The sequence below is a fragment of the Plectropomus leopardus genome, chromosome 10 (genome assembly GCF_026936395.1).
Source record: "Plectropomus leopardus strain MGB_pleo_1.0 chromosome 10, ASM2693639v1, whole genome shotgun sequence".
Lineage (NCBI taxonomy): Eukaryota > Metazoa > Chordata > Actinopteri > Perciformes > Serranidae > Plectropomus > Plectropomus leopardus.
In genome coordinates this window covers 7,608,216-7,839,388 of record NC_142185.1, presented here as the reverse complement: position 1 = coordinate 7,839,388, position 231,173 = coordinate 7,608,216, and the positions used below count along the sequence as shown (strand labels likewise).

Sequence of the window (231,173 nt, the reverse complement as noted above, 5' to 3'; positions counted from 1 at the left end):
TAAAATATGCAAATATTGCCAAAAACACAATATTATAACATGTCAAAAAAATGATGAAAACAGCAAGGCTATAGTATGGCAAAAATGTCCAAATTTGACATGTACCAAAAACAGCTTAAAACACCTCAAAACAGCATAAAATAGCCTGCTGAGTTAGCCATAGCATTAAAATGTGCAAAAACGACGCAAAACATCATAACATAGCATGTTGAAAAAATAACCAAAAAAGCAAGGCTATATAATGGCAAAAATGTCCAAATTTAACATGTCCCGAAAACAGCTAAAAACACCTCAAAACAGCATAAAAAAGCCTGCTGAGTTAGCTATAGCATTAAAATGTGCAAATATTGCCAAAAACACCATAATATGGAGTGTCGAAAAATTGACCGAAAAAGCAAGGCTATAAAAAATAATAAAATAAAAAAGCAATAAAAAATGTCCAAATTTGATATGTCACAAATTTTTTTCAAAATGCTATTTTATGTTTTTTTTTTCATGTTTTTGCCCATTGTTCCAACATTATATTGTATGACTTGTCCAGACATGCTATTTCACTTGGTTTTAAGCATTTTTTGGATATGTCATATTTTGACTACTGTGTATAGAATTTGGGTCATCTTTTCAACTCACAAATTTATGTTCGTTTTTGCAACATTCTAAGCTATGAAAAGACTCAGCATGCTATTTTATGTGATTTCAGTTGTTTTCGGGACATATTTTGACATTTTCCGCCATACCGGGTATGGCATTTTGGGTCATTTTTTCAAAATGCTATATAATGGTGTTTTTAGCAGTTTTTGCCCATTGGTGCAACATTCTATGCTTTGACATGACTCGCCATGCTATTTTATGTGGCTTACAGTAGTTTTTTAGACATGTCATATGTCACATTTTTTGCCATACCGGGTATGGCATTTCAGTCATTTCTTCAACTTGCAAAATCATGGTGTTTTTGACTGTTTTTGCCCGTTATTGCAACATTCTAAGTGTTGACAAGATTCTGCATGCTATTTAATGTGGTATTTAGCTGTTTTTTGGACATGTCATATTTTGAAATTTTTCGCCATGCCACATATGGTATTGTGGGTAATTTTTTTAACTCAATTTTATGGTGTTTTGGGCTGTTTTTGCCCGTAATTGCAACATTCTTAGCTTTCATATGACTAACTATGCTAATTCATGTCATTGTCAGCTGTTTTTTGGACAAGTCATATTTTGACATTTTTGGCCATACCGCATATGAATTTTGGGTCATTTTTTCAAAATGCTATTTTATGGTGTTTTGGCCGTTTGTGCCCGTTGTTGCAATATTCTGTGCTATGACATGATTAAGTATGCTATTTCATGTGGTTTTCAGCTGTTTTTTGGACATGTCATATCTATCGCCATACCTGGTGTGGCATTTTGGGTCTTTTTTTTCAACTTGCAATCTTATGGTGTTTTTGGCTGTTTTTGCCCATCATTGCAACATTCTTAGCTTTGATATGGCGAGTCATGCTATTTTATGTGGTTTTCAGCTCTTTTTTGGACATATTTTGATATTTTTTGCTATACCGCATATGGCATTTTGGGTAATTTTTTCAAAATGGTCTTTCATGGTTTTTTTTTTTTTAATCTTTTTGCCCATTATATGGTATGACTAGTCTGGCCATGCTATTTTATGTGGTTTTCAGCTGTTTTTTGGACATGTCATAATTGTCGCCATACCGCATATTGTATTTTGGGTCATTTTTTCATTTCGCAATATTATGGTATTTTTGGCTGTTTTTGCCTGTTACTGCAACATTCTTAGCTTTGATATGGCGAGCCATGCAATTTTATGTGGTTTTTAGCTCTTTTTTGGACATGTCATATTTTGACACTTTTCACCAGATCGGGTATGGCATTTTCAGTCATTTTTCTCAACTCACAATCTTATGGTGTTTTTGGATGTTTTTGCTGGTTATGGCAACATTCTAAGTATTGACAAGACTTGGCATGCCATTTTTTGTGGTTTTCAGCTGTTTTTTGGACATTTTTGCTATACCGGTAATGGCATTTTCAGTCATTTTTCAACTCACAATATTATGGTGTTTTTGGCTGTTTTTGCCCGTTATTGAAATTTCAAAGTGTTTACAAGACTCGGCATGCTATTTTATGTGGTTTTCAGCTGTTTTTTAGACATGTCATATTGTGACATTTTTTCACCATACCGCAGATGGCATTTTGGGTCATTGTTTCAGCTTGCAATATTATGTTTTTTTTTTTGGCAGTTTTTGCCCCATTCTATGCCATGACATGACTTGGCATGCTATTTTATGTAATTTTTAGCTGTTTTTTTGGCATGTCGAAATTTGAAGTTTCCAACATACTATACTATGGTGTCTTGGGCAATTCTTTCAACATGCTAAACCATCGCGTTTCTGGCCTTATTTTCCCTAAATTTCAACCTTGTATACTTTGAAGCATCTCTAAAAACTATATTATTTCATTTTCAGTCATTTTTTAGGACATGTCAAAATTTAACGTTTTTCGACATGCTACATCAGGACGTTTTTGACCTTTTATTCTATTTTGTATAGTATGATACATCTCTACAAGCTATAATATGTAGGTTTCAGCCTTTTTTATGACATGTCAAAATTTGACGTTCTCGATATACCATACTGAGGCGTTTTCAGCTATTTTTTTCAACAGGGTAAATCATGGTGTTTTTGTCTTCTTTTGGCCTTCTTTCCACTTTGTATACTATGAGGCATCTCTAAAAGCTATAATATGTCATTTTCAGTCATTTTTAGGATATGTCAAGATTTGATGTTTTGACTATGGCATTTTCATTTTTTTGGCCTTTTTTCCCCTACTATGTCATTTTTTGGTCATTTTTTCGACATGGTAAATTATCATGTTTTTGGCCTTTTTGGGTCTTTTTTCCCACTTTGTATACTGATGATGATGCATCTCTACCAACTATACTATATCATTTTTTGACAGTTTCGGGTGACAAACTATAATATGATGACGATTGAGATTTTTTGAAGACATACTATTCTATGTAGTTTTTTGTGATGTGTTGATGACATATTATGCAATGTAATTTTGGGACAGCACCCTACACTATGTTGTTTTTTGAGATTTTGGAAGACAGACTATAAATCTATACTAATATGTGATTTTTGAAGGACAAAGTATACTTTGACTATTTCTGAACAACATTCTATACTTTGTCATTTGTTATGATTTTTAGAGGATTTGCTGATGTATTTTGTTTTTTATTTGCTATTTTTGGACACCATACTAAATGATGACGATTTTTGAGGTATTTGGACATCCTACTATAATATGTCATTTTTGGAGGATATACTGTATCGTTGTCTTTTATTTTTGGATGGAATACCATAATATTTTGTTCAATTATGATTTTTTGGAAAACATAATATACTTGAAGTATTTTTTAGATTTTTGGACCACATACTACACTGTGTTGTTTTTTAAATTGTTTTATTTTGATTGGACGACATGGTATACAACTATTACCATTTTTTTCCGTCCAGATTTTTGGATGAGATACTATATCACATTGATTTTTGTGATTTTTGGATACCAAACTATACTCTTATTTTGTGATTTATTGACAACATAGTATACTATATCTCTTTTTTGTGATTTTTGGACCAGATACTAAACCATGTCGTTTTTTGTGATTTTTGTACTGTGATGTTTTGTTTTGTTTTGCTGTTTCTTTTGGACGATATGCTCTGGAATGAATATGTCATGATTTTTGGATGATATACTACACTATGATTATTTTTGAGATATTTGGACGAGATACTATACTTTGTCATTTGCTGTGATTTTTGGGGGACATACTTGACTATGTAGATTATTATGATTTTTGGATGACATACTATAACACGATATTTGTTATTATTTTTGAACAACATACTATACTTTGTCTATTTTTTTTATTTTCTGACAAAATACTACACTATGACTATTATTTTTATTTTTGGATAACAAAAAAAACTTTTTCCCATTTTTGTGATTTTTTGACAACATACTATACCACGTCTTTCTTTACTTTAGGACAACATACCAAACTATGTAATTTTTTGGCAACATAATTATAATTTTTTTTAGATTTTTGAATAACATTTTATACTTCTACATTTTATACATCATTTTTCGATGTTTGGACAACATGACATACTATGACTTTTTTGTGATTTTTAGATGACACACTATACTATGTCGTTTGTTGAGATTTTTTGATGACATACTATATTATGTCATTTTTGGACAACATAATATACAATGTGTTTTTTGTGATATTTGGACAGAATACTACACTATGTGTTTTTTTTGTGAATTTTTGGACATTATACTATACTATGATGTTTTTGGGGATTTTTAGATGATATAGTGTCCTATGCTGGTATTTTTTTAATTTATTTTGGATGACATATGTATTATGATGTTTCATGTGATTTTTTGATGACATTCTATACTATGACGTTTTTGGGGATTTTTGGACGACATACTATACTAATTCAGTTTTTACAAATTTTGAAGACATACTATAATATGCCTTTTATGATTTTTAAGTAAATGCTTTACTATGTCATTCTTTTGGAGTTTTTTTGTGACAGAGAGCCTATACAGTAGGGGTCGGTATCACCAGAAGTGGGGCTGCATCTAACGATTATTTTTTTTATCGATTAATCTAATGATTTTTTTTTATTGATCTAACTATTATTTTTTTTTATTACTCAATTAATATAACAATGAATTTACTGAAAATGACATTTTAAAACTTGTCATACACTGAAGGGCATTATTCCCCAACAAAAAACAACCCAGTCTTAACTGGTAATCTGTGTTTTACAGTCTGATATAAAGTCTCCAAAATAAAATTAATGCAAGAGCTTATTCCACTCAAGTAAAAGGAATGTAGTGCAATCTACATCTAGCAATCCAACAGCAAAATAAATAAAACAATGTAAAATTCAAGTCACTTTTAGGAGGAGCAACAAAACAGTTACTCTTTGTTACAGTAACAAACCTCAAATCTAATCTAAATTTTCATATTTATAAGCACATATTCCACTCATTTATGAAGTTATACAAGCTCCTGCACAGCTGAAAACCCCGTCCTGTAAAAGTATTGTAAAAATAAAACGCATTGTATCCGCAGCTGATGGCTTTCTGTCCACAGAGACACAGTCAGATAGCTTTTGTTTTGAAAGGGAAGCAAGGAAGTTGAGGTAAAACAAACATCTTTGTATTTCCTCATTTCTGTGACAGAGAGAGACTTTAAACTGCAGTATAAAGTGGTATAGAGTCAACAAACGCGAGACTCACGCATTAAAAAAAAAAAAAACGACGACACACGGTTTCTGTTGATGTGCTGCAGCTGACATGCAGCTCAGACGCGCCTGACAAGCGCCGCTCAGGAAAACAGTATGCATGCTCTGACTTGATACACGAGCGGCAAAACAAAAAACAACACACTTGGCGCTGCTCACGTTCTCACTATGCATGCTGTGTGAACCGGTGCACGACGCACGTTACGTGAATTGATTTATTTACGTAACTGATTACGTCAATTACGTCAATGCGTCACCCCAGTCCTAACCAGAAGCCCCACGATAGGATATTATACGATTGTGATATATTGCCATGAATTACCTTTTTCAACACAAAATTGTTTCAAAAGGAAACTTTGTCAACATTATATTTATGATTTTCAGTCAGTTCATCTTCATTTTTAGAGCAGCAAAATGCCAGTGACCTGTAAAAGTAACAGATTTTATTGTTTTAGTAGGCTACCAAAAGTTTAATTGGTATTTGTAAAGTAAATAATTCCTATAAAAAAAATAAATTAATTCAATAGTTGGTGTCCATGTATCAATGCAATATTGCGGGGCAAAAATATAGTGATAATATGCTATATTGATTTTTTTCCCTACCCCTACTGAAATAGTAGGTCCTCCTTATAGAATCAGGGTTACAATTTGTGTAAGACAGATCATTTTATCATATAATTTCCTGGACATGTTTACTAAACAAGGCTGTACTTCAATACAGAGAACTGTGAACATTGTAAAAACTTTGCTGGGGTCATCTTCTCTTAAGCCTTTCATTTCAGTAAACTCATGCCAAAGTCACTACTAAATATTGGGAGCCTGAAGGCATCATCTTTAGTGGCATGCCATTTGAGAATCCGTCGAAGCTGAATTTATCCATGCGTCCACCCCGTAATAAAAAGCCAGCTATCCTAAAAATAATCAGTAAATGCCGTCACTTCCCACTCAATTTCATCAAATCTGCCTCTTAAGCATCTCCACCCGCTGAGCAGCCTTGCGAGAGCTGGCAGGCTTATATTAATTGACTGTGGGGGCTCAGTGTCGCTGCAGTGTCCCTTGTTGAAAGAAAAATAAACTAGAATCATAACTCCTGTCCAATTCCTCAATGTCCTTGGTTGAGTAAATCTCTAGGAAAAAAACATAACTTACTGAGTGGCGTATTATCCATTTAAGTCTTCTTGACTGAGTGAGGTTAGAGTGGGTGGGGGGTGGTCGGGATGTAATAACCCGCAGCTGGCTCTGCTGCAAAGTGCTATCACACTGGCTGTCTCAGGAAAGCTATATTTAGTGGGTGCTAAGTAATAACTAAGTACAGTGAAATGATCCAGCAACGTTAATGATACAACAAGGTGACAACCAGATACTGGGGGACTTAATTACGTTTGGGGCGGAAGCGAAAAGCTAAAGATGTCAGATCTTTGGTCTGTGATTATTCAACGCTGGTGACTCGCTGTTGCATTAACCCAAATCTAACAATATCTAAACATTAAACTCTAGACTTTGTGACCTTCTACTATGTTCTATCTGAAAGAGGATCACGCCTATTTTAATGTAATAACCCCAGATTATATACAGAAAAATAACTGAGTGTATAAGAAGACTACATGCCATTAATCATTAGGAAATGTCTGTAAGTATCACCAATTTAATGCATTCTGCCTCTAACTAGACTAATGTTAAATTAAAGGGTAATAGGAAGGCCTAAAGTAACATTTGTCTAGTGTCTGAAGTACTTAAGGCCCACCGCAAGGCTTTCACATTTCACTGACATTTAGATAGATAATGAGTAACAATCTCAGTCTTTAAATCCCCTTGTGAATCTTATGGCATTTAAGTCTATTTTTTTCCCCCGTCTTTAAATATTTGATGAGGAGGATGTTATCCACAGCGGATATTCCTGGCATCGGCTTTGACCACTTCATCATACCTGCTCTTTCCTTTACACTGACCCAGGTACAATATGTTGCTCCAATACTTTCTATCACATCTACGTTAGAGAGGCATGGTTACAAAAATAGGGCTGGGTGATAAGGACAATTGATACTGTAAGGATATTGTAGGGATGATTATGATGGTTCCACAAAATATTTATTGATAAATAGGCCTAAATCTTTTCTTTTTTTTTCTCTCCAAAAAATATCACGGTAAATAATGAAAGCAGAAGGGTTAGTTTTGGTTGAATAAATGTTTTATCATTATAATTAAGACTTGAAACTTTTTTTAATGATGTGTAAAGAGTATCCCTTTTGAAAATAACTAAAATTCTATTTCTAAGATTCTCCATCTCGTTGGATTTTTTAAAAATTTCTTACAATATCATAGTTAAGAAATGCAGGGCAAGAAAACCGTCAACTTTCACAGCACGGTATACCTTAAAACTGGTATATCACTGCCACCTCTTTTAGGTGACACATTTCTGTTATGCAAGAGCTGCCTCCCCCAGCTCCATTTCACTATTCAGATTACTTGATTTAAAAAGATCTGTTTTTAATATAGAAAACATAATACGCAACCATTCCCAGCTGTGTGAAGAATAAAGAAGAATTTAAGAATAGGTGATCAAAAGCAGTACCTTTTTTCTCCATCGAAATGAAATGGCTGCGTGAGACCGGCCTTCGGGTTATCGCATCACTCCTTTCACTCATCTTCTGCAAGAGGCCCTGAAAATCAATGACACTGTCAATACCTGAGTGCATTATAACATGGCCAGATATGCACAGCACAAGTGTGGCATCAAACTGTCAGTTTAGCGGAGAGTAAAATCCAGAAGTTTGTCTTTCTGTCAAATCGATATCGCCTGACAGGGGATGCATGAGAAGAAATATCCCTTACTGGAGAGCTGCTCGTATAATGGCTTCTAAGATTGGACATACATGCATGATTCCTAATCAGAAAAATAATTTCATGGATATTTAAAATGTTTGGAATAATTTTCCCCTTCCCTGCATGCATAAGTTTGCACATCGAAAACACAGTGATTGTAAATTATCTAGTGAATGCGCTGGCACTATGCATCAGAATGTCTCTGGACAATCCAATCAGTGAGGAAGCTACAGTAGAGCGATCTATCGCAGGACAGAAGGGTCACAGATTCCAAAGGCAACACTGTCATTTACAGTAGCATAGTTTTACAGAAGGGGGGCTGATACAAGCCCCGTCTGCGTGCGAGCGGCAGAGGAAGAGACATAAAAAATTCATTAGAAGATGGAAGGAGATGTCACATTGAATATGTAGCCAGCTGCACTGATGACCACAGGCAGTGAGCTGTGTGAGGTTGGTGAGGTAGCTGTGAGTTGCCGCTGTAGACCTGACCTGGGGGAATTCTGAATTTAAAAAAGCATAATAAATATCAACAAATCTTTGTTTTACTGTTTTTTTTGGCAGTTAGTCCTTAAAGTCAGATAAACACTTGAATTTATTCTTTGATGAAAACTAACAAACAGTAGCAACATGTCCAAAGAGCTGCTGTGTTTTGGCTCAGAAATTTTGGCAAGAGCTGAATAATTTTCTTTTTTTTTCCTCAATGCTGCTATGTGACTTCGTCATCCACAAAAAGACATAAAATATGCATTAAACCAAATGCGCATATGCACTGATTAAATTGCATCAGTTATGAGGAAAGCAATCAGTGATAGAAAATCAGTATTGGCCAGTGTGTTAAGGCATGAACTTTTACACTGGTCCCTGAAGTCTGACAGGAAGAGATCACAGGTGAGAGACTATTTCGGGCTGATCCGTTATAGCCAGTGAATATCCGGGCCAAGACTTCCTCTTTAATGCGCCTGTCACTTCGTGTAATCGTGTAAAATTTTGAAAGTGAATATAAAGCAAACTTGTTGATGGGTTCAAAGACTGCTTATCAACGAATACGTTCTGCCTCTTCACACAGACTGTTTACCTGACTTACAAACGCCACTGGTCAATACAACTTGGTCCTCAAATGGAAAACAGAATGCTTTAGATACAAAAACTTTTATATACTTATATATATATATATATGTATATATATATATATATATATATATATATATATATATATATATATGTATATGATTGGCAGATTAATTGATAATAATTTTAATCATTAATTGCAGCCTGACATTTAATGATTTCTTGTGAAGAAAGCAACAAAGCAGCATTGAAAGTACCATGAATGAGCCAAATAATAATAAATAAAATTCTCTGCAAAACGCTTCAAATACAGCATCAGACCAAACAGAAATTCTACTGTGCCTCTGCTCCCTGTCCCTGCACTAGGTCACATTAACATTGTAATTATTGTAGTTATTTAGGTCATGTTTGAATAAAGCTGTAATGAAGATTTACGACATGGAGACCTCTGTTTGATTACTAAAAAGCCATCATTTTAAATGATACATGAAGCCATATTCCTTACATACATAGCACACAAACAGCACTGAAAACGGAAGAAGGGCTACAGCCAATCCTGTAACAATAACGAACATAGCTACATGATGTCACCCATTGGTTTGTGGCACTGCAATTGCAGTTTTTTGGATGAGAGGTTGGCGCTGTGGAGGAGCCGGGGTGGATGTGATCATCAACCCTTTTTACACAGAGGTCATGCCATAGAACTGCTACAAAGTCCCTTCTTCGTTCCACCTTTGTATTTTTACACAGAACCAAAAAACGAAAGCATCATTCTGCTCCATTTGGGTGATTTTAGACAGCATGCCATCATTACGGAAGCAAAAGAGGCATGATGTGTAACACAACAGCATATCCCTCTACTGTGAAATATATCATACATGTCTGCAGCGCTTTTTAAATAATAGCAAGGGCATAGCATAGCAACAACAAGTCATTTCTCTTCTCTGTTACATGGCGGCTGTGAAGTCCTCTACTCAGAGAGTAAGAAGCTCCCGAAATGTGTTGTTTGTTCAATTTGCAGACATTTTCAGTTGCTGTTTTTTATTGAGTTAGCCACTAACTGCTGCCAGCTGCTTTTTAAATCTCTCACAGTGGGTCACACACCTAACATGCCTTCAAAATGTCACATCTGTCCTGCCCATAGTCCTGTCCTCCTGCTGTCCCTTTTACGCAGACCTCAAATCTTCACTATTAATATCTCCAGTGCTGGTTTAAAGGCAAGACAACTCTGTCCCCCCATTCTGCAATCATACCTTTTAAACTGAACAGCAAGGTGGCATAACAGCACAATATTCCCGCCTTGAACAGGAAGTGTATACAGGGGCTACTGACTGTAGTGATGACTTGTAGTTGTCACTCAAGTGACCTGACCCTTAAATATGCATAATAAGATGTAAAACACTGAGTTGTCAAGACTGTTGACATTAACTATAAAGACCAAAACTGTTTTTGTACCAGGCTATAAACACATGTATTTCCACTGTTAAGTTGGGCATTTTAACACAGGGGTCTATGGGGACTGACTCTGTTTTGGAGTCAGCCTCAGGTGGTCGTTAGAGGAACTGCAGTCTCGGTTCCTTCATATTGGCTTCAGTTTTCAGCCTCTGAGGCTGCCGCTTGGGCTACAGACATTGCTATTCTATTCAGATAAAGTTTAGCAAGAGATCTTGAGTGAAAGAAGAAGAAATGGGGCTTTTTTAAACTCTGCTACTAACTCCAAGTGTTTCCTGGAGACTCCCAGTCTGACTGCTGCCATTAGTTTGTATGTTTGGCTCGAATCTGCATGGGTTTCCTCCGACATCCCAAACACACGCAGGTTAGGTGAATTGAAAACACTCAAACTCCCACAGGCTTGAATGTGAGTGTGATTTTTTTTCCTTCTGTGTGTGTTAGCCCTGTGATAGACTGCCGACCTGTCCGGGGCGTTCTCCCGCCTCCTGTCCAATGCATGCTGGGAGAGGCACCAGCCCCCCCGCCACCCTGAACAGCAGTTTAGAAATGGATGGATAATTTTCCTTGGGGACTCTTTCTTTCCACAGCGAAGCCAAGTTATTGTTAAAGCTTGTGAACATCACAAAGAAAAACCCAGAGTTTCACAGCAATATATAAAAAGCCTGCATCCCCCCACAGCTGGTGGCCCCTGAGAATTCCCACCATTCCTCACAAAATCCACCTTTCAGCAAGTCGCAGAGCTGTTTGCTGACAAAAAGAACAACGGAAAAGTACTGCTTCTTCTCACTGTTCTTGATGTAACAGTATAACTGGTGTTTCCTTTACTTTACCGTGCAGGAGTGGGATGGTGATGTGCCTTTCATTCCTCAACCTGACAGTTCGCCATTGATCATTTATCAAGCTGGGCGCTTGCCAGAGCCATCGATTGAGCGGGGGGGAAATAAAATAAGACTTGTGGAAGTGAAGTATGCTCCTTAGTGAACATACGAGCAAAAACGCCTGATGAAATTTCACACTGTGCTCTTCTCCCCTGCTCAGTGTTGTAGGAGAAGGCTGAGTGTAAATGTACTGTACGCGGCAGAAGGCAATTGATTATGTGGGTGTGTGTGAGAGCCTGTGAATGTGAACACATGCCTGCATTTGTGTCATCATGTGTTCGTGCATGTGTGGCTCGTTTGACTGTACATGAGTAATTCTCAAACTCCAGCTGACAGTGTGGCAGCAGGGTGTAGTGCCAGGTCTGCAGAGCAGCGTGCAGTGATATTGTGGCGGGTTAAGTGGCCCAGAATCTAATCACTCTAATGTCTGTTGCAGCCCTAAATCACACTCAGTGGCTGGACTGCAACGCCTGCTCTGTCCTTCAAAAAAGGGAAGCTTTTCAAGACTCCTTCCATATTGTAATTATTCCAACTGGATATGAGCTATTGCACTTATTGGCTGGGGCAAGCCACCGGCTGCTCCCCCTCTCATTGGCTGCCTGGACACCTCTGTGCCTCCTCCCATTGGCTGCCTGGAGGAGAGTGGGAGGAGAGCTCACCCCATCCTCCCCCTGTGGCAGAGCGTGTAAATGTAAAGACTCTTTCTCTGCCTATTATCTGAGTGACTCGGGGTTTTGGTGTCTGCCTCCGAGCGTGCGCGTGTGTGTGTGTATGTTGGAGGGAGAAAAGAGATAAAGAGAGAGAGAGTGAGGGAGAGGCAAGCAGCGTTTCTTCTCCCCCCTTTAGCCTCCCCGTTTCCCTGCTCCCTGTCACTCCATCCTTCCTCCCCTCTCCTGGACCACCCTCCAGCCCTGCTTCAAGCCGGACCGAGACCCCCCTACCACCCAGACCACCCCAGGACCCTTTGACTCTCCTCACTTCTCCATCCCACCAGCACCTCTCAGCAGGTAAGACTCTGCTTCTTTCAGCCGGCACTGAGGCTTTAAAAAAGTACTTCCCGCCTCTCCTTCTGCTCTTGTTTTTGGTTTCTTTTCACTCTCTGTTCTCTCTGTCTCCCCGTATGCATATTTCAAGTTTCCCCTGCAGCACTTCTGTCCCTCTCAGAAAAGTGACACAGTTACAGGAGATGATATCAGCGAGGTCACTGTATTTTTGTTCTTCCTCTGATATCAACTCCCCCCCTCCCTCCCTCTCCATGCCACAATCTCTTCATCTTCCCTCCTCGTGTCTTTTGCAATCTCATACCCTCCGGCTTTCAGCGTGTGCAAATTCACTGGAACAGTGTTTTTATTTTTTTAGTCAGCCTGGAGCACAAGTTGACAAGGACAACATGCTGTGTTTTGGTTATGGCAAATGCATCTCTAATTGATTTTTGAAAAGTGTTTGTGTTAGTTGGTGACAGCTATTTATAGGGTGCTGACGCGCCTGGCACACGTGTTTTTCGCTAGGCCACTTCCCCTAATGCCGGGACAGAACACAGGACTGTCCACTGGCTCCACAACGCATGACATTGCACAAAGTAGAATGACTTTACAAGGCACCGACTTGCTTGATTGAATCAAGCAATCTTTCCAGCCAGAGAACTCTGATATTAACATGGCCCATAAAGCATTCCTGGCAACAGCAGAGGAGACCAAAAAAAACTGCTTAGTTCTCCATCCCCACATCCTGTACTTTACCAGGAAGGGGAAGTGAAGTGTGTGTGTGTGCATGTGTGTATTTGTGAGGGAGACAGAGATACTGCTAAAGTGCTTTAGACATCAATACTGCCAGCCCCAGAGTTTTAAAGCCACTCTATCATATCTGAAAATTGGACCTTACAACAATGTCAACAACTGAGGAAATGCTTCCCCTGGTGTGGTGTTTTGTTTCTGTGGAGGGGTTTTGTGAGGAGGTGGGTGTTTATATGACTGGAAAAGAAAAGGTGGATGAAAATCTGAGTTTTAATTATTTATTACTATATTGTCATATTGTTTACATTTGCAAATAGTATCTAAGTTCGAACAATTATTTACAAGGCTACTGTTTTTTCTTTTTTTAAAGAAAATTAAGTTTAAAAAACACAGCTAGTATAATCCAATCACAGGACGAGTCTCCCGCCTTATGTAAAACATTGTAATTTGTATGTTTAATGGGCTGCAACTAATGATTGTTTTTACTATTTATTAATCTGTTGATTATTTTCTGAATGAATAAATCAGTTGTTTGTTCTATGAAATGTTAGAAAATGGTGAAAGATGTCGATCAGTGTTTCCAAAAGCCTAAGATGACATCCTCAAATGTCTTCTTTTGTCAACAATCCAAAGATATTTAGTTTAATGTCATAAAGAAGTAAAGAAACCAGACAATATTCACATTGAAGAAGCTGAAATCTGAGAATTTTGACATCTTTTTCTTAAATTGATTTATTATATTCGTAAATACCATCTAAATTCCAAAAAATATCCACAAAGTTATTAATTTTAGTTTCTTAGATAATTCAGTCCAAAAATGCAGCTTTAGTATAATCCAATCACAGGACAATTCTCCTGCCTTTTGTAAGGCATTGTGATATGTACAGTATGTTTGTAGTGCTGCAACTAATGATTATTTTCACTTTTTATTAATCTGTCGATTATTTTCTCGATGAACAAATTAGTTGTTTGGTCTATGAAATGTTAGAAAATGGTGAAAATGAACATCTATGTTTCCAAAAATCACAAATGACATCCTCACAGATTTTTCTTTTGTCAAGAACCTAACATTTTTACTGTCACACAGGAGCGAAGATCCCTTTCTCATTAAATACTTACACTGATTAATCAATTAATTTAATCATTTGGGAATTAATTTAAAACTAATCGATTAATCATTTTAGCTAATATATTTTAGTACTATTGTGCGATTATATCAAAGTTTGCTTGTGACTTTCAACTAAAAAAAGCTGCCCTTTTCTATCAGACAGTTTGACCTTTCATCCTGTGATAATCATTTTCTAATTTACACAAAAAAGAGCATCTTTGACAAAGCATGCTGGGAATTCCCATCAGGGCTGCCTCAAGGGAGAGCAGCTTTCACTGAAAGGCTTTTATTGTGGTAGCTTGTGTTGAATTACTGAATTAAAGAAAAAGAAAAAGAAATCCTCTTCTGAATCTCACTCGGAACGTCACTTTGATTTAGCATATTTATGATGTTTTTTGACTGTAAATATGTCAGTGAAGAGTGAATTTATGATGTTGCTGGCAGCAGTCACAAATTCATGCATTCAGGTGTTGAGTTGTTGTTAGTTTATTAGGACGTGTTAATTGGCTCCCTTTACTTCTTGAGGAAACACGCAGGTGTTTGTCTCTGCTGGCTTTGGGCCAAATGCAAAAGCAAAGTCACAACGACTCGTCCTCCCTCTTGTATTAACCCAGACTCATTTTCATGTATCATCACAAAGAGCATGTTGACAGGAGGCCTTTAAACCTTATCTTAAAATAGAGTCCAGGCTGGATGTTATATTTATTGTTCATTTAACAAAAACACAAAGGAGGAAAATGTGAATCACCAATAACAACAAAATATTGACTTTGGCATCTTACGTCAAGCACTCCGCTGTATTTTCTGAATTGCATAGTTTCATGAATGAATGGATGATGCACTGTCTCGATGGACAAGTATTTCCTGGTTTTTGAAAAAGGCTCTTTCTCAGTAAAAATTTATATGAACTAAATTTAAAAACCATACATGGTGACAATGTCACAAACCATCCTCTAGAATTGACTGGTATCTTTAAATCACCACAAGTAAAAAAGTTCAGGTTTAGTCCATGTAGGTATAAAAGGCACTGAGAGAACTAAAGTACTCAGAAGCAAAATAAAATGTCCTTCCTGTGCAAACATAAGTCTTTTTTTTTCCTCACCACATGAGCCCAGCAGCTCTTACGTGGCCATATTTAATGCACTTACTGCACGTCAACTCTTTCAGTGTAAGCTCTCATAAGAATGCATACATAAAATCCCTTGTAGAATGAGATATTTATGAGCCTTGCTGATGTGTTTGCTTGTGCACTTGCATGCCTTCATAAGCCGCTGCTTTAAGCTCAAGTTGAGCTGCGTGCAGTTAATGCAGACAATGAGTGTGGCTCACTGTGTCACACCAGTTTTACACTTTCACATCACATAATGCCACAGCTGCCACTTTGGGGGCACTAGGTGCTGTGGAGGTTTGGGAATTGATTTGAGCAAAACACACAAATGAAGTGTTGAAGTGGCAGCATGTGAAATGTGAGCAGACAGGCTTTTGTTTTTCAAATAATGTTGCTGAAGAAAGACGGGGATCAAAGTGAGGATGGCACGCGACTCACCGGTTGATCGTGGGCTACTTGCTGGTAATTATTCGATGAATGCTCAGTAATTATATATGAATGCATATATCCTCTATAAACGTCGTCCTTTACATTCATCTTCAGTGTTTTCCTGTTTCCTTCGGCTAATTTTCCATTTGGAACGGCCACACTATAAAAAGATGGATCACATGTATCCAGTATATTCAGTAAGCCCTGCTTCCTTCTATGTAAAGCCAATGCTCTGCGAGCAGCTGGCCCTTTGTGCCTTGGCCCTTTCGAGCCGTTCCGGATCTCCCGCTGGCCTGGCTCAGGGCACAGAGTGTGCCGGGAGTTGCCTGGGTAGGGACTGGCTCAGTGTGAAAAAGGCCACTGACATTGACTGGCTGCCGTCTTGGTAGCTGTCACAGAGTGATGGAGGACGAACGGGTGAAGACAAAAGTGGTGCAGAGGAATTACTAGGTTTGGTCTGTTGGGTGCTGACTTCACAGTTAATATAATGGAACACTGACTGTACACTGGCATTGACTTTTTCACAGTAAAAATTACATATTAAAAAAAAAAAAACTAAATCAGTTTCATGCAGTATATAAATTGAAATTTACTGAACTATAATATGTCATTTTAAGTGTACACCTTTGTTTGTTAAAGCTAAATCTTAACTTTTCACAGATTGTGATGCTGCAAAATGAGTAGGAGTGAAGCATCCTTAAATTCCCATGCAGTCATGAATAATCTTAACAAATGAAGCCCAATTAAAAAAAAAAAAAATACTAATGCAATTAAGAAAAGATCTGCATGAAAAAAGGGTTATTCGTATTGTGGTAAACAAATAAACATATTTTATATCACAAGTCATAAAATATTATTTTATGTTATTTTTATTGATTATTTTTATATGACATAGTTTAAAAAATCTGGGACTGTATCAGCTTTTTATATTGAACAACAACATTTGAAAATTAGATTTATGAGTCAAAACAAAATCTGCTTCAACTTTTTATTAGTTTTTAAATTACTTTAATGTTGTTTACTGTTATGTTTGCCTTTCCAGTGAGTCATACAGCAATTTCTGCAAACGAGAAACTGAATTATTAATATTTTTTTCTAGATCTTTGTTTTTAGTTTTATTAATTATTATTTCATATCCGGTGATGAATTTTACTTTTGATGCTTTAATTTAACTCAGATTTATGTTTCAGATTTATTAGCTCAGATTTGAACTGTTAATAGCTGAAAGTTGCTGTGTAACCCTCTTCAGTTCTTTTAGTGAAAAAGTTATCATCACTTCTCATAGTTAAACTGAATTAGAGATCTTAAATCCAGAATATGTACGATCTGTAGTATTAATCTGTAGATTTCTGTATTACTAAAAAATACATTCAATCCTACAATAACAGTCCAGAAAACTTTATTATTAATTTTGTCCACAAAGTCAGTATCTAATCTTTTTCTCCACCTATTTTATGTTTTAGACAAACGTAATCTAAACCTAATGTTATATTTTGAGGCTGAGGCAGAAGTCTTTTGTGTTGTAACTTGACGCAGAAAGGTTTGCCATGTTTAAGCAACAAAACTACTTGGTTGCGATTAGAAAAAGATCATGGCAGACATTAACATGACTTATGACTGACATGGTCATAAAAAGTAACTCAACACTGAATTTTAGTTTGACAAGGGACACTAACACTGGTGTCTTGGGTCAAAGTCCTGTGCTTGTTTGACCCATTCTCCTCCCCTTCCAACCACCCTAAGCGGACTCTCTCACTTTTTATGCTATGTCCATTGCTCTGACCGTCTAATAATGCAATCAGTTTATTGAAAGCTTAGTGCATCTCATACCAACAAGTGCATTGGGGGATTGAGACCAGGCTGTTCAGACACATAAGCCCTTTTACAAAGAGTTTGTGCTGTAGGGCTGCTAAGAGGTCCCTTCTTTATCCTTGTCTTTGCATTTTATCCAGAACCAAACAACAGCTGCATTGTAAAAGAGGTGTGACTAGCATGACTTTAAACACAAATATGACATAAAACATACTCATCAGCATCCCTTTCTACAAAATAGCAATTGAATAACATGTCAATAACAGCCATTAACCGTCTCTCTCATCTGACAGTTGATCTTGCCCTCTGCTTGGAGTTAGGCGCATTACAAGGTTGTTATGCATCTCATTGCATCTCCCACTTTGCAGACATTTGCAGACAGCCCCAGCTGTTTAAAGTCACCCACCTTCACACCATCACACCATCAGTAGTGCAACAACTTAGCTTTAAAAAAAATTCTTTAATCTTAAAATTCATTCAACATAATGTCACTTGTTACACCAATGCATCAACTACAGTTTAGAGTTTATACCGTTAGTTCTTCCTGTCTGATTTCCCACTAAATCTGTCACGGCTTATATTGTACCTCTACTCTTCTCACTGACTGCTTGCACTTGTTGCAACTGCCAGGTTTTTTTTTTTCTGTCTCTATGATCTAACTCAACTCCCTTTGCTTCATTAAACAATTTGAAGATTGCTGAAATGATACAGTAACTAATTTGCTTTTCCTTTTTTCCCTGTTTGGTGAACATTTTTCCATCTTCAGTATAACGAAAACAAAAGAAAACTGAAGAGGTTTAGCTCCATGTTGGGCTCTGAACATGCTCAGAAATGCATTTTGACAAGCTTTGGCGACGCAGACTTGGACACCCATAGCCATCTTCACAGCTCAACCTGAAAACACTGCTTTTTAAAAGCTCTAAAAGTCATTGAGTGTTTTTACATGGACATGAATGACCACTTTATGAGGCTTAGCTCAGTTATGATAAAATTTGGGATATGATGTTTACATGAGTACAGAGAAAATGGGTTACTCATATTCCAATTAATGGCCAACATGAAAAATACTAGTAACCCAGCTAATGATTACTGGGAGATGAGAGTGACAGGAAATACCAAGCACTACGCTGTATATTTACTACCTCTTAAATCCTTATTTCTTCTCTGCTCTGATCACCAATAGCTGTCTGCTCTTAGCGCCGACCACAGTCTTTCTTACAAACACACACACTCTACGTACTGAGCTAACATTATTCCTGAAAGGAGCTACACTTCTCTTAAAACCCTGTCCTCTACTAAAGCCGGTGCCAGAATGTCACTGTCACTGCCACAAAGCAGGACAGGGATGCAGAAAATACACAGCAGGTAGTACTCAATAAACTGGATGGAGTGTATACATTTTTTTTATTTTGGAGTACTTCATGTTAGGGCTGTCACTTTTTCACAATAATCAAGATTGAACAAAATTGAAATGACACATAATTAATAAAATTCTTGGCTCCAGTTCCATTATGAGATCCTTAAACCCCTCACCCAAAACAATACCAATGGGCCGCATAAAAATCTTGCTATTTTGGCGACGATGGCATTTTTACGCGCTTCTGGCAAGGGATCTGCTGAAGCTGATTGTGCCAAATGACAGACAGTCAAATGAGGGTGTATGCTGCGGTTGCTCTGCTTGTCTGTGATGCCTCCACTGCCTCCCTCGGGTGGCATGTAAGACAGCTGCTTTTGTACAAAGTCAACAAACAGCCTTGTCTTTGTTGGTTACTTTTCCATATACAGTTTAGAAACCAAATTACTTCCAAATACTGCTTCATAGATGCTTTGGTGTTGTGATTGTCCGCTCTGGAAAGCTTTGCTTGCCAGTTTACTTCATATTCATAGCAAACAACAACATAACTAACATTTCTGCCAGGCGGCCAGGAAGTCTGCTGGGCTTTGATGCCAATTTCTGTAGTGGCCAAAGAGTGTAATTACTCCATCATGAGATGCCCTGTGGCCCAAAAAGACTTTTCCCATTGACTTACATCTGGAGAGCAGTGGATGCATTTTTTTGAGCATTGAAACCTCTGCAAAATGAATCATTCACAATTAGGATTTTAACCTTTCAGTCTGATAACATTTGAAGAGTCTAGAAGAGGTACATGATTAAATAACTTTAAGGCCCTGACACACCAAGCTTGGTCAATGTTAGTCAGTGCTGGCTGTCGGTGAGAGTCTGTCGCCCTAGTCTTAACAGTGTTTCCCACCCCATTGGCCCTCTTCGGCACTTGTTGGCTTTTTTTCAGCTAATTTAGCATGTTGAATATGAACTGGAGACAGCAGAGCTCAACAGTGAATGAAATCACTCAGAGTGGCAGTTTAGCTCTGTACGCAAAAAGAGAAATGGAACTGAGGAAAGTACTAAGTCAAACAGCAAAGTCAAGAAGGTCTGAGATCAAAATGAACTTGCTATATTGGGGTAAGACGTTTTAAGCCATTGAGCCCTTTGGCAGAAACATTTACAAGTGTTTTGTGTTTTTGTTCACTGGCACACAGAAAATATGCTCTGTTCCTTCAATATTGGGTTTTGCTGTTAGCATACTAACTGGCTAAACACCAAGACGGTCTTCCAGTTTTCCTTTTTAATAATAAATACAGACTACCGCCGCCTGCTAATATGGAGAGGTACTTCTTCTCATGCAGGTGCTGAACATACATGCTGGTTGGCCATTGGCTGTAGTCTTTGTGGTGTGTTCAGGTGCAACTTTTTGGCTGAGACAGCGTTTTTGTCAGGGCTAGTTCTTTAATGAGGTTTGGTGTGTCTGGGCTTATATCTTTATTTAAGAAAATAGAGCGCTATACAGGAAGTAGCTGGCTCAACCAGTGGAATTCTCTAGTGCACCTGCTTGGTGGACTGCACATTTGAGAAGCGGTACCAATCATCCAGTAAATTTTTAATATCCGTATATTGTTATGTGTTCTTATTATCTATGAAATGTGGCCTGTGTGTGTGTTTGTGTGCGTGACTGTTTTGCTGTTGTTATGATCTGTATTTTACTGCTGCCCTTACCTGCCCATGGACTGTAGATAGAAATTATCTAGTAAGCGAAATCTGGTACAAGGCATCTTTTCTCCTCTGAGACTAATGTTATTCTGCACATTGTCCCTGATTAAAAAAACGTAATAATAATAATAATAATAATGTGGCTGTTGAATCATTTTGGCTTCATGCTCCACAGAGCAACTTTTATAGGAATAATCAGAGTCCTGCCTCTATGTCTGTATCAGGTTCTCTTCATACATCTATAATCTTTGCTTAAGATCAGTTTACGGACAGGTAAAGATTTTTTTGCGGCACTTATAAACTGTACATTTTGAACTTAAATAGGTCATTACAGTATGAAAATTAACTATGATTGAACTGAAAAATATATAAAAAGTGACAGCCCTACTCTGGTTAGCATATTTGATTTCTCATAAACAGGATATGCTGTTAACATACTAAAACACAAACAGGATTCTCCATAAACCTGATCATAAACCGGTTATTCATGTAAATGCACTCAGTGACTGTTGAAGGCTTGCAGTGTGTTTTAGCAGAGAATATGTGCATTGCAGTAATGCAAAGAAATCAAACACAGGGTCAACACACAGTCGATCAGACACTGACATACAAACAATCCATTGTGCACTCCTGTGGCCGGTGACTGTTTTATACCTCTTGCTCCCTCCTTCACACTCACTTGATTGGTTAGCAGTTCTCTGTCACTGCGCTGGGCTGTAAACTTAAAAAACAATCTATCCTGCGTCATAATTCATAACAGAATGCGAGGGGTTGGGGGTTTGAGGCATCGCCAGAGGCTGAAATTAAACACGGCACCTTTTAAAAGTTGAAGCTATTGGAGAGAATTATGATCTGTGAAACCTGAGGGCCTTTTTGTCTCTGTGCGAAGCCACTGGCTGATGTAATTTAAGCTGGTGAAGGGTTGCGAGATCAATCAGAGCGGATGAAGAGTTGGGAGAGGGGGGAAAAAAATGGAAGAGGCTGTGGGGTTGAGAAGGGAAAGGTGGAGCAGGAACAGGGCTTTAGCCTTCCCTGCTGCTTTCCTAGCATCACTCTGGGTGGTGAAGCATGGTCATAAATAGGCAGCCCCTCTGCCCCCTGTGTTAGTGCTATTTTTATACCCGCTAATGCATGGGGTTTGGAGAACCAGCTCAAGTGGTGAAGTGATGAGAAAATATTATTGTTGGCTTGGAGTTAAGAGAGCTGTAGTGATCAAAGAACTATGCACATACCCATGGAGGAGTGTCGAGGCAGAATTATCCTTTTGTTGTTATTTCTTTATTAGATTAGAGCTCAAATGCGCTCATTTTGACTCTGGCTTTGATACAGTCTGACATGTGTTAAAACATTTGTGTATTAGATTAATTTCAGTGATAGTGCTTTGGTTTACGATGCTATAGAGTTAAATCAGAGGTCAAACATTCAACTACATGCCCCCATTTCTGCCTACATAATTTTTTTGCTACTAGAGAGTACAGTCGGTTTTTTGCAGAGTATTATGTTCTTGGTAAAAGCAACAGTAAAGGTGTGAAGGTTTCCCACAAATTCTGTGAAAACAGCATGAAGTTTAAAACGTGTGCTCACAGAAACCAGGTAAAAGTAATTCAGTTTTTTTGCAGGAGAGGAATGAAAGGAACGATGTGTCACAAGAATCAGGCGGCAGTTTGACATCTGATAAGTACAATGGGAAAAAAAAGGGTTACAGAGTCCACATAGTGCTTAAACAGATGTGGAATACAAGCTTTGACCTCAGAAGATATGTTACATTTTCTACCCATGCCATGAATTATTTTACTTCAAGTTAGGTTTGATTTTTCAACACCGTTTCTCAAATTAAATGACCAACATTTCTCTAACCCAAACTTTGTTTTCTTGTATTTCAACTTCAAACCTTTTCATGACACAATCAGGTGAAAACTGAATCCAGCTAATGCTGTTTTACAGTAATCCATTTTGTGATGGAGAAGCATCATGCACAAACTTTATTTGTGTCTGAACATGTAATGCCATTAATTATTCAAAGATCTGTTTTTTAAATCCTGCTCCCACCTGCACACCCAGAATTTGCTCCCACTCCCGCCCAGCCCTGCAGAGATTCAGTGTTTGGCAAATCGGTCTGCTCCATCCTGCAGGCAAACTAACTAACACTCTATTTTTTTTCTACAAATCTTCTGTTTGATCTCTGTATACATTCTGCAGAGCCATACTATGCACGTATATCTAAACAACATTGTTCTTATGACATGGCTTTCATAATCTGACTTGAAGGAAGTACTTTGATCCTGCAAAGGGCTTCCTCTTCATGTAGTTTTAAATCTTACTGTTCTTTAGGTTGCATCCACATCAAATCAGGCACTGCAGCATTTAGCCACAGGGCTGTGTGGCAGTGTGGGGGGGTGGAGGGTGGAGACCAACTGTAGAAAGAAACTCCCCTCATTTCAGCGACTGAGTGTCTCCAGGAAGTTTGATTATATTGGCTAAAAAGATCTGTAGGATGCCCTTTGAATTACCATTACTGTCTTTAATGCTACATAATACATTAATGCACACACAAAGCACTTTTTGTGCAGCATAGTACACACAGGCTGTCAAGACATACTTTATTTCTTTTACTCAGTGTAATATTTATCAACAGAAGGAGCCTGTAATATTTGTTCCTGTGAACTGCAGGTGTGTTTCTGCTTTTTTGCTGGCTACATGATTGGCCACAACAGTGTGACACCAGCATGTGTTTCTCATAAAGTTGATTTTGTTTCAACTTTTTGCTGCAGGCCAAAAGCCTATAGACAACATATTCTTATCCAAACTCGTCAAGTACCACTGCTTTGTAAGTGGACCTACATGTCTAGGTACCCTCCCGAATCAGTTTTGGGTGTTCCGGGGTGACATGTCTATTTACACTTGATATATGCACTGTGTCTTTAAAATATAATTTCAGATCACAGGAGAGTACAGTTCTGCTCATTACAGTGTTTTTCTAAATTCCCTTATGCTACAAAAGCATGTGTTAAAATTTGAAAAACACATCATGGTTGGGCTTAAAAGTCACACGGGAAGTGAACACTGAGCTCCTGGGTGAAAGTCTGGGGTTTGTTGGACCCATCCATGTCTGAAATCAACGTCCACTGACAACCCAGTGGTATTTGGCATGTTTGGTTGTGCCCTAATGCCTCTAAAAGTGATGCGCCAAGTGGGTATCCTACTACCATGAAAGGTGCCTCATTGGATTGGTGTCTGACACTGACGTTGATGACAAAGCAGTGGTGTTTGACGAGTGGGAAGTGAGAACGGGCTGTCCAAGATGCTCTACTTTCATTCAAATAAAAGGGAGGACCGGCGTTGTTGCAGCCTCAGGCCTATAGAGGGGGTTGTCTGAGGTTTTGTTTTGTATGTTTTTGTGGATATTTGGTAACAAGACTGAGGGTCAGTATATGCTTGTTCAGAACTAGTATGAAAGACGTGTTGTCCAACCAAGGAAATCAAAAGTGTTGAAAGCTGTTCTGAATGGTCACACTGCAAGGCCATGTGAAAAAGCTGCCCATCATAAGAATAATCAACACATTTCCATCCCAGGTCATCACATAATGCTGCTCTGTCAGCAACCTTCCGCATCTACTTTTTAATGTTTTAGGTATCCGTCTGTTGTTTATGCACGAAGATGCTGCTACTCTGATGTCAACAAATGCACATGGTGGGATGACACAGCACAGTCCCTATGTTTATACAACATGAGCACATGGCAACCAACGCAGAGTGTCACAACGTTTAGGATTAGGCAACAAAGTCACAGATTGTTAGATTTAGGCAAAAGAGGTGTATGATAAGGTGAAGGAAAAAAATATTCACATCCAGATGGAAGAGAATTCCAGACTCCTGCATAAAAGTCAGTTGTTTATGGGACCCATTCACCACCCCTACCACCTACCCTAAAATCAAACTTGTACTCCTTATAGAACATCATCTCCGGCAGCGTTATTACCTGATGCCAACCTTTCGTGTTTGATTCATATACGACTGGTTCCTTCCGTCTGCCTTCTCAAGTGACAGTGCCAGTGCGTCTTGCATGTGGACACGCCTAGTGTCATCCAGCTGTCCGCTGGTGTATAACAACAACGCCACCAGTTTTGTTCGGCTATATTCTCATCTGACGCTGTCCTGCCGTGTTTCAGGTTGACGCAGAAGGTGGCTTTTGGTGTCACGCTTGTTTGCAGAAAGCATTGACAGAGTGGGCGTATTTGACGAGTTCAGAATGCACTCAGCTGTTCACATGAAAACAAAAAGAAATTGTTGTGATAAGACAGAAAGCAGAGAGCTACAGAGACAGACATTAACCCTGGCTCCTTTCTCACTTCCACACAGCTGACCAGTCACGTAGAGTGGATGTAAATGCTAGATTGTTGGTTTTTGGAAAGTTACAGAAATAGCTGGCCAAGCCCTCTAATCAGATGTCGCAAAGGATATCTATGTGAGGGTTGGTGGTGGGTGGCAAGCAGGTTTGAGGGAGTACACCAAAGAAGTCAGGGTATCACAGAAGTAATACCCTTTTTCCATTGGATTAGCATGATTTTTTTAAACACTAGAAAACTCATGAAAAACAGCCGAAAGACTCCTTTCCTATTGCAAGTCATGCCTTTCTGTCTAAAAACAGCTTAGTAGCCAGTAAAACAGCAGAGGCCAGTTAAAATATTACAATGGATACTTATTTTTCATATCTCTTACTTATTTCAATTTTATTTTAATTCTTTGTTAATTGGTGTATTTTATTAATCTATTTATTTATTTACTTTGTTATTTATTTATTTATTTATTTATTTTATCATCTAATTGATTTATTTTTTATTCTGCCCCGGCCATGTTTAATTCTATTACTAGTACTATTATTTCTCTTTCTCTCTCTCTTTTGTCGGGCTTTAGTTCAGTATTACTTTTTGGCTTTTTTTGTGATGTTGCTTCGGTGAGAAACTCCTTTCACTTCTGCTTTGCCTTGTTTGTCAAAGCACTTTGTAAACTCTGTTTTTAAAAGGTGCTATATAAATAAAGTTATTATTATTAAGTCCCTCTCTCAAACTTGGCGCCCAGTACTTTTGAGCAATGTTTAAGCACTGCATGGACGGAGATGGATGGTATTTTTTTGGCGGGCTGTGATTGCACCTTGCCAGCAAAAAGGTCTTAAATTAACCTGTCCATCCAGGTGTTTTGTTTCTATAACTGTTGATGGAAGCTGATCAGAGCTGGAACCAGTAAGTACTGCACAGTCACTTAAGATGTTAGTGAGTGTTTGTGGGGTTTTTTGTGCAGTGGAAAAGGAGCTTAAGCGTTTCTCTTGACAGTTGATTTCCATCACACACACACAAACCAGTGCAGAGAAACACTTGAAACACAGAACTGCATTTATAAACTAGCTCCTAAAAAAAAAAGTCATTTTCTTGCATTGTACAACTGCCCATGAATGCTGCATTTGAGGAGACTTTTCAAAAGCATTTTCGAGCAGATTTTTAAATACTTGCAAAAATCTATTATCTTAGGTCAAATTGTGGTCCATTCTGTAAATGGAGAAACACTGTAGGCTTTGTTTCCACCAAGCCAAGGCAGGACATAAATCAAAATCAGACTCTGTGACAGTTCAGCAATGCTGACAACTGCTGCTGACAGTAGGCTTTCACATATAGTGCACTAGGTCACAACATCACGTTAAATTGCACAGTAGGCTGGATTTTACCAAAACAATGTAGATTACGTCGACATTCACAGTGAATGTGGAATCTATTTGTGGAATGTGCAGAGGATCGTTGTTACACTGAATATGATGATTCACATTAAATGAAAGCGGAGAGAAAATTCACTGTGTCCTCCCAAAAGAAAAAAAACAGACGTGTCTGCAGCTTACAGTGAAAATGCACGTCTGGTGATGTCAGGAGAAAGTGTAACAGATATTCTAAAGCTCATCTCTTAGCCTGGGCTCTTGGCACTCGCCACTGCCTCTCAGCGTTTTTGCTTGATTAAAAAGCGCCCAGGAGTTTGTAAGCGCGTGGTAGGTGCGAGCGCACACCCTGACAGCTTAACATACTGATTATTCAAGCCTCTTAGGCTAAGCCACGGCACTCGAGTGATGAACGTCAACTCCCCTCTCTGCCTCGCACAGTCTCCGTTTTTCCCTCTCTTTTATTCTTCATTTGAAAGAGTGGAAAGCCAGTGACAGCTTGCAGAAGGCAAACCTGTTGTCTGGGAAGCAGAGGGGATCAGTGACACAGTGATTCATACACTGGCGAGGCTTTATTTAGACATAATCCACCCAGCGTAGGGTCCTTGCTCGCAACTTCTTGTATTGAGCTGGCTAGCAGTAGCCAGTATTGTTCCACTGTGGACCACAGGGAAAGTCCCTCCGCTGGAGTTTAATGCATGAGTGGTTGCCTGGTTAACTTCCATGTCCTCCTGGAGGGGTCAACATATCACACATACACAATAGTGCTGTCTTGTCATCACAGCAAATTATACCACTTTCTTGGCATGGCTATTAAACACTGAAAAATAATCTGTCATCTAAAGGATGTCTTTCACCATTCCCATTCTGTTGTCACTGCACAACAACCACATGCTCTCTGTTGGCATTGTAGTTTCCACTTCACTGTCCTTTTCTATTTACTGCATTCACATGCAAAAGGTTATTCTAATTTATGTCTATTCAAACTGTTTGTGTTTCCATTAAAATGTCATTCTGGGTTAGAGCAATGTTTCCGTAATGTTTACAATGAATTGCCACAGGGATATTTAGTATCTGTTGTGTGTTACAGTGCAGTGTAAGCTGCCGCGGTCTGTATGTGGGCTGTGTGCACTCTCAGCTTGCTGGCGAGGCGGTGGCTACTACCGCCGAGCCACACCTGACCAACAGATTGGCCCCAGCTGGAGGCTGAGGCAGGAACAGACACAGCAGACGCTTACCTAGTGATTCAGCTCACACTGTGGACATGCACAATGGAAGAGTGCATCAGATGTCACATCAGCTGCCTCTCACATATCTTTGGTCAACTGATTTGGTGGTTTGATTGTAGACAAAACACTTCAGAAGGATGAAACTCGTCATATTCTACAAATATATTTTTGTATTGTGGCCAAAACCCATTAAAAGTCCAAAACCAGCAATGCAGTTATCCATCAATCAGGGATGTCAATTCCAGTTAATTTTGCTTTCGATAGGTTAACCCAGAGTCGGCCCTCCCTATACGCCCATTACACAAGCTGCATAGGGCCCCACAAGATGAGCAAGGGCCCCACCTCCCCCTCTGGTGAAAGCCTGTGTCAGTGTTTCCAGCTGACAGATGATAGTATGAAGCATCACTATCCTTCTGATCAAGTGAAGAGATAAAAACAACATGAGAGTGATTTGCTTGAACAGCAGTCAGGTAAGCTTGACTCCGGCCTCCCAACAGGTCAAAACCCTTTTTCCCATTGTTAGCTGTGTTAGCACCAGTAGCCGTGCTGAAACTGCTAACAGTGGTAAGAGAGCTAACACTGATAACACAGTTAACCATGTTGAAAGGGTTTACAGCTTAAAACTGAGCTGCCTACTCACTAGGGTGCCCATTTGTTACTACAGAGAAAGTACTCTATATTAACAGGCCAAAATCATATATGCCGCTTTTATACAGAGATTGCGCTATAGGGCCACAACAAAATCCCCCCCTTCATACCGCAGCTGCAATTTTATACAGAACCAAATGACAAAGGCATCATTCTGCTCTAGTCTCTGATTATATACTGCATCGCGGCATCTCGCTATCAAGAGAGGCATGGCGGGCTTGACATGTAATACAACAGCATTAACCTCAAGTGTGACATAAAATATATGTGTCAGCAGCCCTTTTTTAACAATAACAATGCCATAATATGTCAGTGACAATCATTTCCTGTCTCTCTTACATGGCAGCTGATCTCGCCCGCTGCTTGGAGGGTAAGGAGCTCCTGAATCTCACTGTTTTCACAGTTTGTGGCCATTTACGACCGTTGTTCTGCTTCTTTGCATTAGCAGCTAATTGCCAACAGCTGCTGTTAGTCGTAGTGCAAGCTATTGCATAACTTGCACTACTTTTATTTCAAATGTAATGTTAACAGCTTTTTTTCTTCATTGCAGCTTTATTTATTGTTTTTTATTTTGTTGTCTTTTATGTCATTGCCATTATGTATAGTGTTTTACCTACAAATTGCCCCTCAGGGACGAATCAAGTGTTTTTGAATTGAACTGAATTGAATTGCTCTTAAATCTCTTATGGTGTAGTCGCCAACACAGTCAAAACATCACAGCTCCCCATCCATGGTCATTTGTTTCTGGCTTTACATTTTACACAGGCCTTTCCCAGCTCAGATGTGACACCACTCTGTCCTCCCTTTCCACAATCGGACGTTATATCCAGATTGGCGAGGGGGCATAACGGCGTCATCTTCCCACCTTGAACAGGCAGTGTAAATGTGGCTTTAGTGTCTCATTTTTTAAATGCTTAAAAAAAAATCCCCAAACAGCTGCGCTTTTTTTGGCAAACACCATTCAAACAGAAATAAAGCAGTGTGTCTGTGGGGAACTATTTTCAGCCATGGATTTGTTTTGCTCGTCCCAGGTATTTAAGGCAGCAGGACAGTGAATGTGGGATTGACTCAAAATAAACTACATGTTCATGTTCGCAATTAAGTGATGCAATGATGTGGCACACTGATGTGTTTTTACACTCTGGACAAACATGGTGCTACTAACAAAGGAACAAAGCAATCGGGCTTTGACGACACAGATGAAACCTGTTGATCTATTCAGAGTTTGGTTTGCCACTGTGAAATCAGTCAAAGAAAAATACACAGTATCGACAGATGAAGCCTCTACTCTGTGAATTTATTAAGAAAGTACTCTCTTTGTCTTGATTTAATGTTATTTAATTTTGGACTGAATCAAATCAGATCATAGTTGCATTACAAAGTGCCTTACAGGCAATAAAACAATATGAAAGTATCGATAAGATGAGACATGACGACATCAACATCAATGCAACCAATTTCAGGGGAGTATTACAGGCAAAAGCTAAACAAAGCAGAAAAATATTTAAGCAATTTCAGCAGGAAAGCAATGGAAAGGATTCACCAGATTACCAAATTAGGTTATAGATTTCATTTTTCCTGTTTATAGGTTATTAGGCTGAGGATTCACCACATGGGCAACAAGTCAGTTAACCCTGCAGTGAACTCCTAAGCAGCTATATTTCTCCATGTTCAATCTCTCTCATCTGTCTCCTCTCTCTAATTTCATCCAGCTATCTCAAAGGAAGACTGGCGTAGCTGTGCTTTCTGTTTCCATGACACACTTTTCCTCAACACTGTCTCTATTTTTTTTATTTTTTTATTTTTATACTTCTCTGTGCAGCTCCTGAAGCATCCGCAGAAGAGGCTGCTAAGTCAGCGAGAACTCAGCCGAGTGTGCTTAAGCAGATGTAGAAAAGGAGGCGAGCGCTTCAGGAGCTTGAGAAAACATTTCCCTGGGTTGCTGCCGCCGGCGTGTGCTCAGCGTCTTAGGTAGTGACGAGGAGGGGGAGCAGCCGTAATGAAATGGGGCAGGTCTGAAAAAGGAGAGCTTAAAATCCCATTAGCCCGAGCCGCGCTTTTCCACCTCCCCATATGTACAACCTAATTCATTAATCACTAAAAATTTCAGAGACCCCCCGAGGGGACATATTTAAGAATTCCATCATGTACTATTAGGAGTAACATTTGGATTGCACCAAAATAATGCTGAAAGTGTGTATTAACTTGTGTTCAACTAACTGTCAGGAGAGCGTCACCTTACAGCTCGCCTTGTTGTGTGCTCCTTTCTCTCCGTCTTTCTTTTCTTTCCACATTAGGAAAGAGGAAATGCTCTTAACCCTCCCTTCTTCCTCTATTATTCATTTAATGGAATACTGAAACTGTGTCAGTGCAACTGCTCAGATATTGTAGCAGACCTGGTGTGGAACATTGGCTCTCCCTCTCTCCTGCCTTGTAGTCTCTGCTTTCTTGTTTGCACGACATTACCCCGTCCTCTTATCTCCCCTCTGTTGTGTATTATCACCTGATGACATTACAGACATGACATTTTGCGGGCCTATTTGAGACACGCCATCTGTTTCAGATCAAACAATGGCGACAATATTTCCAATAGCTAAAACTGAGCATTGTCCTCTCCCTGAAAGCTGGAATCAGGTGTTATGAATTTAATTAGCAGACACAAAACTTTGACAATAACGCACAAACATGTTACCTCTCTGTACTGAAACTGTAACGCCACTGGAGGGCACTGACTTTAAGAACATCCTCTTGATTTTTTTGACATTTTGCAGAGCTCGTCGGAGCTGAGCCACAATCTGTTTCCCTGCAGGCGAATCAAAAGTGGGAGCAGATTATTTAACCAGCATGGTGTGATCTCCACGCACCGAGATTTGATGGAATTTGATCCATCGGCTAATTCGCTTTTGTCGTTCTGCGAGAGGGAGAGCCGTATGACATCATGATTACCCCCCGCGATTTCACCACACACAAGCATATTGCTGTCGTCATGTGCAAACCTTGTAACTAGGACTGTTGGGGAAATTTCCGTGTGTTTACTTGAAGAGTTAAAGTGATCTCTGCTGGCTGAGGGGAACTCTTTAAAATATGCACGAGATCATTCACAAATGCATGCATTTTAAGCTACAAATACACTATATATGTCTCTTTACGTGTCAAAAATATGTGTGTGCGTGTGTGCAGAGTAGAAAACTAAAAGAAACGACATTCAGATGTAGGAGGTTCTTAATTTTCCCCCTCTTTGGGATTAAGTGGTTAAAGACTCTGGAACATCAAAGAGTTTCAGTGTCGTCTCCGTGTTAAGGAAAGGCTCTGTGATGAAGGTGTGGAGATGTCAAATGCTGCTTAGCGATGCCGGATATTAGGCTTCCCCTGAAACACACACACACACACACACACACACACACACACACATATATACATATAAGATACAAACACATATTTTCAGCATGTACATTAAGCCAATACATGGCATATGATTGGCTCTTTTAGCTAACTGATTCACTCGCAGTTGTTATGAAAATCACACAAACATTAACACACTGAAGTCTGCAGTATTTGTACATTTTCACATTAACCTTTCAATGTCTGTTCATTGGTGCAACGAGCAGCATGAAGGTTACGGGGATTTGGACAATTTTACCTTTGATGTGTAGCTCTATTCATTTGCATGTACATCAGAGCGCCAGCGCTGTTAAAAGGTCTTCTTAGCCGCTGACCTCATTAATGTGGTTAGATCAAACAGGCTTTTATCAACCTCTATCTACCATTTAGCAATGGGCTTTTATACTGTGGGGTCAGAACGCCACAGGGGGCTGCAAGGCTATTTTGCGGGCTGTGCCTTTATTTATGTTTCAGCAAGCGGGCTTTGAAATTTTGGGGTGAAATTAAGACAATGGAAAAATCTTTTTTTTTGAATAGATAAATAACACCACTGTGAGCTTATCCCAGATGTACAGTTAAACATTAGGGGTCGAGGGGGATCAATACAGCGTATTATCACAATATTTTTTTGAGTGGTAATATTGTATCCATTTTTTTCAAGTTATAAATATTACAAATACAAATAAAAGCTAATTATGGTCGAGAATAAATCAGCCAATTGCGTTTTCAATCCATTACTCACATTTTGCGACAATGAAAGTGACAGAAGTCAGAAAAATAGACATGCATAAAATCACAGTAATACTATAATGTGACTTAAGTGTTATTATAGTATCATATTTTTAGGCCTCTGGTGATTTGCCATTTTTTAGTTGGAGAAGCAAAACATTTCTCATTGTGTTGACAGTGGAGGGCTGCATTCACATTGTGATCCTGCAGGACCCAACACAAATCTTGCTGGAACGGGTAGTTTTATCTTTTCTGCAAGTGGAAGCGGGCGGTTAAAAACAAAAAAAACCCCAATGTGCATGTCCAAGACAGTAATTATCAGGAAAGGGGCTGAAAAATGAAGCCAATGCGCCGGCCAGGAGCAAAAACTGTCCTCTTCTTTACTGTCTTCTTCAATGTCGACTTCTCAGTCAGATCCACCCCTCACTACTCCACAGCCCCACCGCTTTCCCAAACATAGTCAATTTTGGCTCCAATAAGCCAAGATGGAAACGGCCAAAATGCCAAACCAATGGGTGACATCACGTTTACTAAGTCCATGATCTCTGCAGTCTATGATGAGGACGTACACAAGCATCACCATTCCTATTTGTGGTTTTACACCAAAATACTGCTGAAGCTGCCAACATGGCAAGAAATGGAGGATTTTAAATATTTCTTAAAAAGGAAAAAAAGAACAACTTTGTTTGTTAACCCTCAAGGCTACATGTGGCGTATTTTGATGAGAAACATCTATAATTAACTTTTGTTTGTTTACAAAAAAAAAAAAAAGATCTTCACATGTATGTCAAAGATTTGAGATAGTTTAGAAATAGTTGCAAAGTTTGTCCAGCAGAGAGCACCAACAAGCCCTGTGCAAAACAGGCCTGGTCACATATCTTTAAAAACCTGATTTAAGGGCTGCTAATCAATGCTTTGTTATTGTTTCATGCTAATTTAAAAATTCTGCCCATAATTTCATCACATCCTTTAACTTTCAAATACCTGCAGTGGCCCTTGAAATTTCACTATACTGGGGAGGCGATTTTTTAATGGATCAAAAAATACATCACAGCCTGAACACAAGGCTGTTTTTCATAGTTTATAAAAATGTTACATTTCAGAATTTTTTTTTTTTAAATGGACGCAATGATACTGTATGCATCTCATGATGAGGGATCACATTGGTTTGTTTAAAGAGATGACAAGCCCCAGAAGATAACTTACTATGTAGAAATGTGTGCATTAACATGTCAGTCATTCTGTAACTGTAAGTCAAGCAAGTCCATGAACATGCAATTATTGCTTTTAATAAGACTGTTTTACAAATAATGGCTCCTCTGTGTGCACCTGTTTATGTGTGTGAGATTCAGAGAGGAAGTGAACGGAGCAAGCAGCTGTCTTCAAGTGAAAAAATTCACCAGAGAAACAAGAAAGCTGAGTTAGTTCAACATCATTAAATCTGTAACTCACCACCTTGGGGAGCAATCAAGCTCCATTTGCAATATGTCTTGATAAAAAAAAAAAAAAGTGGGGGAAAAAAATCAGGTAATACAGCCCGTCAGAAAAATTGACTGGTCAACAGTTTGCCACTGGTAATTTATCAGATGTATTAAAGCTGGCACTTTTTATCTGCAGAAAAATTGTACTAGTAAGGGGAAAAACAGCTGTGCAATTTCCATGCACATAAGGAGCGGCATGTCTTATGATGCATGAAACTCATTTGGCTGACTGTGTACATAGAACTGGGATATGTTAGACAAGGCATATTATAGAATTCTACTTCTCTTCAATCAAAAGATATGAAACCGATATATGAATTCTCGGGCTGGCCTCTTTCCTTCTGGAGATGTATGCTGGATTAATAAGGCTCATATCCTCTAATGCAGCCATTACATTAATGTTACTCATCTGGCAATGAAGAATAAGCTAAACTATAATTAGAGTGATATAATGGGGAAATAACATTGATAATGTCTTTTTAAGGATTAACATTAATATGTGCCTTCATCTTTATAGAGGACAAGAAAAACTCTTGGGCCTTACATATTCACATTAAACAGTTGGATTAGCATTATCTATTTGTTCTTGGATCAAAAAGAAAACCTGTTCTTGGATTCATAAATTGATGCTAGTTGATTAATAACCACCACAAATGATAGAAATAGAACAAATTTAAGAACACATGTCAATAAGGAATCTGTCTACAAACGAAGCATCAGTTTGACTTGTGACTGCAAAAGAAAAATGCTCATAAAACTGATTTGCAGGTCGTGTTTGGCTGCAATCTTGGAATAAATTGTACGTATTGAACGAGTTGTTTGTCACAGCTGATAGCAACAAATGCCTCTGTGCAGCTTGCAGACAACAATAAGCTGTGGGTGACCCCCAACTGTTGGCGAGGGATACTGCACTCACAGCATTTAGCAGAGATGGGAAATATTAAGGTGTGATGATGAACTCAAAGCTAGCGTTTCTGGCTCTTCAAGTGCTTTGATTAGAAATATTATTCATTTATATTACTTATGTACTCTCAGACAAAACACTCATACAGTGTTGACATATTGAAAAACAAAGGCGTACTACAACAACATGTGGGTAATTGTCTTTGCGCTGACTGAGAAAAGTGATGAGAGGTGTCGGGAGAATACAAACAAAACAATATTCATCGTTTCTGAGAAATGTGCGATTTGTATTCAAGGCTCTGTGTCTCGATGTTCATTCACACAGATGTCACAAAGGATGAACTGATTTGAATAACCAGTGTGAAATGTAATTTATCACACAAAGCAACGTAACAGCCCAGAAAATCATCCTGACGGGCCTCAGTTTGCTCATATGTTTATCTCTGAATTTGTCCTTTTTTGTAGTTTGATTTGGGACTTTGTTTAGTGGACATTCAAGTCTCATTTGCACGTCCCTCTTGGTTAAGCATCAACAGTGTCGGTTTTACTTAAGTAATAATATCTAATAGTTGCAATTGAATCCTGAAAAAGGAGCTCAACACCCTGATTTAGCTTGAACATGCCCCCAAACACATTTAAAATAGATTTACTGCCCTGCAGTTGCATGCCTCCACGCACCGTCGAAGCTGCACTCACAGTTTCCATCCATGTCTGTGAAAACATGAATGCTTCACACATAAAGGATCTAAACACTCCATACAGTTACAAGGTGGACACCCACACAGTTAAAGCCTAAAAAACAATGCATGATATCACTGTGACCTTGACCTTTGACCTTAAACCACCAGATTCAAATCACTTCGTTCTCGAGTCCAAGTGGAAGTTTGTGCCAAAATTGAGGAAACTCCCTCAAGGCCATCTTCAGATATTCTGCTCACAAGAATGAGACAAACGCAAGGTCACAGTGACCTTGAACTTTAAACACTAAATTCTAATAGCCTCATCCCTGAGTCCAAATTAAGGTTTGTATTAAATTTAAAGAGGATTCCTCAAGGTGTTCTTGAGATAAAGCTTTTTACAAGAATGAGATGAATGTAAAGTCAGCATGACAGACTACATTTTTAAAAGAAGAGAAGAAAGAAGGTTTTTACAGTGTTGAGGGTTTGTGTGGTTTTCCTCATGCTGTTTACTGTAGCAATGTATGTGGGTTTTTTTTAAGTAAAAGGCAAGATAGCCAAAAACTATTTGGTGAATGAAGCATGGTGTAATGGAGAAAAGTTGCAAAATGTTGATTTCTCTGAAATGATTTCTTTGCATCTGTGAGTCGCAATGGCCAGGTTGTACTAACTCAGTCTATAAAGTCTTTCTCAGTTTATGGTTATTCACAGTGATCATCTACCACTTGTTTTGTCTGTTTGGGGTAAAAGGGCATTGAAATTTACTTTGTTGATGATGTCCAGTGATATTTTTATTCTTTGTGTCTGTGGACTAAATTGGATGGTGCACATTATCTGAGGGCAGTGCTGACTGAGAGAGGAGCTAAGAATCAGGATCAGCTGGCTGAGCACACTTTTCTCCATCTTCTTCTCCTGGCAGGTTAAGTATGGTGGGCAGACCAATAAAAAATGTTATGCCAGATAATTTCCTCCTTCCCTTGTAGTGTGTATCATAGTGCGCAAACCGTTTGCATCATTTACACCCTGCATTGGTGTACTGTAAACATGGTATGGCAATAAGATAGGATAAGATAAGATGATACTTTATAGTCTACTTTCACGGAAATTTATCTTGCATCCACAAGCTCTCAACAATCAATAGAATAGCATAAAAGACAATAAAAAAACATCTGGAGGGTTGCCCTCCAGCACTCCATACAATAAGCCACTAAATGCCCCTTTCAGAAAAACACTCACATCACAAACATCATACATCAATACTAGTTGTTGTCAAAATTATGCCAACAAAGCAAATTAGAATTTGTATGAAGTGTGCACTCTTTCTTAGTGACACACACATATAACACAACATGCAAAATGTAAGTGACGTGCACTACACACAGTGTGCACATGCACATGGTCTCGTATTATCGATACATGCATACAGCACAAACAAAGCCTGCACACACACACAGTTCACCAGCCAACAGTGGCTGTGATGAGCAGGCAGAAAGGAGAGCCTCTCCGAGCATAAATATGTCCACCGTCAAGATATACAACTGGCAATTCCATCTCCAGTTGAAGCCTCGCCGATTGCTTTTTGCCCCTTCCCCTGCAACTCATGCAGGCGTGTAATACACACAGACAAAAACATGGCCCTGCACCCGTGTATACACAGCACAGACACATAATGCAAACACAATGAGGGGGGGTCAAAGAAGGGATATCTGACAAAATGAAAATGACCTCTCAGTTTAATTGAAGATTATCCAAACACATCCATCAGTCATAAATTGATGCTAGTGCAGCACAGCAGCAACCTACAACCAAGGAAGCTATCCTCCCACGCAATGTGTCAGGACATTCACATCAAAACCAAGGTACCCTGGATAGACATTAATTATAAAATGCCTTAATTAAATGCTTTTTTCATTCATAAATGTGCCTCTGTAAATCTGATCTAATAGATTTTAATGTTGCCTAATATTTTTACAGTACAGCTTGTAACAGCTTTATCACCAACTGCACAGTTTTTCTACATTTAAACTTTATGTAACCAAGTAGCCCTGCTGAGATACTAAATCACCTTTCCACATAAGTGCACTGGATGGCATGATGGATGTATGAATCATGCAATACTCGATTAAATAAAAAGGTCAGATACACACTTTGCAAATACCTGTATGTAGGTACCTTTACACTGAGTATCATAAAAATACTTTTTGTGTGCTCTATCAACACATGAAACCACAGCAAGCTGTTAACTGTAGTAAACCATAGGCATGTAAGATACACATTAATCTACAATAACTAATGTTATTTGTAAAGGATTTAAAATATAGTTTCAAAATTACAGAATTTTAGAGTATTATATTCTAAAATTGACAATTCACTAGTGAAACACTGTTGTGTTGTTGTGTTTCTGTGTGTGTTGTGTTTCTATTTTTTCTGTGTGATGTGCTTTTTGTGTAGTTTTATGCTGCACTGTCTGAGTCTTCTTTGCATCAATTTATGTCAAGTGCTGTTATGCGTATTACTTGTCTTATGTGGATTTTGTTTTCTTTTTTCTCTTTTTTGCACAGCTTAAATAAATAAAATAAATTAATTAATTAAATTGCTACATGTAGAGCTGAAGTACAGGTGCATGGTTTAAAATGCCTACATGGTAATTACCTATTATATAGATATAGGGATGCATCAATGCCAAAACAGATGTTTGTTATCCAAACACGAGTATCGGCCGATATTTGCCTCTCAAAGACCTAATTACTAAAAAGCAGACTTGCACTCAGCCGGCAGACTGTTGTGATGAATCGGCATTTACTAAAATCTTGATTTTACACTATGCAAAGCTGCTTCTTCCTACACAATAACTATCTTTAAAAAAAAAAAAAAAAACAGCAGTTTTTCAGTCCTGGCCTACAACTGACTAGATCCTGCAGGTTTTCTTTTCTTTTTTCTTTTTTTTGTTTTTAATTTATCTCTACCAGGTTTATGCCTGGAGGGGATCATGCGTGCAAGCATGTGTGTGTGCGTGCATGCGTGCGTGTGTGTGTGTATGTGTATGTGTATGTGTATGTGTAAATTTCAGCTCTCCTCAGTCATACCATACCAGGAACATTTCAGAAGAAGAAGAGTGTTTTGCCTGCTTGATTTTATAGACTCTCTTGTTGAGTCTTTTTTTGTCTTTGATATTTGTGCCTCTGCCATTAGTATGTCCAGTCAGGTAAACTGAGGTAAACTCAGTGTGCTTTAAAGTAAAACATGAGAAAACATACATGAGAAAACATATATAAAAAAACTCCACATAAACAAAAGTGAACGTGAATAGACTACATAGCTGACTGAAATTGTTCTACAAAATTCAAGTGTTATAAGAGAATAACATGGATCAAAGACTTGTGGCTGTGTTTTTGATATTAAAAACACATTACCCTCATAATTACATTGTATCTACATTTCTCATTCAGTGGCCACAGAAAAACGTCGCCTGCAACACGCCATCATTCAAATAAGACGAGGTGTGTATTTTTATTTGTTTCTGGGACACTTCTGAAACGTGCGTCTGCGCGTCTGCTGAAATTAATAAAATCGTCCAAAGTGGTTGCCTGTCAGATATTTTCACTTTTGAGTGCACTTTTCTAATTTGCTTTATGATGATGCTTTATGAAAGCGGAACTGACTTCTTGATGTGATGGCAATTACAGATCAAAGTTTGAGAAACTTTAACTCTAATATACTGCATATTGCAACTTTACTATTGTGTGATAGTTGTAGAGTTTGCTTGATGCGGAAGTTTTTATATGTTATTCTCTCACAGTGTCAGTGTTCAGCAACTCTGACAAAAACACCTCAGAAGCAAAAATCCCTTAAACGCAGCAGTCAAGAAAGCTGATGCACACTCTCCAAAAAAACATAGCATGACTAATCCCTCCTCTCATATGACAAGGCCTAGTCATCTTACACACAATGAATGGTCTCCTTCTAAATGACTTCAAAGCAAAGCATTTGGCACAACACACACTTGAGTGATGGAAGTACATCTCTGTCAGTAGCACACAGGGTTAACTAAACAAGCAATTTCAGCGCGGCAGCATTTGCTAAAAAGCTTGATGGGGCCAGCTAAGCTCCTGTGATTGGCCTTTGTGTGTGAAAGTGACCACTTAAGTGCTGTGCAGCCCCTCCTGAGTGTGTTTGAAGGCATAAGCATTTCCTCTGACTTTTTGCCTGCTCGCACTGTCTGAGTGTGTATGTCCTTGAGGGTGTACTGCTGTGTGTGTACATGCTCACTGGTGCATTTGTGGTTGATTTGCTGTGTATGCATGTGTGCGAGAGAGTACATCTGTGTTTTTAAATGCCCCTGTTTCATTACGGCACCGCACAGTAAATTGTGTTTGTATCATTTCAAATAACATATTAATCCTCCACGTAAAACATTACTGCAGTAATGCAGCTTTGGAAAAAGATGCGCAAAACTTTTACCTGACCCAAATACTGTCCACAGTGCCAACTCTCAGCTTTACAGGTGTATCAGGGGCTTCACATCCATATTGAGTCAACAGTTTCAGACTGTAGCCCTTTTAATACTTAGGACATGCACAAGGACAATGGTCTTAAACATGCAGACAAGGTCTAGGAAGGTCTTCAGTTGTCACAAATATGATCTTGATCATAATCATACACACATATTCAGTGGTCTGCATAACCCAGATGTAAACCAAGCAGTTAGAAACTATTTTTGGTGCATCATCTCTTTGGACTAAATAGGCGCCATCTTGGGGTCTAACATCTAGTTGTTATTATATACATCTACAGTATAGACTTATAGAACTTTAAGTGTGCTTCATCTTGATAATCAGGTCATGACATGCAGTGTTGCACATTATGAGTGAGAAAGATACAAGCTGAATGTGTTATATGTTTGTCAACTGAAGAATTATTTCTTTAAACAGGATTTATAATGTCACACAAATAACTGGCCATTACCACTCATGATGTGACAAGGATAACCCTGGCTAATTACAATTTAGATCTCAATTCCTTGACTATGGCTATTGTTTTCATCAGTTATGATGCAAAGCAAGAGCTGATATCTAGGAAATTAGTCCAACAGGACAAGAAACATAAGTGGTCAGGTGATTGGACAGCCAACAGTCTACCTTATAGGGATGAAACCATCAAATACACTGACTGGATGGATGCTGCCACTAGGGCTGGTTATCAGTACTCGATACCTTAAAGATATTGACCAAAATAATCCATAACCAAATTGTATTAAAACTTATCAATTCAAAGATACCTACCTTCTATCCTTTTTGTACCCAGATCGAGAAAAAAACCTATTTGAATGGTTTTGCTTTCAGCCAATCACCTTAAGTCTTCTTTGATTAAATTTGACGTGTGATTTGCTTCACTACCACAACAGCTACATCCCATACAGTCCATGGTGTGATAAGGATGAACGCAGTGTATTTGACAGAGCTAGACTTAGCTGCTATCGTCTGCTTTTTAAATCTTCTGTGGTGGATCCAAACATATCACGTCGTTAAAATGTTGCAGCAGTATTGCTTATGGTCCCACCCTGCAGGCTGTCCTGGTTATACAGACACCATTTCAGCACTGTTATTACCTCCAAAGCCACCTTAAAGTCTGTCCTCTCATTCCAAAATCATACATTTTTAGACAGAAAAGGCGGCACGACGGCGTAAAATTCCCGCCTTGAAGAGGCAGCGTAAAAGGGGCTAGCCTTTGCTTAATGTGTGTGTTGTTCAGTTTTAGGTGTTTTTCCCATATCTGTTATTAATCCATGTGACAAAAAGCCTGTCTGGTTCTCTTACCTGTAGTTACAGTGAAACAGGCCTCATTAAGATCCAAGATGGTGTATGATTTCCTCCTCGCTCACAGACTTGAGCACCCGTTGCTCCCACTGGTGCCTGGGAGTGGAGTCCCACTGGTTGTCCATTATTATTTTATGAATCCGCTTGCTGAAACAAGACACAGCATAATAAACATGTGCATAGACTCAGAGTTATTTTATACATCTGGTATAAACTATAAATCAAATTCGCTGTGTGCACACAAAGTATTATTTTACATATCCATAGTCTGACATATGGTGCTTTGCTGCCTCTCCCCGAACACATCTTAAATGCTACATTAATCTGTTTGTGTGTGTGTGTGTGTGTGTGTGCGTGTGTGCGTGAGACAGAGAGAAATAGTAAGTGAAAGAGAGACATGCTCCCCATCAGTGAAGGGCGAGTCCTTCAGCAGACGGGGTCAGTGCTCTAATCTGAGGAGGTGACGATATTGTGAGGATATTTAATGAGAGGATAAAAGCAAAAGGGGGAGGGGTGAGTATTAGCCTTTTTAGATATCATTAAACATTAATACTGTCAGGGGGCTGGAGCACATTGGGGCCCTTTTCATTGACTTTCATGCTGCGTGCTAATAGAGTTTCACCTCTGGGGACCTGCACACCCCCACCCAGCCCACGGTGCAGCGCTGAAGCTAAGAGAAGATCAGATCGCCACCCCAGTCTGAGGATAAGCTTAGTCTGTGTGTGTGTGTGTGTGTGTGTGTGTGTGTGTGTGTGTGTGTGTGTGTGTGTGTGTGTGTGTAGATTATGTGAGGTCATGCACTCTCTCTTGCTCTCTGTCTGTCTTTTGCTCGTGATGTATGATATATTATAACTATTAAAAGGCCCTGATGAGCCTAGCATATATTAACACTTAATCCTGATTTCCAGCGTAATGACTTAAGTATTTAGGAAAATACTTTTCCAAGTTTTAGTTTTAGACTTTGGACTTGTAAGCAGTGTCTATCTCCTGCTCCTAGCGTTTTATTATTTATTGCTACATCATGAGCTAATTTGTCTGTGATTTTGTATGGATTGGCCAGTGTCTGTAAAATGACTTCTTAGTCATTATAGAAGCCTTTTTATGTTCTGTGAATAATGCAGCTCTGTAGGGATGCAGCAATTATTTTATTATCAATGAGTCTGTTGATTCCTTTCTAAGTTTATCGTTGCATCTTTAAAATGCCACAAAATAGTAAAAAAAAGTGCATCTCACAGTCTTGTCATTAAATTATTTGTTTTCCTCAACCAACATGTAAGAGCTTAAAAATATTCAGTTTTCCTAAACTCCACAATAAAGAAGCTGATTGTTGGCATTATTGCTGGAGAAATTACTTAATTCACTGATAATCAAATGAGGTGCCAATTATTTTCTCTGTCCACCACTGAATGGACTAAAATAATATAAAAAATAAACTAATACTAACTAAAATAAACTAATATTTTTTACTCTTTACAGGTTGCTCATTTGCCATTGCACTTTATTGATCCAAGTACTGATTAATATAACAGTATTTGAAGCATTTATCAACCCTTTAATCAAAGCTGAAATGGCTGCCTTTCATGAATGAATTTAAATGTGTATTCATTTCTTACACTGAACTGTATATTTCGTTTTGTTGAACAAAAGTTTTATGACTATGATTAAACTTGAAACCATTTTCAAAAATGAGAGATAAAATAAATAGAGATTCCCTTTTTATTAAATGTTTAAACAAAGGTGATCAATACCATAGATGAGTAAATCTAAGTGGTACAATAACTATCAATTTTGTTATGATATCTCACAACTGGTATCCTGCTGCAACCCTACTTGTATTTATTTTCTATTCTTTAGCTCTTCAGTGATGTTTTTAGTTGTACTTAAATGTCCTTTTATAATGTATTTCTTTTGCACTTTGCTGCTGAAATGTGCAATATAAATAAAGTTGTCTTTCTTTGCATCCTTTCGGCATTCTTGAATCACCTTTTCTAAATGGTGTTGTTCTTATGTTAACTTGTGTAGAAGCAGCCAGTCATTTAATCAGAGTTCCTTTTAACTACATTGTGAGTCCTACGAAGCACCGACAGAGGGCAGTGGTCCCCTTCTAAAGAGAAGAGGCTTAGCAGCGCACACAAACTCAAACACTGGGAGCATGTGTGTGTTTGTGTGTGTGTGTTTATTGTGGCTCTGGGTGTGGCTGGGAATGAATGAGACTCAGTGGGGTACGGGCAGATGGCGATGGAGGGAGCTGTTACTGTACATCCCTTAAGTCACACTGACAACAAAATTAATAAATGACTCTCATCCACAGGACTTCCTCTCCTCTTCGCCCCTGGAGTGCTGTCCATCAACAACTCAACTGCACAATGTAAGAAACATTAGCACAACCTGGACTGATTAATCATTCAGTAATTTTGCCTACACTCAAAATTCATGCATTTACTTCGCGCACCATGATAATGCAATAATAAATTTTAACAGCAGAGGAGTGCATGGTGTGCTTTCACATATTCATTATTGCCTTTAAAGCAGTATCTTCCTTTCTCCAACAGATACCCTGAATCCACTTCCACAGTTTATTTGATCCTTAATACGCTTCTGCTGGCCAGGCGCAGCAAAGTAAGTGCTTGTGTTGAATTTGATTCAGAGGATTCTGCTTTTTTTTTCTTTTTTTTCCTTTTTTGGAAATATACACAGCCTTGGCCACAGTACACCTGAATCACTTTATGCTCTAACCCTCTAAATGATCCAGCACATCATATAGAGGTTAAGCAAGCCTCAACCACAGATTCCCACAGGCAAATTATAAATCCCTTATTCACTAACAATTAAATTTCACTACATTTGTGAGCTAGTTGAGTGTTACATTCAGTTAAAAACAAGCCAAAAACCCTTTTACACCGAGGCGCAAGATTTTATCTCTTACATCAGTCTGTATCAGCCATGAAAAGTGCCTGTCATGCACCATGTTTTTATGTCTTGACCCTGTGATCTGTTTAGGTGCATCAGCCAGACGTCCAGTCTCCCCGTTCTGCTGGAAGGCTGCCAGCCACAGGTCACATGACCTGGAAGAAAAAACCTGGGAGACTTTTGGGATCCCTTTTCGGTCAGACAGACCTTTTTACTGTTATTGCTTACACTCTATAAGCAACATGATTGATGGGTTGCTCTGTTCTGATTGAAAGCCGGTGGTTCGAGAGTCTCGGTTGCCTCAAAATGTATCGATCCTGTGCAGAAACACAGGCTTTACTGAGAAAAGTAACCCATCTGCTGAAAATGTACCATCAATGCAGTTTTGATGGGATATACATCATGTTCAAGAATCAGCATTTGAAGAAAAAATGGTCAAAATATCACAAAGCCTGATGACTTGATGTCTTGTAATCTGCTGCAACTTCTCTTTTCATGTCTGATATTTTTCTGTGGGCTTCAGCATGGGCTGGTTATCAACCTGAAGGGAAGTCCAAAGGCTGATGAACTGATCTGTGTCTGTGTGAGACCACATTGCTCTGGTGCCCTGTATGCCCTGGAAACACAACGCCCAGCGCAAATCTGGTGAGTAACGCCACTCGTTTGATCTTTCATTGGTAAATTGATGGGATTTACTTGCTGCCATTACAGAGAGGTTTAAGCAAACAGGTGCCCCCGCTTTGACGTTAAAGACTGGGTAATGGTTGATGGAGCTGTGCCACTGGTGTTGACATGCAGACGATTTTGGATTTACGATGCCTTACAATCATTTTCTTGGTTGGAAGGCAAGGTGAACTTTCAATACAATATTTGCTTATAAAAAGAAGTAGTGTTTGCTTACAACTACACATCAAGTACACAAATGACAGCTCATCATTTTTAATATAGTGCTTTAACTTCCTCTTTTATGCCCATTCCAGTCAGTCTATAAAGTTTTCTGTGCTGTTTGATCAAATAACTCGACATATACTTCTGTCATTCCAAACTCCATCTCTTTGCTTTCTGCTAACCTCGGTAACACAGTGTTGTTCCACAGAGAGGTTAAACAAAATCTCCCATGAGCTGTAGGGTTTTAGGGTTCTTTGAAACGGTTTCAAAAAACTTTTCTGGCCATTACTTAACATCATATCTCAGAGCAGGGGAGACATTTGGTCAGAAACTGAATTGGTGACGCTAATCTTGGGTGCCCGCCTTGAAACTATGCTGCTTGTACAAATTTTCTGTGCTGCCAGGGGAAAAATGTATGTGAAGCATCCATGTTTACATAGACGTAGATTTAAATATAAAGTGCAACTTGACCAATTCATGGAGGCAGTAATTCTAGTTCTTTAACTTTTCATGTGGGAAAATCATGCTTATTACTCATTCCAAGAGTCTTTACGTGGCCATAGTCAGGGTCATCCTGGACAGGATTATCAAGAGTTTCAACAGATCTCTAAGGGAAGAAATTTATCCATTTAATTTATGAGTTTCAAAATGAGTACAGTTGTTAAAATATGTGTTAAAATGTGTTAAAATACCATTTGAGCAGATATTGTTAATGAAAATAATGAAGACCCCAGAACGAGTGGCTACTGTTAAATACAGAAGCTAATTTAATAATAATAAAAAAAGCTTTCACTATTTCAAACTTTCAAGGTCACAGGAACATTTTGAGCAGAAATCCACTGCACTTCCTTGTTGTTATTCCCTTGTTATTCCCTGTTATGCGTCATAAGTACTATTAACACTAAAGGTCGCTGTGCCACAGACGGGCCAAAAACACCCAGTGTTTCTGCTAGTAACGCTCTGCTGATAGTAGTAGTACTTACTGGATAAAACTGTAGTTGTATAAGAACTGCAAGGAGAAGAGGAGAGAGTGAGATAGACACAATGATACAGACATTTCATACAACAGAAGTATATACCACAGACCTGCTGATGATCATTTCACCCATACAAACGGTATTTTAAGCCCGAGCTCCTATGCCCATTCAAAGAAGGTAGAAGGTAGATTTATTAGTCAGTTATTTATTAGTTATTAGTAGTTTTTTTAAACAAAGTTTAAAAGATGAAATTACATTTGTCCTTGATCCTGCTAAAACCTTTTCAGCTCACTCCAACACCAAAATATTCCAACCTCAGAAGGTTGAATTGATTGATTGATGATGATTGAATGCCAGTGGGGACATGCAAAATACTTCATGGACCTTAATTTTCATTACTTTAGGACATTTCGTTGTGACGTCTATAAACAGATTTGTTAAGTAAAAGTCCACTTTTCCATTTGAAAGTGTAAAGTGTGAAGAGACCCCTGGTCTGTGTAACAGCTTCTAAAATCTTACCAGGGTTCAGTGTTGTCCACCAAAGACTGTACTGTCGAGTTTTAAAAAAAGTACATCGATCAAGCCCTACTGGACACAAAGCTGTGAAGTCAAACCAAAGATGCGCATTTGTGCAGTTTCTTTCAAATCTTGCAGTCTGTTTTTTGTGCTGCCAGATAACGTCACTCAAATATCTTAAAAAATATGTATAAAAAATATATAAAATAGATTCACAGTGCTTAACTCCAGCAAGTTCACTGCTACCTTCGTTGGCAGTATGAAATGTGTGTATTACATCAACACATGACAAGCAAAAGTAATGTAAAGAAAACAGTAGGGCTGTCAAACGAAAAAAGTCGTGATTAATCACGTTTTCAATTTGATTATTTTGCATTAAAAAGGGTTATAAGGTCCATATTGACAGGGTAAAGCAATTCTTACTAAGATTGTCTTGATTAAGAATTAAATGACAGCAAAAAAGTGCATGGGACTAGCGTAAAGTGGGCGTGTCTGTAAAGGGTAGATTTACTGGTACCAATAGAACACATTTCCACTGTGAGATCTTGAGGTCAGAGATCAACGTACCCCTGTAAAATGACGATGCCATTTTTCCATCCCCAAAGTTTAGCCTAATTTTTTACCATGCTCTCTGACAAGCTAGCATGACATAGATTCCTCAGGTCCTTCAGTTTCATATGATACCAGGATCATCACTTTAGCTTTAAAACTCAGCCTGGTACAGCCTCTTAAAGACAGAAAAGTTGGCCGACAGTTGATGTGATTTTAAAAAAATTAACGCATTATGTACATACCTTAATCACATCACAATGAACCTGTTAACGCTGACAGTCCTAATAAATAATGGAATTAATTTCCACACTACTTCTTGTTCATCTTGTTTTCTCAGTTTATGTAAGTTTATGTCCATTTTATGACTGATGACAAAGACCTCCTCGATATATGTCCACATCATATTTCCGAACTTCCAGGGTTGATTAGAAAGCCTGAGTTCTCAATAAAACAAACAACCAGCAGTAGTACGGATTGATACTGTACCATGAGCTGTCTAAGATACACCTTTATATTTGTGCAAAAGAAGGCAGCATGGAGCCCTTGGGACAGCACAGCCTTGTCGGCTGTAATGACATATTCAGCCTTGATATGTGGACTTTCAAAGAGGCTGCCTCTGAACTGCAACAAAGTTTATTTTTATCATCTCTAAGGGACTTTTCCATGTGACTCAAATGTTAAGTCAATTGAGAAATCAAAGAGCCATCGACAATAACAACAGAGACCTGCTCAGTTACTGCTCTGCACAAATCTGAACCAAAGTCTCACTTAGAAACCATTTTATTGTGCTGTTTTGTTGCCGGGTCAGACATAGAAAGCCTTTCTTACACCTTTGACACATTTATTAAAGGAGGGGAGTTAAGAATATAGTTGGAATGATGCCTGCAAGGGAATGAATTAAGGTACAAATAACCTCACAGAAGAGTCGCCCACTACAGTCAGGTTGGTCGCGTATTTCTATCAGTATTAGCTCATATTGCATTGCTCCCCATGACTTCCCACATCACAGTGGAGTCCATATGTGTAGCTGTGACTGATACCGCCTCGCTTTAAGTTCATACAAGCTTTCTGTTCACCATCATTGCTTCTTATGAGAGCAAAAACATCAAGACTGTGCGGGGGAAGAAAGGAAATAAAAATGCATGTTTCCTTTCAAGTTTCCCTGCGTGGATATGCTGGTCTGCCTGTCTACCTCTTTGTATTTAAATCCTTTGAGCATGTTTGTATGCGCCTGCGCATACACATGTATGTGTGTTCTGACTTTAAAATAGTTGCAGCAAAGCTTTATAGATTGATCCTCAGAAAAAATATCTAAGCTGGCTCTCTGTATAGAGCACTGCTTTGGACTGATAAGAACTATGTCAGCATGTATTGGCTTTTTTTCATAACCCTATAGGGGAAGAACATTGTGCCTCTGCTACCTCTGACCATACTATACAGTCTGCAGCATGCACCATACAGAAAGATTAACAAGGTACAAACACGTTGGAGATTTGATATACTTGCACATATGGTTCAGACAAATTTCTTTTGAAAACTTCCACTGAGGGAACTCTACAAGCCAAATTAAAGAGATGGCAGCACCGCAACACATTATAAGTTTTTGAATGCCTAAATAAAACCTGACACATAATTCATTAGGTTCGATTAGTGTATTCATCAATTCTACATTACATTTTAATAGTTTTTAATGAAGGAAGTTATTTTGCTTTTTCAAACTTAATCAGGTAGGCTGATATGATTTGTTTTTATGGATCCAAGTAAAATTTGGTTTTACCCTAATTACTCAGGCACAGCCGCTGATAGTTAATTATGACTGATTTTATGAGCGTGTTGCTTGTTGCTCTTTCAATTTCCAGACAAGTGAGGATAATAGAAAGACTAAGCACAGTAGCATCTCTGTTAGGGCTGACGGCTCATTGACTTAATTCTGAACAAGATTATATCAGATTAATAATAGGATTAGTATAAACCAATGCCACTAAGTGCAGTACATCAAACTGAAACAACGAGGCAAGATGCTGAGTTGTATAAAAACGACAGCACTGGACCACATTTATTCATGCTTCACTGGGCATATATGCTCTTTCTCAGCAATTTTTGGCCTTCACTTAGATACAGCTGCTCATACTGTGAAGGGATTGTACAGACTTTTTGAGGTGGGGTTGTACGAAGTACTCCTCAGAGGTGGAAATCACCAGAGGCCCCACAATACAATATTACCACAATACTTGGGTCATAATACAATACTATAACAATTTTTAAATGTTTTTCAATTTGCTGAGTACTGTGATAATATATACTGCAATTTATTACCCTTTTTAAACTGCAAATTAAGTAAAAACATTGTCAATCTCTGCTTTTGATTAATAAGATAAAGTTTTCATTTTATTTTGATCATTGTTATTGCAGAAACATGTATATAGTGGACTAGAAAGCACTACCAAAAGTTTTATTTGCAGTATTTATATACATATTCAAAATAAAAAAAATCAATACTTTTCATCTCAGCATTGATACAATATTACAATTGATTCAGTTAAATAGTTATTATTTTAATTGTGTGACATTGCTGTATCCAAATGAACCCTTCTAAATGCTGAAGTCACGCAGTAAGCAAAACTACTTAACTGACCGAGGCAGCAGCTCCTGTGTTCAGTGATGTTAAATCCCTGTTTTTCTCAGTGGAGTTTGGCTTTACAGAGAGCCAATACCATGGCTTCTTTTTCCTTTTGGAAATTACTGTCTGACAGAAAGATATATATAAATCAGGCACGTGCATCCATTCAGTAAATAAGAAGGATGTACAATTTACCAACCAATGGGAACAATTAAAAAGTATATATACATACACACACGTTAACACACCTCACTGAGACCTGATGAATCTACTCTACAGTACTAGTAACAGTTCTTAAACAACTTTTTAGGCAACAGAATTTCACACAGCAGTTCTTCCTTCATTATGTTGCTATTAATTGGGCCCTCTTCAGCACTATCCGGAAACTCGCCAGGGAGGAGTAATAAAGCAATGCAATGAAGTCAAATATTAATGAGCTGGTTGGAATTTGCTTTCATGACATGATCCCTGAGACTCATTTAACTCTCAAATCTTGCAGGGGGTTTCCCATGCACCAAATACCAACTAAACAGCTTCCTGCTCCTCTCTGTCTTAATGGCTACTTCTGCAAATGAATCTCTCTCTTAAATTTGTTTTATTGCTTTTGGAGACATTAGTCAATGCACCATGAGGTAGTTTACAGCATAAACATGCTTTGTTTCTGCTTTTAAGAATCAACCATGCCACTACAGATGAGCCATGTCATTAAACTAACACTAAATTATTAATTAGAGACATTTAGATGGAATGTATTCACTTCATAAGATATGTAGGAACTCTGTCCTTTACTTGAACTAAATCTAATATTGCAACAGCAAATTAACCTGGTGCCCTTTAACTACCATAATTTACAGAAAATTTAAAGCAGTCTGACCACTCTATTAAATCGCATCTTGCACATCTGTTTTTTTTTTTTTAATTTTTTTCTTTCTTTCAATTAATTTATCTTGGAAGGGAGGTGAATAGAGAGGTGGGTTCAAAGTGGGAAAAAAACACATGTAATTCTGCACCTCTTCCTATGAATGGAACAAATCAAAATAAAGTTTTTATAGTATAAAAAATATAAAGTATTTTTAAGTTAAAATAAACTAATTTTGACCATCATGTTTATTTTATTCTTTATTTAAATACATATCTTTCTTTACGTCCTCATTTACATTGTGATATTGTTTTGTGTCTAACTGATAATTTAGCAAACTCTAGCAAATATTTTAAAAAATCTAAATTTGATTTGTTTAGATCTACTTTAAGGCCACTTTTGTCTTTGATCAGACGAAAGTCCCACATCAGCCGCTTGACACATGTCAAATGATGCCCGTAGCCCAGACTGAATGTGTCACGACGACAGAAGAAGTGGTCATGGTACAGTTGCTGGGATGTGCCAATTCATGCAGGGAATGAGATAAATTCGCTGCCGCTTTTCTGGAAAGCTGACAGATGTCATGAAACCTGACACTTTGATTGACATTGATATGTCAACGGTTTAGACTTCCATGGAAAGTGGTTGTTTTGAGGAAGATCATGCACTGGTATGTTTCCCTTAATTCTTGGCCAAAATATCTAACAAGGAGAGACATCAGGACAGTGATCAATGGTTTTGTGAGGACACAAATCATCTGTCCACACGGTTGCATCTCAGCTGCTTAACTATTTGTCTTTTGTCCTGACAAATTATATATATCAGCTTTGACCAATCAAGTACAAAATCATCAGTTTGAGATGAACAGACTTCCTTATTTGTGGACAAGCTGCTTTTTGTTTTTTTTTTATTGTCCCATGCCGCTTTCTTTTTCTTTTTGGCTGTCTTAAACTGTGACATGTGTCATGTGTCATGTACATAACTGGACAAGACGCACTAAAAGGCTGGCCACAGTCTGGTATGCTGCTGACAGGGTGGTTTCAGTCATGTCATAACCACACAATTATCAAAATGAAATTCTGGCACCCATTTACGTACACTGGCGCAAAGTAATGAACTGGATATTTAACAACAAACTGTCGTCTTATCAGTTGCCAGGAAATACCTTCACTTTTTCTCTTCCTTCCTCCCTTAAGTTTTTCTTTCATATGAAGCATCACAGACCGGTTGGACCGGTAAATATGCTTTGACATGCCTGGATTTTGAAGTTAAAATTTTCAAACCTTTACCTTTTGCTGCTATTTGGAACTGCCAACATAGCTTCAAAATGGATGTTGAAAAGGGCAGAGGCTGTCACTTACTTGGTTTATTTGAGTGCTCTATCACCAAACGCAGCATTTTTTTTTCAAAGAAACATTAGAAAGAAAAAATATGAAAGCAGCATCTATAAATGCAAACAACCATTAATGCATTTTCCTGGGAGTATACCAGCCCACAGCCTGTATATTTACTCTTGTTAGGGCTTACTTAGGGAAAACTAATTATGCAATAAATTAAGCTACAGAGTGAGATTTTATAATTCAGCATGCCTCTTAATGCCTACATTTGGAGATAATGATGACAGTAATGTGTATATTGTGTTTATGTGTGATAGGGGTGGATGTATGTGAAAACTGTTTGATTATCATCCTGTATTGTTAGCTGTTGGACACATAATGAGTGATTTTTTGTTATGATACAATCCAAATAGCAGAAAAATGTTTGCACTGTGCGTTTCATTGTACTCTGGGCACAGATGGAGCAGCAGACTGGCAGGGGCAGTGAAAGTGAAACCTAACCGTTCATTGTGCTGGGTCTAAGAGTTTGTTTTCACTTCTTCTGCAGCTGCTGCACCTCACATCTATCGATCTGATAGGCTGTGATCATAATTGACTGATCAGTTATACATCTCGCAACTCTAACTCCACAAACTGCTGCTGAATGAAAAACAGATCTCAGTTTCACCTGTGCTGCGTTCACTGACCCACAAAAACGTCCAAATTTAGAAACAGGACGGGGCACAGAATGAATTTGCTGAAAAGTTAGACAATCTTTTTAACGAATAGTCACATTAATGATTTGATAGCTTAATGGCTAAACTGAAACATGGCAGTTCCGTTTAACCTGAACACATCAGCCGAGTGAGGTAGGTTCTCTAAGTGTTTAAAGGTCCAAAATTTCTAAATTACTTTACAACAACATATTTTGTTCATACAAATATAGCAGAGATCTACAACAAGATCTAAATGTAACACTTAAGGTATTATTCTGAGTTTTATGTTGTTTTCTTGGTGTAACAATATGGTTTAATTTATCATATAAAGTCTCAATTTACAATTTACATGACTTCACCCTACACAAGGCATATGGGCATGGAAAGTATTTGTTTAAGAGCTCTGTCTAGCAGCCTACTATGTAAGGAAACTACTGGAAATGTTTTGAAAGAGAATTTAATACATTAGGTATTTGGCTTGAGGAGGTGGGATGTGATTAGAGTTCAGACAGTGCCGTAGGCACTTAAGCTAAGAAGGATGGTGCTCCTGGGGAAATTATTTTGTTTTGGGCTCAATACCTGCAATGTGTTTGTTCTTCCTGCTGATATTATCTATTATTTGTGAACTCACCATTTAATATCAGTGATTTATCTTTGAAAAAGCAGTTGTGAAAAAATGTATCATTGCGAATGAAATTAGATTCACTGCCTGAAGGCCATTTGTTATCCGCTGAACAAGCCTGTTGAGTGAATTGTCCCACTTAATTGTAAAGCCACATCTTATAAAACAACTCCTGTTCAGTTTGTAAAAGACTTTGATGGTGCTCCGCTCTTGATACAGATATGAACATTGATCCATGTGTGGACTTATTGTGTTTTTATTTGTGATTGGTCAATGTCTACTCAGCCACACTTCAGAAGCCTTAAGTTAAATAAGAATAAGCCTACATGCCCAGGAGAAAGTGATACATTTAAGAAAGAACTGACCTTTCTGCTCTTCCCTTTTTTTACCTGACCCTCTGCACTGGCTTTCAGATGAATACCTTGTTAAGATAGACTTTGTTTTTCTGTGCAGAAAAATCCCTGGACATATCTCAGTGTGATTATTACTGCATTTGACCTTTTCATTCTCTCTGAAAAGGTCAAGGTTCAGGTGGATACTGTATTAGCCCCATCTGAAAAGATAATAACTAACTTGAGGCCATTGGAGAGGAGACCATGTAACTTACATTAAGAACTATAGGAACCTGAAGCACAAACACATGGAAGTTGTCTATCGTCTGGTTACAGTAATATTATCCTGCTACAGGAATGTGAAAAACTGTTTTTCCTAACAGCACTGTGACAAAATCATTAATTGTCACTGACACCAAAACCAAGAAACAACAGTGTTAGCATACTCAAGTCATAAGAGCCATTGTAAAAGTAACACAAATACTTTAACTGTGCTACACTAAATACATGATCAGCTGCTGTAGTATCTAATTTCAGTAAATGATTCAGTGTTACATTAGGAGCCCTGACACGCTGTTGGACACTGGTGAATGTTGGGCCATTGGTGAGCTTCTGTTGGCCTAGCTTTTGTGATGTGTCTTGCATCAATGGCACTAATCCGCCCTTGTTGACCCTTGTCGGCTGTTTTTTGGCAGATTCTCAGTCAGCTCAGTGCACGAGAAGAGAAACCTAAGTGAGGAAGGCAAACAAACAACAAAAGTCAAGAGGGCGTGACTTGTTGTATTAGGTAAGATTAATTTTTTAGTCACTGAGCTCTTTGGTAGAAATGGTTTGTATTGTTTGTGTCATGTTCGCTCAATAAATGCGTTTCTAATGTGCTGACTGGCTTACTAGTAATTGGAACAAATCCTGTCAGTTTGTCTTTTTGAATGACAATTACAGACTATTGCCACCTGCTGGTATGGAGTTGTTTCCTCTTATGCAGGCGCAGAACATACATGCTGGTTATGGCACAGTATAAGGTATAAAAAAATTTTTAAAAAACCAAACACAACTCAGAAATCGGCAGAGGCTATGTCCTTGCCAAAGCCAGCCAGCTACTGATTAAGACACTGATAAGCTGCGGCTGGTGATTGGCAATCCACTAGATCGGCTTCTAGCTTGGCAAGCAATTAACTTCCAAGGCTATTAACTACCATAGTAAGGTGAAACCAATGATTTTTTTAAATGGAATTTTTAAAATCTGCCTGTGTAGAACTGAATGGGACATTATGATTTTAGCTCATAATCATTGAAAATATTGTATTAAAGAACAAGAAAGTAATGGCAGACATATGGATTTAATTAAAGGAAAAGAAGAAGAAAGAAACATTCCTGTTTTAAACAACCTTTGTGGCCATTCCAGGATAAATATCAGAGTTTACAAGATGCATCTGAATGCACCATTAAGTTCCTATCAGCACTGAGTCGCTAGTTGTTGCTAATGGCCAGCCACCCCAGACGCCATACCAGTGGGTTGCTCTCCTTAGGTTACCAGCCATAGAAGCTAATGATGAGGCTGCTCCAGAAGCCGCTCAGATAGGTTGCTGGCCTTGGCATGCTAGCTACCAGCCTCAGAACCAAAGGACCAACCAAGCGAGTAGCTGATCCAGTGAACTGCTAAGTTAGACACAAGTTACCACCTTTGTCTGATGGACTGCCAGCTTCTCTTTTGCCACTGATGGCCTCTCAGTCACCAGCACCAGCACCAGCTTATGACTGGCCAGATCAGTTACTGGCTTTGGCAAGAATACAGCCTCTGCCGGCTTTTCAGTCGTCATAAATTTGTCCCTTACACTGTGCCTTAGCTGGTTGGCTGTAAATTCTGTGGCGTGTACTAGTGGCAACAATCCTGCCACCAGTAGTTCTTTGATGTCTGTTTAGTATGTCTGACCATTAAGATGCTGTTTCCCTAATTAACAGTTGCTGCTATTAATATGGTTATGCCTTTTTAATAAAACACCATTTTATATATATTTTTTCTCTCACTACTATATTTAATATTTAATATATTTAAGAGACTGACAATTTGGTCCTAAAAGCACCAAACATTGCTAAAAATCCCATGAGCAGGAGCATAAAGGTGTAGAAAGACAAGCCACTTTCTGTGTCTGCACGTTATTTTATGACACACCCGCAGCAAATAGTTTTTCTAAGGAGTTGTAGATGATTAATCATGCTAACAAAACACCTAATGAACAATTTTGTGAGCTCAATTCCACATGTGGGATCAGGCACAGTTTCCCATTAGCGTGTTATGATAGACTTTTCTATGGATTTCTGGTTGTAGAAGGTTCCAGGGGAAACTTAAAACACAAAGTGACCTCCTTTTCTTTGACAGATCACTTCAGCCCAAAGCATTACAAATTAAGTTTTTCAAACCATGACCCCTATGCTTTGAGATCTTAATAATTTTCTCAGTATTCTCAAACCCTAAAAGCGAATGTACTAATGCTGAAGGCAACTGTAGATAAAGTATATTGGTAATAGTTAGGTATATTTAGTGTATAGTATATACATATATTCAACATACAGACACACAGTCACAGACCTTACCAAACACTACTTATTGTGCATGCAGGGTCTCTACCACATAGACAAAACACAAGACAAATATATGACTTACAGACACTGACAGGAGCGAGCTCTATCAGAATGGATGTAAATTAATAAAACAAACATAAAACTGCCCGGTAAGATAAGAGTAAGGTTTGCAAGAGTCGTTATTGACCTGGAAAGTAATTGCAAATGTGTTATCAGTCAATCACAAAATCCGCTGGAGAGTGTCTGGGACTGGGTCCTTAGGCAGAAAAATGGAATCATTCAATTTCATAGTTCATTAGTAACCATTCTGTTTGCTTGTAGCAACACAGTGGCATAAGAATCACAGCTGCATGGTCATTTGTATGTAGCAAGAAAAGTCAGCATGATTGTTGTTTTCAAGGGTTTTATCAATAAAATATTTCAGTCTGTACAGGAATAACCATTAGCTATTGTCCAACTGCAAAAAGTTACTCTCTAGCCATTCAATATCGCCTGTAGGTGGCCCCCTGTGACCACTAACTTTTATCAGGTATCTCTTGAGAATGAGACTGGGTGGTTCAATTAGATTGCCTAGATAAAAAGTTACATACATCTAAAAAGTCCCCATACTGCCAGCCCTTGTTTATGTAAAGTTACAGTTTCACAAATATCCCGATTCATTTGCCCATTTTACCTCAACATTCCGAAAAAACAGCAAATAGTACTCGTCACAAGCTAGCCGGGGCTCAAGAATAACGGCATCCTCTCATCCTACTGATAACAGAACATCCTCTCTGGGAAACCTCCTCAACAAAAGCAATTTTTGTATGTTTAACTCTCGCATGGCAGATGACAAATAGGATCAAGCAAATACATGAAGCATGTCTTAATGCTGTTATTACTGAAGGGAGAGCCAGTTAGCAGCCAGTGGGCTGCAGAGTTCTGCTGACAGAGCTAATAGCTAATCGAGCTAAACACAGCAGGACTAAGAATTTCTGTTCAGAGGAACATTAAAGCTACTGTGGCTCAGTTGGTCGTCCTCTAATCAGAAGGCCGGGGGTTTGATCCCCAGCTCCTCCAGTCAACATATCAAAGTATCCCTGGTCAAGATACTGAACTCCTATTGGCTGTTCCATCAGTGTGTGACAGTGTATGAATGGTTAAAAACTGAGGAGCACGTGGCACCTTGTACAGTAGCTTGGCCACCAGTATGTGAATGTTTGTGTGAATGCATGAATGTGGCTCATATCTTTGAAGTGCTCTGAGTGTGCAAACGGCCAAAAAAGTACTGTGTGTTTCTGTTACAGGTCTGTTTCCGATTTAACAGTGGACTGCTGTTTAATATGACAACATGGCAAGTTTACAGTAAATAACTGTAATTTTACTGAAGTACAGTTTGGAGGTGAATTAAAAGTACATCAGTGTTTGAATTGAATTGAATTGAAATTCAATAATAGAAGATTCATTAAAAATTTGGTATGAAATTGTTAGAAAATATAATTTGGAAAGTGAAATTAAACTTCTGGTTTGGCCATCTCATACACCTCGGTTTGGTCCTGGAGTGCTGGACAATGCCTTTGCAAGCTGGACAGTAAAAGGGATGACAGCTATATGTACTCTCTTAGAGGGTAAGAGTTTTAAAACATTTCAACAATTTAAAGAGGAATTTAATTTGGAAAATGGAGACTTTTTTAGATATCTACAGTTAAGACATTTCTATGATACTGAGATTAAAAAAAGACTGTCAGCAGAAGACGCTGGAGTGGTTGAAGTGTTTACAAGTGCATATGAACTAACACCGACTAAGATTGTGACTAAACTGTACAGAGGACTACAGAAACGGAATGGTAGGAATTCTCTTTATGTGAAGTTGAAATGGGATTCAGAGCTGCATTGAGCTAACAGAGAGCGATTGGCGCTCTATCTGCAGAACTCAACAAACCTCCACTAGCTCTAAAAGATGGAGGGAATTCGGGTGGAAAAATTTAATCCGCTATTTCATCACACCTCATATTAAAAGTAAACAACTGGGTTTACCACAACAATGCTGGAGACAATGTGGGCAGATGAGTGCCAATCACTCGCATGTGTTCTGGTCCTGCTCAAACCTGCAACCATTTTGGGACGGAGTTACATTGATCCTGGAAGTGATTTTAAAGTACAAGGTGCCTAGAGACCCTCGAACCCTGTACCTGGGCCTGATGACAGAGGACATTATTCATAACAAGGACACTTATCTTTTTAAAATTCTAATACTGGCCAGTAAAAAGGCCATCATAAGAAACTGGTTGAAAGCTGACCCGCCTACCACAGGGCAGTGGCTGGACATCGTTAAGGAGTTATACTTTATGGAAAAACTGACTTTTTACTTAAGACTGGAAGCAAGGTCTCTGCATCAACGCTGGGAAAAATGGACCAGATTCATTGAAAACTCACAGCCTCAGCTATCATGATGGAGAAAAGTATAGGGCATCATGCCCCCCCCCTCCCTTTTTTGTTAGTTTATAATCTGTGTTAATGTTCCTTCGTTACATACTCTGCACTTATCACTCTCTGTAATTTGAAGCTGTTTATTCTCATTGTAGAGCGATGGAGTATGTGTCTTACTTATGTTGTTTTCTTCTTTGAAAAAAGACAAAAAAAAAAATAAAAAAAAAAAAAAAAAAGTACATCAGTGTTTACATTTTAACAAACTTCTGCCAGAAATAAAAGCAAATAACCAGATACATTTACACCAGTCATGCAATGAAGCACGTTATATGGCCGAAGTGCTTGTACTTAGATAACAAAATGTATATGTAACTGTTATCACTTACATTACAAAGTGCTTTACATAAACTGAATACAAAACAATAAGAAACAACAGTTAACACAGATATGTTGCTGTTTAAAAATCAAATAAGCTAAGAGAGAGAAAAGAAATGAGAGAAAAATGTATATCTTTACAGAGATGCAGTGCTTAATTTGTAAAGTAGGGCGTTCCAAAACAAGGGGGATGTTCTGGGGGCTCAGAGCAGGAGGTAAAAATCACAAAATGCATCAAAATCCACAGTGTATGCAACATATTGGACTGCATGGGTGCTAGCTTTTGCAACTGTACAAACCTACACAACACTGTCTTCACAAAGAGAGCAATATTTGTTTAGATTCATTTATCAAGACTATTCTGTCCACTCAAAATCAGCAGGACGAGACCTATGGAAACAGCTGTTAACAGTTTGAAGCGCATACTTTCTCTTATAACTTCTTTGTCTTGTTCCTACAGCCAGGAAATTAAAATTAGGGACGATTTTTTATTTTAGAACCACGAAGAACAAGCAGGCTACATTACGTCTGTCTATCTGTACCTCCATCCTATTTCAGTACACTTCACACACCACCTTTAATACAGCCACAGGCGTGCATCATCATTTCACCAGTGAGGAGCCAAAACGCCAAACATGGGCTTACAGTAATCATACACCAAAAACATGTAGACACCAAAATAACCTTAAGCCAGACAATAGCATATATTGCATTAATTATATTGCTACCCCCCAAATCAATAATCAGCACAGACACAGCAGAGAATATCAAAAAATCTCTTTCAGCCTTCATGCTTATTTGTCCAAAACAGCCCATAAAAGATCCATAGAGTCTTCGGCCTCCTTTCCCCTGTTTGTTTCTTTACTCCCTATGCCTCAGGCAGTTCTATATCCTATCTCTGGATATAGTTCTATATCGATCTGCCAAAATGACTTTGGCCTGCTTAGGGTCCGCCTGGGTGGCTAGTTAAAGGAAATTATATTATTATATTATAATTTTTGCCATTAAGCCAGTTTCCTCCTTGCTGCTATGGGCAGTCCATATTAAATCAACCTGCAGTTTACCCAAAGTCAAAGTATTTTCTCTCTCGCTCTCCCTCTAACTTCCCCTCTCTCTCTCAAATCTGATTTAAAACTCTCATAAAATAGTCAAACAAGGGATTTTTGTGCAACTTCAATGTAAAATAAAGACTAGCAAGACAGACAACATTAAATATTAGACGAAAATGTATTTACATATTTTCATAGTGACACAGGAGGTGCCAGATCCAATTAAACAGGTTCTGGCCCAAAAGTGGGAGGTGCCAGATTTCGTTCCGACAATAACGGGCACAAATTAAGCCCTGCAGGGATGTTTTCAATCTATTTATGTCTTTTCATTTATTGAAGTGTCACAGTTAAGCAGTATGAGGTTATAGTAAACTGCCTCCTTTATGAGCTATTGTTTTTATAGAAGTTCACATTTGGGCTATCAAAAATGTAGTTTGGCCAACAACTTAGGGGCTTGGTAGTCCAGGTGGCCAGTCCTTATTAGCACATATCCCTGCTGTATTCTGCTCCACTGTGAACCAAACCTTTCTGGTACGATTCTGGGTTTACAGTGAGTAAAGCAGAGAAACCAGGTAGAATACAACAAGATGCACACAAAATCAGAGAGGCAGCACAGAAGCCGAATTTATCAGCAAGCTGACAGCAACATTTAGCTACCATGTTTGATAGCTTTGCTGACATGTCAGTCAGAATATCCAGACACCCATTTCAATTGTTTGCCACCTCCAGCCCTCCCCCCACACACACCCTAAGGGGCATCCTAATCTGGGGCAAATCATGTCCTCTGCCCACCTCGCCGAGACCACTTGCCCACGCATTGGTCAATGCATGACGAAATGGGTAGAATGGCTGCCGTGTTTGTCCTAAACCTCTTTTTTCGGGTTACACGCCAAAGGTGACGTCACTAGTTATGATGTATCGCCCACATGATTCCACGTGTCGGCCAATGACTAGCCGGTATTTCATCTTGACTTCGTGATGGGGTGGGGGGTGGGGGAATAATATTTCAATGCCATTTTGGCCATCTTTTGTTATCAGCTGAAGTGGTGGTCAACTGTTTGGAGCTGCATAAAGGTAAATATTTTCTGAATAATTACAAATTATGTCACAGATGAGCATTAAATATTTCTGTGTTCAAATGGTTTGATTCTAATGGTAAATATCTTATTTCCGGGCCTGTCTGCTTGGCGACTGTTTTTTAAGTCTATGCAGTGTGACACCTTGAGGGGGGAGCTAATCAGAGCGGATAAGAATCCTAAACTTTTCCAGCGAATCGCCCTGATTGGATGAGATGTTATGTCTTGGTGTGTTAATCATCTAATATGGATTCATCTTTTAATAGATTCAAAATCGAGACCTCCCTAGTTTGTTATTGCAGGATAATAACTGAAACTAATAGGGTGCTAATATGAAATCCCTTCAGTTACCATAAAACTACTAAATGACTTGCTTAAATTACTAGTCTCAAACAGGCAGTTATGTGTGTTGAGTTCTTAGGTGTGGGTGTGTGCTGCACAGTGGCAGTGGCAGTGGCACAGTGAACAACAATCTTATATTGTCTGGAACATGGATTTTAGTTCATGATGCAACTGAAAAAACAGTTTTCTTTTTATATGGAAACAGGGAGGACAGTTTTACAGTTAGCTGCGCCTTCATTATTATGTTTTTAATCAGTTTTGGATAGATTTATGTTTTCCATCAATGATTAATGATGGCATGAAAAAAAATCTTTTAATTGGATTTTCTGGTGAGAATAAAGAAAAGAGAAGCTGTCAGCTTGCATGGCTTATTAGCAGACACGCACCATTAAACTATGTTAGCCCTCCAAGCTAATGCTAGGTGGCAGAGGGACAATGCAAGGGGCCGTCAGCCTTTTCGTGGAAGGCAGGCTGAGATCTCAACCTGGCTAACTGATCAGAGATGACAGTTTTACAGTCCACTGTTGGGGCAAATGGGTCTGGCAGGATGGCTGCTTGCAGACTGAAGTGCTGTAACAAAAGGCTTCTCTGCATGTGTAGCTGCGGATATATTCAACCTTCTCCTTCCGCTTCTCTACATGTCATTTTCTAACATTCGTCGAGTCTGTTTATGTCTGAGAGACCATTTTAAAATCTTGGACAGTGTCCTGCTATACAGGGAATGTGTTGGGACTCATAGCTAACATTTAATGATTAACCCAAACAAAGATGTTCCTGGTAAGCAATGGCACTCGCTTTGCCGTCTATTATATTTAGAAACGCAGCGGGATCTGATGATTTAAACTACAGGATGCAGGAAAGCCAAGCGATTGCTAAAATACTGCTCCTGACTAATGTCAGCTCCAATGTCATTTTTTTGCCAAAACCTCTGCTAGGAAAAGCACATTTTTAAGTATTTCCACTTGTAACTACTCATCTGTATTGGTTAAATGAGTAAGAGACAAGCTGCACTCTTGCATTCTGCGCAATATCAATATCACAAATAATTTCGGACAGGAAAAATGTAAAGTTTTTGATGAGAGACCAACATGATCAAAACTGGTGGGATAAAATGGACAGTTTTATTCAATATAGATGCTTTTCGACTGCTTTTTGACCTGAATTCAAAGACATCTGTGAATGACAGTGGCAATGCTTCCTTCATATGTGTAGTCATGTGCAGCATTTTAAGGCTCAGCATTTTAACTGTGTGTAAAAGGGAGTTTGACAGCTCGCATTTCATAGCTTTCCATAGTCTGGTTGTGTCTTTTATATCTAAATTTAACATTCATGACAGCTGTGCAGGAGGGATTGAATTTAAATAAAAAATAAAAATAAACCCCTTTACATTTTATTAAGGCCCAAATTTACCAATAATTAAGAGCAGTGAGCGACAGGGTGTCTGTGAGTCAGATCCACCCCTTGCTACTCCACATCTCCAGCCTCTCGCCAAAATATGGTAACTTATGGCTTCAAAAAAACAAGATGGCAACTAAATGCGAAATGCAAGGCTTCAAAACAGCCGTCCACAAACCAATGAGTCAGTCAAGGTAGCTAGTACATCATTTATACAGTCCTACAGAGTTTTTTTTTGTTTTTGTTTTTTTTACAAAACTTAGTCCCTATAAAACAGGCATATTTATTTAGTATAATTCAATTAATAAGAATGTATGCAGCTAATTCAGTTAGACAAAATTGTGTGGTTTTCAGTCATTTGAGTTTATCTTTGTTCCAATTCCTGTTCGACATCCCTGATTATGTTGCTGCTGTTGTAAATACGTTGTATGTCAAAGGCTAATTGCTTCCCTAAAGCACTGATTTTCCTTTAAAAAAAACATGAATGGACAATGGGAATAATAATTTAGACATCCAATGCTCAAAAAAGCTTTCCAAAGATATTCAAGGGCACTCATTGAAATTGATTGTGATGGAAACTGCCATGAAAAGTGTAAGGTCGACTTAACATATAACATAAGAAAAAAGTAATATGAAATACAATCAAATAAAGGAACAGAAAATAACATGACCCTCCTCTCCCACCACTGACACAATGGGATTTACCTTGTTGCACATGTAAGATTTGACAAAGCAAAGCAACACTAAATTACAAAGACTAGAAAATCATTGTTGTGATCATTGTGCCCCAATGTGCCTTTGTGTAAACCGTCAGCTGACAAACAAAAACACCTGTTTCACATTACCGATTGGGGTATGGATATATTGATTTAGTAGCAATTTGCTCTTTAGAAGCAACAGTGATTACGCCTCTGTGTTAGTTTGCCATAGCAACTGCAGCAAAATAGGCTGAGAGGAAAGAGATTCATTGTAATTGCAATGCCAATGCCTCAGTGCACCAGTGCAATTGGTGTGCTGTATAACAAAAGATGGTATATCAAACAGATTGATCACTAGATTTAATCAAGAGTAGTTTCACTAATTACTGCTTCACCTCTCAGCCATGGTGTTTATTTAAAGAAACAGTTCTATCTCCGGTCTGACCTCAAGTGCACAGCTGATAGGTTCTTGGTTTGTGTACATGATGCAACAGAATTGCATATTTCACGAGCTCGGTGTCAACAGAGAACAGTCAGACATAAAAGAGACACTGTCTCAGCACATCCCGCGCATTATAACATAGACCCAACTTACCAGTGATAAAATTCGTTGCTCACTATTCTTCAGATTTATTTTAAATAATTTTATCAATTACTTGCTGCCACACTGTAGCCCACCGTATAACATGCTATATCTTAAGCTACAAAAATCAGGGTGTAAACATCACAAGCTGTAGTTACATGCCATTGTAATTCTTGGCCAGGTTATACGGGTTTCAAGGCATACCATAATATCAAAATTAAAGATTATCATATGGTGTATATTGTCTTTTTACCGTATCTACCTGAGGAGATAAGACATGCAGAATCAGTGACATCTTTTAAATCACTGCTTAAAACTCAGACTTACTTTTATTTGATGTCACCTTTATTTACTTATTTATTCATATTTTTTTTATTTTATTGTAAATCTCTTTCTCTTTTCATTTAACTGCTCTCACTCTATTTATTTGTACTCCATCTTTCTTATGGCCTGCTCTTACCATCTTGTCACGTTTAATTTATCTACTTCTCTACTTATCTTTCTCTTCTTCATCGGTTTTTATCATCCTACCTTTATTTTAGCCCCACTGATGTGATGTCATCTCATCTTCTTGTCTTGTTAGATTTCCTCTTTTATTATTTGTTTGGCCTTTATTGCATTTATTTTTATATTTTCAAAAAAATTCTAAAAATGTGCTTTATTCTTTTTGACCTTTGTATATGTATTTTGTTCTGGCCTTTTTGACTATCCTATACCTTTCTCTGTTTGGCTCGATTGTTGATATCTATTTTTATTATTCCCTGAGTTCCTGCCTTTGCTTTGTCTGTCAAAGCACTTTGTAAAAAAAACTGTTTTTAAAGGTGCTACAAAAATAAAGTTACCATCATTAATATCATTATTATATTGAGAAAAAAATGCAATCAGGCAGAGATTGTGCATCGCATCTCCTTCTCCCCCACAGCCTGTCAGACTTTTTTTTAAAAAAATCCCAATAAAAAATGGTTTAAATCAATAAAAAGCATTTTTTTGAACAACTACTACTGGCAAACCCTGCCATTGCACTTCTTAATTTCAACACAAGATGTCTTTATTTCACCTACAATAATTGATTTCTAAGAAAAAAAAAGTGCCTTAGTAAATACAGGGGAGGACCTGTAAAGATGGAGGATAGACAAATACTTCTTTTAATATGAGATTACACTTATACTGTGATGTCAACCATTAAAGTGTTTCGTAGATTTGTGTAGTATTTTTTTATATATGAATTTTCTATGGCAGATGGGCTTTTCTGGTCAGGTGACACTGATTTTCTTACCGCAGAACTGGTTGAAATCTTTAAAAAATGTATTTTCTTCTGTTTGGCCCATATGACTACATTCTTCTGTATATGGTCCACAATCAAAAAAAGTTTGGCCTCGCCTGCTTTAGCCTTTATATGCTGCATGCTGTAGATGGCTAACAGGGTATCATATATTCTCATTGTTCTCATGGTCTTCTAATAACATTTTCGCTTGGTTTTTGATCCATATACCGCACTTACCTAAATCTTACATTTTAAAGAGGTTTCTCCAAAAGTAAAACAACAACAAGTCAGGCTTTGCCCTTAAACACAGCCATAACAAGGACACATCTTTCAAACAGCAAGGACAAACGCACAAGTGCTGTTCTATTTGTTTGGTGCATCACAAGGGGCAGCAGCCAGAAGCAGATTGTGACAAATTAAATAAGAAAATCATAATGCAGCGATAAGATTCAGTAAACAATAATCAGCACACAGGATATGAGGCAAGCCTTCCCTGTACCGCAATACAAGGTGAACCCACAAAAAAAAAGAAAATGCTTCCAATAATGCCAACATAATATTTGAGCGGTTTTTCAGTTATTTCTCTTGCAAAGTTTACCAAAGAGTGGACACATGAGCTTGTTAGCACATGTGGCTGCTGCACACATTCTGCTGTCTGACACCTTTTAACAGACACACTATGGTCATTAGAGCTTGAACAGGTAGGAGACACGTGAAAAGGTTTTTGGGGTGATGTGCTTTTTTTTTTAAGCCAGCACATTATGATTTCACTGCTTTTCAGGTGTTGCTAGTTGGTTTGAAGAAAAAAGAAAAAAAACATCACCAGGAGGTGCAAAAAGCACTAAGCCTAACATGCACCAAGTTGGCAGATTTGTTTGCAAGTAATTTGTTTTGACACTGCATCTATCACTTTGCTGTAACCAAATTAATTGGACTAAAATGTAAATTAGGAGCATGTATGGAGCACTTTACCTTCAGACAAATACCAATTTTGCATTTTTTTCCAAATATATCATATAAATTAATGCCTTTGTTCATGCTAAGATTATGTCAGACACTTAGGCTGATTACATTTTTTTCCTCAAAACTCCTTTAAATTTGTAAATTTGTAAATTTGTAATTTGTAACGACTAAGGCATTACAGGAGATCCTAAGACACAATTTTAATATAGGGAAGCCAAATATCAACCATGTAACATATGTGGTCAATATTCTCTGGACAGATGAAGAATGTAACACATGTACTGGTAAAAAAAAAAAAAAACGGGGCCACAACTGTATCACCTGATCGCCCTGGCAATCTAAAGTACACAGCACAAGAAAAAACATCTCTTAAGCATTTTCCCTCAAGAGAAATACAGTTTTATCTTATTTCCTTAATGCTGTATGCTGTGAGATGTAATGCAGCAATGGGAAATATTCCTAGTATTATGACCCAAAAGTGCTGATGTCATCAGACACTAGTTCTGGCCCATTTAAACCACAGAAGCAGGACTAGGAACAGTTGTTCTATTTGAGGGGGTGCTTAAATGAACGAATGAAACCAGAAGCCTGTGTCTTCATGTCTCGCTGTGTTTTTGAAAGGACTTGTCAGACCTTCAAACTAAAAACACTCATTTTAGTTTGAAGGTCTGACAAGTCCTTTCAAAAACACAGCGAGACATGAAGACACAGGCTTCTGGTTTCATTTTGCAAACAAAATCCCACAGCGATGGTGGAGTACAACCGTGTATTCACATGACATTTAAATCCTACACCATCACCTCAAAAAAGTGCATGTATCAAATATGTGACTTACACATCTAACTTATGCTTGGCATACAAAATAGCATGGACAGGCCTACAGCATTCCTTCTCTTATAACTCTACATTACAGGTCACATAGGATTTTAAAAGAGTTAATCAACTACTAGACCCTCCACATCGTCTGCAAAAAGTCACACACAGTGAAAACGTGGGCCTAGTCCATTTACCAAAAAGTAAAACAAAATCACAAATTAAGAATCCTGTAGGAAAGCAGTGTTCCTTACTCTACATCCAAGCAATAATCTCCATAGAGTCAGGAACAGTGCAGACAAATTAACAAATAGAGACACGACTGCTGGACACATACTCACTAAGCTAGTACAATGGCACCCCTCAAAATCTTTGATAGTTGTGGCACAGCAAAATCAAAAATCATTTAACGATGATGGTTTAGTAGCCTGGTAATATAGGCTACTTGAAGATGTGTCAATTTGGTTTCTCTATTTAAAGTTAATATTACTAATTTTCTGATGTACATAGACTATATGGTTTTAAAATGTTATGTAGGCCAATTTGTGCATGTGTCAGTGTTCTTCAAATTTGTGATTTCCTTTAAAATGATAAATATAGAGCTTTATTTTGAAGGAGTAGCCTACATTGATTAAGGAACAAAACATTTTCAGGAGCACTCAAATTTAGGGGAAATTACTGGGTACCCATAAAACCCATTTTCATTCATATAATTTGAGCTGAGATGTCAAGGGACCCAACTGTACTAGGGGGGGCACAACCGAGGGGGGCAGGTTGCCCCCCTCGGTTGTGCCATTGAGCTAGTAGCATTAACAGCAGGAGACAGAGGGTTATTTACGGTTACTTTACTTACAATATTGAAATGAAGGTCTTTCTCCGTTCTTCGGGAAGGCTAACTGGTCAATACCCATGTCTATATTAAGAGTTCATTTCCCTCTGGAGGAGTTGCTGAAGTTTCGTGTCGTCGTTTTTGTTTTGTTTTTTTTGTTTTTTACCAGTAGTCAAGTAGTCCACCTTTCACTGTTGTTTTCTGCAGCACGGTCAGTGTTCGCGTTGTTCGCTTCAGCTAACGTTAGCTCCTGTCGTCATGACGGTTCACCAGTCAGCTCACTTCAATTTTTCTCTCCCAGTTTGCTGTGTAGTCTGGCTGGCTTCTTCCCACATTTTCGACAGTTTTCAAAGCCCGTTTACAGCTTTCAGGGCCCACTTACAGCTCCGCAGTGGCGTGACAGCGTCAACATTTCGTGACAATTAATCAGGAGCCGGCTTCACCTGGCGTCCTACTCATGGATCTACTACAAATCTGGATACAGCCGTGGGGGCGGGGCTTCGGTCATTCCTATGAGAGCTGCTCAATGGCGCATGAGCAGAGAAAACTCTTTTTCCGGGTTTAGAACAATACATCATGGATGTATTATATTATGCAATACTTCCATAAATGTATTATAAGGAAGGCATCCATGATCCATGGTTTAGAAACGTGTAAAATACCCGGATCTACTGGCCCATAGAGCGTGCGTAGTAGTGATTGATGACAGCCGAACGCAGCCGAGTGTACCCGAGCGCTGACTCCGGCTCCCTCACACTAATAACCCTATTGCTCGACGCAAGCAGGGCTCCTTCACGAGCATTTCCTCTTCCTTACATAATACATCAATGCATAGTAGCTTAGCTTATTGGCAATAGCCGCAAATCGACGGTATATCGGTTTTAATATTTACGTGATAATCAGATAATGGTATATCTATCTCTCTATACACAAATCAATATAGCCTACAAATCAGGGAATCATATTGTAATCACGACTGGAGAAATGAAATTAACAGAATCAAAAAGTGTTTGCCCACAAAAATGTAATAAAAGGTGGTGCCTTGTAACATTGCCTCGGGTATTATTACACAGCTCAACTTTAAGTAATTACTACATTCAGTACCGTTTAATAACTGTCACTAATGCTCTGCACTGCTTACTGATTACCAGTAGTTTGAATACAGACCACAGACTGTATATTCAGTCTCTGATACAGACACAGTAAGACGTCCATATTACAGGCTTACAGCCAACAGTGTATGGATGTGTTGCAAAATTGTAAAAATGATGATTTATGATTAAAAAATATCCTTTACTAAAGCCGGCACAAAGTCTGTGTTGTGTCAGGTACTCCAAGAGTTGCATGCGCGTGAACAAGGTGGAGTCCGGATCCTATGCACGTTCATTTTATGTCTGGAGAAATACCTCTATCTTCGGAAAATGGTGCATTTTACATTTTTAGGACTTAATGTTTTAAATAATGACTATTTAAAAATGCACTCTGAAAAGTCAATGTGTCTAAAAAAAAATTATCCAGTGATTTAAGGACGTCTCTTTCCCAATGTTAAGCAAATGGGGAAAAGTCTTTCTGGGCCAGTGTGCATCACATGACGCTGTAATTCTGCTTTCGGCCACTATGTAAATTTTGCTGATATATCCATGAAATTTTGCATCAGAGCATGGCGCACTTCCTGGGGGCTTGGTCCTACTACGGGCCTTTCCGACAGTATCGCGAGACTGCTGTCACTATTCAAACCAATACATCCATGACTCAAACCTATGCCACTGAGTCCATAGGAGCATTGTTCTACCTGAACTGATAAATTCATCTTTTACCCCCCTTTCAATGAGGATTCCTGTTTTGTTTTGTTTTTTGTTTCCTATAACTGAAAATTGCTAAACTTTACTTTTGAGTGATATTTCCCATTGTTCGTCAATTAAGAATTACAAGTACAAACAATATTGCCTGAAGTCTATATTTTGAGAAACAAAGGCAAGGACAGGAGGAAGGGGGGCATTGTCTTTTAGTATGAGCACAAAAACAACAATAGCCTAAGGTTGTGTCTGGCTGAAAATTGGAATTTGCTAAAATATCACAACTGTACAGAGCAGGCGAAGAGATTGGTGAGAATTCTCTGGAGCGTTTTGATATCTGCAGAAAATTAAATGATAACTTGTGTAGGTAATGATAACAGCAGAGAGCCAACAGGGTGGGTGTGGAAATTAACACTTGGATCATGCTGTTTGTGTGTAATGACAGTGGCCAAATGGTTAGAAAACACCACATGTGACCAAAGCCACATGCTTTTTTAAACTTTTCATCAACAGCGAATTCAGTTTCTATTTTACATGGCACAGCTGATATTTAAATTCAAAGTAGAAAAAAGATATACAGTAATTTGTTCCAGCAATTTAATCCAGTACTGGAGCATACACATTCTGCACCCTCAGCAAGGCCCCCTACAAAAATTTTGGGGAATAAAATGACCAATTTGGATAAATTTTGGGCAGATAATTTCCTGAGAATATTTCTCCATAGAGATTTCCTGATATTTTAGATTTCAGTGTCTCTATTATTTTTATAGGCTATTTTTTGTTTTGTTTTAACAATCATACATTTTCAATTGGTTTCCTTTTGACAAACTCAGTGTTTTCTTCTTCCTTTGGCTTGGCTGTTGTTCTATTAGCTCTTTGTTTCTTTTAATAGCAGAACGAGGCTGTTTAACAGAGTGAAGCCTCTGAGAATATTGCTTGTGGTCAGGTCTTAGCTGTACCCCCTCTGGGTGGCGCCCTAGGGAGCAACCTATGTCACCTGTAGGAAGATCTGTTTCTATTCTAAGACCAATTCAGTGCTGTAACTTAAGTGGAAGTGTCTCCTATTATTATGCTCACAATCACAAATCACAGTAACTGCATATATATGTTACTTAAAAATGAATTTGCTCACATGCAATACAATGGCATGTAATCTTCCTAATGAACTGTGAGCCCTATAGAGATCTTTACAGAGGCATTACACCATAAATTAATGTCAGCCCTTGGCAACCAAGCAGAAACTATTTCTTAAATTAGTATTACATGATTTATTCTGTAATATACGCCATGTAGACATAGCAAGAGAACACAATGCGTGAACAGAACAACGAGTCATTTCTTAAAACTTAATCTACAAAAAAAGGTAACTTTCCCATTTTGACAGAGCCACCTTAGAGCCTCTATGCATATAGACTGTCTTGTTTGCCTTTGCCTTAGCAGCAAAGGCAAAGGGCAGCAAAGTAATTTGACTAACTGTAATGAGGGCACTGGAGTAAAACTTTAAAGTCTGACTCATGGGAAAGAGCCTTTTACCGGTGAAGACTTTTCCACTATGGATTCTGCAAGTCATCATGCTCCACCTTCTAGTGAACATTATTACACTGAGATATTCATTTTCAGGAATTTAGTCAATGCATTCATTATAATCATTTAGTTTCATCTCCAGCATAGTCCTTTGTGACTAATGACCCTTTAGTGGTTGATATTATGACTTGTAAACCACTGAGCATCCCCAATGTATTCTTATATTTACCATGTAAAAGGTTAGATGAGTTGCTCCCTCATGTGTTGTGAGCTGTCCAATTAAAATCAAAACAAGCTGGTTACTTTTTTATTTTTAATTTTTGAGACAGCTGGGGTAAACCTGGGGGAAACCTGGGGGAGCCGAATCTGATTATGCTGAGTTATCTGCGGGTCTTCTCTGCACAATTATGTATCATTCATGGAGGAAAAATTGTGTGGGGACTGCATAATAGTGATGCTTTGCCATGCTGTGTTTCCAGACTCCCCAGTACAGTGTTTTAATTTTAGCCCACATTTATGGGAAAATTATCAGCTGCAGCTTGAGATGTGGTGACGTGTAAGGTTCCTAAAATACAAGTGAGCACATGTTTTGGGGAGGATTTATGTCTAAGAATTTTCTATAAACAGGTATACAAAGTTATACAGTACTATATGCTTTGTCATGCACCCTTAAAAAACCACGACACAACAAATCAGAAATTTGTCACATTTGGTGCATATAGCATGTTTTTTTTGTGTTTGGCAGGTGACTGGCTGGCTGGAATACCACCCTACCCCTTCTCCTTCTGAGGACATCCCATTCCAGGACGGTGCTTCACTCTTACTTCCCCTCAGCATGGAGCCAACCAAAGTCCAGTCAGAGGGTGGCCTCAATGTCACCCTGACCATCCGCCTCCTCATGCACGGAAAAGTAAGGCGCAGGCTTTTAAACTGGCTGTAAAGTAAGACATTTAGCAAAGTTTTTTAAAACTTTTATTTTAATTGAAGAGACCTTTAAAATTATTTATTACATTTTAAGCAACCAATTGGACTTGGTTGAATTTAAAATCTCTTCATAGAGTCTAGACTTATTATTTGCTCCCAGTATAGCAGTAGCCTCAAAACTCAAAGGGTCACTTCACTGATTTTATTTTTTATACTAGTGATGGAGATTTCTGCTCTGCCTGTAAACGCAGCTGTTTGGTGTCTTCTGTGGCTCTGGAGGAGATTTGTCAAATCTAAATTATAGCTCTGATGATGTCATCAGCTGTTATCTCTGCTTGGACTTGGACCAACTGATTTTAGACAGAGATCCTGTGGCCCTACCTGGTACTCATGTGTCATGGGTGATCCGATCATAAGTGGACAGCACTAAATACAAGTGTAAATGACCACCAAGATGTATTGTGATCCAGAGGTAGTATGATATTAATTTTACCATATATCTTTTGTAGTGTAAACCCTACTGCATCCTGCTTTGTCTGTCGACATGGACTACATCATCAATGCAGAACAGGGTGGCTGTTTTACGAATGTTCTATAACTTTCTCATTTTACGGCAAATCAAATGGGGTCTTGCGTGACCTTCCATCATTGTGCCGTGTGGAAGAGGACGTGTTGAATTCTGCAATACCCCCAGATCTACCAACACAACCACAACCTTGACTAGTGGGCAGCTAGCAAGAGTGTGAACATGATAACTGTGTGCGGGGCCCTTAGACCCTCTAGTATAAGTGATGTAGGCAGTATCGAAAGTGTCACATGGAGACCCATGACTCTCCAATTATGTTCAGTAAAATATATGTTAATATGTGGTATAAACAGGCTCTATGGCTATATTCACATTAGAGGAAAATGTGGTACAAATACTATTTTTTGCTTTCATGTGCCACTGACCTGATTTTTTTGAGAGTAGTGTGGACAAAGATTTTTTTTGTTTTATTTTTATTTTTTTTTAGATCTGGGTCACTTTCATTTGTGGTCCTACATCCAATACATATCCGATCACCAGATATATGGCCTGTTAGAGAACGGTAATATTGGAATTCATGCAGTGGTAGAGCTACAGTGCCTACAGGCTGTGACAGCCTTGTCACAAGGCATGGACAGTGTTATTGGACGTTTTTGAGGAGATGTTCCCCTGTGAAACTCTTCACATCATGGCTCCACCACTCAAAATGTCCTCATCTTATCTCCTCTGTATCATGGTGTTTCCTCATGCCCCAGTCTCACCATGGCAGCAGGTTCTGTGCAGGGTGTTGCATCCACCTGGGAATAAAACCTGACCTTTGGTGTTAAGTATGAGGGTGCTGAGCTTTGATTTGACTGCACCTTCTTAAAGCTTTATGATGGGACTGATTCAGAGGTTGGACTTGTGTCACCCTCTGCTCTTCCACTGATTGTCGTTTCCCTGTATAAGAACATTTTGATGGCTGGACAGCAGTTGTGTTCATCTTCCAGTCCCACTGTCTATGCCTCTGCACTATTTTACCCAACGGAGACTCTGATTGAGATGGTTAAATAGCCCTTACAAGCAGACCTTCAGACTCAGAGAGTGACAGGCTTCTATCAGCGCTGCTCAGTGTGTTCTTGTCTGATTTTAGTGTTTTCAGGTTTTCCAGGACACAGTGTAAAAGTGGATTTATAGTTTAAAAATTTAACATGGGGCCTTAGTCCCAGAAATTCACAAACCTCGAAATAAAGTTGTTGTTGTTTTTTTTCCCAAACTTGACATGTTCACACATCACTTGCAGAACAGACCTGCAACCCACTTTTGGACTGTAACCCACCAGTTGGGAACCATTGGCCTACACCAATGTAAGCATACTTGTGCAGTGGTGCATCTCTGTCGCTCTGCAGTTACAAAGGGTTGTAAAGTTTGATTGATTCAAAACACACTTAAAACACACACTAAACATAGCGACAATATCAAACACAAGTACAAGATTGTCTTCATTATAACTCACAAGGTTCACAGACAAAACACTTAAACTCACAAATACAACATGTTAACAGCAGTAGCATGAGATTAGGGAATTTTACATTGTATAGATTAGCCCTTTTCTTTTACTCATATAAAGCCAGCAACAAAAACAACATTTAACAAAAGCAACATGACAAAATTTGGTACCACTATAACTCATAAGGTTCACTGACAAAACAATTCTCTTATTCTTGGCAAGTTTTCCCCATATACACAACATGCTAATGTTTTTAGCATAAGCCCATGACATTTTACTTTGCATAAATTAGCCTAGCTGCAAGCAGAGTTTTTCTCAAATATAAAGCCAAGAAAAATCAAACACAAGACTTAAAATGCCATTGGAGCTTTTTTGTCCTCATAATGTATTGTTTCTTAACTGTCAAATAAAAGTAAATAAGATCTTTGTTTTCACTGCGGGAAATAATTTTCATCTTACAAAAACAAACAGAGGGTCTGTGTCGCCGAAACACTTACAGGAGACACGTTACAGGAGACCTGTGCCGCAGTGACATGTAGTTAGGTGACCCAGAAATATAAATTCTGCTTAAGTGTGCACTAAGATGTCCTTTTTCAGGCATATAGTGCACATTCCCTCCCCTCTTTTTTCCTTCTATTTTTTAAGAGCGGCAGTACTTGGTCTCTGTGTGTGTTGGCTTGGTGGTTAAGATCCATCACGCTCAGTTAACATGGCCATTGCTCTCTTGCCCTCACTGCATTAAGGTTTTACAGCTGTGGCTCACAATTTTATGATAACCAATAGCTGCAAGAAACTGGCTACACTAATGTCAAGTCTGCGTAAAGAGTTTGTTAAAGGACAGTGAGTGAAATAGAACAAATGTTAAATGTTTCAGTCTCTAGGGAGGTCTGCTGAGTATTTGGAAAACCCACTCTACACATCTCCACTGAGCTGATCGTGTTGGTGAGGGTGTGCCAAACAAAGACTGGAGCCAAAGTCTTTCCCATTGTTTTCAGTGTAAAGCAGTCTGATGCCCAGTGAGTCACCTGAAGTACTGCATGGTTGCTCATTCAGGAGCTATAGACACCATTGAGCAGATGATTGTTTGAATCATCCTGAAGCCAGTCAGGCCTCAGAGCCTGCCAGCAGATGATGTTTTTGGTTGGAGGACTTTGGCAGCATGACCCTGGTCTGGCTCTTTTGCCTACAGCAGCAGAAAGGTCTTTCCCCTATAACTGAGCTGCCATTTGGTTTAGCTCAGTGAGGTGCCGGCATGGTCTATCAGTTTCAGACTGCTTAGCTAGGACACTCCCATTCATCCATACTGTTGATGGCATCCGGAGGACTGTTGTGGACACGTGGATACCTCTGGTTTGCATTTTATTATTTTCTCAGTTTTGGGTGGGTTCAAGTGTTTAAAGGGACAGTTAACCAAAATCAAAAATACACATTTTCCCTCCTATCTATAGTGCTATTTATCAGCCTAGATTGTTTGGTGTGAGTTGTAGAGTGTTGAAGATATTGGCTGTAGAGATGCCAGCCTTCTCTTTAAAATAATGGAACAAGATGGACAAAAAAAACATTCCAAAACTCAATAGCAATGTCTCTTTCCAGAAATCATGACCCCATTACTCAAGATAATCCACAGAACAGCTTAATGTAGGAACTATTTTCTTTCTGCCAAACTACACCTGCCAGGTAGCATGCATGTACTCAATCTCATGGACAAGAGGCTCATGCTTGTGATAGCATGAGATGTAAAAATGAATGGCATTCTCCTCAGCTGAGCGATAATTTTAGCTTGCCTTGTGGTGCAAGAGGAGCAAGCAGTAGATGCAATCTTCTTTTTGCTTGGTGATGCGGGTGGTGGGGATGTCGCTCGGTAGAAAGAAAATAGTTCCTACAAAAACAGCTCTGTGGATTATCTTAAGTAACCAGGTCATGATTTCTGGAAAGAAACATTGCTGTTGAATTTTGCAGCTTACACCAAAACAGTCTAGACTGATAAATAGAAATAGGTAGGAGGAAAAATATGGGTTTTTGACCTTGGGGTGAACTGTCCCATTAAGCATTACTTTAGCAGTTAAAAAGTGCATCTGATTGGATTTACTGTAGCTAAATGTTGGTCAGACTGGGTGAGAGATGCATCATTTTTCAACTCTGTTATAATTAAGTCGCTGAATGCACAGAGGGAGATAGCAATTGTAAGTCAAGGACAGTCATTTGTCATGATAGAATAAAATATAATGTGGACAATTAAATGGGTAAAAGAAAATAGAGGAGAATAGAACAGCAACATTTGGTACAGAAATTAATATGTTTTAGCATGTAACAATGGTATTGCTGGAAATTATTTTGGAGTAAAAGTGTCAGTTATTTTATCAAAATAGTGTAGCAAAGTTTGAGTAAAACAAAAAGAAAAGTCTTGATTGAAAGACAGATTTCTGAAAGAATATTTGAAGGCAACAGCAAAGTTTTTCTCCTGTATGACTTTTGCATAGTGCTTGATAAATATAAATGAATGCTTAAGGAAGAACCTGGCCCTGCACGCAGCTACTGGCCTGCAGCTTTAATGTCACAATGGATGTAACCCTGGCAGTCACCAAGGAGAGGTCAGGGAGTGTTGACGCTTGCAGCCAGCACTGCCCCTCTGCCCTTCCTCCACCGTGTCACACCAAGCTCATGAAGAGTGATTATATGCATATGGAGAGTGTGGCCCTCAACACTGCTATGCAGCTGTGAAACCTCTGCATGCCCCTGTGCTGTTTGTACCTTGTCCAGGAATAACAACAACAAAGCAGCTTTAGTACTGTACATTTATCAATTTTAATCATGCTTAAAAATCTGTTTTTTTTGTTTATTTTTTATTGCAGGAGGTTGGAAGTATAATTGGAAAGGTATGTTATTTTATTAGATCACACATACTTTTTTTTTATATTGAATTATATTTTAATTTGAAATTTTAATTAATTTTTTTACAGAAAGGGGAAACGGTAAAAAAGATGCGAGAAGAGGTGAGTCTCAAATAGAGCACCATTTAAATGATAAAACAATAATAATGTCCATTTTTCCAAGCAGGTCACAATGTGAGTTACTATTATCACTACAATTTGCTTGAAATGACTGACCATCTATGTAACTTTGCTATTTGACAGCATATTTAATTAATCACTGATGAGTCGATTATTCAGATGTGGTATGGATCCACTCCTGGATCTCACATCAACTATATTGACCTCGTTGACAATATGTTGTTTTTCCAGAGCGGAGCACGAATCAATATTTCTGAGGGGAACTGTCCGGAGAGAATTGTCACCATCACTGGACCAACAGACACCATCTTTAAGGCTTTTGCTATGATTGCCTACAAATTTGAGGAGGTATGATAAGACTGTGGCAGCAGTGTTTGTATGTACAATTAAATATTCACAGATCACTGAGCACATGTACGGATGAAGTCCTGTGGGAGTAAAAGTCCTTTTGTTCTCTTTATGTACACACAAAGTAGCATTGTACCTGGAGCTTATTGGTTTCATTTTAGGTTAGAGCTGTATCTCATTATTAGAGGTATTATGGAGGTTGTTCAGGTTGTCCGTCTAACTATCAGTATGAACATACTTATGTTCCATTCTCATGAAGGAGATATCTCAAGAACGCCTGGAGGGAATTTCTTTAAATTTGGCGCAAACATACAGTTGGACTCAACAAATAATGGATTAGAGTTTGGTGGTCATAGGTCAAAGGTCAAGGTCATCATGGCCTTGTCTGTCCCCTTCCCGTGAACGGGATATCTCAAGGAACTGCTTGAGGGAATCATTTTAGATTTGCCACAAACCTTCACACAGATTTAAGAATAACGTAATTAGGTTTTGGTGGACATCAGTTAAAGGTCGAAGTCACTGTGACCTCTTCTTTTTCATTCTTGTGAATGTGATTGCTCAAAAACAGCTCTTCTTTCAAATTTGGCATACATTTACAAATAAACTGATTAAAATTTGGTCATATTTCAAAGGTCAAGGTCACTTTGACTTATCAAAACATTTTTTGGGGGACCAAAACTGAAGAATGTATATGCTAATTAATGCAAAATTTCACATAGAATGTCTAATAGGATAAAATGATGAGATGATGACATTTTATATCCAAAAGGTCAACTTTACTCTGACATCATAATGTAATGGAAAACCTTTTTGGCCATTACTCAGTGTCATAGCTCACAAACATAAGCGGAGATGTTTGGCCAGACACTGAATTGGTGACACTCTTGGTGGGCATTAACCTTGAAACAGTGCTGTTCTTTGGAAGGAAACTGTAAGAGCAACTGGAGTGGTTTATTTCCAGCAATCTTTAAGGTCACACAGTTGTTGTATCTCAATTCCAACAGCTGTCAGATCTGTGTGTCTTCACTGACCACAACTGCACACTGTTCTCATTTTACACATACAAAATCAGTCTTCAGTTGTTGCAGTAAATAAAAAAATAACACAGACTTTTCTGATAGGGCACAGGCATACAATAGATGCATGTAAAGCACATAATCATTCATCGTGGTGGTGAATTTAAACTGTGTCCTGTCAGCGACCTTTTCTTCTGATCCTGCCTTTGAAGCCATCATCTGATTGATATACTGAAGTACTGTGACTGGAACTTGTAAGAGAGACCCTCTGCTGTGTCCTCAGTGACCTGTGTAAAATCTGGCAGACCAAAGCGCTTGTTATTTACTGACAAAGCCAAAGAGAGGTACTCTTTCAAAATATATGAAAGAATGATTTAAACGTGTTTTTGCAGCACAGTTGTACTGGGCTTTAAGTTTGTAAGCTGACATATATATGGACAGCCATAACCAACACAAGCATCATTGATTTGTTTGGGTCACACTGACACACAAAATGAAATGTATGTTTTTTGCTTTCTAGGACATAATCAATTCCATGAGCAACAGCCCAGCAACCAGCAAGCCCCCAGTCACCTTAAGGCTTGTCGTGCCAGCCAGCCAGTGTGGCTCCCTCATAGGTAAAGGAGGCTCCAAAATAAAAGAAATGAGAGAGGTATGATATGAAAAATGTTTGTGTGGATAACATAAAAAAATGCTGTGGACCTTCTCTTTTTTGCCTTGTTTCTTTGCAAAAGAAACAAAACATGTAGCCAAATTGTGTCATCTCTCCACTTTTGTTGGTTACATTTTAAGAATTTACATTCACCACAATTATTTAAAAACATGGGAAAAAATATTAAATGTATTTTTTGATTAATGAAAGTGTTATATTTTTTTTACCAGTTGTCTTTAATGTTTTTTATTTGACTTGTAGGAATTTAAAGGGAAAATTTGCCATCTTTTATGTATTATCTTGTGCACACAAGATAAAAAATATCATCTTTTTAGGGGCTCTGTAGGGTGAGATGACAGTGCTTCCTTGGTTTTATCTTATTACCTGCATAAGCAGTCGACACACACTTTTTGGCTAGGCATCAGTAGCTCAGGTGCAATGCATCCTGATTCATGTAGGCACTGCCTGCACGGCTGCTTGAGCAGAAGAACTTTTTTTGTCTATATAGCTGAGGATTTTAATGCTTCACTTGAATTTAATGTTTCAATTGACTACATTTACCATTAACACTGATTGGACACCCACATACGAGGTGGCAAATGTTCTCTTTAACAACATAATGACTATACTTTAAGCACAAAATTCTGACCTTACAGCAGCACTGCAACTCCAGTTTAATGAGCACAGGCAGAGCCCTGTAACAGGCTTTTTCCATTCAAATCTTGATGGCAGTACATCAAGCTTTTTACCTGTTCACACATTCAGGACAGACTCAGGGATGGCCAAACTATGGCCCGCAGGCCAACTTCAGCCCACTACTTGATTATACTATACAGAATATACCTTGAGAATATTCCCAACAATTTGCACAGTATGTTGATTATACAGCCTAGTTTTAACACAGTGTTTCTGTCATTTTGAACAACTACTACTAGCAAGCCCTGCCACTGCATTTATTCATTTGAACACTAGATGTCACTATTTTATCTACATCATGCATGTTCAAATGCCGGTCTGGGGGTCAGTTATGGATAGCTGACAGAATTTAAATGGTCCAAGGCTTGTTTTTCAAAATACACCATATAGGGCCTGCCATACTATATTGGTTAATTGAGCAAGTTCACCATTTATTTTTTTTTCTTGAACCTTTTGATGGTGGGATTTTCATACAATTGTTCTTTTTAATTTTTTTTTTAAGTAATCGATATGAGATGTAAGAGGCAGCTGGCCCCCAAGCATTTTCAAATTATTTAATGTGGCCCCCATTAAAAAGTGTGGACACCCCTGACCTGCAATGATTAATTTCCAGTCAATAAAAACATTCACCTCAATAAACATGTCAGCAGTCTGAAATGATAAAGGATAGAGCAATACTTTTTGTAATACATGGGCACAGCAATAAACGACTGTAATGTCAAACATTCAAGTTTTTATTGGTGTTTTAGTTTGTCCACCCCTGCTATAGGACATGTAAATGACTGTTGTCAGTTGCTTAAGGGGTGACAGATGACATGACTCGACAGCTCCATCTGTACTCATAAAGCACATAGATGCACATAGAGCAACAACGTGTTGCTCTATTTCACACAGTCATCGTCCTCTGATGGGTTCTACAAGCATAAGTAGGCAAAGTTTGATGATTGCTTCAGTTGTGGGAGGTTTGGAGGGAAGAAGGAACATAAAATATGCTGGGAATTAATACAAGCATATTGATAATCAATTGACAGTTTTAAAAAGTTAGTGCCCTCAGTTTAATAATCAAGCCCCTCCTCATTCTCAAGTTGTCAAATACTGCAATTTTGTGCTGATTTTGGCGTAAGATTGCAATGCCAAAAGCCACCTTTCATGGTGTTATGATATGCCCGCAGATGGCTGGACAGCACCTGCTGCCACAGCAGGGGCAGCATGATGCGTGAATGGGCGGAGCCAGTTAAGAATGCTAACAGAGAAAACCTGGTGCATCTGCATGATAGACTGTTGGATGGCGTGAAGTTGAAATGCTGCTGGTAAATATGTAATAAAAGGAGCACAAGTCCTTACATGGCAGGCAGGAGGGGTGGTGGATGGATTGAACAAACCTCAGACTTGAATGGGTCAGTCTGGTCTTTGCTATTTGTCTGAATGTGATGTTTTTGTTCTTCACCTTCCCATTTGCCTTTTTTGCCTAATCCATGTGCTTTTGTTGACGTTCTGGCATTGTTAGCAACATCCTGTTAACGGCAGACGCAAAAGGATACCTAGGGCGTAATATTTAGAACGTGTTGAATAATCCTATTCTCACCGCCAACTAGTGTGAACACACTTTTATGACACCATGAGCACTGGTGATGTAATGTGGCAGTATAGTTCAACACGAAAACACAGCTGGTTCCTAGTACAACAGGCCACATCACACCTAGCTTTGAAACTAGATGTTGTTCAAGAAACTTGCTCCTTTTCAATATGTAAGTGCGACTGCAGCTATATTTGTACTCACCAGAATTTTTAGGCGCAACTTGTTTGACTTAGACACGTATCCTGTCTACATTGTCCCTCAAAGTCCTTTACTCTACTCCAGTCCACAGGGGCCCAGGTTCAGGTGGCAGGAGACATGCTGCCCAACTCCACAGAACGTGCAGTGACAATCTCTGGAACCCCAGAAGCCATCATCCAGTGTGTCAAACAGATCTGTGTGGTCATGCTGGAGGTAAAGTTTGTCTAGAAGTGTTCGTTTTCTTTCAGAAAGAAGTTGTGTGTTCTCAGATTTGACGCCAATATTGAACTGTTTATGGCTACCAGAGTTGTGTTGTATTTTTGTCAAGACACTCATGAAACAATGTCTCCATATGTACTTCTATTTGCTGTTTGTCTTGTTGAAACATATTTTCTCAGAATTGATTTGCTTCACAGGAAGAGAAATAAGACGAAATACAAGTTAGGCAATGTCTGAGTCAGGAACACCTGGTTATTGTTGTCCATAAATGTCAACTTGACAAGCCATCTGCCGCCATAATTGAGGCCCAGAAAGGGCACGTTGCATCTAGCAACAGACTGTCCATTTTATTGCAGATCTGGATAAGTATAACAATTATTTCTGGGGTAATATTTAAGAATATGATATAATTGATCTCATCACAGTTTACAGGAAGCATTTTGTAATTAACACTTGGCCATTTTTGCATTTAACTTTCCAGGTGAACTGTCAGGAAAAACCTGTTACATTAGGAACACAGTTGCTGTTTTACTGATACTGTATGTAAAGCACATACCTAAGTGGATGGTCCTTCCTCAACAGCGCAGCATCTGCAGAGGAAATCTGATTAAGCCCTCTCCACCATCTCAAGCAGCCTTGTTGCTGCAGCATAGCGTGAATCAATACCTCTGTCATTATAGTAAGTTCGCAAACTGGAACTCCCCTGTCTTCTCACTGAAATCACCTCCCTGCTGTCTTACAACAAAAAGCTACCACACTTCAGAGATAAAATTGACATGTGGTGATGCATTTAATGAATTAAGTTTGACATGTGGCAGGTCTTTGTGTTGGTCTAATCTCTATACAGAGACTAGTCATACCTCTGTGCCCCATGACTCCTTTTTGTTTTCATTAACAACATAATTCAGCTTTTAAAAAACTGTCAACCGTGTTGTCTGTGATTTTTCTGCTTTTATTCTGATGTAGCTTTATGCAATATAGACATATAGCACCTGGGAAAATGTGATGAGTATGAATACATGTTAATCACCAAGTGAAGGATAAGTTTAACTTTTGCTGGAAGGTGGGTTTTTATGCTAAGCTAAGATAATATGGCCTATTTGGCAAACAGATGTAAGAGTGTTATTGATCATCTTATCTAATTCACGGCGAGAATGTGAATAAGCACATTGCCCAAAATGTTGAATGAGCATTTGTTGTTTTATAGGAAGAACATGCTGACTCTCCGCTCTGTTCTCTTTCTCTTAGTCTCCACCAAAAGGTGCCACCATCCCTTATCGCCCAAAGCCCGCCTCCACGCCGGTCATTTTTTCCGGTGGCCAGGTAAGAGCTGAGGTAGCTCCTGCTTGTTTGTGCCCACAGCCAACCTGATACTTTTACTGCAGCATCAGCCATTGCCTGTTCCTGCAAGCCTTTTTACTTTCAATGTGCACACCTGCATGCTACCACAGCTCTTTTACAAATGAGCCATCCTATTTAGAACAATTGCAGCATTGGTTGTTCAACCACTAAAATGGACTGTGTTTACATTTTTGTGCAAATCTGCCAGTGCCCTCTCAGTAGCAAAGGCAGAGGTAGTATGACATTATTAACCCTTAGAAACCTGCGGCTGCAGGTTCAATTCCAACTCGCAGCTCTTTGCTGAATGTCGTCCCCTCTCTCTCCCTGTTACATGCTATCAAACTTCTGTCCTATCTAATAAGGGAAAAAAAAATGCCCAAAAAAATTTAGAGATAGAAAAAAAGAAAAAACCCTTTGAAACCTGGATGGACATCAATTTCTTTAGGTGCTTCACAAGAGTATTTCACAAGAGTATAAACCTTTGAAACCTGAGCAAAAAGGTTTAATTATATTTAAAAACATGGGAGTAAATTGTAAGAAATTGGTAAAAGGTGTAAACAACACAAAAATGAATCTTTAAAAAAAGAAGATGAAGAGAGAGAAATCAGAATATTAGAAAATGAACCCCCCCCCCCCCAACAAAAAGAGTCCAGAAACTATATTGATACTATTTATGATAACTAGAATGATATTTTACATATATTATATTTTTTTTAATTTTGAGCAATGTTTTCAGGTCATTTTGTTTTTAGTGTTTTCATTCCTTTATTTGTGCTAATTTTCAGTTCATTATCTCGTAAGTTTTTATGAATTTGTTGCTAAGTATTGGGTCATTTCTTGTTAAGTTACTAATTGCCTTTCTGTTTTCCTGTTTTTGAAAGAAATCAAGCACATTTGCTCATGTCTGTGGTTAATAAAATCTCATGGAGGTTTGGTTTGATGTGTGTAACAAACATGACTTGGATACTAGAGTAGGCAGTTCATGTGCTGTCTCCTATCAGCCGTCATCTTTGCTTGGGTGGGTTGCGAACACAAGAAAATAAGGGACGGAGGGTGGGAGCTGTAAGTTGCACCATAATGTTTGATTCAGCAACTATGACATTATTGTCAGCAAAAATGCACAGCAAACACTGATGTCCGTCCAGCTAATGTAGATAATTTAGTTGCATGTCTGGGCTAAAAGCCGTTGGATACATTTGAAAATGTAGCAAACAAAAGAGATACATTTGAGAGACACTTAGCATAACTACTTGTGATGACTCCAATTTGATGGCTTTTCTTTTTGATGGGAAATTACACCCAGTGGATGTTCAATGGAACATAAGATACAATTGAAGCTAACATAATATACAGACCTGTTTTGGGAAATTTTGAAGTGAGAACACATACACACGGCTATGCAGAAACACACATACAGCTGTGCACAACCCCATACAAAATGCTTGCATAAATACAGCCTTTCTGAAGCTTTGAACATTTAGTTCTGTTGAGACAGTGTGTTTATACAACATAATGGTTATCTCGGAAGCTGCAATTGCAGTAGGATCATTTTGGATTGCATCAGTTTGTGCAGATGTTCCTGTTATTATGTCCAATCCAGTGATTTAGAACCTAGATGTGTCTAGATATATGTTTAGATGTGTCTGTATCTGCATTATTTTACTCTAAACAAGTCTAATCTATAGGTATTAGAAGTCATGTGAGACGTTTTCTTTGCAGAACTGAACATATGAATAAAAAATGAAACTGGACAGCCGGAAATGAAGAATGATAAAGCAGCACTTCCTGGGGCTGTTCTGTAGATGACTGGTGGCAAATCATTTTTGTCACTAGTCAATAGATTTATTATGAAATATTTGCTCTTGTTTTCAGTTAATGATGTGTCCACAGTGAACATATTACAATGCATGTTGTATTAAATTATTACATTAATTTCTAAGACTTGCATGTACAAGGTCTTCACACTCATCTACCTACACATGTTACTGCTTTGAATGTGGTGATGATGAGTATGATTAAACAGATCATTCAGTGTAATGTCACTGACTGTTTTTGAAAATTAAATACATATTGCAATAGAAGTGTTATTATGGTAATTTGAGCTTCAAGTGTAAAGAGGGTTTGTATGATCTGTATTATATGTGAGGTGGTAAAACATGCTGTTATGTTTGTTATCTTTCCAGGCCTATACAATTCAGGGACAGTACGCCATACCACACCCAGATGTGAGTAACTAAAACAATCAAGAATTCTATTTGCATATTAGTTCTATTTAATTAAAGAATAATAGCAGCCATTTTATTACATGAATACAGAAGCCAAGAATGGCTGTGCTTGCAATTGTTTTTAAAAAATAGTTGTTATCTGGAGATCACAATTATTTTATTACCTTGAGAAAACAAACTTTGTTACCTCGAGAATTTCAGAGAATCAACCCATAATCAAGAAAAAACAAAAGATTGTTTCCTCTTATAACTTAACTTGTTTCTCTGTTAATCAGAGATCAGAAGTGCCATGCCAGCATGCATAGATGGTGTCTAGACAAATGTAGCAGCTGGTTTAAACTAAATAAAACTATGCATTTATGCCTTGACTTAAAGCTTGGGCATACTTTCTAAATCAAAATGTCCGCAGACAGCTGCAGTATCACAGACATGCACGTGGTTCTATTCATAGAACAATTGAGGGTCCTTGCCCCCTGGCAGTAAAAGGGGGGCCCTTAGCTCTGTGCTCTTAGTACCAATATCAAGTGAAAGTGAATGAAAAAGACACTATAACTGGAGAGAATATCCAACAGGCTCTCTTCCCAAGTCATCACAGATTACTTCTTTGCAGTCGACTATCATTAAATATAGTCATATTGACATGTTATGCTCTAGGTATCCTTCTGTGTCTGCCATTAATATATTGGGATGCCGCTACTGTGATGTCAATGGATGCACATGGTGGGATTATGCTGCATGTGGTTATGTTTAGACCACACAAGCACATGACAACAAATGCCAGGACCTTGACAAAAGCACACGCTGGCACAGATGGTAAGAATAAGGGGAAGAGACACATGGTAATGTGTAGGTGGATAGCGAACACTGGACTCCTGCATAAAAGTCCGGGGTTTGTTTGACCCTCACATCACCCCTCCCTCCCATCCTATAGGGACTTTGTGCTCTTTACATTAGGATGTACCAGCAGTATTTCAATCTAATGCTGTCCAGTGGCGTATCATGCTGCCACGGCAGTAACCATCTGGTGACGTAAAATGACACTGGCAGTAATTCTGTCTAGCTGCGTTCTCAAATACCATCCAGCATTATATCATGGAGACTTAATAGTTTTATGGTGTTGTTGCACCAAATTCAATGCAAAAGCCACAGTATTTGATGACTTTGGAATGGGCCAGAATATCAAACTTAAAACTAACTTCCCTGTTGTGAGGTGGCTGCAGCTGGGATAACTGCAGTGATTTGGACTGAACTGGAGTGTTAAAAGGAGACTGGAATTTGCGCAGCTGGTTTACTATGCATATAGTTCACACGGTCACAAAAAAAAAAAAAAAAGTTCTGCATGCGGACGTAGGCTTTGGGGTCAGTGTGGACCCTCATGTATATACAGACGCAGAAACTACTAATTGGTCTTTAAAGTTCAGTCTTGACAGTGATCTCATAGGCTGAAATCAGTTATGATCAAATGATCCAGGCACTCATTATCAGTTGTCAATAAATATCCCATTATCTCAAGAAAACAGAAGTTGTTTTCTGATGATACATTCTTTTATTAGCTAAAAAAATAAGTTTTGTTTTCTCAAGAATCGATATGGTAAATTATGTGCTTATAACAAGCAAAAAAGCTTTGTTATCTAGATATATATAATTAACTCGTGAAATTGAGACAACAGTATTGAAAAGAATTACTGCAAGCACAGCCATTTTTGTCTTCCATACATGGATGCACCAGCTTCTAAAGTTATTTAGAGGCAAGTCATAAATCACAACTTCCAATTCTGTCCTTGTGGTTTAAGGGTGGACTGCAGCTCATTCACCGGAAAGAACCAGATGTGGTTGATAACGAAATGGTGACTTGGTGATAACGATAAAGGCAAAGACAGTAATGGCAGTTTTGATGTAGACACCCCTTTAATTCCGGTGGACCATCTAGTCTCCATTAATAATCTGCCTTCATCTGTCCTTGTCGTAAGAGCATCTCATGAGCTACCTTGTGTCAGATCCACTAATTCAAAGTTGGGCAATGATTGATGCCGCTCGAGGTGGTGGTTGACGGTACAATCGCTCAAGTGCAGGCTTGACACCCTCTTCCACCCTCATTAAAACTCCTCTTAAAAGGAGAAGAAGGCTCGAAAGCATCCGTCTTCCCCCGTTCCCGATGGAAATGATCCACAGCAGGAGATGAACATCCTATAACCATGTCAGGAGGGGGGAGAGCAGCTGCTCTGACAGGCATGTAAAACTAAAGGTTCTTAGTTCTGAGTCAAAAGTGCCAGTTAGAAGGACACATGGTAATTGAAGGGGCAAATAGGAATGGAATGGTTCCCTGCATTTGGTTAATGTGCTCATGAGCCGAGTTGTTTGTCTCATTTTGTAAGTTAAAAATATCACATTGATGTACAAGAACATTACAAGGACACTGGTAGAAAAGGAAAAAGACTAAAATTACACACCAATTTATATCAGATCTTCATGACAGACAATCTTTCTCTCTCTGTATCTCTTTTTCTTACTTTTTCGTCCTCCACCACCCTGTGTCATGGCCTCCTTCTCCTCACCGTTTCTTCACTCTAGTTTTGGTTGGTTTCATTTCTTGGTGTGTCCTGTGTATCAGTAACCTCTTAGTTCTACTTTCCCTCCTAACCCTTCAGCAGTTGACCAAGCTCCACCAGTTGGCTATGCAGCAAACCCCCTTTACCCCTCTCGGACAGACCACCCCTGCTTTCCCTGGTACGTACCCACAAGACCCCCATTTCCTTCTCTTTGCATCCAGAGAAACATTATTCTCTTTCCCTACCTTCCACCTTATCTCTCTTTTGGCACTGCATGACTTGACCCCTGTGGTTTCTCTCCTTCTTTGATTTTTTTCATAAAGTTCTCTCTTGACTCTGTCAGATATTTTGCTGGTGAAATGCAAAAGAAGAAATGACGAATTGACACTGGGCTTCACTTTAAAACAATGTATTCAGAATTCACTTGGCAACTGGATTCATCCCTAATTGACACTTTTTTAGGTTGTTTAGGTTGTTTCCATGAAAGATAAAAACCTCCAGTGAAAGAGGTTGACCACATTGTACTGTAATAACAAACTGAAACTGCCCTAACATCAGAACTGAACTGGTTTCAGTGGACCTTGGTACAAATCCATATATTATTCTTCTTGTATGATGTCCTGCATGTGTACTTGCAAAAGACCAACTTAACACATAAAGAATAAATATTTTGATATTTTCAACATTTTCATCCTTTAAGGATGTGGCAATTCCATTATACATGAAATTATTTATTTAATCACCAAGAGTTCCTAATTTTTTCCCCTCATTTAAATGTGTTTAAGCTGACTTTTCTCACATCTTGTCAAATAACACACATATGGTTTAATAAGGAAATACAGTGTAAAACACTTTAGCCTTCTCCACTGATAAATTGGCTTAAAAATTTAAGCACCGATTTGATGTTTTGAAAAACTTGTTAAGTCATTCACTTGACAATAGTAAAAAATATAACATTTATCTAATGCTACAGCTGATATTAGGAACATTAGAACATTAATGTGGCAGGAAAAAATTGCAATCTAATGGTGTGGGTTCACATAGCATTTTAGTTAAGAAGATAGGCAGAACCAGGGTGCTAGGGAATCCTTTATTCCAGCACTTCCTAACAATACCCTCCCTAGCATAAAAAAAGTTTATTATGTACTAATTAGAAATTAATTAGAAATCAGAAATTAATGAAAAAGACAGCGCTGTTCAAAAAAAAAAAAAAAAACAAAAAAAAAACAATCCTTATGTAGACACAGGCCCTGTGGACAAATGGCATCCTGTGCAGGGAATGAAGTCTTGCTACCCATCTGTGTGTTTTACTAATCTGAGCTTCTCTGTTCTTTGTTGTGGTAGACGGTTCGGCCATGCGTGCACGTTAGTGCATGTAAGTCTGAGTGTGTGTCCTGCTTGCTAGCTTATCACTGCGACTCTGCCCTGTGCTCATATGTCAGTTACTGCTGATAACAGTGTCCTGACCCACAGTGGCAGAACGGTATTGGGGGGAAAGCAAAACAGACACTGCCACTTAAAACAATTAGCTCTGTTAGCACTGTTGCTGTTGTGAGTACTGTTAAAGCTGTTAGCATTGTTCACTCTGTTATCACTGTTAGCTACTAGCAGCTGAGAAGCCATCTCCACATTGAGAGTCATGTGCAAGCAATCCCAGGTCAGACTCTAAATCACAGATGTGCTCTGACTGTTGTAGACAGCTTCCCTACAAGCTAAGAATTAGCTGAGAAGATGGACACAGACACATTTATTTATGTGTTAAATGTAAATCTGGGGCCAGGAGAGTGTTAGCTTAGCTTAGCTCTGCTTTCTTACTTACTACAGGCAGATTTTGTTGCCTTCAGACAGAGCCGGGCTGGCTGTTTCCACTCTTAAGTTTAGCTAACCATTTGCTCGCTGTAGCTTCATTTTTAACATACACACATAAGAGTGGTGTCAATGATCTCATCCAATTCTTGACAAAAAAATCAATAGGCCTAAGCATATTTTCCTAAAAGGTCAGATTAGTCCTTTACAGGGTTTAAATGACTTTTTAAAGTCAAATCTCTTTTCTTATCCTGTTGCTCCCCAATTCAGGTTTGGATGCCAGTCCGCCAGCCAGCACCCATGAACTCACCATTCCCAATGATGTGAGTAGTGTTTCCTTGAGACAGCTGACTGAGGGATGGGCTTTATGTTTCAGAATTCTGTTCTTTGATTTGATGTTGGCATATCATGTTGTAAAGATTTCAATTTTGTAAAAAGGCTGTAGTTTATGTCAGGGGTACCTAAAATTAAACAGAGTTTTGTCTTAGAGTACGCTGATCGAATGAATTTAAATTTTAAGAGGGTATAAGGCAGCTTCAATTGTTAGGCCTAATTAACTGATAAGGACAAAATTTTCAAATGGTAGAGTACACCTAGGTAATCCTGTTCTTTCAAACATAAATATTAAAAGAACAAATGACTGCCATCATTACCAACAATGATCCTGCAAATTTCTTTTCTTATCGTTTGCACAGCAGAATACCCCCAGTCAGCCGATCTATTGGCCATGCTATCATTAATCAAAGTTAACTTACCGAATGATGGGATTTAAATGAAACCCAGACCATTTCATAACCCATTAGACTTCCTTTTGACGTCAAATGTTAAGGCACAAGTATAAATTAATTAAGACAACAGAGAGGTTTGCTTGCTTCATGTTCAAAGACTTCTGCCTTTTCCCCCAGCTAATAGGCTGCATCATTGGACGCCAGGGAACCAAAATAAATGAGATTCGACAGATGTCTGGGGCGCAGATCAAAATTGCGAACGCCATGGAGGGCTCGTCGGAGCGCCAGATCACCATAACAGGGACTCCTGCTAACATCAGCCTGGCCCAGTATCTCATCAATGCCAGGTAACCTTTTAACTTTAACTGCTGGGCTCCAGCACAATCTAAAGGATAAAAGCAACACCTGAGTGTCCGTCCTTATAGTAAAGATCTAAGAAATAGGTTATCTGTGACTATGTTTAAAATGAATAAAAAATAGCGTGGTAGTTTGGTTTGACATATATGACACTGATACTTTGATGAGTTGCCACAAAAAGCACATTATCTGTCAGCTTTTGACAAGCGGCAGATACATCCATGAATAATGTGGCTTTTCATGTTATATTCTTGGGTTTGTCTTTCTACTTTGGTTCCTTCTTTCCACCCAAGTGTAGACATTAATATGCATTAAGTTTCACTCAGTACTCTCTTTGTGAGTAAGTGGCTCATGGGAGCAATGCCAACTACAGAGACAAGTAAGTTGTGTCTTTGAACAGAACCTGCAGATTAGTAAATTGGATGTTCAATAAATGAATCATCAAATGCTCAATACCAACCTCAGTCTGGAGAGTTCACGGACAAAACCTTCATGATTAATTGGTAAATCAACACAAAAAGGTATTCAGTCTCAACAAGCCTAATATAGCAGATAAACCTAGGATAACCCTTGTGTATTTGCACATAAGCCATTGATGATATTAAATCAAAAGTGACTAAGACGAAATCTGTTGAACCCCAGGACTAAGATAAACAGAGTCTGAATAGTTAAGATACTGCATATGCCAGTGAAATACTGAAAAACATATCTTTTTGTTTGAATTTTCGTGCAATGCTCCACTACCCCCCCAATTCACTGACACCACTAATTCATTATCAACAGAGAAAATATATGTGTTATCCAGAACTCTGAGAAACTGGAACCTCACTGATGTCCACAGGCTACCTACACCTCAAAGTTAAATGTTATCAGCGTCAGAGCAGGAAAACCCACACACTCAACAAACAGGACTTTATGTCTTTGACTTCTAAAGGGGATTTTAGACAACGGTCCACTGAGAAACTAATGGCTATTGCTTTCCCACAATTCCAATGGCAGGTTCAGGGACGTGGCTGCCATGTGGAATGACCCCTCATCCATGACTACATCCTGAAGTCACAACCAAATCTGCTTCTGTTTGCAGAAGTTAACATCAAAACCGTCGCTTCACAATAAACCTCTATGTGTTGTCCCACTGCACTTCCCTAAGACTCCCATGGTTCTGCAAAACACTTTAGCATTAGCCTGTGGGAGACCTATAGTAAGAGTCAGACTAACAGCACAGGGATTTGTTTTAAATGGATGTAGCCAGTGTATTGTTAAAAATAGTTTGACATTTTGGGATATTCAGTTATTATTATTATCATGATAAGTATTGCTTGGAGTTCGATAAGAAGGTTCCATTCTCATCTCTGTCAGTTAGCCTACATATAAAGGTAGATTCAAGAGATGATTAGCTTCGCCTGGTAAAGGCTGGAAATTGCTAACCTGGCTCTGTTCAAAAGTTACAAAATCTGCATACCAGCACCCTCTAAAGGCCACCAAAGCCTTGTTTACAGTGTATAGTTTATCTTAACCTTTCCTAGATTTGGTACAGGACTGGGTGGAGAAAAAAATGTTTTTGGTTGCAATCACTTGGTTAGGGTTAGGGTTGGGCTTGGGCTTGGGGTTAGGGTGAGACGCGACATGGGACTTCTTGCACAAACCCGCTTGCAAGAAGTCCTGTATTGCGCAAGTGACAAGTCTGTGACAATACAGTAGTTTGAACTTCTAGTATCAACCTTGCTTGCTTGGAATCATGACCAAAGTGGTACCAAAAAAATTATCAGGGACAAGGTGCTATCTACAACTTTTGCTGATGGAAAATCAAGAAAAAGCGAGTTGAGTTGAGCAGAGCCATGTTTCATTTAGTTCTGAAAATACAGCAGACCTAAGCATGGTGATTGGTATTCACATGGATAACAGTACTCCCAAAGGTCACTGCTCCTATCAAAGACATAGTTTGGCCAGAATAACAAAGAAATAATGGACATAGATAAGGTGACATCATCCATTGGTTTGTGGGCTCCCATTCTGACACTTCAAGTTCAGAGTTACAGCCAATGCTGTCTTAGATTTTTGGAGCCGGAAGTGACCATATTTGGGTGAAAGGCTGGCACTGTAGAGGAGTGAGGGGTGGATCTGACTGCGAAGCCTATGACACTATGCAGCCTTCCAACCAAAGTGGCCCTACCTTAATTATGCATAACTTAAAACCTTCATAAAATATAAATAGGTGACTGATAGAGAAATCGACCACCAAACAGATGTCATGAAGAGGAAAATTAGCCCATTTTTTTTTTGCATCAGACTGTACACACACAGTATTTCTGTTGTAAAGCTGGACATCTGGGTTCTGTGGCCTCTAGTGGCCATTAGAGGAACTGCATTTTTGGCTTGTTTTTGTGTGTGTCTGCTTCAGCTTTCAGTCCTGGAGGCTGTTGCTTGAGTTTGTCACATAATTTAATTTTTTGCACATCAGTTTTTCTAAGAATTAAAAACAAACACACTCACAAAGTAAGTTTTACATGTTTTACAAGTTTTACTCTGCTACCTAAAAACAGAGCCAGAGCCAGGCTAACTGTTTGCAGTATTTATTCTAAGCTAAGCTTACCATCTCCTGGTTTTAACATGAGAGTAGTACAGATCTTCTTGTCTTAGTGCAACAAGTTTATAAGCATATTTCCCAAAATGTCGCACTATATATCTACAAGTATTTATTTAGCATGCCTCATTCCTACAAATATATTGTGTTTTTTTGTCATTACTACAGTATAGTAGCTACTTTTGCCAATTTAGTCCTATTGTGTCTTGAAAGAGTAAAATGCATAAAAACTGTAAAATAAACAAAAAAGCTAAGAAAAAAAGGACAAAACACATGACTGCCACTTGAGCAATGCTGTTAGAAAGAAGAGTGATGTGATGCCTCTGTCAGGGAATCAGCAATTTCTACACTGAACGTTTTTCATGACACCACCATTCTTTTCTGCCCACTGCATGGCTTCATGAGGGGGTTCGAATTGCATGGTTATGTTACCATATTTTTCTTTTAAAAAGTTACTATGTTTTATGTGAAAAGGTACAATAAAAATATGGTATCAAATCTGTGTAAAACCACAAAACAAATATTTGAGCTCAAAGCCAGCCATTGCAGCATAACTTTCACTCTCAAGCGAAAGTTCTTCTTTCACAGCTGTTTTATTTTTTCTCTGTCTGCCTCCCTACCCTTCCCTCCTCCCTGCTCCTCCTCCTCCTCCCCCACCTCCCCTGAACTGTTCTAGGCTGACGACTGAAGTCACTGGAATGGGCACACTCTAATTTCTACCCATCTTCCCTCAGTGCATCACATGACCTTTGAGCAAATGGCATTGCACCTATAAATTCATTATTTCTCTGTATTTTGACTGTCCTGATATTTAAGTGACTTTAACCTTTATGATTTCTAGTATTTACTGTAAACACGTGTATCTGCACTGTCACTAGGATTTCTCACACCTCTCCGAAACCCTGTTGTTTCTGTTTCTGAAAGGTCGCTTTACTTTTTTGACACTCTAGTACCTTTCATAGCATCTCACGCACTGCTCGTCTTTGTTTTTTCCTCATGTTTTAGCACCTCACTGTACTTTTCTTTCTTGCACTGCAGACACCTGAAAGTAAATGCAAATTAAACCTAAAAATGGTATAGAAATTCAAACCAAGGTTGCCCCTTTCTCCACCCCTTATTCTAATGTGTAGAACATTTTTATTTCATATTCAAACAACCTGTGTCAATAAGCAACCCTAAATCAGGTATTTTATTCCAGTTTAGCACATATACACTGTGCTTTATTGTGTGCCTGTAGACTTTTGCCTGCGTCTCTGAGTGTTGTATGCACACTATAGATTGATCTGCATGACACACAAAACCGACTGCATTTCCAATTTATTTCAAAATCAAACAGCTAGAAACAAAATCTGAATGGTGAAAGGGAACACGCTATGAACAGTCTATTCTAATGTGTCACTCTGACTCTGATCTGAAATGACCTCATCGGCACAGGTCAATAAACATCCACCGTAATACACAGATATCCGTCTTTCCGAGTTCTTATGTAAGACCTGACACAAAGGTTGGTTGGGAAAAAAAATGGAAATTAGCCAAGTACATGACTGCAGTGAAGAGAGAAATCCAAATGCATGCTAGAAATAAAGCCTTCTTTATTCGCCCATACTCCACCAACATCATATAATCATGTTATTCATGCTGCCATCATAACAGCTATGTATAAGAGGCATGGGCTGTATAGAAAGAGCTGAGAACTGAAGTATATATTTACACTTAATTTAAGGTTGGGCTGTTTTTCACACCTGTTGGGCAACATCAAGCCATTCCAGACTGTGTATCTGGTTAGCATGTATGACTCATTTTGTTGCATATGTATCTAAAATGAAGTACCTTTTGGTTTTGCAGGTTATGTCAGCCCATCAAGCTACCTACGTGCAAGGTTACATATACATTTACGTATGAGTCTCTGCAGTTGCCATGTAATACAGAATCTCCTAGGTTACACCACATTGTATGTGTTTCAGCTTGCCTCACTAACAAATGCACACACCCCAACCTGCATCAATGTTCAAACTGAAGCTGAATGTATTTCAAAATCTTTTTTTAATACTTTTAATTCATTCTCATACTGGATTTAAACATCTTCAATGGTGTATTTTCAACCATACACTTAAATGAATACGCAAGAATATAATGCAGAACGATGAATATAGTAGAGTAGAAATACTTATTTATCGAAAATTAAACATTTTTAAGTTAGGGCAGTTTACTCTGAAATTGATGTCTGTTACAGATGACCGAATTTATCATGCTAGATACATCCGATGTTATTTCATCTGATTATTTTGTGTTTTGTTACATATCAAATATAAACCAAGACTTTAATGTATGTTCTGCAAACATTTGAATGTACAACAAGTTCTCACCCCCAACTCGTCAAATACAGCAGCTCGGTCAGTGTCCCTAAGCTTCATTTTTTGACACTCTAAGTACCCCTCTAACATCAGTTTTGGACGTTGAGGGATGGTGTGTCAAAATAAACTTCCTTGTTCACAGAAAACATTACAGGAGTCAAGGTGATGTCACAACATCACCGCCAGTTTTTGTTTGGCGTAAGGGGGGTTTACTCTGTTCTATACACTGCAAAATCACGATGAGGACTTAATTTTTTTTTTTTTTTTTAATTTTCTTTTGTGGTTAGTTTCACAATCTTGAGTAACAATTTGTTTGAAGAGGCCAGCATGGTAAAATGGCCAACATGGTAAAATGACCAACATGGAGTTTGATATCTTGAAGCCCTTTCTGGTGATACAAAGGCAAGATATGGCCCCGATCAGTCTTCAATCATGCCGAGGTTGTTTCAGTAGATACCACTACCTTTGTGCAAGCTTAAAAAATGAGTGAAAAACTTCATATCATTATTATATGGATTATCTGTATGAAATTTGTGTAGTAGGAGATTGTGTAGAACAGACAGTGTGTGTGATTTGCCTTGGGGGGGCACGGTCTGTTTTAGTTGTCCCCATCTCTGTTTATGTGAGCTATTGCTATGTCCGCCACTCACTTTTTTTCCTTACAATTCCTCATAGCTTTATCTAGTCTGGTTGGATGTCAGGCCCGTCAACCCCCAGCTCTTCAGCATGTTAACTCTGTTGTCATGAAGACAATGGTCTTCATTTGCTGCATGTCTGAGCAATTCTCTGCACTGCTACAAACAATGCTGTAAATTATCTTTTCCCATGCCATAGTTGTGTAGCAACATCAGGTCAAAGTTGACTTTAAGAATAGGTTTTGTCATCAAAACTACTTTAGGTTCAGGCAACCAAACTCCTTGGTTATAATTAGGATAAACATCATGGCTTGGGTTCAAATAAGTATCTTGATGGGTTTTTTTTTTTTTTTACATGACTTAAAGTAATTTAAGGAGTCTGTCATGTGATGAATGTTAAGCAACGTATATGACACTTATGTCAGGTGATGGTAAAAACATTATGTAATAGGAAAAAGTCAAAACTTGCTTTTGGTTTCACACAGAATTTGAACAGTTTCCTGGGTGACATTCCTGTGTTTGTTTGACCCATCCCTCAATGGCACTCTATGTGGACTCTCAGTCTTCATTTTCAGCAGTTAGTTAAGATGCTGTATTTGACGCCCTGGCAATGAGAACAGGCTAAAATCGATGGTTTTCCCAGCATCTGCGGCTCTCATTTCAAATTATAAGCTACAAGATTGTTTTAAAAAAAAAAAAAATATCAATCACTTGACAGTCAAACATGACACTACAACAAGTAATATGATGTTAATCTGATGGCTGTTACTGATTGCAGGTAGCTACAATTCTGAATCCACCTTATCGTCATACAATTACACATTTTTCTCCCAAAGCCTCCCATGCATTACTCACCATGATAACTATAAAAACAGTATTTGGGGAATATTATTTGCAGCATTGCAGTTTAGGCTCAGGAACTTGGCCTTTGGTTAGAATTGAATATACGTCAGTTGTGAGTCTGATACGTTGTATTTGTTTGAAACAAGGCTGCTTTACATTACTACATTTACATTTTACATTTACACATTGCTTCACATTTACATATGAATGTAAAATCTGTACATTAGTGATCATCTGGCTGCATCCAGATGATGAAACAAGAATTGCTGAGTGAGGGCTAGCAGATTTTTAATGTGTCATATAAAAATGTTCCGTCATCTACAGAATCAGATCTTTAAAGCAGTTTGATGTCTTCTGTAAAGTTCACATTGATGGTTGTGTTTGTAGGCTAAAGGTGTCTGCTGGTTGTGTGCAGGCAGGCAGGCCAGCCAAGACACAGTCATGCTACTTCACAGTTTGATTGATTTGCAAACTTCTCAGTTGCCTTTTGATTGTCATATCTTTCACAATCATGGCATGTGCTCATCATTCTACAATGCCGTACGAGTCAAACACCTCTTGTTAAGTTGCTTTTGTCATTTTACCTTTACATTAACACTTTTTTTGTTACTGTGCTAGAGCAGCAAAAAATTAAAGGCTAGCACTACATGATGCTGTTTTAAGAAAAGTGTCTGATCATGTTTAGGTTTTATCATTTGCTTCTTAAAGGTCTGTATTGGTTTTATTATTATTTATTGAGGTTGAGTCTGAAATGTTTTGTAAAAAGAAGAGAATAAAGTTTGTGTTTTTTCCCTTCCTTTGGATCTTTGTTATCATTTTCAAGTCTATGTGAATACTAATAGCAGGTGTGATTGAGCCATACATTAACTTGTTGTCTTTTAACTGGCTGGATTGGCTGCCCAATCCCGAGAAGAAAATGTTGGTATTGCACATCTCTGCAAACCAATGTTACATTTGTACATTTTGTTCAGTTCAGATTGCAGGTATATGAGCTGATGGGAGGAAGAGGGGATGGTGGCTGGCCTGACAACTTGGCGAGATGGCTGCCAAGCTGCAGACCAACAAACAATGAAACTAGTTCTTTTTAAGTGGGATATTGGTGGTATTTCCAGCTAAACATACCCACACATTAATCACTGTGTTGTTGAAACAAAACTTTTCAACACATTCTTTACATGATAACATACTAATGTTACATTTCCAGGATCTGCATAAATGTACAATGCCAATGCTTATTTTGGTGATTGGATTGATAGTGAAACACTGAAAACTCTAGGCTGATGAAGTAAGTTGCAGACTATTCTTGAAATATTGAAGGTGCTGAAAGTGTCAGCTTTGCTTCACTTTATTTTCCAAAGAAATAATAATAAACAAAATCTATCAATACACACGATGTAGTGTTTCTTCCTTTAAATAACGCTGTTTCATTTTAGGGAATCAATCTTAAGGAATATTGCTTCTCTTTTTCTACCAAGTACAGGGCAAGCTGAGTCACCTTCAATTTATTGAGGTGCAACGTCACCCAGGGAGTCTCTATAGGTCCTCCAATCAGACACAAACATGTGGGCACTCACATGGATGCATGCACACCGAAATTGCAGGATTGAACAAAGGGGGAACTTGTGAGCAAAGGCTCTACCCCCAAAAGACTTTTTGTCGAGCAGCTTAAGTCCCCCTCCATTCAAATATGACTCTTATTTTGACTTCGCTGTGATGTTTGACCTTCACTCTGCAGAATGATGAATGTGCAGAGTTTGACGCAGGGAGGCTGTTTTCACATTCATTTGCTAAAGGTGCAAAGTTCCTCTGCACTCACCTTAAAATTTTAGTTCAACACGTATATATACAAGATGATTTTTGCCAATCTTGGTCCAAATGCAATGTACACAAATCTCCAGAGCATCTCTCCAAATGGATTTTGCAATGAGGGAGAAGATGAGAGGTTATTGAATGTCCTTGTTGAAAGACTTAAACAGAAACAAATTTTTATCAGAAATAGCAGAGTATTTTATGTCCCTAAACCATCAACAAAAATGCACACTATAGTTCACCATAAATTATTGCACCATGAATAAAGTCACATCCTTAACATAAAGGTTATAATTAATGTAAAGTTATAGAGTTTGGGTTTAGGCAATCAAAGTTACCATGGTAAGGTTTAGGAAAAGAAACATGGTGAGGAAGCACTTTAACATGATTCAGATTTCACACCCCTCTTAACATGCATCTTCAGGGGAGGTCCTGGGAAAGAGTCAGTGAATTTGTGACCAATCCACCACTTCATCCTGCCTCCTTAGAAGACCTCTCAAGAACTTTTCCTTGTTTACTCCCACTAGAAAATTGGTAATGTAAAGTCATCACGTGTTGCCGCTTTGCAGCGGACCTTGCGTCTACATATTATGTTTTAGGTATCTTTCTGCCTCTGCTGTTTATGTTCCAGGATGGTGCTATTGTGATGTCAACAAATGCACATGGTTAGATGAATTGGCATCTAGTTATGTTTAGACAGCACAAGCACAAGGCAACCAGTGTCAGAATGTCAACAAATGCACATGCAAGCACGAATGGTTAGGATGAGGCAACAAGGGCTTGGATGGTTAGCATTAGGGGAAGGAGGCACATGGAAAGGTGTAGAAAAAAAACCCCTCACATTCAGTCAGGAAGCAAACATCGAACTCCTGTATGAATGTCTGGAGATTGTTTGATCTATCCACTGCCCCTCTGACCCACCCTGTTGGGACCTTCCAGCTTTTTGCAGACCGTTTCATTGCTATTCTCTTGCCACAGCAACAGCTTTGATCCCTGTTTATTCCCTGTCAGCTACTGCATTAATACACATCAATAAACAATAAGAAAAACACTTGGACCCACTTAGAATGGATATGTTTTAACTGACGCAGTCCGTCTCTGTATCAAGCTGCCGCATCAGGTGCATATGATAAAACTGCCAATGGTTCTGTCCGGCCAAGTTTTCAGCTTACGACATTCAGCAATGTATGATGCGGATGTGAAAGGTGGCTTTTGGCATTGGAATGTTATGCCGAAAATCAAGGCAAAAGCTGCTGAATTTGATGACTTCAGTGAGAACGGTGAATAGGATTGGCAAGTAGCTTATGCAAAGACATAGGACAGGTGAAATCTAACTGAATGTCTTAGTTTTAGAGGCAGCCTAGGAGTTAACTTATTTTGTTGCTGTCATGGATTAGCCAGATAAAAGTGTATTTCAATATTCAGTTATGGATGTTATAAAAGCATCTACAAGTATATAGATCAAATGGGCTGTAAATGAAAAAAAGCAACATTTTAATCCCTCTCCTTCTAAAAGGTAGGAGAGGGATCAAAAACAGCTTTCAAGTAACATTCAAATTTACACCTCCAGTATCTAATGCAATGACATGTAATTCATTCTGATTCCCACTGTTTTCTCTTACCCCCACCTCAGGAGGGGTAAGAGAGGAGTCACATTCAGCCACAGAGCAGCGCCCTTGTGTCTGGCTCAAGAACACATCAGCAGGGTGGCATCACATTGGTGGTGCAGACTTGGGTAAGTGTAAAGGGAGCATTTTCCCCTTCTGATGATTCAAAACTGCCCCCCATGAGTAGATATTGAATACTGGGTGTAAATGATTCCAACTAAGACCAAGATAACACCACATGGGGTCAGTTAATTAATGCTTATGCACAACTTAATGACCATAAAGTGGAGCAAATAGCTACGGTAAATCTCTAAAATAGAGGTAGAAGACAAGCATTATGGCAATTATGAAGCTATAACTGTCTTTTGGCTTCATTCCCTTTTCATAATCTGTGATTAACTCGTGCACACAAAGGTTTCCCCACTTTGCCAAATGTTCACAGCCACTCTAACAATAAAAGTTACTTAATGGGAAAGGTAGTTTTTCATATGATTGTCAGGCTTACAAACATTTTTGGTTTGTCAGTGCAGCTATTTAGCCACTGTGTTTCGACCGGTATCTTTTCTGGATCTGTTTTTAAGGATGAGGATGTCTATATCAACAGACGGGAACGTCTAGGGGGGTGGACACAATACCAGGAATACCTTGCAATATGATGCAATCACTTGCAACATCCCTGCAAGGAATTCTAAATTCATGAAGTTAATAATGTTCAGTTTCTCTGAACATTATTAACTTCAGTAAGGTGTCAGTAAGGACTGACTGTTAGTAAGGTGTTGATTCAATTCTATGGAGATTTTCTTTAGGTAATTTTTTTAACTCTTTGAAACCTGGCGATACATCATTTTCTTGTGCTGCTTTCAGATGCCTCTCACAAGTATTTAGACCTTTCAACCTTGAGCAAATTGGCTTGATTTCTTAAAACAAAAAACATGAAAAAAGGGTAATGTGCAACTTGGGATGGAATGTTTCATAAATTGCAAGCAATAAATAGATTTAGAAAATTATTTTTAAAAAGCTAAGGAAAAATGTCTAATTTTTTACAAATTTCCAGGTAATTTTCTTGTACTTTTTACTAATTTCTTGCTAATTTTTGGGTGATTTGCTCAGCTTTCAAAGGCTTTTAACATTCAAGCACATGGTGAACCTGCCTGCCACTGTCAGCCCAGAAACTAACAGACTACAACAGACTGCATGCCACAGTTAGGCCTAAGTGTTAATTAAACAATGATCTAAAACACTGTAACATGAGTTTCACTTTTTTCTGTTTCTCCACGAGCTCGTTTAGAGACACTTACAATAGAACAATTTGTGCCAATGTAATAATAATGCAATTTTTTTAAATTTAGCACAGTTAACACAAAATGGAAGCATTATATAAAAAAAGGTCTAGTGTCTCCAACTGTAAGTGTTAGTATCATCTGAAAGAGTCACTGCTGTTAATTGGATGTAGATGTTGTGGCCTGACATTCAGCCTGAGTGTGTGCACAAGAGACCTAGCCACATGGGACGCCTTTGTCCATAGGCATGTTCCAAATTAACATTGTCGCTCCTCAGAGGCGACAAGAGGTCACCTTGTGAACAGCTCGACTGTTGGTCCACACCAAATCTTCTATGACTGTTACATGGCCAGTTCAAGCAGCTCTCGATTGTGCTCCCAAAATCCCTAATTGCATTAAGTAACACATTCACCAAGTCTAAATAAGGAGAGATAATCCCCATGCTAAACAATTGACAACCTTGCCAGGAATAGAGAAAGCTCCCACATGAAGCTCATTGGGATTTCACAAAATTCTATTACTTCATTGTCCTGTCTTCCTGTCAAGGAAGACATGGTTGCCTGCACTCATGTGAAGTGTCCTTTTGAGATTGCTCAGGACATTTCAGGAATGGTGTTAGGAAATTTCGTATTGCAGCTATGTTAATGAGCACTTTGAAGACTGTCAAATGTTATAATAATTAAATGTATCATGAGTTTGCTACACTGATTTAAATAGAAGGTCTGGATACAGCATGGAGGCAGGGCCCCGTTCATTCCTATGAGAGCTGCTCATTAGCACATGAAGCAAAAAAAAGCTCTTTTTTAAACCGCTTTCTGCGGACATTCCGCATTAACGGGCCCACGAAGCTTGTGCAATAGAGACCTACATCAGAGACCTGAGCACGGCCAAGTGTGTCCGAATGGATAACTTCTGCTGGTGGAGGGACTGACTTCCGGTTTATACATTCATTAGAATAAAAAAGCTGAGAGACACCCAGCAAAGTTTGAAGGTGTGAAAAAACAACACTAATACCGTTTTCCACCAAGATTAACATGTTTAAGAAGTTTTTTAAACATGGAGAAACTTGCTTAAAGTATGCCATAGACTCCTTTCCCATTGCCAGTAGACCAGAGCTGTGTACATGTCCTTGCAACAGCTGAGTGGGCCCTCCTGTGTGGGTGTTTTTTTGTTGTTGGTGTGTCACGTTTGATGCCATAGACAGGCCAGAAGACAGGTCAAACAGTAAAAAGCAGCATGGAGGCCAATGAAATTATTCCAAACAATACTTCTACTTTTTATGTATCTCTTGCTTATTCTGTCTCTCTATCAAACTCAGTACAGACTAATTTCGATTAATGTTTGAGTGCTGCTTGGGTGGAGTATTATGGGGAAGCATTGAGCTATGATCAGCCCCTCCTAAAAAATCCCGGACAAAAAAATGAAGATCAGTTTCACTCTGTTATTCAGTAGTATATTATTCATAGTCATAGTCATAGTCTAACAGTTTTTTGGAAAGTATTTTCAAATGTGTCATGAGTTCAGAGACAAACGCCTAGACTTTAATATCTTTTTACACTGCCATTTGGTTATTGTACTCAGTTTTGGGAACCAGAATTAAGTGAATTGTTTACCAATCAGAAATTAGCGTACTAATGTAAATGATGGACAACACTCAGGATACCAGAAAGTAATCATGGGGCATTATTTGACTTTAATATATTCTATAATTAACGGCTTATGTCACGCAATCTGCTCAGTGCTGGAGTGTTGGGTCCTATCCATCTGGTACTCTACGTGGGGTAAAACAGACTCCATGGTTGACGTTTTGCAGCTTAGTAAAAGCAGATGACGTACTGTTTGGTTAGAATGAAAACCATCATCCTCTTGGCTGTCTGGTGCATACTGATTAAGACAAATTCTTTCAGAAACTGCTGACAGGCTACAGATAAACACTGGAAACCTCTGTCTGCTTATATCAATGCCAAATGAACCCTTGTACCTTAAATAGCAGCTCCTATAAAGTTTTGTTGCTACAGAATCCTTTCATCGATGAATTCATAACTGCGGCATCCTACTAACTATGTCATCCCCAGTTATAGACCGATGTTACACCTTGATGCTAAATACAGGCATATTCACAACAGGATGACGCAGCTCTTCAGCCACTTAACCTGCAAAAATAAGACAAAAGGAAACTTTGTCATTGTCAAGGTACCCACACAGAATGCACTACTAAATGCCCTGTCAAGCAGTCTCAGTGCCCCTGTACCATTTGCAGGTATGTAAATTAGGTAATATGCCTACATTTGGTGCTATACTGGCCACTTTTTATGCAAATAAGCCTCACTGCAAAAACAGTCAAATTTAAAAAGATCAACGCCAATAGCCATGTGCGGTTAGCCTTAAAACCTGCAGGTGAGTTGGTATTTCAGCACTGGTTCTCTTGTCTCAGAATCAATGAACAAAACATGCAAGTGTCATTCATGATTGTTTGCCAGAGTTGTAGTCTGCCATAATCCAAAATCTAATGGAAAAATCCCATAAGGTTTTTGTCGAGGGAACCAGGGCGACTCTATCTTTCATGTTGGCCTGCAGGAAACCGTCATCCCTTGGTCACTCTACATAGTTTCTCTCTGTCTCATTTAAACTCCTTGCCTGATTTTTTAATGGAATGCCTCTGCACCACGCTCTGTTTCAGCTGCAAAACATTATGGGTGTATATCATTGGGGCAATATCTTTGGTTTTGCACTTTGAGATGGGGCAGATAGCAGTTGCAAGTGATACACAATTTATGGTGCAACAATTCTTTGTGCCTCTAAAACTAATTTAATGACCCGATATAATTATGCTTTTGAATTCATTTAAAAATATATCTGTTAATTCACAGTGTACATGTTTTCTTTAAATGACTTTCTCGCTGTTTACTGAGGTTTCTATTAAAATGACATTTTTGACTCTGAGCTAAGGACTTGAACCGAAAGGAGCAGACTCAGAGAAGGTGGTAAAAATTCCAACAAACAGTCCTTTTATTGAAATCTTGGTTGGTACATAGGAGATCAGTCAGCGAGGCAGGGGTACAAAATCAGCAGGCAAAAGGAAGGTCAAATTATAGCTGCTGCACGGCAATGGGTCGCGACCAGGCATTTTGAGGAGCAAGAAGAAGAAAAATCTATCAGCACAACTTCCCAGACCAGAAATCATTAAACCTTGAAAAAGGTCTTTGAAATAATGTGTCTAATGGTACCATGGCCGTGTAGGCTCAAGTATTTACCGGGGCTTGGATTTACAACCTTTGACATGGCAATATTATGATTGAGCTACCTGAGAAGTAGAGAAATGACTGAGGTCACTTAATGTACGGTAAAAGTCCACACAATAAAACAAAAGAGAACATAAGAGTTGCACCAGACAACAACTTTTACTTTTAAAAAAACATTTTAAAAAAATCATTGATCTACGACGGAGGATTAGGGCCACATTAAGGGAAAGAATTTTTAATTATTTACGAGATTAAAGTCATTAGTTACGAGAAAAAACTCATTATTAACGAGAAAAAAGTCATTATTAATGAGAAAAAAGTCATTATTTTCGAGATTAAACTCATTATTAACGGGAAAAAAAGTCATTATTAATGAGAAAAAAGTCATTATTTACAAGATTAAACTCATTATTAACGAGAAAAAAGTCATTATTTATGAGAATAAAGTCATAATATTCAAACCTACTGCTTTTGGAGACACTTGTTAACATGAGGGCTACGGAGGATTTGGTTGAGTTGTATTTTAGGATAGGTTTCACAAACAAGGAGATACTTAATCTTTTGGCACATCAGCATCACATTATCATAAGTATCAGGACTTTAAAAAAGAATATGCAAGAAATTGCATCTTTTCCGGTGAAAGAACCAGTCGGACTTGGAGGATGTTGCTGCTTTTCTGCAGGGGGAAATGGCTGGACTGGTCAACTGCAGGGTTATCGTTGGATGCATATACGGGCTATTCAGAGGGGTTTCGTTGTGTCTCAAGAAACAAATCCTCCGTAGCGCTCATTTTGACAATGGTCTCCAAAAGCAGCAGGTTTGAATATTATGACTTTATTCTCATACAAAATTTATTCTCGTTAATAATGAGTTTAATCTCGTTAATAATGACTTTTTTCTTGTTAATAATGAGTTTAATCTCGTAAATAATGACTTTTTTCTCATTAATAATGACTTTTTTCTCGTTAATAATGAGTTTAATCTCGTAAATAATGACTTTTTTCTCATTAATTATGACTTTTTTCTCGCTTGATAATGAGTTTTTTCTCGTAACTAATGATTTTAATCTCGTAAATAATTAATTTTTTTTCCCTTAATGTGGCCCTAATCCTCCGTCGTATTGATCCTTGAAATATCTTTGAAACTGTGTATTTCTAAACCACACAACACAATGTCTGCAAAAGCATGCTTAGTCTTCACCACCAGGGACTTTAGCGCACAGCCTTTGGGCACTGATGGCCCCAAGGCAAGTTGAGCTATCTTGCCATTGTAGAATTAAGAGGTGACTTCACATTATAATAGAGCCAACCACCAGGGTGCAGTATAACAATGGCAAATATATCTACAGGTATTTTTCAAATTCGTGTCAAAAATTCAGTTATCAAGACGAAATTCTGAGAATTTGCATACTTCATCTAGACAACATAGAAAACATCAACAAAACAACCTTGGAAAAACAAATGTTTTTTCCAAGGTTGATTGATCCATAGCTGTTAAAATGATGCTTAAACATGCTCTTGTCCGTTGACTGCTGTAAGCTTCATGATGGCAGAATTCAAAATGCTGTTAAAAAAAAAAAGTTTTTGATATACAACTGACATCATCTAAAATGACAGCAAAATATTGTCAATTCTTCATGAAAATTGGAGATTTATTTTGGGAAAATTTGCAGGAGCTGTTTACTGTACTGTTAGAGTGACATATTTTGATGCATGTTGGGGGATATTTGTGATAATTCCAGAAAGGTGTGCACTGTGTTTGTGTAGGGCAGTCCTAAGATACTGTGGAGTGAGTTTGGCATTACTTAAACAAAAAATGTGGAAGGAGACAGGTTTAACTGTTTTTTTTAGAGATAGGTTTCATAATCTGTACAAGCAGAGAAGGATATACAAAAGTTTCTTCACAGTTGGGCCTACAGATCTGTGAAAGATGTGAAGCCATAGACCATATAGGTGACTTGTTATGAATTTTCAAAGTCTTGAACTTTAAACAGTCACTGTAGCACCACCATCAGGAATGCTGCCCCTAAATTCACATTGAGGAAGTTTAACAAGGGACTGGATCTTTGTGCCAAGTTTGATTTATGGGTAGATTGTAAAAATGAATTGCCCTTTTGGGATAAATAAAGTTGTCTAAATCTGCCTGGCCCCTAAAAAGGCAGAAACTGGTTAAAACACTAAGGCTCACAGAATAAACTAACACAGAGATAACACAAGGACATTTTCACAGGGACACAAGACAAAATGAGACAGAGGAAAGAGAACAAAGAGACTAAATACTCTATGGGAGGGGAGACACAGGTGAAACGCATTAGGTCGAGGCAGATAATTACACAGGAGGAAAACACACAGGCAGTAAGTAAAGGACCTGAAACAAGACAAGAGCCGAGTTACAAAATAAAACAGGAAGTACTTGACAAAGTAACATGAGGAGAACAAAAAGGGAATTTATCTACAGCTGAAAACAATGACATGTCATTGCCATATAAAGTTGACATTGCAAAAGTGTGACCAAAATAGTTGCTCATTTACATGTCCAGCAGATATGGAAAAACATTTGCATTTGGAATGCAATGTTGCAAAATGACAAATATAAATCCAGTATTCACTACTTTTAGCTCCTTTTTGGTTTCCAATAATTCCTTTGGGAAATATCTGCTTCTTAAGCTGCTAAATGGTCCTCTACTGTATGTTTACCAGCTCTGTTTGTTGTTTGGTGCAGGGCTGGTAGTGTGCAGTGGATTTTAAGAGCTTTTTCCCCCTGAGAACAGCTGCCTGCTACAGCTGATAACAAGGATAAAGGTGGTGACAGTGAACAAAAAGTTGGTTGTTAAACCAAAACAGAGAGCTGAAAGACACTAAAGACTATAGAGCTAAAGGGAACTGCAGAGTAGATGATAGTTCTTTATGGGGTTGTCACTACAGAGGACCCATTTCATACACAAATAGTCACGTGATACACTCTTTAAAAAGATTGATTGAGCCACTGAAAGGTTAAGCATTGCTGCTGTCATCATATGACTCCCTCCTGAGCATTTGAACATGACCACCAATTTCGATTGACATTTGAGGGCTTCTTCAAAGCTATTTTTAATGAAAAACACACACTGACGTCAATATCCCTCGCTTTGCTTAAAGGCCTTTAACTGGTGATGCTAGCAGCAATGTCATTACTGGTGTCAATACAGGTCAGAGATAAGGTGACACTAGCCTGTCATTACACAGAGAATGAAGCTGAGAATGTTATTAATTTTTTTTTACTCCTGAAATGCTGAATACATCTGATGAAGACATCTCGGTGTCTTAAATCTGTCATAGTGCATTATCAGATTGAAGGCATTTTGTGGTCGATATTCAGAAGATTTCATAGTCAAACTGTGAATCGACTCCTCTTATTAAGACTGAGTTTCTTTCATCACATCACTTTTTTCACATCAATTTGCCTTCTGTCTCCTAATAGAGAGACAGCTCTCCTGAGTAGTCTCAGAGCAAATTGCAAGGCATGCTGGGTAGGAAAATGAATCCACCCTTGGGTTTAGATTAGTTCTTGAAAAAAAATGGGTTTTATGATTCTTAAAACTGTGGGTATGGAATGCAATTACTTATGAATCATTCATGCTCTTATATCGGGCTTTGGGGCATCCAAAGTCTGTTTACAGACTTTTTGCTGTACATATACAAAGTGATTATGCTGAGCCTTCAGCATTTACAAAAATATTCAATAACCAAATACATTTTAAAGAGCGTATGGCAGTGATACTTAACTTAAAGCCTGTGGGCTAAATCTGGCACCAGATGGGGTGCCACGTGGCCCCCAAACCATTTTCTAATTCACATGAAAATATAGCAATTCACACTGGGAACTGTTTTTGTACTTTTAGTATACATAAAATTGTGCAAAAAACAGCATCAAAACAGACCTTGTTTGTCGATTCTGAATTTGAGAAATGTCCTGAAATCCTAGAAATGTCCTTAAATCATATAAATGTCCTAAAATCCTACAAATATCCCAAAATTTTAGAATTGTCCTGAAATCCTCGAAATGACCTAAAATCCCAACAATGTTCTGAAATCGCAGAGGTGTCCTCAAATTCTAGGGACATCATAAAATCTGAGAAATTTCCTAAAATCCTAGAAACATCCTAAAATTTGAGAGATTTCTTAAAATCCTAGAAATGTCCTCAAATCCTAGAGATCACCCTAAGCCCTGGAAATGTCCTGAAACGCCAGAAACATCCTAAAATCCAAGAAATGTACCAAAATCCTAGAAACATTTAGTATGAGGCTGCTGTGACTGGCCCCTGGCCTCTTGTCATTTTGAAAAGTGGCCCCCAAGCAAAGCAAATTGAGTATCCCTGGTGTATGGTATATAAATGGTAGTTTGCTACATTATTCCTTATAAGATCTGCACTGCCTTTTGCTGCATGTCATTTATCACAGAAATGGTAAGAGTGGTGCTCAGTTTCAGCACAGCAGTTTATCCGACACAAATGACTTGCAGTCATGCTCCTCTGTCTTCAAAGACACTGAAATAACCTTGACATCCATGTGTGGGTGTCATTTTGATTGGCAAAACAAATGACGCTCTAATTTGGAGGAGTGACTGGTGCCTACGTCAGTCTGTTACTCAGCCTTGTCAAACTTCCAGTCGATCTTTGTTGACAACACCATTTGTTTGGCGTATCCAACAATAACTTCTCGACACAATGAACAGAAAAATCTGTCTGATCAAAATCAGAATCAGAGGCCCTGCCAAGTTTATCAAAACTGTAATTTGTCTATACGACAGTCCCAGAAAGAAAGCTGACAGAAACAAATTAAAGGAAAAAAACTCTCATGTGTGTTTTGTTATTCCTGAAGGTAGACCTGACGGTTTGCTGGAGATCCTCTTCTGCTGCCATCTGCTGTGACACCTGCAAGAGAAAAACAGTGGCAGTTTTTCCATTCCAATATCAACTTTATCTCTGAAAAAGTTAAATTTAAAAGACACTGAATAGAGTGTAGAAATTGAGTTTTGTGGCACAAAGGCGCATTTTATGAGGTCATGCCTGACAATACTGACAATATATTGTCTCTTCGGGGCAATTGTTGGTAATATTTAAGAAAAAATAACACCAGCCATATCCCTTGCATTGGTCCTTTTTCAGTCATTAAATTAAATTGTACTGATGCCACTAGGAAGACATCCTTTCCTGAATACCTTCTGAACACATTGCATGCACAGTTCAAGATGTATGCCTGCATCTGCAATCTATATATACTAACACATATTCAGCATCATTAATAACTTGGAATAACATGCTAAAGTGTCTGATGAGAAATCATGTTCTGCTGATTTACTTTGGTGTCATGCATCAGTACGATCTGTGTTTCATAACATGTCATCCTGTCACACATATACAGCCCCAGAAGTATTACAGCGACTAATCAGACAGTTACAGCCCACCTCCCAGCCTGTGGATGCCATTAGCTGCTAATGCTCTGCTCCCTCGGACACTGCTACAGTCACTCCGTAATTGTGATGAATTGTTCCAAACTAAAGGCTCAACTCATCAGTACCTTGACCCCCTTCAAGAGAGATGAATCTTCTTTGTCGGAGGAAATCCAAAGTGATACACTTGGATAAATAAGTAGGCGACAAGAGGTTGAATTGACTGGAGGAAGTGGACATGAGCAATTTGTCTCCTCTCCTCTAAAGCATTTGGCAGGTGAACAGGAAGATGAGGGGAAAGGCCTCCTGGTGACGACTGGACCTGTAGTTTTTGCCTGCTGAGTAAATTCTGCCATGCCAGCACACACACACACCTCAGTCTTTAATCTTCGGTGTCATAAACACCCAGTCATACATCAGCGGGCCATCTCCTTCGGCTCTTGGTGGAGTTGGATGAATGTGTTTTGCGTTTGGAGCTCTTATTAGTTGTCCGAGGGGCAATTACAGCCAGGGACTAGTCAAATTTGTGCTAAAGTGTGCATAATATAAATAGATGGTGACCATTAGAAACACTTCACCAGGGTGTTAATCATGAGACAAATGTAGAATAATGCCATCTTGTTTACAGAATCTCACGGAGCAGTCTCGTAGACTAAAAAAGCATTCAGGGCAAGGGGAAAAAAGAAGAAATCCTGACAGGGGGGAAATTCTACGGTGGCAACATCAATCACAATAAAATGATATGGGGGTAAACATAGAGCTGTTGTTCATCTAGATGAATTGCTGCTTACTCGCACCTCCTCGCGTCTCCCTGCATGTTCTGTTGAATTGATTGAGGAAGTGTTAGCACAAGCCGCTGACGTGGAAAACCTGCTGCATCTCTCTGGCAGCATACGCCCGCTATATTCTGCTGCTCCCACAACAGCTGCGCTCCAAATTCCTGACCTTGGCTTTCTTTTATCTGACTGCCACAGTCGTCCCATTTCATGACTTGGTAGGTGTACGTGTGTGTTTTGGCAGAGTGAAAACACCAGTGATCCCTATTATGACCCTTTATCTTGCCTGACAAAGGAGGAAATTTGCGTGTGTGTCTGTGTACCCTTGTGTGAGAATCATCAAGCTCAGCAGATATATCTTGAGATAAAAATCCCTCCCTGAAGTGCTTGTGTTGTCTGCGAGCGGCGCTTTTGTGTTCAACTTAAACATCTTTGGGCTTATTCGTTCTAATTTAGCATATTTATATCAGCTGGAGGCTTCCTTTGATTGGCCTAAGTGAATGATGTGTTGCTGATGATTTATGTTCGAGTTTGGTATATTAAGGAGGAAACTGACAAAAAATAATGCTGTGTGCCGGTCAGAGCCAGTAAACTCTGGGTGTAAGTGATTTAGCCAGATTGGCACTCTGAACTGCTCTTTCTGCCTGGAGCTACCCTGCTTCCCAGCATGATGACTTTCAGTTTAGCTTGCCACCAGTCTAAGTGTTGTTTTTGATTCAGGCAGCACCTCAAGTGCCTTTAGCATTACCCAGTGCTGCACAATCTTTATTTATTGACCCTAATTCTAATAGGTTTTGGCATCTTTTACTCACGCCCTATTGCCAGAAGAAAATACTCCCATTGTAGGTGTAGGGTTCAGGTAGTGGATGCAGAAGACAAAGCCCCCTCAGTATTTGGAAAATGTGCATTTGTTACCCTGATAGAACCATGAACTTAAGAGAGGACTTAAATTTTGATTAAATGAAAGGCATTTATATCATAAAGTGATGCAAAAAAAATTCACCCTAATGCAGGACATTAAGTGTTTGCTGCTTAAAATTTTCTGGTGGAGGATCCCAAACACCCAGTTTCATATGTCCTCCAAAATGTTGAAATAAAACCTACACCCATCATTGTCATTTATGCAAACCATGAACACTTGCACATTTAATATGAATCAAAGTTTGATATAATAAACAGTTTAAGCTGGCTTTGTCAGGGTACATCACCTAAGCAAGCTGCAGATCATGGTTCAAGACCAGCAAACAACAAGACAGGTTGTTTTATGACAAACCTTTGCAACATTACTATTGCTGTTTGTGACAACAAACCTGGGTGTTTTTTTTCCCAACTTGGGTGTTTTTTTACCAACAAATTGTAGCATTTTCCAATGGTGTTGTACCCATGGAACCTGGGTGTTTCTTTCTCATACATCGCAACGTTTCCCAGCGGCGTTTAAGCCACAGAAGCTGGATGCCTTTAACTGGCACTCTGTGGTGTTTCTAGCCTGTTCTCATTTTGAACTCGTGAAATAGCACTGTTCTGACAGTGCTTTTGGGCTTAAGTTTGTAACACCAAATGCACCTTTCACGTGCAGATGAAATGCCGCTGGATGGCACTTAGTATACTGGATATAATATAAGGAGTGCGAGGGAGCCTATAGTGGGGTGGGAGAAGTGTTGGAGGGAACCAACAAACCCTGGACTTCCATGCAGGTGTGTGGTGTGTCTGCTCCTCATCGGATGATTTTTTTTTTTTTTTTTTTTTACTTACCACATGCTTTCTCCCCTTAAACCTAACCATTCGTGGAAGCATGTGTGTTTGCATGTCCTGGCGTTGGTTGCCATGTGTTTGTGTTGCCTCAACACAACCATGTGCAGCATCATCCCACCATGTGCATTTATTTACATCACAGAAGCACCATCCTGGAACATAGGCAGCAGATACAGAAGGATACCTAAAACAAATTAACTGGACGTGGAAGTCCACAGCAAAAGTATATAGTAAAAGTATAAAAGTATACGAGGTTTGCAGAACTGTTCAATGGATTTTTCTACAATAAATTTCTCTAATAAATGGGTCAGCAATATATAGTTATGATTGTGCTGCGTCACTGTTTAAACTAATAATAAATAGGAGTTTAGTGAGTACAGACTACCTGAGATTATGCATTTTCTGCCCATAAACTGTCTGTAAAGTATCACATTCATCTTGGGAAACTTTATTATACAAGCAGGGAAATTCATTTTTGTCACTGCATGACGATCAGGGCTTACCTCATGTGTATGGAGCAGATACGTAAATTTAAAAATTCACACCCTCTTATCTAAACCCTTGCATTCTCACTCTAGCGACATGGCTGCCACTACAAAATCAACTGACTTACTTAATACTGTTACAGACCGACTCCTCTTTAATTGATTCAGATTTCTTGTGTCTGGTCTATAAACTTGCAAATATTTAGAAAAACATGCAAGAAACCTCATCAAAAGGGAAGATATTATCTCATATCTTCAGGATCCTCTGCAGGTTTGTTTCAGTTTGCACAGAAATTATTCTGCAGTGGACTTTCATGATAACAGTTGTGTCACCTTGATACTGAGTCTGTGTGTAAAGGTCCGTCTGTGTTTTATAGTGCCACTGAAAAGCTGCGTTTTTCTCTTCACCTGCCGGTTGAGCTAATAGAATATCCCAGATGAAAACAGTAAATTGTGGAGCTGCTGAAACCTGACCTAAAATCTTGCCTGCTTATTTATAGCCGAACAATGTGTGAAAAACTAATAGTGAAAGCTGATGCACACAATGGTGCCATGACTTTGGAATTTTAACATTTACTTTTGAACCTCAAAAAGAAGATGGTCACATGCACATATCTTTGAGGGCCTATTAACCACATGGGATTTTTAAAAAAGAAGATTTCTTTAACTATCTTTGTTTAATGATGAAAATGATTGAAGGCCAGTATCTGAGCTTACAGTTTATTTGTCACAGTAATGATGCTTTTGAGCACAGTCATACGATCAATGCTTAAATCCTACATCAAATTTTTGGCCACTTTTGGGCACAACAGCAAGTTGAAAATGCAGCATTGAAAATTAGTATTATAATCTCTATAAAGAAGACTACAGAAGCTGAGAATGGCCATATTTTCTGTTTTCTTTTAATTTAGAGATTGTGAGTTAGTTATCCATGACCTTGAGAAAATGAGCTTTGTTATCTCGCGAACACGAAATATTCAACCTATTATCAAGGAAAGAACAAAAGCTTGTTTCATTTCATTATCTCTAGAAAACAAGCTTTGGTATTTTGAGATACTGAAACAATTAGAAAAAAGGTCATTTCCCCATGTATATGAGGATACAACATTTTTGTATTGATCTCATTTTTTTTAGTTAATACAATAAAGTAAAGTTTTGTTTCCTTGTGATAAAGGGACAAAGCTTGTTCTGTCAAGATAAGAAAATAATTAACGTGATCTCAAGATAACGCAGTTGAAAAAAATATTTGAAGCAGGACCAGTCTCTCTTTCTGCAAACAGTTCCTGTCTATACATCCAGAAGATAAAGCTCAACATTCAGATTTATTTGGATCCTCGTACCTGGCCACCTTGTCAGTGTAAATCCAATATTCATCCTTCTTTTAGTTCTGTTTTGTTCTCCACCAACTTGGCTCTTTAGCTGGTTTATGCTCCATTATGTTCACTAGCTAGATGCTAACTTTGTCTTATGTTTGGTATTGGGATGGTGGAATATCAGAGCTACTTTTTCCCATAAACTGCTGTGAGTTATAAGTGGAAAAGTTTTCGAGACTCAACCAAAAAAGTAAAGCTGCGGTTCGTGAAAGACAGACAAATAGCCGAAACATGCTGAAAACTCTTTGGAAAGCTGAGGGGAATGGCAGAGTTCCTTTTACGTTACACACATTTGATACATTCAAACATACATTCATTACAAATCTATAAAGACAACTTGCGCATTTAGAATTTGACCTTGAGAAGTGCAAGGCAGTCATTTTTCTCTGAGATCATCAACAGAAACAGTAACAATGCACATTTGTTTTTTGATACCATGGACAGATTAACTGACCCTCCTGTTCCAATATCTCCAGAACTAGTTTCCACCAGCAAATGTAACAAGTTTGCAGGCTTTTTTTAATAGTAAAGTTCAAGGAATCAGACAATTGAAGAAGAATAATATTGCAATTGACTCTTCATGTGCCATCACTGCAGGCTTCCCAAGGTAACTTGCTAAGTATGACACAATTTAAGTCCATCAGTAAAAATCACTGGAAGAAATGATCTCCAGTCTCAGTTCCTCCACCTGCTGCCTTAATGTTTTACCCACTAGCTTCCTTAAAACTGTTCTGAGCAGTCTGGTAAAACAACTCACTCTTATAGTTAATCTGTCTCTCCAAATGGGCATTTTTCCTTTGAAAACTGCAGTCATCAAGCCTCTCCTAAAGAAGGGCAGCCGGGATGTCACCGTAATAAACAACTATCGGCAGACTTCAAACTTACCATTTTTCAGTAAAGTTAGTGATAAAGCTGTCCACCAGCAACTTAGCAACTTTTTAAAGCTAAACCATTGCTTTGATAACTTTCACTCAGGTTTTAGGTCCCATGACAGCGCTGAGACTACACTCATAAAGGTAATAAGTGACATCTGCCTTAACACCGATTCCGGCAAAGTCTCTATTTTAGTGCTACTGGATCTAAGTGCTGCCTTTGACACAGTGGACCACACAACTATATTAGAAAGACTAGAAAACTGGGTCGGACTCTCATATCTTCATGACAGGAAGTACTTTGTCTCAATTGGAAACTGTAAGTTAGAGCAGATGAATGTGACATGTGGGGTCCTACAGGGGTCCCCACATGTCACCCCCCCCCTCTTTTTTAATCTCTATATGCTTCGATTAGGCCAAACTATGCAAAATAACAAAGTGGCTTACCACAATTATGTAGATGACATGCAACATGTCACTGTCACCAGGTGATTATGAGCCTGTAGAACGTCTGTGTCACTGTACTGAGCAAATCAGTGATTGGATGCATCAACATTTTCTCCAACTCAATAGAGATAAGACCAATATCATTGTATTTGGGCCATGGAAAGAAAGGCAGAGTGTCAGCTCTTACCTTGAATTCCTCTCTCATGACTCAGAGTCAAGCAAGAAACCTCTGGGTTATCCTGGACTGTCTTAAATTTCCACAGTCACATCAAATCAGTAACTTCATCTGCCTACTATCATTTAGAAAACATTGCCAGAGTCAGAGGAATAATGTCAAAGCACTCTGACCACTCTTAAGTTAAAGCTAAAAAATAAGCTTTTTTGCCGTTTCCTTGCTAGTATCTTAGCTTACTAACTGGCTAATGGCTAATACCTCATACGACTGCGCATTTCCGCCCTCGTATGTATGTGGATTGACAACCCAATTGAATATACACTTGTGGTCAATGTGGTAACAATGCATTCCTGACTATCTCTGAAAGTGGTTTAGCAAATTGGATCTCAATCTGCCCTCTGCTTTTTGGTTGCATTTACACCTATACTTTCATGCGATCAAGCACTACCCAGTTGAAAGCTGATCTCCCAAAACACATTTTAATGCAAGGTTCAAAAGGGGTCATGTTAGGTTTGAGTGAATATATTAAATGACTAACAGCCCCATCATTCGCTGTTCATCATGCCAGCTGGCACGCCACGGGTTTAAGAATGTGGCAGCAGGACTGGTCCCATGAAAAACCTGCACTCCTCCGTAGCTCAAATGACACCTGGAACATTGGGACCAGCCGACCTACATTTGAATCACATGGGGAGAGCAAATTGAATCGAAGCTGTTGGTTACACTCACTTTTCTAAGCCCGTATTCACATTACTTATTTATTTATTATTTTGGTCTTTTCAAGATTACATGGAAGCTTGCCATGACACTGTTTTTAGAGCTTGCACTAAATTGTAACAACAGTACGAGCAACTGTGATATTTAGGCTCAGTGCACTAATTGCAATAAGTGCAATAATTCTAAACAGGTATTTAAGTTGCCTCAGCACGGTCTGAAATAGCTTTTTTTTTCATTTTTTTAGTCTCGCTAATGACATGAAATGAAGAACAACAATGCTGAATGCTCCATTGCATGTTCAGTCATGTACAGTCAATCTGTGGAGGTCACATGGGATCTGACCTTATTTACCACACTGATGCAAAAAATGTTGCATAACAATCTCTTTTATAAAAAAAAAGAACACTAAAATCACCAGTAACAGCTTGATGAGAAAAAAAAAGTTCACATTTGCTGTCATGGTGCAGTCATAGCATACGGTAAAAACATATATAGTCTACTTTGCATTCAGTTTGAGTGTGGAATAAGCCTCTACAGTCTGAATAGCACAATTACCACCAGAATACAGTGCAAACCTCAAAGCTGACATCTTGATCCACTGCTGTGCAGCCTAAATCCCTAACATCTGGCCTGTTTGATTCAGCACTTGGGGTGATTTAAATAATCAATACATCACAGTTTAATGTCACATGGGCAAGCTCTTAAGGTGGGCTGTTTGACAAGAGGATTGATTCCAGAAAACCTGCCTTTCTCTCCTTAATTAAGATGTCCTCACTGCATTTTATGCTGCAGAACTTCATTAAAACACTGTATGAAATAGTGGAAGATTTTAATGAAAACTAAAAAGGGTATCAAGCAAAATCTTTGTCTAGAGGTTTCATCATTTTTTACTCAATTTAAGACATAATGTCATTTCAAAAGTTATCATGGAAATACTTGTCATGATAAATGTTATCTCCTATGTGTTTCTCCTGTATTGTCTCTTGCATTAATGCGACGTGCAAGCTCTAGAGGTGAGCTGTTTGAGAACTGATTGCAGAAAACATATTTTTCACTCTTTAATTAAGACATCACTACATTTTATGCTGCATGACTTGATAAAAACATTGCATAAAACAATTGAAGAATTTATGGAAAACTCATAAAAGGTATCAAACAAAATCACGCTGATTTTTACTGGATTTAAGACATAAAAGTCATTTAAAAGTTATTACCAAAATTCTTGTCACAATAAGGGTTTTTTCTCGTAGATGTTTTTGTGTCCCGCATTAATGTGACATGAGCGTCTTGAGGTGGGCTTTTTTACAAAAAAACTGATTCCAGAAAATATGTCTTTTGCTCTTTACATAAGATGTTGTTACTGCATTTTATGCTGCAGGATTTTAAGACATGGTTACAAAAATTATAGAAGATTTTACCGAAAACTAAGAAAGGCATCAAACAAAATCTTGGTCCAGAAATCACATAGTTTTGACTTTACATAAAGTCATTTTTAAAGTTAGTACCAAATTACTTGTCATGATAAACGTTTTTCTCAAATGACTATCTCCCGTATTGTCTCCATGCAGGACTCAGTATTCGGATTTATATTGTTTATTTCATTATCTTAGAGCGAGAGAGAGAGAAAGAGGGGGGGTCGGAGAAAAGAGGAGGTGCAGGCAGGGCAGCCAGGGAGGGAGGACAAACAGACAGACAGACAGTCGGACAGGCGGGGGAACTGGAGGAAGAGGAGAGCTGCCAACACAACAGCAGTCTTAAGCCACGCGCTGCCGGGACTCCTTCTGGCGCCGTGCGCGCGCGGTTCAGGGAGTGTGGCGCGTGATAGGTCGGACCTCGCCTGTACACCACCACTATCATCATCAACAAGTGGGACACTCGTGTTGAGAAGACATAAAAAAGAGCCAGATATGAACCAGTTCACGCGGAGATTTAAGAACTTCCCCGCGTGCTGCTGTGGAACTTTACCGTTATTCGCTCGCGGACATGTGAAGGCGTTGAGGTAGCTGACTGTACTTTTTTTTGTTTCTTTTAGGAATGTTTTATTAATTTTCACAGGTTCAGCAGTCTTTCAACCATGATGCAGATTTGATATGAGGAATCTCCTACTTCGCTTTGATACAACACACCTTTTGTAGCCACGAGGCTGCATTAAAAAGTAGCTGTTAATGCATTCAAGGATACATTTCTCTACCGGTAAGTACCTCTACAAACAGAGTACATACTGATTAAGTCATTAGCCCGAGTGTGCCTGTTTTTGCCGTTGTATTATTTTAACCACGGAGGCAATTTAATGTGATTAAAATCCGCAATATTACAAAACGCCACGAGAGAACTCACTCTACCTATAGACATCAGCAGCCTAATTACATTCAGCCGAAATGTTTGCCTCTTTCCTCTAGGTCTACAAAATATTTTTATTTAGGAAACATAAATATGTGCTTTCAAAAATTCTGGGTAAAGCTGTGATGCGTTTTTTTTGCGTGTGTTTAACTGAAATCATGTTTCCTTGCAAAATTAAATGAAACATATGGTGCTAATTAAAGAGCCAATTTGCCATTTAGTTTCAATATTGGTGCAACATTTGGAAACGACATCTCAGACAAGCTCCAGCACAACACGCGCGTGTAAACCTCAATATGTATTTACTTAATGATGTGTCAAAGCATGCAGGGTGTTTAAGCCGTCCCTGTGTGTGTCCACATCTTGTCCACACCTCCTGCTGAGCTCGGGCTGACGATGAGAACGGGCGGCGCTCATTTAAGACTCAGTGTGCGTGAGAGCGCGCGCGCGCGTGTGTGGCGTCAAGCTCTATCTGAGGCCCATGCCAAAGACCAACGGAAAAAGGAAAAAAAGAAAAGCTGAAGAAGACACCGGCTCCATGGGGCGGATGACCTCGAACACAGCGAGGGGTTCATTGTGAGATCAGTTTAGCCCACCAGAGGGTGCGCAGTCCTAAAGTGATGATCCTCCTGTAGGACAGATGGAGTCATTTTGGAGCCCAAGGCTATTCTTATCATGAGAGACAGCAGTGCCTGGTATGGAGGGAGCTGTGCAAGAAAAAAAAATAAACCTCATTGTTGGAGTCAAAGGGAGATGAGCCTCTTTTATTTTTTCTTCTTTGTCCTGCTATGAAACAATGTAATTAATATTGATAAAGTGCTCCAGCATCAGAGAATAATTTCACGTAACGTTTATAGCAGACAATGCAGAACAAAATGACGTTTTGTTAACTGAATGAGAAAACGCTGGCATTGACCCATGGCCGTTCCTCCTGGTTTATGAGATTTGCTGAAGTGAAATGGATTTTTTTCCCCTCACTAATCACATTATACATTTTGTAAACATTGTGGGAATACCATTTACTCAGCTCAGTTTGAGAAGACAAAGACATTTTCCAGTGCCACTTAGAAAATGACTTATCTTAGCAATGTCGGGATGATTCTTCATATGTAAACTGACAGCTATTACCATCATCTGCTGCACTGAATACTTTATTCTTTATGAAAGCTTACAACTGCCAAGCCAGAAAAAAAGAAACCTGATCAGTAACAGGTAATGAGATTACACGTTACTTACGTTACATATTTTTAGAAGATACTCCAAATCCAATGATTTTTTTCACTTTATGACAAGATGTTTTTCATTGTTCAGAAGATATTTTCATGTTATTACAAGAAACTTTTCATGTTATAATAAGAAACGTTTCTTATTATAGCAAGGTATCTTTCAAGTTTTTACAAGATACTTTCATGTTGTAAAAAAACTTTTCTCATCATAACAAGAAAGGTTCCTTGTTATAACAAGGTATTTTTCATGTTTTTAGAAGATACTTTCATGTTATAACAATATTTTTCACAGTTTGACAACATACGTCCATGTTAAAACAAAATCATGTTTTGTGTTATAACCAGAAACTTTTCTTGTTAAAAAATAAATATATTTTTTTACTTTCTTCCTTTTCTTCAACAAGGAAAGTATTTTGTTATAACAAAAAATATCTTGTAAAAATGTGAAAAACATAGGCACCTTCTTTGTTAAAAATAGTTAAAAATATATTTTATATGACACGAAAATACCTTGTAAAAATGTGAAAAACATCTTTTAATAAAAATAAACTTTTCAGGTTATTAGATGATACTGATCAGTTGTTTTCTGGCATGACAATTCTATGCTTCTGTAATTTTCTGCTCAGGAATAACATACATTCTCTTTGTTTGTTTCAGTGCACAACGTGACATGTTGATTGCAGTGTGACCTGCCCTGCTCCGACTGAAGCTCTCACAGTAAACCTGAGATTACAGCTCCCTGACGGAATATGCTCAGTGAGCAGCTACATTTTTGGATGGGCTCTTTTGAAATCTATTTCAAAAGATTATATGACACCCTATCAAATCCATTTTGAAGAATTATCTCAAGATATGCCCTCATGTTGGTGTGAATAAACAGATAATTTTGGCATTCAGAAAGCTGTGATCACCACCTTTTAATGCCAAGAGAACAGGTGAAACAATGATTGCTTTTGCCTGACAGGACTTGTGGGAGGTTGCTGCTGAATATGCAGGACATAGTGGGGACTGATATGCCCAGAAAAGTCCCTGTCTTTGATGGCTTTGCCCTCTTATGGGGCTTGCTCTTTGGATTATTTGTCGCAAATGCACCAGTCATGGCTTGTCCCGGTAGTTGTCACTGTATAGAGAAGAGTGGCATGACTGTGGTTCAATGTATTTCTCGCAACTTGGAGAACATCCCATCAGATCTTCCAAGAGATACTGTTGTGCTACTTTTGGCATCTAACCACATCACCCACATCCCAAACCATGCCTTCAGAGAACTGCATTACCTTCAGGAGCTGGACCTGTCTAACAATGACATAGAAACTCTGGACCTTGGAGCGTTTCAAGGTGTTTCCGACAGCCTCCTTGTCTTGGATCTATCAAACAATCGCATCCAAAGTGTCCCCAAAGAGGCATTCGCGCGCCTACGAGCGAAAATCAGCCTCTCAAACAACCCGTGGCACTGTGAGTGCACTCTTCAGGAGGTCCTGAGGGAGTTGCGGCTGGACCCCGAGACAGTGAACGAGGTGATCTGCCACACGGCAGTGCAGGAGGAATACGCAGGCAAACCGGTAATCCAGGTGCTGGACTCAGGGATCAACTTCTGCAACTTTCACCACAAGACCACTGACGTAGCCATGTTCGTCACCATGTTCGGATGGTTCACCATGGTGATTGCGTACGTCATTTACTATGTGAGACACAATCAGGAGGATGCTAGGAGGCACCTAGAGTACCTCAAGTCACTGCCCAGCAGCTCTCAGATCAGCAAAGACTTTGACACCATCAGCACTGTTCTCTAGCACGGCCATGTGCGGCTCAGGAGATGTGGAGCGTGTGTGTGTGCGTGTCCATAAATATGTGAGTAAATGTGTGGTTATGTACACAATGACAAAAACAACACATGCAACACATAATCTGAGTAAATTATCTTAGTTTTTTCAGTGACTTAAATGCATCTTTTTAATTTTTTTCATCCTTAAACGATCTAGTTCTTCCCCAAAAACATTTATTTCAGTTTTATTAATTATTACTAAATCTCACTCTATAACTCGACAGGGCAACAGTGATAGCACAAAATAAACAGAGCACTCCTAAAACTCACATTTCCATGAGCGATGATGGATTTAGACTGGAAAGATAAATGTTCCCACTCTGGTGTTGATCCACAGTGTGATTGAATTTGGACTGAGATGAATGAGGACTACTGTGCCCCAGAGTTACTTGTATTGATTGATTTATGTTCTTCGTGTCACACTATCAAGGTAAAGGCCATCTTATGAAACTTTGGCTATCATGAAATAGGGCAAAATGTGCATATTCAGTTTGAATAACAAATGCATAACCGCCCTGCCTCCAGTAAACCTTGAACGGGGAATTTCTGACCCAGGAAATAGGGTTACTTTGAAACCGCTGCGATATTTAGACAAAATAATTCAAAATGTTGGCATACACTTGCAGCTCTGATGGGTTTTTGGTACATACCAAAAAATATCTAAATAAGCATTCAGTTTCCATGCCAAGATGATGAAGGAACATTAACATGTAGAGTTTGTTGCTATGCGACACAATGAGATCTGCATACTGTAATATGTGCAACCCAATCACCTGAATACATGATGGCATTGTATGTTTCTGCAAACCATAGATATGTTACATTCCTATGTTATTAGATCAAGGTTTCGCACACATTCTTTCATGTGTAGCAGCCCGCTACGATTAAAAAATGTGCTGCCCCGTTTTTGGTTTTCTATTTTTGGAGCTGAACTTTTCATTAGGAGCACTGTTAAAATATAGATACTGTTAGGTTAATTGCACCACACTCTTGGAGCGCAGAGCGTACTATGGGCACACATGGAGCAGCAGAACTTGCCACTGCTTGTCTCATCCACTGATCTGATCTGATCTGACTGCTGTAATCGGATCAGCTGATCAATTATCCATTCTGCAACTAAAAATTTCACAAACTGCTGCTGAGGAAAAAAAGGCCTCATGATTAGTTTCACCTGCTATGCGTTCACGGACCCACAATAACCTCGGAATTACTGTAAGAGAGGGGGCACAGAATGATACACAAGGACACAAAAGCAAGAAAAAAAAGTGTTGTGTTTATGTAAAAAACAATTTATTATAGTTTGGAAAAAATATGTTTTGTTTAAAAATACCCAGTTATGGGGGCACAATCCCAGTTGGTAATGCAGCCATATCTTGGTTTAAAAAATATGACACTAGGCCCAGTGGAAACACAAGTGATAGTGAAAACACACCTATCATTGGTGGCTAAAATCCTCTGGAAACAGCGATGGGTTGCTAAAAAAACAACCACTTTGTTATTTGTTGGTCTCAAAAGTGGTCTGCAGTTCAGCAGGTGTCTTGCCTAGGTGACAGGCCATCCACCACTCCCACCCCGCCTCCTCTGGATGACAAAGTCTGCTCATATACTTGATCACTTTAGAAACATTGATATAATATGTATGAAATGTGCAAATGCAATGAATCAGTGGTTTGCAGTTGTGTATGATGCCAACAGTGTCTTATGGCGAGTGTTAAATTCCCTCTCGTATCTCTATATCATCACATATTCAGCCCATTTTTTTTCCCCTCATAGTATGGAAGACTAAAATTGTCACAGCTGTCAATATGTGGTATATAGTTCGCAGATTTCAAAAATATTTAGATCTTTGGATATATTATTGCCTTATTAATTAGACATGTTTAGCAAATTTTATTTACACATCAGCAGCAAAATCATCCTCTTTTTGAAGTCTAGTTGTACGTTTAATGTTCACTGTTTTATTGTGATCAAGTCTCCTGAGAAAAACATAGCACTGGATGTTCAACTTTCCTCAATTGTGTTTCTGTTGTGTGGTTTCAGTACAGATGTGCACAGTGGGTGTAACAGAGCTTGTCAGTCAAGAGAACATCTGCTTGCTGTCAAAGGATTTGATTGGAACAGTGACAGTGAACCATAAAGTTAAGCTTGAATCATGTTTCTTTGAAAATAAACACAAACGTCTGCGGAATTACATAGAGAAAGTGTTACGGGTACACATCGATCACAGCGGAGGAGCTGACGCACACTGCCCAAACCCCAACAACCTTCATTTGGACCTGCACGTCAAGCGAGTTGATTCATCTCCTGTCAGGAGGCAGAGATGGAAAAAAAAAAGTTACACAAGCCATGCAAACGTATCTGAACAACCTCCTCTTAGTTCATGTTTGCCTACAAGCTGCAGAAGCAAACTTACAGCCTCGACGTGCAGCTCATAAAAAACGCATTAATGAGCTATAAAAGAGGCCATAAAGCTCACAGTTGAGAGATAACTCTCTGTGATCCCTTTTACATTACACAGTGTTTTGATTCAATGTTAAAGCCCTGATAACCTGATACAATAACAGTACCTTGGAAGGAATTTTAGAAATTGTAACTGCCAGCTTGTTTTTGTTTTTTTTTTGTTTTTTTTTTTAATAACCTGCTCATTTCTAACTAAAAATGTGCCACCTCCTGTGTAAAACTACAAATCTGCAGTGTTGTATTATCAAGTACACCACAGAGAGGTTCGCTTAAGCTTCATGTTTTATTACATCTTGAAGGAGTCAGTTATAGCACAGGTAAAAATCATCATGAACAAGTTTATTATATAAAAAGTACTCACTGATGCAGCTTTGTACTGATCATTTTGAGATCAATTTCTGGGGTCCAAATTATCTGTATTTATGAATGTATTTATGTTGAATGTCAACATACAGAAGTGTCAAAAATTGCATCGTTATCTCTGTTATTTGTGAACTACAGCAGCGAACCACAGACAGCTAACTCAACATACCATTACTACTATTACCACTATTAAATTAACTGTAGCACAGCACTGTTTGTTAGGACACAAATGTAATTCATGGGTCACTTTGTTGGTCAGTGGTTGACTGTGTCCAGGTGCCTACTCTCTGGGACTTCTACACCATAGCACTGTGCACTAATTTGGACAACTGAGTGCCAAGTTCTCTCCCTGTCCGTCCTTGCCATTGCAGAACTCATGCTGTGTCTCTAGTCGGCTACTTCCATTAGTACACATACATGAAGGAAAGGAGTCTACACTGCATACACTATGTACTGATCGCAAGATCTGGCAGGTTGTCTTTGGCTCTGCAAATTGCAACCGGCAGAGCATTATCACCAAGATATGATGAACGATGATCACTTGCCAAAATGTATGCTTACTATATCTGCTTGTTTGCTCACTTGACTTCTCCTGTCTTTATTTATTTTATTAAAAAATGAACATGCTTTCACAGCACATTTCCATATCTATAAATCTCCGTGGCTGATACTGACTGGGTCTATCATCATCAGCTGATCCACCAAGTCAATAGAGTGGTGCAGGAGTTGGTCCTGAAACCCTGAAATGATTAAGCATTTCTGCACCTCTTCTGGTTGCCTCATCTCAAAGTTAACATTTCACAAGTTTGAAATGTGTTTGTGGTCTTTCCCATGGATGTATTAAGAGACCTGAATGCAGCATTCGAGGCGGGACCCTGTTAATTCCTATGAAGGTTGCTCAGTGGCGCATGAAGCCAAAAAAGCTCAATTTCCAGAGTATATCACCCATTATTATTATTTTAATATGCTTCCTCTATGGGCATTATTGGGCCCATGGAAGCATATTAAACACTTACCTTGGCTGAGTTGGTTACTTCCAGTCTAATGCTACGCAAATTTCAATCAGGATAAAATGACTGAATCTCTTCTAGACTTTTCAAACGTTGTTGGACCAAATGGATCAAATCCTGATAGTAAAACAAGTCATTTGGGTTGGTTGTTACTTTCAAAAAAACGTATCCAAAGTTTTATAGACGTCTGTTTCCCACTGTAACTCATTGGGAAAAAGTCTTTTTTGGCCTCAGGGCATCACGTGACGGTGTAATTCCAAGTTTGGTCACTACAAAAATTGGCTTCAAAGCATGGCACGCCCTCTGTTGGCCTGTTTCTATGTACACAGCAAGGCAATCACTGAGAGTGAGAACTGTACAACATCTGCTATACTTCTCTGTGTGACTGCACTTATGCACTCAAAATATCAAGTATAAGTACAGAGGTATCTAATTTGAGACACAGCATGAGATTCAGCTACAACTTATGCCTAGCTAGTTTCTGTGTGGGGCTCGGGGAACCTAAGTCATAAAGGTGTTAAAGCCCAATTGCCCCGATGGGTGGATTTTTCCAAAAAAGGACAAGAACCAGTCCCAGAAGACAATGACAGAAAAGTGTCAGAAAGTTAATGTTAACATGCTTTTCTGTGATTGACAACTTACTGTACCTGTCCTCGTATGGTGACTCCCACTCATCTAGTAGTTCAAGCAAGTTGAAATAAACACAAAGAACGATGTGCAACTTATACTTGACTGATAGAGACTTGTTTTGAATGTGCATACTGTATGAATCTTTTTCTTTTTATACTATTGTGGGTCTATTTGTCATAGAGATGTTATCTGTCTGTGCAGTTCTAACTTGTCATATAAAATGTTTGTGCTGCCAATGTGTACACAACTTTTACAATCTAAAGGAATGCATATGCCATCTGTGTTGTTCTTTTGTAAAATATGTCTTTAGGTAAAAAACATGTCCCCAAGTGTTTGGATGTCTTTAAGAACTTGTATTTGTTCAATGTCTCTTCTATAAATATTGTTCTATGAGCTGTGTAATTCTGTGATGGAAATGAAAGGGCTCTGATAATTTTGTTTGTGATAATCTTATCAATTTTCTATCTGTTTCAGTAATACCTGTACGTTTGTTTTATTTCTTGATTTCAATGGACGCCTAACCAGCATTTGAAAATAAAAAGAAAAATATTTTCCAGGACACTTCAGTCTCCTCACATTTTTGTATTTTGGCTCTGCATACAATAGATGGCCAGTAGGAAGCCAGCTTTCATCATCACAATAGTGTATTAGCTGGATCCTTTCTCCTCCAGATTATTTCTCAGCCTTGCCGTCTCAGTTAATTAACTTGCACTCCATGGGCTCAACAAACAGTTTAGTTGCAGGCAACAAAAAAAAAAAGAAAAAGGAGCAGATCTATGACATTGTTTAATATCAGCCATATTTTCATTGACAAGAGCTATTTCCTATGTGGAAAAAGGGGAAAAACGCAAAATGTACACAAAACACAATAACATGGAATTTGATTTGTTGTAGTAATTTATCAGAGGTTGAGGATTTGGGCCTTTTTTATTAGGAGGTTTCATAACGGAACAGCGTGAGCTGGCATTACTATGATAAATAACCAATTTTTAATCTTCCAAGCAATAGCAGCTCACAGTGCAGGGTGTCCAGAGAAGCCTGTTCTGTGACAAGTAGGCAAGCTTTTGGGCTTATCCAGCCATTACAGTGTGAGTGCACAGTGCGGAGATCGATGAAAGACTCATTACTGAGAGAAACTTTTGCCTGCTGTATCAGTATTTAAAGGCCAGTGTCACTGAAGTTCTGTGACTTAGTGTTGCAGTTATCTGAATTGGGGTTTCCGAAACCTTCAGCACTGTGCTGTTTATTGTTGTAGCTGGTTTTATTCTGTTTTCTTCTTCTTCTTCTTCTTCTTCTTCTTCTTTTTTTGCTGGAGATTGTTGTATCACCTGGAGATTGCTGGAGATTGTTGTATATTTTCTTTTTTGTCAAATATTCAGAGTTTCTGCCAATGCATCTGAAATGCAGATGTGGGCAGTGGGCTAATTACAGCACGGGTGTATGAGTTCTGCAGCTGCAGTATAGGTACAGTAACTGAGATGTTCTTTTCTCTAGACCTTATTCATAATTCAACTCTATCACCAGATAAGAATGTCCTTGATTATGTCCAATGTTGTTAAAAACTTGTGCTTGCTATATTGTCTTTGCATGACAACTACAGTATGGTTGATGTAATTGAAAGATTGTGGTCATGGCAAATAAAGGGTTAAGGTTTGGTTAAGCATGTTATTTTCATGAGGTGAAATCCCATTTTTGATACTATTTATGGTCTACAGTTTTTACACTCTGCCATTACCTCTTTATATAGTAGTTTTCATTGTTAGTGGCGGGGTCCGCCATTTCTGGGCTTTATTCATAATACCTTCACACACTCGAGAAATTCCCACATATCAGACATGCAATCTAGCATTATTCTGTCTCACTGAAATTAGCGTCACTGTTTACTGTTCCCTCTCTTCATCAGAGCTGTATTAACTTACTGTAAGGACATGAAACACCCTGCTGCTGCTGCTTTAAATAAAATGCACTGAACTGGTGAAATGTGAGATGGCTTTTATAGTGAAACTTCTAATGCGACTATGAGCGTCGTCAACCAGAATTGATATCTCGAGGATTTCAGCTTTATGGTAAGTAAACTAAAATACTCGGTTAAGGTTAGAAAAGGTTCATAGTTGATAAAAGTGCAAACATTAACTGATGATCTGTTATGAGGGGCGGACACCAACAAATCCATGTGTTGATCTCACACACCATCGTCCCTTCTGCTGTCAGCAAGACCCAGAAATACTTCATAACTTGGGGTAGGAACTTGCTCTGAATGAGAAAAAAAGGTGGTATTTATTTAACAGAGCATCATGGCCTCACAAGGTGTTGACCCTCATCCTAAACCACCACAGTGGAGGATATAGGAAATGCATGACCCGTTCAGTCAGCCTTTTTCTTTGTTTTTTTATTTTTGTGTGTGTCAATCCTCACCCCGATAATCATTTATCTTGGCATGCTACATCATTATCCCTCTTTGTTGCCTCCATTGAGGACATAATGTATTCTTCTCTCCTGGTGATTAACATGTAGCACGACGTGCTTGGCTCGAATGTGACCCACTCAAACGCCTTCCTGTGTTTGTTCATCCTGGTTGTTTGCCCTTTGCACCATCTGTTCATTGAAATATCATTAACATTTTAATTAAAGACCCTGACAATTCTTATGAAGGCGACAAGAGAAAGTGGATTTCATTCCTTCTTGTTCGGAAGCCCTTGATTTTAGTAGCCAAAAAATCTATTCTCAGGTACCGATATTTTACAGGACTTCAATGTCACTGATGAAGCTCAATATACAAGATATACAAGATGTTATTTTCTTCATATCTATTAAATAAAGGGTTGAACCAATGCATGGGGCCAATATTCTCCTTTAATAAAATTGAAAATAATGCATTTTGTTTGTCTAACAAAATTTATTTCTATGGGAAAACAGGAGGTAAACTGGATTTTGACATACAAGGTTTCATGGTGCAGGGTTTTTAAAACAAATATGTTGAAAAAACTCAACATTTTAACTTAACAGAAGTTCCTAAAAAATGTCATGTACCCACTGGTGGGCCAGTCAGTACATTCACACGCTGTGAAGCTAAACTTTGATCAAACCCACAGAATTTTATCTTGAATTCTAGTTGAAAGTTTCCTAAAATATCATCAAATATCAGACTGAATTCTAAAACTGCATAGAATATTAATGACACTGTCAGACGTGTGGAATAATACAGTTTAACAACCTTAAGGCTATTTAGAGGAAATTCTATGTTCACGGGTTAAAAAGGACTCTATGATATATATGCATGTGCATATATGCATATATGCATAACTGAACTGTAAATAAAAACAAGTTCATCTCCAAAACAAAATAATATTTTTGAAAAGGCAGGTTTGTTCAAATATCATACGGCCCCCATGAACACTTTTCATAGTGAGGACAAATATCCATAGTACAATTTTGGATAAATATTCTGCTGTTGAATCTTTGAACTTTACAAGACTACAGTGGATGCCACTAGAGGCTCAGGAACAAAGAAAATGACATATTGCCTAATGGCCATGTGCATCACGACATCAGATCATGCCTGCTGATTGCATCATGAAAAAGATGTTGAAACAAATATACCAGCATTTTTGTCAAAGTAAAAAGAACCTAAATGATTTAACTGCATTTACTGTCAGCATGTGTTTTCAAAGTGTGTTTTTAAATGAACCAGGATTGAAATATTAATGCATGTGTCCACATAGTGTTTTTTTTCTCAGTGTTTTTTGTTTTGCAGTTTTTTCCTATATGAGAAGCAGGAATATGCGCCAATGTGTTTGACAGTGTTGTCTCCACGTCCAACAATGGTCCAGTCAGAGCAGGAAATATTGATCATATTATTGCTTTGAAGACAGAAAAGCGCATAACTGTTTTTTATTTTCATATGAAATCCCAGAGCAAACACTGGAATTGGACTAAAAGATTTCTGAATGTCCAATCAAGAATGTACTGGTATGGGTTAAAAAAAAAAAAAGAATCTTAAAAATTAAAGTTGTAGCAACTTCCACAACAATACCTGGCAGTTGGCTGGATGTCCTTCCTGGGCATCCTAGCAACATTGGCATAGTTTTCTTTAACAAAATTAACACTGGAACTGCAAAGTTGGATGGTGGATTTGCCTCTTTCACATCAGAGGTAGTCAGTTGATCTATGGTCATATAAAAATACTGATTGGTGCAGCTTTAACAAAATGGTCGCAATAGTTTAAATGCTGATCCAAAACTAATTAAGCAAGTATTTGTTGGCTTCCATCAGGTTTGCACCATAAAAAGTTTTATTCAACATTCTGCAAAGGATATTTTAATGGAAGACAAACATTTACTGGCCTTACATGACAATAACATTTATGACATATGACAGTTTGGGTTGTCCTGAATCATCCCTTGCTGTAACCCCTCCTGCTGTACACCAACCTAAAACTCTCGAGTCTTACAGATCTCGACAGTGCGGGCCTTTTGGAGGGCATGGGCAGCAGGTGGCAGAGGGACTGCCAAGGAAGGTCACAGTGTTTAGTCCATGAAATGGTGAATGTGTCTTGCTGCATCAAAGTGTCCTTGAGCGAAACGATAACCAACCACATCCCAAAATCTCTCTTGCTTCATGGATTTGCTGAATCATTCAGGACATCTACACTGTAACCAATTTAGTAACCCGTGTTCAAATAATGAATTACATTTGAAAAAAAGGATCTGGTGCAGCTTAAGAAACTAAAGGAAACCTGGAATTTTAACTTTTCTTTATGGCTCAGGTTTATAAATGTATTTCTAGAGTTTTTTCTTCCTATTTAGGATTGTGAGTGCTTAAAATAGTGCCAGTGTTGGATGTAGATGGCAGTGGTTTGTGATGAGGCCATTAAATACATTGGGACATGTGAATGGATAATTCTTTGATTTGTTGTGGTTTGCCATTTTTAAAACACACTACATGGCCCCCATGATATCTAATGGCACTGCCCCATTTCATCCACTGTAAAGCATCTGTAAACTTTCAGTAAACATAATCAAACACAAACATAATGAATGCAGAGTACAGACAGAAGACTCCATCTGTGCCTTGCATTAAGTATAAATGAGCCAATATTCTGGTAACTGGGTTGGGTGCAGTTTATGTGCACAGCTGGATACTAAATCCGCATATTGCCATATACACACATGGACAAAATTGTTGGTACCCTTCGGTTAATGAAAGAAAAACTCACAATGGTCACAGAAATAACTTGAATCTGACAAAAGTAATAATAAATAAAAATTCTATGAGATTTAACCAATGAAAGTCAGACATTGCTTTTCAACCATGCTTCAACAGAATTATTTAAAAAAATAAACTCATGAAACAGGCCTGGACAAAAATGATGGTACCCCTAGAAAAGACTGAAAATAATGTGACCAAAGGGACACGTTAATCCAAGGTGTGTCCACTAATTAGCATCGCAGGTGTCTACAATCTTGTAATCAGTCAGTGGACCTATATATAGGGCTACAGGTAGTCACTGTGTTTGGTGACATGGTGTGTACCACACTCAACATGGACCAGAGGAAGCAAAGGAAAGAGTTGTCTCAGGAGATTAGAAAGAAAATTATAGACAAGCATGTTAAAGGTAAAGGCTATAAGACCATCTCCAAGCAGCTTGATGTTCCTGTGACTACAGTTGCACATATTATTCAGAAATTTAAGATCCATGGGACTGTAGCCAACCTCCCTGGACGTGGCTGCAGGAGGAAAATTGATGACAAATCAAAGAGACGGATAATACAAATGGTAACAAAAGAGCCCAAAAAAACTTCTAAAAAGATTAAATGTGAACTTCAAGCTCAAGGAACATCAGTGTCAGATCGCACCATCCGTCGTTGTTTGAGCCAAAGTGGACCTAATGGGAGACGAACAAGGAGGACACCATTGTTGAAAACAAATCATAAAAAAGCCAGACTGGAATTTGCCAAACTACATGTTGACAAGCCACAAAGCTTCTGGGAAAATGTCCTATGGACAGATGAGACAAAAATGGAACTTTTTGCCAAGACACATCAGCTCTATGTTCACAGATGCAAAAATGAAGCATATCAAGAAAACAAACACTGTCCCTACTGTGAAACATGGAGGAGGCTCTGTTATGTTCTGGGGCTGCTTTGCTGCATCTGGCAAAGGGTGTCTTGAATCTGTGCAGGGTACAATGAAATCTCAAAACTATCAAGGGATTCTAGAGAGAAATGTGCTGGCCAGTGTCAGAAAGCTTGGTCTCAGTCGCAGGTCATGGGTCTTGCAACAGGACAATGACCCAAAACACACAACACACAGCTAAAAACACCCAAGAATGGCTAAGAGGAAAACATTGGACTATTCTAAAGTGGCCCTCTATGAGCCCTGACCTAAATCCTATTGAGCATCTTTGGAAGGAGCTGAAACATGTCGTCTGGAAAAGGCACCCTTCAAACCTGAGACAACTGGAGCAGTTTGCTCATGAGGAGTGGACCAAAATACCTGCTGAGAGGTGCAGAAGTCTCACTGACAGTTACAGGAATCGTTTGATTGCAGTGATTGCCTCAAAAGGTTGTGCAACAAAATATTAAGTTAAGGGTACCATCATTTTTGTCCAGGCCTGTTTCATGATTTTATTTTTTTAAATAATTTTGTTGAAGCATGGTTGAAAAGCAATGTCTGACTTTCATTGGTTAAATTTCATAGAATTTTTATTTATTATTACTTTTGCCAGATTCAAGTTATTTCTGTGACCATTGTGAGTTTTTCTTTCATTAACCAAAGGGTACCAACAATTTTGTCCACGTGTGTAAAAGTTACAATTAGTCTTCTTTAAGTTATATTTAAAGCACAGCTTTTGAAATTTTTGCAAAGTATAAAGCACTAGGTAATTTTGAATCCAAAGTGTAGTCATCTGCTCTTTTAATAAGATCTTCTGGCACCGCATCTATCAGCAGGTTACTTGTAAGCGAGCCCTGGACTGGGAGTTTGTGTAGCGTGTTGTTTTTCATTTATATCATTTAGATGACAAAGCACTTTACTTTCCCACTGGATCATGAGCAGTTGAGCATCGCATCGTCTCTGAAAACCACAATCATCAACTCGTCTCCACAGGTGTCGGTAGGAGAATGTGTTCAATTAACCCCCCACCATATTTCACAAGCAGCGCTGGCACAGTGGCCACCGCTGCTTTGGTTCCAGCTTAGGATCGGGCAGTCACCCTCACTCACCATCATTTCCACCCCTGTAGGTTGTAGTTTAAGCAAGCAAGTTTCGTAACACCATTTCTCTGACTTTGTTTCACCTAACTTTATGAGAAGTGATATTCTTATATGTGGATATTAATGACTTTTTTAGTGGTATAGATGTGTCTCTAGTTGCATGAAGGGTATTGATTTGTATACCCAGAGAAGTGTGTGTTTTGGGTGAGCCCTGCAATCTCCTCAAAAAAAAAATTACACTTTAACACAAATTATTTACTTGTCTCAGTCTCAAAGGCTCTAAACCCTTGGCTCCGAGCAGTCAATTTCTCCTTGCAGAGATTAATGGCAGGCTTTTAGGTGTGTGTAAACGCTATCCATACATGACTCCAGATTTTGGAGGGCATCGGACCTAAATCGATGCCCGACTTTCAATAACATGATGTCAGAAACTGACAAGCAGTGTGGCGTAGTAAATCAGATTTTCAGTGTAGCCAATAAAGGAGGTGACCTGCTTCGGAGCAATGTTTAGTTAATGGATTTTTAAAATGGGGCCATCCAGAGCTGCGCTGGCTGCCAGGCCAGCAGACGTGTGGTGAGATCAAAGTACGGGGTATAGTGACTGAAACATCAATCACCGCATCCCTTTCTCCTACAAAGTATGTCATTTACATTGGGACATTCTTAATGGAGGAAAAAGACAGTCATTATGTTCACTGGCAACTTTTGTTCCGATGCAGGAAGCGTGATGTTGTGAAACAGAGAACTTATAAATGAGGAGGTTGGGGTAGAATAGCAGGTGTATTTGTATGATGTGGGTGTTACAGTTAGGCTACTGAATATACTAATTCATGCTTTCTTGTGAGATGAGAAGATTGATACTGCTGTCATTTGGTATGTGTAACAGCCATGGCTAGGTCTGCTTGTGTGTGAGCTGCATCAGTTTCTGCGGTTTGTCGATGTTGTTTTCAATCAGTACATTTACATGTTAATTTTTGTTTGTAATTTTTTCTGGACTTGTAAAATTGCACTGCTTTGACAGTGATTTTAGCATAAGTCTGCAAAACTAAAAGGCACCATTTTTGCGTGCGCATGAAACGCTGCTGGACGGCATCACTTGAGAGAACATAATATAAGGAGCATGAGAAGATGGAGCCTACAAACCCCGGACATTCATGGGGGAGTCTGCTATTCACTATTTGTCTGAACGCATCTGTACCAGAATGTTTGTTTGTTGACGTTCCAGCATTGGTTGCCATGTGCTCATGTTGCCACCATATGCTTTGTTGACATCACGGTAGCAGCATCCTGGAATGTAAGGAGCAGACACAGAAGGATACCTAAAATGTCATAGATAGACACAGAAGTCCATTGCAAAGTGGAAATGTGATGATGTGGAAAGAGGCAACATGTGACGAGTTGGGATGAGGAAGTGTTGTCAGTTCTCATTTCTGCAGCCTGGTCACTAGAAGAAAATATTTGTATTGACATTTACGCAAATCATATCAATGTTTCTAAAGGGATGTACTGTTGCTCTGAAGACATGCTTATGAGCTGAGTTTGTCATCTGGAGGTGGAGGGGATGGTGGATGGTGTAACACCAAGCGGAGACAGCTGCCAAGCTGCAGACCACTGAGACCAACAAACAACACTGGCTGTGAGACATGGGCGGCATTTCCATCAGTGATTGTTCCACCAAAACTGAGTGATTAAGCCAAAATATGACATGTCCCTTACCATAACCAAGTGGTTATTTTGTTTTCACATAAACACATGCCCAAAATTTTTTCTACATATCTGCTACATAATTACCCACAAATGTTACATATCTGTGGTTTGGAAAAAACATACAATGCTTTTGCATTTTGTCATGGTCTACACGCTGGGTTAGATACACTAAATATAATATCTATAACCAGATTTCTGCATATGTATGCAGAATCTGTAGGCAACAGGCAAGCAACAACCTCAGGGACTTGAAAATGAAGCCCACGTGGAATTTTCAAAAACTGCAGTTCTTCAAATGGCCATTTGAGGCTGGCTCCAGATGCCGATCAATCCCCATAGACCCCCATGTCAAAATGCCCAACATCACAGCAGAAATAAACATGTGCACAGCATAGTACAAAAAAACAGTTTTGGTCTCTATGGGTTCAGAGACTGTACTGTATATATTAAAAACAGAAGATGAGAATGGGGGACTCCAACACAAACAATGACAACTACTACAAAAGGTACTGAATGTAAATACATTGAATGACTTCTGGAGAAGAAAATGCTGAATATAAAAGATATAAAATGGGGTTTGATTTGATATAAATATTCAAGATTATACATTAAATTTGGTTTATAAAACCACAAGTCTATGACTAAATAAACAAAAACTTAATTTAAAGTTTGAAAGAAATGTTTAGTTATAATTTATTAAGAGTTTGATCCATCACTCATAGTTAGAAACTGATTTGAAAAAGTTCTTCAGGGCTTTTATTGTCTTGCGTTATCGTCACTGCGATCATTAAAATCAGTTAATTTGGGCAGAGTATTTTTAGCTTGAGTGCAGAGACCATAAAGACAGTTAATTGAATGAGACAATTCCTTCATTTGCAGCTGGAAGTTTTAATATTCAGCTCAATTGTTCATGATCATATGCTTTTCTTATAGCATTCACACGTTTGTATTTCACAAAGTTTGTCTCGAGGGATGTGAAAAGACTCAGTTTGACAGACAAGATTTGGGTTGACAGATAAAATTGCACCTTACCCAGATTCAGGGTTGCTCAAGGCGCACATTTATTATTCTTGGGATGACATTGCACCATCTCATCCATGACACAAGAATGTATTTTTCTCCTCAATAATGTATTTCTGTTCACCCTAAGGCAATTTGTGGATAGTGTTGGTTTGGAATCTGTATGTAACATACGCCTTAGAAAACTTGATATATTCACTGCGTAACTATTGCCATCACTGTGAAGCAACACTGTTACTGTAGCAATAAGATTGCAATACACATAGAAGACATTGAGGACTTGAGTATTTTTTTTTTTTTGCTTTCTCTTCCACCATTGTCTGAATGATACCCTACAGTTGAGAGATAAGTTGAATGGCAGTCTTCATATAGCTGCTTTTACAATCATGTTCAGGACCCGGCAACAACTTTGGAGCAAGTAGCCTAACAAAGTGTACCTAGGAAGTGTTTCACTGAGACCTCATTTCCAGAGACCTGTATTTGTTATTGCTCTCATACTTCAAAATGTTTTTCCAGTTGTGTTGATCTGTCTTTTGGAAGTCTAATCTAGTTTGGGAATACTGTAGCTTGCACAGTCCCAGTGCACTTCAGTTTTGATAGAACTGCTCTGACTATACCATATTTTTTTTGTCTTCTTCTGAAATGGAGAAGCAGAAATTTTATTGTTTGTTACGATAATATTACCTTTTTTTGTCTAGCCAATTCTGCCTATGAATGAGCTGAATATAAATGAGATGTCACACAGTTATTGACCATGTACCCAAACCTTGTGTCTTTTGACGTGGTAATTCTAGCTCCATGGTAACAGGTAGCAGCAGCAGCACATGTACTATGTTTTTACACCTATGCCATGTGGTATGTTCCAACATATTATTAGTGGCAGAGTAGGGTATGCAATGTTCAAATGATGTATGGATCTATAGGGGCCTCTGATGGAAAAAGCAATTCTTTTTGTATCCAATTAAGTAGTATTCAATCAGGGCCTCCAAGCCAGCTTTTGTGTAAGGGACAAAGAAGGGGTCACTAGTATGCTTGCCATTCAGTGTAGTGGTACTGTTCTCCTTTAATGTGGATCTGAATGAGGATGCACTTGATTTGTGTAATTAAGGGTCAGGGCCTATCTCGAGGAAAAAAATGTCTGTCTTTGTGCAAGGGCCCTTGTTCAAAACAAAAATTGGTGACATCCATAGTGTTGCCTGAAAAGGCTAGGATGGTGAAACATTGTAAGACAGTAAGACTAAGCACTGTTAGCCTGTGCTGTCTTAAGTATTTCTTTGTAACATTCCATATGAATGGCTGTAGAAGCAACAATCATAGGTTAAGTTAAAAACAAAACAAACAAAAAAAAATCTTTTGGTATGTGTTTTGGAAGGCTGCAATCACATGACCAATGCATTGACTGGAGTGAAAAAGAAAGCAGTTCTGAACAGTCTTGTTAGGAGCCAGGTTGGGGTGATGAATGGGTCACAAAAATCTGGACTTTCCCCTGGAGATCTGTGTTTGGAATCATGTGAACTTTAAGTGAACTTTAAATCATTTTAAGATTTGTCCTCGCCATGTTTCTTTTTTTAAACATAGTCATAGTGACATTACTTGCCTAAACCTAACCTCCTTTATATATGTTAATTACATAACTGTAGGTTAAGGATGTAAAGTCATTTGTGGGGTGCTATTTCAGAGGATATCATATGCACCCCTCTATGAGGATATGTTGATTGATTTGTTCCATTTGCAGTGGGAAGTAAGAATTTCCAGGTTCCCAGTCAGAGGGCCACCTGAAGTCAGATTTCCAGCTTGGGAAATCGAGGAAAGTCAGTTTGGGTGTGATGTCATTTCCAGCTAAACCACCTAAACAAATCTTGTGCACTAAAGCTACTGCTCTGCTAACATGTTGCTCATGTTACATCTTCCGTGACTGGTTAGTAATTGTTACCTTTGTTGGTTGGACTGGTTAAGGTTCAGGCAAGAGGAGTGGGACTGCTTAGGGTTAGAATGTCAGAATAAGCCAATCAGAGGCAGAGTAAAGTCTGGTATACACTACAATTTTTGGCTGTACCAGACGAAAGATGACTGACGTGAAAGAAATGTGGCGATATCTTTGGTCATGGCTCTAAAACAGTGAGAGGTTCAAAGATTGCTGTTGCGATCAACGACAGTCTGGGACAAAATTCTGACAGTGTCAGGAATTTGGGATGACCATCTCACTGTGTGACTGCTGTTACAACCTATGTGTGCAAAACCAACCAATAGAAATGCGGCATGAAATGACGCACTGATTAGCGCAACACTGCTCAATGCAAGTTGATGCTAATAAATACGTTGAGTCCTCATGGCAGAATTGGCCTCTTTTTCCCAGCCACAACCACGGCCACATTCTCCTTCGCCTTCTTTTCTTCAGACTTTTTGGTTTTCTTTTTTCTTTTTTCACCACAGGAGCGACAATGGATGAAGCTCACTGATGATGGTTTGCTCTTTCATACTGACGTCGATGGACATATGTCTTAGCCTGTGATTCAGTAGACCTTGTCATTGTATAGTCTGCACACAACAAACTTTGATTTAGTACCCAAGTTTCAATGAAGCATGTTGCACAGTGTCACCTGGTATAAACTGATAAGACTGCCAAAATCTTACAGTCCATAGGAGGCGTAAGGCGGACCATTCCTTCACTATACTTGGATACGCAAATATGCATCTTGTGTAGCAATGAAAAACTCAGCTAATCAGGCCTGTATGAGTGGTTTGGTCAAAGTTAGTCTCACCTAGCTGGGCATATCTCCACAGCACTTTGTCGATACTAGAGAATGGGTCCACAACTACAACTGTCTTGGGCTCTGTTATGCTTAGAATACAGCGTTGGTGCCCTTGCAAAACAGTAGTGTGCAGATATCAGAAATGGAAGTGAAATCCAGCTGAAATGGCTGACCAATGGCAGGATAAACGTGCAATCTACATTTGGTGAGTCCAACTAGATAGGTCACATTTTGATTTAATACTTGCTAACCTCTGATTTGTGCATGGCCTTCTGTGTAGTTGCATTTCCTCTAACTGAGCCTGCCCATTTCAGACAAGTGGAAAAAGCAAGGACAAAAACAAATACCAAAATCTTGTGAGCAAATAACCAAACTTTTTAATACTTTTCAGTAGGAAGCCAATTAAGAAAACTTGTTTTCAGGGCCTTTAATACCTTAACCCAAACAATTATCTGTCAGCACACAAACTGTACATTTTTTTAGCATCAGTGTACTTCATCTGCTACAGTTGTACTTGTATGCTTCAAATACAGTTCCAGAAACAACTGTCTAGAGACAATGTTGTGATAACTCTTATTCACAGACCTGACTGTAAACAGTGTTCATGGGGATTATTTCTTCTATAGCAAGAAGCTCAAAACTGCTGTTGAATGAAAATGGTGGAGCCTCGTGTGCAGCTGGGACTGGAAAGACAGGCTGCTGTTGAGTCTTTCATGTAATTACTGTTTCCCAATTCCCCTACCTCCATAGAGTACTGAGTGATCTGTACATGTGGTGCCTACCCACTGTGACGCTAAACAGGGTGAGTGACTAACCCCGGCCAGACAATGCTCCATTTTATTAAATTACCATCAGATTGCAATCTATCCAAGCAGCTGTCGGCCTCTTGGAGGTGGCCTTGAGGATTCGAAGGCACTTTACTTCGCCCGCTTCGCATCACGCCAATGTCCGTCAAATTAAGCCTGCAAACTCACATCCCACAGTCCTGCACCACTGACACACTCTATTCGTGGTAGATCATAGTCAAAGCAGTGCCTGGAAATTACATGTAAGGGGAGGGCGGGTCATGTGATATCTGTGTAGTTAATTGTCAGTTGAGCATATTTTATTATTCCATGGCCAAGTAAAGACACTCTTTGTAAGAGAGAATTGATTAGAGCTTCCGCTTCAATGCTCTTCAATACAGATTATGATTTTAAAGATGTGATTGCAGCATTAGATTGTCCTGTGTCTGTATGTAAATTGGCAAATGGAAGACAGTTGAAGAGAATTGCATTAGATTGGTCGAGACCTTTCTGTTCATCAGAGCATGTGGAAGTGTTTTTCTGAAAGCTATGGTGCTTCTTTAAATCTCACTATAATTTCATCAGGATACTGGAGTTGTCTATGAAGGAGATACATTGAGAGATACAACTTTTTGAAGAATCTCAGATAAAAAGAGAGAACTTGAGATTGGCTTATGATTATTAGGAACAGATGTATCTGGTTAGATTTGTTTTTTTATTTTTTTAATCAAACAGCATGCTAATGCAAGATTGAACCTAGTCATTGACCAGGGGAGCTATTGATTATTAATAAAATACAATGCCCACCAATGTCTAGCACTTTCTTTAGGAGTCATTAGGCACTAATTTCTAAGGGATTGTATTTAGTTTCATATGTGAGATAATATGTGTCAAGAGAATAGAGGAAAAAGGTTAAATTTTGTGAGAACTGAGGAGCACAATGGTAGCCCTAAATCTGGGCATAGCAGTCATAGTGATCAACAACAGCTTTTTGATTAGTTTCAAAGCTAGAATTAAAAGCCAATATATCCATAATGTCACTCTGACTGGTAGGAATAATAATCAAAGTCATCATAAACATTTTCATTTAAACAGATGTCTGCTAAGTCACTTTCAGTCAACAAATTAATTAACAACAAACTCTTTTATGAATTGGGAGTTGGCACCAACGTTTACTTAAAAAAATATTCTGCATAGAGTTATTGGTAATGCAAACCAAACATTTCCTACTGCTGTAGCTTAACATTGAAGGAATTTAACTGGCAAATCATGAACTGACTTTTATTATGAAGCACTCAAAGGAAATGCAATGTGTTTGCTGGTGACACTAGCACTACTGCTACTTTTGTGCTGTGATTTCATCTATCAACAGCTCACTGCTGATGACAGGCTGCACACCTTCAACTCCCTGCTGTCTGCAGGATCAGGCCGTGTGCAGTGTAGAATCAGATCACAGTTGCTCACAGAATAATGGAACAATACCAATGTTGGCCCTATGCCGATATTAAAACATTAACAATTTGTGTTGATACCTTAGTGATGTTAAACTGTATCTGCTGTTACTGTCAGTAACTGCAGGTGTTGACAAATCAACCAGGACTGAAATCTTTGAGACTGCCATTTAAATGTCTAATATTCATTTTTCAGTAGTCACATGTTAATCCTTGGTATTGATAAGTCATTTCTTACTAGTGGAAATGTTAATTGTAGATGTCTTAATTTCAACTCATACCACTGACTTTTATTCAAACTCAGTTACAGATAACTAATAATAATATAATTCACTTTTGATGTGTTGTAATTTTGACTAGTTAATGATATCTACAACTCAGTTCTCACAAAAGAAAAAGAAAAAAAACATTGCAAAACACTAACTGTCAATATCAGCATTTCAGCTGTAAATAGTAGAACTGTCACTTGTTGGTCTCAATGAAATTCACAGTTTACAGACAAAAGCGCAACTCGGAGGGCAGGTGAACAGATCAAAGAGTCTTAACTGAACAAAACTACAAGGATATGAAAAAATTCAGGCAGTCAACAAGGTAACATGGGGTCTGACTGTGGGGGGGGGTGTCAAAATCTATATCAGAAACAAAAAGCAGATATGAAATGTTTGGAATGCATGCATGGGCCACAAAGACAATGTTGCAGAGAGCTGGTGGAAGTGGACCAGTATATATACCATGGAGCTAATGAGGGGATGAGGAACAGGTGAGTGATGATGGGCAGGTGGAGTGAATCTACTGATGAGCAGGCAGGCAGTGGGAGTGGCAGGGTCTGACATGACAGCAGAGTTAGACAATGTGCAAACAACCCAAATAAACAAATGAATGATAAATAAGCAAAGTAATTTAAAACCATAACACCAGCGACAAGGCTCACTATCTACAAGTGTTCTTAAATTATAGATAATGTAAATGGATTTATAGATATGTAACATTAAATTCTGACAGTCAAAAGTAAACTACATTGATATACGTTGATATATCAGCTTGTGTAATGTAAGAATGGCATTTCAGATGTCTGATGTCTGACTAATATTAATTAGTGAAAGCCATATTTGTACTTAGAATTACATTTGAGATATCTACAACTGGTCCAAATGTAATTTTAGATATAAAAAAAAGAATCTCCTTATGTCTAAATGTCATTACAGATATATTTAGTGACATAACTAAAATTAATATGATGATATAAAGGTCAACCATTGGCACCTACATATCTAAAAAGAAAAAACAAACAAAAAAACTGAGCTTATATACTTTATTTAATAATAATAACAACAAGGGACTTAGCTGTCCATTGTAAGGCCTCCCCTTTGTTTCTTATCATCATTTAAAAAAATCACAACCCTGAGCCGCAGACATATTTCACTTTATTGAACCAGCTGGTTGGAGAGTAGGTTGGACAATCCCTAACGTAAAATGATAATGATTTGGTGTTCCCGCATCTCAGTGACTGTGGTGATTACTCCTAAGTGTTGCTGTGACAGTGATATTGATTTACCCTGATACTCATCATCCAATCACCTCTGTGCTTCATGTGAGCTGGAAAAGCTCAACTCCTTAAAGGACATTAACAAAGCAGGGGGAGAAGCTATTTTTAGATGTCCTGCTTGCACAGCTAAAGGGCATCCAAAGGATGTACAGCACAAACTCAAGGCTCTCTTTTGAGTGTGCATTTTGTTTTCCTCGTATTTTTACTCATTTAAAACTCTTCTTAAATGAAATGTGCTCATGTAAACCCCCACATTCTGGCAGAGGTCTTCTAATGACCTCTTTCCTGAGAAACATGTCCGCAGCAATGAGACCATGGCCCACGTCAATAAATTACTACATTTTTTAAGGTTGATTAAATCCATGTGTAGCACAAACTCCTCCAAATGGTTGTTTTCCATAGAAATATTTTCACAGCAGCAAGGCCATGGACTGCAGAAATTTGAAAGCTGAATGAAGTGCAACAAAGTACACGCTCAAAGGTGACTAACTGTAACATTTGACACATCATGCGGTGGCTGCACTCAACAGACCCAACAGACAAGTGACCAACTGTATGAAAGGTCACAAAGTGGTTGTGAATCTTCAATACTAAAAATGGTCAGTGCTTCAAATGGACTCGTCCCTGCTGGTGATGGGATTCACAACTCTAGGGAAGTTGAATATCTCCACACACTTGAAATCTTATTACGTGAGGGAGTCCTCTTGAATTACTAATTCAATCTGAAAGCTTTCTATCTGTAATCACCACTTTGGCATCATGTCGGTGGGAGCCCTTCAAAATATATAGTATATATTGAATATAGATGTGCACAATGTTGCTTTAATCATATACGGGGCAAAAAACTTAAAAAGGGTGCAGTGTCTTGGGACATGGCTCCTGCAAAAATAATAAGAGCATGTCAGCAAGAATATCAACTTTTTTTTTCTTATTGCAGAAAAAAAAAAAGTTTTGTCTTTTCTAAACAGGCAGGATACTTCAATTGAAATATTTAACACATAAAAAGTATTGGAACTGTTACCATTACTTTGTCACACCTTCTCAGCTTGTGATATCGACGCTAAAGGCACCCTTTAGCATCTTCAGGATATGTACCACGCTTTCTACTAACTGCACCGTAAATTCAGACAAGGGAATTCTTGATGCTGCCAACCTGATTGCTTATGCCGACTTTCAGTCTTTATACTACTTCCTTCTTTACTCCCGTTAGCACAATGGTCATAGCTCCTGATTCCTGATCATGTGGGGCTATATACAAACTGTGGTGCTTTACTTTTTGTAGGCAGAGACACAGACAGACAGGGTCTTGATGCGTGCACCATCTGCTTTGAAAAATTGGAACAAAAGGCCCATTTGGGTCTCTATTTGTGTATCCGCTGTATGTCCTAGCTGTCACATATTGATTTAACATGACCTCATATTAACCACAACAGGCGTGAAAACAGATATTTTGATGGCAGTGTGTCCACTCATTTTGCAATCTAATTAAAGCATGTGAGGCATAGCGAGGGGCTCAGCTTGGAGCAATTCCAAGCAAATTCCAATTCCTCCAGCTGACCAGTTTCTCTGCCCCATTTAGTATGTCGCCTATCATTTCAAAAGCGTGAAAGCAAGAGATTTGTGTCACAACAAAACTGCCTCAGTGTTTCCTGGTAAAAGGAAGATCAACCTTAGCATACACACGGGAGGATTTATTGAGCGAACCTCTCAGCCTTGAAGTGATAAAAAGAGGGACGAGCACTTACCATGTGCCAAGTTCTAACCAATAAAGAAAGGCAGGAAAGAGGAGATGCGTCTCTGCTGCTCTGTTTTCCCTCTTGGGAAGATGAGGAGCTTGTGATACCTGCATAGCTACTGGCCCCTGCTGTGTCTGTGGAGATTGTTCAGCACTGAGTGGAATTAATCATACCTACAGTACTCTTCTATTTCAGGGCTGGGGAGCAAAGAATGAAAGAGGAATCTGCAGTTAGTAATTTTGTTAGTTTCACTTTCTTACTGACTGAGAATATAATGAGAGCATGGGGAACTTTTCAGGATGTTTCACCTTAATAAGTCTATATTGTTGCTGTGAGTAAGCCTCTTTACACCGTCCAATTATAGACACCGCTGACAAATCTATTCCCAAATAAAGTGAACACATTACAGTAAATACTGCGAAGGCAATGTGACTTCTGGGAAAAGCATAAAACTTCTATTAAAGTCTGGAGAGCTTATTGTCGCTTTTATACATTTTTAGAAATAAAGGTGCAAACTGGAACCATATAGGGTTCTAATGCTTTTTTTCTGTAAGATAACCCTTTTTGGTTTCTTGTAGAAAATTTTATTAAGGTTCCAATTGAACCATTTCAGAGAGATCCTCCTAGAACAGAACATAAAGGATAATACTTAGTGTCATCTGTGAAAGATTAATCCAGAGCTCCCTATGAGAGGCTCTACAGAGAACCCTTCCATTGAGTAATGGTTCCACGCAGAACCCTCTCTGGAGGTTCTATCAAGTACCATTCTACCTACGAAGGGTGCTAACTCACTGAAGCGTTTTTTTTTAGAACCCTTACATGGTATACATGTTCCAAGGGTTTCATCTAAAACCCACACAGGGGATTCTATCAAGAACCCTTTCATATTCCAAATGTCTCATCTGGAACCCACACAAGGGGTTTTATTGAGAACCCTTTCATATTCCAAGGGTTTCATCTAGAAACGCACCATGGGAGCCTCCAAAAATAACCACATCATCCATAGATCTCACGTCCACTAACCAATGATTTTATTTCTTAATGGATCTCTTTTTCTTACGAAGCACCCTTGAAAAACCATTTCCGCAAAAAAGGGGTTCTTTGGGAAAAAAATGTTCTGGTTAGAATTTCAGCCCTTCAAGATGAACCCTTTTAGAACCTTTATTTCTAAGAATGTTGCTACACTGGAAATATACTCTCAGTCCTGGTTTCTGAATTGTAGAGTTAATGCTATAATATTCCAGTCTTGCAGTAGAATTATTTTTTGTAGTTGTGCGGCCTTCACATTCTCCCAGTTATCTGATGGCCTGAACTAGAGATAGTAAATTCTTCACTTAATCAAACTCTATTACAGTTCCATCTCACCCTCTTTTTCTTCGGAGAGAGGTCAAATAAAAACAAAACCCTAAAAAAAAACCCTCTTACACAAAAGAGATTTGATTCAGTCCCATCTTCAATGAGCAGCACGGATGTTCATACATTGGTGAAAAGTAACGTTGTGGATGTTGAGGTATTGTAAAGACTTATCTTATTTCACATTTTAATACTATGACCCAGCCTTGATCTCTATCTCTCGCTTTTAGCCATGAGGATTATTGCTGCTTTATTCAAAAAAGACAATTAGATTTTATTGCCACAGCGAAACGTGGTAACATTCAAACTCTCTCACCTTATTATATTGTTACCTACTAATTTTCTTTTCTTTTTTTCAGTCGACAACACTGAACAGTTAAAATCACACAGTTTGGGCTGCCAAGTGGCTCAGTGGATAGAGCGGCGCCCCATATACAGAAGTTGTATCCCTGCCACAGTGGCCGCGGGTTCAATTACAGCCTCGACCCTTTGCTGCATGTCATCCCCTCTCTCTCTCTCCCCCTTTTACGCCTCAACTGTCCTGTCCATTAAAGGCAATAAAAGCCCCAAAAAAGATCAACAAAAAAAATATAACACAGTTTATTTGATTTGTACCTTACACTGTTTTAATAAACACATACAATGCACACAATTTAACAATGTGTCATTACACCAATGCAGAAGTGCCAAAAACTGCAGTTCCTCTAATGACCTCTTGAGGCTGGCTTCAAAACAGAGTCAATCCCCATGTGAAATTCCCCAACTTTACAACAGAAATAAACATGTTTACACCCTAGCACAAAAACAAACAAACAAACAAACAAACAACATGACATATGTGATGCATGTTATATGTCATGTATCTCATGTGGCGTTAAGTATGTAATTTTTACTGCATGGTGGCATCGTGGTTAGCTCTGTTGCCTCCCAGCGAGAAGGTCCCGGGTTGGAACAGTGCGGAGTTTGCATGTTCTCTCCGTGTCTGTGTGGGTTCTCTCCGGGGTCTCTGGCTTTTTCCCACATTCAAAGGAGGTCAGGTTGATTGTTGACTGTAAATTGCCCTTAGGTGTGACTGTGAGCGTGAAAAGTAGTCTTTCACACTCACAGTCACACCTAAGGGCAAGGGTAGTGTGTCTATATGTGTCTGCTCTGCAATAGTCTGGCCCAGGGTGTACCCCACCTTCTGCCCGATGACAGTTGGGATTGGCTCCAGCCCCCCCGCGACCCTTGCGAGGACAAGCGGTTATGGAAAATGAATGAATGAATGACTCTTGGTTTCACACAGGACTAGAACACCTGGGCGAAAGCCAAGTGTGACCTTTACACCAACCGCACTCTACGCGGACCTCCTTGTTCTTTATAAGATGTCATTGCCATTGATGGGTTTACACTGGATGTAGTTGACAGCGTGGTGCACCTTATCCAGACAATAATCTTTGACATATGAGTTGGTGTCAGACACTGAGGTCCACTGACCAAGCTTCTGTACTTGACACCTGGGAATAAGAATAGGTTGTTCATTGCTGGTTAATGTGGTTTTATCTCTCTGGATTCTTCCGGCTTACCGTGTGATGAACGCTCACTTAATAGTTCAACCATATTAACATAATCGTTATTTTTGGTACAGCTCAGGTGGATCATTTAGAATATTCTGGGCCAAAATTTATCCTAGTTACTGACTATGATGCAGATATTTCCATAAAGCATGCTCTTGTTAACAGACAGATTCCTGCTAATGGCAAAGCTAGCACTGGAGAATTTTTCCAGTGCTAGCTCACTCCATAAGGATCCACCTCTGATGGAATTGTTCATACATTGCTTTGATTTTTCAGGAGCAACATTTCTGTTTGTCATTTTATCTGATTTATTATTAAACTCATTCAGTTGCACTTTTGTGTTCATCTATTAAATTATTTAAATACCTACTTTTGTGGGGCGTCGGTGGCTGAGTGGATAAAGCAGGTGCCCCATGAATGGAGGCAGTGTCCATGCCGCAGCGGCCTCGAGTTCGACTCCCGCTCGAGGCCCTTTGCTGCATGTCGTCCCCACGCTCTCTACCCCTTTCACACTGCAGATCTATCCTATCTAATAAAGGCTAAAATGCCAAGAAAAAATCTAAAAAAAAAACCTTACTTTTGTTACATTTTAACATATCAAAAATGTTTTTGAAGTTTTATCAAGACAAAAAGTACTTTTTTTTTCAATATACAGACAATCATCAATTTATCTGTTTTTGACAATTAAGGGCCTTGCTTCCCCAATAGACACTTTATACAATGTTTTATTCCAAAGTAATGTTTCTTGGATAGTAACAAGAGAAAATTTCCTATGCTGACACTTTTCTTATCACTCTAGGATCTGAGACAGTTACACAACTCATTATGTTTTTTTCAGCACTGAGGATAGAGTTAAAGTGGAATGAACATGATGCAGATATTCCCACTATTGAAGCCATGTGAATGCAAAGTAGGTGTCATGAAAATATATGTCATATCTGGCTGATAAAAAAAACAGGTTGAACCATTTGCAATCTTTGATGATAGCATCTTCGTCTCATGCTGATGATAATGCCGAAGCAGAGAGGGAATGTGGGGGAGACTGGATTGGATCAGAGAAAGGGCTGAGTAGGAGGAAGAGTAGCACACAGATGCGGGAGATGCTGTGTAAAAATTACACTGCAACTTTGTTGTGTATTATTGCAATATAACAACATCACTAATACTCAAACCAGAAGAGTGCACTCTGAATCTCCTGGCTCCCTTATGGTCAAGATGACAGCAAAGATAGGAAAATTGGGCTTTTGTTTATCTGGTATTGTGCCTAACTTTAGTGATTTCTTACATATCAGGTATGGAATTAAACTTTTTTATGGATGTCAGTTTTTGAGCCATGACAAAGGCTAAAATGTGGCCAGAAACAAATGGTAAGGCTTCTTATTTCTGGAAGACTTGCAGCCTTTACCAGCCAGTTAGTCAGCAGTCAATGATGGCACGAAACAGTCAATCAAACCGGTTTGACAACAATCATAAATCACTACAAACAAGAGAGGCCCTTCACCATACAGACATTAATGTACTCACAAAATACTATTAGGCTGAAGGCATGGAAGGAAGGAGAGGCGCTATCTCCACCAAAGAGGTCCCAGAACAGAGCCACACTTGAAATATCACACTGCAAATGAAAATAACATTTTCTTCTATTAAGGTGGTCCTGACTGAATCATGTCTATTTTGCCAAACTTAACCACAATTACTTTGATTGCCTAAACCTTATCGCCTTAACTTTACTTTAAATACATTGCTTTACGTAAAGGATGAAATTTTATATTTTGGGCGCTAAGGATATCATATAAACTGTTGTGTGTGCATTTTTGTAGGATATCACATCATCATATGAGGATACATTCTATGGGTGCATCATAAGGTGACTTTAATGTCTTTTAATGCAGGTGTTTGAAAATGTGCAAACACTTATTATATATATCCTTATATGAGCTTATAACACTGCCATAGTGTGTTGTAAAGCAAAAACAAATTCCTCATGTTGTGCTTAAGAAAAGTGATAAAAAGAAAGTGTCACTAATATATTTACCTCATTTAAAGAGTCTTTAGTATGCTTGCAAATGCTCTCCACATTAACTGCAGTATTAATGTGAAAAAGTGATACTGGACATTGATTGCACACCATTAAGACTCATGCCAGTGGTCTTGTAGAGGAGCCAGTTAAATTAAATTTGAAACTATTGTGCTCAGTTAAATGGTTCCAGAAGACGATCCAGGCGTTTTGTCACATTGTCAGTGTGAATAACACCTGTACCACATCCAATAGTGAGTGGTGTTTTAGTCCTAGTTCGGTCCAACAGCTCCTGAGAAAAAAAACTAGTCAAGTTCTTTGCTTTAACTAATTATTTTGAGGTAATGATTGCGCAAGAATACGAACACTCCGGCAAAATGTTCTGAGTGAATACAGTTCCCTTTGGAAGACAGTAATGCAGTTTATATGTCTGGGGCTTTTATTGTGAAAGATAAAAAAAGAGGGGGAAGGGCCATAAAGCGCTGCTGTGGCAATGTGGAAGCATTTTGGTTGGTAATGTTGCAGATCCAATGTTACAAAATGACATCAGATATAAAAAAATTCAAACTCATCAGTTCTCAGCTTAACCAGCAGAAATCAGAAGAAACATTGGGAGGGTCATAAAACTGTAAAGGTACCTGAGCTGAAGAATAAGGACCTCAAAATATGAACATCTTGCTGCAAATGATGCCACATGGGTTTCCTACCACTGCTTTGAAAGTGAAGACCCAAAACATTTTGGGGCCTAAAAGCAGGTGCACTTGAGACTTATGGCAGCCAAGCAGGGCATAATGCAACGAAGCAGCCAATTTCTGCTGGCCGAACCGTCAACTTCCATTTCAGAGTTTCGCTAACTTGTACAGGGTTAACTAACTAACTAACACAAAAACTGCTGTTCCTCAAATGGCCACTTGAGATTGACTCCAGAATCCAGTCAGCCCCCATAGACCCCCATGTTTAAAAGCCCAACTCCACTGCACAAATAATCATGTGCACAGCCTGGTACAAAAAAACAGTTTTAGTCTCAGTCTAATTTTTCTATTCTTTAGGACTGCATGGTGGTTGAAGTTTTTTACATTAACCCCCCCCACCACCATTTGTAATAGTAATGAACAGACGGTCAGGCATTGAAATGGATAGAAGATAGGCTGGACAGAGGGCCTCTCACAGAGGTAATAGGTATTAGAAACGGGATCGGGTCTTGGTCAGTTAATACAACATGTGGGGAAACAGGCTCTGACTTCTCTTTATGGAAATGAGGCAGCTGTTCTTGATAATGCAATTGGATGAGATCCTGCATGCTGCTCATGGGAAGTCAGCTCTGATAGTTTGCTGCTGCAGCGCACCAATCTGGAGCATCTATGCTGATGCTCTCCACACCATCTCTATCAATCATTCAGAAAGCATGTCGGCTCGGACGCCCGTTATTTCGGTTGCCGAGCCGGGGGTCAGTATTAGCACTGATGTAATTGGACTAGTGGAGCAGCGGCATTGACAATGCAGGAATAAACAACATCAATTAACGTTCTATTGTGCTTGTCCTCATCGTTTCCCCTAATCTCCACTTCATTTCAGAGAACAAATACAGTGTGCGAAAGATTTAGCATTCATCTCTTCTGGGATGAAAAGGCAAAGTTGTTTGACAAACAACCAACAAGCATTTTGATCAGCAGAGGTGTTTTGGGGGATAGATTTCATGTCCCAGGCAGGGTGAATCTTAATACATAAAGCTCCACTGGAGCCCAGTGCAAATTTGCACACTTTTGGAGACTGCAGTGAAAGTATAAGTTAATGTAAGGGATGCTGAGTATCTGTAATAAAGTTTGTGCACTGAATTCTCAATGTTCTGCAAGGTAGAGAAATTCACTCATTTTGTGCTGTGCTGTTGAAATTCTGCTCCTTCAACACACACTAAATAAAGCTGGTGTTCATCATAATACACTCACCAAGCAGAATTGAACTTTCTTTAACTAAAATGCTTAAATCCATATTGCACTAGGTCAATAAATTATAAATCAACCCACAAATTAAGTAGGAGAAAGAAAAGGCACCCCTCCTTGTCTCACCTCTCCCCCCTGAATTGTGCCACAGGTTTAAAATGTCATGCCACATTCTGGTTTCACAGAACAGTAAGTGATGATGGGTATTGCTCGAGGATCTCGTTTTTTTTTCACATAAGGTAACATATTTTCCCTGGCAGTGTAATTACAGTGTCAGAAACGTTCCTTCGTGCTTGTCCACTGTGTGAGGTGGAGTGCAGGATGGGGAGTTAAAGGCAGCTAACAGACCCTTCTGTAGGCTGTCATCATAAGGCAATATTTCACCACAGGCAACCAATAAGCTTGACAGACTTATGAACTCTGCTGAAGACATAGGTTTTCTTTCATTATCTATGGCTATGCTTGGACTCAAAAAGACAGATATTTCTGAAAGCCTTAAAATATCCGATTTTGTACAAGAGAAGCACCTAAAAAAAACAACAAATATTGATCCCTAATTCCATCATCCAAGGTGATTAAAGGTGCCCTGTGGAGTTTTCTTTTCTCCTCTCTTAAACAAACAACAGTTATTTTATGCTCAGGTGTAACTCACCAAAACTGCGTATGTGTCCTGGAGCTCTAACTAATGTGTTCAATGCAGTTTTTCTTTTATTATGAAACATTTCAACTTATGACCTGCCGCTGGTCCAAGATATAAAGTCAGAAGAATAAAAAACTACTTAGGATTCATCCTGGGGTCCTTAATTTCATGGCAGTATATTCAATAGTTGTTGACCTATAGTGTTTCAGGGATTTATTTTTTCTTGAAGGCCAACCCTGAAGCATCACCCTGTAAGGCTCACAGGGAATAAACCCACATGCACGACTCTGAGGCAGTTCAGGGGAGGTCTTTATTCACAGCAAAGAAAGGTCCAGGGCACGAGAGGTCAGTAAGTAAGGCAAACATATCCAAAAAGTCCTAGGCTGAGACATGATCAAAAACCAGTCCTAAACATAAAGACACAAGTAAGCATGGTAGGCGATAAGGCTGGACTGCTTCCTTTGAAGACAAAGACAAACTGGCACAGAGGGAAGGAAACACACAGTTTAAATACACAACGGTTAACAAGACAGGTAACAAGACAGGTGTGGCAATCAGACACAGGTAAAACACATTAGGGCCAGCTAATCAATCAGGAGGGAAACTTGACAGGATTTAGGGGTAGAAACGATAAGAGACAAAGATTAACAAAAAAAAAACAACAACCCAAAAAACAAACAAAAAAATGTTTTTTTTCCACTGGATTTACAGAAAATAAGATCTATGGCAAGCCAAAGTTAATGACACTTACACATTTTGCAAAAATATGAACACCACTTAATGATTGCGAAAGCATTAATGTAATCTACAGAAGTTAAATGTTAATGTTAGGCAGTAAACAAACTACTTCAACGTCACATAAAGTTCGGAATAATGTTGATATAATGTTGAATAATGTTGCTCTGTTGTCTCATTTACCCTCTAATTAGCAAGTGCCTTTTTTAAGACAAAAAAAAGCTTTAAAAAAATGCCGTAAGTTGGGTATATACCAAGGCAGTCAGCATTAAAGCGTAATCGTGATGTGATTAAAGTACGTACATAATGCATTAATAGTATTGATTGTGTTAATCGCTGGTGTTTAAGTAGCTGTACTGGATTTTTTTTATGTTTTACTTGTACAAAGAGATATTGTTACAGCATCATATATCATCCATATTCCATGATATATCACACTTCCCTCAAATACACTAACTTAAACAAAGGAGACCTGACAGCACTTGTTGTCTAGACTCACAAATCTTAAAGCACTTGTGTCATGTACAAACTAGACAAAGAAACCAACAAAACTTAAGTTACCAGAACACAAAAGAAAAGGAAACAAACAAACAAATGAAGGCAGAGTTATGGTACCATATGTTATGGTTTCATATGAAACTAGAAGACCTAAGAAATACTTTGGTATGAACCAGGTCATACCTGCTTGTCAGGAAGAGGGCTAAAGTTAGTATACATTCTAGCATAGATAAATGACATGGCCATTTCACAGGGGTCCCTGGCCTCAAGATGTTTGAGTATAAATGGGTTCTATATATGAGTCCTGCATGCAAAAAAACTGCATGGTTTTTGCCCCAAACCACTGATTCCCAATGAAGACAATCTGGTAAGAATTGCATCACCTTGTCAATATGGACTTTAAGACTGTTTGAAAATTCCAAACATACTATTAAAAAATGTGATTAATTGCAATTACCTATCTAAATCCAGGAACTTTAAACATTACTAAATGACAGCCCTAGCATTAACTTATGTATTTTATGTTGTAGAACTAAATGTGAAAGTCTCTTAAGCTTGTGTTAACCATAGACCTTATTTCAGGCATCTATCCAAGAAGCCATATAAAAAAACAAATCATTGGTGGTGAAACAATGGACCAATATTCTGCACTGCAGATCCCCTCTGCTGGTCAAAGAAATTCTTATATATGACTTCTAGACATATGTTTTACCCACGGTAATTTTTTTTAAAATAACTATCGAAAGCATGTTATTTGTATTCATCCTCATGTCTTAAAAGGCTTGGTAAAACACCTTTGTCATACTTTCTCATGCACATTTTCACTGAGCTTAAATCCATCAGGTGCTAATATTCAGTGCCATCCACCATCCTTTTGCTCATTTCACATGAATTTCCAAGGTTACATGTTTTGTACACGAAACTTGCCAAAGTTAACAAATCTGAAACCAAAGCTTTACTGCAACAAGCCTTACATTTCTCTTGAATTAAATAAAATCCATTCACTATGCAGTCGCAGTTGTTTTCAAGTAAGTGTAAAAAGCTCTGAAAACTTGAAGAACCGTGGACATATTGACAGCCCCTGAGTTCTGCTGGTGCAGTTTACCAGAGTAATGATTTAATGTCCTGCAGTGTCAGAGTCACACAATGACTGGAATTCTCTCTGACTTTCTAAACTTTATCCTAAAGGTCTTTATTATCTTCCAATAATATTCCACGGCATGCCAGTAGACCTCAAAAATCCTTGCTGACATTATCAATATTAATGGCAAGTCATGCACCTGTCTCTCCGGGCAAGGGCTTATTCAGCGTGTGACACTGTCTATCACTTGTCCTATTTCCTGTCTTACACCCTCACGTCAATTTGTTGCCTCTGGTCCGTCTCTGGTACTTTATAGGAGAGCGCAGCTGCGGAGGCTTTCATTACATTTTCCACCTGCTGCAGACGTCACCTGGCAGTCGCCTCAACAATAGCCAATTAACAGAAAATTTGTCATAAAAAGTATTTTAACATGTTAAAATTCCTTAAATGTGTTAATAGTTGCAATAACATAGGCTAATTTGATCAGGAATCAAGTGTGTTCATAATAGCGGTAATTAAGTATGAAACACTTTAAATAATATGGAAAAGTTCCAATATAAATTAAGCTAATAATCAGTTTTAAAATATGTGTCGTTGTTTCTTAAGCAGCAATGATGTGTAGACGATGAAGAAACCTCGGCTGACACCGACTTGGTTGCATAAGAATCAATTTATTACAACAAAGTTCAGCATCCACCAGGCACCATGGTCTGCCTGGGAGAAGATTCGGGACCAATGTGAATCTCTCTATCTTACAGCTCATGCATGTGTCTTATATAGGTACAAGCATCTACAGATCTATCAGTAAACATTCCTTCACCCATTGTGTTCAACCACAAAAACCCCAAGGGGACACATTCCATGTAATTTAAGCCGGGTGTCCATACTCCAGACATCAGACCCCAAGGCCTAACCATCCCTTAACCTTTGATCTCAAGATAAGACCCATATAAACAGAGCATAATACACCTCATATGTCTTCATAATGATGGTAACAATATATAACACTTTAAAATTCATTTTAAATAATGTGACACATTTACTTTTTATGGGGAATCAACTTAAAAATGTGTTCTCAAAATTATGGTAATAAAATACTTAATTATGAACAAACGTTTTTAAGTTGATAACCCATTTAAGTTAGTAAGTAAGTTTTCCAAATTATTTAAAAGAAATGCTAAAGTGTGATGTACTTAATTACCATATTTATGAACATATGTTTTAAGCCAATTACTCATAAAAATAAAGAAAAATACATTTTGTGACAGTAGTAATAGCTGGGAAATTAAATTAAAAGACTCACTGAATGACATTTAACCTTTAATGTTGAAAAGTGACACCACTGCCAATACTTTAATGTCAACAAAATGTTATATTTCATCCTGCATGTGACTTTTCATCTATCTGTGAAGCTTTGACCCACAGGCTGGTTATTAATGGCTGAAGTGAAGAGAAATGTTGAGTTCATATCTACGTAAAAGAAGCAAAATATAGCTTTTGCTGACCTTGTGACCTTTTTATTGATTACCACTGAACACAAATTTATATAAATGGAACAGATGTCCAGAAAGAGCAATAAAATAAAAACGGTAGAACAGAATGATCTCTTAGCTTTATTCGCAGAACCTAATAAACTAGGCCGCGTTGTGTGTAGAGAGACAAAGGGAAAGTCTATCTACGCTCTGATAAGATTAATAGAGGAAAGCAGCCAGGGATGTCACAGAGAGCAGGCACAGATTTCCAGGGTGAAAGCGAGCAGATTTCCAAAATAGTCCCTGTAGATGCAACTATTTATGTGGAGAAATGAACCGTTACTGTATCTAATTTGTGGCAAATTGATCCTGGAGACTCAGGCTGTCATCCATCCTCCTGCTTGTGTGTTTAGACTCTGATTTAAACTTAGTCAGAGGGGACTAGAGCTGGGAGGACAAATGTGTCAGCTCACTGCATCTCAGAGGCCCCTGTCACAGAAGAGCTATGATGGTGGAGACGCCAGCTGAGGAAGACAGGAAGCTCCGCGGGCAGTCACCACAATGGGAGCCAATCTGCAGGTGCAATGTGAAGGATATAGCTAGTAAAGAGAAGCAGGGCATGACTTCTACTCCAGAAAAATAAAATGAAGTGCTAATGGGTCATTTGCTGCTGAGGTTATTGGCTGATAAATCGAAATTACAGAAGGATAAACATAATTTGCAGTTATGTTATGGTCTCTTCTATAATGTATATCTTATTATATAATCGTCACCTTAATTATATGTTTCTATCAGACATTTTGGTCAAAACTGAATATTCCATTTATTCTTATACTAATCATAATACTCTGGTAATGTGTTAATATTGTTTGGGGTGTTTTCTTTTTTTAGGTTTTATGCATTTTTTGGACATTTTATTTAGAAAACACAAAGATTCATGTCATTACTACTATTCAGAATACAAAACCTTACAGCTCAATATCTTCAAACCACTCCAAATCAGACAGGACTTTATCATTATAAGGTGGCACAATGTAATGTTAATTAATATCAAACCACAAGGGGTCAACTAATTTTACAGTTTGCAGATTGCTGGTAGGAATTTGGTTAATGCTCTCAAAGTCATTAGGGATTATGGGTCATCCACCCAGTTATTGTGCTGATAATGTGTTTGCATAATATCATTTTTACACTTGATGCGGAGTAAGCAATATATGAGCAGACAGTTGACTATCAATTGATTGTCAACTGTAATTAATGATTAGGAAAACATAATGAATGCAGATGCTTCCACACAGGGCAGGAAGGGGTCACTGAATGGGTTGATGAGTATGAAAATGATGTGAATCGTATGCTGCGGCCTCTACAGTTGAATAACTTTGTATTCTAATTCTGTAGCTCAACACAGCAATTATCAAAACACCGAATAAGAAAATATCATCTGGAAGGATTGTGTTCATGCCTCAAGCACAGTGTATCTAATTATTAAGAACAGGGTGTAGAGGAGGGTGGGTTAAGGAGGGTAGTGTTTATTTTCAAGCCTTCACTAAATGTTGAAGACCACATTAAGACAAAATAAATTCGAAAAAGAGAAGGACACTGGAAATGTTTAAGGTGGAAAATCATGTAGAGTTCACACAATAACGAAAGGACACAAGACTCAACCCTCCGGAGTGTTTTTGCGGGGAATCTCCCTCCCACCAGGAGAAATCTTTAGTACCTTGATAGCTATACTGCTTTTAGAGCATTTTAAATAAAAATTTAATTTACAATAGGAGATCCCGGTGATTGAGTGCTATTTTAGGGAGCCAAAAGTGCATACACGGACTCTTTTATGAATCTTTTTTTTTTTTTACTTTTTTAGTGTGTTGCCGACACTTTACAAAAACTGTAACAGTAAATGGTGATATCACCACCATAATACTTGTATTATACTTTTATTTTTTTTAAAAACCTTTTAAAGCGATGAAATAGAGAGACAGCACGGTACAATGGGGCACTTAAAGCACATAAACGGGTTGCTGGGTATTGTAAAGGTTTGCAACAAGATTGCAGGCACAACCTTTAATGACTAGTCCTGGCTGATCCCAGTCACCCTTTTCTTCAGTGAGTTTAGGTTATAATGCCAGTTTGTATTTATTGTCTTTCTTTTTATTTGTGTATGTGTATATGATACTGCTGACTGCACGACAAACTGCCCCTCGGGGATTATAAAGTGACCCGATTTCTGATTCCTGATACAGCAATGCATCTTGCACAAACCACACACAGAACTGCAGTACACCCTAACATTGTAAAAAGAAACTATTGGTTTAAACTTAAAAAAAACCAAAAAGTTAGTGAGAGAAAAAAAAAAAAACTTCAGGCACTCATGTGGAGCAGAAACAAATGCACTCAAATCAAGTTAAAAACCCTTTGTTCAAAACAAGGCAACTTGCATTTAAACAGCTACTGCCTGCACCTCATCACGGTACAAAAGGGCGAACAAGCAAACTATTTATAAACTTGGCAGGGGGCGTCGCCCAGTCCTGATTGAAAAGTGAATGCAGGTGGGTGATAACAGTGCATCACCATGAGAGGCCATTTTGAAGATGACACGCCTCCATAAGTGTTCAGAAAAAATATCCTGGACAAAAATGAGAAATAAGCATAAAAAATCACACTTTTTTTAATTTACTACATTTCTTAAATTAAGTAAAGTGTCTGGCCATGGGGTAGTCTGCATTCTGCATTCTTATCGCATATTGATGTTCTGAAAGTCTGTCCTTAAGGTGTTTTTGGTGCATCGAACATAAAAACAGTCACACTGACATGTCAGACAATATTCAACAAGAGTTATGTTACAGTAAATGGAATTTCTCTGATCATGTGTTCTTCCTGTTTTTAAACCAGTAAATGTCTTTGTTTGAAGCACATGTGGACAGTGCTTGGAAGACAAGTTAAATCATAAAGTTACTTCATCGTGTTTTCTCAGTTTCATTCACTTACAATATTAGGAAAGCCCAGATTCAAAATTTATTTAAGTTAAAACAAATAATTTCCATTTAATAAAATCATTTTTAAAGTTAATTTATGACCATGATTACATTTGCTAAGGATGGGTTTTTTGGTGTGTGATAACATATTGTTTTCCTTGTGCTATTTTTTTTTTGGTTTATCATTTATTCCAGACTTCATACTTGACATAACACGTTTGAGACGTTCTGTGGTTTCTGGCTTTAAGAAATTGTAGCTCATGTTCACAAATATTAATTAAACTTTCCTTGAAAATGGAAATAATATTAGTATTCTTTATTTTGGTGGTGTTCCCCTTAAAAGCCCCACAAATACACAAATAAATACTGAATAGGGTAAACTCCTACTAAAATCTGCTATACCACTATAACAGTTTCTACTGATGACACTAACACCTCATCATAACTGTTGTTACTGTTATTATCACTGCTGCTATATTACCACCAGTATTCCTGCAGCCACAGCCTGGCCTGCTTCTTTCACCACTGCCACTACTGACAGGAGCATGAACAAGTCTAACATACTCCTCAAGGGCAGACACTCAAGTTAAACACCAGTAATCAATGTGCTATGTAATGTGAGTAAACTAATGGAATTATTAATGGCTAACTGACATTTAGGGTTTTCTGCTGGTGAAATGACATTGAATTAGCACCATCTAGTGGTGAAAAGTAGTTGATGCAATTGTTTTTACAGCATAATAGACTCCTTCCAATCGACAGTCAAACTACAGTTTGTGTTAGTCCTGCTATAAGAGCATCATCTGATTCTAGTATAGAAAGTATAGAGTATAGAAATATGTACATTTTTATTGGTGGAAAGTAATTAAGAACATTAACTTCAGAACTGTACCTAACTATGCAACTGTAAGCTCCTTAAGTATTTTGATTCTGTGTTAATTATAGTTTCTTCTCCAGAAGCAAAGCGAGTGCCCTTTTCACTCGCCTGCCTTTATCTGACAGATTTAGGTACTACACTACATACAAAATATATGATCTGTTGCTAAAATACTGTCCACTGTCCATTGTGTTTCAGGAATTTGTTGTCAATAGTTTGGGACATGATTATAGACAAAACTAGCTGTATTAGATTTTTTTTTTAAAGAATTAATTGTTAGTGGTTTGAGACTACAGTATAGACAAAAATATCCACATGAGCGTTTTTCCCAAGATATAAAGATTGCAAAATTAATGTTTATGTGTTAATAATAATGTGTGATGATAAATATTATTATTATTATTAATAATAATGTGCTTTTGGAAAGCAATTTTAAATAAATCAAAAAAGAAAATAAAAATAAAAATTTAAACTATCTGACAAACAAACAAATTCAAGACTGAAATACACAGCGCATTTACATCTATACATTACATTATAATAAATTAAAAGTAAAAAATAAGAGCAATCTAAAAGAAAGGAATAAAACATGAAAAGGACGCTATACCAAAATAGAAAAAGAAAACCACCATACAAACAAAAAAGGTATGACATACACAGTGCAATTACAAAATAGAATTTATGCAAGCCAATTAGGGAACAGGCGAAAAGCAAAAATAAAAACTAAAATAAAAAAATATAGAACTAATTAAAAGTTAGTCTTCAGATGCACGAGCAACAATAATTAAAAAAATATTCTGATCGTACCTTGACTTCTTTATACTTTCATTGTTGTTGTTACATAAGTGAAATCTTTCATGGATGGATGGATGGATGGATGGATGGATGGATAGTTGGATGGAGCAGCTCTGTGCGGGCCTCAGGCAGCAGCTTAAAGGGGAGGAGTTTTAGCGAGAGGGTGACAGCAGAGTCGTTAGGATGGCGGTGGAGTGGCCGTCTCTGTCCGTGCACAAGTTATAGATGAAACGTGGACCCGGGGCGAGTAAAAAGTGACTCCGAATCGATCATCAACTTTCTTCTCAAAGTCATGCGCCTGTGCGTTTGTCTCTTATCTGCGCTGATTGTGTGCGAGAATGGGAAAGCTACGGGACAGTTCACTCCGGCCGGACAGCCTGCGCATATCAATGACGGGAACTTTTCAAACCGGGATCACATGAGACAAGAGCCTTTTCAGCATCAACAACAAGTGCTGCGTGCCCTGTCAGGTTTGTGTGGCCCTCGCTGTATCACAGAGCGAATTAAACTTCACTTTAACTTCTCTAAGTTATCATTTCTGTGCTTGATTATTTGGATTCAAGCTGAAAATAAATTACATTGTAGCTGGTCATTAAGGATTAATGTTGATATTTTGACATTTTCTCTTATTTCTGCTCTATCAGCCCTCATATTGCTGGTATTTTTCTACCAGATTATAGACTTTGTTGTCCTCATTCAGTCAGCCCAGGCCATCTGTATCAGGATTTGCTCGCAAATCTACTGATCTGTAGATGAGTAATAAGTGCTGTGGGAGCTTGCTGCTGTCACCTCATGAGTAACGGTTTCTCCATCTGGCCCCCTTTTTTTTTTTACTGCATTACCACCAACAAGGCAGCAATTAATCAGTTCATGTGTTTATTATTTACAATAATAACATTTTGAAGTGACTTGGAAGATGGCCATATTGTTTATACAAGAAAAAAAGGCAGCATTTTTAGTCTATTTAAAAAAGTGCTCTAAAGGCGGGGAAATAGCCTATTTTATGAATTCTTTCATGTTATTTCTATGGTCACAGACAGTCCAAAAACAGTGCTAAAACTCAAATATGTGATGTCATCAACTATAAAGTGTGGAACTGCTGGATAGACAATGATTAGACTAAATCACAAGGGGAAACAGCCCATTTAAAAAAATAATATATGTTGTTGGTATGGTCAAAGATGCAAAATGTTTTATAAACATGAACAACTCTCTCCTAGATCCCAAAAACTACCATGCTAAGATTGGACTTAATCACAATGTTTGTTTACAATTATTTCTGGATAGAAAACCTTACATATTAAACATGCAGGTGTATTAGTTTAAGTGTAGGCTATATTTAGAATATTTTCACTTCTTTATGTTATGTAATTATTTGCCTTATTGGAAATAAACTAAGTTAATGCAACTTAACTGGTACAATTTGTGTAAAGAATATGGATTTAAGTAAATCCTACTTAATTCAGATAAATTCTGTTAGCACATTTTTAACAATTTTGGAGAAAAGCAACATTTGAGTGCACAACACTTCACAAATATAAGTTTAAAATGGTATAAGTGATATTTAAGTTATTTAAATAAGTGACCTTAACATGAAATGTTGAGTAACTCAAATTAGTTTTTTAAGCTTTAATTGTTTGAGTTATAAAAAAATTAACTGACTTCCTTAATTCAGATAAATTCTATTGACACATTTTTAATGTCTGAAGAAATGTAACTTGTGAGAGCACAATACTTCATAGATTTAAGATGAATGAAGTGAATAGAATTAGTGATATTAACATTATTTACCTAAGTTACCTTCATGTGAAATACTTGAGTTGCTTGAATTTTTTAAATTTTTTAAGTTTAAATTGAAAGAGTTAATAAACTTGAATGGTTCGAGCTAATCGGTGTCCTCAAACAGTTTGAGTTGAATCCATCAGGTTATATAGTGAGCAGTTTCCAAAAGGGAATCAAAGCTGTTATCTTAAAAGCCACCAAACTCAACTGACAAATCCGTAATCGCAGAATAGTTATTAGCAGCCTCAGCATGGTGTGTAAGGTAAAGTAGTGAAAATATTCCAAATTTAGATATATTGTATATATGATTACAATATGTACTATTTTGGATTTTTAGGTGGTTGTTTTTAGGTGGCCAAATTTATGCTGCAAAACTGAGAGCACTATGATAGAATAAGCACATTTGTTAAAAAAAAAATGTGTAGGACTTTATTTGATGAAATCAAAACTTTAATACTTCTCTGGTTTCTGGCTTGGGGAGAGAGTAGCTCCTGATCACTAGTATTGAACTTTTTCTCTGTAAAATATATTGCAAATTTGATTTTAGTATTTTGTATTTTCCTTTAAACACATGTGGATGCTCACAAGGCAGCTCAAACGGTCCTTAAAACCCCCATTATCATTACATTCAAATCATGTTTTTACCAATGGTGGCTGTTGTAATTTTCGCACCGAAAAATACGCTCTTCCTCTCTCTCTTAAGAGCGTCTTCGTGTCACTCTCACACACAATGTGCTCGTTCACAGCAGAGCGGTGGAGAGCAGCTGAAAGAAGGATTTGTGGCCCTTTTCATCAACTGATTCATGGTTAATTCATGCTGCTGTAGGAGTACATTACCGTCCGTCATCACATGATCCTCCAGTCTGTGTTGTCGACTCAAACACTTGGAAATGCACCCAAGCATGCTGTTGTCCCTTGTAACACCCCCCCCACCCCCCTGCCCTCGCCGCGTTGTGTCCTGCCAAACTCGCTCCTCTCAGCCTCCCCTCCCTACAGAGTAAGCTCTCAGGGGAATGACTGTCCACTTTCCACTTTGACTCCATAAAAAGAGAAAATTTAGAAATACAAATGTACAAAAACGCCTTTATAGAACCAGATGGTCAATTCTCCCTTGCAGAGATTAACATCTTCATCGTGCCCCCTTCATAATGGGCAAAGCATCCAGCTTAATGATTTAATCATTTACCCAAGAGGGTTGTAATTATTTGACAACAGCACTGGTGGTTGTTCGGACATTAAGTCTTCACCCGGCTCCACCCTAAGCATCTTTTGTCTCCGGTTAATTTGATATTGCTGACTCGTGCCTGAGGCCGATTTGGCCCACATTTCAAAGGCTGCACTTGTGTTTTCCTCCATCAGTGGAATGTATGGCCTAATTCCAACACACACACAAACAGGCATGTTTGTTGGGTGGATGGGGGGTGGGGGGTCGGCAGAGATAAGTCCCTGTTGGACCATCTGTTTGTGCTGCCTGGTGGTCTCACAGAAGTGATCAGTCAACATGTTTTTGCTCCACCCTGTGTGTGCGTCATGAATTTGATCATTGGTGAAAAGATATTCATGTAACGCTGAAATTGCTGGATGTGTCAGCCAAACCAAAATTCCGTGCTTTTAGCTGCAAACATGGCGTTTTCAATAATTACAGCTTGCCATTCTGGTATTTTTTTTTTTACCTTAGCATCAGATAGCTGTTTCCAGTGAGGAACTGAAGCCATTATCTCAAAGCCACCAAACTCCATTGACAAACACAGTAATTTCTTCTTATGAAGAACTGTACTACATCAAAAACCTATATGACTTACCTGAAAGAAAAAAAAAACATTGACTAAATAAAAAGGTTCTGAAACTGGTGCCGTTTTTTGTAGAACTAGAAAAACTTTTGATAAAACCATTTAAGAACCAGTTTTTGGTTTTACTTTGATAGTAGCATTATTAAACAAACATATACCATATTTTAACATTTTTTTGTCAAAGTGAAAGTATATTTTTGCCAGCATGTTCTCGTTCCGAAATCGTCAAATACCCCCAGTTTGACAGTGCTTTTGGTGTGTAATCCTGACACTGGACTTTCATGTAGGAGCCTGATGTTCGCCTCCCGTCTTAGTGTGATGGGTATTTTTTCTACTCTTTACCATGTGCCTACTTCCCCCTAATCCTAAGCACCCATTACTTTGCTGTCTCATCCCAACCATCTGTACCAGAATATGAAGAATATGCAGGCATTCATTGCTGTTGTTGTCTAAACATGACCCTGTGAAATCACATCACAGTAGCTGCATCACTGAACATAAATAGCCGACCCAGAAGATAACCTAAAACGTAGTGTGTAGACGTGGACGCCCCATGCAAAGCGTCAATATGTGACAATTTGGGATGAGAGATTGTTGCTTTTACACAGTAAATTTAAGTGTACACATAAGCAAAACTGTAATTCAGACATATTAATACAGTTCATTTTAGGCTAATGAGATGGTTGTGTTATTATGGTGACTTCCTCTTGCTTAAACCAAAAATGGATATTTTCACAGTATACGTATGTGTTTTATGACTTATAATAATAAAAATTTAAGTTTTTTACTGTGTCTTGATTTTTGGTAATAGAGTACTCCAGGAATGAGTCCTAAAACCCAGAAATAAGTTAGCATTTCAGCACCTCTGGTTCCCGCATCTCAAAGTCAATGTTTTTTTTTTTGGAAGCCTGGAATACGGTCTGTTGTTAACACTAGCTGAAAAGACTTTACATGTGTTGTTCTATGACATGAAATACGTCGCTCAATACTCCACATGTGAACTTTGAAGCTTTTATGTGGCTTATAAAAGATGGTTATGACTTTACAGCCTTGTTGTGGTGGCAACACAACTATATTGTAGTTTATAGCCTGTCATGCTGAACGAAATGTGTTTCATAAACATTTGTTTGTTGCAGACCTTATTTTCTGGAATAATCCAAAATCCAACAGAAGAATCCCATGGGCTTTTTGACGAGGGAGCAAGGGCAAAGCTAACTTCCTACCTAAAGAAAAACATCATACCTGGGGCACTGTATTCATTATATACTATTTTGATTTTATGCTCTTTTACTGCTGCTATTTGACAGTTTTTTACTGTAATTTCTCCTAACATTTTTTACAGTGCAGCAGAATATGGGAGTTGCTGGTGTGTACAACACTTACACTTAATATGAATTTTATTTAGGTGGGATATTAATGTAATGCTGAAATTGCTTGATATGTCAGCCAAAGCAAATTCCAGTGCTTTTAGTCTCAAACATGGTGTTTTAAATAATTATAGCTTGCCCTTCTAGTATTCACTGCCTTCAATTGTCAGCTTTTTTCACTTAGTGTTTGATCAATCATCCTCCAGATATAAAATTAAATCTTTAAAAGTTCACATAAAGAGTGGGTTTGAGAACACTTAAGTAAATGCATTCTTTTTACCGTACACCAGGGCTATCATGTGTGTGATAATAACAATATTCAAGTCATATCGCACACAACATGGGGCCTTTTTCTCATCTGCCTCGGCGGCCTCAGACAGCCCATTTCAATCCACTTCATAAACCTCTTTGTGGCATGCTTCAGTTCGCCAAATGGGGAGATTATAGTACTCTGGCACGAAACACCTCCACTTCAGATTTAGTGACCCCCTTCTGTTACGTTTGGCCACTAAGGCAGAACACTCGTAAAGTGGAGGCAGCCTCTCCCAAAAACAAGCATCCTTTTTGTCCATCTGCACGAGTGTATGTGTCCCAGTGGGTTGACACTGACACTGCCAAACACTGATGTTTCATATTGTGGCTGAAAAATACAGGCACTCCAGGTCATTTCTGCTCCTGATCAAAGAGAATTGTTCGGGGCAATGATATGGGATGATCCGGTTATCTGGTTTTGGCACTTGCTGACATACTGGGAAGGCTGGTAGCGTAAGGCATGGCTTTATGAGTTTTCAGCAAAGCTCTGGCAGATCTTTTAGCAGCAGGATTACGAGCAATCAGACCAGCAGCGAATTCAACCACTGCTGTCAAATTGTCGCCATTAGAGGAAGATGCTTACAACATTTTGAGCAGTGAGATTGCTGCTAAAATGATATTGCAGTGTTCAGTTTCCAATAAAAAGCTCAATAAGGGCCTTTTTATGGCCACCTAGCACAAAATAACTATTATATACTGTAAGTGTGGAGGGTTGATGATGAACTTGCTGCTGAGATTTATAGCTCCCAAAACTCCCTCTTTGACCCAGACTGCATAGGAACAGCACACATCAGTGGGGAATATTTATAGCAAGGCAGTAGGTGAAGGAAGAGACCTTGGCAGGGAGTTTGCAGATCTCCACAGTACACTTGGTACTGAGCAATTTCTGTGAAACTATTTAGTGGCTTCCCGAGTTGTTTGAACTGGGCTGTGCAGTTGTTTTCCTTCCAAAGCGTCCGCACGTTTTTACCCAAATGCTTGCAGGTGTTTGGGATGCTTAACTAGACTTTGAAAGATTCACCATTAAAGCTGCATTGCATTAATTGATTTTATTGGCCAGTTGCCGGCAGCAGAGCAAGATGTAAACACAGATAAGAAAAAAGTTACCTATTTAAAGTGTGCAATTAGCATTCATTTAGAGCTGTGTCAGTCTGACAAATGTAAATCCATTATTGATTCTATAATGTCCTGAGGGAAATATCTGTCGCTTTAGCTGCTAAAGGCTCCCCTATGGTCACCAGCTATAACTCACTCTGTCTGTTAAGAGCTGGGCAGGTAGCATACACATAGGCCTAGGTATCGGGGTGATGAATGGAGGAGACACATTCCCTCAATATTTATAGCACATCCGTCCATTAGGCTTGTGCAGTATCACGGTATTACCTTATACAAGGGTATATAAAACTCCCACAGGTATGTTTTTCAATAGAGTCATAAATACAGGCACTTCTGTTTTATTGTTTGTAGAGCACAGCATGCACCACCAGAGCTCAGTCTCTGGTCTTTACAGGTGGAAAAGGCAGCTGAGCAGAAAGACAGTGCAACACCTAGTGGTGCCTCCACTTGTAAGTGGAGATAAGTTACAGGACTGTAAACAGCCAGCAACCAGCAATGGCAGAGAGAGACGGGGGAGAATTATCGCATCTTTTTTTTACATCTAAGTTGGTGAATTAACGATTTATTTTGACCAAACTGGAGCTGGTGATTGCTGGAACAGTGGACTTACTAACTAGAAAACTAGCAAGAGTTAACAAGACATTTTGGATGAGTTTTATTTTGCTTCTGTCAAGTGCAGGTGAGCACCACACATTTATCATCTACTGAAATATTAGGAAGGTATGAAAAATTTCTGCCCAAACACACACGACATGCCTCTGTGAACCATGCCCAACGCTGGTACAACACAAACCCATCAATGTGACGGTTATCTGAACCCTGCTATAACACAACCCCAGTATAAGAGTAAGATAAACCAAAAGGTGATATTCTGGTCTGTCAATGGAAGTGTAAATCACACCTACATTTGAGCTGAGAAAAGATGATCTACAGAAGAATCGATATCTGAAAACAATGCTGAATCCCATGACTTTTTTTTTTATATGTGCAACTAGTGATGTATCCCTGAGCTTTTTGTCCGTTATGTTATGCAACACTAACACTACCCCTCTGAGAAATAAAGTCCTGTTGACTAAATATTGGGTGTTGGTGTACAGTGTGAAAGTAGCTAATTGGGTTTGCGGTTAAGGTGACACATTATCATTTAGCCCTACATGGGATTCTCCAGGAGCTACCTAAAAAAATGTAATGATTAAAGCTCCTTCCTGACAATCACGTTATTGGAAATGTGTACTGTACTTAGCTTTCTGCATGCTGATGTAGCATAATGTTGTCTCCGATGCAGGCTTTGCTGAACTAATTGGCCAACTGTGCCATTTGTATTTGTGTCCATCTCTATAAAGTCTGCTGGGATTAATTGATTGATATCCCCAAGGGATTCTGCACATTGGTTTTACTGTTTTGTTGTCAATAAGGTCCAAGGTTAATTGGAAATGCAGCCAACTCCACTCTGACAAAGCATTAAGCATACGGTCAAACTGCACAAAAGGGGTGGACAAAACAAAAGGAACACCTTACCATAACCTATAATGCAGTCCAATCAGTAACAAGTACGACCTTTGTGGGTCTTATAATGATGTGTGAACCTGAGCTTGTATGAACTTTAATGCTCTAAACTGTTTGTCTAAAAGCAGCACTACTGCTCTAACTCTGCTGCTCCCACATTTTATTTTCTCCTCAGATTCTGCTTTTAACCTGAAAGTCCAGGTGAACAATGTGCTGAGTCGTCAGTACCTGAGCCAGGCAGTGGTGGAGGTCTACATCAACTACACTAGGACCATCACAGCGCTTACTGCAGAGGACGGCAGTGTTCTGCTTCATGTACCTTACCAAACTGGAATGCCAATCAGCATTGTGGCCAGCAAGGATGGCTACATTTGCACACTGTTGCCTTGTAAAACCAACAGAACGCCAAGTAAGATATTTAAAGGAATAATTCACACACAGAGTAAACATTTACATACCAGTTATTTCCTGCACATTACCATGAATTCATGAAGAAAACGTCATTTAAAAAATGTAAAAAAAAATGTAAAAAGGTAAACTTTCTTGATGAATTGAAGTCATAGGGGGGCACGTTTAACAACAGCAAAACTCTTGCATTGTAATCCAAATGTCACGCATTAAGTCTTATCCTCAGTGCTTATTCTTTTGCATTTTTGATAAGAAATCACAACATAAAACACTTATGCCTACAAGTAGTGCACAACGAGCATGCCAGGTAAAACATGAATATGAGCTCTACAATAGTTCAAACGCACCCACATGCAAACCATTTGCTCACGCATGAGACTGTTTGTACGGATGTGTTTTAAATTGTGATGTTTTAGCAAAAATGCACGTGTTTGGGATAGTGTTTACACAATACTGGTGTTTACCTCGAAAAATATTGATATTCAATACTATTTTAGATCAACTGACAGGAGTAATTGACATTGGGGGTATAAAATTTACATTATTTCATCCACTGAAAATAAGAATGAATTTGTCAGGGTACTTAAATGTTGTCAAGCAGTGGGGCGTTTGGGTGTCAAACGCCAATTAGACGCAGCACCCAAGCAAACTATTTGGGATACTTTTATACCAACATCTGGAGTTTATGTCCTCTGTCTCTGTTGATCGTGTGACATCTACAGTGCTGTTAACCTTAATGACAGCAAAGAGCTGAATCTGGAATCATTAGCTATTGTTTTTTGTAGTCTAAGATTAGAGAAGTGAATTCACCCATTTCCAGCCTCTGTGTAAGGTTTAATAGAACATAATGTCACGCTGCCATCTAGTGGAAAAACAATGAACTTAAAAAATTAACATCTAATTTTGCTCTTTTGTTATTCCTGTAGTATTTTCGTCCGTGACCTTGTCACTACTTGGTCTGAATCAGGGGAACATTTGGCTCTTTGATGACTCCGTACTGATCACTGGCAAAACATCTGGTACAGTACATATTGTTAAAGTCACACTTTTTTTTCTCTTTCTTCTGTCCATCTCTGTTTGTCAGTGCAAGCATTGATGTAAGGAAAATCCTTTTATTTATCGTGTTTCGCTTTATTTGCAGATGCTTCATCTCAGCCCATTGTCCAGTTTCCCAAGAGTCTTCTGAATCTGACCGACAGCAGTAATGTCACCTCTGTCAAAGCCTACCTGACCGTCCCTTCGCTGCCGTCAGAGGAGGGCAGCTTTCCGAACACTGTGGGCATCATGAGCAGTAAATCAGGTAGATGTGGGTTGCTGTAGTGATTACTTTCTAAAAGCAATTAATTTTTAGGTCAAACTATAGAACTTTTGACTGTATTTGACTGTACAATTAATCTGACATTTGAACATTGCATTCCAGATTCTACGTGACAAAAGTAAGTGTGCATGTTCAAAGGAAAGTGAAAACCTGTGTTAGATTTGAATTTTGTATGTGGTGCCATCTAGTGGTAGCATCACAAAAAAAGATGCCACCAGAGGCTAAAATAAACAGATTCAAACTGTAACATTCTTACTCTGGAACCATGTCATTACTAGAACATTTCATGACTTGTATCAGTCTAGTCCATGTATTCTCTTACAGGAAAATCTTAATTTTTTTATTTTTCCTTCAGTGTGGTTGTTTGGGGTACTTATCCATGGTCGGTGTAATTAAATCTCCCCTCTCTTTGAAACTAAGTTTTAGGTAATTTGCTTTTTTAAAGGGTACTTCAGTGTGGAGTTGAGTCCGGTGGCAGCTGTCAGCGTGCAGCTTTATTCAGGAGACACAGAATTACATGTGAGTGGGCCCATACAGATCCGCCTCAGCATCCCTGAGAGCCATGGACTACAGACTTCAAATGTTGTTCCAGCATGGTTCTTTAACCGCACTACTGGTGAGTAGAAGTCACAGTGATGGACACACTAAAATCTAGACTACTTTGGGGATTATTGCATGGTCTCCACATAGCTTAATATATGGGCTCCAGTTGTAAAAAGTATTTGAAAAGTATTAAGTTTCCATTCATTAAATAAACAATTAACATAACAGCAGGTTATAGGCTAATGGTTCAGTGTGGGATTTACTATGGTACTATGGAAATACGGTGGCTGACACAAAAACTTCAAATGCCCCTATCTAGAGCCAGTGTTTGGTTTGTCCGTTCTGGATATTCGGGATATAATATGTACTCGTCAAAGAAAAATCTGCATGGTATTGGCAAAGGTGGTCTGTCAAAGTGATTTTTTTTAGATTTTTATTTTGTGATCTTGAAATCTTTCCCATATATTAGGCCTACATAGAATGGAAAGTTTTTCACCCCAGTTCTCTGTCATTTCTTAAATTTTAAAGTAATAGATTCAATGTAACTGCAAGATAAAAGTGCATCTGGTGCCACCAATATAGACAGAAAACAGCTGGGGCCTCATATGTAAGTTTGGCCTCAGTTTTGGCCAGGAAAAAGTGGTAAACTCTAATATGTGAAAGAGATTAGACTAATTACCTTTTTTTATCGTAAAGTGCTTCATTAATTTCCTCTCTCATTAACCTTCACTGTCTGTGGAAGGGAATGAGCAAATTTATTTCAAAGAACTGACAGGATCCAGAGTCCTTAACTGTAACCCCAGCCTTTTATTGTTTTTTTTTGGGGGGGGGGTATTTGTTTGTTGATTAATTTTTTATTTTATTCATTTTTTTGCATTGCTTTCATGTACTTACATTATAAAAATAGACATTACAGCTAGGAGCAAGGACAACAAAGCTGGGCAAATAAAGTAAAAAAAATAGACGGGACTATTATGTGCAAAATATGTTCAATAAATAGGTGTTTATTTGAATATTATAAAATAATATATTAAAAAAAAAACAATGACCAACAATAAAAATAAAATGTTTCAAGTCAAGTATTCAAGTATTTGTTGTACTAACTTGACAATTTTGTACAAACGGGACCGATGCATTTGTTTTGTTGTTTGTCTCACTCAGGGGGATGGATGAGAAAAGGACTGGGGACAGTGGTGTCAGTGGAAGGAAAACTCATGTGGACTTTTACAGCTCCTCACCTTGGTTACTGGATTGCAGCACCTCTGTCATCCACCAGAGGTGAGTATTTTATAGATTTTTTTTATACGATCATCACTTGCATATTCAGCACTATAAGGACAGCTTGAGAGGATTAAATAAAAATGTATCCGAGGGAAAATAATGAATGACACTGATTTGTGATCATTGTTGTAAACCTATTGTATCACATAATTGTTCTGATTGTATCAATTTATCTCTTCTAAAGGAAAACTAACGAAACTGTAGGACTAAAAAGAAAAAAAAACATTTTTTTTCAGAATCTAGAAGAAGATACAAAATGCACCTTGCTTATTTTCATTTTTATTGCACTTATATTTTCTTATTTCAAACAAATGTCCTCTTTTCAACATCTGTGTGTTTAGGTTTCTTTGGTCTTGCGATCTCCATTGACTTCATCTTACACCATTCATCTCTCCTGCTGGTTGTCCTCGGAGGACTGCTTGTTGTTGTCATCTGTCTCCTGGTTGTAATGCGTTTTTATCGCAGGTAACAGATGCTTTCATCTCATACAATTCTATATATACTGTACATTTCGGTGACGCGTATGTGTGATAACTCAGAAGAACATTTATAGATGTACTTTCTGGTTTAGTTGCCGCCAAAATCTCAAAATTTCTCACTAGTGTACAAGGAGGACAAATAAAGCATACTGAAATCATATGTATACTTAAATTGTTAGGTTAGAAATATGCTTTAGGGCTATAACTGGTAATTTGACTTTAAAAAATACTTCACCAAAAATCTTAAAATTATCAAATAATCGTGCCGTAGTCATGAGTGAAGCTCTTAGTTTCTCATAACACAGCTAATTAGACTAATTCTGGGTCTCACTATCATTTTGACCAAAGGTGTTTTCAGAGTAATTTAAGGGGTTTTGTCGTGACGTATATATTTTGTGATCATCCAGGCTGATTTGAGTTGCCCTCTTAGCAAGCTGCAAACTTTGCAGAGCCTCTTTTGTAGTGTTGTAGTCAAGACCACCTAAATGGAGACCAAGTCATGACTGAGACTACAGAGTGTATTGAGACCAAGTCAAGACCAAACCAGTGTGAGTATCACAGAACAAGACACACCAGTGATAAAATGTGGAGCATGTGGATCATTCTTCCATCTCCCTGCAGTTGTGCAGTCCATCCAGGGTTTTGCTGGCTGCTTTTGGAACTGTTGCAACGTAAAATATCTGATTTCACGGCAGCTTTTTAAAGAAAATGCTATGCAAGTTACAATGTTTATAGGTTTTTTTGCAATGAAAATGTAGGGGCCAGAGGAAAATACAGTAATAGTTGTGATGCTGTCACAGATTGGGAGCTTTTTGCTTTGAGCATTCAATCTTTCCAATAGAATCTATTTGTGATGGTTGGGGTGGGGTGGGGCTCTGTGCAGCACAGAGGGGCCGCTGTCGTGAGCTGCTCTCCCCTTGCTCTCTCTACCTGGTCAGCATAAGCTAACACAGCACGTGATCTCATCCCTACTTGTCATACATTGCCACATGAGCAGAAGCCCTGCAGCAGTGGTCACCATCCGACACATCATTAATCTCACGCTGAAATCTAAACAGCTGGAATCAGTCGGTAATCCTGTTCATAGCCTTTGGGTCACATTAGTTGTGTGATGCTAACAGTTAGTCCTGTCACTGTGTATGTGTGAGACTGACCCTGGTGGAGAGCTGAGGTCCCCCAGCAGTAGCCTCATGATTAAGAGGCCATTTACACGGCAACAACTCTTGCATGTAAAGTTAAACTTTTGTTGCAGTTTGGCCTTGCACATTCGGGGTCCTGAAAATGAAAACTTTTGAAACCGGGTTCCACAGTGTAATCTTTTGAAAACGCAACCCTTTCTGTCACTGTGTAAACTTGCAATACACGGATCCTGTGAGAAGATTAACGTTACGGCTGCACTTTGCGCATCCACACGGTGCTCTTCTATAGTGTAGAATTACAAAGTAACACTGCCAGACTTCTCCGTTTTTAGTAGGGCCGTTCTCATCTTAACATTGTCTAAGACAGAGAGAGGAGGCCTGAGAGAATCAATATGCTGCATGCAGCTTTATGATTAAACAAGTTTTTACCCATTTAAAAAGTCAGTTAGCAGATAAGATGCAGTTATTTGACAAAATTGTGAAATCAGGCAGAATTTACTGATTCACAGCGGTCAGTTAAATTAATGTTCATTATTGCCATCGCGACATCCTGGAATCACTGATTGAGGTCTTAATCAGTCTTCAAATATAATCTAGAGTCCACTATGTCTGAGACCACAACAAGACCAGGTAAAAAAAGGGATTTTCAGACCAGTTTTAAGACCAAGACCAGTCTACAACCTACAACCTGCCACATGGCATGAGTATTTTATCATTTTCAGTGAAACATTAAACATTAAAGTGGGTTTGAAGGATCAAAACCACTTTAATGTTAGTAAAGCACCAAGCAGTTTACAAACCATTTTGAGATTACAAAAGCAAATTCATTCTATTGAATATTTATATTTTTTGTGTTTTTGCTACGTAATCAAGTAGTGCATGCAACATGAGCTTGAAGACAAAAGAACAGCTTGTTGCTTATATTTATTAGCCTGACACTGATTGAGGGAAATGTTCTGTCTTGTCTACAGAAGTTCACTCAGTGAAACTACAACAAAGAAGATCCCACCAGTGATGACAAAGGACCAAACCACCTCCACAAGTGACGACGACATCTTTGAACTGTCTTCAGCAGATTCCCCTCATCGACAGGGTGGACTGAAGCAAACATTTGCAGAACGGGGGGATAATCGACACAATGCCTCTGTTATTTCTATGCACAATGGCAAAGTAATAGCCAACCCCAATGCAGTGGCCATTACAGTGGAGGGAAACGAACTGGAGCTCAACACTGACTTGAATGATCTGACAAGTTTCCACGAAACTACAGATCAGATCAGAGCTCCGGCCTCTCTGACGGAGAATCTGTTTTTCTATAACCAGCCTGTTGCCATCCTTCACGCTCCAGCATTCTTCCATTTGGAGGAGCAGCCGGAGCAGCCGCAGTGGAGCAAGTCGGCCACTCTTCCTCGCACAGGGGCTGCCGCTGAGCCGCTGAGCAAGGACAGCTTCACCCAGACTCTGCCCAAAGATCCCTCTGCCACCCAGAACCAGACAGCCGAAACTGAGGACCAGCTCGGGGATCTGGAGAGCTCTGGGGCAGCAAGTCCCGCCAACACATCCAGAGGCCTCTTCAGCCTCCCTGAGTCAGTGTCGGTCCCAGGGACATTGAATAAAATTAGAGGTAGCGGACTCTCAACTCAGCCTCCTCGGGCCTGGTTTGTATCGCTTGAGGGCAAACCTGCTGCTGAGATCCATTACGCAGTGTCAGAGCAGCAGAGGAGGCGGAGGCCTGTCGAGAGTCGAGAAACCAGCTTGGACTCCGGAGTTGATATGAGTGAACTGAACCAGACGTCTGGAAGGAGAGCAGTAACGCTGGAGCGCAATGCTACTTTTGTCAAAGGCACATCTGGCACTAAACATGAACCTCCACAGTGAAATATTTTAACGCCTCCATGCCTGCAACCTGCTAACTTTGTGAAGAAATTGTTTCTTGACACATAACTTATTTACCTTATCGCTTCATTGTTTTACATATTAACCCTTTGAAACCTGAGCAAAATGGTGATTTCTTCTTAAAACGTGGGGGAGAAAGGTTATGAGCATGCGTAACAACACATGGCCCAAAAACAAAAAAGTTATGAGAAAATTACCTTACAAATCAAGCAAAAAAACAAAAAAAAGAAAAGTAAAAAATAAACCCAAACAAGGAAATTAGCCCAAAATGCAGAAAATATATCATTTTAAAAACATTTTAAATATATAATTATAATGATTATAAATTTAATTTTCTAGACAATTTTCTGCAGTTTTTTGGATCATTTCCAAAAATTCTACCCCTTTTTTAAAACTAATTTTCAAGTCATTTTCTTTCTACTAATCTCATGTAATTTGTTGGGCATTTCTCGCCAAATTGATCATCTCTTTTTCACCATGTTTTTGAAAGAAATTTTTAAAAATTGCTCATGTTTCAAAAGGGCTAAATAGCTTGTGAAAGGCAAAGGAAGGCAGCACAAGAAAACTGATTTCAATCCACGTGTTAAAGGGTTAATGTTAAAATGCTAATTCCAGACTCCACGCAGTCTGCATTCCAGCTGTTGTGCATATACAAAAATGGAAAGAGTCCGAAGCAGAGCATGTGGACTTTTAACATCTTGTTTTATTTCTTTCCTCAGTCAGTTTTAACCGTTAATGTATAAAACTTTGCAAAGTGTCAAAAAATCATTTCATTTGATAACTTTCATAGTTGCACTCGCCCTGTTTGTCAGTCTCATTGTGAGAAAAACAGCAACGTGACTGAGATTAATGAGGTCAAACAGCCACCGTGACCATCCATGAACTTTTTTACACTCAAGATTAACGAGCAGACTACGACAGCTAACTGAACACCACTGAATGTTTGTTATTTTAACAATGTCATTTGACTTGTATTTGTGCATATTTGTTGTGTGTGTGCTTCTGTGTATATCGTCATGAAGTAAATCATTTCATTATATTTTAATACAAAAAACTGGCCTTGGTGATGATGTTTTTAGTAGCTTGCTATATACAGTACATGTCATATTAATATTATTACTACCTGTTGCAGTCAAAATGCAAGTGAGCACAGATATGAGTATCAGTTCATGTTTTAAACCTGTTTTATTACCATTTTTTAATATTATAATTGCAACACCAGGGTGGCAATAATAGTTGTGTCCACTTTGTGAGTCTACGTCATGGTGAAGCGTGATCATGGAGACAACCACTATAGTGGAAACTACCACAGAGGCTGTTTTAAATATTTTGCCAGGTGTTTTTACATATCTGTCTATCTGTCTGAGGACAGACTTTGTCAGTGTGATAGTGTCACAACAAAGCAAGCACAACATTGGCTAACGTTACCTACAAGTTGCAATAATGTTTTAAAGTAAACATTTGAATCTAATGTTCAAAGACCATTTTAAGGATGTGTTTCTTTTCAAATAATGTTCCTACAAGGTTAAATGAAGACTAAGACATCACGTTTGAACTGCAAAATTTAGAGGATGTTTTGGTGTACTAAGAGATGACAGATCATCGAATGTTCTTTTATAAAACATTCCCACAATGTTACATGAGAACAAAGAACATTTTCAAAGCAACTTTCAGAAAATGTTAATGAGGACTTCGATTACAGAACTTTTTTTTATTATTTTAAGATGAAATTGTTGTGTAATGTGATGAAAACAAAACAATTGAATTGTGAAACAATTTTACAACAAAAAACATTTTTTGATGTTTATAGAGAATGTTGCCCAAACTTTAATTTAAGTTTTAATTCATTTAAACTTTAATTAATTAATATTTTCAATGCAGTACTTTTACTTGAAACAAAGTATTTTTACAGCATTGTTACAGCTTGATAGGCTACATAAGATAACATGTAGATTTGGCACAATGAGAGTAAGCCTTCACATTCACACCATAGTATTGCAATAGTGGGGCCCTTCAGAGCAGGCTTTCGCCATCATAAACTGTGCTGTATGTTTGCCTGTAATATGTAATGCGCAGACTCTGTGAGAGAAAAAGGAAGTACACAGCCCACTGTACGTTACCCTGACGGAGTGACTTTGGCTCTCTGTTGATCATAACTCGGAAACTCTAATATTTCCTTTAAGAGTCGAATTTACTCCCGCAGAATTTGTTCAACAACAGGACAATACATAGAACCAAATAAAGGTAAGCATTGTGCGCTCAAAAACAGACTTTCCAGATGTGGAGAGGGTTTACTTTCGGTTTAGTACAGTAGCTGCCTACAGTCAATCATGCATGCATTTTTTCATGTTATACTGTATATGGTAAACGTTTAGTCACTTACAGGTCGAGGAGTTGAGGTTTTTATGCAACTAGTGGATAATCGCGTCGTATTTGGACTGTTCGGATGACGGAGCACTGTGGAGCTGTAACGCAACGCACATGCAAGCGGCGGAAATCCGGCTTTACGCGGAGAAAACGCACAAAACACGGATGAATTTAAAAGGAGAATGAACATTTTTTTGTCCTAGTACACATTGAAGGTCTCCCACGAGATCAGTTTTCCAGCTTTGGGTGCAGAGAATATAAACAAGTAAACAGGATGTGTTAAATGATGTTGGTCGTCCTCGTGTTACTTTGTTTCTACCTTTTGTGTATTCCTGTCCAGTAACTTAACAAAATAAGACTTAATACTTGTTCATTGTACTGTGCCATTACATTTAACATGTTCATGTTTGATTCTGGGTGAATTACTTTGCAGGAGAAATCCAGCAAATCCCCATTAAAGGAAAACGGATGCATTATTTTTAACCCGGACTCTGTTTTCCCTTGCTTTTGTGTCAAAGTGACAGATGTGAACAACAGTTTTTAAATTCTAATTCACCTGCCAATAAAAGAGAGGAGTGCAGCCAGCAACCATACAATGCCAGTAGTGTAACGAGATGGGGCAATTGTACACCGCCACTGTGCATCCATTTAAAGTGGTTATTTTTGCCACAGACATGCTCACATTGTCATTAGAAGTGTCTGAAGTGTCTCTTTACTTGTGTCTTGAAGAACTTAGTTTGGTTTTATATAAATTATTCGAAAAAAAGAAAACAACACCAACAACGTTTTGTGTTTCCAGTGTTGTCCTCCTGCAACAGGTAATGTCTCCTGAGTTTTCTGATTCTTCTCCTTGAGTGACTTGGACACAATAGTAAGTGCTTTTCAAACAAAATTGGTTCATGTATGTAGATTTTTTAAACATGGGTAAACCAGCTTAAAATAGGTAATAGACTCCGTTACCATTGTCATTAGATCAGAGTTTGTACAGAACTCTGCAGCAGAAGAGTAGGCTTTTCTGTATATGTTTTTGTTTTTTTTTTTTTTTTAAATATATTTGGTGTTTTACGTTCATTGTCATGGACAGGTAAGCAGCAGCATGGAGGCCAGTGAAAACTTTGTGGTAGTTGTGTCTTTATGTATATACTGTATATATCTCTTAATTGTTCAGTTTCTATTTCGAACTCGGTGCAGACTAATTTGGCTCTAAGTTTGAGCACACCTTGGGCAGACACTGACGGTATTTTTGTCTGTGGCATTTAATTTCATCTTGCCGGTTGAGGGGCTAAAATAAGCAGGTTCAATTGGGTGTTGTTTTGCCATCACTGCTGATCAGAGCTGGAGCTGATAAATTCCTGTAACTACTGCAGATTAATATGATGCATGTGTGAATGCAGATTGTAACTTTTCCTATTACATTAAAAAGCCAGATGTTAGCGGGTGTTAGCAGGGATTTTTATGCAGAGGAAAAAAAGGGTTCCAATAATAAACAGACCAAGTAGAGCGGAAGGTTAAGAGACCAATGATTCAAGCCTATCTATGGCAAAAGTTACCACTATTAATGGACACAAGGTAATGGTGAACAATTGCCCCATCCTGGCCGCAGTCCTCTCTCTGAAGACTGGACTAATTTCAAAAAATGTTGTTCACATCAGTCACTTAGACACAGAAACATGGGAAAATAATATCCAGGGTTGAAAAAAGATGACGTTACCCTTTAGGCCTGCCATATCTCTGTCAACTCCATCTGTTAAGAGCCTTGTGAAATATTTTCTGTCTCATTGCAGATCATGGACAAGCTGGTGTCACAGAAGGACAAACTCCCTTTGTGGCTTTCAAGTGACCCTGATTACATCCTGAGGCAGTGTGGGGATATTTTATCTATGAATGAATATTTCGGGGTACAGAATCAAGGCAGTCCACTAGATAAAATGAAAGCACTTGTGAAAATAATAATGCAAAAGGAAGGAGGCGCCCCTCAGCGCTTCTTGGACATTCTGCTGCAACATCAGGCACGCTACCAACAACTGCAGCAGTTTTTCAACTCCAACACTGAAGGTAAAGATCTGCCTGCACTGGATATACTGAGAGCTTTTGGATTTCATAAAGTTAGAGGTTCAAGGTTCACTTTTTTACATTTTATTATAAAGTTTCTAAAGGATGTCTGTTGTTAATATTTACAGGATCATCCAAACCAACAGTGTTTGCCAATAGTGGCAGTGTTGTTGATGTCAGAGAACTAACAAATGTCAAAGGAAAATCCCTCAACGCAAAGATTGAAACAATTACTGGTGCAGGAAGTCGTCTGACTGGTAAGCATTAATATTTCTCATATCTCTCACTTTTATTTCACTCAATGAAACAGACAGTTTAAAATTTATTTTAAGTTATTTCCTCTGGTATTTTCCATGAGTGAAAAGGGGCAGGGAGAAGATAATCTTATTTTACCAGCCCCTTTCTCAAAAATAAATCAAGAAATAAAAAAAGATGATCTGTCTGTGCAAATTATAAAACGATAGTTGTAAAATGCATTACTGTGCTTCAGCATAGCTCATTTACAACCATTTTTTCCCTTTAAACATGTTTTAATACAAGAGGGCAACATTTTAATTAGGTGCATTATTACGTCTTTCAGGAAATGCTGCTGGACAGGTCCCCCAAGCAGATTTCACTGCATGTGATGGAAGTGTGATCTGCGCTGGCAAAATGACCAATGTCGAGGTCGATGGTGACATAAATCTATCAATAAATGTGAAACCATCACAAGTATGTGCAGGTAATATTTTACTAACTGCTTACTGGTGATCAGTTTACATATTTATTCAGCTTATATATTCTGTCTGTAAATTTCAGCAAATTCTCCCAGGGAAGTTAGATGAGACACCGCCATACTCTCAGGTACATTGCATACACACACACAAACGCACGCACAAACGCACACACACACACACACACACACACACAAAGTGTGGAACAAACTCAAGGATGCCCTTTTTATGCAACGACAGTAGAGTCAAGCTGATCAGTTGGATTAGACAGATGAAGATAGTTCTCATTACCATTATGTTTGCTCAAGTGATTGCTTTTAAATGTTCTGTTTTAAGGAGCAATTCAATTCTACAAAAAGGGGATTTTCTGCCATTTTTGGCAGCTGTGACACCCAATCCGTGAGCTCACATTCAATGAGACTGCTTGGGATTAGTCAAACCAGCGTTTAGGCGGGAACTCCCCAACCATGGATATCCCTACTGCACAGGCAACCCTGTAAAAGCTGCGCAGCCACAATGCTGCCATTGTAAACACTGCGAGCGTGAAACACGCTGTAGTTCGCCGAGGTTAACATCACGTGCTGCTCATGCATGCAGTGTGTTCCAGGCGATACAGTGCAGTCTCTTTTCCTCTGTGCCACTGCACGCAAAGAGTAGCATGAGAGTCAAGAGCAGTCACTCTGCGGTAAAGCCATGGGAACAAAACGTCCCCAGCAATTCACTGCACAGCACACTGAATAGCAAAACAAAGAACAAAAAAAAAGACAGCAGCTCAACTTGTATAAATCTAAATTGACTGAGGGGTATTGGACTGATGATTTGAATTTCTGACTCTCAGGGGGAAGCCCTAAAGTTTATCCTATACAAAGCATGAGAGGGGACTACATACAGCCAGCGACAGGGCAAAGAATGATGTTTACACTCAGGCTGACACAATCATTAAGGACTATAAACACCACCTGCTGTCTTTTACAGGGCCCTGCTGTGGAAACGGTCACTGAGCACAAGGTGGAACTCATTGACTGCCTGAGGGCGGATCACTCCTTCATTCTGCAGCATGTGCATGCCAAACACATCGTCACGGACAGACAGTATCAGAATCTGAAGCATATCTCACAGCCAGAACAAACTGTGACTAATCTGATTGATCAAGTGATTATGAACGGTCAAAATTCCTGCTCTCTTTTTCTTGATGTTCTCAATGAGCCTGATATTGTCACAACTTATCCACAGCTCAGAGAAATTACTCAAAAAATGGTGCTAAGCAATAGTGGAACCAGTGTATAAGCCATTATTTGAAATGCGGCTGAAAAAGACAACTGTAGGCCAACTTTTGGAAAATTTGGTTGTGAAGATATGTGAAGTTTTACTTGTTTGCCATTAACATAATTATAAACTGGTGTATTCATGTGTGGTTGTACTTTTATATCAACATCCTTTTTTGTATTTATCCTTATAAATTGTACTTCTGATTTCTATTTTACGCATAGTGAGCCTTCTCCACTCTGAGTCTGAAAGCGAGGTAGTTTCCACAGGAAATGTAAAGGGAGGGGGCCAAAGGTTGTTCTATAACAGTCACATACACAGGATGGTCAGTTCTTTGTGCTTTGTCTCAGCTGGAGTAAGAGTCTCTCTTGATGGGATATTTTTAAAAAAGCTGGTTTATACCAGCAATGTACCCGTATTAAAAGAATGGTGCTAATATATATATATATTTTTTTAAAGATAAAAAAAGCAGGTTTGTGGGTTGAGTCCTTGTCAGGCAAGAGCAGGCATGTTGTGCTTGCAGAGCACACCAGACCATCCTGGGTGTGTTTGTTGTTGTTCTGGGACACCTTGTCAATTTACACCTACATGAATTGTGCCTTTTCAAAATACACTTATGTTTTCACAAGAAGTGTATAGTCTCTGTTGATAACATGCATACAGGTTGTATTTTTAAATAAACACACAACTTTGGTAAAACACCTCGTGTTTACGTTTATTTCTTTTTGTGCAACAATCACACGAGTAGGTTTAGGCAACAAAAGCATGTGGTTAGCTTTAGAAAAAATCGTAATGGTTTGGCTTTACATTCATACAGGAAGCAAACACCATCCTCCCACATGAAGGTGTTGTGTCTGACGCTCTTGAGACTGGATCAAATTAATCTCAACTGATAAATACTTTGAACTTTACTTTGTTCCCTCAGACAGCAACACCAACAAACTCAAGTCAGTTCCAGAATTAGGAGTCTCCTCCTCCTCTTGATAGAGTCATACCTGCCTGATTCTACTGGTATCTGGTTCAAACTGGACTTCAAGGACTCATGGACAAGCCTGGGCATGTCTGCCACCAGTAAATCAGACATTTTGCCTGATGAATACCCTCTTGGGGTAAAATGTGTCTGTTGCAGTCAAATATTCGGAGCTATACAGCTATACTCTCTTTATAATGTTTATTTTATGGCATGGCCAAATTTACTGTTTACATAGGGATAGGTTGTATTTATCAGTCGTAATGCTTGCATTGATATTGTGTGTGTGTTTGTGTTTCTCTGCAACATTTTAAACAAGTAGGGTGTAGGGTATGCATAATCCAAAAAAAACATCTATGTGCTGGGTCAAACAATCAAACTAGGCAAGAATCAGACAGGAGATCTAAACACTGTTAAAGCACCTAGCAATTTAAATTGTGTAACATGTCAGCTAACAGAGGTCTTGTTTCAGGCATTGTCAAATCACCAGCACAAAGCAGAGCAAGCAATATATACAGGCACAAACACATTCCTCTCCCAGGTGGTTGTGATTAGCTTGATTTAGAGTCAGTCCACTCTTGGGTTGAAACAGTCAGGTTGGGCCACATGGAGAACAAAATTCCATGAGCCAGAAACTACTAAAACAATACAATAAAATACCATGCTTAATACATCAGAACCTGCATCAAATTTATGTCACAGATAATTCAAAAGACACATACTATAAAAACTACTGTGAAGAAAAAAAGAACATGTCAAGCAAAAAATAAAATAAAACAGAAGATGGATAAACTTGCCCAAAAAGACTTTAAGGTGGTAGTTCAGATTTTTTTGAGTAGGGTTGTATGAGGTACTACTATGAACTACCGCATAGTTAGTGTATTACCTACAGCAGATGTCTGTATTAGGCAAAACAGCAGGGGTGCCAAAATGGAAGATATACAGTCTACCTCTGTGGATGGTGCACATCAGCATAATGTATTTTAGTCCCCAAAGAAAGTCCCACCTAAAACAAAAGTACAACAGATTATGTGTATGCAATATTTAGAGTATTTTTTTACTACTTTACCTTTCAATCAGACAGCCCAATTCCACCATGTAACATTTATATATAGCACTCAATAATACAAACAAACTCATCAAGGCAGCAGTAGAGCCAAAAATCAGTGAGACCAAATTACTGTTTTTGTGTGTGTGTGTATATATATATATATATATATATATATATATATATATATATATATATATATATATATATAAACTGATAGCTTTTGTATTTTTACTAGAGTCTGGATGAGTAAATGAATAGCGTGCACACTGGGTACATTTCAAACTGCCATCTGGAATACCTGATAAAAAATGAGTCAGTCACTGTGGTAGGGCTGATAAGGAGGAAGTTGGTTGTGGGTGGGTCGACTGTAACTATGAGATCATGTTGTTTGGATTATCTTTGTAAGCAACACGTTGGTGCCAGTCATTTTCTATTAAACTGAAATGTTGCACCATAAACATTTCTGGTAGCTTTTAATACAGTATGCAGATCTCCTGTCTGATTTTTACAACATTTAAAACAAACAAGTTAGAGGGAATGTGGCATGTTTTATTTTTTCAAATTTGGGAGCTGTTATGATGCAGATTCTGTAAATCCTTTAGGTTTCAAAGAGTTTTTGTTTTGGAGCCACAGTGTTTCCCACTGATTTTCATTTTCTGTAAAATTCCTGGGGTCAGTGTGAGGTGTGAGGATTTAAATTTAAGAGAACAGATGCTAACAGATGCTAAGAGTTCTAGACAGATTTAGCCTTTATACCTTTTAAAGTTCAGCAGATTAATGCTTTTAAATATTAAATGTATGCCCTCACATCATTTTAGAGGTTTGAAAATCCCCCAACACTTCACCTAGGGCCCTGGAGGAGCTAGACACAGCACTGGCTTACTCGTTCTTGCCACGTGGAATCTATAGGTCTACTTCCTCATTCTTTACCTCTGCCTTCCTCTTAGCTTGAGCTGAGTTGGGTGAGAAGACGTAGAGAGCAGCAAGCTTTTTGTTTCGCTCGATCATCGGCTGGAAACGTTTCAAAAAGTTTGTCTTCAGACTCATTTTTATTCCGGCAGTTTTTGTTCGATTACTGTACGGTCAGTCACACCACATCAAGGTAGGTTTTGTGCCTTGTTTGTTCTGTCATTAATGTAATAGACTCTCTACATGTTGACCTAGTTTTTGGCACGCAGCCATGTAAGTCTTCTAACAGAAGATGCATACAGAAATCTTTACATTTTTTTTCTATTAAGAATACTTTTTAAAAACATTGCAGTCATTTAAAGATGCATTTAATTTAAGTTATTTCAAAGTTCAAAGTTCAAAGTGTGGATTTCTTTTTTATTTGCACATTGTGTTCAGCATGATTTTTCCACCTAATAGTACAAAGTCCTGGCAGGGAATACAACAGTATTTTGTGATGTTTTCAGACGGTCCTGTGTTCAGTTCTTTGAGCTTTGCGTGCAGCAGATTTAAAGAATGTTACTGACAAGTAAACAGGATGTGTTCAGTTGATGGTTGTCATCCCTAGAATGTCTACTTCTTCCTGTCTAGTAACTTCACAGATGCCAGAGGCCTCAGACTTTTACATTTTATTCTGTAATTACATAAAACATAATCACTTTTGTTTCAGGATGAATGATTTGAAATTAATTATCAAACCCAGTTTAAACTCGGGGCGTGCCAACTGACATTTACTGTTACGTAATATACTGTCTATGGCTAAGTACCTTATACAACTCCACTTGAAACATTCTCAACTATTGCTCTAACACAAAGGCAGTTTGACAGACATCAAGGGTAAAGTCCCCCTTTTTAGGTGGGACTTTTTTCAGGTGGCTAAAATACTTACTGGTCAAAGAATGTTTTAAGGATGTTTATTATTTCAAATAATGGTCTTATAAATTTAAATGATTTCTAAGACATGACGTTTTAACTGCAACACTCTGAGGATGTTTTGGTGATGCTGAGAGGTTCCCACATTGTTACATGAGAACAAAGGAACAACATTTTAAAAGCAACATTCAGAAAATGTTATTGAGGACTGAGATTACAGAATGTTTTCTTTTTTATGAAAATGTTATGTAATGTGATATAATAACGACAAAAAAGTAAATAAATAACATTTTTTGATATTTATAGAGAATGTTTACCCGAACTTTAAGAAGAACATTCTGGGAATATAAAGAAAACTTGCTGCTGAAAATGTTATCAAGACGTTCAGTGGTTGTATTCAAATATTCTAAGAACATTTTTAGAATAAAAAAATGCTAGCAGGGACTCTGCTTATCTTCAATGTCCGACTCTGGCCTGGTTCTCCAGCTGACTGATATGTACTATATATAATATATTTTATTTATGGATAAGTAACCCATAAAACCCCACTTCAAAAAATCTGAGCTATCTCTTTTACAGAAAGGCAGTTTGACAGATATGTTGTGATGGGGATTTGTTTGTTTTCTGCAAAATAACTGACTTCAAATCATTTACCCAGAGTGGAAAATGATTATCTTTTATATAATTACACAACACGATGCAAAAGTCTAAAGCCTGTAAAATTACTGGATAGGAAAACACAAAAAGTAGACATTCCGGAAATGGTGACCACAACCAACTAAACACATCTTGTTTACTTGATACCCTATATAAAAAAAAAATCCAAACTATCCCTCGTAATATTTTGTCATTGCAGATCATGGACTGGTTGAGGCCAATTCTGGATGGAATTCGGGCTATCTATAACTGGATTCCAGGTGACTCTAATTACATCCAGGCTATCTATACATGGATTTCAGGTGACTCTGATTACGTTGTTAAGTGTATGGATATTTTATGTATGATTGACTTTCTAAGGGTACAATAGCAAAGCAGCACACATTAGACAAGATCAGTAAGATCCTTTTAAAATAATTATTCAAAAGGGTACAAAAAAGGACATTCTGAGGCAGAAACTGCTTTTCAACCCTAACCCTGAAGTTAAAAAACAGCCTGTAAAATAATAGACAGCCCTTGTCTGCATTCTACATGCAATTAGTGAGACTCAAAATGCATTTGGCTTAAATCAAAGCAGAAGTTTCACCTTAATTTTTCTATAAATTGTTGTGAAATCTTCTAAGAAACGGTGCAACACAAATTTGACAAGTTGTTATGTTTTACAGGGTCAGCAACACCAAGAACAAATGTTGATAGTGGCGGTGTTGTTACCAACAGAAAGATTGACAATGTTAAAGCAAAAAACTTCACCGCCAGGACTGAAACAGTGAGTGCTCCAGGAAATCCTTCATGTGGTAAGCATTCATAATTCTTATTTATTCTTATTCCCTGAATTTAATTTATTTATTTACTGGTGTATTAGACAAGGACAATGCAGTGAACATAGTAAGAAGTTTGAGAAAAACTTACTGATGTGTTGCATATAGGGCTTCTAGCCAAGGCTATTTTGCAACCCCTGTCCCTGGTTGGGCTTTTCTATCTTAGAATTAAACAAGACAAAAACAAAACATATCACAAAACGTAACATCCTAAAACATGCATCAAATTAGACACATAACAAATGATAAAAGTTGTAAACTATGCTGCAGTGCTTCAGTTAAGCTCATTTACAGCTTCATTTTGGTTGGGGCCTTTCTTTCTTTTTTTTTTTTTTTAAAAGTTGCAATTTGTAAACATGGCCAGAATTTTAGTTTTAAACAAGAAAAATCAACAGAATGTAAAGTAGCAAATATTTTGACGTTATATCAAATAAGTCTATGTGTTGTGATGCAGCGATATCTGCTGAAATTAACATGTTAATCAAATTAACATGCTGTTTTGTATTACTTGTACAGCTGTGATGTTTTGTCTGCACTCAGTACAATATTAGAGGACAAAGTAGAGAAGTGAGTGTTTTTCTTAATACAACCAGATTTTTACCCCTCTTCCACATAGTGGTTGGCCTTTAAAAAACAAACAAACAAACAAAAAAAACAATAACTGATGACTGTACATTTAGACTGTATGTACTAAACAGCAACCTCCAAGCCTAAAAACTTTAGCTAATGCTAAAGTGCCAAAAACTGCAGTTCCTCTAATGGCTACTTGAGGTTAGCTCCAAAACAGAGTCAATTCCCGTAGGGCCCGAGGTTAAAATGCCCAACTAACAGCAAAAATAATCATGTTTATAGCCTGGTGCAAAAATTATTTTGGTCTCTATAGCTAATTTCAACGATCACAACAACTGTACAAGGGGTATATTTTTTAAACCAATCAGTTTAAATTCTTAAAAAGCATAAAGTTACGCATATTGAGAAGTGCGCAGCACAGTCCTTATGTTTACACAACATATTTGAGTCATACTAGTCATATTTGACTAGTTCTGATTTAAAATGGACTGGTCTATTAGGCATCATTACAGTCTGTGACTGAACTATTAAACAAAGTTTAAAAAACAAAATTATAGTTATCCTTGATAGTGCTACATCTTTGGAGTTGAAGGTTGAGTTGATTAAAATCAGCAGCAACTATGAATATTCCATCCAGTTTCTTGGTGATGTTGCTGCTAATGGCATTGTTCAATTGTTCAGTGCATTTTTTTTAAACTTGCATCAGTCTTGTGTCTAAATGGAACCCAAAAGGTCAGTCCATCCAGTGCAACAGCTTGATGTCAGGTGTTAACCATGTCTCTGTGAAGATGTGTGCAGAGCAGTCCTAGATCTCCCCTAGCTAAGTAAGCCAAAAGCACATCTCATGCACTTCACTCTCCTGCAATCAGACACCAGACAGAGGAAGGCTTGGTAGAGGAACAGCTCCCACACCAAGTCAGGCCAGCCTTACTGTGATACCGACTCTTCTCCCTCTCTTTGTCCGGCACTTTCAGTTTAAATTCTCCCCTCCAGTCCGACTGGCTTGTTGGCGTATGCCGTCGGTGGGGACCCTTTTGCGATCCGCTGCATTCAGTCCAAGCCCAACACAACTTTTCCCAATGCTGATAAGTGCCACTCTATCATAGAAAAGTCTTGCTTCTGCCGAAAGAGCCATGGTGTTGAAAAAACATTGCTGAATGAGCCTTAATCGCATCTCATCCACTTTTTTCTCCCGCGAGCAGACATTAGACAGAAGAAGGCTTGGAAGAGAAGCAGCTCTCGGTCCAAGTCGGGCCAGCCTCACCCTGATACCGGCTCTCCTCGCACTCTTCATTTAGTGCCTGCGGTTTTGTTTCTCCCCTCTGGTCTGACTCGCCGTTTGGCACATGCCACCGGTGAAGATCCTCACGCGATCTGCTGCATTTAATCTAAACCCAACACAACTTCTCCGGATGTTGATAAGTGCCACTCTATCAAAGAATCGTTGTGCTTCAGCAGAAGGGGCCATGGTTTTAAAAAAATAGACAAAACAAAACAATAACAAAAAAATAGTAAGGTTTGCTGAGCTACTGTTTGCTGCATCTACATGTGCTGCCATTGTCATAGCATTCAGTCTATGGTATGGATTCAGTAGAAGACTGAATTATTAAATATCTTTTGGTTCACTATATTGCAATCACTTGGAATTACTGTTATGAGATGAGACAAGATTGGAAGGTTTAAAGGACATTGCAAGGTTTATTGCATCTCACTATACACAATCTTCAACAGGGGGGAGGAGGGTGTGAGGAGGTCTACTGGTGCCCCCTATTTTACTGAAGCATGTTGCCAGGCAGTACACACGCTACCTTTAAACATAGGTTTTAATAGTATCAAGCATCAAAGTGTTAAGCTTTTTTCCCTTTTTCAGGAGATGCTGGACAGAATTCTGGAGCAGATTTTGATGCACGTGGTGGCGGTGCAATCTGTGTTGACCAAATAACTAACAGCACTTTTGATGGTGATGTAGATTTTTCAACGATTGTGAAACCAGCACAAGTAAGTGCAGTTCACATTTTACCAACTTCTGCTACATGTTTACTTTATATATTCTGCCTGGAAATTTTAACAAATTCTAACATTGCTTTCCCCTCAGGGACAGTAGACAAGACACTGGCATCCGCTCAGGTACAGTATATACACACACACACACAGTTGTGGTAGAAACCCTTACACTCTAAAATGTACATTTCTAGGTCAGTAAATTAGGAGTTTTTATAATTACCCAGTGTGCATGAAACTTAGGGATGCCTTTTTTATGCCTCTGCAGTTCAGAGTTTTGCTGAAGAGTTGGACTAACCCAATTGTGGTGGAAGGGGGATCCCCAAGGCCCAGCGTGTATCCTGCATCACTTGTTCTCTACTTATACCAGCCATCACAAAATTCTTGTCTCTGATCAACAGGAACTGTCTTCACTTTCCATTTCTTTCATACTTCAGTGAATTTACTTGATAGATCATTAGTCAGTTGTATAGCCATGTACGTACATGTTCTGCCTGTGCTGCTGTGTATTTGGTGACTTGTGTGAGTTTCTAAGATATATGAAAGTGTTTAAGCCACAAATCGTTGAATCAACCCCTTTAGGCTAATATAAGATGTAGAAAAAAGTGCAAGAGAGAACTGACGATAGTCGTGGCATTATGTTTTTGAGTTGTCCGTCCATTCACCTGTTTTGTAAATGTGATTTCGTCAAGAATACACTGGGACAAATATCCTCCTGGAATCAGTGATGAACCAACTGAAATTTAGTGGCTTAATGTCACTGTGACCTTGATCTGTGTCACTCTTGTGGACTGGATGTTTCAGAAGGCATTAAAGGGAGTTTCCATAAATTTGGAAGAAAAAAACATACAAAAACATTCCACTTAGACTCAAAAATGAACTAATTAGAATTTGGTGAACAAAGGTCACTGTGACTTCATAAAACATGTTCTTGGCCATAACCCATGAATTTATAGTCACATTATGACAAACTTTCACACAAATGTCAATTAGAAATTAATAACGAAGTGATGATATTTTAAATCCAAAATGTCAAAAATAAGCTTCTGTGTGATATCACAATGTTCTTCAAAAACACTTTTTTGGCCATTACTTAACGTTAACAAGGGAAGGAGGACATTGGTGACACTGTCCATCATGAAACTGCAGTGATTGTATAGGTCTTCTACGCTGCCTGGTAGAAGACGTGTGAAGCATCCACGTTTTAGAATTTGTAGCTTCTTTGCAGCAGCATCCATATTTGAAGAATTGTCTACTGTCATGGCTACATATGATTAGATGCAAACATGGATGTTAGCTGCAACTGGTGTTTAGCAGAGGCATGCAAAAGCAAAGCATGCAGTATATCCAAGTTTCTTTTTGGATACTCTTGTTGTAATCTTTCATTCACTTTCAGATCTCTATGTTTTTTTGACACAGTTCCTCCTCTTTAAAGTAGAACTTAGTTTTCTTTTCTGTTTTTGATTGCTTTGATTAATCTCAATGGCAGTTTAGCTTTGCTTTAAAAAATCACTGTTTAAAAAAACATTTGTAATTGTTTATCATCACTACTAAATAAAAACAAGTAGACTGTTGTGGTCTATTGAAAGACATTCATAGCTTCTGTTCTTGGACATTGACCAACTTTGCATCAATGGTTTCTAAATTAACTTAATTGATTTCTTGCATTGTGAGAATACTGCTACTTGCATTATTTTGGTTATTGTCACTCAGTATCTAAGTGATTAAATACACCAGTAAAGACATTTATTATTGTTTAACACAGGTGCACCACTGCATTGCTTTCAGCCTCATATTTTTGTGATAATCCAGCTGATGGGCAGGTGGTCATGAATCCTAAAATAATCCTAATACCCATTCTATGATGCTGTTGTCACACCTCCTTTGCTTCTGTCATGCCAGTTCTGTCAATTGTCATTCCAATGCAAACCAGTTGATACTCTACTCTATTTACCTCCAGCCTTTGTCACATCTATTGTTCCTTCCACTGAGCTCATCAGGAGTCCTGCTGCATCTCCCATCATCCAGCCAGCTCTATTCATGTCTTCACCACCAACCTGATTTAGAAAAGCCCAATTAAACTTGCATTTTGGCCTTTTTGGTCCTGTTGTCTTGTTTTAACTACAAAGCTCCCATGCAGCACATTCTCAGTCATCCACTCTCCACTACTTTACAGATGCCTCCTGCCTATTTGTTTCACTTTCTTTGATTATTTTGTGTTTAATTATCGCTCTTTTTGTTGGCATAACCATAAGTCTCCTGTCACAGGGCCAGGTGGTGACAGATGACAACCATTCTAACCATGGCATCAAAACTTCCGTTAATTATGACAGCATAACATTTGGGTCTCATCACCAAAGCGTCTTAACAATTTATTCTGCACCATGTAATAAATGTAACTGTAAACTCTTAATGACAGCTCTCCTGATTGAAATACAGTATCCCACTGTAACAGTGTACTTCCACTTGCATGTTTAAGCTTTCTTTTTGAAGGGAAATATGTTACAGTGAGTGGTATTTAGAGGCACTGGAATGTGGAGTTTGTTATCTTTAGACTGAGCCAGGATAGCTGTTGTCTCCTCCCTCAAGTTTGTAAGCTAAACAAAGTGTCAACTGGGCTTTGGTTTGATATTTTACAGAGCATTTGACATGTCTTAGCTCCTGATACATATGTGTATGGGGTTACATGGGTTGTATGGGTTTACATTATGTCTCACAGCCAGAAAAACTGCTACTAACCAAATCAATTAAATGACTGTGAAAGGTCAAGAATCCTACTTTCTTTTCTCAAAGTTCTCAAAGAACCTGATGTTTTCAGGACCTATGCACAGCTCAAAGAAATTAAAAAAGAAAATGGTGCTTAACTATTGTTGAAGCAATGTCTAACCTATTAATTGCAATGCAACTGACGAAAATGTATGCAGTCTAAATTAGCTGTGAGGATCCCCTCAGGATACATGCCTGATTTGTTTTTTTCTCATCTGTGTACTTTTTTTAATAAAATGCCAGTTTTTCAGATTAACATTTTAAAATCTATCCTCCTGCTTTTTTTAGCTACACTAGGAAAGGATCACATTTGGTGGTGTTTTTGAATGAAGCCTCATGAACCAGTTTCTGTATTTTCTGAGCCCACTCAATAGCACTCTCTGTTCAGCAAGGAGTTGAAAGCACATACTTTCAAATTCCCTGAGCATTTCTCTTTGAACCAAGAGCGCCATCTAGCTGGCTCAGAGAACAAAGAAAATGGTTCATGAGACTTCATTTGACTATCACTAGTGTTTTCCTTTGAAAGTTTGTAACCAGTAATTGGAACGGTATTGTTGTTTTTTTTTTAAATTGCAGTTATAGAAAAATAAAAGTGATAGGGTTCTAATTTAGCAGCTTGGTCAATAGCCTCATTTTTCATCTGTCAATGGGAGACATTTGTGAATGTTAATCAACTCTGACTGGATGCTATATGAATAAAGTGGCTGCATGTAATCCACCACGCCACCAGAGGTCACAACTGTACAAGTTTTGTTTTTAATTATGAGGCTTTGTCATTCTAGTGAAATCTGAAATATATTCAATACAGTATATTTAAAATGTATGATGCTATGTAACATGCAATGTAATAACCATTTAAGTAAATGTTATGAAAGTTTCAAAAATGTTTACCCAATTATGGGGAGAAAAACATAAATAAAACAGCACGCATAGGTTTTAACTGAGCATCTAACAAAGAGCGCACACATAGATTGAAGGGTTGATGTACACTATTACAGCTGATTAATTTGATATGATCCTGTAATCAGCTCTAAAAGCTATGCACCATCCTATCATTTTGTGACTCTCTCCAGTGCTTAAGTATCGCATGTCAGGAGAAATTGATGTCATTAATGTATTTCATAGAATAACTAATAAGGAAATATGTTAGCTTAACCTGTAATTGATCCCAGATCCAGACTCCACTTAGTTACTCTAATCACAACAAATGGACATTTGTTGTTGGGTTACATCCAACTGCTTCTGCTCTAGCAATACTGACAGGTGAATATTAATATTTTGACATAGTTACAGTAACACCCATACCTCTGTGCTCTGGACCTTGGGGGCCTGGTGCTGAACCAAGGAACTCTCAATGTGTGGAGTAAGAGTTTATAGGAAAGGTAGCTGGGGGATCCGTCTGGAATGGAAACAGTTTGACGCACTTGGTAGATCATAAAACGGCAGCAGGATTAGCGCTGGCCTATGGGGGACAGTGAATGACAAATAACTCCAACACCTCATGTGAACTGCGCACATGCTTTACTGCTGTGCATTTCTATGGCATTTTTATGGATTTTGCCTCTTTTTGGGAAAATGCACCCTACTATGCATTAGGAGAATTGTTTAAAGCACATGACAAAAATCTTTTTTCAGTCTGTTGATAAGTTGCCTGCACCCAAGAGATGTGCAGTGAACCAAATTTAACATGGTTTTGTTTTGTTTTGTTTTGTTTTGTTTTGTTTTGTTTTGTTTTGTTTTGTTTTGTTTTGTTTTGTTTTGTTTTGTTTTGTTTTGTTTTGTTTTGTTTTGTTTTGTTTTGTACAATGTGATCATTGGTTCTCAACCAAGACTGATGGAAAATTTTTAAAAAAGTACCAAAATCTCTCTGAACGGAGTCAGGGATACTAGAAATATTGTTCTTTTTAATACATGCATTGTTTCTCGTTATCAAAACCTTGTTCCAACATTACTCACAATGCAACCTGACAGCTGACAGTTTGGTAGGAGATTCAGGTGTGCTATGCTAATATCGGCTAATGTTGCCTTGAGAGTCTAACCTGCAGCAGAAATGTTCAGCAGGCTACACATGTCTGGTAGGCTCACTTTAAATGTGTGTATTTTCAAACTTGGAAGTCTTCAGACCAACATAAGTTTCCTGGGGGAAAGTCGTGCGTCTTGTAACACATCAGCCACCAGAACCGGCACCCCCAGTTTATTATGTTTCGGTAAATCAAAGGATATTACAGTTCCTGATATTTTCAATCACCTGAACAATGGCTAGCAGGATGCTAGTTTAGCTCTTGCCCATTCTTCTCCATCTTTTTCTCAATGTTTATTGATATTTACATGGGAAAACTTAGACCTCGCTAGCAGCTAGTTGGCAGAAGTAGGCTAGTGATTACAGACCTGTGAGTTGGTTTCCACATCTTGATGGGTGACTCGCAACCACATGCCACCACCATCCAAATCCAATCACAATAACCACCACCAAAACATTAAAAAATAGAAATAAGAGCCAAAATTTTGCTCAAATTTAGCAGAGCTGACAGAAATGCAACTGAAAGCATCCATGCTTATGTAATGTATGTAAAATCATAGTTCTTCTTTAAATATAACTGAAGTTATGAGTTTAGTTGATAACAAATCATGTAGAACTTAGTTAGACCTAGTTTTGTGAGTTTTTTTAACTTGTTGAAACTGACCCCAAACACACTAAAATGGACAAGTGAGGCTTGTGTAACTTACATAAACACTCCACGTTTCTGGGCAGTGCATCAGAGCAACCTAATATTTTGTCTTAGTTGTCTTGAGGCTGACTTGCTTTTAATAAATGGCATCTGTTTTTTTCTTTGTTAAATTTAGTTGTAGAGTTTTGATGTTTTAGAGCTTTCCCAGGCCCTCCTCTGATCCACAGATGTTGAATATTACCACAATTTTCAAGCTGACACACTCTCAATCAGCTTGAATTATAGTCTAGCTTAATTTTATACTTAGTCACTTCATGTGATTTTCCATGACAACCAACACAAAAAAAAAAGATTTTGATTTAAAGATATAGTAACCATCATTCAAACTATTAATAAAATATTATGTCTCCCACAGTCATTCATTATTGACTAAGTCCTGGTGTATTAATGGAATAAAGTGGCACCAAAAATCTTAATACATTATGACCTATTGTTCTACGTTTCTGCTGCCATCCCAACATGGGGGACATTTTTCACATGCCACTGCACTGCCAAGCTTTCGAAATGTGAACCCCCGCCAGGCTAGACAGCGAATGCAATCGGGCAGTGAAAAAGGGGTATCTGTTACACAGGCAAGACGCCAGCTCAACAGTATTTGTTTTAACAGTGGGCTATTAGCAGGCATGCCTGTCTTGTGTATTTACAAGGGTTTCCAATCATGTCAAAAATCCTCCTCAATACTGAAAATAAGGGGCAGTTTGTCATTTCATTAAGGCTGTAATGTATCAAGACTGAGGATGGATATCCAACATGTTAAGATGATTTTGTGTCAATATACAACCTCCTGTTATATTGATAAAAGTAGTAATACCTACTTGTACACGTTAAATATAATGCTGAGGATTGTGTGGTTTGTTGAGGGAGAGATCTCCAGCACCATGGATTGTGTTCAGGCAAGAAAGAAGACCTTTCTGGAGGAGGTTGTTATTCAGTTTGTTGAATGTCAGAATTAATTATCTGGCATTTACAAGAGAAGTGAGTTGCAGTTTGTTTTACTTGGAGAAAATAAAAGCTTTTTCTGTCTTTTTGTGAAGTAGAGATAGTATTTCCTCCAAACAAGAAAAGGTGCTCATACAAACATACTTTAACCCCTACTCCCGGCATTGCATTCACAGTGCTGCACTTACATTCCTTTACAGAGGGCTGGACACATTGTTCATTGGTCTCCATCAACAGAGTAAACCATTTCACACACACACACATACACACACACACACACACACACACACACGCACGCACGCACGCACGCACACACACCCACACATACACACACACACATATACTTCCTAAAATACAGTGACACATGACCTGTTTGATATGTATAGAGCAGGATAGGACATCTTTAATAGGAAAAACGTAAACAATCTCATCTCAGCACTGATTTTTATTGGTGATCAGCTTCAAAGAGAATGGAAAGTTGTATAGCTGGTGGCTGGGTTTGAAAACATAAAGTCAGACTGAAAGGTTTCGGGGTCCTAATATATAAAGCAATCTGGCTCCCATTATCACATTTAGTAGCATTTCTTGGAATTACTGTAACACAACCTCCCTTTCCTTTGCACATGTACACAAAGCAAACCAGTCCCCCAGTCGACCCCAAAATAGCACCACTTGGCGTAAATGGCTTCAGAAATAGCCTGGAGTTGAAAAGGTGCAGACATGGATACCCTGAGAGATTGTTGGCTCTCAAGTGTCATCTCACATCCTTCATTTTGTTTGTGCCATACAAACATATTATGTACCTATGGAATTATCATGCATTCTAGCTTTTCCTTTACAATACCTATAGAGTAGATGTGACTTAATACTTGTTGCTGTTTTGTGTTGTTCATTTTTAGGTTTCAGCAGGCTGAGGGGATTAATGTCCATATATTCTCTTCTGCTGCAAACAACTGATCAGATCTTTAAATGCTGTCTTTATTGTATGTATTTGTGGAAGGTGACTGCACACAATTTAGTTTTACACCAAATTAAGGGCTGACATTTCAGCTCTGCAGAACAAACAGAAGTGATGGGTTAGAGATCACTTTATATACAGTTGAACAAAGCAGGCACAGAACATGCTGCAGGTTGATTGCACCACTCTTTAATCAGGCCCTTATTTGAATCACCTGTGTGTCCACCTGTCTTCACCTTCTGTCATCAGCACTATCTTGTTATCAAAATAGAAGCTTCTTTATATATATATATACACTATGCAATTTTCTAATCTAAAGTATATTCTCAAAAAAAATCTGCAAAAATATATTGAAAAAAGAAGATTTTTGAAGAAATCAAATACATCCAGTAAAAAAATTAATAAAGGTATTGGTAAACTTTTGGATGTGATTCATGACATAATTAAGGCTGCACTTGGTTTAGTTCAACATGTGATAAAGGTTTGGGGTCAAGATGCTGGAATTTAAGGTCACTGCCTCAGAGATAGTCTGTTGGTCTGTGACATTTGTACAGGAAAGGTGAAGTCACTATAGGTCTGGCACAAAATTAGGAGACAACCTGATCATCTCACAGTAATTAATGAATAAAAATCACACAGAAAGTGAAAAAGCAACTTGCCAGATTTAAAAGCAACAAAATACAGAGAATACACGTGATGCTAAAAACAGTTTCAACAACAGGGGTGGAGCGGGCAGGTGGCAGCTGGGGCTCCAGCCCCAAATGTTTTCTCAAAAGCCCTGGACCTTTGCTATTCCCTGAAGTTATGCTGTTTGCTCCCTCAAACTTATTTTAATATTTAGTTCATATTAAACAATAAAGAAAGAAAAGAAAGAAAATGCTGATGTGAAGCATGTTCACCGCATAAGCATGATGGCAGCACCAAACACAAAGTGCAGGCCTTCATGTAACACGTATTACCACAGTATAGGACAATTAAATGTTTGACCTGATGATGGTGCTATAGGAGAAGTTAAGGGATAACTGAAGTTATCACAGACCATCCTCTTTTAACACTGACCTTTCATTACATTACCGAATTTCATGACATCTATCCAATAGCTGCTGAGAGCTCTCACACAAAACCAAAACATTTTAACCTCATGGTGGTACTGGAGGAAAGGTTTGAGTCAGCAGTCCCTTTACGAATCATCCTCTGGGAACTATGAATGTCTTCAAAACTTCATCCAGTAGTTGTTGAGGTATTACAGTTTGAACCATAGTGGTGGACCAACCAATCAACTGAAACTGCCATCCAGACACCCACTGCTAGCGTGGCTAAAACCTTACAACAACCGTACACTGTACAACATGATAGAACATCCCTCACGATTAAATTCTTATGTAACTGCACAACCCGAATGTCTATTAGTGCTGATTTCAACATCTTAATTCTGAAGACAAAGGGATTCTTATCCACTGTGAACAATAGAAAATGGGACATGTGCTCTGCAGACAGGGCGGATCAAAGATGGCAGTTAATAGCTTTAAAGCCTCAAAAAACACCAAATTGATTTATGATGGTGGACTTGCTGTTTCAGCCTTTTACAGCTGACTGAATTACATACAAACACTCGCCCTTGCGCCGATAAGAACACTAATGTTGCCTTTAAAGTTTAGCTGGAATGCATTCCAATATTTATTTGGCTTAGGGTGCAAATGCAGAGCAGCTGTTTCTCATGCTGTTCTGGGTCCAATGCATGTCACAAGAGCGGCCCGCTACGGGTACTAGGAATCGCTCTGTCTGTGGTCTGTTTTAGTTAAATGCTTAACAGACTTTCTGTTATGTGTGATTAGCTTTGATGATGCGCATGTTTCTTGACACTGTTTCTCATGTTCCGCTTCATTTCAGTCACACATTCGACATATGGTGTCTGATTTTGTGTTTGTGTGTATATTGTGTATTTGTACTGGAATCAGTCAATCAATCATTTATTTGTCACGTGGATTTATACAGTGTTGAACTTCCCTGTAAAGCACACATCTCCGAGAGGTGTTTAGCAGCAAAAAGAATGAGATGTTTTCCTCAGCAGCTGGTGGAGCCTAAAAACAGAGCAAAAAGGACAGTAAATATTGAACTTACATTCGCCAGGTGGCCAGAAACATGATTCAAATGAATGTTAATGTTGCTGCATATTGGCCAGATCTGTAACTGAGCAACTTTGTTCTAGGGAGTTCACCATACAAACTCAAAAGGTGCAAATATTTTTCTTGTTCGAAGTTTGTTTCCCCTTCCCCAACAAAGATGTCAAAGAATAACTAATTGCAGGTTATTTGTGCTGCTCTCTCTCACACTCTAGGCTCTCAAGGTACAATTACATATTTCCTATTCACACAATAAAATGTGTGTTAGACGATATGCCAGTTTAACAGATACTCATTCCTTGCTTGGTTGGAAAAAATGACAGCTCCAATTACCATGAGAGATGGGAGTTTCCAGTCACGGGAATTATTACTGTATGTGCGGCCATTATTAGCTGAGCCTGAAAATCAAACGGCCCATTTTGTAAATGATATGACAGCAGCAAAAGAGCTTAATGGGTCAAACCAAGGACACACATGTTTGTTTTACTTGACTTTCTCATGGTCGTCTGTCCCTCATCTGCTCGGCAATGCAAGTGCATCATCAATGCCTTTCAACCGAGACGGCCCAGTGCTTCAGCTGTACAAATAAAGGGAAGCAGGCTCCACACTGGGATAATGTGTTTGAGTTGCCATGTTTGTGGTCCGACACCTGTATGGAGTGAGATAAGGGTCACAAAAAGAAAGATTTGATGAACCGTGCTTGGTTCCTGGATGCGAACTCTTTTACACATCAGCTTTATTGCTCTTTTTTATAACGATAGGCAGAAATGATATAGCACTGATGATGAAAGCTTAACAAAAATTGCACAAACATTAAACAGGCTTTTGAGGGTGAGCCAGCCCTGGTTTTATCTGTAAAACAACAAGCAGACAAGCAGCGTTTGGCTTTGAAAATAATGAAAATGAATCATTCCTCCTAGCTACAGAGCTAAATTGCAAATTGGTGGCTGCACACAGATGATTGTGTGTACGTGCAGCCTTGGCTCAAAATGAGATAATATGAGACTGAGGCAAAGTTTCAAATGTCAGTTTAATTGAGCCAAATAATGTTGTTAGGGGTTGCACTGAGAGTTCAGGAAGATGAGGCTATCTATAGCAGCATGGCCATGTGGGAGATATGATAAGAGTAAATCCCATATGGTAGCATCACTTTACCCTTTCGTACAGTAGAGAATTGACCTTTAGATGTACTGTGATGGGAAACAACGCATATATGTTTTTAACTGCTCTAGCTATCATTTCAGTCTGTGGAACAGGTGCATGGTCTGTTACTGTTTCTCCTCATTTAGATTGCACTCTGGCAAATCACGGAGCGTGTAGGTTCTTTGGTGAATCATGCACTCATGGAGGTCTCCAGGCAATAAAAACAGTGGGTCTGCTATTCTTGATTTCCTGAACTGACACAGAGTATCCTAACAAAATATTTCAACGCATTTTTTCCCTTTGAGGACATGATACGTGTGTAGGTTTTTTGGGGGTACAGTGGTAGAAAGCAAAATAAAAGTGCGTAGTTGTAGGACTACAGCAAAGTGCAGACGTGTCCTAAACATAAATATGATTGAAGCTAATCCCAACTTGCCAACTAAGTTATTTTACAACATTGCATGAAGAAAATGAATATAAAATATATCCTGCATTACTATGTTTTTAAGGCTGTGACATTTGAAAGGGGTAAAGAGCAACACTTCATGCTCTTGCCCACAGAGGGGAATAATTGGCACCACAATATGGAATCAAGGGCCAAAACTAAGAGTCATCAGTGTTTTTCAGATTCAGGACACCTCAGCTTTCAGCATACAAGGGCAATGCCAAAAGCCACCTTCCAGGACTCGGCTGGACGGTGTCACGCTTATAGGGAGGGCAGATGGGGAGGTGGATGTGCTGGAGTCTGGAGTTTGCTTCTTGTGCGTTTTTTTTTTCCTAAACCTTACCATGTGCCTCTTTTGCCTAAACCTAACCATCGAAGATTTTTTTTGCTTAATCCCAACCGTGATCCTCAAAGTGTGCGCTCTTGAGGATCATGTTGCTTCATCCCTCCATGTGCATTTGTTGACATCACCATAACAACATCCCAGAGCATAAACTGCTGATGCAGAAGGAGAACTAAAACATCATGAGTAGAGGTCACTGAGAGAGCAGCAGTATGTGACGAGTTGGGATGAGGACGTGTTTTATTGCAGTGCCTTTATACGGAAGCTAAGAGGGGTGATTTTTTTTTAAAATAATAATACAGTTAATAATTAATAAAACGTTTTGGTTGTAACTTTACCTTTCTGTCAGTAAAGTCACTCTTCTTGGCTTTTGCCCACCATATTATTGGCAACAAACTTTTCAGACTTTTAGACTTAGCCTTATATGGTACCATATAGGGTGCGTGGGGTTTATCATTGTTGATAGCACACAACTTTGCATACACTGTGTGTACTTATATCTGAACTACTTTGTGCATACCAGCAATTCTTGTGCATTGATGTAAAACTCTTCCTATACATGTGTTAATAAATGAGCATGAAAAACTGTGCACTTTGCCATGTGTAAAGAGAACTGCATGTGGCCTTTAACACAATGCAAAGTATTTCATTAAATGTGACACTGCTTAATAATGACACGGCTGTCCAAAGTATAAGCCAGGGCCTCCTCTTGAAGTAGAGCGCGAACACTGAAAGTACAGTCCATTTAAGTTACAGGGATGGAGACAATAACAGTACTTGACATGCTCCCTGTAGCAGCAGAATGTGATGGAGCAAAGTTTTTTTTTTTGTTTTTTTTTTTTTTAAAGTGTTTACTTGTATTTGTAAAGCACCCCCTCCCAAACATTCAGTTCCCCAAAGACAAGAGGTGATGTGAGTTATTGGCCTGGCTACACTGCACATTTCACAATCTGACTCCCCTCTCCTGTCTGGTATCATCACTGAAACACTTGGTGTAGAAATGGTTGTTCTTATGTAACTGTGATGTGAGCCAATGGTCCATGGTCATAAAGCATGTCAGCCTCCCAATGATCTCATTCATTCCTACCAGCCTTTCCCTCAATGCAGCATTAACGCAGTCAAGCAGAAGCTGCCCTCTAATGCAAAAGAACAACTTGGGATGAAATTTCAGTCATTTTAATAGCGGAAATATACGGGTGAGTCGGTATAATACAATATCTATACAGAAAAAAAACGCTGATATGCTGACTGTACTGTAAGACATTTCGCAACCCTGGAACAACTCTTGCCTCTGTCTCCCTCACCTCCCCTCTCCACATGACATTGCCATCTCCCAGACTGAACTGTACCACTATTATCTCTTGACAGCAGGGGGTTGCTTGAGGGGGAAAGGAAAAAAAAAACAAAAAAACATACAATCCGAGTATAAGCCAACTTCAAGTTGAGCATTTTTAATGCCCTTTGGCTCTTTTTGTTTTCCTGCCAAAGCCAATTTTCTTTTGGAATAACCACAACTGTCTCACAGGAACCCCTGTGGATATAGGATATAATGCAGCAATGAATAGATATTTAGTTGTGTCACAAAAGGCGTTCTAAATTTAACAAAGGGGAAAAGAGCTTAAATACCAGAGCCTAATCCTTTACATATCCCAAACGTACATTTCGGTCAAATGCTGCTAATCTGCAATCAACATGCATGAATGCCATTTATAGATTTAAGCTCTGAATAAATGCCTCAACTGGGATGATGTGGAACTTGACCAAACTTTGGATTTGGGGCAGAAAAACTAAAATTACACTAATATAATCCTTTTACTACACCACTTATTATAATAATTATTTTTTAAAACATATTGTTCTGACAACTATTTTAGGATGGCATGCATAACATAAAGGAGCATGTTGCATTGTATCTCACTAAATTTTGGCTTTGTGATGAAGAAACCTTTGAATCCTAAAGAAGCCTATGTGAGCTTGTAGGCTTCTTTACAAACTATCATGGAACACTATTACAATACATTGTGTAGCTCATATGTTCAAACCCACAGACAGCTACTCCTGTACTTCAAAAGATATCTTGATAAACATTTGTTTAGCAACAAGAGTAATAAGTAGGCCCACACAGAATCTGTGCCTTAGAGTACCTCCTCCAACAGACAGTATGACAAACAAATGCAATTATGCATGCAGATTTCCCATGGTCAGCCGTGGTTGTAAGAAGACAACACTTGCTTTGATTGTAATCAGTCCATTAAATAGCTCTTATCAGTTGTCATCGGGAGGATCAATTTGGAGGTAAATTTTCACCGATTTTCAGCAATTTAAAACAGAAAAAGTAATCATCATCAGTTTCATTTGTGCCCTGAATCTAGAGATTCAGTTTGGGTCGATTGATAAGTTGGAAAAGGAAATGGGAACTCTATAGATTTTTGGGACAAGCAATGTATGAGCACATGCAATGAAGTCTGCACTGTTGATTTTCCTAACAAATTGGTATTTATCACAAAGTTCGGTTTGCTATTTTGCTTCCAAAAAGTAAATAGTATGTATGGGAGCCTCAAAAAAAGGACTAAACTTCCCAAAGGCACTGATGTTCAAAAATACATTGAAATATCATGACAGCATTACTAACTAGCAACTAACACACAAAATCGGATTGTCATTTTGCTTTGTTATGTGTTATGTCATTTGATTTTTTTATCATTAGTTTTTATAAATCCTTGTTTATATTCATCCTGAAATATGATGCACATGTATCTCTTGCAAATAAATTGTAACCCTCCTCGAATTCTTCACAGGACCTTTTCATTTTTTATACTGTGCAGGCTGCTCAGAGCCTGCACTGTGTAATATGTTCCCTCCCCAGCCCAAAGGCCTCACAGGAAGAAGCATGACAAAGGTTCAACCAACATATGCGAGCAGGTCATCAGTTGTCCTGGTAACTTTGCTCTGAGGCAGAACCCACTCGCTGTACTTTTGGCTGTCAAGGTTTCAGGTGCTGACATTTACTTTAGTTCTGTTTATTCGCTCTTTATTTTTAGAAAACGGTTGAAAATGCTTGTGTGTCTAAAATCACAGTCAGCACTCATAATACTAACAGTTATCAATTGCACAACTCGGTTGTTCTTCAGTGACATGAGACTCAATACACTTAAAATGAACTGATAGAAGGCTGCTATATCTTTGTCCCAAATAAAAGGGAAAAAGAAAAAAAAATGTCCTTTTTATGACACCGTTGTCGTGTTTTGCCCGTAAGGATATCTATGATAAATGGTTTGTCTAGTTTTTTCCCATGTGATGCATACATTTTTTTTTCCACTGTGAGAATTTTCTGGGGTAACATCTGGATTTCATTTCATGGATCTTGGTTTTGAAGACAGGACCTGCTGCCCCTTTCTGTCAAAATGCAGATGAAGGGCAAATTCTTTGGTGAAAGATAAAGTCCTTGAAAGATGTGAACCATTTTTTGGGATTAAGCCATACTGCACCATCTATCTTTCAAAATTAAAATCATGCAAGAAATGTCTTCAAATATCTGGTCAAACATTAATACCTTGTGCAGTTTTGAGTGTACTTTTGGAAATATGTTTTTAAGCAGCTTATCTAAGGTAGAGAATTGCCATCTGTGACACATTATATTGTGTTTGTTGAATCATAAGAAAAATGATGTGTAAAAAGTACACTTTTGGATTTGCAGAGAGCTAGAAAATTTCCAGGAAGTTGCTGCTCCTAGTCAAGAAATAGTCCCTGTCAGTGAGCGAGCTCTGTTGTTCCTTTGTTCTCACTGAAAAACCGACTACATAAGTTCACTGTGTGAGCAGCTTATTCCGACTATTTTTCAACCTCCTTGGCTGAAAATTGAAGTTGATGCAGAAGTGCAAAAATTTATCAAATGGCCGCTTAAGGCTGGCTCCAAAACAGGGTAAACCACCATGTTAAAATGTCCAACTTTATTACAGCAGATATAATTATGTTTACAGCCTAGTTGTTATAAGGAGTTAGTTTTGGCAGCTGGACCACAGTGCTGACAGAGATATGGAAACAACAGGTAAGTTACAACAACAAGTTATTTATTGACTTGAGTTTCGGGAGGGGGACTGGGGCTTGGCTGGGTGCTGGGTTCTGGGGGAAGAAAAAGTCCAGAGTATTTGGAGCAGGGGTTTTCTGTGTTGCAGTTTGTGAGGTGACAGATTTTCAGGTGAGTAGGAATGGGCCTGAGAGTTCTTCGAAGTAGAAGAGGGAAATCCAGGGAATTGTTTCTAGGGTTTCTGTTTTTTTTTGTTTGTTTGTTTGTTTGTTTGTTTTTTTTGCATGTTTCCAGGAAGAGGAGACAAAAGGAGTTGAACGAAACCAAAGGCAAACAGGCTGAAAGCTGAAGGTGAGCTGGTGACTGGATTCCAGGGATCTGTGTGACATGTATTTCGGTTAGCATTAGACTAACAAAACAACAGCATAAGAACAAAAGGAGAGCCTGACAGTGTGTCACTGGAGGATAACAGAAGAGTGAAGGAATGAGCCGCTCCTTTCATCCTGCAGCAATGTGGGAGGCTTGATTGCATGATCAACAGCAGGTGAGTGATGAACTGAAGGTGTGTGAACAATCAGCGTGCCATACTCCATGACTCCGCCCAGCTCCAAACAACACTCACACACAGACAGGGGGAGGAACAGACAACAGACAGACACATCCACATGAGGCAGAGGGAAACAGAAAAAAAGACAAGGGGAAAAAACATTGAGCCCTAACACTGGTACAAAAAAATGCTTTGGTCTGTAAAGCTTATTTTAACATCATGACAACTGTACGGTAGCTGGAGTGGGGGTATACACAAAGATTTATAGTGTAACGGCAAATGTTATGTAACATTAATTGCGTGTTTTAAACAGCGACTAATCTTCTTGAACCAGTTCTTATACCATTGTAATTTTAGGAAAGTAACGTATTAATTTTAATAGTAATTTTATTGATCATAGATTCTCTCTTTTGTGTCATGGCAATCATATGTTTAACACAGAAAACACAGACTGAATAAATAATGGACATAGCTACCATGATGTCCCCCATTGGTTTGTGGACTACTGTTTTGAATACTTCGCATTTAGGCATCTCAGCATTCTGGCATTTCAACACTTCGGTATTTCAGCATTTCAGCAGTTGTCTTCTTGGTTTTCTGAAACCAGAAGTGACCATAATTGGATGAGAGGGTAGATCTGACTCTTAGATTGTGGTGAGGTCTTGCGGTCAGCCTCTCTCCCTGTGCCAGGCTATAAACATGTTTATTTCTGCTGCAAATATGACCATTTTGGGAATCTATTTTTGGAGCCAGCTTCAAGTGGCCATTCTATGAACTGCCGTTTTTGGCACTTCTGCATTGGCTTCCCTTTCAGCCTTGAGGTTGCCACTTGGTAGAAAAAAACTGCTGATAAAATATTACTTATCTTAAACTTAAATGTGACTTGATGCTTTTAGGGATGATAGTATAAGAATGGATTATTAACTCTTACATTTGTAAACGGTGGAATGACGATAAAGGATATGTTGCAATGCAGTACAAGGCCTATTTGAGTATTTAATGTAATTTTAAAACATCCTGGAAGTCTGTTATCCTGTTTGACAGAGTATCTCTCCAGTCAGCAGACCATCGGTACCATGACCACTTCCTTCTTCTATTGACTCCTTCCCTTCTTCAGTCTCCTGATTGATATTGGCTGCGACATACATTAACAATACCATTTTGTTCACCCGTCTTCAAAGTGCAAAACATGCTGAAGCTCAGTCTGGTGAGCTAGTACTGTCTTGCTATTATCCCCACAAAAATGTGTGACCACACCCCCCCCCCCAGTTTCCTGAGTTCTCAGAAGGACAGAGTATGGGTCTTCAACACCCCCAACCCCATTTCCCACTTTAAAAAGCAAACACACCCAGAGTCTTCCTCTAACACATTCTATCATTCAAGAAGTGGACAAAAGAAGAACAGGAAGAGCTTTAATGTCCACACTTTCTATTTCTATTGTTCTGTCTTGTTTTTCCTTTTGGCTAGTTAGGGACAAGTCTGGTCATTCATAATGCATCACCCTGAACACTCACACTGCCTTCTTCTTGGGAAGAAGCACTTTTTTTTTCTTGTATGAGTTAACGGGAATCAGGGAGGACTGCTGATGCTATGAATACTTCGCAACATTTTAACTGAAAAAGTTTTTGAGGACTTGATACTGTACAATTTAAAATATTTTGTCAGTTTTTGTCAACTTTAGTACTTAAATATATGCATCATTAACTCAGCATCACTGGGAGTGAGTATAAGACCTTCAACAGCTAAAGTTTGAGGCAAAGTCAGTGCATTTCATTGGGATTTAAGCATATTGAGCTGATGATGACCTGGAACCAGTCTTTGCGGTGTTGGCTACCGAGCAGCAAAGGTGGTTTCCGGCAAGAATGTCTGTTGTCAGCTGTTTGAAAAGATATGGTTATCAGTGAATAGTGAATAGGCCTGATATTCAGTTATCTCCCTCAGCAGGTTGAACTTTAAAGAGGGAATCCTTTGTGGTAACTTCCATTAGTAATAAACCTAAAAGCCCCTATTATTCATGCACACTGAATGAGCAAGAGACAAATAAAACCTTTGAGTCTTTGAGTGTTTTAGTGGTCTCACCCCAACCGCAGTCTCTGTTGTTAAAGTGTTGGTCAGTCCATTATCAAGGCCAGCCTCCCCCATACAACCTCTGTCCATTACAAGAACATTAATTCCACCAAAATGTAGCAGACAAAACCATCTGATAGCATAAAAATTCAATTTGTAGGAGGTAAATATATATACTTATATGTATATAAAATCAAATATTTCCTGTAAATTTGAAAGCTAGCTCTGAAAGGTTTATATTGTGGCTCCTTATGGTTGACAGTAGCTGTCAGGCTGTTCTCATGCGTTCTCAACCGATGTCATTGGAAAGCTACAATCATGTGACCAATTTGTTACGGGAGTAAGGAAGTAGTACAAAGGCTGAAAGTCAGCATGAGAAGGCGTGGTTCTCTTTTATGAAGATTGCCATGTTGCACCTCCATTTTTCTACAGAAGGAACAAACCTAATACTGGCTTTAGATAGGGCCAGTGTCATTTCTGTGATTGGAGTTACACAGATTTGTTTTGTGAAACTGCTATATTCAGTGTTTTTACTGGTTTAAGCCACCCACTGAAACATACTGAACATCTGGATCAGAAAAAGGTGAACAGACATGACCTCATCAGAGAAAAGGGGTTAGCACACAGGTGAGGTGCCCATCTTCGAATCGCCAAAAAGCATCGCAAATATGCTGACTTGTAACATGAAACCGCTTTATTAAGTGTTTTTATAACAGTTTTAATCAGCTGGTCTGTTTGTTTTGGAGAGGAAGAGATCACTACAGATATTTCCGCTCATGGTAAAAAAGCCTCTTGAACAAATAAAACTGAAGGAATTCTAACCGGTAGAAGTTGGCTGGCTGTAATCTGCTCATAAATTTATGTTAAGTAGTTTACATAATTATGGCATGGGTCGCAAATTCATTATATGTCATACAAGCCATTGTATTTGACTGTTGTTTGAGGATATATTGAAGCTGTAGTGACTTGAAGTCTAAAACAAAGCACTGAAGACTCAGGTGATTGCAGTTTCAAAGCATCAACACATGCAAAGACACTTAAAACCTCCCTGCAGTGTATTCCACCCCTCTGATGTCCATTCTTTATGATTGCAATAAATTATTTTCTTTGACAAATTCTTCTTTCCTCCTGAAATATCTCAGAAACTACAAGATGTATTGCTATAACATGTTGCTCTGGCGTTAATGTTCACCGGAAGAAGAATCCTACTGACTTTGGTGATTGAGTTTTAACTTATGCAGTGAAATAAAACCAGACAACTGTCCCTCCCTGTGAGTCGTCTCTTCAGTACTGCCTATTTTTACAAAGACATGAATGAATAGCTGTGTCCCTTCAGTGGAGTGGTTAACTATTAAGAGGGTCACATCAACCAAAAATGTAGAAACTCAGACTTTGTCATTAGTAAAAATGTGTAAACAAATTAAAAACTCTATTTTGTCATCCAGCACTGTCTATTAAAGAGTCATGAGGATTTCAGGGGCAGCAGGCTGATGCAGACTAACTCAGGTCCCACAGGAGATCTATCTTCTTTGCCGTCTATATTTATGAAATTAATTTGAGAAATCTATTCAGGATAGGAGCATGCTCTGAGGTTCCAGCATGCACAGCAGGGCAGTGAAAACATGTTTCCTTAATTAACCAGCCAACCATGACCGCTGTATCTACTTGTCTGTGTTTTCCTTTAGGACTGAAAAGTGATATTTTAGGACTTCCGTCTCTGTCCCAAAATGTTCCCATTGACATCTATGTTTTGAGTGAGAGTGGATGCACCTGTTGGTGTCAGCTTGTGTGTGAGGAAGCTGGGTTTTGTAAAGGATCTCAGATTGACAACAGAGTAGTGATACTTTTACAATACAAGAGACAGTGATTTCCTATTCCTAAAACTTTGGAACACTCTTCCTGTGGGATGATTGTTCTCTATTTTTGACAAACTTTTGTCATCAAAACATAATTATATCAGAGCTGGCAGAGGAGAGAAGTGTCAGTTTGGCCTTGTGAGACAAATGCAGATGGACAATTGGAGGCACAGCAAAATGCATGATAAATTCAGTCAATATGAACCATTTCATTTTCAGTGGGAATTGTTTTGCTAAAACAAGAAATTCAATTTGAAAACACCATTACTTTGCTTCTGAACTGAAATGTCATGACCGGTCTTAATTTTTCATTGTTATTCCAACGACAGTTGCCCAATATTTTGCTTATTCTTGTCAAATCCTTTTCAGCATACGAATAACCTATATGCTTAATAAGACTGAATTTTGCATGCACTCTAAAGTGAATCCTGTACAATTCAGTTCAATTTTAATTCACTGTCCTTAAAGCCACATTCAGGATGGTATTATTTATCTAAATAGAAATGTTTCATTTTGTAATATCAGTTATAATTTTTTAAAAATGTCACTAAAAATAACAGCAAAGAGCTGTAAAAACATGACAACGTGAAAGTAATTAATCAAAATCTTTCTTCATCAGTTTTTTGCAGATATTCTTGAAATTAATTGTACAATTAATTTGGATGGAACCTTTCCCTGTGACATGAGTAAGAGTCCAACCATGCAAAGAATTAAAATTCAGAAATATATTATTAAGTTCTAGACTCAGAGACCACTGATGAAGGGCAGAGAAGTTTGCAATATAGTGATCAAGCCTCTTGGTTCAGCCTTGTCTCACAGAAATAGAGTATAGCAAAAATGGACATAGCTACCATGATGTCACCCATGCGTTTGTGAACTGCAGTTCTGAAGCTGATTCAGTATTTCTTTATTTGAAGCCAGAAGTGACCATATTTGGGCAAGAGGCTAGCAGTGTGCAATGTAAAATGGGGGTTTATAAGGACTTGACTCACTTCTGGAGCCACCCTCAAGTGGCCATTAGAGGAACTGCAGTTTTTTGGCACTTTTGTGGTCATTTTTTTTACATTACAATTATGTAAGACTAATTAAAAACAGCAAATGTGTTTTTAAGAGATCTGTTATGCAGAGCAAATTACATTTTTGATGGATATAATGAGGACATTTTAATGTACCTGGCAAAACTGAATGCATCAACAAAAAAGTTCTTTTAACATTTTAATTCATTTGTTTTCTGCCAAAATAGACAATATCGCAATACACTATCCAGTACAACTTAATTATGAAAACAATTTAGTAATATACAAACTTTTTTTTTCTCTGAGACAGTGTTGGATATTTGAGTGTAAGCCAAGTTATATTTTGCAGAGCTGTAGACAAGAGACAGCTAAAACAAGTCTCAGCTGCACAAAATACATTATGTAGCACATCAAGTCTCAAAGAACTAGTTCTTTATTGCCCAGGGGACAAATACACATTTCTAGTTTATACTTCAGGCCTCAGTTTTCATTCAGGCACTATTGACACTTAATGAGCAATGATGGCAACAGTGAAAAGGTCTCAGTAACAACTGAGGGGAATCCAAATACTTATTATCAAATCAACCACAAGTTAGTCTCCTGACAGCAGCCCCACATAGTTATATCCTTTGCCAAAACATTAAAAATAAGAACTGTGAAACATGAAAAGACAAATACAATTAGCCATTAACTTTGATGACTACATTTTTAACTGATGACTCTTTTTTTTCAGGGGTTTATGGTTTCGGGGATAAAAAAAAGATGCACAAAGTTGGCCAAAGCCAGTGCAAAGCTCACAGCAGCTCAAATGGGGTCTGGAAACACCGACTGCACGTTACACAATATCTGTCTCACAGGAAATCACTTCACATCTTGTGAAGTGGGATTTTCTGCAAAAGAAAGATGACCATAACAAATGGCGTGCTATGACTCTGGTTTACCCGGTCTTCTCTTTTTTTATTTTTCATGTGAACACATTGTGCTTGCACATCACAGCTGTGGCACAAATGAATTCCTCACATCTGTGCACTGTTACTCTTATCCGCCTCATTAACTGGATTAAAACTGACCCACTTTTCCCTCAAATGTAACAATACAGGGGATTTTTCCCGCATTCTGCACAGTCAATATGCTTATTTAATTTTCCATACTCACTCAACATAACACTCAAGAGAATTTTTTGTCAAACTCACATGAAAACTGCAGCAGGAAAAATTGTATTAAAAAAAAGAAGGTTCCTACAGAGAATGATCTATCCTCTTTACATGTCTGTAGATTGAACTATGTATAGCCTGAATTCTGGCTGGTAGTGTCAGGGCTTTTCTAATTTGTTCCTAATCAATGTATCCTCGTATAAGGGCTCTTATGATATCCTACGAAAATGAACACACAACAGTTTGTATGATATTCTACTAAAATTAGCAACCCAAAAATGAAGTTATTTTTAAAGTCTTGTGTTTGTTTGACCAGTTCAGCCACAACTACCTGCTCTCTATGTGGACTTTGTTGCTCTAATACAGTGTCAGCTGACTTCCTCCTTTGCTTCTTTTTTTTTTAGTCATTACAGAATGCAGTTGCAGAGCTTTTTAAAGAATAATCAAACTACAGAGAAAAATACAAAAAAAATAGTAACATAAAAGTGCATCAAACCAGTAAATGAATGTACTGATCATCACTTATATTACTGCTTCCACTCAATTTATATAAGACCTACAATAAGTAATAAGACAAAAACAGCAACGCACTCAAAATGCATAACCAATTTCTTGTTGTCAAAGAGCCTGACAATTCCATCCTGCATATTGGTGTGTCTTCCTGGTGTGTGCATTTTGTCGCTATTTCAATTATATATTTTGTAGCCTTGTGCTATTTAAGTCCCTGATAAGTTTGAGTACTTCACCCCTCACCGCCCACTATTGCTCTCAGTGTAATTACTTTCAAACTCTGAAATAAGAAATAGCTCTGATGACATTCTTACCGTCTGGCTAAATTTTCCACAACACAAAGCCAGGGCAATTACTGCGTATTAATGTGACGAGACACACACATGCACAATCACACATGGCAGCCTCATGTTGTCAGCTATGTAATTATAACTGTCACCTGTACACCTCACAAACTCCGACAGAAAACCTACAAAATCGTCATTCATAATTTTATTGGAGTAGAGGTGAAGCATTTTAAATAATGCTAAATATGAAGTATAAATAAAAATGTACTTAAATTACCTCAAATACAAGATTTCATTAGGCAGCAGAACACCCCTGACAGTGATATACCATACTATGCTACTGGATTAATGCCAACCATGTAGGCAGCATTTTAATGCTGTAGCTGGACAAGGTTTAACTGCTTTAAATGCTGGTGGGTAGTTTTACTGAAAGCAATGAATCAAATTTAAAAGCTAAAAGTTTTGCATGTAAAATATTTATACGTAAAGAAACTAATAATTTTAGCTGTCAAATATATGTACTATAATGAAAAAATACGATTATTGTACTCAAGTGTAAATTACATAAAAAAGAAACACTTAAAATAAGTACAAGTACCTCAAAGTTATACCCAGTGTAATTACTTACATTCCACTGCTAGTGGCCTGTTTAGGATTGGTATATTTGGACCATGTTTTAATCATGGTGTGGAATTCATGGAAGCAATGATGATCCTTAAATGGTGAGGTTTTTGGGTGTCTATATTCAGCCTGTTCACTTTCTCCAGTTGACACATACCAATGCTATGCCAAGCCCCTTGGAGTGTGTTAGTGATGCCAAAGGTACCCTTTACGTTTTGAGATACTGTGATGTCAACAAAAGCACATGGTGGGATAACACTGCATGTGGTTAGGTAACAAAAGCACATGGTAGCAAATGTCGGGATGTCAACAAACACATGCTAGCATGGATGTTTAGAAACAGGGGTGGGAGGCACATGGTAAAGTGTAGAAGAAGAAGCCCTATAGGGGCCTTGCTGCTCCTTACATTAGGTTGTTACTGGCACCATTTCAATCTGCTTCCATCCTGCCACGTCATACAAACGTGACAGGTTCCATGTGGCCATGTTCTCAAGTGACACCACCCATCCGCCTATCAGGTCCGGCCATTCGCCAGCGTACAGTAACACTGCAAATGGCTCTTAGTTGACACTATCCAGCTGCGTATCAAGAATACGCAAAAGTTAGCTTTTGGCATCGGGATCTTACCCCAAAAGCACTGACCAAGTAGCGGTATTTGACAACTTCAGAAAAAGAACGGGCTGAATGAGACACACCAGACTTTCAGTCAACTTCAAAGTAAACCCAATCATGGCAACACTTGACACTGACAGCAGCTGATTAAGTATAAAAAGCAAGAACAAAACTGGACTTTCATCCAGGAGATCACATTTTTTTTATCATGTTTAAAACCAAAAGTCAGTGTTGTTTTAATGTAAATTCATGTCATTTACCTCGTTGTGCACTGATGCTGTTACATAACATTAAACCATATGTTACAATGTGGTTCAGCTGTGATGTCATGGATGCCCTGTGCATCAGTATCAGACGCTGAAAGTGTTTTTTGATGACCCAGGAATGAGAACAATTTGCTATTTTTTACAGAGGAATAGTCAAATTAAGGGCCTGAATTATTGAAAATACAGCTTAATTTTCCATCAACATTTTCTGCCAATGAAAAACAAAGTAGCCCCACTGCCAACTAGTTGTGAGGGCAAAACAAAAAAAGTAAAGCACTTTACTCGCATCTCCCATATATAATACATATTTTTTACAGACAATTCTTTCCTCTGTAATGCCATTAAACAGAGCAGGCTTCCAAAACAGACTTTCAGGAATGCTAAAGGGAAGCTACTGTTACACAAAAAAGGAGAAATCAGGGGGTCCACTATGCTCCAGGTCCAAATCAAGGGCACAGGAACTTTCTTTTCAACACATGCAGGAAGTTTCCACAGGCCATCCCCAGTGCAGGCACACCACTTAGGCTGTTAATTCCGTTTAATACCACCACCAACTCCCATTTCCTTTCAACGGTTGCTGTGAGTTTGTTTAAGAGGTTGGGTTGGCTCGCTGTATCTCGTTTCACATGACACTCCACTACCACTCAATGAGCACTTTGGGATGCAGTTAATCTCTGTGTTAGGTGTTGCGCAAAGTCCTAGAGACTGGCTGAATGGAAGATATCAGAACATTTTGTTTTACTGTTGAATGTGAGGAGAGATCTGGGTGGACCAGACAGTTGTGCTGGCACACATTATTTTTTGGACAAAGTGCTTTTTAAAGCAGTCATACGAGTACATTGCCGGTATTTACTGATGGCTTGTTACTGTTGAAGCAACACATCGTGCGCTGCACAACGCAAAATAAAGCCCTGTAAGTGGGTTAGAAAGGGTTCTACAACAGATTTGACCTGAGTGTGACTGTTTGTCTGTGTCAGTGTCTCTTAGTTTGTCTTAGCTCCACCTTATCCTTCCTGCCCATCCTTACCAAGCGCCTTGAGGACACAAACGTTCTCATCTTCACTCACCACACCTACAGTTCACAGCCAAAGTGTATTCATCTCTCAGGAGCCTTTGCTGCAGCACTGCTCACATTTTCCCTTTCAGGCTCACCCTTATCATTTTTTTTTAAGTCAACCAGTCCATTATTCTATGACTTTCTCAAGGTTTTTGCCCTTGAAAGGACACCAGCAGAAAGGCTGAATTCTATGGTTTATTTTTAAGAAACTAAAAATCATGTAATAGTAAGACAATTGAACATCTTTAAAAATAAAGTTAGACAATAAAACACACATTTTATACTATGTTGTTGGTTCTCCACAGTATAAATGTGACAGGAATGAAAATGACATAGAAGACGTATGACAGTGGTTCTAATGCAGCATCATTTGATAGATGGATGTCCTTGATGTGTTTTAATCTGCACTGATATTTGAGGCCCTCAGTATGAAAGATTTTCCAGTGTAACTTAAACTGAGCGGCGTATATGCAGACTGAGTGACGTGGTTAAAATAGGCAGTGTATCAGGCAGCGATTCAACTGAACAGAATGAGATACATGAAATACTGTAAATGGCTGAGAGTGGCCATGGTCTTTCAGATATACCATGTGGGAATGAATGAATGAGTTGTAACCCAGGCAAGGACGTTTCAGTCACCCCTCTGTCAGCTCAGATGACTTTGTTCTCAATTTGTGCTAAATTTAGGATTTTATGATAATTTTGCAAGTCTGGTAGCGCTTTTTGTGGTTGGTTCTGGACAGTTAGTATCCTGCTAGCCATTGTGCTTTGTTACGTACAGATTGCAAGCCACAACAAATAAGGGAGAAGTACTCGAAAATAAAGTAACCGTATTAAGACAAGTTATGAAAAGGAGGGCAGTCAGCAGTGTATGCAGTTGAATGGGTGCTGTGATCAATGTGTAGTGCATGTTGGAAATGCAAACAAAAGAAAACATGGTGCAAGGCGGTAAGGCTGGCTGTCGGCAAGGCAGAGGCAACACTGGGGCTTCCTGCAGATGGGTTTAAATAATCAGGAGCAGTGGCCAGGTGTTCCTGATTAAGCAGTCAGCTTCACCCAGCCCAGAACCTGGAGACACAAAGCACACACAGTATCTACGCCCTATAGACTCTGGGGTCTATCACTGCAGGTATGGGATAAAAACTAGATCCCCTCCGTACAGCATTGCTTTCCATCAAGATATCAGGAACTGTAATATCTTTTGATTCACCAAATTTTGGCTAAATCTTGGGGGGCACCATTTAACCAGGAGGCTCCTTTTTATATGCCGATCTGGCAGAGCAGAGGTGATGTATTTGGATTGGTAAATAAGGGCTGGTGACAGTAACGGTTGGAAGGTGAGGTGCTGTCCTGTTCCTCCTGTGGATCACTGCTAATGGCAGCTAAGGTAGAGTCGCTGCCGGTGTTAAGATTGAGCAATCTTCTGGCTGTCGTGTTGACTTCAGGATGTGTGAACAGTTAAATCATTCCATGACTGCTAACCATGGATTACAAGAACCATCCAAAAACATGGACAAGGATAGAGTAACAGCTGGCGATGTAAAAGGACACAAAAAAGGGAAAAAAAAATACAGTGCCCAAGTTAAAGGAGCTGATCACATCTCACTGGAGTTGTATCTTGTGTAATTCCACGTGACAAATATATGGTTAATGTGCTAAAATATGATACAAAGCTACAAAAGTCAAACAATGAGCACACTGTACTGACTCTTAGAAAATACAAGTATCAGATTGGCACACAGCACATTATTTCTCAAACAAACTCACTGTAACCGTCAGATAAAGATTGTCACGAATTGTCATTCTAGCAAATTGCAGAGGCAGGAAACAGATTGTGACAAACACAAAGAAGCTTAATGTAAATCATATTGTTGCATTTATTTGTGACAGAAAAAGGCATGAATAGGCTCATTGTCTTTGTATGGGATTGAGTTTAGATGAGCATGCCCTGCTCTGCTGCCAAGTACACAGTTGATATAATCAGAATGGGATGAGGATGAACACATTGCCCTGAAAATTTCGGCTGGTCACACTGAATGTCAAATAGTGCCATCCGACACAGGTTACAACAATCTCAACAAGTCCCCTGACATAAACAATTAAGTGGGTTATTTGTCCCCCAAGACGGCTCTTCGACGCCAACATTATCTGACCTGCTGTCTTATTGTTAAAGCTGCTGTTATCAATATCTTTATACAGTATTAACAATGGATCAAATTACTATGTGAATGTGAAAGGTGTCACTTGTACAGTAGTGATGACCCTAAAAGTTATAACTTTTATCAGACAGCTATTTCCAAACCCCCCATACGTTACGTGCACAGCACAGAATGACAAACACCAACCCAACTGTAAGAACTGGCATTGTACATTTTTACGAAAACAACAGATACATTAAATTTGCATGTTATTATGCAGCAGATAAACTTCAGCTGTGTTTGAAACTGTTTCTTATCATGGAAATGGTGTCCTAGTGAGTTCCCCGTTTTGTAGTAGTGTTCAAATTCTCAGTAATTTCATCCACTATATAGTGCACTATAAAATACCCACAATGCACAGCAAATTTGAGTGTACATATGATGTACCCTACATTTAACACCCATATACAATAATGCAATGCGGTCACATTTTTCCAGAGGAAGAAAATTCCAGTGTAGTGGTTATTTGCTTTATAGTTCACAAATAAATACACACTACATATAGTGAGTGAGTTAATGTTAATGGTTTCGAACACAACTTTTATGTTTCAACAATGCTGTGCACACCATGACACTATCCTAGCTGGAAACACACTGATGGGTCTATACAAAATACCCTAGTTTGGTGCCTAAAAAGCCATGACTCCCTAAATCACAACCTGTTTTGTTGTTCTCGAACAGCATACTGCAGCTTGACAGATGTCATGACATCCCCTCCACTTCCTGGTGACAAAGTCATCTGTTGAACTTCGTCACTTTTTAAACATTGCTACAAAATGAGCAAATGTAACCTTTTTGTGGTTTGGAGAAATGTGCAATTGCAAAATTTTCTTCTAGCGAATGGGCTACAGACACGTTGGCAGCTAGCTGATGAGGAAAATGGGCCATTTGGCAGCTCAAGAGCCAGATGCTTCCCAAACAGAGTCCAGAGACCACCATGTCAGCTCAAATGATTATAATATGTGAGTTGTGTGTTGAAAGCCTCTGTTCAGTGCCCAAAAGGATGGAAAAAAAATCAGTTAGTGCAGCTATAGGGTTTGGTTGAGTTGAGGTAAAGCCATATGAATGCATTTAGGTGAAGTTTGCCTTCAGTTTGTTGTGTTAAAGATACATGGCATTTACGCCCTGGCAGCCATCTAGAGTTTTTTTGTAGAGATATAGTAATGTAACTTTTGCTTTAAAACTGAGAGAGGATCCCCTTACTTTGCAAAATTATACACTGTTTTATATATATAATATAATTTTACCATAAAATAACTATAAAATAATAAAAAAACTGGCAACATAGATGCCACCAATATACAGTACCTAATATTCCAGTATTCATACTATGAAATGACTTTACAACCTATTACTGAAAAACAGAAATACGGTATATTTCTGTATTTCTACAATATACAGTAAAATACTGGCAATATATCGTTGTTTTACAGTATCCACACTGTTTAGCATTTTTGCACACTATTACCATAAAAAATAACAAAGTATATTTCTGTGTTCATCACAGGGTTAACATGGGTTAATATAACAATAACATACACTCAGATTTTGCTGTAGCACCCTGAATCCCCAGATTGTTGTATTGCATTCCCAGTTTTTGTTATCATCCTAGAATTTGCCATAATGATTCATTGTTAAGCTAAAGGGGCCCAAAAGAATAAATTCATTTAAAAAATGCTCCCAAATATCATTAGTTTTCTCTTTTGGGGGTGCTATCGACTGGCTTGATTGGCGTGACTTAAGGGATAGCAATGCTTGTTTGTCGGCTCATTGCTGTGGTCCAAACTGTCATTCTCGACAAATATTGGAGGGATTGCCATGAAATTTGGAACAGATGCCCATGTTGCCCAGATGGCAGATGTTAATGTCCTGGTGATCCCCTGACGTAACCTTTAGTGCCACCATCAGGCGAACATTTGTTGTTTTTAGGGAAATGTCTCAACAACTATTGGCTGGAATGGCGCAAAGCAGATGCTCCATTCCCTCCGTGCCCTGTGGCAGCTCTGAATAGAAAGCACTTCCTCTTAAAGTTGAACAGCAGTGTAATCTGATAAGGCAGCTGGTTAAACTCCAGATGAGCCTGACTGTAGCCTCGGGTCCTCCAGCAGATTTTTATTAGCTGTTTTGCCGGCTGTAGATTAAAAACAAATGATCCGGCCTTTGCCATTAGGGCTTGTCAGCTTTAAAACAACTTGCATGCAAAGCTCAGACGGACTAAATGGGTTCTCTGTTTGATTTTACTTGATCATTTAATAGAATTCATAGTTTTCTTTTTACATTTGACATAATCTATATGTTCAACTGTTTATATATATATATATATATATATATATATATATATATATATATATATATATATATATATATCTCCACAGGGAGATGCCTCACAACAGTAAAAATGCTCCATGATAATAATGATTTATCATTCCACTTGTTGTTGAGCTATTAATGTTCTACTGTGTGTCATATAAGGAACCCCACGAGGAGGGGTTCCTTATATTTTTTTATGTTTTACAAAACAAAACAAAAAAGAATCTTGCAGTTTTGTGACTCTTTTTCAAGCCTCACTTCTCAATGCAAACTGACCATGCACATCCACTGATACAATATACACAAAAAAAAAATCAGTCAAGGACGTGATTATATTTTGTGCATGAGCATTGAGTGGGGGTGGCTGGACTATTCCTGAAACCCATCAAAACATGTGTATTGAGTACTTGAAATCGTGGGTGGGCTCTGTTGCCTTTTTTCCATAATGCAACAGGGTGAGAGCAAATTCTATTTTCCGTGAGTTGACTGTCACTTGAAGTGGGCTCACAGGTCATGTTAGTCATTGTTATGATGAGTCATTCATGCTGCAGTGCTGGAATCAACTCTGCCGCAGATGACTTTATTTTCTATGAACATTTCAGATAGATAACTTTTTTTGATATTGTCTATATCCTCAACATTCAGGGGGCTTAAAATATAAAACACCCAGTTAGTGCAATTGATTAAGTGACAAGTGTGGCAAACTTTGACATACAGAAAATCCACCTACTTGCTTTTTTTGGTGCTTTCAATCACATTACATGGTCTTCATCAGCAGATTGAGTGTGATCAGTTGCTGTGGAGATGGATCTCTTGACAGACGAGCTTAGTGGCTATTGCAGCTATTAATCCATAGCACTTTCAATACTTGGATATGGATAATTATTCTATATCAATAGATCTCCATGATAACTGAGGCAACGACCCAATCACTTAATGTCGGCACCAGAAAAAAAATGTTGACATTGCACATTTCTGCAAGTCATGGATATGTTACATTATGGTAGCAATATCTTCAATTTTTATGTGTGGTTGTATTTGAGCACCAACACATGCTATATTTAGGAGGAGATCATGCTTTGGCTTAAAATACCTGGCTTTGGGACCATTGGAAATGCAGCAATGTCTGTGTAAAAAAAAAAAAAAATCACTTTTTGTAGCAACATCCCAAATAGAAAAAACAACTGGTCCCTACTCGTGTCTGACGAAAGCCGAGAAATGCGCTCCTGGTGTGAAAGGCCAGGTTTGCACATATTAGAGCACTTCTACATCTATGTTAACATGGTGTTAGACAGCTGTTTTTGGCACAAAGCTGAAAACGCCACTATGTATGCCTCACCTGCCCAGCATAGAATGATAGGTGCCAACTCAAACGTTTCTGCAAACCACGGAGATTTCATATTTGCATGTCATTATCTTGCAGATATTTTGAAACTTGCTGGACACAGTGACAGGCGCTCCAAAACACCCACATTCGATGGCTAAAAAGCTGCTGGAAACCCAGGAATGACTCGCTAAATCACAATCAGTTTTGTTGTTTGTTGGTCTTGAACAGTGGTCTGTTTGTCGCCATCCACGCTATCCACCATCCTATTCTCCATAATCAGAAAGCCAGCATATACACTACGTCAATTTGGAAACATTAACATGACATGAAATGCGCAAAGTAATGTATTTGTTGTTTACAGTGCCAACATTTAACTTCTGGTAACTGGGCTGGAGAAAACTTTATCCACTGATGATGTGATTTAGTTGAAAGCTCCAGGAAAAATGAAACTTCATTTGGGTGTGTGTGTGTGTTGTCACACCACTTAGTACCATAAATGAACATTCATGCATGACAAGTCTAACTTGGAACAAACCTTTTAACATAAATAAAAGGTCTTACTCACAGGATGTTGCACACTTGCTTAATTGATAATTTCATTTTCAGAATTGAATAAACTCTACTACTTCATAACCAATAATGTCTGCATTTATTTCTTTCAGTCATAGTCATGAACTTTTAAACCCAGAACTCATACAGTGTGGAATTTGTAATATAATCATGTGTCTTCCTGGAGATGTTTTAAAGTGGTATTCCTCGAATGGAAGGTCACTTAGTGTGAAAGCTGCTTTGGCAGGATGTAGTAACATAGTGTTTTACGAAGTTAAAAGCCCCATAAAGTCCTTGAGAAATTAAATCAGGAAGAGAGACTGTTATGTTAATTGTCTAGTTTGCTTAAAAATGGGTTCTCCTTTCTGGTTTTCTTCAGTTTTAGTCCATTTGGGGTGACAAAGTTTTTTCATGCACAGTGAAGCAAACTAAAATCTGTTAAGACAAGCCTCTGAAGGCTGATGGATGTGTGTTTCTGTAACTCCTCACCTGACATCATCTACACTCATTAGACTCCACCTCTCTGGTCCAACAAACACATTACACAGAACTATTTGTAAACACAGGCTGTGAGTAAATATTTGTATGAACTGCAAATGTCACAAAGTGTGACGTTTTAAAGCAACTTTCAACTGCCTTTTCAGTGTGACCTCAGATGCAAAGCCTTGCTTCCACAATGGAAATCAACATTAATTCAATATCATTTCCTTTATTGCATTCACTTACTAGTAAAGGTCAAAGAACGGAGTACAGATTTTGTAAACAATACATCCTCTGTTTACAGAAATGTCTTATCTGGGGACGTGCAGGAGATTACACACCAGGAAGATTTGTTTTGTTTGGGAAACGAAAAGGAAAAAGCAATGCGACTCACTAAATCAGTAGATATAATCATAAATACAACATTCAAACCATGCATTTTAATACAATGAAACCATGACATCACTTCAACAGAAGTGAACTTTTTTTTTTAAACAACGCTTTTTTTTTTTTTTACATTTTTATTAATGTTCATATAATAGTGTATTCATTATTTTACCCATTTTTTAAGTGAGCAGTTACTGTTGGGATTAGCCCCTTGAAACTTGAGGAAATTGTCTCTTTCAAAAACATGGGAGGAAGGCAATGAGCGACTTCAAAAGAAATTACCCAAAATTTGAAAGAGATTAGTATGTAAGTTACAAGAAAATTTCCTGAAAATTTGTGGTTGTGAGATGATTAGCGAGATAGGAAAGAAGAAGACAAAACATCACTGCAACACTATTTATTTTTCCTGGCTTTTCTCAATTTTTGCTTTTTTAAAACTTTATTTATTTATTTATTTATTTGGGAAATACTGTGGACTTTAACTTCATCAGGACAGTAGAACTTTTTTTTTTTAATAATGAAACCAGCAGAGAGGAAAACATCATTTTCTGGTTAAAGTGCTTGCAGCTCATAGTTCATCTGTGATATCACAAGTCGGCATTGTTATAAAGGGTCATTGGCCAAAAGGCTTGTGAACTTGTGCATTCTGATGAATAAATATTTGTATTTAACCTTATTTGCCATGTTGCACTGTGCTGACACACAGCATATTTGAAGGGACAACAGAAACACCCCTCGGGGAATATCTTTTGAGTTCAGAGGTTTATGTTTTCTCACATGCTTCAGTTATTTTATGGACAATATGGTCACTATTTGTTTAGCTGCTTATTGCCACATATGTACCTTAGTGTACACACACATACACAAAAAAGTGTATTATTTATTAGATAAGAGCATCTCTGTATGAGGTGAGCTGTGTGTGCATTTATGTGTAATACATTTTTCAAGGTGCAATGCTCATCCGACTGATTGCTGCAAACACCCATCACAGTTAATTATCATAACTTGGCGGCGTATTTACATGAGCCGCTCTTGTGCTGGATCTTGCAGAGCTGCACACAGGCAGCGTGCTGCTTGGTAAGGTGATCTCTAACACCACCGCCACTCACTAATAGCGGTATGCTGCTTATTTCTAGTGTTGCTGCCACCGACTGCTCTCTTGTCCTCAGATGTCTTGCTTGGAGCCAGATGAAGAAGACAGCATCATGGATGGATTCCCAACTAAACCCATTGCTTTTTTTTTTTTTTTTTGACATTTAAACCGACTTCTATTCCTTTAGTCTCCGGATGTTTTGGGTTATTTACAATGTTGAGATGTATTGAGAGGTACTCAAGAAATCTGCTTCGGTAAATTTAAGGTACTTAAATTTTATTTTTTTTTTTAAACCTGACACTCAGACTTCACCACCATTCAGAGTGACCCTCTACTCCACTGAATTTAACCCTTTTAAACCTGGATCGACATCAGATGCCTTTGAACTCTGAGCAAATTGGTTTGATTTCTCTCATAAAAACATGGTTGCAAAGGCAAAAGGCAACTTGGCAAGAAATGTAGAAAATTTTTTTTTTATTCTAGCTTATATTTTAATGATCATAATTACATATATAAAATTATTTTAGAAATTTCTCATATTTTTAAGCACTTTTTCAAGTCATTTTCCTCTCCTTTTCTTTCTTTTTTTAATAAAAAAAAATCTGTTTACTTATTTATTTATTTTAGGGTCATTTTTTCTTTTGTCGCTTGTTGCCTTCTTCCCATGTTTTTCAAAGAGATCAAGCCAGTTTCTTCTGGTTTTAAAGGGTTAAAACAAACATCATTTATCAAACTAAGGAAAATGCAAAATGAACATCGTAGTGGGTAGATGCATGAATGTGTGTCACGCGTGTCTGTGGAGGTGTTGCAGGATGTTTGCCAGCTAAAGGAATGGAGAGAAAGGACACGTGCCAGCATTTGTGGCCCAATAAAATGAAATATTACAGAATTTAACAAACAGTACAATGTCTCCTTGCTCTCCAAGAAACAGACTTTACAATGGCTTTTGTTGAGAATGTCTTACGTTGTATGTTTTGCTTTCCCTAATGTATTTTTTCCCTCTAATTACCACTCGGCGACTCACGGGTATGTGTTACATTTGGGTGGAGAAACATAACTATCTTTATGACAACAAGCAAAGAGGGTATACACACTTCGAGGCAGTGGTTTCTCACAATTACAGGAAGACTCTTTAGTGCTGGAAGCCCTCTCAGAAAGGAGCAACCTGGGCAGATATTTCCTGGTGTGATAGCAGAGCCACACACTGCAGTATGTCTTGTTAGCAGACGTCCTGAACAGTCGGCTCCATAAACACGCCACGTCATCCCCTTTTCTCTGCTTAACTGAGAGGATTTGTGTAATTGTTGAACATTCCAGTTCGGCTTGCTTGAATGACATATTTTACTGGAAGAAACCTTGTTTTGTCTTCATAAAGGAAGAGGAAGAAAAAGTTGAACTGCCAATGCAAGGGGGCTCATACATTCATCTCAAAAGCTCAAAGACAACATCTACACAGTTTGATGAATTTAAAAAAGCCCTTAAGAAAAAACAATAATGTAGGATACATTGCCATAGCCAAGTTCAATAAGCGGGTTTCAATTAAAGATTTTTAAAAAACTTCAGTGGTACTATGTTGATAAAACACAGTTGTGAGATGACTGCGTTTCCATTGAGTGACGTTATGTGATGCGACTTCTCCTCTCGCGTTAACATTCCAAGAAGCATGGCGAAGGTGTTCAGCACATAAGCAGGTTTATTTCTATTGCAGCTAGCCATCATTATCTCCAGTCCAAGGCACCATAGGTGTGTTGTGCGAGCGATAATTGAAAGGTACACGTGGGAGCGGAAATGTATGAGGGATTTCTGGGAGGTGCATGATTTTACAGAGGAATTGTGGATTCAAAACTTCCAGATCATGTGCTCAACTTTTGTAGAGTTATGCGATGCAGTAACACCTCTTGTAGTGCCTGCTGCATTAAGAGGGAGCCAGTTTCTACCGACAAGCACAAAGCCATAAGATCATATAACCTATAAAAGCCAGAAGTGTTTCCATTGCAGTTTTGTGAAACATGGTTCTTTTGAATTGCCTGAAATATCACTTCATGCAAGCGTACAAACTTTTTTGCGATAAATAGGAGATTTTTCCATTAGTATATATTGTATTTTATACTCGCAACTTTAATTTGTGATCATGCCAAAATACTACCCTGGTCAATAATACAGCAGCAACATCCAGGCTGTGCAATGTGTGCTAGTTCTTAATTCATCGTTTTATGTTGACATAGAAATACAAAATTTCTACATGGAAATAAAAAGGTAAATGAAGGTGAAGATGAATTATTTTGTTTGCTACCAATTCTTCTTTATAATCCTGTGTCTACCAAGAGACGAGCAGTGTGTCTGTAGATTTTCTGCGATTTAAAGATTGTCAATCATGTCTACATACAGTGGAATAAAAAAAACAAACAAGCAGTGTGTGGAACTTTTAATGTTTCAGTGCAGATAACTTCAACCCAAGCAGCTCCTGAGTGTCTTGGATTGAAAATTAAAGTACACTGATATCATTATTTCATTAGCGGTTAACAGGGCAAAGCTGGTGGGTATATGGAATGTGGATGGAACAATGAAGGTACATAATTTCATGAAATTCATCTCTAGACATTTCTGTCTGGATCAATGTGGTGGACCAGCCAATTGACAGTTAACCCTAGAGCTGTGGGCCTATGACATGATCTCTGTGTAAAAGCAGTTAAAATATGCATGTCACTGGTAGAACATCTTTGCTTCATGCTCTTTGTGAATTATTTTTTTTACACAGCTTAATAGAACTAGTCAATAGCACTAATTTGAAATAGACTGGCACAAGCAGATCTCTTGTCAGGATTGAAACAAGTGCTGATGCTGCTGGTGTGAGTTGAACTGCTGATCTCTTCCGAGTTCCAGGCGACAAATTTAGCAAGGAGTTAAATCTCTAAACCTCTCGTGTCAAATCCAAGGGCACAGGAAGTATGCCCGTTACAGCACACAGTGATTGTATGTTTGTTGCCATGGACACAAACGCACACCATAGATAGATTGGAAAATTCCACGATACACTATGCTTTTTTAACTGAATGTATGGCTCCTCAGCCAGAATGTTTACTTGCAATGCACAGACATGCAACATACTTGCTGTTTTCCACACATTTATACAAAAGATGGAAAAAATGCTGGGACTCACATATGCACATACAAAGACACACACAGCTCTCATTACACACGCAAAAAGCTCTGTCAAGGCTGATCCCTCCATTCTCACTTTCTGCAGTGTCCATGCCACTGTTACGATACACCTGTCATCACACTCCCCAACGTCAGCTGCCAAACAGCTTGCTGGCTGATGTGCATTAGCTGCTTCCTGGAAGCTCTTCAAGCTGGATATAGATCCATTGGCACAGAGCACAGTTTCACAGATTGACCAATAAAACCGCTGACAGAAACTTTCTCTCCGACGATAAGTTTTCCTGAGCTGGGTGGACACGTTGAGCGGAACCCTCTTATCTATAGATATTTAAACAAATCTTGCTTGTTTTGAGAAATAAAAAATCAAAAGCAGGACACCTCTCTGTGCTATATGCTGTTTTGCATGCATGGTTGAAAGACTAATCAGAAAATGTATCTGCTGTTGATTGCTCAGTCAGTAGAGTGAAGAAACTGACACAGCAGCATGCAAACAAATGCAATGATTTTGGCAGATTGCAGTGCAATCAGTAACTTTATCAGCAGCTTGATTAGTATGTGATCAAAAACCGTGGCATTCCAGCTCTGCTTTTCACTCTCTCTCCCTTTTTGCATTTGGGTATCCTGCACGAATAAACCTTTTTTTTGTGAATTTATTACAGCAATAAGGTTCTCAAGTGCACATGTGTTTCTGGTTTTACTCACACAGTGTTTTGCACTGGGCAAGAGTCATTTAACACCTCAACCCAGACAGGTTGAGATGCATAGATAATACAATAGTTTCCTACAGCAGTTTCCTGCAAGAAAAATATATTTATATAGTTTATTTGATAGAGACAATGCAAATTAACATAGTAAAAGTTAAGTGTGTTTCAAACAAGCTGTAACTGATGTTTCATAAATTGAAAAAGATAACAGATTAAAAAAAATGCTAGTTTCCAACTTCTGTCCATAGTTAAGTAAAGAAAAAGAAGAAAAAAGGAGCAATACATAAAATAATGGTAATGGTTATACACACACACACACACACACACACACACACACACACACACACATATATACATTATTATATTTACATCAATATTATATAGATTTTATTATAACATACAGTTACAGTATAAAAACACAAATATCAATGTTACATAAAGTTACATCACTCAATTAAAAGACATTATAAAACAGTAAAAAATGCTCACATCTCTGATTTTGCTTCAGCCAGCCTTTAAGATTTTTTTAAAAATGATTTTGTGTTAATTTTATTTCGGTTGGTTGTGTGTTCTATATTTTAGAGGCTTTCATGACGTGCAGTTTTGCAATATCTCCTGCCTGTGCCCCTGGTGTTCCTACCACTGTTTTTCCTGCTGATATCTTTGCATTAAACATCAAGTGCCAAATTCTGAAACCATTTATAAATCAGTTTGGGGGATGAGAATTTTTAGAAAATCAAAACTGAGCAAATTGTACTGCTTCAGCGTGAGATATCCCTGCTTCCTGTTTGATAACCTCCTCTTGCTCTCAGTTAACCAATCCTCTTCTGACAAAAGCATTCAGTTCAAATTACTTCTCACCGAAGACTCCTCTCAGTAACATGTTCTCCTCTTCTCTTACTGCTCTCTTCCACCTACAGGGTCACATTAGCTGCCTCCTGCCAGCACCAGGCACCAGATCCGTGGGGCTGTTTTTCCACTCCACCTGCATCATGCGCGTGGGAATGTATTTTCACTGTGGGCTGCTGTGCAGTATTAATGTGCACGTGCTTGAGGCCTGACGGCTGCCAGCTGCAGCTGTTTTTTAGCAACACATGGGCGGCATTTCCAGCTGTCATCATGCCACAAAAAGCTGGTATGCAGCACCCAATAATAATAGTAATTTAATGAAATTATGATGACATTTTCACTCAACTTGATCGAAGTGTAATAAAACCCAATTATGTAATAACTTCACCAAATGTCCTGAGTGCTAAAACATTTTTACGGATAACGTCATACCTTTCAGGTGGGACATTTTTTGTATAACTGATGATGTCAGAAAATGTAATTACATTTTTTTTTTAGTTTTAAAAGGGGGCCTGGCCAAAGTTTTGTCTATACTATCTAGTAGCTCCCGCCACCACAAATCTGTCCTCAAGTTTAGTGTTGGTAGACCCATTAGCTGACACCAACCTTTGCTCTTTGACCTGATGCAGGCTGTTGACACAAAGAGTCTATAAATGTTTTCCGAAAAGTAATGCACCAAAAATCGTACATATCGTGCGATCATGTGACCGATGCTCTCACAGGAGAAAACAGGGACTCATTCCTGAGTGGCATTGTAAGAGGGCAGATTGTGGTGGATAGGTCACAAAACACTGGACTTCACCACGGAGACATGTGCTCTGAAGCGTGTTAACATGAGTGAACTTTGAGTCTACTTAGCAGGGATGCATGATATTGGATTTTTTCCCCAATATCCAATATGCTAATATAAAACAACTCCTTTAACTGATAAACAATATCAGTCATTTTTTTCCCCACTTATTTTTAGTGATCATCAGGTCTCTTCTGTAGCGGCACTGACATCATATTAGAGGGCAGATTTATTATGGATATTCTTATCGTGATGGCCCACCAGCAGATGGAAACATGAAATACGATGCTTTTCTGTGTATGTAATATTTATTCATTGTGCAAAATGAGAAAAATACTTCAACTTAGGGTTGATGTTTTGTACCCGTTTATTGTGTCAAAAAGTATATATCTGTTTGTGATATTAACACAAATCAACATGTTGTCTGATTGCAATGTTTCATTTTAAAGCTAATAAGTACCAATACCGATGATGGGTTGATATTATCGTGCGTACCTAATTTTAATGTACACCTGTCCTCACTATGTCTCTGTCCCTAAAGCTAACCACAGTAAACTTTACTTGCCTAAACCATACTTCTGTATTTGTGTGTTACGTATTACGTAACTCTATGTTAAGGATGTAGGGCATTAATCAATATTATACAAACTGTTGTGCATCCATATTCTTAAGATATCATGTGACCTGTTCACTGTGATGTGTCTGATGTGACTGGGACTTGATTAAATATGCGTATTTTTTTCTTTTTATATATTTTGTCTCTTTTTCTTATTTTTTTCTGACAGACAGTTTCTCATATGCTGTTCAAAACGGGTCACGAGTTTTGTTAAAATAGCCAGATATTGACAGATATTGACAGTACCCTCAGCACCCACGTTTCTGCACCTTTGACCTGCAACCTTTTGGAGCTTTGTCCCCCCCAGGTGTTTCCTAAGGAATGGGAAGCCTTGGTGAAGACTCAGATATCTGCACCTGTCCACGCTGTGATCCCATGGAGGCCCCTGCTGGGACGCTTGAGGGTATGAAGACAAGTTTGTGAGGGTTCAGAAAGAGATGAAGAGATAGACAGGGTGGAGAGAACGAGTGCTGGGAAGAGTTCAGATAGAGTCAGGCTCAATTTCCTGGTACATTATGTTGCTTAAGTAAGTAGTAAACCAGTCTTACTGTGGCATACCCCACCCACTGTGGATAAGGCTCCTTTATTAAATACAGCG

The 231,173-nt window shown here is 38.5% G+C and overlaps 5 protein-coding genes and 1 long non-coding RNA gene across 12 annotated transcripts; 5 read left to right on the top strand and 1 right to left on the bottom strand.

Annotated features, from left to right (window-relative positions):
• Positions 1 to 12,280: 12,280 nt before the first annotated feature.
• pcbp3 (poly(rC) binding protein 3) lies at positions 12,281 to 98,255 on the top strand. 5 transcript variants are annotated; one of them, XM_042494110.2, is made up of 17 exons: positions 12,281 to 12,570; positions 43,679 to 43,735; positions 43,920 to 43,986; positions 44,368 to 44,473; positions 44,801 to 44,922; positions 72,120 to 72,284; positions 77,166 to 77,189; positions 77,274 to 77,306; positions 77,556 to 77,672; positions 79,209 to 79,340; positions 81,898 to 82,026; positions 83,281 to 83,355; positions 85,557 to 85,598; positions 88,250 to 88,325; positions 90,224 to 90,276; positions 90,859 to 91,028; positions 94,299 to 98,255. In XM_042494110.2, the coding sequence occupies exons 6-17, from the start codon at positions 72,210 to 72,212 to the stop codon at positions 94,333 to 94,335; spliced, it is 963 nt and encodes a 320-aa protein (XP_042350044.1). In that variant the 5' UTR covers positions 12,281 to 12,570; positions 43,679 to 43,735; positions 43,920 to 43,986; positions 44,368 to 44,473; positions 44,801 to 44,922; positions 72,120 to 72,209; the 3' UTR covers positions 94,336 to 98,255. The 5 variants fall into 5 exon arrangements, with proteins under 5 accessions (XP_042350044.1, XP_042350042.1, XP_042350043.1 ...); XM_042494108.2 differs by having other exon boundaries at positions 92,038 to 98,255; XM_042494109.2 differs by having other exon boundaries at positions 88,247 to 88,325.
• LOC148188476 (uncharacterized) lies at positions 29,684 to 68,551 on the bottom strand. Its single transcript, XR_015777609.1, has 3 exons — positions 68,079 to 68,551; positions 41,368 to 41,514; positions 29,684 to 31,749 (listed from the first exon to the last, which is right to left on the bottom strand). It is a non-coding gene; the product is annotated as an uncharacterized LOC148188476 (long non-coding RNA).
• Positions 98,256 to 119,126: 20,871 nt separating the features above from the next.
• Positions 119,127 to 127,821, top strand: LOC121949612 (leucine-rich repeat-containing protein 3-like). The gene is made up of 2 exons (XM_088082971.1): positions 119,127 to 119,418; positions 121,643 to 127,821. Exon 2 carries the CDS (start codon positions 121,975 to 121,977, stop codon positions 122,773 to 122,775), a length of 801 nt encoding a protein of 266 aa, XP_087939097.1. The 5' UTR covers positions 119,127 to 119,418; positions 121,643 to 121,974; the 3' UTR covers positions 122,776 to 127,821.
• Positions 127,822 to 161,578: 33,757 nt separating this feature from the next.
• Positions 161,579 to 178,093, top strand: LOC121949493 (protein FAM171B-like). Its single transcript, XM_042495190.2, has 8 exons — positions 161,579 to 161,891; positions 169,470 to 169,703; positions 170,629 to 170,721; positions 170,844 to 171,002; positions 171,466 to 171,636; positions 172,725 to 172,841; positions 173,186 to 173,309; positions 175,434 to 178,093. Exons 1-8 carry the CDS (start codon positions 161,714 to 161,716, stop codon positions 176,338 to 176,340), a joined length of 1,983 nt encoding a protein of 660 aa, XP_042351124.2. The 5' UTR covers positions 161,579 to 161,713; the 3' UTR covers positions 176,341 to 178,093.
• Positions 178,094 to 178,434: 341 nt separating this feature from the next.
• On the top strand, positions 178,435 to 183,457 carry LOC121948634 (uncharacterized). Its single transcript, XM_042494033.2, has 6 exons — positions 178,435 to 178,602; positions 180,510 to 180,780; positions 180,906 to 181,034; positions 181,358 to 181,488; positions 181,576 to 181,620; positions 182,466 to 183,457. The coding sequence occupies exons 2-6, from the start codon at positions 180,513 to 180,515 to the stop codon at positions 182,775 to 182,777; spliced, it is 885 nt and encodes a 294-aa protein (XP_042349967.2). The 5' UTR covers positions 178,435 to 178,602; positions 180,510 to 180,512; the 3' UTR covers positions 182,778 to 183,457.
• Positions 183,458 to 185,617: 2,160 nt separating this feature from the next.
• Positions 185,618 to 192,236, top strand: LOC121949289 (uncharacterized). Of its 3 annotated transcripts, none has more exons than XM_088082969.1 (6): positions 185,618 to 185,879; positions 187,455 to 187,557; positions 187,921 to 188,049; positions 190,517 to 190,641; positions 190,739 to 190,770; positions 190,913 to 192,236. In XM_088082969.1, the coding sequence occupies exons 2-5, from the start codon at positions 187,458 to 187,460 to the stop codon at positions 190,745 to 190,747; spliced, it is 363 nt and encodes a 120-aa protein (XP_087939095.1). In that variant the 5' UTR covers positions 185,618 to 185,879; positions 187,455 to 187,457; the 3' UTR covers positions 190,748 to 190,770; positions 190,913 to 192,236. The 3 variants fall into 3 exon arrangements, with proteins under 3 accessions (XP_087939095.1, XP_087939094.1, XP_087939096.1); XM_088082968.1 differs by having other exon boundaries at positions 185,688 to 185,879; positions 190,514 to 190,641; XM_088082970.1 differs by having other exon boundaries at positions 185,692 to 185,879; positions 187,455 to 187,515; positions 190,514 to 190,641.
• The last annotated feature ends 38,937 nt before the right edge of the window (positions 192,237 to 231,173 follow it).

Coding starts and splice junctions, on each gene's coding strand:
- pcbp3 (XM_042494113.2), top strand. CDS start 72,210: ATGGAGCCAACCAAAGTCCAGTCAGAGGGTGGCCTCAATGTCACCCTG. Junction 83,356..85,556: donor TCATTTTTTCCGGTGGCCAG/GTAAGAGCTGAG, acceptor TTATCTTTCCAG/GCCTATACAATTCAGGGACA. Junction 91,029..92,037: donor CAGTATCTCATCAATGCCAG/GTAACCTTTTAA, acceptor TTCCAATGGCAG/GTTCAGGGACGTGGCTGCCA.
- LOC121949612 (XM_088082971.1), top strand. CDS start 121,975: ATGCAGGACATAGTGGGGACTGATATGCCCAGAAAAGTCCCTGTCTTT.
- LOC121949493 (XM_042495190.2), top strand. CDS start 161,714: ATGCGCCTGTGCGTTTGTCTCTTATCTGCGCTGATTGTGTGCGAGAAT. Junction 169,704..170,628: donor TAAAACCAACAGAACGCCAA/GTAAGATATTTA, acceptor TTATTCCTGTAG/TATTTTCGTCCGTGACCTTG. Junction 171,003..171,465: donor CATCATGAGCAGTAAATCAG/GTAGATGTGGGT, acceptor GCTTTTTTAAAG/GGTACTTCAGTGTGGAGTTG.
- LOC121948634 (XM_042494033.2), top strand. CDS start 180,513: ATGGACAAGCTGGTGTCACAGAAGGACAAACTCCCTTTGTGGCTTTCA. Junction 180,781..180,905: donor TTTCAACTCCAACACTGAAG/GTAAAGATCTGC, acceptor TAATATTTACAG/GATCATCCAAACCAACAGTG. Junction 181,489..181,575: donor TAAATGTGAAACCATCACAA/GTATGTGCAGGT, acceptor TGTAAATTTCAG/CAAATTCTCCCAGGGAAGTT.
- LOC121949289 (XM_088082968.1), top strand. CDS start 187,458: ATGGACTGGTTGAGGCCAATTCTGGATGGAATTCGGGCTATCTATAAC. Junction 187,558..187,920: donor TATCTATACATGGATTTCAG/GTGACTCTGATT, acceptor TATGTTTTACAG/GGTCAGCAACACCAAGAACA. Junction 188,050..190,513: donor TCCAGGAAATCCTTCATGTG/GTAAGCATTCAT, acceptor TCCCTTTTTCAG/GAGATGCTGGACAGAATTCT.